The following is a 288,358-nucleotide window of genomic DNA, read 5'->3' as shown; positions in this document are numbered from 1 at the left end:
TTTGCCGGAAATCGAGATATACCATTTTTTACCATTAAAAACTCAACCCACCCACTTCCCGAACTCGTCTCGCCCGTAATTTATTTTTAATTTCATTCTTATCATATTCCCCTCCTTTTCCAATGGGTTTCATCCTACTATGATTTTTTGTACTTTTTAATTTTTTTGAAGGCATCGGCACTGGTCTAAACAACAAAAAAATAATTATAATAATCTCTTCCCCAACACCAAAAAATTTGTTTTTAATTTATATGGAGCCAGCTCTTAAAAACTACAATTAAACTAAAATAAAAGTGCTTTCAACTGCAAGAGCAAGTACGTGATACCCAGTCGTGCATTTTATTTGTAATTAAGTTTGATGCCACGTTATCACTTTGCTTTGAAAAAAAACCTTTCGCTTTGTTGCGGTAAATTTTACCACAACAAGTTTTACCTCCCCATTCCATTCCCTTTTAATCATTTTCTTGAATCCCATTCTTTTGCTGCTCCAAAATGCTCGAAGAGATTATTAGAGACCTGGTCCATCAGCCAGAAGCTTGTTCTTTGAGTATCTTGGAAAAACAAACAAAACAGGTTTACATTACAACATATAGTGTGACGTGTGATTGATGGTTCACACAGACTATAAAGTCAGTATTGGACGGGCGGTCCATACTTTTTGAGAATTATATTATATCTATTTGGACGGGCGGTCCATAAAATTACTTGAAGAAAGATACATGTGATATGTTTGTGAGAGATGACTCACCCAGGATATAAAGGCATGAAGTATTTACCCATGCCCAACGTAAATGTGAATTATAATTCACCAACATAAATTTAGCATGGCCGAGTGCCCAACATAAGTGCCTTGCACAAAAAGTAAAACCACTTTGCGATGTGTTTCCCTTCCCCTAATTGTCTGCGCGAAGGTCTACGGTTTTAGTTTATTTAATTTTCGCGTTTGAATCCTTTCTCGCGGTTTAATTTGAAAAAGTAAATGGTCGTGACTCCGTCTAGAAGAAATATTTTCCTCCAATTTATTAGTTCTGGGCCGGTTTGGGCTGGGGACTTTGCGTGATTTTTAAATAGTTTTTCGTTTAATTCTTTTTAAATGGAATTGGCGGAAGCGGGCTGAATGCGTCCACTGAGCCACTGTTGGTGAGAATATCACCAACGCATGAGATCGCATGCGATGGTTTTTCGACATCGGAGCAGGCCGCTAGCCAATAGGCAGGGTACTGTTGTTAGACCGAGACAGAAAACCTCCTTGCACAAAGATCGGAAGAGGATGACCATATGGTCGTGGCGGCATGTTCGTTTTGGCCCGCCATTATGACTTCACTTCTTGGAAGACTTTTAAGCGAGTTAGTGGTGAAAAGTTTAAGCGAAAAACTATTTTCGATTTTTTTGGCTAATTAATTTAAAGATATAGAGTTTGAGTTTGGGAAAATATAAGTCCAGTTGGGGACAAGTATTTTCGTGAAAAATTTTGGAGGAAAATTTTTATTCGGAGGAGGTCCGAAGATACCATTCGAGGGAGGAAAAATTGTTTGGGACATAGACTTATACCAGGACAAAGGATTCAAGTTTTTTTTTGAAGCTAAGTATTTGGTTTTATTTGTGAAAATATTAGTTGGTTAAATTTCGTCTTTTGAGTGGCCCTAAAGTGGGAATAATTTGTTGACCGATTAGGCCTTCGTTCCGTTTTGTTTTATCCCGATATTTTGCGGGACTCGCGACCGTTGTAACTTACAGTTGTCTTTCGGGATCTTTCCCAAAGTGGTTTTCCTTTGTGTTTTTTTGGCACAAAGAAATTGTAATTTTACTTTTGCTTTTGGTTTTCTTTTATTTGTTTGCATATCTACATTTTGAATTTCATTCGTCGTTTCATTAAGTTATTTTTGTACTTTTATTGGTTTCGAAAAGATACTGGGTTTTTGTCCAGGACTACCAAGGTTTCCCAGTCTTTAAAAATAAAATTTCTTAAATTCCAATTAGGAAATAAATTCATTTCTTTTATTTTCAATTTTTGAAGATTACTTTTCAGTTTAGGTCTGGTTTTGGTAAACTTCCATTTAAAAAGTTTCCTGGCGCCCACCCTAGTAAGTAGAAGTAACACCCTGTGTTTACTTTTATTTCTTTTCTATTTTTTTTATTGTTGTTTGAATTTATTTATTGTTGTTTGATACATTTTATTAATCGGACGGATTAATAAAGTGTATCAAAAAGTCTGAACCCACCCCATCACACTGAGCTACGGGATACAGCATAATTTTGTTGTATGTTCGCATATTCTATTTCATCGAACGCGCTCATTGTTTGACAGTTGCCATTTGCATCATAAAATTAATTTCATAAAGTCGCGCTGCACGCAGGTGCTTTCGTTTGTTTGTTTTGTAAAATAATTAATTAATTAGATTCGCGTTTCGTTTTGTTTTCATTTAAGTTCAATTATAAAATAATATATATTAACGTAATAAATTCGGTGAAATAAAATTGCAACAATTGGCGGCCACAACGTGGGGCCCATTTGAGAAATTGTTGAGAAGAAAAAATATATAATTATCTACCTACCTAACCTAACCTGTGCAGTGCAGTGTGCATATTTTTGGAGTTCTCTAATTGAGATTGAAAGTGTTTGTTTTGGTGTCATTTTATTTTCTTTTAATTCTTCTTATTGTTTAAATTGGAAACTAAAAGTGTTTTATTCCCTAGGTACAATTTGATTCTTTTTTAATTGAGTGATCGCAGCAGGGCGAAGTTGCAGTGTTAAAAACAACAACAACATCAACCCCATTTTGTTTGGATTTGTTCGAGTTTTTTTTGTTGGACAAGTGAAGTGAGGAAGTACATTGTAAGGTTTTTATTTTTTTTCATATATTGTTTCAAATCGCATTTTTTTTTATAATTAGTTAGTATATACCTACATAAATAACATTTCATTTATTTTGTTGTTGTTCAATGGTAAACGAATTTATTTCATTGCACCAACGAACCAACATACATACATACATACATATATACATTACATATTATTTTTTTTTCTATTAAATTCTTAGTGGTAAACAACTTGAATAGTGTTATTAGACCGTGGGGATTTTTTTTGTGGGAAATTTTTTTGTGAAATTTTTTTTTACTGATTTTTTTTAGTGAACATTTTTTTTAGCTTTTCCGGTTAAATTTCATACGGGGTTATTAAAATTTTTTGGATAGTTTTAGTAAAACATTTGTCGATAAAAAAAATACATTTTCAAAGCACAGTCGGTGTTTTTGATAAATAATTTTTGGAAAAATTTAAATTGAAAAAGTTTCAGCTTGGAAACTAATAGTTGGGTGGAAAATATTTTGTTTTAAAATTTTTGAATTTATTTTAGGGTTGCCAACGTGCAATAATTTAGTTTAGTAATTTTTGGAAAAATTTAAATTGAAAAAGTTTCAGCTTGGAAACTAATAGTTGGGTGGAAAATATTTTGTTTTAAAATTTTTTGAGTTTATTTTAGGGTTGCCAACGTGCAATAATTTAGTTTAGAAATTTTTGGAAAAAATTTTAAATTGAAAAGTTTCAGCTTGGGAACTTATAGTTGGGTGAAAAAAACATTTTGCTTGAAAAATTTTGAGTTTATTTTAGGGTTGCCAACGTGCAATTATTTAGTAATTAAAACTTTGTTTGCATATTAAAAAAAAAATAATAAATAATTTTTTTTTCTTTTTAATATTTTTGTATTGTAAGAGTTTAGTTTATTATTTTAGATAAAATTTGGTGGTAAAGGGTTGCCAACGTGCAAATTGAATTCTTTTTAAATAAAAATAAAAATAGTTTAAATTTTTTTAACATCTACAAGAATTTAATTAGTTTCATCGAAGATAAATATTTTGAATTTTTTTTTTAGAGTTGCCAACGTGCAAGTTAATATATATTTTGATTGTTTTATTTTTTTTATAATTTGATTTCAAAATAAATTTATTTCTCCACTACAGGAGTTTATAAATTTTATTTGAGATAAAATTTGTCTGTTTCGTGCAGAGTTGCCAAAGTGCAAATATTTTTTAAATTCATTTTAAAATTTTTCTTTTATATTTTTTATTTTATTTATAATTTAAACGATTCAAATTAAAGTTCTATTTTATTTAACTCGTTTCGGTACTTAAAGTTTTAAGATAAAGTTAAATTTTTTGTTCAATTTATTTATTTTCATTTTTGTTTTCTCTTTCGTTTAAAGTAAATTTATTTTGTTGGTTAATAATGGATGTTAGTCAGATAAATCGATTATCGCAGGAAGAAATTTCCTACGAAATTGAATGTCGAGGGTTAACTTTAGGGAACGTTGAGGAGATGCGCAAATCGTTAAGAGCTGCCATCAAATTGGAACGTAGGAATTCGTATGTGCCTCCCGCTTACCCGTTCACATTTGAACAGGATCAAATGGCGGTCGAGAAGAAATTATTAGAAATAGGAAAATTATTATTAAATCCACCAAAGTCAGAAACTTCGGCGGAATATTTGAAAATTATTACCAAAGTTGAGTGGGGATTACGTAGAATGGATCGATCAGTACCAGAAAATGAAGAACAGGATACAATCAAACAAGAATTGAAGAATAAGTTGGTCATGGCTATGGCAGCTTTAGAAGATGATGGGGATGATAGGGAAAATATTGATAGGGAAAATTTTGATAGGGAAAATAAGGATAATAAGGGAACAAGGGAACAGAATCAAGCAACGAAAGAGGTTGAAAACCAGCGTTCAGCTGAATCCTCGGAAACCGGTTCGATTAGTACTTCTGGCGGTACATCGACAACAGTAGGAGTGCCAGATGTTAGGATAGATACAAATCGAGATAGGAACAGCGGGGTCAACCCAGTTATAGAACGGGTTGTACTCCAATCTGAAAAATTTTTAAATATAGCGAAGTGGGACGTGAAGTTCACTGGAGAGCGTTGTGGTGCTTCCGTGAACGCGTTCCTTGAGAGGGTCGACGAAATTCGAAAAGCTAGGGGAGTTTCAGAAACTCAACTTTTTAGGGCAGCAGTAGAACTTTTTGTAGGGAAAGCTTTAATCTGGTTTAGGGCAATTAGGATCTCGATTAATTCGTGGCAGGAACTCGTGAAAGAGTTGAAACTCGAGTTCTTACCACCGAATTATGACGATCAACTTTTAGAAGAAATTAGGCGTCGTACACAGGGCAACGATGAATCCATCGGGGTCTATGTTGCTACAATGCAAAATTTGTTTGGTAGGTTAACTGAACCCATTTCGGAAAGTAGGAAGTTGTTGATGATCCAACGAAATTTGACACCCTTTTATCAAACACAGCTTGGTTTGGCTAAACCAACTTGTGTATCTGATTTAGTAGCATTAGGTAGGAATTTAGAGGCTGTTAGGGCAAATGTGGAAGCTTATGTTCCACCACCCAATGTTCGGAATAGTAAGAATTTGCTTGAGCCAGATCTGGCATATATTGGATTAGGTGTTGAAAATCCCAGAGTTTCGGTTGTTGCGGAGAACAACGGAAATGTTCGTCAGACCCCATCTTCAAACCAATCAAGGTCGTCGTCGATTAGGTGTTTTAATTGCAATGGATCAGGCCATTTTGCAAATAGGTGTTCCGCTCCTAGGCGTTGTTTCGGATGTGGGGAAATCGGGGTGAATAGACAAAATTGTAGACGCTGTTCGGGAAATGGGCAACGGGCTCTTGCGCCAGCAGGGCGGGAAGCTCGGAGACGTTGAGGGTTTTACCTGCTGGAAACCAGCTGGGGGAGAAAGTTTATTTAAGTTTTACTCTGGAGGCAAACGGTAGGGACAATAGACCACACTTAGGAATTAGTATTTATGGTTCTAAATTTTTAGGTTTATTAGATTCAGGAGCTTCTAGGACCATAATAGGTAGGGATGCTTGGAAAATAATAGAAAATTTAGGGCTTTCATTGAAAAAAGACACTGTTCACTCTGTGAGTTTGGCAGATGGGACAGGTGTCGAAGTTTTGGGAACTCTCTCTCTTCCAATTATAGTAGAGGATAGGGCAATTCTGATTGACTGTTTGGTCATTCCATCTATACCACATACGGTGATTTTGGGCGCAGATTTTTGGGCGCTATCGGGTATTGTTCCGGATTTAAGATCACGCGTATGGAACTTTTCGGAACCGGAAAGCTCGGTTTCGATTTGTTCCATTACAGATAGATCAGATTTGGGTGATAGGGAATTAAAAAATTTAGAAACGTGGATCGAGGATTCTTTTAAGAAAATGCCTGAGGGTTTAGGGTGCACAACTTTGGTTGAACACAAAATTAGGACGTCGGCGGAGCCGATAAAACAAAGATATTATCCGGTTTCTCCGGCGATGCAGGGACATATTGATAGGGAACTTAACGAAATGTTAGAGCTGGGGGTAATTGAAAAATCGACCAGTGCGTGGTCATCTCCAATACTTTTAGTTAAAAAGAAGGATGGTTCCTATAGGTTCTGTGTGGACTATAGGAAGTTAAATAAAAACACTGATAGGGATGCTTATCCACTTCCATACATAAATTCAATTTTAGATAGGCTTCGGGGTGCTAGGTTTTTGTCTTCGCTAGATATAAAGTCAGCATATTGGCAGATTCCTATGGAGGAGAAATCTAAGCCTTTTACTGCCTTTACGGTTCCTGGGAGGGGTTTATTTCAATTTAAAAGAATGCCTTTTGGTCTTCACAATTCGCCAGCGACTTGGCAGAGATTTATCGACACAGTTTTGGGTGCCGATCTTGAGCCGTATGTTTTCGTCTATTTAGACGATATCATTATCATTTCCGAAAGTTTCGAAAAACATCTAGAAATTTTAGAAGAGGTGATGAAAAGGTTGATTGAAGCGGGATTAAAAGTTAGTAGGGAAAAGTGCAACTTTTGCATGCCATCATTAAAATTTTTAGGGTATATAGTGGATCGAAATGGTTTACATGTAGATCCAGAGAAAGTGGAAAGTATGGTTAGGATTCCAGCACCGAGAAATGTTAAAGAAGTTAGAAGTTTTATAGGGACAGTTTCGTGGTACCGACGATTTGTACCAAATTTTGCGGAACTGCTTAGGCCACTATCTGATCTTACTAAAAAGAATAGGAAATTTACTTGGACACAAGAATGTGAGGATAGTTTTAGGAAGGCAAAAGAGTGTTTGGTGACAGCACCAATACTTACGTGCCCAGATTTTACACGACCTTTCGTCGTACAAACAGACGCGTCAGATTATGGTATCGGTGCAGTTCTTTCACAGAATTTTGAGGAAGGGGAAAAGGTTGTCTGTTACCTTAGTAGGTCTTTAAATAGGAACGAGAGAAATTATAGTACTACAGAGAAAGAATGCTTGGCTGTACTTTGGGCTATTGAGAAGTTGCGACCGTATCTCGAAGGTGTTCGATTTACAGTCGTAACGGATCACTATTCCTTGGTATGGTTAAGTAATCTTAAAGATCCACAGGGGAGGTTAGCCCGTTGGGCAATTAGACTTCAACAGTTCGACTTCGAAATCATTCATCGCAAGGGCAAAGAGCATGTAGTACCGGATATGCTTTCTCGAGGAGTGCCGCAGTTGGGTGGTATCTCAGAAGGGGATGTAGATCCTTGGGTGAACAAAATGATTGCTGCGGTCAATTCAAATCCGCTTAGGTATCCAGCTTGGAGGGTTGAACAGGGACAGTTGTTCAAATTAGTAAAGGCTAATCATGTAGTTGTACATGAAAACAATCAAGAATGGAAGAGAGTGATAGGTAGGAACCAAAGGTTAGGGATTTTACAAGAATTTCATGATGGTCCATTAGCAGGACACATGGGTGTTAGGAAAACTTTTGCCAGGGTTGCGGCGAAGTTTTACTGGCCAAAAATGAGGGCTGATATTACCAAGTATGTTAGAAGTTGTAAAGTTTGCCAACAGGTAAAGCCGGTGAATGAAAAACCAGCTGGGTTGATGAGTGAGAGGGTTGGGATAAAGTCACCGTGGGAAATGATTTGTATTGATTTGGTAGGTCCACTTCCAAAGTCGAGTAGGGGTTTCACTTATATTTTGACGGTAGTGGATTACTTCACAAAGTTTCCACTATTGTTCGCGTTGAGGTCGGCGACTGCTAAGGCAATTTGTAGGGAGTTAGAAGATAATGTGTTCCTGTTATTTGGCATACCCAAGGTGATCGTGAGTGACAACGGTCCCCAGTTCCGATCCAAGGAACTGGCAGCGCTTTGCCAGGCGTACGCGTCACAAATCAACTTTACTGCTCATTATCATCCGCAGGCGAATCCTGCGGAACGGATAAATCAAATTTTGAAGACGACGCTGAGGGCGTACGTCGCAGAAAACCACAGAGTGTGGGATCTACAACTTGCTAAAGTGGCGTGTGCTATCCGCACGTCACAGCATGAGGTTTTGGGTGTTTCACCCTATTATGCGAATTTTGGGAGGGATATGGTAACCTCGGGGAGAGAAGTGCCATTTGTTGGAGACAGTTCTGGGAACGCTCAGGATCCGGAGGGGATCAGAGAACGTTTCCGAGAACTCAGAATTGATATTGGGAAAAAATTACAGGCAGCCTCGAAAAGAGCTGCAGAAGCCTATAATCTTCGACGGCGTGATGTTCAATATCACCCCGGCGAAATTGTTTGGCGTCGAAACTTTACTTTGTCGGATGCCGCGAATTATTATGCAGCCAAATTAGCACCGAAGTTTGTCGGTCCGTTTGAAATTAAGAAGCGTGTGTCACCTTGGACATATGTCTTACAAGATAGTAATGGTAAAGAGCGCGGAACTTGGCACGTTAAGGATTTAAAACCGTTTACAGATGCATCCGTTAATAATTAATTTTTTTTTAGTAACGTAGTTTTTGTAGTTTAAGTTTTTTTTTGTTTTTTTTATTATCATTTTCATATATTTTATTTATTTTTATAATTCACATTATCTTTTGATTTTAAGCTTATTTATTTTTGATTTTATATTTTTAATTTTTGATTTTATATTTTTAAATTTTTGATTTTATAGTTTTAAACTTTTGATTTTTGATTTTTTTTTCTGATGGGAAAATCCTTTTTCATCCTGGGTACATCTTTGAAAATGTGTTACAGTTCTTCGAAATGTAATCACATTTTTGAGGAGGTAAGGGTGGGATTTGTTGCGGTAAATTTTACCACAACAAGTTTTACCTCCCCATTCCATTCCCTTTTAATCATTTTCTTGAATCCCATTCTTTTGCTGCTCCAAAATGCTCGAAGAGATTATTAGAGACCTGGTCCATCAGCCAGAAGCTTGTTCTTTGAGTATCTTGGAAAAACAAACAAAACAGGTTTACATTACAACATATAGTGTGACGTGTGATTGATGGTTCACACAGACTATAAAGTCAGTATTGGACGGGCGGTCCATACTTTTTGAGAATTATATTATATCTATTTGGACGGGCGGTCCATAAAATTACTTGAAGAAAGATACATGTGATATGTTTGTGAGAGATGACTCACCCAGGATATAAAGGCATGAAGTATTTACCCATGCCCAACGTAAATGTGAATTATAATTCACCAACATAAATTTAGCATGGCCGAGTGCCCAACATAAGTGCCTTGCACAAAAAGTAAAACCACTTTGCGATGTGTTTCCCTTCCCCTAATTGTCTGCGCGAAGGTCTACGGTTTTAGTTTATTTAATTTTCGCGTTTGAATCCTTTCTCGCGGTTTAATTTGAAAAAGTAAATGGTCGTGACTCCGTCTAGAAGAAATATTTTCCTCCAATTTATTAGTTCTGGGCCGGTTTGGGCTGGGGACTTTGCGTGATTTTTAAATAGTTTTTCGTTTAATTCTTTTTAAATGGAATTGGCGGAAGCGGGCTGAATGCGTCCACTGAGCCACTGTTGGTGAGAATATCACCAACGCATGAGATCGCATGCGATGGTTTTTCGACATCGGAGCAGGCCGCTAGCCAATAGGCAGGGTACTGTTGTTAGACCGAGACAGAAAACCTCCTTGCACAAAGATCGGAAGAGGATGACCATATGGTCGTGGCGGCATGTTCGTTTTGGCCCGCCATTATGACTTCACTTCTTGGAAGACTTTTAAGCGAGTTAGTGGTGAAAAGTTTAAGCGAAAAACTATTTTCGATTTTTTTGGCTAATTAATTTAAAGATATAGAGTTTGAGTTTGGGAAAATATAAGTCCAGTTGGGGACAAGTATTTTCGTGAAAAATTTTGGAGGAAAATTTTTATTCGGAGGAGGTCCGAAGATACCATTCGAGGGAGGAAAAATTGTTTGGGACATAGACTTATACCAGGACAAAGGATTCAAGTTTTTTTTTGAAGCTAAGTATTTGGTTTTATTTGTGAAAATATTAGTTGGTTAAATTTCGTCTTTTGAGTGGCCCTAAAGTGGGAATAATTTGTTGACCGATTAGGCCTTCGTTCCGTTTTGTTTTATCCCGATATTTTGCGGGACTCGCGACCGTTGTAACTTACAGTTGTCTTTCGGGATCTTTCCCAAAGTGGTTTTCCTTTGTGTTTTTTTGGCACAAAGAAATTGTAATTTTACTTTTGCTTTTGGTTTTCTTTTATTTGTTTGCATATCTACATTTTGAATTTCATTCGTCGTTTCATTAAGTTATTTTTGTACTTTTATTGGTTTCGAAAAGATACTGGGTTTTTGTCCAGGACTACCAAGGTTTCCCAGTCTTTAAAAATAAAATTTCTTAAATTCCAATTAGGAAATAAATTCATTTCTTTTATTTTCAATTTTTGAAGATTACTTTTCAGTTTAGGTCTGGTTTTGGTAAACTTCCATTTAAAAAGTTTCCTGGCGCCCACCCTAGTAAGTAGAAGTAACACCCTGTGTTTACTTTTATTTCTTTTCTATTTTTTTTATTGTTGTTTGAATTTATTTATTGTTGTTTGATACATTTTATTAATCGGACGGATTAATAAAGTGTATCAAAAAGTCTGAACCCACCCCATCACACTGAGCTACGGGATACAGCATAATTTTGTTGTATGTTCGCATATTCTATTTCATCGAACGCGCTCATTGTTTGACAGTTGCCATTTGCATCATAAAATTAATTTCATAAAGTCGCGCTGCACGCAGGTGCTTTCGTTTGTTTGTTTTGTAAAATAATTAATTAATTAGATTCGCGTTTCGTTTTGTTTTCATTTAAGTTCAATTATAAAATAATATATATTAACGTAATAAATTCGGTGAAATAAAATTGCAACAGCTTGAAATGAAGGAACTAAATTTTGTTTAGTAAACTTATTTTCCTTATTTCACATTTATATTAACGTTCCTCAGAAATCTGCATAGGTATCTAACCTTGTCAACACACATAGAAGTCTAAAAAGCTTGTCATTTAATTATTTCTCTTACATTTCACAACCTATTAACTTATCACGTGATAATACGATTTACCTATGTTAAAACAAATCAAAGATAAATCAAATTCTGTAGACTGTCTCATCAACAATCTTCATCACATAGCTTCCTTGTTGGCAAAATCACGCTTTGAAATTAAACTCTGCACTTTTCTGCTTCTGCCGACATAATAAACAACAACAAAAAAAAAAATCATTATTCAGCATCTCTCATATAAATCCAGATGGCCCTCCAGAACTTCTATTACCTTTCTGACTCCCACACTCTTGTTATAGCATCCAACTTATAACATTTATACGATGATGTCATGCTTCATGTTTTCTTGGTATATATATAGAATCTCTCAGAATCTCCTCACAACAACTTCACATGATTAGTTATTCCATAATGAAAAATTTGCATTCACGAAAGAAAACCAAGTTGCAGCAAATATCAAAGTTCGAACCCATCCCCTCTTCACACAACCCTTTCGTGTTCTAGAAAAAAAAAATAAGAAGACAAAAGAAAGAAGAAAAAATTAAACGATTCATACATCGGCGCTATTAATTCTCGAACACCGACACACTCGCGGTATGCAACAAATACACCATACAACTAGAACCAAAGCTTGGTTAAGATACATCCACCAACCATGGATGGTGATAGGAATAAATAAAAAATAAAAATAAAAAAAATCTATTCTAAGTCATGCTTAACATTCTAAGTCTCAATTAATTTTATGCATTACACGCTTACATGACGCGGATGATGATGATGTTGATCATGCCCATGATGGCGATGATGATGACGCTGTTCATATTCCAATCCAACCCTCTTCCTATAGTGAGTGAATCCGTTAGTTTTGCGCGACTTGGCAAAAAGCCAAAGTATCTGATTGTGCGGTGTGTTCCTGTGTTTTTTGTTGAACGAGAGTGTGCTTATAGCTATAAGACCTGTGAGATTAATTGATTTAATTAAATGCATTAGAGTGGATGTTCATTTTTATTTGATTCATCACAAGTAAACGCATACACCGACACGACGACCATAGTCATCGTATAGTCATCGACGAAACTGAATGCAGTATGTTTTTAAAAGTGCTCCAGTATATTAACAAGCTAATTGCAACACGTCTTCTGGTGCAAGAACTCCTTTGGGCTGCAAAAGTGTCAGACTAAAAGATAAACAATTTATAATTAACTGAGATATTTTTTTCATTGTATACATACGATCCAGAAGCACGCGCCTTCTAAAGTTGTAATATTAACATGAGATTCAACCCAACATCAAACTATGGCGCTGCTGCTGAAGATGCACTGGCGGCCGCATAGAAATCCAACAGCCCAAAACGATGTTCGACAGTATCGCGAGCAATTTAACATTATTCCCGGACGCATTGTGGATGATTGTTAGTTTTAATCTTGAGATTGGAGCCATAACAGCCTCGTACCGCAAAATGAATTGAGTGGATGATGGAGCCCTGCTAGTGCAGTGAGATGATATAGTTTTTGATGAAGAAAAAAACACCTTAAACATAGTATATACCTGCTATATGCTATAGCCCTGAAGAAAATTTTAGATTTGTTGATGGTGTGAGACTTGTCGCACGAGCCATAGTGTCAAAAGATTAATGATGTTATCAAAAAAAAAAAAAAAAAGTACACAGAGAAAAAATACGGATAATGATACGAATTCCAAACAAAAGAGTTGACGGACGAACTTGATTTTGCTTTTAATTTCGTTTTTTTTTTTGTTTTCTTGTTAAATATTTAAATTTTTTAAATACAGAAGATAATTGTTTGAAGTATAATAACCAGTAGATAATTTTTATAACGTATTATTTTTTTTTAATATATCGTCGGCGTAAAGCAAAATTGTTCTAAATCCACTTTTTACCGAAAATGAGATAATGATGCAGTTTTACTAATTTGAGGGATCTCTTTCCGAATTTGAAAAGCGTTTTTGTCTGAAAAAAAAATGAGCATATAATATAATTTAATTGGATAGGTATAGAACAATAAAAAAAAGGAAAATAGCTTTCTGAAAGTGAGACCCGAATATTCAAAATTGTTCTAAGTCCCATTATATTTTGTTCTAAGTCCACTTTTTATTTAAGGAAAATGCGTAGATACTTGTATAGGAATTGTTTTGTGTCCAATTTTGGGTTTATAGTTTTAAAAAATATTTAAAAATAGTATACACTACTAATGAGGTAAACTTGTATGGTTGATTCAAGAGAAAAGAACAAATTTTATAAAAACATAACTTGAATGGCGAACGAGCAGAAAAATGTAGCTTTTAAACAATTTGAAACTTAAAAATTTCCCCCTGTAAAATTTGCTTTTAATGACTTAGAAAAATTTTGCTGTATGCCGACGATATGTAGATCCTAAAAGCTATTACTTTTAAATAAGCACTTAAAGAAAATAATTTTTACTTTTGAACAACCAATTTATTTATTTTTTTTTTGTTTTTGTTAAAGTAAACTAGAAACGTGAACAAGTAAACACAGTCCTTACATTTTAAGTTAATTTTTATAAACAAACAAAATGTTAGGTTTAGTTCTTTGAAAATTTTAAATATATTTTATAGTCAGATATAACCTAATTTAACATTTTAAAATTACAAGACTTGAATCCAACAAAAATTTGCAATTTCTAAATGAAATTAGTTCAAAAGTTTACTCATTAAAGAAAGACTTGGGAAATTTAATCATAATAATCATAAAAAGCATTATGCTTGTTACTTAAAAGGAAGATTTGAAGAATTGTATATATAGTCTAGATCTCAGGAAGTGAATATTGATAAACAGAATTTATTCCAAAAAGTAATAGATTCAATTTTCAAGTAATCGAATTCAAAAGTAAGAGAATGGAAGAATATAAATCGGATGCAAGTTAGTTCAAATCAGATTCTAAGTTTAGATCCAAAATCCATTAAAGAAATCATGTATTTCAGAGGAAAAAGATTAAGGATCATAGATTTTTTAACCAAGGATAAACAAACAGTAAAGAAGCATTAACCCTCTGTCGACACACGTGTGCGAATTTGGCAGGACAAAAATAAAAAGTGGTCACAAAAAAGTGTCTTTATAATACAATTTTTTTTTTAAATTGTGAATACAATATTCGAATTTCTCGGAAAATTCTACATCAATTTCATATATTTTTTTTCTAGCGACATGAAAAAGTATAAACCAAATTCGCAAAAAAGAGGTGTGACTACAGAGGGTTAAGAATGGCAAGGTGAAACTCCTTTACAGAGTCAAAGTCAGTGAATATGCCAAATTTTATGGTTTTTTGTTCAATTCACATTAACAGTAGATATTTTTTGTTTTTGTGAGACTCGAAGATGAACGTCATAGCACGACAAACAAGGCAGAGGGCCCGAAAAAAAGTCGCTGAAGATTATAACATTTCAATCGGGTTTCCAGACAACAAAGTTGTCGAAAACAGAAACTGAACATTTGGATTTCAGTTCAGTAGCCAATAAAGCTCATTTTAACTAAACTTGATTGAAGAACTACAATTTTTGAAATTATCATTCATCATCATATCAAAATTTTTTTAGATAAAAAATAAAAAAACTAAAAAAAATTGTTTTTATTTAAAAGATAATTACTTAATATTAAATAAAAATTATTATTTTTATTAGGTATTCAATTTTATTAAAAATACTAATTTTTTTTTTATTATTAATTCTGTTAAATAAAAACAGTATTTTTTAATTTTTAAATTGATTTGTTGTTGTTTTTTCATCCAAAATACAATCGGAATCAGATTCAATGCTTAAAGCAGAAATTGCTACGATAGGAAAATGCTTCCATTTATATATGTATGTGCTGAATTGAAAATATTAGAAAAAAATCTATATACCCTGTCTTTCTTCAATTTTTAATAATTTTGATGCTAGAGATGCAGTTTTTGATTAAAACTATGTTCTTAAAGTATCTATTTATTTATTCAGAAATATAGTTGCTATTTGCTCTTTGGCATCTTCCTTGAGACCCGAATCAAAATCTCGCGGCTCATGTAAATTGTTTAAGCTTTTGATGGGACTATTGACACTCAAGAAACGGACAGAAGTCAACAATGTTCTTTTTATTTACCAGCTTATATCCGGATCAATAAACTCACCCACATCAAAAGTCTTAAATTGTTAATTAGAAAAAATTGTTTAAATTTTGTATAATAGCTATTGTTAAAATTTTTTACAACTTAGACATTAAGTCTGTATAAATAAACGAACAAAACATAAATTAAAAAAAAAAGGGAGAAGGTTTGTTTGATTTTTTTTTTTTTTTTTTTTGAACATTTTTGTTTCTGCACTCGAGGCTATTTAATCAAAAAACATAGTAAGTACATCACTAATATATTCGAACTACAGAATTTGATGAAAGATTCACGACTTTAAAGTAACACCCCGTGTTTGGCATAAAATCTTCTTTTAAACAAAAGAGCTGACATTCGAACTCGATTTTAGGGCTTTTCATTGATATGTTTACTCATTATTGTTTTTTTTTTAATATTAACAGTTCTTCTTGTAGGAGAAATTTTTTTTTTCAGTGTATTCGATCACCAAAACCATGTCAATTATTACAGGAATAGGATATACCTCACATGCCAAATACCCATCGAAAAGCAATTTACATTTTATACTCATCTGCACAAAGCATATCGTTGTTTTATAGAAAAAATATATACCTACAACCATCAAAGAAGATACGAAATTCAAAAAGCGAGAATAATTGCAATCTTCACGCTATCTGTTCAGCAGATATAGCTGCATCCACAATATAATATCGGCAATCACATCCGCTAAAGCTACAACAACTAAACACTCTCCTAACTCCCCATCATTATGAAAAGTTCTTCATGGTGGTTGTTTCCTCTCGCGCAGCTGATGGATCTTTTCGACTCGACGACAATGCCACACTGATGATGATTACAAAATTACTAGCATTAGCGAGTGGCAAGACCATCATTATTGTCGCCACAATAATCGCAGCCAAGAAATTCATGGAATGTGTTTTGCTATTTGTTTTTAAGATTTTTTCGGTTTTGAGAGTTGTGCTTTGTGTGTGAAACATGAGTGAGCGCACCGTGACACAGGATCACTCACGTGGGAAAGATTGAGATTCAGAGTCAAGTCAGAATAAAGAGAAGCTAAGTGCAGGTAACTCGTACTCGTACTCGTACTATACCAGAACAGAAGCTAACGTTATACATCTTTGTGTGTCTGGAAGTCCAGGAGAGTATATAATCGCGCCCCAGCAACGTTTTGTTTCTTTTTTTTTTGTCATTAGCATTAATGTCGTGCGCTTTGGTCTTGAATTGGAAATTAACCTCGAGGCAAAATGAAGATGATGCAATTTTTATGCCTCGTCCTCGCTCACCAGCTGGTCGATGAATGTGTCCCATCCCGATGATGATGGAATCGATTGTGTTCACATCAACAGCAAGTCTCCGTGGTGGTTACTTCACGACATTAACATTTGGTCAGTCAGTTTGATGTTCCCATGATTAAATGAATTTTTGCATTTTGCAAAAAAAAAAAAGAGAAAAAAAAATAATTTATGTTGGCTTTCTTGCGACTTTCTTTGCATAAAATTCACATGAATCAGAACATTTTTGGAGTTTTGACGTAGATTCCATTCATGCTTGAATGATTGTTTGGCATTTATCTAAATTTTGCATGAAATGGCGTTTAAGAGTGTCACCGGGAATTCCGGGTGAATACGGAATATCTGTTAAATTGTGAGAAACTTAAATTGAGATTGATTTTTTCTCGTTCTCATTGAATGCTCTTTTTATTTTTAAAATGTGTATCTTTAATGGATTATTTTAGAAGAAATAAACATGGGAAAGTTTTTAATTGCAGTAAATTAAATTAAAGCTTTTTCCATGTCCAATTTCCAATTTTTCAGTTAGAAATAAGCTCGTGGAATGAACATGGTACAGTTTCAATTGTATTGCAAAACAGGGATATTTTTCTTTGTGATTCTATCGTTTGAAACAATTATCACTCTTTTTGCTTCCTGTTGATAAAGAAATATAGAGAGTCTCATTCATCACCAACAAATATGGTACTAAGCCAATTTTGATTTTATAATTTGCAAGACAATAAAAAATAATTTGAATTTTTTCGTGGGAACCTATTCGCCTTTCTGCTAATCCCTGAATTATCATTGCTTGCGATCCATAGTTGAGATTGCAAAAGATATATTTAAGAATAATTGTAATCAAAACCATTACAGTTGTATTTGAGAAACTTGAGCGTTTTAAAAAATATTTCTGGATGCTTGGTAAGCAGATGCTATTATATTGCCTTGTTAAGAAACAAATCTAGTAAAATAAAATTCTAAAGATTATGGTCTTAATCATATCTTTGCATTTACTTATTTGTTAATCTACACTATAAAATACATTAAAAATACCAAATCTGACAAAAATCCACAACTTTGCAACGGATGCGCGTTTACTGGATGAGATCTTCCTTAAAACAAAAGAGCTGACATACGAACTTGATTTTAAAGATTTTTTTTAATGTCGTGAATTTTTTTAACAATTAATTTTTTTTTAATATTTCCACGCTATATCTAAGCTTCGAAAGTTATAAGCACCTCTCCGGTAGTTAAAACTAATAAAATTTAGGCAGATCAAGTCCAACAATTATACCCGTTATAAGTTTGTAAACAAACACAACGTTGTTATTGACTCTCCTTTGTAACAAGGTTTAAATCTCAAGAGATACTCATACAAAGGAAGGTTAAAACTTGATAAATTGATAAAAATTCAATAAAACTCTGTGAATTCGAGATTATAGTTAAAGTTAACACCAAAAAAGTTTGAGGATTTTGAAGAAATTTCTATAACATGATGTTTCGGGTGAAAATTGGCGCCGAATCCAATCTTTTAAGTTTTTGAATATTTAGGCCGTGTGTGAATTGCGTTAAATAGTTAACCCCGTGTAAAATTTTTGACGCTATTGAGGTGAATAAAAAAAATTTCAGTCAAATATTTTGAGAAAGCGTCTCTGAATTTCACCTGATATGACCTATTTTGAAGATTAGAACAAATCCAAATGATTAAAACCGTAACCGTAATGATTTGTGTTCAGAAATTGAAAGCCACTGCAGGATATTCGATGCAAGAAAACGCTAAGTGCCTCCGTTGAACAGGACACATAAATGCTCCATTCGTCCCTACACTCGGTATTTTGTGCAATTCTTGAGTTAATTGTTATATGCTTTGCTGAGTGCAAGCCATCAGACCATGGATCTGTAGAAATAAATCATTTTTGACTGAAGGTTCCACTTTTTATAAAAGTACTGCTACAGGAAACGGCCACTTTCTTGGAACGTTTAAAAAAAAAAGTCATTGATTTCCCTGATACCAGGAAAAAAGTTTCCCGAACACTAAAACAACCATCCTTATATTTCACTGCCTTCAATCGACACCTCTAAAGCTATATGAGGATTTTATTCATGACAAGAAGTCATAAAAAACGGAAAAAGACGCCACCCTGAGGTGTTCCTCATAAAAACAATTTTTATGACATAAACTTGCTTGAACTGTTATTTAATTAAGCATGCAAATAATCATATGATATAGTTCTCTGCTTCAAAGATACCCCTAGACTCCAGAATGGAGTTTCTTAGGACATTTGTAGGACGTTTCTGGTCGCAATTTATTGATTTTTTAAAAATATTTTTACATTTTTGCGGGCGTTTTTCCTGGGTAGTTAGTACTTAATTTGATAGTCATAATACAAAGTTGTACTTAACTGAAAGTCAAACGTAAATTTTTTTCATTAAAATCTTATGCGACCACTTAGAAAGGATTACTTTTGTAATCCAGTTCACTTATGTTAATAACCCATGATATACAACTAACAATCACCTGAGAAAAAAACTTGATATGCCAACAACCTTTATATCCAACAACAATGTATCATAAAAATTTAAATGTCAAGCTAATTTTTTTAACAACCGACATTTCTTTGAAAATGTTTTTTTTTTTTGTTTATTTTTTTTTTCCTGTTTTCAAACACACATATTCTAAGAACCATTTCAAGATCCAAAACTATTATTAAACCTGGTTAACCACACCAATAAACCACAAATCACACTCTTTTGCCAGAGTAACAACAACGTTTAAACCAGCTTAAAAGAATACAAAAAAAAAAAACGGTAGTTGAAGGAGCAATTTTCCACTCTGTATAGCACGTGCTGTGCTGCAGCAACCATAAGACCATAAGAATGGACCATAGGATCCCCAATACCATCAATTCCCATCAACAATCATCCAATATAATAAACCGGATCACAGCCGCACCATTCATGCGCCATGGCATCGGCCGGCATCGCCCTGCGCCATCAATTGCCGAAGACGTTCAGTAGCAATTATTTAATGCCCCATCCGTTCCACACTGTCAGTCATTAATCTGCCAAACAGACCACAATTGCCACAAGATTCACTGTGCAAACAAATCGCTCACTCGCTCGCTCGCTCTCTTCCCAAACATCCATCTCACCCATCTCTCAAAGATGTGTTTCTTTTGTGGAACTCGCTTGTGTACCATAATAATTTCCCTTCAGCTCCTCATCACGATTACGAAATGCCTTGAAAAGCCCCGTGATTGACAGATTACAGTGCAGAACAGCCAGAACTCTATCGACGACGGATCAACTTGCAAGAATGTGCTGCATACTTACATGAGTTTGTTTGTTGGTATTAGTGCTGGTTTGTGTGACGAATGGCTTAGAATTTCTTGTACGACATGCAATTAAAGCTCTCGCAGCTAAACAACCTTCATAGTGGCAAACACACAGCAGCTGTCAGATGCAAAAGAGGGATCCAGCTTTATGAACAGCTCGACAAACTTGACATGGAAAATGGTTGATGGAGATTCGTGAGTGAAGCCCCAGCTATAACATGGAAATGCCCTCATCCAAGTGAGCGAACGGTCAAGGCCAAGCGTGTGGCTGTATGGCGGCATTTGGTTGTCGTCCGTCGTCGTCGTCATCACCTTAACGCTTTGGTCATTCATCAAATTTTAGCAAAATCCGAGTCACATATGCACAAATTACTAACGTTACTGCAGAGCGGCTTTGGCACACACCTGAGGCCACATCACTTCCACTCTTCCAGTTGGCTGGAGCGCGAAGTGATACCAAGCTGCTGGGACCCGTTCTCAAGGCGTACAGTCAGTCGGCTTTAATTAAGTTGCAATTTATTTGGCTGATTGGCTACGTGAATAGAGAATTAGACGAAAACAACATCGACCGAGAAAACCATCGTCGTTGTCGTTAGTTCATCAAGCCAGAGCTTGAGAATGTTTTTTGTTGTTGTTTTGCTTAGGAGAAACCATGGAATTTTTGTTTTTGCTATTTTTCTGTAGATGTGACTGTGGGTGGCTAAATTGCATTTCAAAGTCACCAGGCAGCTGGAATCTGGAAATGAAGTTAGAAGATACCTAACATGGTGATTGGCATTTGAATTTGCATATCTCTATAAACACTCGTATAAGTTGAGGGACATAATTGCTCACGTGTCAGTTGGTATGGTCGTTTTCTATGCCCGTTGGGTGGTTTTAATTGAGTTAAAAGAAGCAGTGTTAACAGAGTACACATGGTAATCATTATTGATAGTTGGAATTTAATGAGTTTTATTGATATCTACTGCATTTAAAATTTAAATTATGGTCTGTTGATATTTATGTAGGAAAATGTAATAAGTTAACTATTTGTTTTAAATAAAACAGATATAAATATTTTATATTGCGATCGATGCAAGGCATTATATCAGTACGATGTATTGAGAAACAATTGCAACGTTCCCAAGAAACTATCGAAGATGGCATTTCTGACTTAGGTACTAGGTTTTACTAAGTTCACATCCCGTTTTTTTTACCGTAAAAAGTCAAAGCCGCGTGTTATAGCATCAATAAAGACATTCTGTCTAGAGAGCAATGATTTGTTTGAGCTTTCTTATCAAGCTCGTCCATCAACGTTCAGAATAACTTTGGAGCAGAGATCAGATATAAATATCAACCTTTTGAAAGGTTCTTTAATAACTCTTATTTGTCGCCATTTTCAATAAAGGTCTAAAATAACCTTTATTTTTAAAAAAGAAAAATTTCGGTCAAAGTCTGAGAGAAACCTTCATTTTGTATTTTTTTATGTTTCGGTCAACCAGTGAGATTTATCGCTGAGAGAAAAAAATAAATCTCATCTGCAAATGTATCAAAAATAATCGGGTTTTGGATTTTTTTTTTTTCAAAATTCCGAGAAAATCGCGTTTGAAAGTTGGGGTAAAATTTTTTTTCGAAAAATCACCGAATCTGTGAACGCTCCTAGAAGCTAAACCGCTTGAGAGCAATTTTTGGGAGTGATGCCAAACGATAGCTTGTGTCATGGGCCTACGCTTTGCACAATGTCAGATTTTTAAAAAATCATCTTCCATGTTAAACCGCCACATCATGCCTATTTTTTCAGAATCGGGCTTAACTTTTTTTTTCCTTTAAGTTCTCCCGGTTTGAGAACACGTGCACCTACAGGGATGTGAGTTGTACCCAAATGTAGGTTAGAGTCCTCGCTATCTTTTGGCATCAAAAAATTGTTTTCATTTTTTTTTTTTTCAAAATTCCGAGATATAGCCGTTTGAACGCTTCGACCTAGATATTAGAACATCGGTCTCCTGAAATATTCGAAATTGCATTGGTTGTGATTGTCGTACCAGCGCCTCAAATCACAGTGGAAAACACATTTTCGTCTTTAGATTTTACTTTAAACGAAAAGAGATATAATCTTGGGTCTAAAGAACTTTGAGACTCTATTTAGTTCATACATTATTTAATACATAAACTTAGAAAAAACATCCTTTTCATATTTATTTTTGCAATATAAAGACATTCTTCACATATTCGACATTTTCCTTTGAATTGACCATTTTTGATTTATTTTCAGCGAAAACGGTTCAAGGTTGACCTTTCCATTTAATTTCTTGTAAAAATCTCAACCATTGAGAGATATTTAAAAAAAAATAAAAAATAAATCTCAACCGATAACCTTTATTTTTGATTTTAAAAAATAAATCTCAAATCTTAACCGAAACTATTTAAAGTAATGTGGTAACTCTCAGAGAGAAACCAATTGAAAATAAAGGTTGACTGTTATTTCTGATCTCTGCTTTGGAGAATGCAAGCTGTTTTGTCAGCCGATGCCTTTCATGTAAAAGAATGTTTAAGATAAGGCCATCGTGCTTGAAAGAATAATACGCTTAAGAACCTTTGACGCAATTTTTCAATATAGCAACTATGATCCATATAATACTGGTTGGCAACAAAAATAGAGCTTGATTATTAACAGGTCAAAAATGTATCTTTTTGGGGCTTTAGCGTCGAATTGTATCACCATTAAATATATTTTGCAAAACTATCTCTGTTATCTCAAAAAGCCATATTTTATCGTCTTAAATATTTGTATTTCTTTTTTAAAATTATTTTTTGTAAAGTATATTACGTATTGAAATATATATTTTTATATCTTAAAATGTTAGTGGTTAATGTAACTTTAATTTTTTGAAGCAGATTTGACTACTGACAACTACTGATAAGCAAAAGCAAAATAAGAAATAAATATAAATTTAGGTACCTACATATGTCAAACATCAGAAATCATTTCATTCAAAATTAGTTTTTGAGACTTTTTAGCGAAAACAAGGTTGAGTATATGGAATAAATATGTAATCAGTTTTGAATTCAGCAGACCCAAGTTAGTTAAAATCATCTTACAGAATTCTTGCTCTCGATTTTTTTTCCCGACCAGTGTAATCCGAAGAACTCAGATCACACTGCTACTTTTCATGAGTCGACTTTTGTCACATGTCGAAACTTTTCGGCAAAAGTCGACATTTAATCAAAAAAATAGTACTGAAAGCCATCTCTTAATCGTAGCTCAACTTAAGAAGACAGTTTATAATTTTAGTGTAAATGCTTTCAAAATCTAATTTTAAGACTACGCTAACATAAAAAAATTTTAATTATATTTACTATGGAATATTTTATTTTTAAGACAAACTTAAAGAGCTTGCTTGAATTCTTCATTAAATTTTCATACAAACTAAAGTTTTAAAGAAGTGATTCCGTTATCATAAGTCGCACAATTATTTTTCATACTTTTACTCAGGCACCTCACTTTTTCAAAACTTTCATTTGGATGAAAATTCAATTAGTTTCCGTCTGTAACTGTAACGTATTTCTCCGACTTAAATTTTATTTCAACCGATGACAAAGTTAGGTATTTAGTTTCTATCTTGTTACATATTTTTTCAACCTCGCAAAACTAAAGGTTAATTTTGAAAACTTGAAAATAGATTTGCCATCGTCTTTTTGAGAAGACTTTGTTCACATTTCTCACAATTTGAAAAAAAAGCAAGACACATAGAAGTTTTGATGTTTCAGATTAATAAAACCCATCCTTTAGAAAATATTTTTTTTTTTGAGAATTTGATATTTTCTACAATACAAATGTGAAAATAGCTGACAAATTTTATTTTTCAGGAAATTCATTTGAATTGTGCAAGATCATCAAACTAGAGAGTCTTATTCGAAAACGACAAATTTCAACAAAAATACAATTTTCTTCTTCAATTTGTTTTCCATTACATCAATCTTTTTAGGTGTAGAATAAGGTCAAAGTCCTCTCAAAAATGATAATTACAATAGAACACAAAACGCAGTCCTAATCCGCAGAAAATTTCTTAGCTTATTATAAGTTTAATTTTTTTCATTTGAGAAATAAAATTTTTTTAATTTTGGAATGTGATATTATTTTTTTTTTTTTTTTGTATTCCTAAAAGTTGTGATTCATTGCAATAATTTTCTTACTTAACCGATGAGAATAAAAAACATTAGGGTTGGGTTAATTAGTTGTTAAATCGTGCAACAAAAATCTATGTTCCACCCTCTCAAACATCCACCCAACTCAACTTCTAAACTCGTATCTCCCAACCCCTGACAATATCACAACAAAAAACAGAAAAAAAAATAAAATGAATGAATATGGATAAACATGCCCATCACGATCATTTTAATGACGCGCCATTAGTCGATCAGTGTGTGAACGTTCACACAGCGCAACAGCGACAGCAACGACAGCGACAGCAACGACAGCGACAGCACTTGCAAATAAATTCCATACTTAGCTATATTACTACTGCAGCTTTAGCTGGCTGCTGTTGATGCTAAGATGCTGACTTCTGTCTTCACAAAGTCACAAACTGAAGCAAATCTTTCTAAGGATTGCTACTGCATGATGTGTCTCAGTTCTCCACAGTTTCTGCTGCAGCTACAGATATCTCTCTCGCGGATATAAACGTACCTACATCTGGACTTTGTAGATGATTAATGGGACTTGGAAACGATTGGATCTGCTTCCATTCAGTTGAATGGCATAAGTGCAGTTCAGTGAAGTAATGTAGTTTCTAGTAGAGTAGAGACCCCCCCACTGCCACTTCAAGCGCCTTTACACTAAAGAGATCGTTTTTTAATTGAACAAGTTGAATCAGAATAAGATCGAATTAGTATTTGATTGCTAATGCAGACAGGGCCGTAGTCAGGATTTATGCTTGTTGAAAGGGGGTGGGGGCTTCAAACGTGACGAATTAGAATTTGTTCACAGTCAGCAAAAAATTTAATTGACACCAGCGCATTTTTAAAGTTTTTCTTCTAGGTTTTATACGAAGGGTACTTTGACCCCCTATCTATAAGAACCATGTGAAACTGACAAAATTTATTTGAAATTTGTTATTCGCTTCCAGAAAAGTCACTTTCCACGGAAGTTAGTTCTGCACCTTCACAGGATACGCTCCTGACAACAAGAATAATATACGAAAAAATAACAAAGTCCAAGTCCCCCGTCATGATAAACGAGGGTGGAAAATTACTTTGATCGTGAACTGTTTACACAGCGATTATGCAAAATTATTTTAATTAATTTAATTTGCAGTTTAATTCGCTTAGGTTTGGTGGGAGCACATTTATACCTAGCAGATAGGTATAGAACTCTCCTCTCCATAAAGTGTCGGCTTTGTTTTGTGTTTGTTTTCAATTGTTCCATGTACCGCAATCACAACTTTTTTCATTACCTACAATGTTGTGTGTATACAATCCTACATGCAATTTATAGATGCTTAATACTCTTGTATACGAATGGCATTATTATTTATAGGTGAGAATTTAATCTGCAGAGATGAATCAATGAATCGTGAATGATTTGGATTCGGATGTAAAGTTGTGAGTGAAGTGCGCTCTGTGTATTATTGTAGTATAGCTAAGAATAGTGCATGACATATGACGGTCATAAAGAATTAGAAGCTATTTCGCTGTAATTGATACTTCCTTTTCAAAATTGAAAGTGAATTTAGAATTCACACAATCGGAGTTATTTATGTTATAAAGTGTGACAATGCAATTAAGTTGTTTGTCAAGATTGGTATTTGTTTATAAGCTGTGAGGTGAGGTATTACTAATTTTGATCATTTTAATTTCGATGATAACCTTTTAGATTAACCAGGCTTGGTCTAAATTGAGAAATGAAGGTAACAATTAAAATTCAGGGATAAATCCTTTCAAGATTTTTTCGAAGGTTATAAAAATGAATGTTTCCAAAAACTAACAAGAGTAATCCACTTATAATATTAATAAAATAAAAATTGGAAATAACTTGTTTTAAAATATCATTAAAATATTATTTAAATATTAAACAAAATTTGTGCTCACACTTTTTAATCTTACTACCAAAAAATGCCATGACACTATTTTCGATACGGGTGATCAGTATCAAATTATCGCAAAAAAAAGTTAAGCAGTAAAAATATATAACAAGTTACGAGCCTCTAATTTGGTTTTTTAGTATATTTCGTGTGAACTATTACTTATGGGACACCCTTTATATTATAGTTAACAATTTTTTGAGAAAAAACAAGTTGCGTGTGGCAAGTTGCATGTGGCAAGTTGCATGTGGTAATTTCCATGTGGCAAGTTGCCAGGGTTGCAAAAAGCTCACATTTCAGCTCAGCTCACAGCTCAGCTCAAATTTGAGCTAGCTCTCGGAATTTTGAAGAAAATGAAAAAAATTTGTTTGATGCCAAAAGGTAACCTACATTTGGGTACAACTCCCATCCCTGTAGGTCCACGCGTTCTCAAAACGGGAGAACTTAAAAGTCATAAAAAAAATAAGGAACGTTTCTGCTCAGCTCACTTTACCTTAGCTCACCCAACAGCTCAGCTCAACCATCAGCTCAGCTAACTTTCAGTTCAGCTCAAATGAGCTGAGCTCTGGTACATAGCTCAAAAGTGAGCTAGCTCAAAATTTGAGCTGAGCTCAGCTCACTTTTGAGCTTTGTAGCAACCCTGCAAGTTGCATATTGCTACTACTAGTGCTGAAGCACACACAATTCTCATTAAGTTACCCTATTGCACATTTTATGCGCAATTCGTTTACTTTCGTTAAGCATATACCGTACGTTCACACACTCTTTTTTTTCTGATAATTTGGATAAACACCTTCTTACGGCGGCGTTCCTCTAGGAGGAGATCGACTTCATCGCAAATTTTTAAATAAAAATTTAATTTAACTTTACAATATAAAAGTAAAGTTATTTAATTGCATAGTTTTTTATAAGGAATGTAAAATAAGTATTTGTTGTTTTTAATATTACGAAAACACTCTTTTAAATTGTTTTAATCATCAAAATAAGCATGTATTTGTATATGCTATTGATTTCTTGCATTACAAAGATTTTTTAGATTATTTTTTTTAAATTGTTGGAGCTATTTAAAAAAAAAATATTTTTTTTTACATACAAATTTTCAAAAATTTATTATGTAGTTTTGAAGATATAATTTTTTTACAAGTTTACATGTTTTCAAGTACATTCATAAGCCCTTTTGATAAAATTGATTTTTCAAAAAAAAAAATATATATATTATATATATATATATAGGTAACTGAAACACACTAGCCCAAAAAATTAAGGGAACAAAAAAAAAATAATGACTTTTTTAGTGATTTTCGATAAGCTGTATCTCAGTAAAAAAATAATCGCATCATGACAAATTACATTCTTCTAGTTTTACGATTTTATGACTAAATATTTTATTTCTAACGGTAAAATAGGTTAATCGTTGAAACTGTTCAAAAACCCACATTTTCAAATTTTTTTGTTTTTACTTTTCTCATAAAAAAGTGGGAAAATTTTTTGTGATGAAATGATGATAATTTTTAAAAAGGCTATTTATTTGTCTTTTTGTTTTAAATTTCTAAATTTTTAAAGTAATGTATTTATTCATCAAACCGTTTTTTTGTTCTGAGGGATTGAACTTTTGAACTTTTTGCAGCTGTAAATGACTTTCTTCTATTCACTTTTCTATGAGCAAAATTTCTTTTGAGTTTACTTTACTAATAAAATTATCGTTTATATTTAAGATAAACCAAGGAAAAATTAAAAGTTAAAAAAAGTGCAATTTTGAAAAAAAAACTCTCATACCATTTTTGGATACTTTTTCCTTATTTTGAAAATTTTTTGATTAAAAGTCTTTATTTTTGTTGGTGCTTGTACAATCTACATGATGTTTTTTTTTTTACTAAAACGGCCTTAATAGGTGTCATTTTAAAATTAATAGTTTCTTCCACAACTGTTAGCAACTGTTCCATTAATATCCGAGGAAATATTTATGTTTTATGCAAATATAAATGACACTTTTTCAGGAACTTATCAGTTCCTTTTAATGCATTAAGAAGAACTTGAAATTCCGTTTCTATACAACTTCTTTAAATCAAAGTGCAAAAAACATTGCTACCGCGTGTGCCATTTATAAAATCACATTAGTTCCTTAATTTATATTTTTTTAGTTTATAAGTTTTTTCACGCACATAATGAGCATAATTTAGCACTTAAATAAATTCAAGTTTAAAACTCTTGTGTTTTAAGTGAAAAATTCAATATCTCAAATGTCAATGACATATTATATTTATGTTTTTGCTACTGTATACACACCTATTAAATTTATCTTTTCTACTAATGTGAACACCTACTTGCTTCTTGTAGGCACACCTATTTAACTTGTTGAAAGCAAAGTCCATCCGGAAATTCGATTGCATTAAATCGATTTCAATTAGAAGACCGCGTTAAATACACTTTCAAATATGACAACTTGCTAATCGGTTGTCAAATTGATGCTGATCAAACGATAAGGGGCAATCATAACTTTGGTTTAAATTTGTATATCTATCTACTTTCGCTCTGTAAAGTTGCACCAAATAGTTTGGTTGAAAGCTTGCTACTTTGTTATGATGGCAAAATGCAGTTATTTTAGCACAGGAATGTAACGCGATTTAGACTTGTAATTAAAAAACTGACATATTACAGCATCTTTCTTTAATTTTATTGTAAAGAGTATAAATTTCACACCAAATGTCTTATCTACAAATTTGAATCATATCAAATTTGCATAAATATCTTATAAGTCCCTGTGAAGCTGGGTTTAACATTAATTTTAATATTGAAACAAAAGAGTTCAAAATAATGCTTGTTTAGGTCAAATACGACGTCAATGAAGATTTGTAGCTTAACTTTTTTTTCCTACTTGGAGTGTCACAAAAAAAACCTTTAACGTCACTATGCTTAGCTACCAGTTCATAGAACTCCAAGTTTATGACGAACTCAGTTTAATTATTAAAACCCATTTATCATTTTATTAAGAGATATTTGGTTAAGAATAGGGATTTGACAAGATCTTTAATCGTTGTTATAAACATTCCAAGAATACAAAAAGAGGCCATAAACCCTTTTGCGTCAGCAAAAGAAAGGAATATGTATAAAAGGTTTGTTTTGTGTAGCTTTTTCTTATTTATGAAGTGAAAAGAAAACATCTTTATTCTATTTTATTAGTTTAGGTTAATTCGATGAATATTTGGATTATATATGGTTTTGAGATCATAAAGTTGCTTTACACCTGCTGTGATGCAGTATCAAATAACAAAATATAATAAATCATAAATATGTTTAATGAAAACTTATAAGGAAAAATATTGTCCATTTATTATTGAAGTTTATTTATCGGATTGGGGAAGAATACAACTCGACTGTATCATCAGATTGAAAGTTAAAAATATGAACATGATCATAAAGTTTATTGGGAAAGGAATTTTAGCTTTTTACTTGCGATATAGGTACTTACATCAAGATATGCATTTGTACGAATAAAAATGTTGAAATAACAATCAAACCGGGCAGGGGCACTGCTGTACAAAGAGATTTTTTTAATTAATTTTTTTAGACCAAAAAATAACGGTAACTACCTGCAATATACAAATTTTGGCAAAGTTTAGGTTTGTCAAAAACGACTTTGATTAACAGATTCAGGTAATCGTAATAGTTTTTAAACAAGGTTTGTCTTCTAATGATAAAAGTTTTTTTGTTTTGAAAAATCGTTATTACACTGACGAAAAAAAAAAACAAATTAACATTAACGAAAACCACTAGTTGATTCAACTATCTTTCTTTTAAATATATTTAATGTTAGTTTTTTCAACATTAAATCAACTTTGATCATATTACATTTTACGTTGGGTTTTTTTTTCCCCCAGTGTAACAGTACTGTTCTTTTTAATGTCTGACTTTCTCCCAAATACCTTGTTCAATTTTGACAATTTTTTTTTTTGCTAAAGCACCTATGTATATTGCCTCAATATAAATCAAAAATAAAATTTGAAAATAATAGTTGGATTTTTACAAAAATTTTGAATTTTTCTTTGTGAAAAATCAAATTTTCGAAAACTTGACATTGATTTTTTTTTTGAAATTTTGGTTTTACTTAACGTGCATAACCTATATATTATTGAACTGCTGGATATGTAGAACAATCTTGCATTTCCGAAAATAAAGACCCCTTGAAAAAACTCCTCAAAAGCGAGCCGTATTTATAGATTTTTATAAGTATTATACTATTGAGAAAATTTCTCCAGGGATACCTTTAAAAATATATATAGAAATACTGTTCCAAATTTCAAAAGGATCTGAAGAGTAGTTTTGAGGGGCACAGGTTTAGAAAAACATTAGTTGTGGGGAGAATTTTTAAACTCTGCAATAAAACGTTCGTAAGCGAAGTATTAAAATACTCAATTGGCTTTTTGGGACCAATTACAGATTTTACTGTTTCTTCGGAAAAAACACCCTTTCACCAAAATTTTTTCTATGGAAACTCTTTATTCTTGCTTTCTATCCCAAAATCAATGTTTTTACCAAATTTCATTAGGGTGACCCATCATTTTTGTTTTCACTGAAAAAAAAAAACACCTTGTAACCATGATATTTTTATAGACACTTAAGATTCTTGTTTCTTATCTTAAGAGTAACATAATTGCTAAATTTCAATAGGGTACCACTAATATTACTCTAGTATTTCACACTTTTTCAAATATACCAATATTTTCTTTACTTCTAAAACAAACACAATTTCATTATGTGCACATAAAAAAAATTTATAGACTTACATTATTCGTAGTTCCCATGGGAAAGAGAACATATTTAATGAATTTCGTAAGGGTGCCATTTATACCATTGATTTTCCCGGACTTATCGTGGATTTTTAACTATTTCCCCAAAAAAAAACACCCTTTAACCTAAATTATTTGTATAGACTTTTTGAGTTCTTGCTTTCTGTTAAAATGAAACATTTTTACCAATTCTCATTAGTGTAACAATTTTTTCCCAGTTTTTATGGTAATAATTCCGAATTGCATCATTCTTGAAAAAAAACACCCTTTCACTCAAAATAATTTTTTACTTTTTATAGATTTTTAATTCTTATACCAACCAAAACTATTTCACAAAATTTTAAAAATTAATAAAATATAAGTTAGCTGTTATGATACCTTTCTCACACACAACTTAACGTATCAAAAAAACACCCTTTGACCCAAAATATTTTTAAAAACTTTATGAATCCTTTGTCCCTGTTTTATCTTAAACCTTCATCCCAAATTTGGTCAGTGTAGCATGTTTTTCACATGTGTTTTGGTTATATTTTACCTGTTGAGGTCAAAAAACAAGCACCCTGGTTTTTAATCGGAAATAACTTTTTTTAGAGCAATCGTATTGACTTTATTTTTATTTCATTAGATTCAACATCAAAAAATACCTTGAAAACATGTGACATATGATGATATTCGACTAACAATTTTTTTCAGTATATTTTTGACCTTCAGCTCCTCCCTCTTGTCCCCGAAAAAACACCCTTCCACCCAACTTTTTTTTATAGACTTTTTTTGTACTTGATTCTTATCCCAAAAGCAAACTTTTTGCCAAGTTTCATGAGTGTAACAATTTTTTTTTTATTTCTTAATTTTATGTACTATTTTACCTGTACTATAATTACTAACTTTAAGAAACATTATAGCACAGGATTGTACGTGCATTTTTTGATTTTTAATATATTTTTTTTTCTCCCGACTAATCGGGAGGTAAGTGGGTAAGCATTTAAGTGGGTTTTACTGTACCAAGGAAATGAAAATTTTTACTTCCGCCCTTGTATACACTGAAAGAAAATGCGACAAGAAAACAAATATAAGCTTAATGTAATGTAAAATTATTTAAAAATAGATGGGGTGTGGTAAAAAAGAGTGGAGAACGGGGGGTATAAGCCAATTAAAATTTTTATACCTCAGACTTTAAGAAAAAATAAAATGTAAGGAAAGTCAAGTCAAGAAATTGTCTGTTTGAGTATTAAACCTCTGTCTGCACACGGGTGCGAATTTGGAAGGACAACAATAAAAAAAAAGGTCACAAAAAAGTGTCTTTATAAGGGTGAAAATACATTTTTTGGAATTGTAAATACAATATTCGAATTCCTCGGAAAATTCTACATCAATTTCATATATGATTCCTTATAAAATATGGAGACCGAAAAAAGTTCTAGCGACATGAAAAAGTATAAACCAAAAATTCGCAAAAAATAGGTGTGCCTACACAGAGGTTTAAATATTCTTTATTCTATAAAAACTACGATCAAATGGTGATTCCTTCATTAATTTCATATCCAAGTTGAGTGATCTGGTAGTGTGGCAAAAACCTACATTTCCAATATAGAGCAACGTCCTCAAATGCAAAAAAATAATCTCTTAGTTTTGACACTAGTCAAAAATCCTCATTAGTTGTTATGTTGATAAGATATCCCAAATCTATTTTTTAAAGTCACGTTCTTTAAAAATTAGTTACATCCTTCCGAAGTAGCTGTCAAACCAAATTCCGTGAGAAAAACTCATAGTAAAATACAGTTTTTATATCCGGAATTAGCAAAGAAATTGATTCATCGACATGTGTCTGGATACTCCCTACAGCATCACAGAGCAGAATACGAGTTGATCCTTCTTGGAACATGCATTTCGTCTATCGATTATGGATTAGCAAATATTAATTCCGCAGTTCACATAATTTCTATCAAAAATCGTAAAAAGATATTAAATTTCAAGGATTCTCTTGTGTGCATGCAAGACCAACACCTGTATTGAATTCCCACGATGAAAAATGCTGATGCTTGGCGCACCCATAAGGTTCAAATTAATATGAGAGGTAGGTGCATGCACTATCTACACTATGCACACACAAAGGCCACATTGATTCGTTCGAACCCCAATCAATCGTTGAGAGAGGGATTTTCTTCTTTTGTTTTTTCGGTCCTCACACGGAAATTTGTGGAAATATCACGTTATATATCCTGTGAGTGTGGAAATTATAAATGGGTGACACTCCCTAACTTTTTTTTGGCGCTGCTGTTAGCTCTGTTGGTTTGTTTTTATTGATAGTTATATCCTGTAACAGGTTTTTGATGAAACGTGGGAAATGCACATACTGTGTGTGATGGTGGAAGGGTTTTTCATTTTTGTGATGCTAAGGTTCAAATCGAATCACATCGATTGGATAGGTGCTTGGAGTTGAATTATGAACCGGTAAATGAGTGCCACCGCCTTTTGTTGCATCCTTGCTTGGTACAAACATGTTTAAGCTGTCATTTTTGTGAGGTTTTTCGATTATTTGTAATCGATTTGATTGAGGGTAAAGATGAAGATGATTTTATTGGTTTTTGTTTGATTTTTCTTTTTTTTTATCCTTTTGATTGTGGTTGAGAGTGCACAGCAAGGTGCCTGGAGGGTATTGAGGATTATTTGGTTTTAATTCGATGCGGTTTCCTTCCGGACTACTCCATAAGGAAGGGTTAACACACTATTTACCGTTTAATAATTTTATTGATTGAATTTTCGTGGGAGAAAAGTTCCCATAAAATTAAATCGAAAAATCGGAAGTCATAGGAAAAAAAGAAATTAACGAAAATAAGGTATAATTTTTGTGGTTACTATTCATGCTAAGTACGTATTTTTTGTGTATATATATTTTTTTTTTTTCAAAAAATTTCTGAATAGCTCAGAATATTTTTTTGATAAATAAGTTAACAAAAAAGTTGGTACTTATCAATTTTGAAGATATTATCATTCAATAATTTAGTACAAAATTTGAAAAAATTCAAAAAAAATTTTTTAAATATCGAAGCTTGCAAAAGAAATTCAAAATTCTGACATCAGAGTTCTGTTTTTCAGCTCTTAAACAAAAATGTTGGTTTTCAAGATTCAGAAAGTAGTTTATTTTTCCAAGCATTTTTGATAATTTTTTGCAAAAATTTGTCAAAAAAAAAATTATGAAAAATCAGAACTTAAAGAAAAAGAATTCTGTTTAAACAGAATTGTATAAAAAAAATTACCAGACTTATAAAAATATTATATTGACACCAGCAGAATTTTGAAAAATCAGGAAAAAAATATGTATTTAAGGGAGGTAGCGTTAATAACGCTTTTAGAAAAAATTTAACCTTGTCTCAAAAAACGCATTTTTTTATCAACATCGTAGGAGTAGTTTTTGAGAAAATTTAATTTTCAATTAATATACTAAATAACCGTTATTTTGTTATTAAAAAAAATTACTCTAAGAATTCCAAACAATATCATCTACAAAAATTTAATCGAAAGTTGTAGGCTGTGAATTGTGATTTTTATCAAAAGTTCAATTTTTTTTTAAATAAATTTAAATTAAACTTCCTTAATCCATGGAAAGTCGAATTAATGTTCCTTAAATAATTATTTTTTGTTTATATTTTAAATGTCTTAAGTGTAATTTAAACCTTTAATTAACTGAAAATAGAATATTAAATTGGAGAATAGGAAAAAAAAAAAACAAAAAATCAGAAAAAAAGTTCGCTGCTCAGCTCTTTTGTTTCAAATAGTTTGGATTTTGTTTTTTTCTCGAACGTGGAGATTAATTAACTTTAATGTTTGTATTGTATTAAATTTAGCATAGTTTCGTTCCTCCACTTATTTGGGGCTTGAATGATGAATATATTTGTCTAGCAACTGCATTTGGGCAAAATAAATCGGTTTATAGTTGTGTAGTTTTTTTAGGACAGGCTACATTGGAGCGGCTTTTACTACGTGACATTTCAAGGTGGATAAAATGAATTTCTGGACTATTTTCTGCCTTCCTTGTTCCAGAACACTTTGGCTTTACTAACTTGAGCTATAAAATTACGAATGTTCAACCAATTAGTGCATTTTGTAATTGATTTTTCTGAGAATTGTTGCTTGAACCCATTCCAAATGTCATCAAAAAAGGAAAAACTCAACAAATTCTAAACGATAATGCACTTGAAAATGGGCATCTCACACATTCAAGTGCACAGCTTCCTATCCAATCAAAATTCCATGGCACATTCATCTGTATCAGTGCAAATTCAGCAAACCTACTCGTCGATGATATAAAGAAGATGATTTCTTACCAATCAACAAAAGTGTATTTCCCGAAAGCGGCACATAAAGAACCAAGGAACATAGTGGTGTGGCATAAAGTCAGGTAGCAAAGCATCACACACAGATGTAACAAAACAACGGTGAACAAAATTATGTAATTATTGAGACCATAATATAGAAAAATTATTAATCATCGCGTGCCAACAATTTTTGCCACACCATCAACAACGTCATCATCATCTTCATCATCATCATCATCAACTGGAAGATCTGAGGCGTTAAACACTTGTTGAAGCACGTCTTCAGTCGGTCGGTCGGTCTTTTAGTATACAGCTAGGCTTTAGTGTTAGCTTCAACATGTGGCAAGGTAAAAAAAAGTACAAATGCACTGACAGACTGATGAGGCTTGTTAAGCAATCCCATGGACACATGTAAACGTCAAAGGAATGAGGAAAGCACCAATCTAGTTTAAAGACTTATTAAAACTTCAGAGTTTATTAAAAGAAACTTTTGCACTGAGAGTTCTCTCAGTGTGACACCATTATCGGTTCAAGTTGAAGGAGCTTGTTTGGAGACTTTGAAATACTGAAGAGATAGTCATCTCAAAGTCAACGCATGCGTGACTCCTACGTCTCCTTGAAGATTTTTTTTCGTCGATAACGATGATTGAATTCTTCATCCGCGCAGAGTCCCGTTTCACAAATGGGGGATTCTCCTCTTTGGCTTTTGAAGAGACACATCAGACACATTCTTCCTGGACCGTGGCAGGTTGTGAGAGTAGTTGCAAGCTGCAAGTATCAGATCCTGTCTCCAATTAACGCTTAATTAACAAGATAACCTTGGGCAATTGGCAGAAGAGGCAAGTCGCAGTCCGACAAAGCTTTAAATAATCTTATGTCTTCTGGCTGATTTACATTGTGCCTTGTTTTGCTGGATTTTATACTCTCGTACTACTCCCAACTTTTCACTGTGTGATGAGCGAGTGCAATCCACTTTAACCGCAGCACACAAAGATGCGCTGGACGTTTTGATGAATGTTTAAATGGCTAACTGCGCAATGTGGAGAGGAGATGGACAGGTTGAGCGATTTACTGCATAATCACAGGCATTAGGGATGGGATGGTATTCTCTCTCTGTTGGCGACTCGCAGATTGTTGACATAAGACATGTGGCATGGCATTATGTCCTCAACTCGTCAAGTTTTTTATATTTTTCTTTTTTTTTGTATTTAATGAACTTGCATCAGGATGTTTGTGCTAACGAAGTGGCATATCATAATTCTTTGAATGGGTGGTCATTTATGATGAAAGGAGAAGGAGCTTTTATAGCCTAATTTTTGTATTTTGAAACAGTTAAAATGCATGAAATAGCTTGTTCTTATTTGTTCATAGATTCACTCCCAAAATTTTAAGTATAGACGAAAAACTGCATGAAATTGTGCACATGATAGTTTTGGAAGACTATTCGCAATTTAAAAAAAAACTATACTGTTACGCACATGCGAAAAAGTGTGTATCTTGAAACTAGGTTAATATTTTAAGTATAGTCCTGGCTAATAGACGTCGTTAACATGGTTCCTAATTATTGGTGGTTTGTTAAGTGAATAATGATACAGTGGAAAGATTGGCTAAAATTAAAATTTAAGTTTAGACATAACTATTTATAACATATAATCAGAAGATTAAACTTATAGTTTAGTTAAGTTCTTGGGTGGCCAACTGGCTCAGAGCTAGTGAACAGAATTTGATTTTTTTTTTTTGTATTATAGTGTGTGCTTTTTTTTTAGAAAAACTATATAAAATAAAAAACTAACGCACCTCTTAAGCCTTATATACACTTTTAAGAACTTTGTTCTGGAAATCTTGGGCATTCCATTTTACATAACTTCCAATTTATCTCGTTGTAGAAGCAATCTTTTCCCTTAAAACTTGCTGAGTCTTGGTTACTTTAATTAATTTTTCGTGAAACTTCTAAAACATCAACTTTATCATGAGCCCTTAAGACCTTACATGTTTCAAAACTGCAAACAAGAATCAATATTTCCTCTCCATTAATTTGGAATGGCTGATCTGCACTTTTTAATATGTACTTATTTTTCAAAAACTACTAGTTAATTACTTCTAATCAGTGGTGGAGCGCTGGGAAATATAAAATTCCTGATTAACTTACTTATTAAGGTCCTCAGACCTATTACATCCGTGGATGACCAAAACATGGAGAAAATAAAATGCACGACTGGGTCGCACGAACTGGCTCTTAGAGTTCAAGTTGCTTAAATTTTTAAGACTTTTTATATAGAAACTTGGGAAATGTAGGTATATAAAAAAAAAATCATTTTTCAAAAAAATAAAACAATATCTGAAATCAAATCGCCCCACAAAACAGGTATGCAGTTTTATGTGATATATTAAGGTGCATTTTTAGAAAAAAAATTTTCAAAATCGTTAGAGCCGTTTTTTAAAAAACTAATTTTTATAAATAATTTTTTGAAAAAAAAATTTAAAAATAAAATTGGTATGCCATTTTTTAGAAATAACTAATCAACATATAAAAACCAAATTTCAAAAAAAATCAATATCCCGTTTTCGAAAATTTGATTTTTCAAAAAAAAATTTTCAAAATTTTTTTAAAAATCCAAAAATTATTTTTTTTTCAAAATTTTATTTTTGGATTATATTTATATTATATAAATGCTTTTGTATAAAAAATTTCGTTGAAATACAATAAGCAGTTTGGCAGAAAATCAGATTTGAAAAAAGCGGTCCTATGGCAGGTACCGTTAATAATGATTTTCCAAAAAAATTTTCTTCATCAAAAGATAGACCTTATTTAAAAACTAACATTTGAATTCTTTTAACAAAATCTTTGCAGCCGTTTTCGAGAAATTAAACTTTTCCGAAATTTTTATATGGCAGGTACCGTTATTTTTGGTCCAAAAAAATTAATTCCAAAAAATCCTCTGGAGAGTCACCAAAAACTGCTACATAGCAAGTTTGAAGGCAATCGGTCCATCCGTTTAGGCTCTAGCTCCTTATACAGACAAACATCAGACAGACGGACAGACGGACTTCTGGGACCCACTTTTTTGGCATTGTCTATCATCGTAATGTCATGGAAAAATGTTATCTCAACTTTTTTTTTGTACGAATGCATAACTTGATATATAGTACCTATATCGCAAGTAAAAAGAGGACCTTAAAATAAGATGATGCACACCTTAACTCCCACCCTCTTAAAACGATATGAATTCCGCTTAAAATAAGTGGAATTCGCTTAAATTTTGTCAAATTTAATGTGAACTTCATTTCATTTTAATAATTTAATTTTAATAACGACTTTAAAAACGACTACAAAAATATAAATTTTAAAATTATCATCAGACTTCAGCTTTAGTTGCAGTTTATCATACAAATTTCCAACTGTCAGATGTCTGATTGCAAAGCACTAGCCTAGTGACCTATACATTTGAAGGGTCGATCCCCAGTGGGTGTCAGTTTTTTTTTTTTTGCTTAAAATGTCTCCACATAAAAATAAGAGGATTTTCCGCTTAAATTAAGTGGATTTCTTTTAAATTGGCACATTCAAAAAATTAAGAATTAAGAATTAAGAGTTTTTTGCTCAACAATGCATTCTTGAATTGAGTTATGAAATCAATTCTTGCTTCAAAAATATTTTGTTAATGTACAACAATTTTAGTGTTGATACTTTTGGTTTTACTGTTGGTTAAACATTTGATTCTTAAAATGAGAATGTAAATATTTGCTTTTAACACTTTGCATTCTAAAATTAAGAATGTGTTCTTGGGAATTTTTTAACCCCCATATACGAGTATTCTTGGGACGAAGTATAAAATTCTTGAAATTTAAAAAGTTTTTCTCTGAGTGTACTTCAACTCTAAGCTTCAATTTCGATATGTGCGATAACTTGCGAAACACCCGAAAAGTGCGACAAACGAGTGGACAAAATCTACTCAAACGTTCACCTGAGACAAATTTAGTCATGAGTGATTCAACCCTAAATAATTTTTAAAAAATATCTTAAACTTTCCCTAAAAACATTTAAACTTTCAAAAAACGATTAAAAGAAAGTAGTACTAAAACAAACAAAAAAAAGAAACTGCACTGCACGCATTTACTTTCCAACAAAGGACCGTTTTAAATACCCATAGAAACTGCGGAAAAATTATTTTTCTAGTCTACTTTTCTCCATTCTATCAATTAATCTAAAAATTTATTACATTTCCCTCTAGTTTCTAAAAAAAAATGCAATTTTCTTTGATGCATCAAACAATTATTTCTGACTCTATGAATTCAAATTACATTTAAATAGTTTTTAACAGCTTATTTAATTTGTGTAGCCAAACAAAGGTCGGTAATAGTTTTGTTTTGTTTTGTTCATGATATTTATCAAAATTTATAAACCAACAAAAATAATGACTTTCTTCGTTGCATTTACATAAATCAGAATTTTATTTTCTTTTGATTTACCTTGGGATACCAGTAAAGTCAAAACATTTATTTTAAAATTCTTAAAAGGTTTTCCTTTGCGAGTTATACAAAGTTGTATGATTGATTGTCACTTTTCCAACAACAACAACAAATTAAATGAAATAAATTAAATTAAATACAAAACAAAAAAAAAAAAACATTCCATAACCCTATGCCATCTTCATATAGGCTCAAAATGCTGCCAAGCCAAGCCTTGGAAAATTTATTAACGAATTAGCCAAAAGAGTTATGGGCAAGTCGCTTAATTATTATTCAGATAGGGGACTAGAAAGACTACTACCAAACAACCTTAACTAAATGTCCAGTCCAGTGGCTGATGGCTGGCCAACCTTCAAAACAAGGAACGCTAGAATGACCTACTTCAACGAAACGCACTTTGCGTATAGCCTCACGAAGAGTATAAGAAAATATCTAAAATTCCATTAGGGCTCCCATCAATCGGGAGTCTTCTATAAGACTCCGAACGACACAAGGCACAATCTTAGCTTCTATTCGAAGACTGATGTCGTCGATAGCAAAGTGTGATCATTAAAAAATTGTTTTTCGATAGAAATGACCGATTAAGATACAATAAATGTCGCACACAGTGGGGTTAGTATAGACGACTTTTTGACTTAAAAACAAATTTACATAAAGAGATTTTTTATAGCAATTTTTTACTACATTCTTTTGTTGTCATTTACAAAACTGCGGCGCTAACAGGTAGAAAAACAATTAAAATGGATCAAGAAACAGAGGGAATTTTATGACTTTTTCTTGAAAAAAAAAAGATTGCTATCAATTAAATTTTAAATTAAAAAGTCTATTGTGATATTAATAAGAGTCACTTTGACCTTATTTGCTTCTAATTCTAAGATTTTTTTTTATTGAAAGAAAAAGTTTGTTGCGTGTGTCTTGAAATGACTTTATTAACAGGCCAGTGTTCCTAATAAAAATTAATTCGGTTAGATGAAGTTGTCGGATTATTAGAATTTTTATGAGATTTTTAAGCCAAATGAAGCCTATTTTTATCGCCAAAAGAGCTACTGGCGGTACAAGCTCTTTGAAGAGTATTAATTTTGAATGAACAAATTTTATAGATTTTTCAGGAGTGAAAAGTTATGAATCGAATATGACGATGCCGTGAGAAAAGTGATAAGAATAATCTTAAGACCTTTTGATAGAGGCCAATTCTGATCTGTATGATCTGTTTCAATAAATTTTTGAAAGAAAAAAAAACATTAAAATTATGATAGGTATACTTAAAGGCTCGTAAAATTTTTTGATATGAAGTGATGAAAAGATTTAATTTATTTGATTAATTTAAACATGAATTTTCGATAAAGATGTTAACAAATGACAACTTTTATTAACTCTTGAATTTCTAATGCATTATTTTATTACACAGGGCTTAGTTTTCAAACACCTTTGATTTTAAATTTTCAAGCAATTTGGATAAAAATTTATTTTATGAACCCTTTTAATCATTTTTTATAACAACACAATAATATGGCTATAAAGAAATATAGGAGATTTTATGAAGTGGAAAAAGTTTCACTTCAAGACTGCTCCCAAATAGCATGAATGTTTATAGAACATGTTCCAGTTTTCAACTGGGAAGAGAATTACTAAAATGTAGACATTAAATTGAGCATTCAATTATAAAGACTCATTTCAACTTAAATTGAACTGATCTTTTTAAAAGAAAAGACTAACTATGAAAAAGTTCATTGTTTGTAAGGTGTTACATTTTAGTTATTGGATTAAACTGAGCAAATCTCGTGTGATGAGGATGAAAGAAAACGTAGCTTAAAATGGTATTAAAGACTTCACATCAACTCAAGAACAAAATTTAAGTCTTATTGAATGACTATAGAAATTATACCTTTGTAATTTGTTTTTCATTAGCATAAAAGAGGTAAACAAAATTAATATTTTTTGAACTTTTATATAAAAAGTACCTATCATAGAACCATTATTTTTATTTCTAACTTTCTTGAAAACAGCTTAACCGATTTCAACGAATATTTTTCTACGAAAGCGTTTTAGTAATTTTATTAACTTTTTAAAAGAAATTTAAGTATTTATTTATTTTTTTTTTTGAAAAATCCATTTTTTCAAAACGGATAAATAAAATTTCATGAAAATTTGTTTAAACATGTGGATTAATTACACCGGCACACAAAATAAAAAAAGTGCCATGTACCAGGAACCAGACCTATCTTTCTATATGTTTTTGGGCACGCTGAATTCGAATTTCAAGTCCGTTTGGCCCTGTCACCCTCCAGTTTTGAGTTAAATGCAAAAAACTAAAAAAAAAGGAAGTTTTTTGCCTTTTTTGGGGTCTTTTTTTTACATTTTTCTCAAAACTGGAAGGTGACCGGGCCAAACGGACTTGAAATTCGGATTCAGCGTGCCTAAAAACATATAGAAAGATAGGTCTGGTTCCTGGTACATGACACTTTTCTTATTTTGTGTGCCGGTGTAATTTTTTTCAAACGGCATGCCAATTTTTTTTTTTTTGAAAACATTAATGAAAACTTTTTTAAACTTCATATAGCAATCTTTTATAAAAATTGCAGCCGTTGCCGTATTTTGTTTTTTTTTTTTTAATTTAATTGAAGATTTTTGTGAACAAAAACAAATTTTTTTCGAAAATTTGTTTAAAAATAAATTAGAATATGCCAAAAAATTGTCAAAGTAATTTAAGAAAAAAAAAAAAAATCGCAGTGAAGGACAATCTTCCATCGTTTAAGTGATAGATGCAATTTTCTCACAAATTGACTTCAAACACAAAAATAGATATTTGAACACAACGGCAGCTCCAACAATAATTAAAAACACATTTTTAAAAAGCTACAAGCTTAGGTATATTTTTTTTTTTAAATAAAAATTGAATTAATTGAATAAAGTGTTTTTGAAAAACTGGTCCTCAGACTCAGAATGTAAAAAAATATGTTGAAAAATATGCAAAAAATCAATTTTTATCTCAACAAAATTGAAATTGAAGAAATTTTTACCAATTTCAAAAAAGAAGGAGGTATTCAGTTCGTCTGTATTTTTTTTTTTTTTTTTTGTGTTTGTTTTCTCATAACTTTGGACTGAGTGAACAAAATTTGTTAATTCTATGTATTTGTATTTGAAAGCTTGTGCCTGCAGTGTGGTCCCATTTAAATTTCGTTCAGTTTTGACCATATAAACTATTAGAAAAACCATATAACCCAGTTTTGATCCATGGAAGTCGGTTTTGTTTTTTTGATAAAAATGATTATTAATTTTTTTTCCAAACTGTAATTTGTATATAACTTTTTCCTCTTTTGTATTCAATCAACATTATTAAGATGAATTCATATATTACACCAAAAAAGTTTGAAAAAAGTCATATACAATTTTTTTTTTTAATTTTGAATTTGAGGACCATTCTTTCAAAAAAATCTTCACTAAATATATTTGATTTAAATTTAGCAGATAGGATTGAACTTCTCGCTTTTTAAAAATGTTTTATATGTGATGATTTAAAAACATGGGGCGCCTTGGGTCCTCGAGCTCATTTATCATTATTTTATGCTGGTTTTGATTTAAAAGTAAGGAAAAATCATTTCCAAAAAATTCACAGCATGAATTTTCCAATGAAAAAGTATAACAACACTTTCTCCTGACCTTTTTAGGCAAAAATTATATTTTTTACAAAAAATCAAATTATCATTTCACTTTCATTTTTAAGTAGGTACAACAACTGACCTATATTAACTGTGACACATAATGACACTTTCCATTTCATTTCGATTGCTATCTTTAAAACTGTCCCTATAAAATAAGTAAATTCCTACAAACACATAATTTTCCTTTCAATAGGAACGTGTCCAAGTCCAATAGTGCTCTAGATATTTATCATTAAAAAAAAAGGACAAAGGATCACGGTATGATGACCTTACCTGACCACTACACTACAACGGTCACTCCATATCTACCTGCATGTTTTCTAATCTATAAATTCATTACTCATCCATTGTCTGTACAACATGATAACAATTATAATAAAAAACATTCAGCACCCAAAGATAAATAAAAATCCCAAATAATAATAATCCTGTGGATTTTATTTGAAACAAAAATAACTAAACACTCATGATGAGGGATAACAAAAAAGAAAAAGAAAAAAAAAAAACAAACAAAAAAGGACTCTCCCTTTTCAAGTGCGGTGTTGAAATCTTATTTTTCAACGAAAAAAAGAAAAAAAAATCACTTATAATCTTCCTTTCATTTTTGTCTTATTTCCTTTATCAAAATTTTGTAGGCATTCTGGATTTTTGCACAAAGGTCAGGTAATCAAGGACAACGCACACAACACATGGAATACCTATAATTTTATTTTTAAGATAAAAGTGCGTGTTGTACCTTTGAGTATTTTTTTTTAGGATCCTTACACTCTCGGATATATACAGGATGTGCGTGCATTAAGAGATATACTCGTATTTTTCTATTCATTGCGTGAAGGATATTGCGAAGGTGGAATTTGATATTCCAGACAGGAACTTCTAATATGTCTTTGTTTGATTTTTTCGCTTATCGTGGGAAACAGGATAAAATATATGTATTTTTTTTTTCTATTTTTGCAATAAAATAAAATTGGATTGAAATAGTATGAATAGAATCCGGAATAGATAATATGTTGAAGTGTGGAATAGGTAGAATGAAAGAATCATATCGGAAGTAGATATTTTGCATGGAATATGTCAGAAAATAAAAATATTTAGACGTAAAAGTAGGGTGGGTCAAAAAAATTGAAATTCGTTTTTTGATTTGGTACCCCGAAAACTCGATTGCTAGACACCTCTTGAATATACTCACCAAATATGAGCTCTTTATCTTAATGGGAAGGTCCTCCGCTTTTCAATTTTCCATTTTTACATCAAGCTTCTACTTAAAAAAAATATTTTTTTTATTAATTGAATTTTTAGTCAATTTTTTTCATATTCTTGTAAAAAATTGAACGCTCTACAAAAAAGGTTAAATACACTTTTTTTATTTATCTAACCGTTAAGTAGATATTTGAGGTCCAAAAATCGAGAAAATCTTTAAAAATTCGTACAAATTCTACAAGAATATGTAAAAAAAATTGGCTAAAAATTCAATTAATAAAAAAAATATTTTTTTTTTTAGAAACTTGATGTAGTAGAAACTTGATGTAAAAATGGAAAATTGAAAAGCGGAGGACCTTCCCATTAAGATAAAGAGCTCATATTTGGTGAGTATATTCTAGAAGTGTCTAGCAATCGAGTTTTTGAAGTACTTAATCAAAAAAACGAATTTCCATTTTTTGACCCACCCTACGTGGGTCTAGACTTATAGAAAGCATTTCTGGTCAACAAAAAATGGCTTACGTATGAAATTGTGATTGTTTCAGTATATATGTTCCCTTATGACTTCTAAACTCTCTATCTTATATATAAAAATGAGTTCGTTTAGTGTGTGTGGCCGATAAACTCGCGTTTGGCTGGTCCGATTTTGGTAATTTTTTTTTTGTTTGAAAGGTATTAATATGTAGATGGTTTGTATCAAAAAAAAATAATACCTTTTCTCACATCTTTACATAGCTGTCAATATGTACGAGTAAAAAACCACTCTCGCTTTTTAAAAATTTTAACTAAGCTTAATTTGTAAAGCTTTCAAAATAATTAAAAAAGTCTGATTTTGAGTGAAACAAATAATTATTCGTCTTGTGATATTAAATCCACATATGGACTTCACAAATAAAATGTATATCTCTGATTTTCATTGAGGACAAATAAGTAAAGCATTGGCACGTCAATCGAGTTATGGTTTGTATCTACATATTATATATATTTCTCCTGTGCGTTTGTTTGTGACCCTACTCCTAAACGACTAGACAGATTTTTCTGAAATTTTGAGGTCGAATAACTGAACAGATTTTTGTGAAATTTTGTTTATTTGATAAGGTCTATCCGTTACAGGTTTTGTTTTATAATTTGATCCAATAGGTGGCGCTGTTTTCAAGTTATAGGCAAATTCCATAGGTGGGGTCGAATGACTGGACAGATTTTTGTGAAATTTTGTGTTATGACAGGGTTCATTCTAGACAAGTTTTGTTTCATGATTGGACCCAGTAGTTGGCACTGTTGTCAAGTTTTAGGAAAATTGCATATTTTGATTTTTGTGAAACTTTTTGTGTCTGATATAATTTATTCGAAACATGTTTTGTTTCATAAATTGGACCCGGTAGGTGGCGCTTTTGCCGAAGTAGTTATAGACAAATTTCATATTTGGAGTCCGAAAGACTTGACAGATTTTTGTGAAAGTTCGTTTGTGTGATAAATTCCATCCATGTTTTGTAAATTATAACTGTATGCGGTAGGTGGCGCTGTTGTCAAATTATATATAGAAAGACTTGACGCTGTTGTCAAGTTATAGTTAAATTCCATATTTGGAGTCCGAACGGCTGTATAGACTTTTATGAATTTTTTTGCGTTTGATAAGGTTCATTCGAGACAGGCTTTGTTTTATAGTTGGACCCAGGGGCGTACGTTGAGTTGTCGGGGCCCCGGGGCAAGACTACATTTTTGTGACTGGCTACCAATTCACTGAAAAATATAATGTGTCTCTCTTGTGTCCGAAGTGATTCATGTCAAGTATCTTATCTTTTTGCTTCGATACTTTTATAACCAGTTGCCTTCTCTACATTGTCTCCTTACGGGACCCTAGCGTGTTGGGGGCCCCGGGGCACCACCCCACTTGCCCCAATGGTGTGTACGCCCCTGTTGGACCTGGTACGTGGCGCTGCTGTCAAGTTATGACCAAATGCAATATTTGGGGTTCAAAGAGCTCATATTCAAGGCTAATAAAAACAAACACGATTTAACTCTTTAAAATGTAATTTCCTCAATTAAAATTGTTTACCACTAAGCTATATCTCACAGTTGAAAATTGGTATGATAAACTGAAACTTAAAATTTGTTTAAGTTGTTTCAACTACCAATTTATTAATACAATTTCCGCATTAATTTAAAATGATTTAATCTTCTTAAGAAAATATTTTAATATTTAGACGTATGTATAGAATTAAGACGGAATCTTTTCATTTTAAGTCGGTTTCTTTACAATATACAAAAAAAGATTGCTACTTTTTGAATTTCCTAAATAGCCAAAAAATATCATGATACAGTCAAATAAGGTGAAAAAAAGGAGTAAACCTCGGAATGAATGCTAAAAGAAATTTTTTTTTGTTCAATACCTTCGGTTTGGCATTATATAACATACCTCAAAAGTATAGAAAAATCTCATGTCCGCAAGTCGCGATTTTCAAGGTCAAAGCGTGAAATGGATAAGCAATAAAAAACAATGGTATTATATTCACATTATGATACAATACTTCGAGGTATTTTTTAGTGCTGATGCCAAAAAATATAGACAAGATCAAGACAATCTGACGTCTCTAAAAAAGGTTATACCTGTTTTTTAATTGTCAACCCATATTATTATAACAGTTGCAAACTTACTACCGAAAAACCCTTAAAAGTTATGGTAGAGGGACAAAATTTTTCATGAAGGTTTTCATATTCATTATCATTAAGAATCAAAACAATGCAATGAAAAAAACATTCATACCTATGAAAAATTGGTATTTTCTGAGAAAAGGGACAATTTTGGGATATGCACTAAAAAACATCCTGGTACAATCTTATAATTAGTGCTGATAGGCTAATTTTTTTGTTTGTATCTTTGTTTGGATATTCTATAACTTATGACAAAAATCAAAAAAAAAATTTTTGTAATCAGCATTAAAAAATGCCTCGAAGTTATGTAATTCTCGAAATTCTAATTTTGAAAATCTCCATTTCGCGATTTGAGCTTGAAAATCGCGACTTTCTAGACTTTTGACGTATGTTATAGAATGCCAAAACGAAGGTATTGAGCAAAAAAAATTCTATTAGCATTCATTCCGAGGTGAAACCCTTATTTGACTGGATTATCAAATTTTAGTAGCGATTTCAAGTGATTGAAAGGAGTTCGAGACACATAAGATTAAGTTTTTAAAAACATTTTTTTACTATTTGACGCAAAAAAACCCGTGCCAATAACAGAAAAAAACAGTGGCATGCATACAACATACATATCGCCTGGGAAAGCAAAATTATTGTAACTCCATATAGGATCTGTTAAGGACATAATACCATTTTGCTTTCCGCTGAAGATTTATGTTGTTATACCTTAATAATTATATTAATGAAACTTCGTACACATTCCAATTAAAATTATAATAGATAGCTGTTTGCTTTTTTTAATACTTTATACAATTTTATGTTTGTGTTCCATATATCAAGTTGTGGCCCGATTTTTTTGTATTGGAAAAGGTTAACACATTACAAAGCCAAAAATTGAAAATAAATACAAGAAAAATGCGGAACGAAGTCCGCCGGGTCAGCTAGTAATTTATAAAAAAAAATGTATGCTTTGAAGTGTCTTGCTTTTCTGCTGGTTATAAGCTATCTTATTTTCTCCTAGTGTGGCTCCCTCTAGAAGCTAAAGATATAAACAAAAGATATTTCTTTTCAATGATCAGCCCTTTACACAATTTATCAAAATATAGCTTCAAAATAACTTTTAATTAAAAAATACAGTGGAAGAACTAAAGCTCGGTTAGTTTATGACTTTTTCCTCCAGAGGCCTCCACGATAGAGAACGTTATATATCCTTAAACCAGCAGACAAAAAAGATGCTTCCAACGATTTCTCGTTTGTCAAATTATGATAAGTACTGTAGAAGTTATGAGGGAACACACGTACTCTCAAACCAATTAAATACTTAACTCCTTTTTTTGCTTCGTTCTTATCAAGTAAAAAGGAATAGATACTGAAAAGTTTCATGATTTATAAATTATTACCTTCTTTGAAAATGGAGATGCTAAAAAGGTGGGAAAGGGTACACTTAAGGGAGAAACTGTCCCCTCTTTTAGCTGATCTTTTAAGAAATCAGCTATAAAAGTATATTGCACAAGCTAGCATCTAGCTTAAAACCTTTGCCTTAGGAGTTTTCCTCTGTTCAACAAGTCGAAAGTTTACAAGGTTCCCTTCAGAATAATTATGCTTCCTACTTTGTTGCTGCAAATATTTTCTATCTCTTTTTTCTGCATGTTTATACACATTTCTAAGTGTCACCTTTCAAAAATTATTCACAATAACACCAAACCGACACTATACATACAGTCAAAGTCTCCACACCTACTTTCTACCTCTTCAAGTCTCTTTAAACATTATACAAAAATCCCTCAACAACAACAACAATTGCATCTGCTTGTCCAACTAATTATGCAAAGACACATCAACTGAAGGCCAATTCTTCACAAAAAGGAAGTTCAAGTGATTTACCCTCGTTCAAAATATTTTGCCACTTCCCACTATATGCATGTTTTTCCAACCCACGCATTCTTCATATAGCTTCTATAAAGTCTTATCTATATCTATAGATTTTGCAACAGTCTCACTGACACTGACACTTTAATTGGCCACCACACCCAAGCTTGGTCGGTCGTCTTGCATTGCACCATCTCAAGACTTATTTCCGTCTATGTAAGGAGAGAAGAGAATATTGCATACTATATGCGGGTGACGCTGACGATCATGATCATGATCTTCATCATCATTATGGTCAATGCAACAAATAACCAAGTTGCACACTTTACGTCATTTGTGTTTGCGATGTTTGCTAAGCCAGAACTCACCTTGAAGTAGCTACTACTTGTGGAATATTATCTGAAAGCCTTACCTTGCCTTGCCTGTATGTCTTGTCTATGTATGTTGATTAGATTTTTCAAGAGACGCACTCAAAACTCACATGGTAAGACATGCTGGGCACGTCATGGTCACTTCGAGGTCTATAGCGGGGAGTCATACCTTTAAGGATCGCCCCCCAAGAAACTTCATCGGACCGTCGCGCAAAATAGTGACTTCTTGCCCTAGTGCTCTAGAGTGTACCACCATAGAGCACTTCAACGGCAACAATAACCGTCATCAGCGCCAGTGTCTCTAGTACAGGGTCGCAGTTAAGACCACCAATGTTTTAAGGCCCTAAATTTTAATGAGTGAAGACTGAAGCCAAGGGAACTGTTAAAGAGGCGACAGGAGGAAAGTTTGGTTACATTTTTGTTTGCTTTGAAGTTTTTTAGCGGCTCAGACCCTAAAAATTTTTTGGCATTAGGACCTTATTCCCTAAATGTTAATGGTTCAAGAAGTAAGCCAATGAGACTATTAAAGAGGAGACAGGAGGAAGGTTTAAGATACCTTTTTTGTTGACTAGAAGTTTTTTAGTGATTAAGACCCTAAAACTTTATTGGCTTCAGGACCTTAGGCGGTAGGCCTATACCTACCCCCTTTTTTTGATCAAATTCGATCCTGCTTTTATCCATACCCATATCCAGTCTTTAAGGTATGTTTTTTTGTCCAACCTTGATGGTGGTTCTATCATGCAACATACTCAAAGCTATGTATGTGTGTGTAAAGTTGCACTATTGAGGAGGGGTACCCGAGCGGATCAGTTGCTTGACTACCCCGACAAGATGGCTTTATGCTGTTTATCTCGACTGTCTTTTTTTTCTTCTGTTGTTATTGTTGTTTCTTCGTTGTAGACGCCTAGACCTGGCTTTAGAGCTAACTTGGATGACTGAATAGTGCCTGGTGGTGGAATCACTGGGCGCGTAGAATGGATAATGCCGCGCTATGGCTGCTACAGCAGCAGCAACAAACATCATCCAGCAACTACTATAAGCAACAATTTTTGCTGTGTTTTCATTTTTGTATGCCTTGTGGGTTTTTCTCGTGTGTCTATATGCACACATTTGGCGTGTTTACCTGTCATTACATGTGAATTAATGCCAAGTCCAAGATTGCCATAGAAGTCTTCTTTTTTTTTTTTTTTCTTTGCACTAAACGAACGAGCAGCCAGGAGGTGAGTGCAATGACTTTTGTTGCGCTTCGTAATAATGCTGGTAGGTAAGGTATAACTACAAGTACACTTTAATATTTTTTTAGCTACAGAGTTTTTTTTTGTATATAGCCTGCATGAGTTCTACTTCCATTAGTACGTTTTGTTTTTTTTTGCACTGTGCAAAAAAATTAAGTGAAATAAGTTGTGATAGCAAAATTCATTTAGGAAATATATAATTTTAATGGATGGATGGGTTCTTCTTCTTTTCGTTTAACATAATTTATCAATTAATTAATGCCAAAAAGACACGGGATTGAATGAAAAATTGGACGTTAACGTCAGAATGAAAAGATCCAGAAGAAGAGTTTTTTTGTGAAATGATAAAATGAGGTTTGAATTCCTGTAGACAAATTGAGACGGTAATGAAATGCTAAACTGGAAGTCTTGAGATATCAGCATTCTTTGATTCTTCAAAAAGCTGATTCTTTATGAAACCGAATTGAAATTACCACTACCTATTTATTTGTAGTTTTTAGAACCAAAGACGTAGTGACATAAATTCTATAACTTTTTACTGAAAAAAAGTTGTTTCCGTTTTCCAGGAATATTCCCAATGAAGAAAACTTAACTTGAATACTTCGATCTGCGAAAAACTGTAAAATTTATTAGTAAGCAATTACGTTTAATTTTTCATACAAACAAGGAATCTTGAAAGTCTATTTGAATTTTTCATGTGAGAATTTATTTTTTGTTGGAAATGGGTGAAGAGAATTGAAAATTAGATTTAATAGCTTAAATTTAATTTAGGAGTGATGAAATATAGTTGTTCATGATTAAAGGTATTTTTAATGCTGAATTATATAAAAATATGTATTTTTTTAAGATTCAGATTTATTTGATTCGGATGAATTCGTATAAACTTGCCTTTATTCAGCGTGCGTTTTCTGGGCAGTATCATATAGGTACTTATCTCCGTAATTAAGCTTGGCACCAAACCTAAATGAAATAGGAAACCAGTTAATTTAAAAAAAAATATTTTTTGTCTCTATAAAACATTTTTGGGAAAAATTACTGTGAACTGAGAAAATAAAATACAAAATTGTATGACCACTTTTATTATTTGCATCAATTAAAAGAAAATAAGCTTACAAGCTATCAGGGGAATCATGTTCCTACAACCTTTCTTAGGATTTGCTGCTTAAATTTTGTGAGAAGTTATTAAATTACACTGTGTTACAAAAACAAGTTTTTGAAATATACGCGGGCAGAGACCTATCACGTTTTGTAGAGCTAGTTGCACTGATTACGAAACGTTATTTAAAAACTCCAAAACACCCCCAAAATCTGGAGTTAAGGGTTTTTTGGACCTTCACCCATTGAAAAAAATCTAGCTCCGTCAAAAAAATTTACGATACAAAAATTAGAACTTTTAGGCATAGAACAAAGTTGTTATTTTGGCACGTAGTAGGATAACTTGGGCCCCAGGATTTGATAACGGGTTTTTGTAGAGGAGTTCAATACAAACATTTTTTTCTATGGGAGGGGCGGTTTTCTAAAAAAAAATTATTAAAATAAAAAAAAATATTAAAAAACAATGGCAACACTTACCATAATACCATTTCCGAAAGCCAAAATTGTACATTTAATTATATTTTTTAAATCAATATATTATAACCAATTGTTTTTGAAATAATGGATTTCAAAGTTAAAAATAGGCGAACAATTTTTTTTTTTTAAACTCATTATAAACAATTTTTGTCCAGGCTGTGAATTTTAATTAAAAATTTACTCACACAGAAAACTGCCTCAATTGATTAATTATCAAACAGTGAAAACTATATGTTTCTATAAGTCTTCTAGTTTTTGAGAAAATTGAAAAATTATCTTATCAGATTTTTCCTTTTTCAAAATATTTTTTGTTTCTATTTGTTTTATTTTTTTACTATAGTAACTGTCCTCTCAAATTTGAAACTTGGGTGAACATTAGAAGGCTATTGCCGAACAAATAGCAACCAGCCTTAAATACACAGAACTCTATGTTCCGTCTGAATCGAGGTCAGTTAAACCCTCAATTATCATGTTATTAAGCCGAATTTAAACCCACTTAATGTGATAAGCGTTAATTTGAGCATTAACCCCAAGAATAATCTTTATCAGCAGCCATCTTCATCAGTTTGCAAAAAGCGATTACACAAAATTTCCACCATACCGGAACCAGTTGCTGACAACCGCACACTTGATCAGATTGCCATAATTAAGAACCGACCCAGCATTGTCGTAGTTCAAGAAAAAATCAGGATCAAACGATCCTTGCATCTTACAAAGAATTGCAGATAGAAGAATACAGAAACTCCAGCAAAACTTAAAAAAATTTCTGATCGTTCCTTTTAATCTGCATATATAATTTCCTCTGCAGAAAAACTCATTTTTTTGTTGGAACTGAATTTGAAATAGTTCTGACACTATTTACATAATAGTAATTTTTTTTTAGTGTTCCAATACAGGCAAAGAGTGTAACATTTCTACAAAGTTACTATCCATAATATACACATTAGTTCCATACCCTCAATCTAAAAGAACTCGTAACTCAAGGTACCTAAGGCTCCTTTAAATACATTTTGTTACTCGGCTCTTATTCAATTGATGCTAAAGTACGAATGTAACCATCAGACGATTAGGTTCGCGTTCTTTGGATTTTTCAACTTCAACTACCAGTTAAAAACTTTTTGATCATCATCATCGTCGTTTTGAATGATTAATTAATTGACAAAAGGATAATATTTGTCATTGCACTCACATAAAACGCACTCTTGCATACATACCAATATTATTCTATTCCTTTTACGGAGATTAATGATGCCTGACTTTCATATGGTAAGTAAACAAAAGAAGCGCTTATTGCTTTAAGCCAGTGGCGTAGATAGGGGGGGGATCAGGGGGATATATCCCCCCCCATTGGGATCGATAATTGTGCAGTATAAACAGTCATGAATAAATAAGTTGAAGAAGCGCACTTTGAAAAAAACGCTATGGATTTCGAGTTCTTGATTAGTTTAAAGGTTATAAATATGGTTTAACAACTTTCGTTGCCATTAAGTCGGTGTTTCAAAGAGTGAATTTAGAATTGGTCCAAGCAAAGGAGCTCGCTAAAGATTTAAGGGATCAACTAAAAATTAAACGGGCAGAAGACGACTCATTTTCGAAATTTTTTTGTATATGGGAAAAATTAGCTGAAATCCTTGATATAGGCGTTAAACATAAGAGAATAGTGAAGCGACAAAAGAATCGTTCGAACCCTTCCGTTCAAAGTACAGTAAAGAATATTTTCGTGTTACTGTTTTCAATCTTTTTCTCGATTTCTATGTAATGGGCCTTGGAGAAAAATGTACAAACCATGAAAACACACTAGAAGGGTTTCCGGTTCTTTCTAAGGATTCTTCGTCTGAAATAGACAAAGCAGCTAAAAAATTTAATGAAACTGTTGAGTTTTACCAAAAACTAGACCACATAAAATAGAACAAAAACAATAAGATTTCCTTATAGTTTTCATCCAAGAAGGAAATTTATTTAAACAATCGGGATTTCCTAATTGTTTTACCGACTTCCAAAAAGGAGGAGTTATTCAATTCGTCTGTACTTTTTTTTTGTGTTTGTCACCTCATAACTTTGGACCGAGTGAACCAATTTTGATAATTCTTTTTGTAGGTATTGCAAAGCTGGTGCCTGTTCAGTACTATTAGAAAAACCATAAAACCCAGTTTTGATCCATGGAAGTCGGTTTTGTTTTTTTAATAAAAAAAATACGATCATGTACGGGATCACCTATTCCAACTTACTATAGAAATATTGGTCACAATTTTTGTTCTAGTGCCAAGTTGGAAAAAATATGAAAATTTTACAAAAAATTTTGAAAGATTTTGTACATGAAAATAATAAGAAATCTCTATGGAAAAACCTTATTAATTGTTGATATTAAAAAGGTTTCTTCATAAAACAGTTCAATAAGGAAATCTGTTGGTATTTAGGTGGTCCTGGTCATATTTTTCTCTGTGTGAAGAAATAAAAACTCAGAAAAGATATTTGATCAGAAGGACAAATAGGTACTTCCTATATGAACTCATTGAAAGCGCTCGAAAGCTGCACCGAAAAAAGTTGTCCTGGTATTTATATTTTATTAAAGATATTAGCTACACTGCTGGTTTCTACGTCAACTACCGAAAGAACTTTCTCCAATTTAAAGAGAATAAAAATAATACAAAGAAGCATTATTAAAACTTAAAAAAAAATTTGCGAACTAGATCTGTCCCCCCCCTTAGCAAAAAGCTATCTACGCCACTGCTTTAAGCCAGAAGAAAAAGAATCAGGAAGCTTAGAGAATGTGATGTGGTGGTCAAAAGGTCTTTAATATAAAAAAATATGCACGCACTTTCTTGAATAGAAAAGCAAGAAAAAAACTCATATAAATATTATTCAAGTGGCATTTTACCGTCTTGAGGAAGTGCTATGGCAATTATTAACAATCTCAAGACTGAATTGAATAAACTTACATTTGCAATAGAATTGATCTGCATTTTTATGGAAGCAGAAAAAGAAGATTCCACACCTTTTTGTTTATTGCATTTTGCATTTGAGTAACCGACCGATTGATGATGATGCCCAGAGACTTATGAATTTTTCTCTTGTTCTACCTAAAGTGCATTAGAGAGCGTCTGATCGATTGTGAACCGTTGACCGTTATTTAATAAGGAAATTCAATAATATTTTGTTTAGAGTTCGTCGAGAGAGGTGTATAGGGTGCGTATGCGCACGATGTCTGACTTATTCTAACGCATTTTTTTTCATCTTTTCAGTTTTATCTTGGCTTTTCCTCATCACAGAACTGAAATTGCAGTTTGACTCGTATAAAAATGCCTAAGCGGCTTCGTTCTTTATTCAAAAAGTGTTTATGTTCTAAAGGTTCATATAGTAGCTACACTACAGATCGATTGAATAGGGTCTTATAAATTTGCGTTTGTTCTTGATGAAAATTTTTAAAAAACTTATCAATTTTTAGCTTTAAGGGTATTTTACCCGAAGTTACTTAGATAAACCCCCCGAACAACTTTATTCCAGGTTATGTTCTAAATTTTAAAATAAGTTTGGACATAATCAATCGATCCACAGTATGTAGGTACCAGGCACTCTGGCATATATGAGTGTGCGTTTAAATGATTTGTGCCATGAAATATGCAACTAATCAATGTCCTGCTGTGCGACTTGCACGATTAGCGGCACAAACAAGTTGTGTTTGCTTTAACCAATAAGTGATCTATCAGGAGTCTCTTAAGGATTCATTCATAAGATTACAAAAAATCAAAAAAAAAAGAAGGAGTTTCCCACAGGTTTTATTTTTGTATTCAATCTTTGTACTTTTTTATTTTTTTGAAAAGAACTTGATGTTGACTGGTAATTAAGAAAACTAACCAAAGGTGCTTGTTAAGATCAATTGAATCCATGCACGTTTCTGCTAAGCCAAACATCAATGCAAATGATGTCACTTTACTTTGACATGCGTGTGAAATTGAACAGCAGCAATGCGGCATTTTGAACAAGGAATATATAAGTTCAGGTTTTAGGATGATCGTGTTGCCTTACTTAGATTAATTAATATCTAGGTATAGCGTGTCGATTTTAGTGTATATGGATATGGAATTATGGATTAACAGTATAGTTGGTTACTTTGTATGAATTGATGCGATATGGGTAAGTATTCAATAGTCAAGCTCAATACTTTACAAGTGCAGTCATTCGGGATGATGAAAAGGAGTTTTTAATATGTACAATTGTATGCATTTTTGCACTTTTATGCATTGAGAGACTATATTACTACTTTTCTAAGTATTAAAAAAAGCTGAAAAAACAATCTAGATTACGTACATACATTTTTCCCAAAAATTTAAAACATTATATATAAAGCAAAGTTTTAATATTTTTGACTTCGGATTCGAGTTCAAAATACCAAAAATCCTCAGAAAAGTTTAGTTTAGTTTAGTTTAGTTTCTGACAAAAAAAAATCCTGTTGACTTGTGTTATAAATAATATAAATGTAATTTTCAGTAGATAACATTTTTTAAAGTTTTTATAGAAATAAAAAGTCTTAGTATAAAAGTTAGAAAAAATTCAAAAAACAAAAAAATAACTAAACTAAATAAAACAAATTAAAGACTGAAGATAAAATGCAATATGGTCAACTTTGATTGGGCACGTTCAAACACCTATCGGATAGGCTATCTGGGATACCCGTATCTGGAATATCTTTTTGAACAAAGAGGTATCCAGATAGCTTGCCCAAACAGCTACTAAAAAAATATGTAAATATTGAGAAGAGGAAACTTTTTCTTTTGAGCAAATTACATTTTTTTTATTGTTGAGAAGTACTTGCACAATCGCTTTGACTTTATTTCTTGCAATTTTTATTTATTTTGAAGCTGAATAATCGCCCGAAAAGTAATAAAAATAAAAAAAAAAGCCAAATGTATATCAGCTGATCACTTTGATACCTGAGGTATACCAGAAATTCTGGGATACCTTCAGATTATTTTTTGACAGAAAATGGTTCGTTTCCTTGCTAATTTTTAACATTGTTTACAACAACAAAAAGCTATCCGATAGCTTTATGTTAGCTCTTTGAACGTGCCCATTCAATGTTGGAAAAACTTACATGAAACATATTTATATTAAAATTGAAACAACTTAAAAAAAATTAAAATTATCTTCAGACTTTAGCTTTAGTTGCAATTTATCCCACTAATTTTTAATAGTTAGATGGTAACGCACTTGCATAGTGACCCAAGAGTAATGGAATCGATCCAAATTGTTCTATTTTACTTTGCTTTTTTCAAAGTTGAAACAACTTCGATTAAAGGTTTCACGATTGAAAACAGCTTTAAACTAATATTGTTCGACTTTGTGGTTTTCGTTTATTTTAAGTAATTTTTTTCATCAATGAAGTTCGTGCGTGCTTTAATTCCATTATAATTCCCTGATAACTTACAAATTCCATTGTTTTTCGAAATTAGAACCGTTTATTTAATATAAAATTAAATATTGAAAAAAAGGAGAAATTTGTAATTACAAAATTTAATAATATAACAAGCTTGAACAATCTTCTGTATTACAGCAAATTGCTGTTTATGTCTAACATATATTAATGTATTTTCTGTCCATCAAATGCACCACATATCACCAAGAGGCAAAATTCCACTTTCGGATAAAATCAAATCCACATCGACCAACCTCAACGTAATAATACGCTTTGAAAAAAAATAAAAAAAAAATACGTCTACCTTTTAACTTAGCTTGCACAGTGCCGTAAGCTTGAATTGCCAGTAAGACAGTAAGATAGTAAGACAATGGGTCATTACTTCCTTTTGTGTGCATCGTTGTTTCTTTGTTGCCTCAGTCGCATGCGTTTATGTTGTCAAGTCACGGCTTGAGGATGCGTCCATACGAGTATTAGGTACCCAGTACCTATACCTACCTACCTACTTAAAAAAAAACACACTGTGCATGTGCGCAAGCATGACTGCAGTCGGCTCGTCGCCTGATTACAATCATCATCATCATCATCATCATCGTCGTCTTCGCATTATTAATGCTATCTCCCTCCAACTATAAAATTCTTTACTTGGAACAATCAGACCAACCTTTTTCGGGTCCAGAAGATCGTTGAAACTTAAATAAAGTACGCGCTTCGTACTCATCGATGCTCTAAGCAGTTTTAGTTAATCTTCGATTTATTGAGTTCATCTCGAATAATCTTAAGGCTCTGAGCTTTTTTTTGAATTAATGCAATTCAGATTGCACACGCTCTGTTATATGTAACGCAATTCACCTGTAAACAACAAAAACTGTTACAGAAGGAACACTTAGATTTCAGCTATAAAACCAACCGTGACGAAAATCTACCCAAAAGTAAAACAAAAGATATAAATTTTAACCTCTCTTAAAATCATCACTTTTTTCCATAAAAATTCTGACACCTGAACCGTTTTATTTATCACCATAGCGGACTTAGGAATGCCATAATTTACATCACCCAAGTATCTCACATATGACTTGACGATATGGCACTCTATCTAAGTTCTGACATTGATATCTAAACTTAGGGCAATCATCAACCCAAATTATTCGTATAAACATTAGGCTTCTGAAGCTCAAAGTCATTTATGCTCACTGGGCTTTCATCGTAGTGGTTTGTTTTCTACTTTAATTCTTTAATCTGAGAGAAGGTTTAGACCAACCTTCTCACAGGTGGGAAGAAGTCTATTTGCATTTTTATTGTCAGAAAGTGCAGATGAGTTAATTAGACTACTTCTGTTTTAGATCAATAACAGAGGTGATATATGGGAATAGGTTTCAGAGGGCTATATGGTCGATTTCTTTCCCCTTTTTTTGAAACTTATTTTGGTATGAAATCATATCGTTATGGTAAGTAGCTCTACAAACTCATTTGTCATTGCATTTAATGAGGTGAAAATAATTTTATTCCAGTGTACCTTATTAATTATTGAAATATTTTGTTTTACTAATTGGGTCTAGTTCTTTTTTAAGTTAATTTTTTATTTGATCTTAATACTTTTAATACAAAAATATTAAGACTGTTTTAGATTCATTTATCATCGATTTTACTGTTTTGGAAAGTTGGGTGCATTTGTATTCATTGAACGACAAGGTGTGTGAATTTGCTTTTCTGAAGAAATGGGCGGGTACTTTGAGATAATTTTGGTTAATCCTGAGGGATGAACTTAAATGCTTAAACTAATTGGGATCCAGCTTATGTTAATTGGCAACATTTATATGCATTTAATTAAATGACTAAAGTGATATTTTTATAAAAGCTTTAAATGGAAATATTCAATGGAATAAGTTAAATTTAATTTTAGTATTAATTTTATAAGTAGGTAATGTAAAAAAAAATATTTAAACTGTTTAAAAAAATACTATTTGAATGCTTTTATTTTAAAGAATTTTTTAAAATGAAAAACAAAAATTGTTGAAAGCGGTAAAATAAAAAGTTGTTTGTATATAAAAAATATCAAACATTAAAAATAAATGTGTATGCCATCTTGATTTGTTTTTAAATCCAAAAATTATGTTTTAAAAGTTTGTCCTAATTTAAAAAAAAATTTAATTTTCGTAAAAATCGGTTTTACAAGAAAAACATATGTTTATTAATAAAACGGTTCTATGGCAGGTACCGTTTATAAAAGTTCAATAGTAGGAACTTTTATTTCAGCTGCACTAGCATTTTTTTAATAAAATATTGTTAGAACCGTTTTTTAGGAAAAAAAACTTTTTCATTTTGGTTATATGGCAAGTAGGTACCTTTAAGTAGTGTTCTAAAAAGAAACTGTTCAATTTTCCTCTAGGGAGTAACACAAAGACTTAGCTACCAATTTGTAGGAATAAGCATGGTTAATTGAGAAAAAGTGTAAAGAGACAATTTTTACACTGAAAAAATAAACAATTTTTGATTTGATTGATCTGAATAAAAATTTGTTTTGTCATAATTTTTTAACTAAGGGTGGGCTTACGAAAAAAAGTGATTTAATTTTTTAGAACTACCATGGTGAGTTGAGAATAGTTAAAAAAAAGTACCTACGCCATTTTATATTTGTTGTTACTTTTGATAAAAGGTTAAGATAGATTATACTAAAGTAAGAATGTAGCTTTTCTAGGTGCTTATATGGCAAACCAAAAAAATATGATTATTACACTTGACAAAATATTTGTATTTTATGGTTTTTAAGGTGAAGTAAAACAAATAAACTTAAGCTTCTTAACAGGACAGTTATATGGATTGCATTCAATCAAGTAAGAATTCTAAGTCAACTAAAAACATTTGAGGCACAGAGTGGATTTACTTTTTTTAAATTATAAATTAAAAAGGGTCACTGTGGTGTATGCGTACTATTTTTTTTTTTTAGGTAAATAAAAATAATGCTTCTATAATTTTTGAAAAATAAAGGTAGGATAGCGAAAACAAAAGTTGGGCTATCCTGGGCTAACGTTGGGCAAACGAACCACAGTGCAAAAGCAACCAGTTGTCGTCTGAATAAAACAAATATTTGTTTTTGTGATTTTTGAGGTGAAAGAAATAATAAATACCGTTTATAATTTTAAAACAAAAAGTACGCTGACGAAAAAAAAATCTTGAACTAACCTTGGGTAATAGAACCCGGAAGGTTTGAAAAAAAAAATTAACATTTTGGGGTGCCAACTTCACATGGCCTTCAATATGAACAAGAACATTTTTAGATACTAAGCATTATTGTTAACATTTCTACCAAATAACACCATTCAACAAAATTTTGTTCAGGTCACGGGGAATTTTTTCCAAATTTTGGAAAAAAAGGTAAAAAACACCCTAAAGCTTGAATATATTGACTTTTAGATCAGAATTATTTCTCCACATGTGATGAAATTAAAAAAAAAAAAAACATTCATTAAAATAACATATTAATACCACCTAACTTACCACACTTCCAAGTTCTATCTTAAATATTATTTGCATAATTATTTTCATACCGTATGACATAAATTAAAAATATTAATACATTTTAAATATTTATGTAATTAAAAAACGCATTTAACAAGAAATATTTTGTTAAGTGTGAAAAATTTTATTCATTGTTAAAATATTCATAGATTCTTTAACCGCAAAATAAATTTACATTTAATATTTTTTTAATAGATTAAAACGTTATAAGTGTCTCTAAATGAAATTGTTGAAATTAATTAGTAGCAATATAGAAACGCTTTGACAGATTGTTTTAAATTCTGATCATTTTTTGCATTCCAAAGTCCTTAAAGCTTAAAACAATGTCCTGACGACAAATAAAATAAATCGAAAACAAATATCTCCTTTTTGAGACTCTTTTTAAAGACTCTAACTCAACTAAAAATATCAAATCAGAAATGAAGAAGTAAGGTTTCTAAAATGTTCAAATGCATTTAGAAGGAAAACATGACATTTTATTTTTGTTTGACAACCTTTTTAATTTGTTTTTTTTTTTTTGTTTCCAATATCCCATTTGTGCAATGTTTGAAGACTAGCACACGAAAGTGTCTCTTCCAAGAGTGTTACCTCTGGTTAAATAAACCATGGCAGAGGGACACAAAATGTTGTTGGAAATTTACCTTTTGTATCTGGCGCTCCCACGGTCAATGGATGCAACTATACAAAAGACAACAACAACGACTCCGATGATGTTTGATGATAATATGGCGATGGTGTTGATAAAGATAACACCTGTGTAGACTTTTAAATACACAAAATACAACAATGGTGTCTGTTTGTTTTCAATTTTCCACATAAAAGCTATGACAAAATTTGGTGCGGTGTTGGAGGCATATACAAGTCTTCCATTCCACAGTTAAACAAACCAAAACACACTGGTGTCGTGTGTAAGAAAACTCTGGCTGGGGTCTGGCAGAAAAGACGTAATCAACTCTATCCTACAAGAGTGTGTATATTCGACAGATACTATACATTGAGTATCTTATCCTCTTTTTGTTTTGAGATTGTGATCTTGTTTCACTTTTATTTTCGGTTCGGAGGAGAGTATATAGGAACCTACCTACCTACATTTTATTCAGGACAAGGTCGTAGACAGAATTTTGACAATTATTATTACTTTAATGTATGTGGGTATGGTGATGTGTTTTTCCTTTGAATTTGGTGACATTAACATGGGTTTGGCATTGGAATTCGGCATCTTGAACTTGAATCTGTATCAATTTTTAAATTTGACGGGAATGTAGTAGTAAGAAATCTGGAAGTGGTTTAAGATTCTCAGGAATATGTCATTTTTAGTAATCCCAGGTGCAATATAGAGGTACAACCATAAATGTCAAATTGACATGAGAATGTGAAAAGATTGAAAGAATGATTTGATTTTGCAAAGGAACTTAATGTCTCCAAAATCTATCTTCACTTTTATAGATATGAAGTTATTTTTGATATTCGTTCAAACACATCTTCAACTCTCTAGTTTGTCTATGTCTTAATCGCCTAAAGCTACCTTAAGTACTTTTCTACAAATAAATTTATTCGAATTTATATATACAACAAGGGAGCGACATCTCAAGCCATCTGGGTGCTAATCGGATGAGGCAGCGCTTAGAGATATATCGTTCTCTGTAGCATTAAATTAATTGAGCGTAAGAGGATTACGGTTCGATGTCTCTCTGGTTGATGAGTATAGAACAGACATAATTATTATATTGGCTGATGGTTGGAGTGTGCAAAATTATACTCGGATCATAAAAGTATATCATTAGAGTTAATAGAGATGTTTTTTTCTTGTGACAAAATTAAGAAAGTATCTGTGACAAATTTGATTTAGATAAATAATTATAATGTCTCTTTTGCTACTTAAGAAGCTTCTCTCTTGTAAAAATATTTGTTCTATTAATAAGAAATTTTGGATTTACAGATTCGTCTTCTACACGTGAAGGGATTATAAAATAAGAATGTTGAAAGTTTTTATCTAAATATTGTTTTTATAAGAAATAAATATGCATATCGTAAATATAACTATAGAAAAAGTTGAATAACTCGTTTTATTATTTTCATAAACATTTGAATCATTTTGTGTATGATTGTAAAAGTGTAACCTATATAAAACACATTCATGAGATTTTTTTAGTTAGTATAAGGTTTTTTGCTCAGCTCTTTCGTTTTTCAATCGAAGTACATTTTCAGTTTAAGTTTGAGAACAAAATTCATATTTTGTGTAATTTGTATGTTGGTTTTAATGAAAACCTTTAATTTTTTTTTGAGGAAACTAATATTTGTCGAATCTATTTTTAATTTTATTTTAGTTCAAAAATTCAGAGAAATCATTTGATTTTTTTTTTATATAACAAAAACTTATAACAAAATTTACTTCCTCTTTGAAAAAAAAACACCCTTTTATCCAAAATTATTACTTTAAAGAGTCCATTTACTTTTGGTTTCTATACAACATGTTACGTTATAATTTTTGTTCCAAAAAAACACTCTTGTAACCATGTTATTCTTAATTCTTATACACTTAAGATTTTTGGTTCCAATTTCAATTTAACATAATTGCTGGATTTCAATAGGGTACCATTATCATTATGTTATTAGTTTTTGCAAGAAAACCACATTTTTTCTACACCAAAAAACACGCTTTCACAAAAAATAAATGTAAAGTCTTATCTTAATTAAGCTCTTAGAAGTACGTTGTATACAATTGATTTTATCGGACGTTTTTTCCAAACCAAGCACCCTTTCACCTAAAATATTTGTAAAGACTTGTTTTCTGTCATCTTTTTTTTCTTGTTTTCTGTCGTTTTTTTTAAGAACTTTGTGAGGTGATTTCAATTAACTTGAGTGTGCTGAATTCAAAACTGTTAACAGATTTATTCCATCACCTCTAGTTTTTGAGCTCTGCTCACCACTATTTTTGGTATAAAGTCCCAAAAACTTATCTTGAATAAATTATTTTTTGACGTTTGATCAAAAATATATATTTTTCTGTAATATTTTGTTTTTTTTTATCCATATCAGAGTCCAAAACTGAAATTTGCTTCAAATCTTCTTCAAAAAACCATAAGATACCTAAACCTGCAATATTTTCAGATATCATAAATTTCTATACCAAATATCTTTTAGAAAAAAAATAGTTTTGAAAAAAAATTAACGTATTTAAGACAGTAAAATATGGCTTTTCGAGATTGTTTAAGTAGTTTTGCAAAAAAAAAAATTTAACGGTGATGAAACTCAAAGCCAAAAGTACCAACAAAATGCGTTTTTGACCTGTTAGTATTCAAATATTTCGAAAACGTGACGTGCCAGTGAAATTTTGACTTCAGATTCGGAATCAGCCCTCAAAAATCCTTTAGAAAAGTATGGTTTGCTTTAAGCTCTATTTTCGTTGCCGACCAGTGTTACTTACAGTACCTTGCCATATTATTAGGCCCAAGCGAAAAAACTTTAAAATTTTCATGTTGCTCAGTTTTTAAAGTTTTTGTCGAAATATCGTAAATTTTTTTTGTCTCATTTACTTATACTTATCATGTAGATACGGATTGACTTAAAAAAGGTTGGAATAACATACTGTGAAGCTCTGCTCGTCTGGTCTTCTACGAAAGAAAAAACTGCCAAAAATCTAGGAACCTTACGTAATAACCAGACGATCAGAGCTTCACTAATTATGCAAGATGAAGCTTTTGTCATAAAGTTAAGAACGTCGCGTTATTCCTCGATACAAAAATTTAAGTATTGGACCCGTCTGGAAATATTCCGGTCATGAATGCCATAGAAAACTTCTTTTGAAGCTTATTCCTTTTTGCACGTTATTTTTAATCAAAATTTTTGAATTCTTCAACTTTTTTTAAGTCAATCCGTATCTACATGATAAGTGTTAGTAAATGAGACAGCAAAAAATTTAAGATATTTCGACAAAAACTTTAAAAATTCAGCAACATGAAGCAAAAAATTGTATTTTTTTCGCGTGGGCCTAATAGTATGGCAAGGTACTGTATTATGTTCAATTTTGGAAAATTCCCGCTTTTTAAAACAGGTAAGAATGGAACTCGGTAGGAAATTGATGATGCTTGAATAATAGCAACGGTCCAGAAAATTTTTATTGGGCCTAAATCCAGATTTTGTGCGAATGCTATATTAAATTAAGACTTACAAAATGTAGGTACTTAGTGTCGAAAAAGTATTTTTTTTTTATTTAAATTTTTTTTTCTTACACAGAAAAGGCAATTTCACTTTGTTTTAAAAATCAACGACTTTAATGATTCTCCTTTTTCAAATCGGAAGCATTTCTAATTAAATCAACATGCAACAATATGTAAAAGCATATACCTAGTTATATTTATAATAAAAGCATCTAGTTCTTTAAAATAAAAGAATTTCTAGATGTTAAAACTAAATTCAATATGACTGAATATTTAACAAAAAAAAAAAAATAAGTTTACGATGGCACTTAAATAGTAATCCTACTAAGAATAGTTTATAGATTATTTAAAGTGTCACACTCTATTGAGTGGCAGTAAAAATTAATTTATTTAATAAATTCATAACTTTTAATAATACTTTTATGTATATTAAAACGAATATTTTTATGCATTTGTTTTTTAAGGAATATTTGAGATAAGATTTTTGTATTAAATTTAAATTTATCGAATCAAGCCATATTAGTGAAGATTATACTTAATAATGAATAAAAATATCATATTGCCAGATTTTTTTAAACATAAAAAAAAAATAATAAAAAAATATTTAAAAAAGTTAAAAACAGTTTTGTTTGTTGTTAAGAAAGCAATAAACGACAGTTTCAAATATGTATGTATCACGAAAGATACTAATTCTCTTGATTTTTGATGAATTTTAAAAATGTCTAAAAATTTTTATAGCTTGTTTAGAAAAAATTAAAAAGCTCAAAAAACATAAAATTCCTCAAAATACGTCGGATCAGTTTTTTGCTTATAGGCTTTTAAAGAGTGGAAGTAGTTTTAAAAGTGGGAAAAAAGTACCATAAAATCTATCACGATAGTGTTTAACTTTGTGAATAATGTTTAAAAAAAAGTTCATACCTTATTATATGTTGGTTCCTCATCGAATATTTTATTTTGAAGATTTATCAAAACATCTCAACAAATCAAATCCTTCAAGCAAGCACTAATCTATTAAGTCCATTGGCCTTTTGACCATTAAAAGATGGCTTAATCAACTGGAATCAATAACAATATCGAAACAATAACAACACCATAGGTGATTGAATTCCAAATCCCTAAAATGTAAACATTGAACCAGCAAGCAAATACAAAACATAAACAAGCTCTTTGGCTAAGAACGCGAAGTGGAATGTTATGCCGCACTATAATTTGCTCCATAAGCCCAGAGTCAGAGCCAGATTCAGTCCCTTGTCGTCTACTACTTTATACCTACAAGCAAATCTGCGACCAATCCATATGTAATTCCGTGTTAAAGTCATTTGTCCGCATAAATCGGACGCAAGAGCTACCTTAGTCATGGCATTGTATTTCTATATACATTTCCGTCCTCAGTCGTCGATTCAGTCGTGGTTGTTTGGTTGTGGACTTACCATAATGAACCGCGACAATTCATTACCAAGAATGACAAAACATATATATTTGGAGTTGGCTGGACCGACACACGACTCTGGGCACGAGTATGGTTTTGAACCAAAACAAGCAGCATAAGGTATTAGCAAGGGCAATAATTTCAACTGTCACTGTCAATTACTGTAATTAGAGTGAAGAATAATATCGACTTTGAGAGTTGAAATCACAATTGTAGAAGAAGACCTCGTGGAACTTGAAATGATCTAGAATACCTATCTACAGTCTGATTGATACTCTTCGACATGTCTACAATTGGAGGTTGTCAATTGACTTCTATGAATTCTATCTAAGAATTGTATCATCAGCCAGCAGCAGCAGCATGGTGATGATGTGTAATTTGCCGAATGCTCGACAATAATAATACATTTGGTGCGATGAATTTTTTTTTTTCTTTTTGCTTTTGCGTAAACCTTATAGTACGAGTATATTTGCCCTTAGAAGGAAAAAGAGTCTTGCGTGTTAAGGTATGATATGATGACTTAACGGACTGATAGACAGATTTCTTGAATTAGACACGTGTCATATGAGTTGAATACCTGTATTCAGTTGACCAAAACAAATTTACCTAAGAAATAATTAATTGAAAAGAGGTGATGCGTACCATTGCTCAGTTTTTTGCTTATTGTATGTATATGAAAGGTGAAAATAAATTGCTGACAAACAAATTGGTGGAAAGGGGGTGGTTGGGCGAAAATTTGCGGGGTGGGTGTCAAAAATCGTGTTTCTTAAGATCCCTGTAAAAAATAGACCTCCTATCGAAAAAAAGTTAAAAAACAAAAGTTTTAGATAGTAAAAAGAACTACAACTTCTACTTGAACTATTTTTTTTATAATTAACATTAAAAATATTAAAGAAAAATGCAAAAATACGATTTCCGGATTTTTATTTTTTATCTTTTACAAAAATAGTTGGATTTTAACTAAACTTGTTTTTAACTTACCTTTTTTTATGTATTTTGCCTATTTTTAATGTGTTTTAGAAAAAAAAAATAATTTTGGACTTTTGACAAATTTAATTTGGAAAATTGTCTATTTTTCAATCAAAAAAGTTACACGAACAAAATTTTGGATTTTTGAAAAATTTGCTTTAGATTAAAACCTTTTATTTAAGACTATGAAGAAAAACAACACTTTTCTTTACGAAAATATAGGGAAAATTGAAAAAAAAGAGGTTGTCTGTAAAGCCGGTTTACGGACGATGATTTTACGTGATAACCTCGTCAGAAAGCAGGTTGTGTGCTTTTGTTTCAAATTAGTTATTTGAAGCATTTACTTATTTCAAACAATCATAATTTACAAGAAAAAGCTAAAAAAAAATACCTTTTTTATTTTGTCATTATATTAATTTTTTTATTTTAAAAGCTTACAAAAAAAATTAAAAAGCCAAGTATTTCTTCTTAAGAATAAAACCAATTTTAAATTTTTACAATGCGCAAAAAGTATAAGAATAATTTATTGAAAACAATCATTTTCATCAAAAAAAAGCATAAAAAACATGAATTTTTATATTCTCACGTCATTAATTCCATTTTTTCCTTAGTATACCATAAAAAATTTTATACCATCTGAAAGCTTATTGTCTTAGCTCAAAATATATATATCGATCAGGTCTATGACACATCTACAATAAGAGCTAGAATTTTTTGAACTCGATCAAATTTCATTAAAAAAAGCAAAAAAAAATCCTTTATTTTTATGTTCTCACGCTATGGAATCAATTTTTTTGTTTGACAACCTATACAAAATTATATTTCACCTTTCATATGACGTATCAATCTCAAAGATGCCTACAAGAGAAATTAGAATTTTTTAAAGTTTTGAGGTTTTTCGCAAGTTTCTTGATTTAACATTGTGTAGCTTGTAGTTAGTTTACCGTTATGTGTGATATACCAAATGAAAGTTAATTGTATCACGAAAAAGTTTAATAAAATTTCTATCTGCTCTTGGTCAAAAGTTATAACCTGTTGAATTCTAAAATTTTATTTTACCGTTATCTCAAAATTGTGTTGACGAAAATGATTGAAACTTCGCACATATATAGTCGTGGTCATTGTCTATCATTACTTATTAAAGAAAAAAAGATAAAAATGAAAAACGATGAAAATCGGTTAAAAACGGTAAAAAAACGTGTTTTTTAAAACTTGTTTCTCACGTTATTAAGTCAAAACTCACTAAACGATTCCAAAGCTAAAAATCAAAAACTACCCAAAAATACCCCTAAAAAACAAGGTGTTTTTCAAAAATTCATATTTCGAAACGCAGAGTGTTGGAAAAAAATCCGTATTATTTTTTTTCCTCATCTTTCACCTGGCACCTTTAGAATTGTCAAAAAAAAATGTTCCCTACCCAAAATCATCATTTTTTCATAGCCCCAACACGTTCAAACAACACGTTATAGCTTAGTTTCAATTTTTTTTAGAATTTTTTCTTAAATGCAGTTATTCTTAAATTAGTATAATCTATCTATAGCAAAAAAATCAACTCTCTACAACTTCGCGTTTAGATTTTAGCTCAAATTTCATCTTTCCGTTTTACCCCTGTTTACCCTATTAAATGACGGAATTTTTTAAAATCCTTCATTTGGATTAAGCTTTAGGTTATTATCTTTCAAATAAGCTTTAGAAGATTATTACGTCAAAAAACAGTATAAAGTGCAAAATTCGTTATCTGAAATAACATTATAGCGAATTCTCATAATAGATTCGAATTTAGGTCAAATAATGGACTATAAAAGTATAATTTGGATTCTATGGCAAAATCTAGCTAGCTTATGCTACTGTCATTTACGGCAAAATCGATCTTAAAAAATCGTTTTTTGTTTTATTTTTTTTTTTTATTTTTTCCAATAATTATTTTTTGAAATAAAAAAGAAGTTTTTCTTCGGTAACTTTTTTGAATGCAAAATAGGCTATTTTTTTTACATTTAATTCTACAAAAATCCAAAGATTATTTTTTTCCTCCCGAGTAAAGCCTGAACTACATCAAAACACAAAGTCAAAAAAGTACAAAAAAGTAAACAAGATGTTTTTTCTTCTTCCCCCTAGTAGCTTTTTTGTATATCTCCCTTTCATTTTAAAAAAGTATTCGATTCAAAAAGCTTGAACAAGACCAAGCTTTCAATTTTCACAAATTTTTAAAAACAAATACACTCAAACAATATTTTATATCCTTTCCGTGAGGTAGCTCTTCGATCACATAGTTCCTGTCATTTTGCGAAAAAAAAGCTCTTTTGACAAACAATTGAAATTTCAAATACAGTCGATTCCCTATAAGTCGTACTTCCTTTAGGTCAAATTTTCCTCTAACTCAAATTTTTTTACCGTTTTTAATGAAACCGACTGCAGCAAAAAGATTAAATAGATTCCTCTTAGTCGAATTTTCCTCTAACTCGAACCAATTTTCGTGTCCTGTGACGATTCGACTTGAATGGAGTTGACTGTAATTTGTTTACTTTTTAAATTGTTTTTATTTGAAATTTAAAACTTCAAAAACAAAAGAGCTTTTTTAATTAATTTTTTTCCAATAGATGTCAGGTAAATATACCTACATGTGATTTTTATATTTTGAGCTTTTTTTTTACTTTTTTGTACTTTTTTGACTTTGTGTTTTGATGTAGTTCAGGCTTAAGCCTGAACTACATCAAAACACAAAGTCAAAAAAGTACAAAAAAGTAAAAAAGCTCAAAATATAAAAATCACATGTATATTTACCTGACATCTATTGGAAAAAAAATAACTAAAAAAGCTCTTTTGTTTTTGAAGTTTTAAATTTCAAATAAAATTTTTTTTTTAAAGTAAACAAGGGAAGTTCGACCTGGATGAAGTTCGACTTTGAGGGAATCGACTACCTATGTATAATTGAAAAAAAAACTACACCCATTAAAATGGTGAGGGAACCAAAAATGAAATGCTTTTTTTTTAATATAGAATTTATTTAAAATTATTTGACATTGTATACAAATGTTCATATTTCAAAATGCACCAATCCCAATTTTGCAGGCGTTGACAGCTTTTGAAAATGCGACGAAAACTATCCTAACAAACACTGAGTCATTTGTTGCAAAATGTTGCAAGTCTGAAGTATTTTCGCTTTTTATCCCAGAGCGGCGGATTTCTCTTTGAATGATGGTTATCAGAAACTCATCCTCAGCTTCTGCAAAATAGATTTTTTTTTACGTGAAGAATTAAAAAAAAAACTTCAATTTAACAGACCATTCGATTCCAAAATCCAAGTCTTTTATGATCCATTCTTTAAACGCACAGAAGCAACAAAATAAATGAGTTTCTTCAATTTAAATTGAACCATTACAAAATCTTTGAATGTCCCATAATGTATTTAGGTATACAAATATTCTAAAACATTTAATAATGTTATTTCTTGCTTACGGCATTGTTTTCCAGACGTTTTTATAAATTTAGCTGATAATTTTTTGATATTATTTTGAAATGACATTTATTTGTCAAAAGAGCTTTTCTTCGCAAAATGACAGGAACTATGTGATCGCAGAGCTACCTTACGGAAAGGATATACAAAATTGTTTGAGTGTATTTGTTTTTGAAACTTTGTGAAAATTGAAAGCTTGGTCTTGTTCAAGCTTTTTGAATCGAATACTTTTTTAAAATGAAAGGGAGATATACAAACAAGCTACTAGGGGGAAGAAGAAAAAACATCTTGTTTACTTTTTTGTACTTTTTTGACTTTGTGTTTTGATGTAGTTCAGGCTTTAAAACTACAAATTTTGTATTAAAGAAGAATTGAAAATATTCAAACGATCTTAACAAAAATGGCAAGAAAATGTAAGGAATTATAACATATTGTCATGAAGGTAAATTCAAACACATTACTATGCATAAAGTGTCATCATAAAAATACAGTTATACTACTAACTTATACAAACTAATAGTTTCACTAGAAAATTTCTTCTAGGATTGTTTAATGGAATTTTCCTTCCAGGAAACATTATCTATCTACTATTTACAATGTTTAATCTTTCTCACAATCTATAGAGAAATACACATCATCAACACAATGTATCCCAATCTTAATGTAACCAGAATGTTGTTTGCTAATTAAACATCCATAATAGTTTCATATAACCAAAATTGGTAAGTTATTCATTTCTCACTTTATACACTTACTTTTGCTGCCTCTTCCCACCATTCATCACAATTCGCATTTAAGTTTATAGCTCGCGCGATGCGATGTAAACATAAACATGAGCTAAGAGCATAAGCATGAAGTATGAACTTATAAATAGTAAATGCAGACCAACTCTCTTGTTGGACAACAGAAAGTTGATTAAACCCTGCTGAGGAGCACAACATTCAAACAAACGCCTTCCTAGATCATCCACCAGTTGCGCAATTTTCGCAATTAAAAGAGAAGAAATTCCATGGATACATTCGTCCATACAATTAAATTACAAAAACACAAGAAGCTATATAATATTGCCATCCCCGCGTCATCCTTTTTCAGATCTTCTTCAACAACAACAACAAGTTTTGTGTAGAACGTTCGCATATTAACATGTCTTCCTCATTTAGGCGGTGGCTGTTGTTAATTTTTCTTAGAATGCAAACACATTAAAATTATTGTCCTCACCACGGTATAGATGCTTTACTTCACTAGGCTTTAGTTGTGTCAAAGAATGACTGGTATATTTTTTAATTGTGATCATAAAATTGTGACAAGTCTTGATCAAAACATTCTCATATTATGACAATATGGCAGAACTAATGAATTTATGCGCGTCGTGAAAATTTAAGGGTACATTCACACTGTTGATTCTGTGTTAAAAAAAATAATAATAATCAGAGTTTTTCCTCTAGAGGGCGCTATATTAGCAACTTTTAAACTAACTATAACCAGCGTACAAACAAGACGCTTCCAACGATGACTTATTTGCCAAATAGTGATTAGTTGTTTAGAAGTTATGAGGGAACATACATACCCAAAAACATAAAAATGGCGAAAAAGGGCACATAAAGAGTAAAAGAGGGGTGGTATAATAGATTTAGTTGAAAATAATGTTTTCTTACACCAACAGGATCTTAGAAACAGCTTTTGGTGACTAAAAAATTTATTACCACCAGCCCTTGTCTCTAAAAGGCGCTATACTGAAAAACCTTACAATCTATAACCAGCGCGCAAGCAAGCACGTTTCCAGCAATACCTCATTTTTCAAAAACTGATAAGTAGTTTAGAAGTTATGAGGGAACATACATAACCAATAAAACAAAAAGTGGAAAAAAAGGGTTAAAAAGGGTTAAAGAGCATGAGCAGAATTAAAAAAAGTTTTATTTTTTCATCAGCAGGATCTTACAACCAGCTTCTGTTGTCTAAAAAAATGTATACCACCAGTTTTTTTTGTACAACTTTTTTCCATAGACTTCTTCTCAGAATTGCATAGCTTGTAGACTTTGTTGCAATCATGTTTGTTACCTTGAAACCGTTTTAATTAGTTTCTCCTACTGAATGGGAAAATAAACGTTGCTTACTCTTATACTTGGTTGTATAGATAATTGCTGGATGGGATGTCCCCCTGGAATAGTTTTTCTAATGGACTAGACACACTACCAGGAACTAACCATCAACCACACAAGCTCTAGCAACATGAACCTATCTCTAGTGATGATGATAGGAGAGGTGTGAACTGACATGGTCATTTTCGCGCACAACATTTCGACGGAAGTTACACAAATGTAAACACTTTGGATGATGTCGAGAGAGGGAAGTCTGGTGGTGATGTGTGACACACAGCAAGTTAAACAATCACGGTATGAAGGCTTTTGTTTGGAGTTTATAGGTTACTCGGATCACGAAGTCGGAATGCAAGTGGTTGTGATTTATTTGAAAACAAAAGAAAGTTTAATCATTACCGTGGCGGATCTCTGGTATAGGGGTAATAGACAATAGTTAATGAATGCTCATGGTCATTGATGTGCAATGGCAATCAGTCAAGATGTTTTTGTGTATTTGAGTATTTGAGGAATTTTAAAGCTTGGCCTTTTTGTTCGAGATGTAATGGCTGTTAATTGATTTGGGTCTTATGGTCTTAAGGAATTCGACTTAAGTTGAGGAACGAAGAAGAAGATTGTATGATTTTTTTTTCTTGACTGCTTTTAATAGGTTCTAACTTTTGAGTTGACATTTTTCACTTTAGCTATTAGAAATATTTAAGGTCAAACGTCAAAGTAGGTTAAAAAGTTTGTTCGTATTGCTTGAAAGAATTTTCAATGCAATTTTCACTGAGATCTTTTCACAAATTCTTCACTACATTAAATTATTTCTATATTTAAAAGAATGCAAGTGAATAAATTCAATCCAAATTCTACCGAAACGTTTTTAAAAACTTAGAACGGTGAAAATTTTAATTCCTAAAAGTAGAATACATTTAACATTTTTTTTTTTAGATTTATCAATTTTAGCCAAAGAAACTGATTTCGATAAAGATTTTCTTTATATACCTTTTTGCAATTAGCGCCATTTTATCTGCATTGCAATAAAATTTTATACAGTCTTACTTACTGTATGGAAGTTCTTAATATAGACAACAAAGATCAACAGGTTCATGAATAGAACTATATGAAAGTACCTATTTTCAATTTTAAAAAGTACGCATACGCCACAGTGACCCTCTATGTTACAAGTAATTAAATCGGAAGACTATTAGGTATACTTTTTCGGTAATTTTTACATGAAAGTAGATCGAGATAAATATTAGCTCTAATACAAGATTCTCTCCAAAAACATAACTCGGCTAAATTTTGGAAATAATTAAATGGGAGAGATAATGTATGGGAGTTAAAATTCAGCTTGATCTTCATATTGTGTTTTGGAATTTAGTTTTTAAATTAAATAACATTTAGGTATTTTCTTCAACACCTCAATCTATGAATGGATTAGTGTTGACGACATTAATAAGGATATTTATAATCTAAATTTGGTTCAAATAAAATAATTTGAATTTGTGTTTTCGTTGCGTAAACAAATGAATTCTAGAGGCTTTATAACTTTATGGATAAAATTTGATTTTCTAGCTGTCATTAAGTCTTTAACTAAACAGAGACAAGGCCCCGCAGTTTTTTTTGGAGGGATGTCAATTGTTAACGATGACTCTTGAAAAATATTTGTGGATATGTGGTACCTATTATCTATTTAAATAACGGAGATAGTCAAACAAAGATCATTCTTTCTGGAAAAATAAAAAGAACTTTGAAGAAAATATGCACCGACGATGAACAAGTGAAATCAACAATTACATGACTGCAGGCATGGAAAAGTCAAAACAATTGTATCGAATTCGATACAGATAAGTTTGCTCGAGTACAAAAATACAATTTGTTTAAATTCGATACAATTTTTTAATCTGTGTCTTAAAAATTTTTTTGCAATCTAATATTAAAAAAAAAAGAGGAAATCGAAAGTATTTATAACGAAAGTAATTTTTGTTTAAGTTTTAATTTAGTTTCAGAAATTTTTAACCAAAATAAATGTTACAATTTGAGTATAGTTACTTGTTTTTTTTTAAATATTTATAAAACTGATTGTAAACATTTTTTTTTTTTTTTGACATTCATCAGCAAAAATTGAAAATGCTTTTCAAATTAGAGACTAATAAAGTCGAAATACAAAACACTGAATTCACTCTATTGTAAATTCCGAAGAAAACAATTTCAAAGTACAGCATTAAGTCCGAAGACCTGGAAACTTTTTTATGAAAAAGGCATGTTAGTGTAGATTAAATTTCATGAAAATCAAAGAAAACACGTTATTCTTTATTTCTTTTCATGGAGTTTCTGTATTTATCGAATATTTAAGTTTGTAAAATTAATTTTAAGTTCAAAACTGAGCCATTATCTGAAAACCAAAATTGCACTTTTGGTCCCCACGATTTTGCATTTTTTTTTAAATTTTTTAATACCTACTTGTAGTCTTTTGTGAATATATACTTTTTTCCATATTTATTCATACCGAAATTAAATAAGAATTACTCTTTTACGCAAAAAATAGTGAAATGTATACCCAAAATTTTGATTAAATTTTATATTAATTTCTCCTGTAAAAAATATATTTCAATACAATTGTATCCATTTCAGTACAATCAAAATTAAATTTTCAGGACTGGGATTTTCTGGACAATATGATGTTTAAAATAACGATTGAGGGCGTAATAAATAGATAATAATTACAATTTATAATTGAAGAATTTAAAAAAAAAAACAAAAGTTTGTCATATATTTGAAAAAATCGTCATTTTGACTTCATCTTGCAAGATAAACTCAGACTTTGACCAACTATAAAATTGAATTGAATCAACTCACGGAATACGTTTATACAATATCATTTTTTAGATAGTTTTATTGTTAATAAATCTGTCTTTGGTAATTTTTTGTTTAAATGTGTCAAAATGGAGCTATTAAATAAAAACGCTTCCAACCACTTTTTTAAGATGGCGGCTTTCAACATTCCATGAAAAAAATTTGTCCCGCAACGTAAATAATTGTTATATTTTGCTTTAGATTTTTTTTTTCATATCTTAATTATTAAATAATTACACTGGCTGATAAAAAAAAGTTTTATTTCAACTGAATCCGAATATGAAGTCAAATATATTTTAAATAAAATGTAAAACAACCTCCAAAATCGCAAGAAAATTGGGGATTTTTGCAATTTACTTAAAATTTGAGGGTGTGAGGGCAAAACTGATTCTTATTTAGCGTGTCAAAACACATGTACAGGCAGAGGCTAAAGTTGTAACTCAATATTAGTACGTTTTATACGTCCACTGTGGCGTATACGTACTATTTTGCAATGCTAAATGGAAATCGAACGATACGATGGTTTATTTTTAAGTATTCCCGGCACTTTCTATAACTATTCTTAATTTCAAACTAAAAAGTGTTCCTTTAGCAAAAACTTCTATTAAATTTAATTCTTTCGGTATTCTTCATTTTGCTTAGAAATTCATACATTTGATATAATTGCTATATATGTTTAATATAGCAACATTTTAAACTAATGTAAGTGTATCAAACAGTTTTCTTTGGAATAAGGGAGTTGTTGGCCTGTTATTTTGGGCATCTATTTACATCGATATGAATTTTTTTTTTATTTCATACTTATTTTTAAAAACAAATGACCAAATCAATTGTGAGTGTATCAAAATATCAATTTTAATTATTTCAGTTGAACGAGAAGTTGATCAATTGATACGTTATTTGTCTTAGAAATTTGAATCTAACGATTTGTTGTGAACACCATCTAGCAAATAAACTACAGAATAATTCTTCGGGTTATTGTATGCACTACCTCTCTATCGCCATCTCCCATAACATACCAAAATATTTGCGACAAGCTTATCAAATACACCAACCTCTTGAATAAAAATGGCGTCTACCAGAGCTATATTCAATTCCTAACACTAGATGTCTCAGGTCTAATTAAAGAGAATTTTGATAGAAAACACCTTGCAGATTGCAGGGATGTTAAAAGTAAACAAACCATACAACCATAAACCAGTTCCACCTTCCACCACATTACACACACATGCAATCAATATATTTAGAAAAAATCTGTTGATTTCCAATACTCCCTCATTATTTTCACTTGCTTTTGTATATGTGGTGAATTGAGGTGAATTTCAAAAACTTCCCCGATGCGCACGCATACATTCAATCCAAAAGAGTTTATCCCGCATAGATTTTGTTTATCCAATTCATTCGAGTAGAGACCATTGTTGCGTTTGGTCCACGTTTGTTCGCGATTCGAAAAGAAAATAACAACAACAACACAAATACAAAAAAAAATACCAAAACAAATAAGAGAGAGAAAACGCTGTGTGTTTAGGTATCTACCTAAGCAAATCGTCGTTCGAAAATATTTTTAATTTTTTTCTTCTTATTCATCATTTTTCTGCCGCTTTCTTTCGTCGACTTTTTTGTGTTGTTTTTTGGGTAATCTTGTCTTGTTGAATTCTTGTGTGATTTGTATGCTTTTCTGTTTACCTTGAAAAAATAAAGAAGAAAAAAAAATTTGCTTGTGTTGAAAAATTACACAAAAGAAGTTAAAAACGGGAACGCAAGTGTCAAAAAGTCTCTTTTTTGGGGGAAAAAACATCGTTTCCGGTTCCGACGACGACGGGTTTTTTCGTCCTCCTCATTTTCTATCATAAAAATGTCTTAAATATAGAAAATGTAAATAATTAAGTGCAATAAAAATGTAAACACACAAATGTATGTGTTTTTTTTAAGTCTGTCTGAAATATGTGTGTATTTATGTGCAATATAGTGAAAAGATGTCAGCTACCAAGAACCAACTAATCTCGGATAAACGCAAACCACTTTTTGGATTACCACACTTTTTGTTAGATAATTTTCTCCAAATTGGAAGTCCACCACCTTTAACTGTAATTTATGAAAAGATTAGTAAAATTGTTTGTAATAATTAAGAAAAGTTGAAAAAGAAGAAGAATAACCTCCTACGCCATCAAAACACGATCTACAAGTTTTTGTCCCCATTTTCTTTTTTTTTATTTTTTATTCATTTTGGCAACCATACCACACTTACCACACCAAGAAGAAGTGAAAAAAAAATCACTGTCAACGGAGACAGGTTTTTTTAACCATATTCACCATACCTGCTTGTCTAGTTTTTTGTGTGGATTAATCATTTTCTGCAACAAATTGTAAAACAACAACAACAACTGATCGTGTCGTGTGTCATTTTTTATATTCACCACACTTGTGTATGAGTGTGTATTGTTTAGTGTGTTTGGTAATACAATTTTACCGTTCTTTTTCGTGGTGATTATTCAAAATGTATGAGTAAAATTTTAACACTCATACCAACAAGAAGAAAAACAGAAATTTATTTCCAATAAATTCCTCAGAAAAATCAAATTAAAATTATTGCTGTCGATTTTTTTGTACGCGTACATTTTTGTCATTTATCATCTCTTTCCCCTGTTTAACTTTTACTGATTTATCTCCCCCGAAAAATACAAAAACCTGACGAATTCATCCTATTTTTTTTTTATTGAATAATGGATAAGATGTCAACAATAAATTTTTGGATACAACGCACACATCGAAAATCGATATTGTCGCTGCTTTATGGATATGTATTATTTATATGCGCACAGGTGAGTTTTATTTTTTTTTTTAGACTTTTTTCTTATTTACATTTTAGAGCATACTTCATTGGTTAGGGTTGCCATGTAGACTGCTTTTTATAAAAAATGAAAATAAATGAGTTTTGATGGTTTATTTTCACTTATTAAGTTGGATTGATGGAAAAATTAACTTTTATAAGTGAAAGTGCAAGTAATTTGAGGTGAATTAATTTTTATGAGAATGTAAAAACAAAGATTGGCTCGTTTGCCCTGCAAATAATAGAACTAGATAAGACAACAATCATGTCTCTGATATTGAATAGGTACTAAACATTTGTAACACTAACCCCAGTTTGACTCAATAAGAAAATATGGGACCAGACGAACTAGAATTCTTGCTAGGTGTATTAACGGTCATTGCGCCACTTGCACAATGACGAAGAAGATAAAAACTTCTTCCAGTCACCAAAGGACCATTTTCCTTTCCAAACACCGGGCGTTTATGCAGATCCTTGTAGCTGTGTTTATTTTTAAGTTGGACAAACACAAATTAGCATTGCCACCCAATTAAACGAAATATAAGTGCGATAAGCAAAAGCTAGCCGGAAAAACCGACAATTTGCGGGCACATATTGCACCATCCAAACAAACATCACTAGATATACTCTGACCACGCAAAAGTGTTAGCTCAAAAAATGTTCCACGTTTGGTATGCGAGGCAATTGGTAAGCCGTACATAGTTTAATCGCGACGACAGTTTTAAACTTTCTCGTTCATGGGATCCCGTTATCAAAACCTCATAGCCTTAAACCTCAGATTAAGCTTAAAACACCCTGCGATATAATGAGTGTTTTTTGCTCTCAACAACCTGCACCTCAAATACCTACAACAGGAGAAAGAACAATCTACGCATCACTACAACCGGCGGCGCACAGTGGGGAACCTTGTATGGGAGAGTGGAAAAAACTCCGTAAAATCTAAACTACTGGACCGTTTTTGATGAAATTTTCAGGAATAATAGGAAATAAGAAGATAAATCAACACCAGTAATTTCCGCCCACTGCCCCGCCCACTAAAGTGAAAAATGGCTATTTAAGTTGAAAAAAGTCGAAAACTAGTACTCTTGTATGAAATTTAACGAAGACAACGTGACTTGCAGTAACCAAAATATACTTTTCTGAAGGTTTTCAATGTTTTGAAATCAAATCCGAAGTCATAAAAAATTAATCAGCTCCTGTTTTTGAAATATTACCGTTAGAAAATGCAAAAAAAGTTTTTTCTTGACTATTTCGGACCTTATTCTTTTATATAAGTAAAATTGTCTCAACATATTTAGTAACGGTTTATATAATAACTGATTTCCTTCTTTCATCTGTTTAAATCTTTTCGATATCTTTTTTACTGCCTGAGATATCTTGAGTTGTTTGGCATATAAATTATACCGTCATTATCTCCTTTATAATATATGAAGCCGAACCCACTTACTACATTTTAAGATATCTCGGAAAATAAAAAAGATATCGAAAAGATTTAAACAGGTCTTGAAAGAAGGAAAATAGTTCTAATAGAAACCGTTATTCACGTTGTATGGGGAACTGGAAAAAACTCAATTAAACCTTAACCACTGAACCGATTTTAATGAAATTTTCAGGCAAGATTATTAAAAGCAAGGGAACCAAAATAAGATTTTCTCTCAAGCTTAATTATTGTTTAAGACTTAGGAAGAAATTTAAGAAACAATTTGTAGGTTTTAATTTTAGTCATATCTTTATTTTAGTTTTTTTGTGCTCTGAGGGCCATTTGCTGAAAAGAAACTTAAATAATTTAAGTTGAACATAAGCTCCTATTCTCTTTTTTCCTCTGCGTAAACTGCTACATAAGAGTTTATTTAGAACATAAATGCTTAAGTTTCGATTCAGCAAACGGCTGTGAATCTAATATTCGTAAACCCCAGAAAAGTTAAAATAAATTGCACAAAACGTTGAAAACCGTCCATTTATGTATTTTTCGATTTTTTTTTTTTAATATGTAGGTATTTTCAAACTAACGTCAGATTTAAGTTCATCGGATCAAAAAACATATTAAAACATATGATTTTTAAATCCATTTTTTATTATAATCTGCTTTTTTAGAAAATACGTTTTTCACATTTGCTTAGCTTCAAATTGCTCTAAAAAGTTTATTAGGACGAACTAGGATGAGATTTTTGGTGCTAAATGTTGCTGAGATTCAACACTATCATGTGATATGAGTCCGCCCACAGAGGCAAACAGAGGAAGTAGTTAAAACAATTTTTGAACTCAAAATTCCGGAAAATTATAAGTATTCTTAAAATGAAAAATCGAAAAATTTTTTTTCTGCTAAACTTGTAACTGATATTGTTAAACTGTTTATTTTTAATATATTTACAAAAAAATTTTTTTTGAAAAGTCAAAATTTAACTGATTTTATACCATTTAAATAAAAAATACTCGTATTTACATCAGTTTTCATAATTTTTCAACTTTGAATACAAATTTCTAAATCTAGAAATTTTTTTTGAAAGAAATGCTTTCACATCCTGATTCTACAACATAATTACTGTAAGAAAAACTTCCAACATATAAAAAAATCCAGCTATCACACCAATGAGTTTTTTCCACTTTTTTCCCACTGTGCGGCGTTGCCGATCTAACATGTAACATTTTACGGCAGTTCAGTTTCCCGGTGACCACGCTCAATGTTATTTGTTCTTCCTCCTATTTACCTTTCTGTCTGTAACAAATAGCCAGAAATTGCAAGAAAAAAAGAAACCACAAAATTAGCCTATCTGCAAGGAAATGACACGGAGGGAGCTGGCAGGAAATTTTACTTTTGAGATTCATTGAAGATCGGCTTCTTTTGGAACACTTAGTGAAGTAGCGTCAATACTCTGAAAAACCTGAATAGTTTCGCAGTCTCTACCTTCCAATAGCTTAAATTTACCTAACCGAAGTGTCTGAAGTCACAGTCGTCGAAGTTAGATAGGTTGTTAGATACTCCAAAAATGAAAAAAGCGAAATATCGTTGGTGTTATTTTTAATATATAGATGAGGGGCATGGTTTGTCTCTAGATGGCTTATGATTTTTGTCTCTTAATTTATAAGAGGTGACCGAATTAGAAGTGTAATAATTTCAGTTTTATTATGCTAATGTCACGAACCAAGAAGATCGTTCAAAGAGTATTGCGTACCTGACAGCGAAAAACAATTATAGGCTTCCTGATGACCAGCTAGTATGTTAACCAAATCATTATAAAAGATATCGTAATTCCTTAGATAAATCCTTTGGTTTTGAAAAAGCACTAGATCCACAATGTCACGATTAAATATAGAAAACTTTAGGCAACGAAGAATTCCATAACTTTATATGCGGAAAATGACATGTTATTGTATCGTTGAGTAATATGAGTTGTGCACATGGATTGACTGAAAATCAGAAAAAATGTTCACCCGACAGCAGGGATTTGTCATGAGGTCTTTGATCTTTATTGCAGTGATTAACAATCTTTAACAATGTACAGAATGCTTTAAATGAGAACAGAAGTAAAAAACCTTGATTGCATTAATAGTACGAAGATCACAAAGAGCCTTTTAAAACGACAACCCATGAAAGAACAAGGCCTAGTGATTAAAAAGAAACGCCTCTCAACCATTTTTGTAGACGTGTAATTAATTTGAAAGAATAGAAGGGACCTGCAGTTTACCACCGAGTCCGAACGCTAAGCAAAGAGCTACTTTTCCATGCCAATGATTTTTGGAGTTTTGTCGTTTCAAAGAAGATTTTTCGTGTTCAACCCAAAAACTTTAAAATTTTCGTGAAAAAAAACTGTAGAATTATTGGTTTAAAAGAAGATGAGAGTGAAGATGAAGAAAATAAGTGCAGCTTGAGTGAAGTAAAAACTTTTCACAACAAAGATGTACCTGACACACAGCCAGTCTTAAAAAAAAAAAAACCTTTGTATACATGTTCCCAAGTTTCACATTCTTTCAAAGCCTTTATCGAAACTCTTTTTACTTTAAAAAAAAAATGGCAAAATACCAGTATTGAATAGTGGTATCTATATAAAAAAAAAAGGATTGTTCTATAAAAATATAATTCATAATTTGTTATTCTAGAAACATGCGTACTTGACTGAATGAACCTCAGATCAAATTTAGATGTAGGTCTTGAATTGAGTAAGAAATATACCAATCTTGTGTATGAAGTACCACAGCACATTTAAAGGGACTAAATAAATAGAAGTTGACCGGGGAACCGCAAGTCTAGAAGTAGTTAGCAGTGAAAAAAAAACTTCTTATACATGTTTCATTTCATGCCTTAAGATAAGATTCTGAATTAAATGATTCTGCTTTAAAAAAGCATTTAAATCTTCAAAACGATTGCTGACATTGAATTTTTACATAAAACCTAACACATTCATTTAACTTGTGGCTTGAAAGCGCATTTTTAAAAATAAAGACTTATAAATAAAATAGTGTCAATATTATACTTAGCATACACAGATTAACCAAAACTAAATATGCCAATGTGCAAATCCTCACCATAATCCTCACCAAATCCAATTAATTGCAATAAAACGATAATCAATTTTATAATCTACCAATTAAAATCAATTACAATGCACAAATCACATCATTATGCGATAATGAGATATAATGACCCTTATTTTGGATTAAATAACTCGAAAGTAATTTTCTTATCGCATTTTCACCGTTCGTTGTGCTGTATATTTGTGCTATGATGGTGTATCAGCAGACAAAAGGTCTGTAAAGTAATTTTTTTTTCTGTGTTGTTATCACAAACAAAAAATAAATATTATTATTATGTATTTGAAGTAGAAGCAACATTGTCAAACATAACATGACACGAATATGTAGGTAGCCAATAAATTGTTATCTCTTCTAGGTTGTAACTATCAATAAGTACCTAAGTTAGCATACAAACTTGTTACAGTCATTGAATCCACTTTAATATATTTGCTGATTAAATGCACGATAGGTATTTTTCGTTTTTGTTTATTTTTTGTTTTCTTATTGATTGATGTTTTATGTAATTTAATATTAAGTGCATTTTGAAATACTTACCTAGTTTGTTTGTTTTTTTTTTTATATTAAGGATTTATAGTCAATTGAACTTTTAATTTATTGATTTTCTTGCTTGAAATTTATTCTGACAAAAAAAAACAAGAAGAGATACGGATGAATAACGATTAGGTTTTAGTTTTTATGTGGTTTACTGTTGAGTTTACTTTCTTAATTTATTGTTTTTTCTTTGAAACTAATAATAATAAATTATTCAAAAAACCATAAGACTTGCTCAAATGAACATTAGAAATTATTTCCTCAACTTAAAATAATTATCGTAAATTTTGAAGTCAAGAAAAAGTAGGTGGACCCACTTGCAGAAATTAAACTTAACCCTCTACTGCATGAATTATGAACGAAGTGATAATAAAATTTTTTTTACAATTTTTTTAGTTTTATTAGGGGTTGCAAAAAGGTATTACATAGAAATTTTTATTTTTTATTGAAATTGAAATATCTTGAAAACGGCTTCAAAGATTTTGTTTAAAAAATTCAAATGTTAGTTTTAAGCTAAGGTCTATTTTCTTATGAAAATTTTTTATTAATGGTACCTGCCATAGAACCGTTTTTTTCAAATCCGATTATCTCCGAAACTGCTTATTCGATTTCAACGAAACTTTTTGTGAAGAAGCATTTATATAATTTGAATATAAACCAAAAATAAAATTTCCAAAAAAATAATTTTTGGATTTTTAAAAAAATTTCGAAAACGGGACATTGAATTTTTTTGAAATTTTGTTGTTAAATGTTGATAAGTGATTTTTACAAAATGGCATACCAATTTTATTTTAAAACTTTTTTTCCAAAAAATTATTTATAAAAAATTAGTTTTTTAAAAAACGGCTCTAACGATTTTGAAATTTTTTTTCTAAAAATGCACCTTAATATATCAATCAAAACTGCATACTTGTTTTGGAGGGCAATTCAATTTCAGATTTTATTTTATTTTTTTAAAAAACGAATTTTATTTTTTTTCCAAATTTCTATATAAAAAGTCTTAAAAATTTAAGCAACTTTAACTCTAAGAGCAAGTTCGTGTGACCCAGTCGTGCATTTTATTTACATATACATACATTTTTAGAAACATAAACCATATATGGTTTAGTACGCATTCAAGGTATGTTTTTATTACAATGGACTTTTCTTATTCATGGAATTTATTCAAACTCTTTGTTTTATCATTGTAGCAGAAGAACACATTCCATTTTCTACACATTGGGTACGGGTTCATTCCATAAATTTTATATATTTTGGCGTTTTTTTTTTGCCATTCAGGGATATAATCGATTTTTCCAGTTCGCACTGAATTCAACGACTTTTGCCCTTGGCTGATGTTGTGAGTGAATTGAAGTTTCGGGATAAGATGGGGATGGACTTCCGTGACTTGTATAACTCCCTCACCTTTGTTCTGTTCAATCTCTGCTTTGATCACCTGCCAAAGTTGAAGGTCGTCCTTTTTTTCGTGACGTTGTAGGCTTAAAAGATTTGCATAAGTACTCGGAGATGGCTTGTTTGATGTTAAAAAGAGCCAGAATCTGAAGCTAGATCGTCATCACTTCGAAAGCCATCACAAGTTATAGCATTTAGACACTTATTTTTTCTATAGAAAGCCTTCGAAGTCATTTTACAAAAATAAATAAAAATCACACAAAAATCAGTAATGTAAGTCACCAACGCATGATAACCCATATATATGGTGTTTTGGAAGAAACGTCAAAAAAAGACAAAAATTATTATAAAAACAAAAAACAAACTTCGTAAACATATCAAAGTATAATAAATACATACGAAACATATTTTTAATGTTAGATGCAACTAACTTCTTTATTACAAAAAAAAAAACACTTGAAAAGTACACACTTTTATTCACTGATTTGCACTTTACACATGCTCTTGAAACAATGAGTTTATTTCAGAATCAGGACTCTCTTACTGATAATAAAAACCGGTTACTTATACAAAAATAGACAAAGTTTTATTATAGTTTTTTCTTTTTGACGGAAATAAATCGATATGAAATCGATAAACCATATATGGTTTAGTATGCGGTAGAGGGTTAAGAATTGAATTTCAAAAAATCAATTTCACTGCAGTAACGAATTGAGCAATTCATAAACCCGTCTTGGAACTTAAAATCAAAAATTTTACCGTAGAAGAATAAGTATTCGAAAAAAAGATCGACACTTTATTTGCGCAGGTGGGGTTATAAGTGTCGATCACTTTTAAAACTAATACCCTACTATTCCAAAAGAGTTTTTCCCACAATTACTCGTGTCAATTCAGTTTGATGTTCTCTCATCTCATTTGACAAATTGTCAGTAGGTAGGTACTTTGTAAAAAAAAGTGGTGACAGTTGTTTTAGAAAAGATTTTGACAGTTCATTAGTTGTATTGACATTTTGTTTGGTGTTTTTAATTGCCACTTGTCGTACATGTCTCATCAGTTTTGATGAAATACGAATGGAGGCCCTTAGTATTTTTTTTTTTTTTAGAAGTGAATGACATAGAATTGACAGGCAAAGTTTTTATCGACTACACGATGCAGCTTCTTGAATAATATTTAAAAAGTTTGTTTTATTAGTTGGAATTATATTCAGGTGTTTATGTTAATCGTCACTTGTAGTTACGATATTATATGAACTGGCTTAAATGTATTTGTTCGTACCATAATAATAAATTTATTGCTTTGGTTTTCCACTTTTAAACAGAATTGAACAAAATTAATCAAGATACAAAAGAAGAATATTCCAATATATTTGTGAAAGACAACACCTTTCTTATTGTCACAAGTGGGACAAAAAACGCAGTAACTTTAAATTTGGTTTCTTACACAAAATGATAATTTTTTTATAAAAATAAACTTAATGTGAACTACATATATCCAGCAAGATTAAGATTTTAATCATTAAAACTGGAACAAAGGTTTTGCCCGTGGCCTGTCTAGTGAATAAAGAAGAAGAAGATTGGTTTATAATACAAATTCTATATACTACTGGAATCAGTAAAGTAGAAGAATAAGCACTATATTTAATTGGACTTGTTAAATTATTGATTTAATATAGCTTTTTATGGCCTTTAGTCCAAACAAAAAATAATTCTCTTTACATACAAATAGTTAAACTAATAATGTCACGGTTCGGAAACTTGTCACGGGATGAACAATTTGCAATTTCAACTTAGACCCCAACTTGGTGGTAGTTTAAAAATAAAATAAATTAAATAGTTTAAAATTATTTGAAAATCGGGTGTTTTAATGTCACACCCGTAACGCAATTTTCATATTCAATTAATTATGCATATTATCATAAAAAACATCATGAGTTATATAAATTATTTAAATTGAATTAAAAAAAGGATTATCAACAATGTCACACCCGTAACGATAAAACCTAAACCACCCGAACTGATGCCTATTTTCTGCATTTTTTTTTTTTGTATTTTAATTAATACTAGTATATTTTAAATGATCGGTCGTAAATTATAATCATACTACTAAAAGTCTTTAAAAATTATATCATTGAATTGATATTATAATTGAATCATTTATTTTCAAAACATGATAAGTCCATGATTTTAAATTTTGCAGGAGAAGAAAAAAACGTTCTATTTTCTTTTGATGTGTGTAGCAAAATTTATAAAAAAATATATTCTGTAGAACTTTTGCCTTAATAGCTTATTAGCTTAATATAGCAATTGCACATAAAAAAGCTGTTGTTTATTTTCAAAAGATGATAAGTCCAGGACTTATCCTGTTTTTGATACACTGAGGGAAAAAACAACTTAAAACCAACGAAAACCACGTTGATTCAACTATTTTTCGTAATGATTTTGCGTTAAAGACGAAAATTTTAAAATCAAAGTAGAACATCGTTAGTTTAAAGTGGTTTTCCGTTATAAAACATCTTTGAATCAAAGTTGTTTCAACTTTGAAAAAAGCATCAATTTGTTAAAAAAAAAAGAAAAAATTGGCAGCCGCTGGGGATCGAACCTACAACTCTTGGGTCTCCAGGCGAATGCTTTACCAACGTGCTATCTCACTGTTGGAGATAAGAGTGATAAAATGCAAAAAAAGCTGAAGTCCGAAAAAAATAAAAAAAATTCTTACATTGTTTCAATTTTATTTTAAAGATGTTTCGTGTTATTTTTTTTCAACATTAAATCAACGTTGAACATATTACATTTTACGTTGCGCTTCCCTCAGTGTACTAAAAAAATATTTCGATTAGCTGTAAATTCGGATATACCTAGATGGAGTAGATACTTCATTATTTTGAAGATAGACGTGGTTATCCCTAGAATAACAATTTAGTCAAAAAAACGAATTTTGAAAAAAAGTGGACTTATCATGTTTTGAAAATAAATGATTCAATTGTGGCTAACAAAAGACTGTATCAAATTTAAGAATGTTGAGTCTTCCTTGATTATACAAATTTTCAGTTTCTTCCGTCTAGAAACCCACAGTTTAAGTGTATTTCTTGGTAAACTTCATTGAAATTTTAGTGAATATTTAATTGCACCTTAGTTCAGAACTTTCATTTTGAGAACTTATTTTTCATTAACAAACGCCTAAGAAAATACAAAGATTCAATTAAATTCAAAATATTTAAAAGTTACAAACAGGTGGAAGTACTTGAAACTTGAGGAAGAAAAAAAAACTTAGTAAAACTTTTTCAAAGTTGGTATAAATTATCATATGAATAAACTTTATTCCATTTTGCTTGATGGCCTTCTCAAAAACAAAAACTTTTTCCATAAAACATAAACTTTTTCCGCGCTCGTAGCAACGAACACATATTTGCTTTTTCCAAACTCTATATGACACTCCATCAAATATGCATACGTGCCACAATTTAATAATTACTTTATCTAAGTATAAACCTTCTCTCGAGTCACGTTTATTTTCACTGCCTTGTCGTCGTTGTCTTCGTCATTTCCCCTTTTTACACATTTTCAGTCCATCAAAGTCATGATTTGTTTATTTTATTTATTCAAAAATAAAAACAAAATAGAAAAAAAAATTCTTATGCATTTTAGCAAACACATGCAAAAACAATAATAAATTTATAAATAAATTAACACTTGAGGCAGTTTAAGAATTTTCAGTCTACCTCTGCTCTGGCCCTCTCTGTATTATAATGCCGCCTAACAAAAGGGGGAGCTATTAACGCACTTTATAGTCTGTACGTACAACCAACAAACCAACAATTTATTATTAGTTTTGGCGCAAATAGCCCCCAGAGAAGTTCTGTAGGATAGGAAAAATGCCAACGCGAATTGAATGCGTTACGCCCGTCTGCTGTAATTTTTTGTCTTTTCTATTTGCCATTTTTTTTGCACGGCCGATGACGACGACCATGGCCGCCTGCGCGCAAAATGTGTGTGAACTTATACCACGTCTATAAATAAATGAACAAATTTGTACTCTTGTCGGTAGGCAAAATTAGGGGTAGAGTAACGCAATCGAAGTAACGCATTTTGCCGGAAAATGTTTTTAAAGGGTTTTAAGGATTTCAGATACGTTTAGAATATCAAAACATTACCAATCTTCCCTAAAATTTGTTATAAATATTTTGGGCTCAAAACTTCATTTTGAAATGATTCGAGAACAACAAAAATAATTTTTATGAAATTTGGTATGATGGAAACAAATTGTTTTTTAGTTAAAATTTTTGAAGTTTGTTTTGCGTCACATCTTCGAACAGCAGCCACCTATTTCGACCCATTAGTGCACTTTATTTCAAAATGTGTGTACCATTCTAGATACAACGAACTGGGTGCACATCTAGCTTCTAGCCCCTGACTGACAGACTGCTCATTAGTTAACAAAAGCAGCACAAATTTATTTAAAATGACATCGTTTCTATTTTTTTTTTTGTTTTCAAAATCATGTGTGCGCGTCCCCGAAAAATATTCTGAATTAAAAAAAAAAATACAAAATGATCAAAAATGATCTCGCAAGTTCCCATGATAATAAAATTAAAAAAAAAAGTTCGGTTATATGAAACAAATGAGATAGACAATTTATTATTTAATCCCAAGAGCAACATGATGTCGTCATTTGGATGATGAATTCTTTGACACATGTGTGTGTTTTAGTTGGTTTGGTTTTATGGGGAAGAAACAAATTGACTTCCGTGACAAGTAGCTAGCTGAAATAAAGTCTTTGAATTTAATTTGTCAAAGAATTTTTGAACTTTTTGATTGTTGAGTTGCCAGAAGAAGAAGAATAACATGATAAGTCGTATAAGATTAATGGAATGTCATCACCCTTTTTAATGTAACGTTTTTTTTTTTTTTAAATTCTTCAAATAAACAGTAGAAAGATCAACGTTTGATAAGAAATTTTTGTACGTTGACGTCTTGTGTTGACACTCAGAGTTTGTTGATGGTGTGGTTAAGATATTTTGTTTGTTTGTTTTTTTAAGGCTTACAATGTCGCATCTTTGTTTAATTTTAAATATTTAAGTGGAATGCTTCATCATCAACGAAACAAATTAATAAAGTGTACTTAATGACTTAAGACATACCATGAATGTGACAGTATAACAGAGAGTATAAGTCATGTTAATGCGTAGGCAAAAGGCTTTCCAAGTTTTTTGAAGCCTTGTGAAGAAAAAACTGCACTGTAAAATTAAAAATGTTCATTATTTGATTCTACATGAAAAAATTTACATCAAACATTTTTTTTAATTTAAATATGTTTGGTATATATTAAAATTGTTATAGCTATTTTACAATGGATATTGTAAGAGCTATTTCATAAATATGTTAAACTGTGCTCTGTTTAAAACTGTGCGGTTACGTAATCAAAAATACGATTGTGTTACAACTGGTGCAATAGCTGCAATACTTTTTCCAAGAGATAAAAATTTGTAATTGTAATATATTTGTCAAAGCTAGGCTTAACCTAAGAAAGCAAAACACGTGTGGTTTCAATAAGTGATTACAAAAGAATGGTTTATTTCATTTAATACAAGATGGATAAAGAAGAGGAAGTAAAATAGAAAGAAGAAGAAGAACGTTTTAGTTATGCCAGATATTCATTATTTTGGCAGTACCCAACACGCCCCCTCTCAAAAAGATTTACAATAATGTGAAATTCAAGTTTTATATATACATATACATAGATACATTTCTTTTAAATAAAAAAAAAATAAAACTACATTATATGAAAAATTCAATTTTATACAATATTCTAACATAATTATTCAGAATAATTTATTTTAGTAAGACGTGGCCTCAACGCTCTGTCAGTGCCACTTTGAAGTGCCTGATCGGACAAAACAGAGACATCTCCGGAACTGCCTTCTGCACTAGTTACAATTTCAGATTGAACGTCTGATGACCTCGCTTGCACATTGATTTCAGTTTGTTGATCTTGATTATTGTTTTGACTGACGTTTTGATTTCTAATTTGATCTAAGTGCCGCTTAATCTCTCTGTTATTATGAGTAATGATGCACGAATATGTCCGAGGTCCAAGTTGTTTTCTTACTGTTGCTTGAGTCCAACTTGGTTTATTGATGTTTCTGTAGTCTCTAATCATAACTTTTTGTCCTTTGGAAAATTCAGCATTGCGATTGCCTTTATAATTCGCAACACTTTTATGTTGACTATCTAATATCTTTTCTCTTGTGATTGGAGGTTTTAAAGAACTAAAACGTGTTTTCAGAACGCGCCCAAAGAAAAGCTTGGCTGGTGATTCACCAGTCGAACAATGTTTAGTATTGCGATAATCAACCATAAATCTATTTAAAATTGTGTCTATACAGACGTTTTTATGATCCTTCAGATTTGCAAGGATAGATTTTTTTAAAATTTTAACAAAATTTTCGGCTTGGCCATTTGTAGCAGGATGTCCAGGTGCCGTAAAAATGTGTTTAACACCATTATTTTTTGTAAATGTAGAAAATTCATTTGACGTAAATTGTCGACCGTTGTCTGTTACGAGAACGTCAACTAGTCCGTAACGACAAAATAATTCCCTGAGTTTACTAATAGTAAATGAAGAAGTAATCTCCTTCGTCTTGAATACTTCAACCCATTTGGAAAATGAGTCAATGACAATAAAAAAATAAAAGTTCCCAATAGGACCTGCAAAATCTGCATGAACTCGACTCCATACCGAGTAAGAAGGGTTCCATGGGATTAACGAACTTTTTTCTGGACTAGGTTGTAATTCTTGACAAGGAATACAATTTTGAATCAAATTTTCAATATCTGCATCCATTCCTGGCCACCAAACGTAAGAACGAGCCAGCATTTTGGTCTTAACAATACCCAAATGTGAGGCATGTAGTTCAGAAAGTATGTGTGTTCGCAGCTTTGTAGGTACAATGGTGCGATAACCCCATAACACACAATCGTATTCTACCGAAAACTCATCTGATTTATTTCGATACGGAGTAAATTCATTACCTTTCAAGTTACGCACTGAACCATTTTGAATGGCTTCACTGAGCTTTGACAACACTGGGTCACGTCTTGTTTCCCGAGCTATGTCCTTGAAACTCAAATTTAAATAATTTTCTGATTCAATATAGTTCACGTAGTTAATCTCATCATAATCATTCACGGAAAAGGTTTGTGGCATTCGTGAAAGGCCATCGGCATCATTTAATGTACCTTTTATATACTCAACAGTATACTCAAAACCTGAAAGTATGAGAGCCCATCTCTGCATGCGCGCAGAGGCCATGAGAGGCAAACCCTTATGCTCCCCAAATATACTTAAAAGCGGTATTTCCCAACAGGTATTGTTTCAGTTTTGAAACACAAAAAATAATAGCGAGGGCTTCTTTCTCGAGAGTACTATAGTTACTCTCACTTTTTGTCAATGCCCTTGATACAAAGGCAATTGGCCTCGAACCTTCGTTCAATTTGTGAGAAAGAACCCCAGCTACAGCATTGCTGCTGGCATCTGTGGTTAGAATAATAGGCATATCAGGGTTGAAATGCACTAAGACCTGATCTGACGTAACTTCCGATTTTATCAATTCATATGATTTTTGGCATTCTTCTGACCAGATAAATTTAATGTTTTTGCGTAAAAGCTCATATAAAGGAAACATTTTACTAGAGAAGTTGTTAATGAACTTTGAATAGTAGTTCACCATACCAATAAAAGCCCTGAGCTCAGAAACATCTTTCGGGATAGGTGCTAATGAGACACTTGAAATCCGATCGTTGTTTTTACTCAACCCATGCTTATCGATAGTAAATCCTAAGTAGCAAATTTTAGATTTGAAAAATTCACATTTCCCAACATTTAACCTAAGTCCAGCTGATTTAAGTTTTGTTAAAACCGACTTCAATGTTGTAATGTGTTGTCCAATATTTGGACCCGTGATTGTAATATCATCTTGATATACCACAACAAATGGAATTCCTCGTAATAACGTTTCCATTGACTTTTGAAAAATTGCGGCTGCGGTTTTAACACCAAACCGTAATCGCTTAACTTTTAATAAACCGATATGTGTACTCCAGGTACAAAGAAGCTGCGATTTTTCATCTAATAAAAGTTGGTTGTAAGCATTCGACAAATCAAGTTTTGTGAATAATTCACCGCCGTTGAATGACGCAAAGATTTCCTCAATACGAGGCAAAGGGTATTTAAAGTCTACCAACCATTTGTTAATAGTGACTTTATAGTCAGCACAAATTCGAAGATCGCCATTTGGTTTCAAAATTGGAACCAAAGGAGTTGCCCATTCAGAGTTGTTAATGTGCTCAAGCACACCACTCTGGACTAAACCTCGCAATTGCTTTTCAACTCTATCTTTCCATGCTAGTGGCAAAGGCCGGGGTTTAAAAAAAACAGGCTTTGAATTATCGCATAAATCTAATGATATTTTACTAATGTTAAAAGTGCCTAGCTCTTCTTTGAAAACTTCCGAAAACTCGTTTTTTATCTGCTCAACAACAATTGAGTATTTATCATTAGTTTCTACCGAGTTAACTTGCATCAATTCAAAATTAAATGCTCTCAAAAATGTACGACCAAGCAAAGGAGGACTGTTATTTTTAGAGACCACAACAACAATATTCTTCTTGATACCTTTATACGATATGCATGCATCGTACTCACCTAAGATTAAAATTCTTTCCCCGCTGTAATCAACATATGGGACGTGGCACGGCCTTAGCTGCATTTTACTATCGATCTGTTCATAAAACGAAACTGGAACCAACGTGCAAGGAGCACCGGTATCACAAGCGACCTCCATGCTTACACCATCAATAACCACTGACAGAGAGTACAGGCCACAATTTGAATTTGGAGATATACTAAAAATAGAAGAATTAAATAAATCATTGAATTCGTAAGTTGAATTATTATCTGAATTTGATACGTAATTTACTGTTTTGTTTTTCTTAACACTACAGACTGATGCTAGATGCCCAATCTTTTCACAACTGTGACACTTGCTCTCTTTAAATTTACAGTACTGAGAACTGTGGTTACGCCAACCACAATGAGAGCAAACTTTCTGCTGCTTGTTGTGTTTGTTTCCAGAGTTACTGCTACCGCCGCCGCCGCCTGCACTGCCACTGCTACCGCCTTTACCCGCTGCTGCTGCTTTACCATTGCTCTTTTTAGATTTAAGATTTTTTATGTAATTAACTGCTTCTTCGTTGACGACTTTTTCGCTGATTTTTGTTTCCATAATCATTGCTTTTTTTAATGCGTCTGGAAGAGTTAACTTTTCATCTTCTTCACATAACCTCTCGAAGATTTTACTTGGCAAGCTCATGATAAATTGGTTCAAAATGAAGGAATCTAGATCTGTACCAAATTTGCAATTTAATGCCAGTTTTTTTACTCGAGCGTACCAATCTGCAACTGTTTCTCCATCGGTTTTGGTAGAAGAATGAAACTTTTTTCGTTCTCGGAATACGATCGTAGGTGGAGTATAATGAGATGTAAGGGTTCAACACAAATGTTTATACGATTTTGTGACAGGTGCTTCTGGACTGCATAGACTGTGTAAAACACTGTACGGGACTGCGCCTATCGATTTCAATAAGACTGCCTTTCTTTGATTGTCCTCAGTGCAGTTTATTTCGCAAAAATGAATGTCCAATTTTTCTTTCCATATTGAAAAACTTTCATTACTGGGTGAAAATTCTGGAACTGCTGTAGTTTGGAATACAGTGACTGGTACTGGTGGCGTCATTGTTCAATGAAGTTATACTTTTTTTTTTTTGTGCGTAAACGAAATTCGTTTGTACTTTTTCTTTTTTATTTTTTTTTCGTTAAAAAATATTTAACCGAACTTCTTGTTTCGTAATACGAAATAAAGATTATTTTAAACAAAATAATTTTTAATAAAGACCACTCGTCGCCAATTATTTGTAATATATTTGTCAAAGCTAGGCTTAACCTAAGAAAGCAAAACACGTGTGGTTTCAATAAGTGATTACAAAAGAATGGTTTATTTCATTTAATACAAGATGGATAAAGAAGAGGAAGTAAAATAGAAAGAAGAAGAAGAACGTTTTAGTTATGCCAGATATTCATTATTTTGGCAGTACCCAACAGTAATGAAGGTATTGTAACAGAAATTGAGAAATATTCTATCAGACCGTAATCATTCCACGTGGGGTAACAAGAAGAGAAAAAATGAACAATTATTTTTCACAACTAAACCAGCTCCTTGAAACCAGAACTGCGACCTCAAAGTTTTTGATTCAAACTTGTCAAATTCGTTTGTAGACCCTTTGTCCATGTTTGTCCACCCAAAATTTTCGTTTGTCCACCCTTCAAAAAAATTTTAGAACAATTTTTTTTTTAGGTCTGAATTTTTTTTTATATAGGTATAGTCTGAAAATGAAAATAAACTAAAACGCTCAAATTTTGAGATAGACGTATAAAACAAATTGCAATCGTTTTTTATTTGTATACATTTCGTTAGGTGGACAAACAATTGCCGTTTGGATTTTTGAAAAAAAAAGTAATTTTTGGGGATTTTGAAATTTTCAGTAGATACACTGTGGTGTATGCGTAACTTTTTTTTGCGATTTTTCAGTACAAATTTTATTTTTTGAACATCTTCTAAACTTAGGGTGGACAAATGACAATTTTGTGTATACCGACGTAAAGAACTTGAGGTGGACAAACGACAGAAATTTGAATTTTTGAAAAAATGTAATTTTTGGATATTTTATGGGACTTTTTTAGTACAAATTTTTTAGTACAAATTTTGTTTTTTAAATACATAGGTATCTAAACGTAGGGTGGACAAACGATGATTTTTTGTTTGTATCCATTTCTCAAGGTGGACAAACGAATGCCGTTTGAAGTTTTGAAAAAAAAAAAATAATTTTTGAAAATTTTTGAAAAAATTACCTATATTTTGTATAAGAGTTGCTATAAAAAAATTGTTTTTTGAATATCTCATAAACGGAGGGTGGATAAACGTTATTTTTTTTATTATATGTATTGAACTCGAGGTGAACAAACGACAGTTTGAATTTTTGAAAAAAAGGTAGACAAACATGGACAAAAGGTGGACAAACGAATTTTACAAGTTTGGTTTTTAGATCGTAGTTTTGGCTTCATAGACTTAAGTTAAATATTGGTTGAAAACGTTTATAGAATAAATTACGTAACACCTAAGAAAAAGAAGATTGCTTCTTCAACGCGATAAACTGGATAGCAAGCGTCAAAATGTTCTCTAAGTAACTTTGGAATAGCCGATGCTTGGGCTTAGTAAAAGTCTATAGCACGATTTTATATTTCTTGGTTTAAAATATTTATTTCTATTATTTTAAGATCACTTTTTTATAAGAGGAAATATAAATGGGATCCAAAAAAATAGTTATCTTTTTATAATTCCACCAAAATCAAAATGCATTCTTTAATTTATATCTCCTCAAATATTTTTTCTTCATTAGAAATCCAAACCTAATTTGTTGAAATGTTTGGGAAAAAACCCACAGACTTTATTAAAAATCACGATTCCACATTCAAGTTAATGTGAAAGTGCAATGAATCATCATCATCAACACCGCCACCATCATCATGCTCTTCGTCAGCAGCACCACTGCCCTCTATATTATGGTGTATAATATACCTACAAAGCCTTCGAACCATGATTATATCAATTGAATTAAATTTCAACATAAAGAGAAAAAGCGAGGGTGCTGCTGCATAGCACACTGCACAGAAAAGAAGCACACCAAAATATATACATAAAACGAAAACCCAACATCGAGCGCCGCCGCCGACGATCACGCTAACGGAATTTTAATTAGAAATCAATTCACAAAAGCATTCCCATCACTAGCAAATAAATGGCCTACATTTCTTTCATTTCTTAGAAACTCAAGTAGTTTCCAACTTTTCAGAAAAAAATATAAAAACAAAAACATCAGCCACGAACGTCAGGCTACTTTTTTTGCCACCAAATGAATCTCGAAATATCGGAGGCGTGCCTCCGATGATGGTCGTCAAACGCTTTTATAACTCAACACGATCAGTGATCCCAATCGATCATCAATTAATCTCTGGATTGGAAAGCTGTTTAAGTTATTTCAACAATCCAGTCCAGTTCAGTCTACTCTACACACACTAGACCGAGTCCCATTAGAGAGAAGCAGAAGTGGACTGGATGTCTTGGACGATCGGTCTCGGTCGTTGTCGTCACTTGAAAGGTGGGATGGTCATTTAAGACGCATTTAAGGGGCTTGAGTTGTTGAACGAGTCATGGAAAATAAAAGCAGAAAATGCAATCATATTTTTGCAGTTTCACTCTCAATGGGGTTTTTTCTTTCAACAAGTTTTTTATTTATTTATTTTTTTCTTGTTGCTGTTGCGATGCATTTCCCCTGTGTTTGGTGGGTTTTTTTTTCACCACACTTATGTGAAACGTAACGTGTTTGCATGTTTTACAGTACTGTGTAAATGTTTGCGAGATTTTTAATCTGTTTTACACAGAGAAAAAGTATCGTAGGAATAATCTAACATCTGGTATATTTAACTTTATTTCTGGTAAATTTAACTTTATGTCTGGTAAATTTAACTAATTTCTGGTATATTTAACTATATTATGTGATTAAATATACCAGGAGCAGTTTAAATACAGTTTAGTCTTTAAAAGCTAATAAGTTGTAAGTAAAACATCTTTGGTATTTTCTTAAGCAACATACAAAAAGTGTATTGATCCTTGACAATCATAGAAACATTACCAAATCATAAAAACTTTTCTTCGGTAACTTCCCTGATTCCAGAATTGTGGGTATTTTTTTCACCTCACTGTACCAACAAAAAAATAAACAAATAAGGGAAACAGAAAACAAAAAACAACTTGTAATGGTAAAAAAACTGAAAACAACATAAATTGGAGAGTGTTCGTGATGGTCGGCAGCAAAACCAGGTCTGCATTAATTTAACACGTTCACTCGTTTTGTTTATTCGTAGACATCGACTATGATGATGGTTAGCTTATAAAGCGTATCTGGTATAAACAGCTAAGGTAGATAGTATAGGTACAAATAAAGATAAGAAAAAACAGTGAGTGAATAATCATTATTGATGTTTTTGTACAACTAACTTATAGAGCTAGCAAACGAACTCCAAACTGTTTATGTTTTTATGCTTTAAGTTTCTTTTTTTATTTCTTTTTTTGGTTTTGTGTTGTTTTGCTACAAAAAAAAATTGTTGCAGAGATATAAAAACAATTTCCGATTTAAGATCGAAATGCAGTAGTTACTATATATGAATGGATTATGGCTCTATTTACGAGTACAATTGTGAAAAACTAGCTTGGTGAATTTAATTGTGGTTAATCGTGAGAAACTAGAAATTTCTAGTTTTTGTTTTTTAAGATCCGTTTAAAGATTTATCAGATCAAATTGTTTTTTGCTCTATGAGATAACAAAGACTAGATTTTTTAAAATGGTGTTCGCAAACTTTTCCCTTGATTCTCCAATACTGTCAAGTTTCCAGTTTTTTCCAGGTGTTTTTGTTTCAATTGCTCATTAAAATTCAAGCCTTTTCTCAATAAATTGTTTAGAAAAATATATCGATACCTTCCCGTAAGAATGTATCACAACAAAAACATTACTGTTAAAAAAGTAGCCAAGTTCTCCTATGTTGAAATTATGCTGGCACAAAAAGTACTGAGATGTAAAAGTGTACCAAGTTCTAAAGTTTGGGTTCAAATTCGTATCAATAAAATTTTGATTGTTCTCTTGACAATTTTTCTTTTAATTACCGATTTTTAAAGTTATTTCAAAAATTGCCAAGTAAACAATCAAAATTTTATTGATACGAATTTGAACCCAAACTTTAGAACTTGGTACACTTTTACATCTCAGTACTTTTTGTGCCAGCATAATTTCAACATAGGAGAACTTGGCTACTTTTTTAACAGTAATGTTTTTGTTGTGATTTCACTACTTTTTGCAAGGTATGGCTGTAGAATTGAAAATCTCTATATTTGATGAAAATTCAGTGAAAATGGGTGGTTGTCACGCCCCCTGGCTGAAATTCTCAAATTTAAAATTTTTTCCTTTGTATAAACTACCATCTCTACCATTCTACCAAATTTCAAGATTCTACGATAATTAGAAGTGCTCTATTATATTTAATGAAAATTCAGCGGAAATGGGCGGTTGCCACGCCCCCTGGCTGAAATTCTCAAATTTAAAATTTTTTCCTTTGTATAAACTACCATCTCTACCATTCTACCAAATTTCAAGATTCTACGATAATTAGAAGTGCTCTATTATATTTGATGAAAATTCAGTGAAAATGGGTGGTTGTCACGCCCCCTGGCTGAAATTCTCAAATTTAAAATTTTTTCCTTTGTATAAACTACCATCTCTACCATTCTACCAAATTTCAAGATTCTACGATAATTAGAAGTGCTCTATTATATTTAATGAAAATTCAGCGGAAATGGGCGGTTGCCACGCCCCCTGGCTGAAATTCTCAAATTTAAAATTTTTTCCTTTGTATAAACTACCATCTCTACCATTCTACCAAATTTCAAGATTCTACGATAATTAGAAGTGCTCTATTATATTTAATGAAAATTCAGCGGAAATGGGCGGTTGCCACGCCCCCTGGCTGAAATTCTCAAATTTAAAATTTTTTCCTTTGTATAAACTACCATCTCTACCATTCTACCAAATTTCAAGATTCTACGATAATTAGAAGTGCTCTATTATATTTGATGAAAATTCAGTGAAAATGGGTGGTTGTCACGCCCCCTGGCTGAAATTCTCAAATTTAAAATTTTTTCCTTTGTATAAACTACCATCTCTACCATTCTACCAAATTTCAAGATTCTACGATAATTAGAAGTGCTCTATTATATTTAATGAAAATTCAGCGGAAATGGGCGGTTGCCACGCCCCCTGGCTGAAATTCTCAAATTTAAAATTTTTTCCTTTGTATAAACTACCATCTCTACCATTCTACCAAATTTCAAGATTCTACGATAATTAGAAGTGCTCTATTATATTTAATGAAAATTCAGCGGAAATGGGCGGTTGCCACGCCCCCTGGCTGAAATTCTCAAATTTTAAATTTTTTCCTTTGTTAAAACTACCAGCTCTACCATTCTACCAAATTTCAAGATTCTACGATAGTCAGAAGTGCTCTATAATATTTGATGATAATTCAGCGGAAATGGGCGGATGCCACGCCCCCTGAATTGAAAATCTCAAATTTTCGATTTTTCCCTTTGTATACACCACAAGCCCTATCACCGTGTAAAATTTCAAGTTTCTACGTTAACGGGAAGTTCTCGATAATTTTGATGATCTGTCAGTGAGTGAGTCAGTCAGTCAGTCAGTTACGGTTTTTGCGATTTTTGAAGCCCTATATCTCAGAAACTACTCATCGTAAAAGGCTGAAATTTTGTGAGGAGTTTTGTTTTGACAAGCTCAATAAATGTAGCGAGTTTGAAATTTCCAGCATCTTTGGTGTGGAAGTTAGAGGGGGGTCGAAAATGGCCTGAGTTGTTTCCTGTAAATAAGGGTGTAGTGCCAAAGTTGCTAGAGAACTTGGCTGGGCACTACCGTGCCCATTGATTAAGCGACATTTTTTTTCGAAAATGACTTTTTGAATATCCAATGCTTCAGTTGAAATGTTGAAAACATCAAATGGCAGTAATTTATATCCAGGTAAAATGTGTTTTTTTTTTACAGATTGCTTTCAATTTTGTATGGAATATTTTGATTGAAATGATTTTTTCAATAAAGTTAATAATAACTTTGAAAATTTTGTAGCAAGCTCAGTAAATATTAGAGACAATCGGGCGAAGAGGTAAGCCTTCCTTGTGAAATTTAAACTAGCCATAGACATAAATTCTATTCATAAAATCACTTAACAATAAATCTTCTTCACAAGATTACCAGATATAAATACCAATTTCTCAATAATTCACTTTCTGTTAATATTTCAAAACATTTATAGATACTGGTCGATACTTAATTAAATTAACAAAGGTCCTGAGCTGCTTAAAAAATCAATATGTTTATTCATCTCAATCGACTAACAATTCAAAGCATAGGTATTTGTATGTAATTTCACAAATGACTAAATAAACTGAATTGAAATGCAGATGCAGCTATAGATAAAGATACAAACACAATTATAATTCGATGGACTGCGCAAAGGTCAAAGTTACAAAATTCTAATGGAATGTTTCGGATGCTATTTGATAAATTCCTACCGGTCAACGCTTGCTGCTGAATATACATAGTTTAGGAAATAGTTTTCTGTCTAAACTGATGCAAATTTGCTTCCACAAAAACAAAACCACAAAACTCCGAAACAGAACAGAATTTTCCAAACTACATTATTATTAACCTCATCCAAAAGCCGACCACCATTCAGAGTAAGGCAACGAAAGAGGACGAAAAGAGCTACTTTTCTGGCAAACTGCATCATGCAAATTTGCTATAAGAACTGAGGTAGTGATCCATTACCGCATGGTCAGCTCTATGCAGCAACAACAACAACAACAGCCACAAAATGTTCACTTGTTCCGAGTGGTAATTTTAGACATCACAAAAGTATAGAGATAGATAGATACAGTATCTATTTCCATAGCTACACAGACTACTTTTTGGTAGGTTTTTCTGCTTTTGTTGATGTGCACACAATACGACTTGGGGATAATTGCGTGCGCACTATACAGACATCCCATTCCCATTCTACTCATCTTCGCGAACCCTAAATCGATTCTAATCGATCGATTGGAGGCAGATTTTTATCGAAAAAAAAAACATTTTGGTTATCAGATAGTCATAAAGCTTTCGATGAAAGTCTCTTGATGTAAATTTATGTTTAAAATAACGATGGCAATAACTTTTTGTCGAGAACAAGCAAAGGAGTGGGCGATGAACGTTGCGTTGAGCGTCTCCACCCAAGCGTGTTAAATTAAGTAATTTAATCGAGAAGTTCTTGTTTCTGTTTTTTTTTATAAATATTTCGTTCCCCTCTATGCATCGCATCCGTCTGTTCTTTAAGTTGCGGATGTGTATATGTATATTTTGCATAAGAAGATTAATTGGTTTGGGGTGTATAGAACGCCACTACCGCCGCCGCGCCACCATTTCTGCCGCATGTTGCGGTGAAATGGCCTCAATACGTGACTGGGTTATTAATCATCAGGTTTACACGTTAAATTTTATTTTTTTTTAGCATTTTTTGTTGTTGTTTTTGTCTGCCACCAGCTTTACGATGGGTGATCAGATCGTTCCTCTTTATCGTTATTAATTGGTGTAATTTGTTTCGTCAAAGTTGAAAATCGTATATGCAAAACCTGAGTTAGTTAATGATACGAAAATCCACATTACACTTACGGATGAGGAAAATTATATCAAAAAAGAAAAAAAAAAAAAAAACTTGTAAAAATGATAACGAAATCAGTTTTCTTGGGAAAGAAGTCATTGTTAACGTATTTTACGGAAAAAATGTTTACCTGCTTGAGAATGTTTTTCACAATTTTCTGATGCTTTGGCAGTTATTTGCCATTTTCAGTAAAAAATCAGTTTCAAAGTTACTACATATTTCAAAGTTTGACTTATTTTATTAGTTTTTTGATAGACTGGCTCCCTCAAAGATCAAAGAGTGGTCAAATTGTGTGATGAATTAGTCAAGAATAGAACGTTATGCATAAAGTTTTTTTCTATGAAAAAAAGTTACACATACGCCACAGTGCCCCTCTTAGTTTAGTTAATCTAACTCCTTATAAAATTTTGAAAACAAACTTGACTTTTTTTTAAAGGTTTAAGGTCAAAGATATCGATTTTTGGTACATAACTTTATAGTGAAGAAAAGTATCAGAGAAAGTAGTTAATATAGAACCCTAAATTGCGATTGTTAATTATGAATTGATAGTTCATAAAAGTTGAAATTAAATTCTTAGAAACTCAATTTTTAAAGGTTTTGATCATTATGAATGATGTTGGCTGTCATTTTGTAATAATATTGAAAAAAATTTCTGTAACTTTGGCCCATACGTAATAAAATGAGATTGAAAGTACAAAATTTCAAGATTTATTAATTATATCAAATTAAAAATTGACAATTGATAGAGTTTATGATATTTAATTATCTGAAAAAAAAAAATTGAGATATGTATGAACATGTAACTATCAAAAATATAATTTTATTAAATTTGGTCCAAAGTAAAAAATTGCGTTTTTCGGAATTAACTCTTAAAAATGAAAATTATTTTTTATTAAAATTGTAGGTTTTAATGTAATTTGTACTTTGTTATTCAGTTTTTTTTTTTAAAGTGCGTGTAATCAAGTGAACCTGACTGTATTTGGTGACATATTTTCTATGGAATCAGATTAGGTGCCATGTATATGTGATTCAGAATCAGAAAAGAGGGTAATTTCAAGGAACATTTGAATTTCAGTTTTTAAGTTATGGAAGTGTTCCGCATTTTCGGGTATATAAAAAAATATAAATCGATAAATGAGAACAAATCTTTAATTTAAGTTGTTTTGATTTCAAATAAATACCTAATACTCAAATTTTCCGCCTCCATGGTTTTAACCCATGCAGAATTAACTCAACAGTACGATATTAAGCCAAATTTTTAAAATCCGCTACAAAAATTTATGTTTCGCATTTGATTAATCCAAAATGCATTTTTTTAATGGAAACTTCGGCTGATGAAGGTAATCATATTCATTTTATTTACCTATTTGTTGTTTCAAAATCGATTTTGAAGTCATGGGTAAAATATTTTTGTAAAATATTTAACTCATGTGAAATATTAATTTTTCTGCTTCCCAATAAATTCCAATACCAAAAATATTTTTTATTTCAATTGCTATATTTATTTGTGCCTCCCGAATGTGTTGCTGACGAAACATGTACCTAGAGGTATTTGCAATAAAAAGAAAAATATTGTGCTAATTTGTTTATTATTTTTATTATTTCTGTTCAAATATTAAATTACTTATGCAAAATTAACAAAACTCGCTTCTTATTCGTAAAAATAAAAAAAATCAAACAAAGGTATCATGTGACTTGAGAATTTATCGCTCACACGTTTTGTTTTTTTTGACATCTTTTAACGATTGAAACCATCTGTTAAGATTGTTTGCACAAATTGATTGAAAATAACTGACAGAATTTGTATTATAGGTAGGTAATATTTAAATTTTACCATAAATAGAAAGCAAATAAAAGAAAAAAAATTAATATTTTCACTCAGTCATAGACATTAAAAAAGATTTCTTGATAATTTTTGAGGTTTTGGGTTTATGATTAAAAATTTAAAATAAAATAAAGTCGTATAAAATAATCATTCTTTTACTTTTGTTTTAAAAACAATGTTGGATTGTGTAGATTTCCCGAAACCCTTTGATGTCTGAATTTTTTGTGTTTTTCTAAAATAAATGATGATTTCGAAAAATAAAATCTGAAGAAATGACTTAGTCACAAATAAGAACATATTTGTCTGTACGTGAAAACTGTTTTGTCTTGGATCGTTGAATGCACATTTTTTTCAAAGACAGAATAGCTGATTTTGATAAATATGAAAATGAAAAGCGTTTACTTTAAAAGGTTACACTATTTAAACGTGTTTTATTTTTCATACAAATTCATGCTCTGCTATCTCTACTTTCAGTTTTCCCAAAAACTTCAACTTTTTTCAACAAAATTCGAGTTGAATAATTAAGTTTTCAAAAAATATTTATAAAAATAGTCAACTTTTGTCGTTATCTTGTTTGTTTCGCAAAATTATTTTCAAAATCTTTTTACGATACCTAACAAAAAAGTTAAAAAAAATGGTGTCTTCCTGCCAAAACATGTCGGCAATCGTTGAAAAGAACATTGATATCAGACGGTTATTTTCCGCACTAAACTGCACTGCAGAAACCCACACTTTCCAATACTGTGCATTCTGTTAGCAAAAATCGATCTCTATACATTTCCTCCTTTTTGTCGTCATTAAAACAAGACGACTGTAACTAATCGATTATGAAAATAATGTCTATACACCGTACAAACTCCCTCGCCTTCGGGTTTTAATATCAATGCGAAAAGTATAATTAAACTGCGATGTTATTCGAAGAGTTTATATACAGAAGAACAAGAAAAACAGAGAGAGTTTTCCTTTTTAATTTACCCATTCGAAGCAAACTCCTTAGACAGGATTATCTATATTTCAAGTGTGTATAGTATCATTTCACGACTCTATACAATAATACCCAGATGAAGATTATAAATCATCTATATCTCATCGCCAGAAAACTCAACTCCATGGGGTGTTGTCTGTCCGCCATTGAGAATTTACCCATTTTTACTATTATACCCCTCAGGAATTTCCATTCCATTTCAAACAGGAGGACGGTGGCGGGGCGGGAGAGAAAAAAAAGGATAAAACTTTTAGTCTCTGTCTGTCTGCGAGATTATCCGCCATTGAGACTCGAAAAGGGGGATGAAAAACTATACACAAAAATGTACAAAATACCGTTGCTATATAAACCTTCATTTATATTTATGTGTTCTGTACCGTTCACCATGGCAACCAAACCAGAAAATGTGTACACTCGCCCGTCAAAAAATCACACAAAAAAAAACTTAAAATCAAGCTGTGTACAGTTCTACTCGACTTGTATATCGCATTCAATACGTGTCCTTTTAGTATAAGTTGGCATTTAAAATGTTCCATCAGCAATTTTCTGTCAAAATGTAATTAACGTTGAAAAGTTTACCGACACATTCAGCTGTGTTCCGGGCTAAAAAGGGAGGGCAATTATAGTTATTTCCCAACAACGCAACATCAAGAACTTACCACACACGTTTTTTGGAAACCCTCTAAACCCTTTTTGCTAAAAACTAATTTTCAAAAACCATTTCCTGGTCATTAAAACCCCTCAAGCCTGTAGATACTCAAAGTTATTCGTGTTTGAGGTGTCAATTAGTTTAAAGCTGCCGTGGGTTGATTAAAATATGTACACGTGATCTGGGATGATTCCCCGATGATATTCAATTGTTGCCTTGTTGGCATGATGATTGTGGCAGACCCATTCTACACAGAGACTCTGGATTTAGAGAGGTACCAGTAAAAGTCTGCATGGAAATCCGACAAAGATGTAACTAAAAGCCATGACCCAGTCCTATAAAGTCCCCAGATGTATAGTACATATATGAAATCATTTTGTGGTTAAATGGGGGATGATGGGATGAGAACAAAGTACATATTCATCCCCTATTTGCATAAAATTAAGACTCTTCAGACTTCAACACTCAACCAAACCTTAAAACCATTTAACGTTTAGCTTATTGACACCGCCACTACGCTTTTGATGTGAGTAAGTAAATGAGTGTAAATGTGTGTGTGTTCGTATCTGTGACCATCAGACTGATTAGATAAATTTTTATACTTAATTGGATTGGATAGGGTGAAAATCATATACATCCATCGCAGAGATGCGGGTCTTATAATAAAAAGGCTCTGAATAAATTAATTGACATGGTTTTTGACACACATTAGCCATGTTAACATATTATTTTTGGTCTTTGAAAATTCATGTTATTTTTTTTATTTACTATGAACACACACAAATGGTTACGGATAGCCATGAAAATCGGTGGGAAGAATTTATAATCTTTTCTCATGATTCAAAGTTTCAATATGACAAATATTTTGAAGATGCGTCGGTCGTCGAGGAAATTTTTGTTCATTTTGGGTGGGGACAAGATAAATGATCTAATAAAAAAAAAGTTTTGAACTTGTAGATTATAGACCTTGAACGCATGACATGGCATGAAATGAGTAAAGACCTTGAACGTGAAGATTTAATAGAAGTATTTTTCTTACATGGAAAAACCGAGGGGGGGTTTGATATATTGGAGCTCTTTGGTCAGTTTGAAAATAATTATAAAAAAAGATAAATTTTATGGTATTCGCTTGCATTGGTTTTAATGAGGCTTTATATAGAAAATTATTTGACCTTTTGTTGAAGTTATTTGGAAATAAAAGTATTAGCATGCTTTAATGAGTTTAACGACTTGGTTGGGGAAAGGTAGGTATATATAACAAAGTTGGTTCTTTTATTAAAATTGAATATTAGCCCAGTCGAAATGTACAAACAAAAACTGAAATGAGAAAAATTATAATGTAAAATTTTTTCACTACGAGCTTAAAACCAGTTTTTCGGAAAAATCGAGCTTGAGCCAAGGCCGCCGCCATTTTGGATTTAAGGAAAAACAAGTTTTAGTTGATAGCTCGACCATTTTCGGTTTTTGATAAAAATAATTAATGCAAAACTTCAAGAACATTTTATTTTCTACAACTTTTATCTTTATAAATTCTCACTCTCAAAAACATATAAAAACATACCCATATTGCATTTGCCTTCAAATCTATACTCAACGACTTTTATTTATATATAACGACTTTTAAGCTAAGTAAGGGAATTATATTTTCAAATAAACTCAAAAAATAAGGGCCATAAAGAAAAATTTATTAAAATAAAGGTTTTAGAAATAAAATTTTCTACAAAATTTGCCTCAAATATTTCATTAAAAACTATTAAAAATAGCCGAGATATTTACTAAAACTTGTTTTTCCTTAAACGAAAAACTGGTTTTAAGCTCTCAGTACTCAGTGATTCCCTGTAATGTTATATTGAAAAAATTTCACGATTTAAATTTTTCCATTTGAAATGTTTATTTCGACTTATGGACCATTTTTTAGATATATCCTTAAATCAAATATGTTTGATGAGGTTCTTGTCTATTATTAAATACGGTTTTCAAAAAGTCATAAATCATTTTTCCAGAAACATGTTTAGTCAGGACATGTCCAATTTCGGTCCATGTTTTTCAAACCAAAATTTTAGTTTTCCACCCTTCAAAAACTTTTTAGACCATATTCGTAAACTGGCTGGTAAACTCGATTTCTCCTATTTTTATTTTTTCAGACTTTCTTACAAAAAAAGAATTTGCTATATTTTTTTTTTAAAGCGGGGACAACTGAAAATTTTGGTAAACAAATTTAGACCAGTTTTGTTAAAAAAAATTTTAGTTTTTACCTCTGGCTGCACGGAGCTGACTTCAAATTGAGGACTGATAGATATCATTCAATAAACAATCTTTAGCTCAATCATCGATTAATAGATGGATTATATAAATAGAAGATCCCTTCTTTAGAGATCCTATCCTCATCGTTATACTTGTTAATAGCTATAAATCTTCTCATTTTACCTAAAGCCAAATCAACAAAATATGATGTTCATTTTTATGAGCAAATACTGGAGTCACATTTGTAAACTTTTTTTGAATCACTCTTAGCTCAATTCGTATTCTGCCCCAAGTGTTGCTAAAAAAAACTTTTCAAAAACAACTTAAAAAAATATATTATTTTTTTCCATAGGATAAATTATTAAAATTAATTTCTTAACTTTCCGAATCCTGTTTTTAAATTAAGTATCATTTGTTTAACCAAATCCCTATGACCCAATCATAAATTTTATTTTTAGAGTAATTTCAAACGAAAATGAAGAAAAAACAAAAATCCCTAAAAATCGAGCAAGTTTTCCAAAACAAAAAACAATGTCCTTTGGAAACTTTTTACATTAATTTTTGATTTGTAAAGACACCATCGTCGTTATCCTCCATTCCCCCCTCAAACCGCTAAATCTTAAAAAAGTAATTTGTAATCAAGACTTGGATGAAAAAAAAAATGAAGCTAAAAAGTTTTATAATTAACACCTTAAGTCATTCAACCGTAGATATGTATTTGAAAAACTTTTTTTTTTTTTGGTAGGTCTCCTTTTTTATTCAAATCCCTAAAGAATTTGTATATATAGATCCAAATATGTTGGTATGTGTATACAACAACCCAAAACAAAACCGAAAATAACTTTATAGAGAAAAAAAAAGCAAGTTTCAAATTTATAGTTTCCTTCTGTTTTGTGATTTTTCTTCTATTTTATTTGTTTTTGTTAATGAAAACAAAAAAAAAAAAGCAGAAAAAACAAATAAAGAAACAAAACTTCATGAATCCATCAAAACTTGTCTGGAATTCCAACACTGTATGTTTGTGGACTCGCTTTGGCAAGAAAGAAAAATCTCTCACTCCGTAAAGCAGAACAGAAATTCCAACAAAAGCAACAACCTTTTCCATTTAGAAAATGTCCATTGTTCTTTCGAAATTTAACTTCGAAAAAAAAAATGAAAGAAAAACAAGGAAAAACTTTCTAAAGTTCCTTACCGAACCGAACGAACCGAAACGAAGTGAACCGATGCGATGCCATGCCAATGCCATCAGGTGCCAAGATTCTGATAAAGCATAATAGCACATGATGCATTCTCTACTCATTACTTTTGTTCCTGCTTTGCACTTGAAAAAAAGAGCAAGAAACTCTAGGTTCTTTAACTACTGTAAAGGGGCATTTCTGCCACCAAGTAGTGTACTTTTGTGAAGAAAGGAAGAGACAATCTGGTTGAATTTTTGTTCTGGAATGTTCGGGCAGAATTGAACAATTTCCATATTGCTATCCTCTCTAACGGTGAACACTTGTCAGGGGATGGAAATGTCTAATTGCTTTAATGGAAAAAAAGGTTCCTGATGCAGAGAGGCAGCAGCTTCCAGGGTTGTTAGCTGTCGGTTGTCGGGCGGGAGCACATCACAGCACATTAACCCAACCATGCCAGTACTTTTTTTCCTTTTTTTTTTTGTTCTTCCTGTTTGGTTACACCTTCCCTTGTCCTGAGCTTTTTTTTTTATTATTTTTGTATACAGGCTGGTGGAATTTCCTTTTTTGTTTGGAACTTTTTCTTGTCTGGCAGACACACCGGAAGCTTGATTCTGTATGTATCTGTATAGGTAAGGTACCTATGAGGCTCAGTTTTTTTTCTATCTGTATATTGCTCACTTTCAGTTAAGTATATTTTTTTTCATCTTTGTTGTTGTTTATGAATAAAGGGTACCTATCCTTGTAATTTTTTTTTTCTGTTCAAGCTTTGTCTGGACTTGGACTATAGATTACTGTTGTTGGAAAATTATTCAACTAGTGTTGTTAAACAAAGGCGTGCCTTTTAGCCTGTAAATGGCTATAAGAGACGAATATATAGGTACGAAGAAGATACAGTGGCTTTTTTAGCCGCATAGTAGGTAAGAAAAGAAGACATTATCCGTTTCTTCTTTTTCAAACACAATGGAGACACAAATTGCGGTATGTTATATAGAAAAAAGTTAGTGAGCGCATGGCGGACGCTTTTTTTATTGTATAAATTGAATCGTGGTGAGAGAGCGACTGTGGTTTTTGTGGAATGTATTTGCTGAGAAGAAAGAAAATTTTCAAAAACAAAAAAAAAACATACTCAAGGACAAAGATGTTAACTTGAATTTAGAAACAAGAAAAAGGAAGAAAATTTTTTCTTCTTCTTACATCATTGAAATTCAAGAGAGACTTCCGGAAAATAAAAAGTCAGGGGGTATAGGTTGGTTGGTACTTTTGATTAAACGAAAAAGGTTATAGAAAGCCTGTCAGTTTGCCTTAAATTAAAAAAAAAAGGTTTTTATGAATTGTTTTTAGCCTTTTTTGTCAAATTTAAAATTTTAAGCATGTCGCTCTTAAAAAGTGTATCGATTTTTACTTGGTTTAAAAAGTGAACATACAATTCTTAACTTGAGATGGTAGGTATTTACAGAACTTAACGTTGCTGCAAAACATATACATATCTACATATCGTCTGCGTAAAGCAAAATTGTTCTAAGTACATATGATTTCTTAAAGACTTAGAACAATTTTGCTTTGCGCTGACGATATTTAAACTTTTCAATTTGTTTTCTATTTTTTTTTTCCTAAGATGCTTCGGTGGTCGGAGAGTTAGTTGAATACACTGGCCAACAATTTTCAACTTTTTAAAATTTTCCAGAAGGATTTATTTCAAATTTTATAGATTTGGGTTCAGTAAGCTCAAAAATATTAATTTTTTCAGTAAACTACCCAGTGACCGACACCCTTTCCAGTTACCGACACCTGGCACAGTTTTTCCGTTTTCTTAAGGTTTTGTTAGGGTGTAGCGTACGAAAACTATTTTTAACGCGTTCAGGCATGTATATTCCATCAGAAAACACTTTACTTCATAGTTGGTAGTGATTGGTTTTGTTGTAATTAAAGGGGCAAGTTTCGAACCTCTGTGAAGTGCATGAAACTTGAGAAATTCTTAAGAAAGACGTAAGTACAAATCATTGTTTAAACAATATATCTGTATATGGTACAAAAATTAAATTTGAATATTTTGTTAGAGAATTGCTTTGTAGATCTATTTCAATTTCAGTTATTACAAAAATAATAACATAATTTAATTTTACGTGGGGTGTTCATAGCTAGAATATAATGTTCAACGAAATTCAGTGACCGACACTGGTGTCCATAACTGGCGCAATTAGACACGTTTGATGATATTAGTTATGGACACCGTTCTTTTTCTGTAGAATAGCAGTATAAAAGATCTCGCCGAATAGGCTCAATTATTTTCAAACCCCTTTTTGTCTGCTCCTAAGGCCTAGTTTACAGTTCACCGTGTAAAAAAAAACAAAAGATTCAAAGCATCGCGTAGCGCTTTTAAATAAGTTTATAAAGTGGGTTTCCTTTCGACTATGTAAAATTACTTTAAAAAAGTGTGAAAGGAATCTGAAAACGATTCATTCGATTTATGCAAGGTGTGTGTATTGTTTGACAATCATTTTCATGCACACGTTAAAAACTTAGCCCGTGTTTGCCTATTTTTATTTCCCTTAAGTTCACACATACCTACTAGCTTTTAATTTACAAAGAAAACTTCTACCTTCAAGTTTGAGGTCAAATCTTCTTTGTGTTCCTAAATCTTTCTTTTTAATTTTAAGGCATGTTACGTTTTGTCTGGGTCCTTATTCTGGTTCTGTGAATAAATGAAATGATAAAATTTTCACCATCGGAGTTTTCATTCGACTTTTCATTTTATCATTCCATTTTTAAGCTACCTGTCCCTACATTTTTCTACTGATTAAATAGATACGGCAATAGTCAAAACGTTAACGTATGATCGTAAAATTATAATTTTTGACGTATTCTATGGCAACTTTTAATTTTCTTGTTAAAAAAAGGATATTTTTCCTTTTTCCATCAAAATTTGTGTCTTGATATACCTATGTAGGTAGGTACATAGTTCAACGGTTGTTTGTATTGCTCGACTGCTTATCTATCTTTTTATGTGGGCTCGAGCTCCTTTTTTTTTTGTTCTCATGGCAGGTACGTATTGTTCTTTTCACAGAAAATTTTTCGATGAGAAAATTATTTTCATGTGATAGAATTTTGACTTTAATTTCCATGTTTCCACTGAATCAGAATCGATGAAAACTATTTTCATCAAACTTTTTACAGAACCAGAATAGCCGACCTAAAGTAGAACAGGAATAGAATCACGGCACACGGTTGTTAACGTATGAACGCTATCTGTACCACGTTTTTCTTTTACCGTGATTCGACCCCAGGTATTGAAAATTAAGTTTTGTTATAAGTTGAACTGTAACCTAGGTTTAAACAGTATTTTCAAGTACTTGAGTGTTCGTCGGCGTCGACATTTCAGGCTATTATTTAAAAAGGCCAAAACAGAAGCAAAACAAAGACGAAGATCTGCAAAGTGCATTCAATGTAATTGAATGCTTAGCTGCATTTACACTCTCAGTTTTATCGCCGGTGTACGATGTTCCTTCTTGAACTAACACCGTAAAACGAGTAAAACCTTCTTGTTGTTCGGTTCTAATTCAAAAACGGACATCTTACACACCGGCGATAAAACCAAGAGTGTAAATGCAGCTTAGATATGGGTGTCCATTACTAAAAAATCGGGTGTCCACTACTGAAAAAATGGTGTCGGTAACTAAAAAACCGGTAAGGTATTACATTTTTAATTTTGATATTTTTAAGGAATTACTAAATTGTTTATGCTTTCATTATACTTAAAAACCATTTCTTATAGTTAAATTAACCATTTAAATAATTAAAATTGAAGCAGTGTAGGGAAAGTTATGAATTTTCAAACACAAATTATCCCTTAAGGGTGTCGGTCACTGGGTACGTTACCCTACTAAGTTTTAATTTTTCCTTATTTTCAGCTTTTATTAAAATTTTCCAAAAAAATTATATTAAACTTAATGTTGGGGTCAGTAAACCTATCATATTCATTTATTTCTAGGAGCTCTATTTTTTAAATATTTTATTTTCCACATTTGGGGGTAATTTCTTACTAATTTTAAAGTTATGCTTATTTTAACTGTTTGTTAACATTTTCCAGAAAATTTTCTATCGAGCCTAATGCATTTGGGTTCACTAAGCCTAAAAATCACATTCGTTGCTTCAATTTTTTTTTTATAATTTTTTCACATTTTCGGGGTAATTTCATACTATTTTTTTTTTAAGATTTCATTATTACAAGCGTTTTTAAAGTTTTCAGTAAGTAAAAAAAAAATTTAAAAAAAAAAAAAATGTTAAATAAAAACAAATTATATGAATTCTTATGCTTTTTCATGAATTTAAAAACTAGAGCTGCTAGAAAAAATCTAATGTTGTTTTCGGAATCAGCACCCTAAATTTTGTAAGAAATGATAAACAACAAATTTTGTGTGTTTGGCAGTGTTTTCATCACCCTGATTTTTTACAATCGTGAAATTCGCCTTTTTGCTGCCATCTTGGATTTAAGTTTTTATTAAATAATTCGGGTTCTATAAACGTAAAAAATTAAATTTCCTGTCTCTTATGTTAAAAACACTTTCTATGTTCTGAATACATATTAAAAAAGTTTCAAGTTAAAAAAAAATTATTTTAAAATATTTTTAAATCTGCTATACCTACAACTTTGTTTATCGCTATAAATACAGCAGTACCTAACTTATTAATACTTTTTTCTTAAATAATACAATGCACGTCCAAAAGGGATGAATTTTCTCTTGTAATAGGTACAAGGCTACGAAATTCAAGATTTTGCCAAAAAGTACTCAAAATCAATTTTTTTTTGTAGATATTACGTTTTTTGACTTGTAACTTCTTTAATGTTCAAAATATCGACAAAAAAAATTTCTTACCATAAAAGACAGAAAATATAATTTTTTACGTTTATTGTAATACCAAATTTTACCTAGGATGAATAGAAATCGAGATATTTAGTACAAACTAAAATTCAAGATGACCACAAAAAGATGAATTTCCAGAGTGCTTAAATCAGTAAGTTCAGTATTTCGCTCCATTATTTCTACCATTTTTCCAAATTGCTTCCAGTTGTTTTCTATTCTGTATTTTTGTCCGCTTAATTTAAAACGGAAATCCATCTTGCCAAAAAGTCATGCAGAAATCCTCTTAATTTAATACAGAATCAGCTTGTTTTTATGTGGTCTTTTTTCTTCTTGTGCAAATGTGTTTTAATATACAGAAATTTTAAGCACATTTGCCTTTTTTGTCTGTCAAAAACTTAACAATAGCACTAAATCAAGAAATATTGTACATTCTATATTAAAAAAATATAACACAAATGTCTTACAAAGCAATAAATTAAAAATTTTATAAAATGTAAATAGGGACCTAAATCGCTATAACTGCTATATTTTATGATTATTGATTTTTGTATCAAATTGTTGGAAGCTTTAACACATTTTGTTTAGCAAATCAAAAAAATTCCACATCGTGAATTTAATTTGCGATGCAATGTTAATTATATGGAAGTATGTATATAAAAAACCAGTAGGTCTGGTATTAAAATCGATTAAGATCAATAAAAGTGTTGTATTTTTTTATATTTTTAGATTTCAAGTTTAAACTACGTTTTATAAAACTTGAAATTTCATTTGAAATTGATACTGCAAAAGATAAAATTTAAGATGAATTGGTGATTTGTTTGTATTTTTTTTGTAATTAAAGAAAACTAATTAAACTAATGATTAGTTTTGATTTATTACTTAGATTTATGACTTCATAATATGACTTGAAATCAATCATTTTCCATAAAATTGAAATATGATATATCAAAACACACTTACATGCATATCTAATGGTACTTTTTTTACCCCGGAAAAACCAATAACCGAAAGCTTAGAAAAATAGAAATAAGTGTTTGCTTGAAATACATACCTGATTAATAAATTGAGTTAAGCAAAAAAATTTGTGAAATTCTCAGTAAAAAATGTTGAGGTGGAAAATTTAAAAATGAATTTGTGGATAATTTTGTGTATAAAACAAAAATTAAGTCATTTTTTATGATAATAACAATTTTTACAACTTTTTGAACGGTGATGTAGTTGGTAGTTCTTAAAAAAAAATTATGTTCCCACAGTTCCTTTTTTATGACAACCTTTACTGATTTTTTTTTTATTACTTAGCTAAAAATTCACTTGACCAAAACATTTTTGTCTTTTTGAACAGCAATCAACTTCAACCCTGCAACAAGAAATTTCATCTCCTCTTGACACTACCAACTTGTCCCTTTTAGGGTAGATAAAGATACTTTTAATGTTTTTATTTGACACAGCACAAAAGTGCTATCAGCAATGTCCCGTGACGAAGAAGTAATTTTTTTTTCTTCTTCCTCGCTCAATAAACTACAATGTGAATTAGATCATGTGTTACACAAGATGCGACCCTAAGGATGTTACATTGCATCATTAAACTACAGTACAAATACATATAAAAGAGGAAGTATAGATGATACTCTTATATACTACCTATACCTGATGTAATTTTAGTTATTGCCTTTGAAGTGCAACAGAGAGGAAAATTTGTCAAACGACTAAAGTAATAACAACAACAAAATAAGGATACGATAACCAAAAAAAAAAAAAAAATAAAGAAATTGCATCAAGGACCCTTCGGCAAAAATATATTTATTTCTACCCAAAAAAAAAAGAATATAGATTCGATTTGAATCTTCTTTCAAATACGAATTCGCTTGACAGTATCTATCTCGTTTGTTGTGGTCTCTGCAGAAGTAAATGGGGAACGTATTTTTATTTTTTCTGAAGGATATCTACCGAAGCAGTGCTTTTGATTAGATTATAAGGGTGGTAACACCCAAAATGTGGGAGTGCTAGTCCATACAAAAAGTCCTTGGGGGAATATGGTGGGTGAAAACTTAATCAACAATTTTAGGAGGGGTTTGTTGTTATATTTTTTGTTTGATATTTTTTTGTTTTGGTTATGTTTGAAAGGGCATTGTACTGGGGAAAATAGAATGCAGGTTCTTCATACATTTTTGTTGTTAAAAATTTTACTGAAAATAAAGATACGAATTATTAAATAGAGGGTGCAGGTAAATTCATGTTGTTTGGCTACAATTTTACGTGAGTAGAAGTCATTTAAACATTTTTGGGGGACCGTTTTTTTTTTGTTTTTTGCTGCCAAAAAACTGAACATTTATTTTGAAATTCACAAAACGAAACATTGACTCTCCTAAAAGATACAAATAATCGACTGTAGAGATTCCGAAATAAATTTGAAGTTCAAAGCAAATTGTTGAGTGTTTTTATGTTTATTTTTATTTGTACGAAGACAAAACTTTCTGCTTAGTTATTAAAAAAAATGTTTAACAAACTTTTCAATTTCAATTTTCCATTCCGCTAAAAAAATCCAAGTTCTATGAATCATAAACCTCAATAGAAGGTCATTTATTTGTTTCTTTGTTTCTCTTTTCTAGACCCTTTTTCGTACTGCCAACTTGTTGACCTATTCCCATAAAACACTTAAATCAAATTTATGTTTATTCAAAAAAAAAAATAATAAAAAAAACCTGTATGAATTTATACCAATGACATCAGCAAGTTTTCGTTTTTTTGTTTGTTAACACGCGTGTGTCCTATAAAAACCAAAGACGATACTTGTCACCACCAACGACCACCGGTAACAAAAAAAAAAATACTAAACACTAAATAAAAAAAAAGATAAAAAAGCTACATATCAATTAATTTATCTTCAAAGCAAAACAGACAGATCTGTAGGATGGTCCCTCTATACTCTATACCTGCTTCATATGTACATTTATTATAAATTCGGTAAAAATAAAAGCAAATAAATTATTATACACACTCTAACATTGCGTTAATAATTTTTAAATTAATTTCACACAAATAATAACACAAAAAAAAAAAAAAAAAAACAGAACTATAATAATACCTTTTGGAATGTTTCCAAACAAAAAAAAACAAGGTGTCTGGTTTTTATAATAATGAAAAAAAAAATGTTCAGTATTTCAATAGATGAAAGTTAAAAAAAATTCAAATAAAAAAAAAACTAACAAACAACCACATAACTGTGGCTTTCACTATTTTTTTTTTTTTTTTTTTTTTTTGTTCATTGGCAAACAAGAGCTGTATAGTTTAAATATTGTTGAATTTATTTTAAAGTTGAAATTCGCATCAATTTTTTTTTTATCTAATTGCAGTTAAATGTTGTTTTTTTAAGTATTTTAGAACTTTTGAGTTTGAATTTGTTTGTAGCATAGGTAGGTAAATGATAATAATTGGATATCCGATTTGTTTTTTTTTTTTTTTTAATATTAATTTGTTTATCTATTAAACAAGTTTGTTATAACAATTACCGGATAAATGAAACTAAATGTTCAAGTTTTCGTTAAAAAATAATGAAATAGTAGTATATTGAAGAAATTATTTTCAGAACTTGCACCTACAGTTGGTCTAGGTTGTCATTTTTGTATTTATACCAATCGAGAACAAAAAAAATGACACAAATTCTTTTATTACTGTGTACGGTTTTGAATAATTTTGTTTAAAGGAATAAATTTCGGTTATGTTCAACGAATTTATATACCAAAATATTGAATAACAGAAGGATTTAATTTTTAGCGCAAATAGACAGTTTTAGATTTATACCAATCAGAGAATGATGAATAAGAAAAAAAATTCCCTTACATAAATTTACAAATTGCTTATGATTTAATTTTTTTTTTATTGTTCCTAATTTATACCATTCAATTAGAGGATAAGTTAAAGCATACATTTCTTAAGGTTAACTCTCTCATTAAATTAGTAGAAGTATACATTTTTGAAGTCTTGCAAAAAGTTTTAGATTTATACCAATTACAAATTTACGATATTTATTGTTGTTTTAACATTTGAAAAATTATTTCACTGAATATTGTAATACAAGTTTATACCATTCACTGAAAAAAAATGAAAAAATTGAAATTTCTAAGTAAAAATTGAAAAAAAAGTATTTCAAAAAATATATTTAGGTACTTTTTAAGTCATTGAAAAATAATTATGTTTTATTGCTTGTTGCTTTATACCAATCAAGATAATGCAAACCTAGATATGTACATACCTAGATAAATTATTAATTTATTTTGTAATTACGGGTAGCAAAAGTATTAATTTAAAAAAAGCACACTTCCTCAGTAACCTCAAACCAAAATAATCTTAAATGAAATTCAAGAGCAAAACCAAAATAAAAAAAACGCACCAACAATAAAATTAACCCACTGAATGAAGGTTTTTGCAAATACTGTATATCTGTTTAACGGGAAATTGCCGCTTGACAAAATCAACGACAACCTAACAAGAGTAAACTTAAAACAAAATTAAAAGAAAAAAAAAGAAACATCCCGTTTGGTGTATCTGGTATAAATGTAGATATACTGCTGAGAGTCGAATTAACCGATTGCCAACAGCTATAAGTGCGTATATTGCATTGCGCGTCTCAAACACACCGACCGACAACAACAACAACAACAACAACGACGAAACCAACACGACCGACCGACATGCTGAATTTCCTGATTTACTAGTTCCCCGCGGGGGCCCTATATCCCCACATTTGCGGAATGAACATCGTTGCGCAATGCTACGAGTTTTTTCTTTTTTTTTTTACTCGAAGAAGAAAAAAAAAAGTACATGAAACAACTTTTCTACACTTCTTCGTCAACTTCTTTGGTGCAATTGCAGCATACAAAAAAAAAAAAAAACAGAAAATACATAAAAATGCATCTAGATAGTCCAATCCGAAATAGATACTACCTAAAGATACACGAGTACTCCCCATCTCCATCTCATATTAGGTATCTCTTTTTGCAGCAAACACCAAAGCAGAGGTGCCCAAGTTGTTTTTCTGTAGATCTGTACTTCCTTCGCCTCCTCTCTTCTTTAGCTTGTGGCCACGGTTGCCGGAGTGGGTAGGATCCTACCAAACTGGGTAGGTTTTTTTACCTTGGGTAGGTTGGTAGGTTTGAAGTCAATTTGGTAGGTTTTTCCAAGTTCTTTCTCTAAAATAATTTTATTTTTAATAATTGACAAAAAAAGTAATTATGTCAAATCTACCCAAAATATTTGTGCCAAACAAATGTGCCCATCTAAACCGAGAGTAATAATATTAAGTAGTGTATGTAAACGCAGTATCCTCATTGTTGGTGCCTGAACTCATCCATTTTCATGTTTTGTGTTGACACTAACTTCACATTCTTGATTAGTGATTTCTACAAAATGGCATTACAATTTTATTTTAAAAGTTTTTTTTCCAAAAAATTATTTATAAAAAATTGTTTTTTTAAAAAACGGCTCTAACGATTTTGAAATTTTTTTTCTAAAAATGCACGTTTATATATCAATCAAAACTGCATACTTGTTTTGGAGGGCAATTTAATTTCAGATTTTATTTTATTTTTTTAAACGAATTTTATTTTTTTTTTTTTTCAAATTTCTATATAGAAAGTCTTAAAAATTTAAGCAACTTTAACTCCAAGAGCAAGTTCGTGCGACCCAGTCGTGCATTTTATTTTTTTAAACAAGAATTTATTCTCTTAAAATCGAAAATTTTCGTTGGGTAGGTTTTTCTTTGAATTGGTAGGTTTTTTTCGAAACTTTGGTAGGAAATTTTTTATGCGAGTGGCAACCGTGCTTGTGGCAGGGATAGCGGCAGCATTCGGTGGTGATGGAGCACAGTCAGTGCGATGTGATACTCCAAGTTTCCCTTTTTTTTCAAATCTCCAAGTACCTATCTTACCCTACCCGTTACCCCCAACCCGACAGAGCTCTTTATCTGAGTTAATCTGTCTGTATTTTGCGTTCGTGTTACCCCAGGCTAATTAATCTAAATAAAGTAAATCGGTACTCTTGACTGGATGCATATTACACACATAGTTATGGTTGCCACTATGGAGTATTCGTTTATCCGGTTTTTTTTTTCACTTCAATTCTTTCATAACTTTTGAACCATACAAAATAGAATATTAATAACTATTTTTGCTTTCGTAATTCGAATTAGACCAGTTTATACCAGTTAGAATTTAAGCAAATACGATTATGTACATTGTCTTGTTTTATAAATAAGCTTAATACAAAATCATTTGACATAATAACTAGCAAAAGTTATGTATTTTTGACCATCTGGAGGAATTATAAGTTATTATACCATTCACAAACTTACATGGATTTTTTTTATCAAGAGACGTCGAATGGAAAAAGTGAGGTACTAGGGGTTCTAGAATGAAATGGAGAATGTTTCCAATAAAATTCGTCTTAATTATTTAAATTATTGGTATAATCCCGTCGAAATATATTTTTTAGACCATTTTATACCAATTAGCATTTAAGTTACTACGAGTACTGGCAGTTTCCTCTTCTATTGATGCGTTTTCGACCATTTGGTAGAATTGTAAGTTATTATACCATTCAGAGTCTTACATGTTTTTTTTTTTTTTAATAAAGAGAAGTCGAATTAAAAAAAGTGAAGCATAGTGTTTCTAGAATGAATGAAGGAAGTCTCCATTAAAATTCGTCTAAATTATTGGTAATTTTATTTTGAAAAATATAGTTTTTCTAAAGTGGCAATCATTATACTAAGTATAGAAAGTTTCAGAAAAGAAGAAGTTGTGGATGATGTCTCTTGAGGATATTATGTTTGTAGTATATATTTTGTACACACATAAACGGGAAGCTATTTAATTTGATTTTCTTTATTTTTTTTTTTTTTTTTCGGTTGTTATTTCGCCTTAGATACACTCAATCCATATAAACAAGCACCAAGATACTTTCCGTTTTGAATAAATATACGGACATTAACATTTATATTATGTAGGTACCTAACACACAAAAAAGAAGAAGAGAATTTAGGGAAATTAATTGTATGTCAGATGGAGTAAAGCTTGTTGATTTATTTTATAGTTTGACTTTTAGAACAATTTACTACCGTCACGCTGATGATAATACTGGCGGTACAATATGGTGCTTAGATTTTATTATTTAATTTATTCAAAGAATTTCAAACTTTCATTTTCGAAATCATTGAAGTATTAAGAATTTATCTAATTTGGATTCATTTCAAGTTTTATATGACTTTTTGTTTGTTTTATTTTTTGTTTAAGTTATTGAAAAAAAAAATACAAATTTTTGTTGCAAAAAACTGATTTAAATCAAAAACATGAAATACAAGTTAATTCACTTTAAAAGTCTTGTTTTGTTTTAAGATTAAAATTGTATAAACCTTAATTTACTATATTGCGTTGTTAGTTCATTTAAATAAATAATTTTTTTTTTTTTTTTTTGATGCAAGGTGAAGGTTTTAACATTCAAATCTAAATTTTGTATAAGCTATAGAAAATTAAATGAACACAGCAAACCAAGAACAAAAAACACTTTTATACAAAATTTGTTTGAAAAAACAATTTTTCTACTAGGGAATCACCCAAATGTCTTAACTACCAAGTTTGATGCAAATCGCTTCAGATTTGGACAGCAGCTCGAGCCTCGAGATCGATAAAAAACAGAAATGCAAGACCCACTTTCAATCTTAAAATAACCCTATAACTATAGTAGGTTAATAATTGCAAGTTAAACAAAATTAAGTGGGTTGCTTTGCAATGGTAGATTATAAATGCACTGAACTATGTCATGGGAAATATATTTTCACAAAGATTAATTTTTGTACCGTGTTTTAATTAAAACTCATTATGAGAAAAAATTAAAAGCAGTTAATTGATTAGCTTACTGTACCACTTTAACTTAATGCAAGTATTTAAGCCAACTGAAAATATTTTGTACTACTTCGGTTGCACTTGTAGGTAAACAATAATTACTTTAAAATGTCATTCATTGAGTATAAAAACTTTTTCTCTGTTATATTTAACGAATCTTCATTTTACCATTTTTTTTTTCTTCAAGAGAATAAAATACATAGGTAAATTTAACTTATTTATATTTTTAAAACTTTTTCTTTAAAAATTAATGAAATGTTAATTAAAAAAAAAATTCATGTGTGCAATTAACACGTGGTAGAAATTGAAACCTTAAAAAATCATTATTCTTGCAAAAAAAAAAAAAAATAAAATAGAAAAAATCTACCTATTTTTATTCTATCACCTTCAAATCCATGTTTTTTATACGACAACCTATATAAATTTTATATCATCTGAAAGCTTGTTGTCTTAGCTCAAAATATACATATATATCGATCAGGTCTATGAGACATCTACAAAAAGAGCTAGAATTTTTTGAACTCGATGAAATTTCATCCAAAAAGCAAAAACAAACATTTATTTTTATGTTCTCATGCTACTAAATCAATTGTTTTGTTTGACAACCTATAAAAAATTTAAACCATCTGAAAGCTTATAGTTTCACCTTGTATAATGATGTATAAATCTTAGTACAAAGATGTCTACAAGAGAAGTTAGAATTTTTTTAAATCAATCATGTCGAATTTCCAGACTGAGATTACGGTACTTCCTACACTGGTAGCTGGTCATAGCCAACAGATCTCCACAGGTGTTTTGAGGTATTTTTCATTTCAATTTAAGATTGTGTAACTTGTAGACCACGTACCGTTATGTGTGATATATCAAATAAAAGGTTATGTTATCAGCATGCGTATTAAAGTTAAATCAAATTTGTATGTGCACTAGATCAAAAGATATAACGTGTGTTGGAAAAGAACATCTTTTTACCGTTATCTCCGAATTTTGAATATGAAATTATGTAATTGAAATTTTGTACAATTATAATTTATTTAATTACCTATTTCATTCATCTATCTATTAAAACAAAAAAGTTATAACAAGTTGAAGTCGTGTCGCGTTTTCGTTTCATCTCGTTTCAAATCACTACGATACTAAAGAAGTTTTTAGCCCAGTCATTTTAGTCATTTTAAAGCCCAATCTGCGGAAAAATTCCTACTGGGCTGAATTTTGGTATACACCTTAATGACGGCTTTGTTATGAAGATGTGAAAAATCGACATTGATATTGTATCCGCGTTAAGAGTTATAGGGGTCAAAAGCTCACGAAAAGTTTTTCGCAAATATCTCGAGATCTATTGATCGGAGGTCATCAAAGGTTATATAAAAATTGATTATCTACAACATATGCCCAGCAAATTTTTCTGTAAGATGAACCGTTTCGCGAGTAGAGCGCAGAGAGGGTGACTAGATTGCACTCACATACGAAAAAATACATATTTTTGGTATATTTTGCTTGAATTTTGAGGTTTTTATCGAAGTAGCTTAAATTTTTTTAGTTTTATTAACTTATCTCATTACGTAAATACGAATTAACTAAAAAAAAATAAAAATGTACACCTTGGGATAAAAAATATTATGCAAAAGGGGGAACCACGTTTTTTGGAAATGTTGTATGTTTCCCTTTTTTGTACAATAAGTGCCTTCATTATTAAGAATACACTTTTAAAACATGGGTCAATTTTAGTTTTGAGCTTGGTATAAACCTTAAATTACCATCAAGCTTTTTCAGCAGCTAATTTTGTACTGTTATAACGTTATAAGGTATTCTGCAACTTTTCTCTTGAGAAGCTCCAAACGACATTTTCTATGGAATTCATGTTTGCAAAATTGATAACAAGCTCAAAACTAAAATTGAACCGTGTTAAAAAAGTGTGTTCTTAATAATGAAGGCACTTATTGTACAAAAAAGGGAAACATACAACATTTCCAAAAAACGTGGTTCCCCCTTTTGCATAATATTTTTTATCCCAAGGTGTACATTTTTACTTTTTTTAGTTAATTCGTATTTACGTAATGAGATAAGTTAATAAAACTAAAAAAATTTAAGTTACTTCGATAAAAACCTCAAAAATCAAGCAAAATAAACCAAAAATATGTATTTGTTCGTATGTGAGTGCAATCTAGTCACCTTCTCTGCGTTCTACTCGCGAAACGGTTCATCTTACAGAAAAATATGCTGGGCATATGTTGTAGATAATTTCACGACCATCAATTTTTATATAACCTTTGATGACCTCCGATCAATAGATCTCGAGATATTTGCGAAAAACTTTTCGTGAGCTTTTGACCCCTATAACTCTTAACGCGGATACAATATCAATGTCGATTTTTCACATCTTCATAACAAAGCCGTCATTAAGCTGTATACCAAAATTCAGCATAGTAGGAATTTTTCCGCAGATAAAACCTAAAATTACTGGACTATTTCACTTCAAAAATTTAAACACAAAATTCGTTTAAAGGAAAAAAAGCAACTTTGTAAAAAGTATAAACTCTTTAAAAAAAAGTACCCCATTTGTTAACTTCTATTCACATGCGTTTATAAATTCACATAATTAGCTTCGTATCTAGTTAGGCCATCAAAATTACATAAATATAGTGAATTCAATTTTTTTCAATTCATTAAATCAAATGAGCATTTGACTAGAAAATTTGCCTTTCAGCTATAAATCGCAGCTCAGTTACAAGAACTCTTGTTCTAATTTACTGGTTGCCCCAGGGAGCATCCAGGCGGTGGCTGTATCGCCTTAGGTTTAGTTGAAAACATCAAAGACAAATCACGTGAAGCAAATTGAAATTAATCCATGTACATTCTAAAGACGCGTTATATTTCCCTTCCCTTTTACAATATTAAGGTTTAAATCCATGTAATTGCTCTTAGCAACCCCAAATAGATGACACCCATCCATGTCCCAACGAGACAAAAAAAAAGTAATAAAATCCTTAATTTAAAATTCTAAAAAAAAAAAAAAAACCAAACACATTTCAAAACTCAATTATTTATCTTTAAATTGCTGCTAGCTGTTTATAAAATTGGTTTCACTTTTCACCCCCCTCTTTGCAAAAAAAAATCACCCTCTAAAAAAAACGAGAAAAAAAATTGGATAAAAATCAATTTGTCCCGGGAAAAGATTCAAATGCAAAAAGGGTGAAGATTTATTCTTCCGGGATGCTGAATGTGGGTTGGTCTGCCCTGTTTATTGAAAAAAAAATCCCAAAGAAGTGTAAGACTTCCGGATCTATTCATGCAATCGAAATCGAAATTGAACTCACCACTATTTGCAATACTAAAAAAAAACGAAAAAAAAAGTGGAAAAGGGATTTGACCTTGATCCTGAGAAGGGATATATCGAAATTAGCTGACTAGAAATGCAAGCACACATAAGTTAGTTTTTTTTCCTCGTCTCCTGTGTTGCCTTGGACCATGTGGTACTACAGGAGGACGACTGCAACCACATAAATAGCTAGACGTATCCCTGGAGAACGATAACCGAATACCAAACCCAAACTGAGAATGTGAAATTGAAATTGCACAGACTGCAAAAAAGTAGAAAACCATTCCCATCCCCTCGTATATTCTTCTAAGAGTGTGTATGTGCGTTGGATTATATGTCTCTAGAAATCGATGTCAGTTTGTTTTAAGGATTTGCCATTCGTCTAATGGAATTTTCTTCCAACCAGGATAATGGAATTGATCTTAATCCATTCTCTAAGGATGAATGTGAGTTTTTGTTTTTTTCTATTGCATTGGTATTTGTGTGCTATGGTCAATGTATATATGGGTATTTTTTTAATACTTTCACTTTGAAAAAAGGGGGGAATGATGGATAAGAATAGACACCAACGGAGTAGATGATTAAAGTACCTACGTTTATTTTTTTTTTTTTCAAAAGCCAGATGGGGATACGTTGGGTACAATCAACCCTTGGTATTTCTCAGTTTGTTCAAGACCCCATTTGAACTTAACTTTTTTATTTTTATTGCACTTGGGGTTGGAAATGAAAAAGTAGGATTTTTTTAACAACACAGTGAAAGATAGGACTTTCGTGACGAGCTGGACATGGACACGTGACGCAAGAAGGATTTTCTATTTTTTATTATTTTTATTATTTTCTTTATTTTTTTTTTTTTTTTCATTTCGTAATAGGCTTTTTGCTTAAAGACAGACCTTTGCTTGTTACATTCGTTTGGTGATGATGAATGGAATTGTTTTTGTTTTTTTTAACAGCCTTTTTCACAAAACACTGGCCGGTCGGGCGTCATCGTCAAAGGCTAGACCGTGTCAGCACACGCCCTTTTGTTCAAAGTGTAAATTGCTTTCCCAGGGGTGCAAATGACAAATAAAACTATATTTGCTGTGGGGGTTAATTTTTTTTTTTGTTGTTGTTCGTAGTCAGGAAAAAAAACAGACGAACAAGGAATATAGAGTTTTTTTTTGTCGGTAGATAGTTTGTTAACCTATTTTGTCATGTCAATTTATTTTATAGAGAATGAATTTGTTGCAATTTAAAATGAATTACAAGTCACTTTTTTTGTGGAAAAAGATTTGTCATTTTATAATTGGAGTCATAATGATTCACCAATTCTTATACAATTTTAGAATTTAAGGTTTAAAGTAATGTATTTAAGAAATTCTGTCAAAGTTTTTTTTTACAGCTCATTTTTTAATTTGATTCACAAAACAAAATAAATACTCTTACAGTTTGTTTTTGTTTTAAGTTATTAACAAAATAAATTAACAAAAAAAAAGTATTGTAGAAAAAACACGGTTTCTTTTTCTCAGTGACCATTAGTTTGACTTTCTTTGCCAAGAGTGACTTGATGAAATGAATCTCTTCTTGAATCGATTTGTGATTATGTACAATTTTGAGCGTTCAATTGCAATTTTTTTCGGCCGATACCAAGACTGGATAGAACTTGTTTAAAAAAAAAAAATCATGTGTGCAATTCACACGTGGTTGAAGTGAAACCTTAAAAATCATTTTTCTTGCTAAAAAAAAAATCGAAAAAATATAACTTTTTTTCATTCCATCACTTTTCTTATATGACAACCTACAATAAATTTTATACCATCTGAAAGCTTATTGTTTCAGCTCAAAATATTTATATCGACCATGTCTATACAACATCTACAAAAAGAGCTAGAATTTTTTTAACCCAATTAGTTTTCATAAAAAAAGCAAAACAATCAATCTCTTTTCTCTTCTACAAAAAAAGTAAGAATTTTTTAAAGCCAACTATGTCGAAATTTGAAACTGAGATTACGGTACTTTCTACACTGGTGGCTGTTCATCGGCAACAGATCTCCACAGGTGTTTTGAGGTATTTTTCAATTTTTTCAATTTAATATTGTGTAACTTGTAGAGCACGTAGCGTTATGTGTGATATATCAAATAAAAGGTTATGTTATCAGCATGCGTATTAAAGGGGAGCGGGTCATAATTCTGCTTGTCAAAATTCTGTACGACAAAATTCTGTGGGGTCAAAATACTGTAATACCATAATTCTGTACGTCATTATACTGTAAATACAAAATTCTGTACGTCAAAATACTGTATGAACAAAATACTGACATGCAAAATTCTGTTTTGTAAAATTCTGTACGGCAAAATACTGTATATCAAAATTCTATATTTTTTTACAGCATTTTTACAGAATTTTGATTTACAGAATTTTGATGTACAGAATTTTGAAATACAGTATTTTGACCAACCAGAATTTTGCTATACAGAATTTTGACTTTCAGAATTTTGTTCCTACAGCATTCTGCACATACAGAATTTTGACATACAGTATTTTGGCATACAGTATTTTGAATACAGAATTTTGCAACATACAGAATTTCGACCCCAACCCGTATTAAAGTTAAGTCAAATTTGTATGTGCACTAGATCAAAAGATATAACGTGTGTAGAAAAAGAACATCTTTGTAATGTTATCTCAAAATTTTGAATATGAAATTAATTGAAATTGTACAATTATAATTTATTTAATTACCTATCTACAGTACAAATTTCATTTATCTATCCATTAAAACAAAAAAGTTATAACAAGTTGAAGTCGTGTCTCGTTTTCGTTTCATCTTTTTTCCAATCACTACGATATTGAAGAAGTTTTCACTTCAAAAAATTATTTCCATTTTTAATTTCCCATGAAAAAAAATATCAAATGAACTTAAACCACTTTCAAAATAAAGGATTAATATCGTTCACGATTGAAAAATTCGCAGTAATACGAGATCACTGGTCGCCAACGAAAATAGAGCTTAAACCAAACCCTAAAAAATTTCAATGGCACTACGCTACATTTTTGAAACACTTTAATATTAACGGGTCTAAAACGTTTTTTTTTTTTTTGCTCATTTGGCGTCGAATTACATCACCGTTAAGTTTTGAATTCAGCACACTAAAGTCAATTAAAATCACCTGTAACAAAGTTCTTGCCCCCGACTTTTTTTGGTTTGGTTTTTTGCCGGCCAGTGAATTGGCGGTCAAAAATAACTCTATTCTTTTTCTGACGATAAAACTGAACACAAGCTGTTGAACTGACTTTTTCATACATAGTTGATGCCGTTTATTATTTAACATTGTTGACAAAATTTTTTGCTTATTTTTTCAACCAATTTAAGGGTCTTAAAATCTTCAAAACATAATATTACAAAAAAAGAGCCTCTGCTCTTTACACACGCTGATATGGAATATAGTGAATTGCAGTTTGATTTTATAGGATTTTCTGAAAGCTTACCTCGGATCAGGAATTTAACCCACCGATTTTGGCGGATTAGCTACGGGTCAACTTCGGATCATGCATGGATGTGGCTATTTTTACGTATTTTTACATAAATGTAGTTCAAGGTACAAGGTTGAACCAGTGCTAAACCGCAATAAAAATCGATTTTTTAAAATAATATTTTATTTTTTTTATTTGTTCGCCGTTTCTTTGTTTTGTGTAATATGTATTTTATATTGTGAAAAAGGCACTAAAACCACCTTTCATTTGACATCAAAAACATCAATATACCTCTTGTAGTTCTCATGATATTTGCATATAAAAGTGACAAATAAGGGTTATCAGAACGAACTTTGGAGCCTTGTATCTCAAGAACCTGACTTACGATTTGAAAAAAAAATTCATAGATTGAATATAATAACCTCCAGCTTCATTTTGAGACTAGTCTCATTAATGTACGCTCATGGCCCAAAAACGCCCCATCTCCTTTGTATGTCTTTCATTAGCCAGGTGAATCGGACTTTTTTCTAATCATGAACTTGAAACAAACTGTGTGAAAACTTACTCTACTCTTAAAAATTATATTTATATAAATATATATATAAAAATTTCGAGTACGTAAGTAGAAAACTGCAAACTAGAAAAGTTTTTCAAAATAAAGATCAGCTTTTGTATGTTTTTCTTGCCAAACCATATAATCATTGAAAAATTTACTGCAATAAGGAAAACTATATTTAGGTAATTATTCCTTAAAAATGAATTCCCAACTCAACCTCGTAAATGTGTTTCATTTTTTACACGAAAAAAAAAAACACACTACATACAATTTTTTATACATCACTGAATATTTCGATAGAAGCTTCGAAAATCGAACTTATTTTCGCAACACTCAACCTAATGGCCTACCTAATATGAATTATTGCGCTCCCATCAGCTATCATTTACACACTCTGAAATGTATCTCAAGCGTGAAACAAAAAAATCACTCATCCTACTTGTATCTATAATAACCATTATTTTTTGCCATACCAACCAACAACTACAGTCGATTGCACTTCAAATTAAAATACTTGCACCTACAGAATACTATACAGTCAAATATTAAACAGACATAGATAATCGGATGCAGTTGCAGAAATTCAAATTTCAATTAGCTGCGCATTTGTTTGTAAAACAAAACCAAAAAGTAAAAAAACTAAAGCTTAAACGGAAAAATACAAAACTCAAATGGCATAGAAGTGAATTCCGGATATAATTCCTCAACAAATTAACAACAAAACCCTGGCTCACCAAAGACGACTGTAAGAGAGGAAAAACAAGAGGAAATATCATTTTCCACTCGACAAACTGAAGCTATTTTACTATATACACAATAATTGTTTTTGTTGTTGTTCTTTTTGTATTTAAAAAAAATATACAAATGTAAGTTGGTGCTTCTGAGCTCTACAACACAACAACAGTTTTTGATGGGAGCAGCGTGTTAACTTTAAAGTTTTAATTCTTTCATGGCAACTTAACTATTGTGACTGTGCGACTGCTAAAATGCATAATTTGCACTTTTCTCTTGAATTAACTTTCATAGTTTTTTTTTGTTATTCGTCGTTTTTCCCTTTTCTCATTTTCTGGAGTATCAAATTGCATTTTCAGTTTTCACTAAAAATAGAAAATGGAGAGAAAAGAGGAGACAGAGAAAATAATAATTACACTCGGTTACACCAGAGTTCTCTGTTTGCAATTATTATTATGCGGGGGATGGTGTAGTGTTTTTTTTTTTTTTTTTTTTATTTGGAATTTCGAAGTAATTGTTTCAGAACAATTCATTTTAATGGTTTTTAAATTATGGTTTTACCAAAATTAATAGAAGGTGGTTTTGTAGTGCATTATGTGTTTCTAGTTGTGGTGGAATAACATAATGCTTAGTTGGTTGAAAGTTAGATTAGGAGGTGTTTATTATTTTTTTTTTGTTGTATAAATAAAAAAATTTAAACACGATTATAATTTTAAAAGCTTAGGTAGTATTCCAAATCACTGGTCAACAGTGGTTTTGTTATGCCTAAAATTTGGTTCGATTTGATTGAATTTGACACTCAACGCTTTTAAAAAATGTTTGAATGCGTGTCTCAACTTTTTTTTGTTAATCGGTTAATTTTTTTTTTTCAGATTTTCTATTAATTTGTTAGAACAAATTCTAAAATAATTTTCTAAGTTATACGAACAAAAATATTTGGTGGACAAACTCATATGAATTCCCAGTTCTGCCATTGCAAGGAAATCTCTTTTATTAAAAAAGGCAAATGACACGCAACAAATTAAGTTCCGATTTCAATCAAATCAGTGGCAAATTCTGTATAAATTTTAAAAATTTATCTTAAGCGGTCACTATGGTGTATGTGTAATTTTTTTTCTACAAAATTAATTGTTTAAGGAATTTTATTCTTTTGCTAAAGAAATAATCAAACCATTAAATCATGTTGAATCCTTCCTTCTCAATGAACACTATCTAGTGGTCAAAAAATCTTTAAAACGGAGTGAATTTTTCAGAATTAAGTTAACATTGATTTCTCTACCAGACCGCTGATAAATGGCTATGGTGTAGTGGCTAAATCTGCTTATATGGAATATCAAAAACCTTTTGAGGTTATGAAAGTTATAATTTTTTGTGTATGGCAAACTCTTCATCACTGAATTCCTTGTCTTTATTTGTCTTATTTTTTAACTGATTTTGGTGCAATTTTAAAAATATAATAGCTATCAATAACTTTTCAAAAAATCCAAAATTGTCTTTTTTTTAATAAAACTTTATTAAAATGAATGGAATCCTTCCAAAAAACGGACTCATTTTAAATAAAATTGAAAATCTGCTAAAAACAGTATTATTTTTTTAATTTTTGCAGATGAATTGTTTAGTTGAGTTGAACATCTCGCGGTTTTCAGAATGTTTTTGAAAATGTGTCAATTTTTTTTGTTGAATGCTATTATTTTATATTCAAACTTTAAGCTTAGAAAGATTTAAAAAAAAAAACTTATTTATCTTAAAGTAAAAAGCCTCATTTTTTAAAAACTTTATAAAAGATTTCCAGGTTAATTAGATTTACAGACTTTTAATATTTAAGTCTTTGAAATTTTATTTTCATAAAATGCCATTTTAAAACAAAAGTGATTTAAGTAAATCAGTGAATCCTTTTAAAATAATGTGAACTTCTTTTTATTTTTACCAGATATACGTTTTGATTTTAACAGAGTTTAAATAGAAATCATTTCTCTTTTACAAAAAAGTAATTTGACAGTTTTTTATGATAATTTTATCAAAAGTTGCAATAATATACATATCCGACTTTTTATGAGGTAATTTTTCCATATTATTCAAGTTTTGTACCCTTTCAGAACCTTTCAGAATACAAAAACTTAAATAATATGGAAAAATTACTTAAAAAAAAGTCGGATTTCTTAAGAAAAAAAAATTTATATCGGTTATTTATGGAATTTTCCCAACAATGTTATACCACTTTGAAAAGAGAATTGAACACACCAACTTTTAAGGCAACTTGTTGAAACATCGTAGTGCATTTTTTTTTACACTACGGCTCATTGAATTAGAGTCATGTAAAATTTTTTAGTACTAAGTTGGGTAAAAAAGTAATATTTTTTTAAAACTGATACAGCTGAGTTAAAATTTATTATTCAAGGTTCCGTAACAAAAGAAAAAAATGAGAAAAATTAAGATTTGTAGTCACGGCACATGAAAAACCGTCACAGGGTAACCATTTTTTCGACTTTTTTTTCAAATGCCCATAACTCCCAAAATACATGGCTGCCATTTTTTTTATTATTTTTCTAATAACTGTCACCAGCACCACCTACCCTATCTACCGTTTTCGTTTCGACGTTAACTTTTGGGGCACCCTGTATAATACTGTTGTCGCTATTTCATGTTGCAGATTTATGAAAGAATCATTTTTTATTAAATTAAGACAATAATCCGGACACGTATATTCGCTTTATCAAAAGAATTAAAAGCAAGTTAATATCCAAGCTTTAATGATTACAGTGCCTAATCTTCTTTTGTAAATAAAAAAAAATCAAACTAAAACAGATTTAGCTAGAAAAAAAAAGAACTTCCCTTAATCCTCAAATGTCTTTCAAAATAGCCGACACCTTCTATGTTTTTACAGGAAAAGTTAATCATTAAAATCTGAACACGAAAGCGGATTTCCTGACAGAACAAAAAGAAACAAAAAAAAAATCGGAAACTCAACCTTTAGTTTCATCATAACCATGTGTCTCTGCCAAAACCCAAAAGAAATGGCTAAATGTTTGCATCGTTGCTTGCTTTTAAATGATCTATGACAAAATCCACGGGTCTGTCTCTATAAGCCTTATCCCCTCTTTGCTGATGGTCGTATATCCTTGGTAGTATCCATTGGAGGCACATGAATGTGTCTCCATGTGTGTTGTATTTATATCCATCCATGTGGCGTGCCTTCCACACCAGAAGACATAGATATACTCGTTCTATGAAATTTGAAATGGTGAAATTGATTTAGGGACGATTGGCTGACTCGACTCAACTCAGCTCAGCTCACTTCGACTTGCTGGCTGACCAATATTCTTTCTAACGTAGACTACCGACTACTTCTACTATTTTTGGTATGGATGCCTGGATACCATCACGTTGTCGTCGTCATTGCTCTGCTGGGTGGACGAAAACTTTGACTGGAGAGTATCCAAAGGATATTGTTGTATCTAAAGTTTTTGCTGTGTGACGGTACAAAAAGGCGGGGGAGATGGCTGGTATATTTTCTGCCCGCAGGCAATTATCTCTCCGGATCAGAATTTTTGTGCTGTGTTGCTATAGTCTCATAGAATATTCATGAAGGATGTTGAATTTTTTTTTTTTTTTTCTTTTTATTGTTGTTGTTCCTTCCTTCTTTATGCCTTTGCATCTGATCTTTTCTGTTGCTATAGGATACTACAATTGAGACTATAAAACATGGTTTGGTTATACTTGGGTATATATTTTATTTTTTATTCTTTAACTAAAAAATTTTTGTTTTCTTTTCAAGTTTTTCGGATAGAAAACTAATGAGGGGTAGAATAGTACAGAAAACAAAACGTATGCGAAAGGTTCTCTCTGTGAAATACTGTACTAAAAGCTTTTCTTCCTCATTTATTTTCCACTTGACCTTTCCTCGATTAAACAGACGATGACAGTCTTGTTTTGAGGGGGGGTTTTGAGAGAAGAAATTTTCTGCCGGATGTGATGGAGGTCACGCCTTTGAATCGGGATCGAGCAAGAGTTTGTTAATTAATGGATGAACGATTTTTCTCACTTCTTTATTTGTTGAACTGGTGTTTAAAGTGTTGAAAGTTATTCTGGGATAAATGGAGCCAAAAGGGAGAATAATTAATTCAACATTTTAGAGGAAGAAGAAAAAAAAAATCAATAAACTGGCAATGTGGGTAATTTAATGGTTGGTTCTGTAACATTGAGTTTTACACTTTTGTAACTGTACACAAGTTTAAAAAAAATTAAATTTTCAGTTTTTTAAGTATGTTAATACCTAAGTATATTTTGAGATATGTATTTGTTATATTGAGATAGGGATAGGGAGAGACTTTAAAGGAGTAAACTACATTATATAAGATGTGAAAAATGGAAAGAGTTGTACTGAAATGGTTGATAATAATTATTTGGGTAAGGACCTATATTTTTTCAGCTTTATATTAGTTAAAAACCATAAAAATCAGATGAAAAATTAAACCAAAGTTAACTACCGATAGCTGCCAGAATTAACGATATTGCCTGTTCTTGTAACCATTTGCACTTCGCTTGAGACTAGAAACAATAACTTTAAAACTAAAAAAAAAAAATGGAAGAATATAAAAATCAAAACCCCTTACCTATTTAAAATATTCTGACTTAAATTAAAAAATAATTTAAAATTTTGATTAACTAACTAATTTATCTTTTTTTTTTCGTTTCAGGTATGTCTATTAATCATGTTTTGATTCACATTAGGTATGCTATTTGAATAATGTAAGAATTTATTAAAGCTAATTTCTGGGACAGAAGTTTTCAGGTCTGAATCCAAGTCAGCCTCTAGATTTAGTACAAAATGGGTATTTTTTAACAAAAAAAGTATTAATAACTTTTGCATTTATAGCGATACAGAAAAAAGTTGTATATCAGAGTTGTAGAGAAGGTTAACAATCAAGGGTTGTAAAAGAACCAAATCTTTTGTGAATGCAGTCTTTAAAATTCGGGAGCGGGTCAAAATTCTGGCTTCAAAACTCTGATTTTCAAAGTTCTGCTTTTTTCAAGAAAATTCTGTTATTCAAAATGATGCTTTTTTATATTCTGTCTTTCAAAATTCTGCTTTATAAAATTCTGCTTTTCAAAATTCTGCCATAATTTTTTTGAAGAAAAAAAATTTTGCTGATTCTGCTTTTATTTTCATAGCTTATGAGTTTACTTATGAGTCTACAAGACTGACTTTCTTATAACCCACATCTCTTTAATGTTGAAAACATATTAGAAACGATGTTGGGTGATGAAAAATGTTTCTTTTTCAATTTTTGGAATATTAATTTCTATTTGATTAATTAAAAAATTTTCAATTACATATTATTTTTCGAAGATATTTATCACCTTTTCTCCATTATATTTTTTTTAAATTTATTGATTTATCAAAAAAAAATTGATACTACAAAAAATCGACATAGTAAAAAGCGTGCGATTTTTAACATTTTCCAAACCCTTTTTTAATTTTTTGCAGAATTTTGTAAAACAGAATTTTTTTGGGGATGGTACAAATTGATGGGTCACCCATTTTTATTAACATCATAAATGCACTGTTCTATTTATATTCATCAAAAAATTAATGAATAAATACTGATACTGATAAACAGTGGGAGTTTGAAAAATCTTCCAATATACTGAAATGATGCTTAAAACTTGCTCCAATAAAAATTTACAACAAGCTAATTTTTTTAAATTCAGAGTTTAAAAGCTGATTAATAACACAGCCACACAAAAAAGTTTTGACCTGGGTGTGCGACTATGTTAATAATATGTTTTTTGGGTCGCTGAAACCAAATCCGAAGTCCATTTTGCCCTATCACGTCAAATTTTCGAGATAACCTCAAAAATGATGTTCTAAGCGGTTTGTCTATGAATTCTTTTGATGTTTATCTAGAAAACCTGACATGATCGAGTAAAACGGACTTCGGATTCGGATTCAGTGACCCAAAAAACATATTTATTAGTACAGTTGCTGCCCCAGGTCAGAACTTTTTTTTTATGTGGCAGAAAAGAGACTATAGAACCTTAATTATTTTTACAATGAAAACAAAATATAAAAAGATTCTCAATACTGGACATGTCAATGAGTATAAGTCTGCTATTATAAGGTAGGAGATCGAGAGGATTTTCCCACCCAAGTCCTCTAAATGCAAATCTAAGAAGCCTCTTTTGTATCTGTACAATTCTATTCTTTTGTGATTCATAGTAAGGTTAGCAAACTTGACAGTCATATTCAACAAAAGAAAAGGTCTAACAAAAGATATAATAAGCTGCTTTTTAACGAAATTATCGCAAAATTGTTTCAAGTGAACTTCTTTTTTTTTCTCTTCTTTTTTCGATAAAGGACTAATTTGAGATCCTTCAGTTAGAGCCTGCATATTCTTCTTCTCATAAAGTTTTAACTAAATTTTACCACAAATATATTTTCTTTAGAAACCAATACAACTTCGGTAAAACTGAAAATCGATCAATTCCATTCATGTGTAAAAAGTTCAAAAATTATTATCGATTGTTATAAATTCCCAACAGTTTTGAGAGTGAAATTTCTCAAAAATACTACGCGTCAAAAATTTCTTCATCATCCATCATCCACAATCAAGTTCACTTGAATTCCCTTGTCTCATCAGTGTCGTCACTCCCAGGCGACGGTCTTTGCTTTGGTGTCGTTGGGACTCGTCCTTCAGCATCGTGTGCATATTAATGCTTTGACTTTGCGTCTCCACAATCAAGATAGAATCTCATCTCCAAATCACTGGGAATTTGTCTCCTACTAGTCGTCGTCGGTCGTAGTCAATGCAAATGGCAGCATGATGGTGCTGCATTCGACACTGATGTTTTCACTGGTAAGCCTCTTCTTCTAACATCTATAAAGTGTGGTTCATAATCCCTTTGCATCCTCATCATCCATCATCTAGAAATTTTCAAAATCACCTCTCGCTAAATACCTCTTCAATTCCATTCGGCATCGCACCATCCAAGACCATCATCACAGGACTCACAAGAACACACACATACGCTCCACAGAGTCCTTACAATACTCATTATATTGTGCAAAGTTGACATTGTTATTGTTGTTTTGCTGATGCTGCCTCTGCAGCAGTTGAAGGACTCACAGAGACATTGGAGGTTTTAGTTTAGCGTCCCAGCTACATACCCAGCTTCACAGAAGCTCAGCCAACTCTCTGGAGTGCAATGTAAATGCGTCTCATTTTAGTTGTGGCTGCTGGCAGCAGCCAGCAGTGTGGTGGAAACAGCCATAGCAAAATGGGGAGCTGCTGAAGCAGTGGAACGTTAAATGCATGCACCAGCAGAAGTAGCATCAGCAGCCCCCATTTAGATGTTGCAAAAATAATAACACTCGAGGAGCGCCAGAGAGAATAAAGTAAAACAAAAAAAATAGAAAAAGAATTAGAAACAGACGACACGACACGACAATAGCAGCAGGTCCTTGCACTCCTTCACTTCATGCATTATGCATAAACATGAGTCCTGTATGCTTATGAGCTGGATGGATATGGTTAAGATGGCAAGACTGGTCGGTTGGTTACACATAGCAGCCACCTGTGTGCGCTTTAAAAAAAAGCAAAACCCAACTTAAAAAGGATATACGAAACGAATGCAGGCCGGAAAGGAAATCTCATTTGAAGGATGTTGCTTGTAAAGAAGCGAAATAGAGTTAAATCGCGTTTGTTTCTTTCTCTTTTATAATGTTTTTTTTTTTTTAGAAGAATCCTTATAGTTTTCAAGTGATGTCCTTCAAAAAAGTTTTCTTTTGCTTTGTTTTCTTTTCAAAAAGGAAACATATGTGTGCATTTCCACACCGACACATAATTGCCAAATATTTTCATCTTTCAAAAATGCTCGTTTTAGGTAAACAAAAACAAACACAAGTCGCTATTTTTTTTTGTCCTGCATAAATATGCGCAATTCAACCCTCGAAATGTCAACTTCTCTTCAATAAATTTTCATGTTAATTAAGCGAATTGAAAATGTGACTGAATGAACTTCAGTTTTTTTTTTCAATTTGAATTGCAATGAGAATATCTACACAAAAAAAGGACCAGCCAGGACTCTAAAATCACCCTCTATGTGATGGCTTGCAAGCCATCATCATCATCGTCATCATCGCTGGTCCTCAAAAATAAACATCAAAAACAAAGGCACAAACGCACCAGTGCCAGTGATGGGAGACAGGTGGCCTATTCGATTGTGAAGCAGGAAACCAAACAAAACAAAAGTCCTCTTGAACAAAAGCACCAACCACCCACAGGTAACAAACACACAAAATGGAAAAGACTTCACAAAAATGAATTGAAAAAAAAAAAAAAATACCGAGAAGAGTGTTTTGATTAGAAGAGGAACAAGAGTGAAGAAATTTCGTTTTTTTTTTCTTTAGTTTAAGGCGAAATCAAGTTGAAAGAACCTGCTGATGTGAAGGTTTTCTTTGTCCTTAGAGTATTTGAAGCTCTGCCATTCTGAATTCGTCACTTTTTCTCTAAGTTGAAAAAAAAAAAATCAAAAACAGTTCTAAGATGTCTTAGCATTGCTCGTAATTGTTTTAGATTTTGAATTTGTACCAGAATTTCGTAAAGTCAAACTCAGCCTTTTTGTAGAGACATTGAACAATAAAGTGTGCATAATTTTTTTGAAATTTGAGTATTTTAAAATTTTAGAGTGGATGGGATTTTCAAAAAAATCTTTTGTGATGCATCCAGAAGATAATAAATTGATATTGATATTTTATTTTAATAAATTAAGAAATAGTGAAGAGAAAATGCTGAGAGCGGTGTGATAAATAAATACTCAAATATTTTATGAAATTTTAAATTTAATTCCTTACCAAACAAGTCAAAAATCAATTTACAATAATATCAATCTCAATCAGATTTCAAAAATAATAAAAACTGAGGGAAAATAGGCTAGGGAAAAAGTGTGACTCAATTAGGCCTGGTGCACATTTTTTACTCCAGTAACTTTTGAGTTGAGTTAAATAAGCGAGTTGAAACATACATAATTTGAAATTTTGTTTTATTCGCGAATTTTCTTATCAATTCCTTATTTGCAAATTAAAAGTTGGTAAAATTGCTGTAAATTACCTAAACGCCTGGATGGATTTTCTTCAAATTTGGTACAGATGATTTTTATGGAATTCTGAAAGTTCGATTCGAGATAACAATTTTACATGACATTACGATGATGGAGAATGCCAAAAAAGTGGGTCCGGCAATTCTGTCTGTCTGTCTGTCTGTCTGTCTGTCTGTCTGTCTGTCTGTCTGTCTGTCTGTCTGTCTGTCTGTCTGTCTGTCTGTCTGTCTGTCTGTCTGTCTGTCTGTCTGTCTGTCTGTCTGTCTGTCTGTCTGTCTGTCTGTCTGTCTGTCTGTCTGTCTGTCTGTCTGTCTGTCTGTCTGTCTGTCTGTCTGTCTGTCTGTCTGTCTGTCTGTCTGTCTGTCTGTCTGTCTGTCTGTCTGTCTGTCTGTCTGTCTGTCTGTCTGTCTGTCTGTCTGTCTGTCTGTCTGTCTGTCTGTCTGTCTGTCTGTCTGTCTGTCTGTCTGTCTGTCTGTCTGTCTGTCTGTCTGTCTGTCTGTCTGTCTGTCTGTCTGTCTGTCTGTCTGTCTGTCTGTCTGTCTGTCTGTCTGTCTGTCTGTCTGTCTGTCTGTCTGTCTGTCTGTCTGTCTGTCTGTCTGTCTGTCTGTCTGTCTGTCTGTCTGTCTGTCTGTCTGTCTGTCTGTCTGTCTGTCTGTCTGTCTGTCTGTCTGTCTGTCTGTCTGTCTGTCTGTCTGTCTGTCTGTCTGTCTGTCTGTCTGTCTGTCTGTCTGTCTGTCTGTCTGTCTGTCTGTCTGTCTGTCTGTCTGTCTGTCTGTCTGTCTGTCTGTCTGTCTGTCTGTCTGTCTGTCTGTCTGTCTGTCTGTCTGTCTGTCTGTCTGTCTGTCTGTCTGTCTGTCTGTCTGTCTGTCTGTCTGTCTGTCTGTCTGTCTGTCTGTCTGTCTGTCTGTCTGTCTCTATCTGGAGCTGCAGCCTAAACGAGTGAAGTGATTTTCTCAAACTTGGTAGTTAGCAGTTTTTGGTGATTCCCTAGAGGTGAAATTGAAATTTTTTTTTTATGACCAAAACTAACGGTACCTGCCATATAACGGAAATAGAAAAGTAAATTTTTTTCAAAAACGGCTTTAACGATTTTGATTAAAATTTTTGTGTGTAGTACGTCACATAGGGGCCAACTTTTAAAATAAAACAAATATTTTTTGTACCGTTTTTAACGGTACCTGTCATAGAACCGTTTTTTTCGTTTCTGAATATCTCGTACAACATTAACCCGATTTAAATGAAAATTTTTATACAAAAGTGTGTAAGTAAAGATAATATTAAAATTTTAGAAAATTTTTAAAAAACGCATTTTTGTTTTTTTTTTGAAAAATCAATTTTTTGAAAACGGATCAATGAAAAATTTTGAAATTTAATTTTTATGTGTAAATTAATTATTTCTTCACAATGGCATACCAACTTTTTTTTTGAAAAATGTTAAAAAATTTTTATACATAAAAAATTGTTTTTTTAAAAAAACGGCTCCTACAATTTTCGAAAATTTTTTTCTAAAAATACCTTTTTATACGAGAAATAAAATGGCATATTTGTTTTTTATTTTAAGATAATTTAAAACGGAGTTTAATTAATTATAAAAACAGATTTAATTTTTTTATACTACTTATGAAATTTCTTCAAAATATCAAATTTTAAATTTCTTGAATAAAAAGCTTTAACATTATAGTTACTTTAAGCATAAGAGCAAGTACGTGCGACCCCAGTCGTGCAATTTATTTTTTGTGTTTTTATTATATCGATTAAAAAGTGTACCTATCAGACAGTTTTTTTAATTTAAACCAAATATCTCGAAAACGGCTGCAACGATTTTGATTAAACTTTGCAGACGTAATATTTAAAGCAATTGCAATAAAACTGCATTTTTAGTTTTCCTCAAAAAAGTCAAAAAGTGTACCTCCCATAAAAAATTTTCAAATTATACAAAATAACTGAAAAACGGCTCTTACGATTTGGATTAAACTTTGCAGACGTATTATTCAAAGCTATTGCAATAAAACTGCATTTTTATTTTTTCCAAAAAAAGTCAAATAAAAAAAAAAAATTTTCTCATAAAAAAAATGTTGCCCAAAAATGTTGGCTCTTCCCCAACCTCAACAAAATTTCTCGTAAAATCTACAAGTACGTAACATAAAAGTGCTTTAAACTGCAAAACAAGTACATGCGACACCCCAGTCGTGCATTTTATTTTTAACGCAAATCTAAAACGAATAAGCTTTTGATACAATAATAAAAATTATAAAGTGGCATTTTAAAGTAGAATCTCAAGTTTACTCCGCAAACTTTTGATATTATCGGTAGTTGAGAAAATCTATTAAACTCTAGATTTGAAAATTGAAAGTTGAAAACGGCAAATATCTGTGAATAAAAATAAATTCTGAAGTTTAAACTGAAAATCCCCAAGTTGAATTCAACTTCTAGTGAATAAAATCGCCATAAAGCGATTTGCTTCAAACTTAGAAGTTAAGTGTTTTTTATGATTCCCTAGAAATGACCAAATTTAATGGTACTTGCCTTATTGACAAAATGGAAAATGTTGTATTTCTCAAAAACGGTCGTTCTTTTAAATGAAACAATTATTTTTGATCATTATCAACGGTACTTGCCACAGAAAATGGTTTAGTTAAATGCATTTATTACACTGGTTAACAATTATACACCGAAAACCTTCAGCAAAGTATATTTTTGTTTCGGCAACAAAACCCTTTTAAACCAGTGTTATTAATATAAAGAAAAAGAATAAAAAAAAAAATAATTTTTGGGTTTAAAAGAAAAGTTAATTTTTTTTTTTTTTTTGATAAAATCAATTTTTTTTTGTAAATGGAATTTTATTGAAACTTTGTTTTTATGTGTCTCTAGTATTTACTCTGATTTTCAATTTTTTGTATAAAAATTTTTTGTTATACAAAAAAATTAAATGGTGTACTTCGTTACAAGTTCAAAACCATTTTGTTTGAAATTATAAAACATCCTTTTTGTAACTTTAAACCAAATTTTTTATAATTGTTATTTTTAGATATCTTAACGTAATTCTTTTATTAATTTTTAAACAACTTTAATATTCCAGGCAACTTTAAGCAAAAAGTATTACTTGCATTTTTTTTTTAAGGACTTATTTTAATCTTTTCTAGAATTTTAAATTCACTTTGATTTTATAATGGTTGCCATAAGAAGTTTTAAACTTTTTTTGAATCTGATTTCTCATTATTAAAAAGCACGAGATTTCTGGAGATAAACTTCAGCTCCCTCCAGTTCTTCCCAAATTTTTCTGACTGTTACCCGACTGTTTTAAATTACCCTTCTTGAAAATTGAATTCACTATTATGTTGAATAAATTCAATCCTTTGCAAACCAAATTCACCCTATTAATATCAGATACCACATTTTTATTAACTTTTAAAGAGGTTGTGGTTTGAAGGCTTTTCTGCTTTTTTTTAACTATAAACTCTCAAAAAATTTGATATGGTTTGTTTAAAAGCTTGTATCTAGAGTTCTAATCGTTGGATTGCCAAGATTTTGGTCTTCAAGTTGAATTCGATTTGCAAAAGAATAAACTTAATGTTACAAAAATCTGTACTTAAGCCAAAAAAGCGTGATTAAATATCAATTATATCCTCTTCTAACTATTTTTTCTGCAAGTCCAAAACATCATCTTTAGAATTCTATAGAAAAAAAAATATTACCCAAACTTGAATGGATAACTGCTTTCGCTTTCTAGAAAAACAGCAACAGCAGCAGCAAAGAGCATATTTTTTTTTATTTTCAAACTGTTATATACGTATATTGTAACGTTCAAAGGTCCTTGTTGGAAATTAATGTAAATTGGTATCCACCCATGTTGCTCTTCATAGTCTACAAATTATTTTGGGTAAGGATAGGTTTATGTACGATAAACGAACATTCAACAGACATGTATACGACTACCTAGGGAAAAATAGCAAAAAAAAAATTATGAAAACAAAAATAAAAACGTATGAAAAAGGAAATTGAAACTCGCATAGACACACACACACAGAACATACCAACATGTAGACAGAAAATGAAAATCGATATAGATCCCTTTCTTTCACTTCTTTCTCCTTCACATAATCACTTTGACGGGTGCAATGGTTTCGTCGACGACTTTCGACTAAACGAATAATAAGAAAAAAGCACAAATAAAGCAAAAAAAAACTTTCAAAGTACCATTTCCTTCTTCAGGTGCACAGTAAATATTTACGAAAAGGGGAGCAAAATGAAAAAAAAATATACCCGAACAAATGTATATGGTTAAGGTACGAAAAGGTTCGACTAGAATTTATTAACTACACCGTAACGAAGTTCGTTTTTTTTGGGTTTGTATTTGTGGGTGTAGTTTTCTGTGTGTGTAATATTTCAACTTTCAATCCCTAAAAACCATCTGTAAAGTGTTAACCATGGAGATATCCTTTCTTCAAATGCTCAATGAAAGGAAAAACGTGACAAATTTTACTCAATCATATTCAGACAGATTGGGAAAATGCGGAAAGAACAAAATAAGGAGAAATGAAAACCAATTTGAAATCTGTAATAAAATGGTTGAATTGGTTTTCTTGTTTAAGCAACAGAAGCGTCATGTTGCTTTCTTCCTACACACAGTAAAACTGTTGCAGACATTTTCGACATCTATAGGAAATACTTAATTTCCATTCGGATTTCAATGTCTGCAAGAAAACTATTGTGTATTGATTTTATATGGAAGCGAAAATCAGCTTATTTCAATAAAATGGAAGAAATTTTATTGTCGAACATATTGCAATAATGTTTTTGTGAAAATGAATAATCTGGATAAGCTTTTAAGGTTTGCTTATAGCAAAAACTAGATATGGAGGTTCTTAATCAGCTTATTGTGTTTTAATCTTCGGATTGGTTATGAAACCAACTTTAAAATTGCTTTTGTGCAATATTTGTGATAATTGATGCTATTAAGGTCTCCAAGAAAATATCAATATTTTACTTTAGTGTCGTTGAGACCGATCGAGTCATTCAATATTTCAATTGATTTAAATTTCAGCAAAAACTCTAACTTTTTTACATTAAGGGTCACTGTGACGTATGTGTATTGTGTAACATTGTTTTTTTTTTTTTTTTAAATACTTTTTTTGCCTCAACAATTTATTTAAACCAATTGTCTTTCGTGGACCCCTTTATGAGTTAAAATATAATGCAGTTAGAACAACATTGATAGGTTTACCAATTCATTGGGAAAAGGCCTTAGAAGAGGTGGCTTTTTAAACTAATGACAATCACTTTATGAAAAAAAAAAAAAAATCATAACTGAATATGAGAGATTGGATGCGATCACAGCAGATTGCCGAAAGTATAATGGGGATGAAAGAAGCGCTCTTTGGCTTAAAAAGCCAATACATAACTTGATAAGATATACATTTTTTCTGATCAATTTTTTTACACAACCTCAAAAACATTAAGAAAAATTAAAATTAGTTTTTAAGAAAATAGTTAATTAATAACCCTTTAATTACTTACTTTAAATAAGTCTTAGTTTTGTTTGAAGCAAAATATTACTTTTTGTATTTTTTACTACCTATTTTTCTTAAATTAATGATCTTAGTTTTAATCAGAATAAAATAATACAATCAAAATAAATAAATAAATTTTTTTAACTTGTTCTATGAAATAATATAGAACATCTGTGTTTCTTATTTGCGATATACATATGTAGGTAGAAAATTAAAAAAAATTGTTTTTAGAACCAAGGTTAACGGTAACTCCTTGTTATAGAACCAAAATGGGAAAGGTTGTTGTTTCTCAAAAAAAAACTTTTGCGTACTGCTTAAATAAAAAATTTTTTTGGACCGTTATTAATGGTACTTGTTATAGAACCGTTTTCTTGGTTTTTAGTAACTACAATGTTAAGAAAAAATTTTAAAAAATTTTTTTATTTTTAAGACAAAAGTTCAAATTTTTGGTTTGAAAAATCAATTTTCTGAAAACCGACAAATGATTTTTTTTTAAACTTTGATTGTAACGATTTTCAAAAATTCTTTGCTATAATGAAATATGAAATTGAATGGCATACTTTGTTTGAAGGTCAAAATCATTTTAAAGGTTATTTTTGTTATTCAAAATTTGTACGAACAAAATTCTGAAAGTCAAAATTCTGTATAATAAAATTCTGGTTGTTCAAAATACTGTATTTCAAAATTCTGTACATCAAAATTCTGTATATAGAAAGCGCGCGCACTTTTTTACATTATCAAAACGATATTTTTTACAGCAGCATTTTTACAAACTTTGAAATACAGATTTATTTAAAAAAGATTTTACTATGAACTTCTTCAATGCAAGTCAGTATTTTGTTCATACAGTATTTTGACATACTAAATTTTGTATTTACAGTATAATGACAGACAGAATTAATGTCTTACAGTATTTTGATCCCACAAAATTTTGTCGTACAGAACTTTGACAAGCCGAATTATTACCCGCTCCCATTTTAAAATTATTATTTTTAAATTTCTTAGTAAAATCATTTAAACATTTTTAAAAAACTTTAGTATTCCAAACAACTTTTAAAAAGAAGGTACGTGTGTTTTGCATTTCATTATGTTAGAATGCCTACATTCTGAAAAATAATATAATTAAAAAAAACTTTTTAAAAATCCATTTTTCATAAATGCCTTTTGGATTTAATGACTTAAATAATTGTTTTACTAGCAAGTTTTTTGTGGGGTGTAAATTAGCTCAAAAATATGATAGTGTGCAACATTGGGGTCAAAATGCGAAGATCTTTGAAATAATTCCATTTTTATATTATATGAGCGATAGAAAATTTTACTTGCACTAATAAATCAAGTGTGAAAGTCATTTTGAAGATTATGGTACCAACACTGAGGGAAAAAACTACTTAAAATCAACGAAAACCACTTTGATTCGACTATTTTTCGGAATCATTTTGCTTTGAAGACGAAAGTTTTAAAATCAAAGTAGAATATCGTTAGTTCTAAGTGGTTTGCCGTTATAAAACATCTTCAAAGTTGTTTCAACTTTGAAGAAATCATCAATTTATTAAAAAAAAAAAAGAAAAAATTTCAACAACTGGGGATCGAACCTACAACTCTTGGGTCACCAGGCGAATGCTTTACCAAAGTGCTATCTCACTGTCGGTAACTAAGGTGATAAAATACAAGAAATGCTGAAGTCCGATAAAAATAGAAAAATTTCTTACTTTGTTTCAATTTTAATTTAAAGAAAAAAACGTTGAACATATTACATTGTACGTTGCGTTTTTTCCCTTAGTGTAGTAAACTGTATTTTTTAACACTCATCTCCATAGATTAAGTTTTTAAGTAAAAATGGAAATTTCATTTCATATATTAAAAAGAAGCGGTCCGAGGTGACTATATTGAAGTTCACCTAAAAAAAAACAATACCAATTTGTTTTCTGTCATTAAGATAGTTACATAACCACTTCAAAACTATGCACCGATAGATTCTAATTTGGTTAAAGTTAAAGGCATAAATCCATGCTGTTCATAAATCATAGCAAATATAGCTATTCTTATTTGTTAATATACAGGGTGTCCCAAAAGTAATGGATTGTTTGTATTTTTGCTCTGAAAAACCCTGTTTTGTTGAACTCTAATTGTAATATTTTGCGATCTAACTGCAACTTTGGAAACATTTATACTTTTTTTTGAAAACAATAACAGGGCGACTTTTTAAAATAAACCATTCTCACACCGTACAAATTATTTTACGGTGTTGCTCTCAAATAAAAGTTAGAAATAGATTTTTCATAAAACTGGAAACTGTTAGTTAATTTGCAGTGAAATGGAGTATGGAATAAAAAATATTTTGATTAATTAATTGTTCCTGATTATTTAACAATGTTTTTGTAAAAGAATTAAAAAAAAACAAAAATCAATAAAAGCTGCAGGAAGCAAAATACTGTTGAAAAGTAGGGATTTTTCGAAATTTCACAAGAATTGCATTAATTCGAAAACCGGTAGGATTTGGGATGAACAAGTTACCATATTCTGAGAGCCCTTAAGATCCCCTATCAGCAAACTTTGTTTGATCCATTACTTTTGGGACACCCTGTATATAAACTATTTCTTACAATAAGTTTAAACAATTTTGGAATTGCAGGATTTTAAAATATGGCCATAGGGAACTTTAAAAAATTTGCATTCTCTTTTTCTTTTTGGAACGTTTTCGTGAAAACTTTTTTAACTTTTTTATAAGCACATTCCAAAGATAATCCAGAAAGAACATCAACCATTTGAGTGTAATTATTTAGTGTAAAATTTACAAAAAATTTAAATTAGTAAAAGTTATTCCTAAGTTATAGTTCTTTCATTTGATACCAATTTTATTGTTTTAAATGCTCATTTTGACAAGTTTTCTCAATTAAGTTTCCTCCAAATATAGATCCACTTAATAGCTTCATAACCTTTCAAATTAGGTAAAAATAAGTCCCCAAAGACATATATACCACCAAAATAACCTAATTTTAATTTAATAGCTCCTTAATTTTCTCCAAAAAAAAATCTTCCCTTAAAGAAAACACATTTGAAACCTCTCTCACCAACCGAATTAAAGAAACAACCCAATGTGAGTAATAAATGTCAAGACTTTTTATTTCCAATAACTTCTCAAAATACTTCTGCCGAAACAAAAATACCATTTCCATGCTTGTTCCGCAACAACGTCATATATGTCCAACTGTCAACGAACCCTTGATATAAGCTACTTTGACTATAAATCATTTTCCAGAAAACATAAGTATACCACTCTCCATCACAGTCTTCAGTCAGAAGAAAACATCTTCCAGAGTGTAGGAAATACACATATATTATAGCCTCTGGTGGGCATCAAATTCCATAAACATCTTCTCTTCAATCTTGAAATATTTTTAGTCATTTATCTAAAAAAGTCACGCGGATACAAAACGAGTGTGCACAAGCATAAACATACTCGTCTTGTACCACCCTCGAAAAAGATTCTCTCGTATATTTCCAAAAATAGGATAAACATCTGAGAGCATTGTGCATTTTGTCCTAATGAGCTGGTATTTTTGTTGTTGTTGTTGTTTTTGGAAAAAATTGAAATATCTTCGAACCGAAACGGAACATCCTCTCAGGATGTTTTTTTTTTTTGTCTTTCTTTTTGTTTTTCTTTCTCGTCGTCATTCCTAAAAAGGAAGGCCGTAATTATTTATTTTTAGTCCTGAGAGAAGCATCCTGAAATAATCATTGCCGCGGCGGATGCTATAAGCATCAGTGCGGTGGTAGCTTGCAGGCAATGTTCTTTGTTATCAAGATCATCAAGGCAGCAAATGATTGATGGCATGAAGTGGTTTTTGTTGTTGATTTCTATGCAAAAGTCCTTCAAAGCTAAATTTCATTAGCTTCGAAATAAATGAACGCAACGCAACGCGTGGTTGAAGGAAACCTCAATTCAGTTGTAACTCAATTACTACATTGAGGCAGACCAATGTTAAACGAAGAGGTGTCAACCCTTCGCCCAGCGAGATGACCACATTAAAGGCAATCACTTCGATAGCCAACATCAACAACCAACGTGACAGACCCTTTTATTCTGAATTTATATTAATTTGCTATCTCCTTCTCTCTCTTTTTTGTTTCTGGTTAGTTATGCATAGAAATTGATTCAGAGTGGGTGTTTGAAGAGAAAGAGGGTGAATATTATATGTCACAAGTATTTGCCAAATGAACGCGTCAAACACACTTTCTCACTCGATTTATGCGAACAGGCCGGCAAAATGTCACGTACGTAAAAAGTACATTGTGTCACTAGCGACACGAGAATGCATTCGCACAGTGCGGTTTTATATTCTTGTGCAAATATTCAAACCAAATGCAAAAAAAAAAACAAAAACTCTCTCCAAAGTGCATTCACACAGCGAAATGACGTGCTGCGCCACCGTGCACCAGTGCAGTGTGCCTGTGCACCCACAATATTCAGGAAATCTACATTCAGTTTGTTTTGCATTTATTTTAATAAGGTTTTCATTGCTTTTTTCCCTTATAGCAATAAATAAATCGTACAATCATCCCTTTTTTTTTTTTTTTTTGTTAATGCTTTTGTCTCTAAAGTGAAATGAAAAAAAAAAAGAAGTGCGCTTTATAGTTAAACAAAGGACACTCATAACAGATGCTCGTAATTTAAAGGAATCACAAGAGTAAATATTGTTCGAAGGAATAATCAATTTTTTGGGGGTAAAAAAGAAGAGAGGGGAAAAACGCTTAAAGACGAATTATATTCAAGAAAAAAAAAGATAACAAATAGCGGCCTAAGGAGGGTTACTGGTGGAACATCGCATCGCATTTAATCTTTGGTACTTATGTAAACAAAGGGTGAGTTAACTACGAAAGATTGTTGATTAGGTTTTGGTAAGTGTTGATTTATGTTATCCCATAAAACTGTTGTCGATTTTGTTAAAAGGGTTGGAAGACAAACTAAGTAAAGAGTGTCTTTTGCACACACACAAATTCCGCAGTATTCAAGGAAAAGTGAAAAATATTGTTCATTATTCGATTGATTGTAGTCTTTTGTAACATCTTAAATTTATAAGAACTCGTTTTGTTAATTTGAATGATAAACTTTTAAGATTACGGCTAAAGAAGATTGAAATTAATACCTTAGTAGTTGTTTAACGGTTTGGCACTAAATGAGTATTTTATTTCTAGTTAATTTTTCGGATTGCTATTTTTTTACCTTTGAAATAATTTGGTGATAAAGTATTTTCATCGTCGCTTTATACTAAAAATAAATGGTACGACTGGGTCGCATGTACTTGTTTTTAATTTAAAAGTACATGAGTATTAGCTAACCCATAAAAATTTTTTAGGTATCAGAAACAAATGCAAAACCAAAAGTATGTAAAAAAATTTGTAAAAAAAAAAATTTATTTTTTTTCAATTTTTTTTTTTTGTTTGAAAATTTTAATGCACGAAATTATCGTAATGTTAGTTTTGATAAAAACCTCGAATTTTTTTTGACACGAAACCAATACTTGCTCTATGGGACAAGTAAAATAGTTCATGGCTTTTACTCATAGAGGGCGCATTGTTAAATGTAGTGAGACATCATATATTCTATAATTACCGAGTAAACAATATGCTTTCAACGATACCTCTTTTGTCAAATTATAACATGTACTTTAGATGTTATGATGGAACAAATGAACAAAACCCTACTTTTTCCTGCCGTAATCGGGTACAAAACCAAGTCTCATGAAAAAATCGTCTGAAATGTTTTATATTTAAGAAAACAAATATCCCAAACTCAAAATCGAAATAACTTCCTTTATAACTAATCGTCCATTGTGCTATTCAAAAACTTTCCAAAAGTCTTAAATGGTTATCTTTAAAAAAGAAACAAATAACAAAGATTAACAATTATTCATATAAGTAACAATCGGTCTTGGTCGTCTCTTTTGAAAAAAAAATCCAAGAATAGATCTTTCTCAATTTAATGACAGTGAATAGATTTCCCATTAGTTCCATTTTCTCTTCCAACAAAACGACTAGGTATAATAAAGACATCCTTTTTATACGGTTTACAATTTTCAAAAGTCAAAGTTTCCCTCTTCACAAAAATAATTCATTCCCAAAAGTTTTGATAAGGCCCCAGTAAAAAAAAAAAAGTAGAAAAAAAAACATCAACTTTCATCCTGTCATTTCTCATTTTCCTAATTTGAATTTGAAACGATTACTTATACTTTTTCGTTCAGTTTCAATACCCCTAATGTCCTTTTTATGTTTTTTGCTAAAGAAAGATAATAATAGATCTAGAAAAAGTCTATACCATAGAGATGTGTGTGAATTGAAATTACTTCCTCATTATTTATTCGAATAGAAAAGACAATAAAACCATTTTAACTAATACGTAGATAGGAAAATAGAGAATAAGTTAGTAGTTGTTACGAACGAAAGGAAATTATCCAATTGCAATATACAATAGAAGGCATCCTTTCGAGAGAAGTATTTTCACATTTATACTGACTTCATTTATAGTTGGCCTACTTTTGGGTCACTTGAATGCACAAATACTCTATTATTATTTCAGTAACCTGCCTTTTGCATTTTATACGAGCTACTGCATTTCTCTTTTTTTGTTAGCTTCCCTGATGATGGCTTTGGCTGGAGTATAACTACGAGCATATAGATGCTCTTCTCTCTGGATTCCTTCGCGCTGCCTGAGATAGATGTTCATTATGGTCTGGTGACTTTTCAACATTCTATCCTGTCGCATCCAGGACAACCGTATACAAACACTCGGGATAATGTTCAGTCTAATGTCTGATAAGAAAGAAAAAAAAAATATAACATTACAAGTTCCCGCTTCGTGTGACTGAAATTTAGGTGAATTTCACAAATTCAGGATCAATTACTGAATTTCCCTAATTAAATTTACTGAGAAATGTAATGCTAAGCTAATGTACGATTCTATGTATCTAGAGACTGTTAGATACAAGTGAAGATATTTTTTTAAGAACCAATTCACAAATCTAAAAAAAAAAAATATATTTGCGTTAAAAGTATTACATACAAAAAAGTTACGCATACGCCACAGTGACCTTGTTTAGTTCCTATAATTTAATCACTGGCTAATAGTAAAACGATTTAATTTTTTTACCTTTCAATACCTGTGAAAATTATACGACTGAAGAGTCAAAATTTTGACAGTGTGGTTTAACAGGGCTGCACAATTTGTTTTCTTTTTCACATCGAAAAAAACCATCAAAATCATAAAAATTAAAAAAAATTAAAAATTGCCTTTAATGATGTGATCTCGATTTTCTGTCTAGGTATGCAATCTAGAGTTCTTGGCCTTTTCTATTATAACATACGCCTTAAATTTAAGTGGTAAAATTTTGAAACAAAATTATTTTTTTTGGGGAATTTTGAGGACTTTTGAATTTTTCAGTGCAAATTTTGTTTTTTTGAATAAATTATAGAAGTAGGATGGACAAACAACAATTTTTAGACTATGTAAAGAACTCGAGGTGGACAAACGGTTGTTGCTTGAATTTTGAAAGAAAAAAAAAATTTTGGGGATTTTAGAAAAAATTATATTTTCTTATAAAAAATTGTTTTTTTTTTTAATACATTTTTCCTAAAATTATGTTTCTAAAAACGATGATTTTTGGTAGGTACGTATCAAGAACTCGAGGTATTTGTAATCTGAAATTTAAAAAAATAGTTGTTGCGGATTTTAGGGGACTTTGAAATTTTCAGCGCAAATTTTGTTTTTGAATAAAAAATGTTTGAAGGGTGGACAAACGAAAATTTTGGATAAAACATGGACAAAAACTGGACAAATGATGGTGTTTAAACAAAAGACAATTATTTTGTTTGATACGGACCTTATAGTTGCCAAAGCAATTCGTCATCAGAATCCTTCATCACAGCACTTACTTCTTTTCGAAAATCTGATGAAATTCACCATTTTTTAAATGAAACTCCATAAGAACACGGCTGAGAGAGTGGAAACTTTTATATGCCAACAAACGTCATCCAGTTAATGGTGCTGCAAAACAAAACAAAAAAATAAAAAAAAAAATATAAAACAAACAAAAAACAAAAAAAATATAGCAACAGCATCGCAGCAACTTCCCAACATCATTAAATGGAGTTCTGATCCGGAAGCAGATCCGGCATTGCGAATCCTGCTGGAAGAATGGATAAATATGCGAAGCCTTGTGTTGTTGTGACAATAACAAAAAAACGGTAGGAGGGAAAACATCGAAAACTACATCCAACTGGAGAATGGCCAGAAATGAACAGCGCATACCGTTGTGGTAGAGCGAGTAATAAAAAAACTTCAACAAAACAAAAAAAAAACCCTGAAACATCCACAAAGCCAGAAAACTAGATGACAACAGAAGGAGCCAGCAAACAAGCGTGGATGACCTAAAAAAACAGGGTTACAATTCACCTTAATCCATGTATCCTCTGTGCACTATACCGACCCTCACCTCATCTCGTCTTATCTCTCATGCCACAGTTTACTGACTATAATGTACACACCATCTCCTTCTTCAACCCCAACCAAAGTTCTGTTTGTTTGCTTCTTCATATCTTTTTTTCTATTTTTTTTTTTTCAAGAACTCAACTCATCTCATTTCGAGCTCATAGAAGGAATGAGTAACGGATTGAGGCGAAATAAATATACTTATACACAAGTACACTGTTGCTACCTGGTGTCCTAGTTTCCTTTCGTTGGTTTTTATGGCCCGGTACCCTAAATGGTCGTCCACACTAAACATTTATTTGTTCGCCCGTTCAGATGAAAAAATTCACTTGAATAGAAAGCAAAAATATGCGATGAAGGCACAACACGGTTGAAAGATGATGGTGAGAAGGGAGGCGGGCGGGAAGATAACTGTCGAAAAGAAACTATTTTGCCAACGGGACTTTTTCCTTTCCCATCATCATGTTTCCACAGAAATGTGTACCCCGTTTCTGTCAAATAGGCTTTAAGAAAATATAATATGTCACAGTTTTGTATCCATAGCAAAGCTTAACTCGAAGCTTGTGAAATATAAAAAATAAAATATAACTGAAAATGAAAGGTAGGTTTAGAAATAGAAAACTGAAAAAAATAAAATCCTTTGTTCGGTTTTGATGAGGAATGTTAGCTCGTTTTTTTGTGAAAAACTCTAAAAAGAAATTTTACAGAGTCTAGGTTGTGTTGCATTTCAAAGTATCTATGCATTTTGAGTTTTATTTTGTCTTGAAGGCAAATATTAAACAAACAAAACATAAACAAAATTGTGGGCTTTCTTACTGAGTAAATAATGAATTTGAGTTATGTGGCAAAACCTTAGAAATTTCATGCGACAATTTGAAGTCATGAATAAATGAGTTCTGCTAGGTCAGTTCAATAAGAATATACCTTTCGATAAATACAACCTTTGTTGGTTATCCTAAATTTTTTTTTTTTTTTTTTTTAATTCAGTGCTGAATACCTGGTAGGCAGTTGCAGTAAAATGAACAAAATTTTTCACGAAAATTGCCCCAAATTGTAATTATGACCAAAAACCATCAAAAGTCATGATAAGAGCCAAAATTAAGGAATGTAAGCTTTCATTTGACTTTTCGAAAAACGATATATTATGTACATATTTCACCCTGTTTAGCTACTAGTACCCTCAAAAACGTACATATTTAGGGTCCAAAAATTCAAAAAAATTTTATTATATGCGTCAAAATTTATTCAGCTAAGCTACCATTATGACTTACTGTTAAGCGAGCTGTTAAAAACCATTTTTTCTTCCCGGGAGTCCAAAATCGTAAATGTGGCCAGACAAAATAAAAAAAGTCATGGTGGGTTTCAAAATGTAAAAATTAATGAAAGCCCCTAAAACGAAGTTAAGGGGGCCAAAAATCCAAAAAAGTCAAAATTTAGGTATCAAGCGAAGCTATATTATGACTAATCGATAAGCGAGTCATTTTGAATCATTTTCCAGAAGTCCAAAATCTTTATTGGGGTCCAAAATTAAAAAAAAATAATTTGGCGTTTAGAAGCTCCAAAAACGCAATTAGGGACCAAAAATCCAAAATAGTTAAAATTTCCCTTCACAAGAAGCATAAAATCGTAGTTAGGGTCTAAAATAAACAAAATCATGATGGGTTTCAAAATGTTGGAAATAATGTAAGCTGTAATGTGACTTTTCGAAAAATTCAATATTTAGAACCATTTGGCGCCTAAAAGCCTAAAAAACGTATTTAGGGTCCAAAAATCCAAAACATTTAAAATTTAGGTAACCAGCTAAGCTATCATATGACTGATCGATAAGTAAGTTATTTAAAACCATTTGCCCTTCCCAGAAGTCCAAAATTTAAGTTGGGGTCCAAAAATAAAAAAAAATTCAATTGACGTTTAAAAGCCCCATAAAACGCAATTAGGGACCAAAAATCCAAAATAATCAAAAATTTCCTTTCCCAGAAGCCAAAAATCGTAATTGGGGTCCAAAAATAAAGAAAGTCATGATGGGTTTCAAAATGTTGGAAATATTGTAAGCTCTCTTGTGATTTTTCGATAAACAATAATATTTCACCCCATTTAGCGTCTAGAAGACTCAAAAAAGTAATAAGGGTAAAAAATCTAACCAAGTCAAAATTTTGTTATCAAGCTAAGCTTTTATGTGACTTATCGACAGTTGGGGTCCAAAAATAAAAAAAAAATCATAATGAGTTACAAATATTAATTTTATCAATGTCACATGTGACTACTCGAAAAAATTAATTAAGGTCCAAAAGACAAAAAAATTCATGATGGGTGTAAAATGTAAGGTACTAAGAATAGCTGTCATATGGCAAAAATGGTCCTTATATATTTTCACGATGAATATCAACAATATTTTGTACCCAATTCATTTATTTAATAAGCTTCCTAAAAATTCCCCATGTTGTCATATTATGACAAAAGGTACCACAGCTTATCTATTTCCTTATCTATAGGTTTCTTTTGAGCATCAGATAGCATAAATAATCCATGAAAACCCACTCAATGTGACTCAAATTAAACTAAGAATAAAAACATTAACCTGCTATTTTAAAGGTCTCTATTTTCCTTGCTGATAACCCACATAACCTAGATTTACCCGTAAAAGCTTAAAAAATACTAATTCTTATTTTATATAAAAAAAAATAGAAGCAGGAAAAAAGTTATGATTCTTTTCAAAGCCTAACTCAAACAACTTACCAAGGACACAGAAAATCCTGTCAAACCCCCCAATCAACATAAAGCCTGACACAATTTCTTTATCGTTCTCGCTTGCTCAAGGTAACTCAGCGATATCCACAAAGTTTGTCTACAAAATTAGAACACGCAAAGTTGAATTTTTGTATCTTTATCTTAATTTTTTATATTTAGCTCAAAAGATTTAATCTTAAATTTAATGGGAACACATTTACAAATATATATAAATCTACAAATGAACACACACAAAGTTATATAAATAACAGTGAATGTGAGGAGGATAAAATCTGGTCATGTATCCTTGAGTTAGATTTTTGTTTGATTCTCTTTTTTATACTTATTTTTGTATCCCCATCACGAAACATTAGACGACACCTTCAAGGCGATAAATTTCCAATTAAACTAGTCCGTACCGTATTCTATAGCCAAACATTGGCTTTCGTATATAAGCTGATTTATTTGTTGTTCTTTTTTTCTTCATCTCTCCTTGCCAAAAGGATCCTTATTCGACTATAAGGATGGAATTTATGTCTTCCCATGCCAACCGCTATATAACCACTGATTCATTATATCCTCAATGGAAAATACGTGCAAAACAATAAATAATTGTGCGTTGTGTGTATCGATTTTTCGCACACAGTATTTTGAAACAGTTGATGATGAATTTTCAAAAATTCTATCTCACTCTCAATGTCCTTGACTTTTGTTCAAAGTTTTAATTTGAATTTATCTTAGAATCATGATAAATGAGACAAATCAAAATGGCGCCCAACTTTACAGGGAAATTTTATTTGTTTTGCATTCAAGGACGAAAATCAGGATGCTGCTTTCGTCCTTGTTGCCAAATTTTGTATTCAATGAGAAAAAGTCCTTGAAAGCTCCCCTCTTTTTTAAGCACACGAAAATTTCTCTACAACAAGAAAGAGAAAAACTTCAATTATGGACAGACCAGTGCTGCTAGAAAATGATACTTCCGAGTTCGTTGGAGTCGAAAAAAAAGAAAAGAGAGATTTTTTTTGTGTGGGTTGTTGACCTTATAGTCATAGCCATTTTGTGGTTAAGCCTCATTCCGTCGCTTTTTATGAAAATATAATATAAAATCCCCGAAACAAGTCATTCCAACACAAAAGATGGAATGCAAATTCCATAAACTACTGTTGCGAAAGAATTTCCATTGAAATGAAAATCCCTTCACACTCAGACTTCGACTAGACCAGACATATACAAAATACATATACAATGTTATAAATGAGATATGCCATCACACACATGTTGTGTAGATATGCCTGGATATGTGGCGTTTAACACTTTTAAGATGAATGCATATGAAAAGGATTTGCCTCCTTAGGACACACATTGAATGGATAGTATGTTTTTTTTTTCATCCTTAATACCTATATTTTTTTGTTGTTTTTTTTAGAAGAAAAAAAAAAGATAGTTGAGAAAATTTTCCAATTTTACGCGATGCATTCATGCTGAGAAGTGCTGCACTCAGAAAATCGTCCTCTTCTTTATTCGTCCTGGCTGGCTTCTGGAGAACTGTTGCTTGTTTGATGCTTGAATTCTGAGCTGATGCTTCTTTGCTGGGTTAGGTACACACATACACATTCTTTATGTAGGATATTGTATATTTTCTTATTTTTTTTTATTTGTGTTTATGTTTGCTTTTCATGAGAGGATAGAGAAGAAAAGTTGTTAACCTTAACTATACACAAAACGTAATAGTAGAAGTGTATGCTAGTTTGATAGGAGAAATGAAAAGGATGTCATATCTAAACAAAACATAACAACAGCAGCCAACAGCACGTAAATGGGATTTTTGAAGGGATAGATAATAATAATAACGAAAAATTTGTTTCCTTGAAATAAATATACATAAGAGGAGAGACATTTTATGGTTTGCCCTTTATATTGTCGTTATCATCTTGGGGGAAAATATACTTGGAAGCTGAATTTTAATAATAGTTAAATGTTTACAATCGATTTTGTTTTAGTTATTAAAATTCATAAAAACTCATAAAAATGTCACATGTTTTGGTAATATTTTTGCGCTAGGGACAGTTCATTTGTTTCGAAGATTTTAACAAACAATGACTGAATTCATATAGAAATTTCTTTAGTTTATAGTTTATTTCGTTAAATACTAACGGGACATAAGTATATTTTCTTAAAATCAAAGATCTATTTAAAGATACTGAAGTTTTAAAAATTAAAAATAAAGTTCTTATAAATTATCAAAAGTTAGGCTACGCGCACACATGCGATTTTGATCGCGCGATTATTCAGTCGCAAATTAGATGACAAGAATTTCAATGACTGTAGACACAATTTTCAAATTTTTAATCGCGGGAAGCATGTGTGTTCACAGGCATTGAAATCCATGTGATCCATTCTTGCGACTGAATAATCGCGCGACTAAAATCGCATGTGTGCGCCTAGCCTTAAGATGAACGAGGAAATGTTGCATATAAGAATATTCTTGGAGAAGGGTGTAAACACATCAAAACTTCGATTGCAAGTTAAATGTAATTTTAATGTAATTTAGTTCTCTGGTTCTCTGTAAAATCTTTTTCTCTGCTGTACGCCAGTTGAAGATGAATATTCCAATCATTAAAAACTGAAAAAGTTCATTTAAATCTAGCTCCTAAATGTTTTTCTTAGCCGATATTTTTCTTATCCAGTCTACAAGAAATAAGGAGCCAACCCATAAAATCCGTCGCGTGCGTTACATCGCAGTTTTCAACTGACAGACCGATAAAATACAGACGTTCTTATGAGAACCGACCTTTAAACGACGGATCAGACCGAGTACAACAAACGCGACGGAAAAAGTACCCGAATTTTCAACTTTTCTATCCACCATATTCGTTGACACAGTTGTCAAAAATAGATCAGTTCGGTTTTCATTTGAATTGCGCTGTCGAAAAGTAATCCGTCATGCAACGTTTTCTATGGGTCACCCCTTTTGGTCAACTTCAACGGATTGATTGACGCAACGCACCCACCGAATTCTATGGACTGGGCCCTTAATGGTTAGTAAAAGTTGACCGAGTCATCTTCAGCATATTCTGTTGTGTGTAAGTCCACCCATTAGCAACTTCAGTTTTAGTTCTCCTCGTAACAGATTAGCAGCTTCCTATTTAAACATGATCTGCAATTAAAAAGGATATGTATTAAAAACACAACAACACAAAAAAAAACAAAAGTTCTGACCTGGAGTTGCGACTAAGCTAAAACCGAATCCGAAGTCCGTTTTGCTCCATCACGTCAGGTTTTTGAGATAACCTCAAAAAATGTCACGAAAAAATTTGTTTTCTCTCATCTGGATGTGTGAATATGTTAATCATATAGTTTTTGGATCGCTGAATCCAGATTCGAAGTCAATTTCGCCCTATCACGTCAGGTTTCTGAGATATCCTCAAAAAAATGTCAAAACCAATAAAAAAGAAAAGTTCTTATATGGGGTTGCGACTAAGTTTTTCATATAATTTTTGGGTCGCTAAAACCGAATCCGAAGTCTATTTTGCCGTATCACGCCAGGTTTTTGAGATATCCTCAAAAAAATTCAGATAAGAACTTTTTTTTGAGCTTTGACATTTTTTGAGGATATTTCAAAAACCAGGCGTGATACGGCAAAATAGACTTCGGATTCGGTTTCAGCGATTCAGTCGCTGATGGATTTTTTGTCTTAAATCATTTGTATCCATCTATTAAATCTAAATTTTTAATCTGAATAAAAAAAAAAATACTGATCTCTAAAATCTCTAACAGAGTTAGTTTAAGCCGACATTTTTTTTATGAGTCAAAATGAATCAGTCAATTTATTTTTCGCTCTTATTTGTATTGAAATTTTTAACTATAAAAATTGAATAACATTTATTTTTGTTTCTCTTTTCAGGTATGTACAAAAACGCCATTGTTCAATTCCGGTATGTTATTTAAACATTTTAATCTATTTGTTTTACCCGATTTATATGAAGCGAAAACTTTAAATTATAAAATTCTTTTTCTCTATAAAAATAACAAGAAATCTCCTTAAAAAAACCTTATTAATCGTTGATTTTAATAAGATTTCCTTATGAAATGTATGGACGGTAAAACAATATGGCAATCTGTTAGTTTTTAGCGGGTCATATTTTCCTCTGTGTAGCTTCAAGCCTGAATTGTATTTTAAAAGGCGAAATATTCTTTTAAAAAGCATACGAAGAAATTAAAGTATTTTTTAAGTTGTCTTAATATATTATTCAATATAATTATAAACCTATCAAAAATAGCTTCAAAAGTTATAAGAAACATACTATCTATTTAGATTTAACGTTCTTTTTTTGATAACTTTATCCGAACCCTTATATTGCTTCCTCCGCCTGTAAGTAATGCAAGTTTTATATTCTTCATATGTTTGCCTCGTCAACTTTTTCCAAAAAAGAAAGAAACTTTAAAATCTTTTTTAAAATTGAATTCGTTTTTCATATAACACAAACTTTTGCCAAAAGTTTATTTTATTTGTATTCCGAAAGAAAGTTAAATCCTTTTTAAGTTACCCTTTTTTCGTTTTTCGTACATGTAAAAATAGTGAAAAACTTTTTTAAGCAAACCATATAAGAACCGTTTTCTGAGAGACATTTTTATCCTATAAGATTTTTCTGTCCGAAAAAAGGCAAAATTGAAAAATGTAAAATTTCCAACTAAAAATGCCACACACAGCAACATTTTTGTGCGTAGCGGTCTTTTCAACTCTAGTGTTTCTCTTATGTGCTGCTGCTGCTACCACAAAATGTTACGCGCCATTATTAATTCGAACTCAACAGACATAAAGGAGACTCTGATGATATACCATATACGATATACCATATCAAATGAGAGGACCAAACCAAGTCGATGATAACGATGACGGCAATGTCGATGGCAACGATATCCTGGAAATTCCTTTCTACTTGGATACATTCATCGTTCCTTCTTGTGGCTCAAGCTCCTTCTGTTTCAAAAAAGTGAAAAAAAAAGTCTTTCTAGAATCTCATAAAAGTTTCCTTGTTTTGTGGCAGGAGGTATTCATACTGGTATAAAAAAAAACTCCATTGTGTGGGGGGGTTTCCATAGATATTGTCTTGTAAAGCGCATATGTATCTTATGTACAGTGCTGTGCCAAAAACATACCATCTTTGGGAATTTATCTTGTCACTCTTACACAAGGAAGTAAAGAAAAACTTAAATTCAAAGGTTGCTATAGGAAATAGAGTTAAAAAATGGGGTCCCACAAGGTTGCACTCTATCACCTAGACTGTTTAGGTAATTGATAAAAATCGATATTTGGCTATTTTCCTTAAGGATTTTAATAGGAAAAGAGTTGACTAGGAATCGGAAGAAGCTTAGAAACTACACTACATAAAAACAAATTTAGGAAATTCACATTTAGAACGGTTTTGTTCAAGTTTGATCAAAAGTTCAGAAAAAACCCAGAAGTGAAATTTTTAAGAAAAATGAGTTTTTCAAAAATTTGTCACAATGTACTGTGCAGCTTTTGAATAATACACATACACACAATATCCTACACTTGGGGGCGCCCTTAGCCTCTGTATTTGGAGACCTAAAATTCAACTCCTACACATAACAGAACAATATAGAGGTATACCGGCAAACACAAAGTTTTGGTTTTGATCCACATTTGATTCACTTAAATGAACACAATGTAATGTGTACAAGGATATGCGCCAGCATACATATATAATTCACCACGATTGTTGAAGGCATTTCTGTATGTGTATTGTTTGTATGTTTTTTTTTATCCTTTATGTGTTGGTATTGGTGTATACTGTACTGACTTCTTTGCTTTCGCAATATACGAAACAATTGAATACCATTATTTGTTTACCACACCAACCGACCTTACCGACCGACACAACAATGTGTAGTGTATGTGTATTTTATGGAAAGCTTTTGGGAGTTCAAAAACCGCCTCAGGAACCAGTGTATCCAGCATCACAGGGCATAACAGAGGATTCATGTTAATGTCGTCCTTTGTGTTGTAGTGGTACATGGTTGGTATGGAATTTATTACATGCGTTAGTAATGAGGTAAACTGTGGTGGCCGTTGGGGGTCTTGAGTCGAGGAGAATCAGATATTATAGAAATTTCAAACCATAGAGAATGTCCTTTGGAAATAGGATGCAGCGTCGTCGTCGTTGGTTGGTCGTCACCCATTTATGTTCCTTTCAATCCAATAATAATAATTCTCTCCTGATGAATATCCTTTTACGTGTTATTTTTTTTTTTTTTCTTATGTTACATTACATTTTCTTTTTGTATAAATGAAGGAGCGACCGAGACCTTCTTCAGAAGGTACTTTTAGAAAATGGTCTTGTAATTTTTCTTTCATGCAATTTTTTTTCTATGTACACACAATAACTTTTTCCTTTATTATCCTTTGTCATATAGACAAGGGAGAATGAGATATATGAAAAAGAGGAAAGATGGCTTTGGTGGTCAGGAAGTGTTATGCCAAAGTAAAACAGGACGACGACACTCGAAGACAAATTTATTCCGAGAAAGCAAAGCCAGGAGAAAGTTTTTCCTTCGAACGCAGCAGAAAACTAAACAAATGGCAATGACTTTTCTACGTGACATTCGCATTCTAAGGATATAAAATAGTTTAAGGATTGTTTTTTTTTTGTTTTTTGTTTATTTTCATATTGTCTGGGTGAGGTTTTGGTGTTGGATATGGAACGGGTAAGGATATTTAGAAAGAGTATTGATTGTTTTTTTTTTTTTCTTGTTTTCTTTTTAGTCTGTTGGGAACATGAAAATAAAGGAAATGATTTTGAATACCAATGCGAGATAGAAAGGATGTTGTTTATTGTTTGTCTTTATTATTGGAAAGACATCCATTCTTGGCATATCGATGTTTTTATCTAAGTTATTTCAACAAAATTAGGTTAACGGACCGGACAAGTGTAGGTGCTTTGGTGTGACAAATGATTCGCAATGAGAGAGGATGTAAAAGATAGGGTTTATTGTATTGTTTCTGGTGTGTGTATTTTTGTTTTTAGAACATAAATAAGGGATCAGATGTTTACAAAAAAAAATGTTATTTCCTTTGGGAGTGATGTTCGATATTATTTCAATGGAAATTGATTTATATGTTTTGTTATTTTTTTTTTTTCTTTTTTTTTCAGTAATGTGAATTGAACGTGAAGTGATTAGCATTCCAAGAATATAGCAATATCAGGAATATCAGAGAAGTGAAAGGATATTTGACACTTTAAAGATTCAAAAAAAAAAAAGTAAAAAATACACAATGTTAAATGAAAGATTATTTCATTACCTTTAAGAAAAGTTAAACCGTGATTATTTAGTTCAAAAATAACTAACTAAACAACGAACACACACGATCTTATATAAAAAAAAAATGAAAAGTTATTCAAATTTTTTTTTTTGGTTCGAATAATAATTAATAGTTTAAAAAATCTGGAACATGTTTTGTTATTTAAAAAGAAAAATATTTTGTTTTGATATGATATCACTTGCGATTCTCACAAAAAAAAAATATTTATATAAACTAACACTCGATTTTTTTCAAAATCTTTCCATAGATTTCTAAAAACCTAAGTAGTTTGAATGTTAAGTAACTTAAACTGGCGTAAATATGAATGCTGTTCAGCATGAGTTTCCTGTGATTTCGCTTCATTAATCTTTTTAATCTTCATTAATTTTCTTTTAAAAAAATGTTACTCATACGCCACAAAATATACTATTGGGGAGAAAATTCAAAGAATTGACCGTTATCGACCTTTTGATGAACATGCAGTATGCTTTTATCTCATTCAAAATACACAAATTTTTTTAATTCAATTTTTGTATTTCGGTTTATTGGACTTTCTATTTACGATTAACTTAAAATTGATACAAAATTTTGTGGGCACAAGCGATGCCTTACCTTATACCTACAATGACTTGTTATAAAATGTAAATATAAACTAATATATTAATTACCTGAGGCGTTGTACGAAAACTGTTTGGTACAATTTTTTGTACAATTTTTGTTCACTTTGTGATTTTTTTGTTTTTTTTGTTTTTTTTTTTTGTTTTTTTTTTGTCTCTATTCTACACCACAGACATTTCAATAAAATAAGATTTTATGATTCGCTTTTCTATAAGACCAAGATTAAGTGCCCCATGAAACATTGCTTTCAAAACGTAAACTTATCGTATAGTTTCACTAAAGTATTTAAATCAAATTTCATATTGGATTGGCCTCAATCAGCTTCTTATATACCTTAAATATACCAGAAAAAAGTTTAAAAAAAACTAGAAATAAAGTTAAAAGTTATCTCTGCGTAATTTTCTTTATGTGCACATTAAAATTGATTAAAAAAGTAAAAACTTTATAATCTAATCAATTCTTTAACATTTTTTTATCAAAGTTGTGTAAATACGCCAAATACGCAAAAACAAGTGCTCCAGAGAACGCCATTTCAACAATACTTACACTGTTCTTACTTTACTAAATACGAACTGCATAAGTCCATCACACCATAAAAAAGTTCATACGGCGATGCTTTTTTTCTTTGCATTTCAATTTGCTGTAAACATAAATTTGATGTTTAATCTTCATATCTCTCAAAGAAAATAAATATTTTAATAAAATTTCAAGTTTCCGTTGTAGAAGACATGTATTCATGTATGTGGGTTTTGAAAACGCATGGCAAGAGTTAATATTATGAAACAAGTTCCGAAACATATAAGCAACTTTGTTTTATAACATTATAAGGACTGTCTTTCACTAGAAACTATAAAAGCAACAATTCCAAAAGAAAGCTTCACAATGAGACTCTCTAAATTGCGTCTTCTTTTTTCTTATTTATATACAAAAAAGAAAAACTTATTTATACAGATATACCTACAAGGCGACTCAAGCATCACTTGTAAAAATAAAAAGTCCTTTGAGTCTGGAGTGTCTTAACATTCTTGAAAAGTTTGTTCTAAATTATTTACAATATCAACATAGATACAGGATGGTTGCAAGGAAAAAAAAAAGGGACGACAGAATAAGGACTCGTCACTCACTTGAATGAACGCATTGCTAAATAACGAAAGGTACATATCCTTGTACTGTATAAAGATATTATACTTGGCATCTTTGGTCCTTTAGTTTGTTGTTTCGTTGTAATGTATTTAATGAAATAAAATCATATAAAATTCTTTCAATATAACCTGGCTACTAGCTCTAAGTGCATATTGGCTGAACTCCAAAGTCCTTGTTAGCCAGTATCGTATCGATGCATGTCTATATTTAATTCCATCGGAAAGAAGTTCTTTTACTTCTGACAACGAACTACGCCATTTAAAGGAAATTTATATCCAAGACAACAAACTTTCTGCCAAGAAATGTACCTACTTACTTACTTATAAATTGATTGTCTTTGTGTTCTTTTATTAAATCAATTTAATTTTCTTCCGTCCTTGATATGGACCCTTCAGCGAAAAAAATATTACTTTATCAACTAATATACAGAAATCATCCATTTTTTTCTTCAAGTGGAAGATATTAAACCAATCAACATTTTTTTTTTCTTCTGGTCCTTTGAGAAAAATTTTTATATGGTTTGCTTGCGGATATAGAGATAAAAAAAAAAAATATGATGATGATAAGATTTTTTTTGGCAGCCATTTGTCGGCATCCTTTTTTTTAGATTACTCTAAAAAGTGTACACTTCATGAAGCAAATTTTTGAAATTGAAAAAATAAGAAATAAAGGAAGTAGCTTTCAACATAAAGCGGAAAAAGACTCTTTTTCCTAATGTTTAAATGTGTACAAGATTTTTATATGTGCATTTAGTTGCATAAATATATTTTATAAAAAAGAAAAAAAGTCCTTTTAAAAAAGCAAAAGGAAGTGTTTATTTTTGTCCTAAATATTTTCATCACTTTTGGCTATCTTTATTATTTTTAAAGGGCTGATGCCTGAGCTTTACTCTTTCAAAGACAGTGAGAAGACCTAATTCTAATACCTACAATAATATTATAAAAAGTCATAAGAAAATGTCTATAATTTTTAAATCATTTAATTAACGTGCTCATTTTGCAACATATTTTGTATGTTATTACTTATAAGTTTTTATTTATCGAAAGCTTACATTTTATTGGGTTATATGGGTTTCAAAGAATGTTATCTTCTCAAGTTAATTTATTTATATTAAAACCTTTTTAATTAAAATTGTTGAGAGAACGCTTTGAATTTTATTGTCTGAGAAATTTTGTTAAATTTTTTAAAATAATAAAAAAATTGACTTGCTTTTAAATTTATAAACACATCTTTTATTTTGTACCTAAAACGAGTTAGTTTTTTTGAAAAGACACTTATGAATGGAACAAATTCGTTCTAGAGTTTTTATTGCCTAATATGACTTCCTGCTGTAAAAGAATGCCTTATAGACTGTTTTCAGTAGAGCCCAAAAGAGATAATTTAGCAAATTTATAGGTTAATTCGAATGTCAAATTTAATTTTTTTCATATGTGATTTGACATTCGAAATGAGATAATTTGGGAAATTACCTCATTTGGGCTCTAATGAAAACTGGCTATTATGTAAATACAAAATGCTCCAAAGCTGCGTTCCTGATAAAACCGACCGGTTTTCTGATGAACTTGAAAACAAACCGTCTTCTTAAAATGGTTAAAGGACACTTATTATAAAAAAAAAAATAATTTTCACAAAAAACAGTGAAAAAAGTTCAAAAACAGAAAATTTTTTTAATAAATCCATTGGTTTCTGAACCATTTCTTCAAAATTGACAGAATTGAATCTGTTAAAAACTACCTTTTTTTAAATTATTTTTGACCTTTTTGGATCAAAGCAACATTTTAAAATGTGGTATAAAGGTTGTAAAAGGTAAGCTTATCACCTTGAAGTATTTATTGAATATAAGGTCACAAAGTCAAAAATCATAAAAAAATCATTTTTTGTTCATTTTTGAACAAATAAAAATAAAGTTATGATAATAATATTAAAGGACCTAATTTATTTTATTTGTATTTGAACTTGCCGGGTTCAAAAACTAAAAACCAAGTGATTTAGTAAAAAAAATTCCACGGTTTAGAACTCATATTCATTGTTCACTGATTTAAGGTTGGAATATCAGCCAAAATAATATAAAAAAAACTTTTTAAACGAGCTTTTTTTCTACGAATAACAAAAATCGAGATATTGGACAAAAGTATAATTCCAAGATGGCGGCCAAAAGGTGATCTCGAGGTTGCGAATTTTCGAGCAATATTCTATTGTATGAGATGAGGTGCTACAAATATGCTGTTTAAATTCTCAAAAGTTCAGAAAAAGGACGTTTGACTTATTTTCTTAACGAAAAATTCAAATCAGATCCAAAAAAATGTTCTTCAGGTTAACAAACCAAAATTTGACAATTTCACACAAAATTATTTGATTTCTAAACTTAATACATTTTCGAATAAATTTTGTTGCTCTCATTTCAAAAACAAATATTTTTGTTTTGTTCAAAGTCCAAAGAAATTCAGGAAAATATTTGCATCATTATCTCTTAAATTTTGCATAACTTAAAAAAAAAACAAAAGAAGAGGAGATAAAAACAAAGAATGTAAGTCAAAAAAGTCTAACAATAGAATGCAATTCCGAACAGACACACAAACTTGACGAGACGACACGTTCCTGCAACTATAAAGTTTGGTTGCAGTAGGCGATATGAATTTTGTAACGAAATTAAGTTTTGGGAACATTGGACCATACACCTTTTCCCTCTTGATGATGATGTCATAAACGAGTGTATGAACTTTACACTTTCTATATGAAACCTGTCAACCCTGCATGCAAGGTGTTGACGCGGTGCTTTAAAGTCATCACATATCCTCAACCTGGTTCGTGAGCATGAGCACCCAACAGAAACCATATGAAAGTGACAGAAAAATTCTCAAAAGGGTGTAAATGAAAGCTACCTTGTCCCCCTAAGTCCAAAGTTTCTCAACAAAATTTATTGTGCCAACGCCAATGTGTTTTGTGGTAAAAACAATGCCCTCAGTAATTTTATAGGGTTGAGTTGCCAAAAAAGAAAGAAAGAAAATACCAAAACTGTCTAGATTTTTTGACAGCCGCTCATCTTTATTTCAGTACACAGGTGTGTGTGGGAAAGTGACGGTACTCCAACTTGGATTTAGGCGTTAGATTGTGGATTAAGTTTGCTTTTTGCACATTGCATATATGGGGCTTAGATTTTGAGGCATAAAGGAAGCCTTTGTGCGCTTCGTGAGGATAGATACTTTGGATTTGTCATGTGTTGAATATTTAATACGGTGTGGGTTGGGGGGGTTGATTGTGGTGGTGGTTTGTTTTTTGGTTAAGTGTACAATAGGGAATGAGTGGTGTAGATTTGTTACTCCGTTGGGGGGAAAGATTTTGTATACCTACCTGCAATACGATGATGGTGGGAATGAGAAAATGGGGGTTGAAGTGCAATTCATTATTTAAAAGGGTAAAGTTTTGAGTGTGGTTTTAGGGAAATTACTTCTAAATAGAAACGTGTAACATTTGTTACGTTTGTGGGAATTTATTGTAGGTTTTTGGTTTTTAAGAAGAAGCTTGTTTAATTAGAGAACTATGCACGTTGAAAGATGAAATAAATTAGGAATGTAATATCGTTATGGAACTTTATTATTCATGGAAAAATATATGCAAGAGGGTGCATTTATCGTTGTTTTTTTACTGGAGTGGTTAGGTGTAGTCTAGGCAAAATTATGTTGTTTTGAGAGCTTTTAATATTTTTGTCCTAGGTGTCTATAAAAAAGTTTTCATTGAAGGAATCAACTCAGGTCTGTTGCTTAAGTAGGTTTTTAAGCACGGCAAGTAAATTTCGTAAGAGGGAATTACTATTTGAAAACAAGTACCACTACCCACACGATGTGAATTTGAAAATGATAATTTCGGGAGTAAATATTTAAGTCTTAAAAAAGAATATTGAAGGAAGAAATTCTGATACATTTTTTTTTTAATAGCAAAAAACAGTAAAAAAAAAAGTACCAGGTATATAAACAACAATCAACAAAAATCAACCATTAAACAAATCTGGAAGTTTTATTTGGTTATATGGTTTTTTAAAGTTTTTGAAAGTCGATTTTTCACACACTAAGATTGGAAAGTACACTCCTTTTCATCAGAATAGGTACACAACGTTTCAAATGTTCAGTATTCGTTTTTTCCTTACAGTGTACAAAAAATAAGATGTTAGCAGAATCAGCACTTACTTATTTTTTTTTTTTTTTGATAGTTCCGTTTTTAGTCATAAAAAAACAACAAAACTGTCCAGGAATTGCATTGTTAAATCTCTTTATGCAATCTATCTGAATCTCTTCCCTTAATTGTTAAATGGTGGGTAAGGAAATATTTTTGTCTTAAAATCGGCTATCACAAATTTTATCACTACGGGCTAGCCATTTCCAAACATTTTCAACAAGGTTCAGGGTTGTTTTCTATGGAAGATACTGAAGTACTTCCTAAATTTGTACTTCCTCCCAATATTTTACAGAGCATTTTTTGTGGTAGAATGCTCGGTCCTGTTGAAAAATTCAGTATACTGGTTCACAAATACTAGAGAATTAAGGAAAAGTTTCTTGAATATTCATTCACAAATAATTGTGACCATTCTTAAGAAAAACGTGAATTCACGTTTGAAATTCATTATTTGTATTATCGTAGTAGATTACTTTCTTCCATGCCTTAAAACTTCTTTTTTAACAATGAAGTTGGTCTCAAAATAGTTTCTCCTTTCGCAGAAGGTTGAACTGATAGTTTAACTCACCAAGGACATCAAAATTAAATGTTCTATAATCCAAAAATAAGAAGAAATACCACTCAATTTTTCATGTGGTAAGGAATTTCAAAAACCTGAAACGCATACAATTCTGTTCTTGGTTTAGTGTTGTTGTCTTTTCAAAATTCAACCATTTTAGAAGATTGGGACGAATGACCATTGACCATTCTATTTACTGTCGTAAAATTACAAATAACTCTGTTTTTCACTTTTATTTTTGTCGTTAATCCACCAAAACTGGTAGCACATGTAAACATTTACTCGTCTAAGTGCTTTTTTTTTGCATTTTTCTTACCACCATTCATATTTTTTACTCCCGGAATGTTTCTATTTGAAGTCTAGATAGAGCATATTCACAATTCGTAATTTTTTTTAACCATACCAGTACTTGTTATATTTCTTAGGGTGTTTTCGTCAAAATTTAGCGATTTTACAAAAACATTTTCGAATTAACGTCCATTTCAAGAGTGCTTTTTTCCAGATGTTTTAAATCCCGTATTCCTTGCTGCTAATTTATTATTATATTTCGAATGCCTTAAGGATTTGTATATTTTAATACGCAGTTATGTATGCTTTTAGGCATTCAAAATATAATAAAAAAATTAGCAGCAAGGAATACGGGATTTAAAACATCTCGAAAAATAGCACTCTTGAAATGGACTTTAATTCATAAAAATACCCATGCTGAAAAAGAGGTTTCTTATGTCTTTCGTGTTTACTTTCTTGTTCGAATTATTGTTTTTGCTTAAATTTGTATTACAAATTTATTTTAATTGTTAATTATAGACAATTTGCATTTTCAATTAAAAAATATAAAACTGCATTTCAAATGCTTTCAGGGGTTTTCGAGTAAAAAAGTTTTTTAAAACTAACAAAACAACTCTACATTTTTATATTGTTTTTTTTTTCTTAATTATTTATAGTTTTGAATAAATACATAATTATTTTTGGTTTATATAAACTTTATTTTTTTTTATTATTAATAATGATAAGTGTATCTTATCTACGAATTTAATGTACTATAAAAGACTACGTCTTATTTGTACTCACCTTAATAATCTCTAACAAATTGAATTGAAAATTGTTTTGGAAAAACAAATATTACTCATACGCCACCGTGACCGTACAATGAATAATGAAATAATTGATCATTGCCGAACTATTCCTGACTTTGCAATTCATAAAAGTAATTCATAGTATAAAAACAAGTACATGCGACAAAGTTGCGCAATTTATTTCGTGTTATTTTTTTTTTTTTCTTCAATTATTTTTGAAAATCAATTTTATCATTTATTGAAATTCTTGCATTGTCAATTGTGCATAAATTCAAATTAAATCCTGATACCATTTTGATTTTATCTGCCTCGTCGTCAGGATGATCAAATATAATAATAACAGCGATTCGGCTTCAATTATGTCATCATGTACAGTCCCACACCACCAATCTCATTCCACGCTGTCTGGGTTCTTCTGGAACTGAGCATAGAATCCTCATTTCTAACAAACATTTCCCTTTCTTACTTAAATTGTTGATTCCTATTGAACGCCCAGCCATAATGGAGCAATCAACCGCTAGTGGCTATGACGATGATGGTAGCAGGAACGTGGCACAGTGTGACTCTCGCTCTTCATGAGCTTTTATTGTGACGAGACGACACATCAGTGGATTTATTTTGTCGCACTGATGTTTGCTGAATTTTCCGCAGGGAATTATTCCCTATTTCCTCCAACCACATCCGCCCACAACTATTCTTCTTCTATGTCTTATTGTTGTCACTATTCTCTGTAGGGGGTTCGGTTCAGGCAAATATTGTACTCGTATAGTTCCACCAGCTATAGTGGCAGGCAGCAACCACAACCACACAGCGAGTATATAATCACAAGCAAAGAACCTTTTATGCTGTGTGGAATCCAATTCCAAGACTTGAGCCAACAAAACGTATGCAGTCAATAGACTCTACTATCTCTCTGCCTACCGGTAATTTATCTGCCTGCCGTCAAGAGTGACGCACTAGCAGCAATGAAATGAAGTTTCCATTCATGAAGAGCCAACTACATTCTATAGTGTACATGTATATGACAGAGGCAAAGTGCAGACAGAGCGCGCTAAGCTAGCTATTCAAGTCTGCGGCGGTGGTGGCGGGCGATATGTTGCATGCTACAGTTTATGCACTATACAAGCACCCTTGCATGATGCGGTGTTGTGTTGAAGTGTCACCTCGTATTTAATAGGAAACATTTGAGGATACACCAGTGACAGAATATTAATGAGGAAGAGGATTGAAAAGATGGAGGCCATAAAAAAGCAGATGCAAAAAGCGGAGGCGTTGGCGGTGTCAAGTGGCCGGAGACTTGTTGGACTAGTTGTTTTGCATGCAGATTTTGTTTTTATTAATAGTTTCGATTTGTCTTTGCATATTTTATTGAGTGTAACTAGCAGAACAGTACTTGCGTTGCTTCTTTAATTTTAATTTTTTTAGTAGGTGTTGTAGGTGGCATAGTGGCATTGAGTGGCACTATGCCACCTCTGCTTCCTGCTATAAAAACAAGCACGACAAATATACAATTGGTGGTGCTTACTGACCTATTACACTTTTACTTTGGAGTTCCTCAAGGGTCGATACTTAGGCCTATATTATTTCTACTTATTTTTGAATTTATGTATAAGAAATTCTTAGATAACGAAAGACTTGCTTTTGTTAGCCCTTATGTTCAGGACAAGAAATGATAAGAAAATCTTCGCTTAACGCTTAAATTAGTGATAAGTTGTTGAAAATTGATAGAGAAAAGGTATGTTTCACTGTTTTTCACTGTTTCGAATAAATTTGTTTAAAGCTTAAAAAATAAAAAAAAAAATCTATTTCAAATCCCATTAATGAATTTGTGTTTTTTTCTCTTATTTCAGGTATGTTTCAACTCTCGATATTTCACTAAACTTATTCCCGGCAAAAACCAAAGAAAATAAAACCATCAACCAGGTGTTTATAAAACAAATTGCACAAAACAAAGTTTAACTTCAACAAATATTTACATTTATTTTCTATCAACAATTTTTATTTTATTTTAGGTTACAATCTAAATCATCTAAAATCAACACATACATTCGTCAAACCTTTCATCAAATAACTGTCTAAAATTAAAATAACTCCACATAGACAAGAAATCCTATATTTTTTCATCGTGTTATCGCTTGTGTCATGAATGGAATTTATTTATTCAACAATCCTCTGTAAATTGTAAATGCATGTAACTAAGTTAAATTTGATGGAGAGAGAGTGGCTGGCGGTGCTAAAACGTTTCAAATGTTTCATATTGAATGTTATATTCACACCTTTCAGCAAAAATAGCTCCACCTATGACAGCTCGTTAACGCTGTTATGCCATTCTTCTTCCTGATCCGTGTGTGTTTGTTTGTATTTTTTTTTTATTTTATATTTACTCAAATCCTTTTATCCTTTCGTGTCCGACCTGTCGGATTTAGAATGATATTTTGATATGTATGTATGTAGTTGCATAGACATATGTATGGTTGGTTACATTTTTGTTTTGTAAACTAGATCCTTCTTATTTGGTTTTTATTTTATTTGAAAAAAGTATTATTTAAATTAAAGTATGCTAAAATTAGAAGTTGAAAAGGTAGGTGACCCAGCAATTGCTATCACCGAATTTTAATTTGTATGCGATAGATAAAAGATTAGTTGAAATTCAAAATCCTGATTTTGTGAAAAAACTACTCTTGGTCGCCATCTTGGGGTTTAGTTTTGTCATAGGTAATAAACCTATCTCAGTTTCAAAAGGCGGTAGAAAATAAAGTGTAAAACAAAAATTTTAATCAATTAAGAGTAAATTGATGGAACGAAAATACATATTATGTTATGAAAAAAACACCTATTTCTGCCTTTCGCTTAAATCTATTCGTCGCGTTTTTATCAATATAATATTCACTGTTAGTCGTCTTTTAAAAGAGCTTGAGTTAATAGCACCATATCAAACACTAAAATTTCACATATAATTTCACACATAAAAACGAAATTTCGAGTTGGTCCCTAACATATAAATTTAATGTCATTCGTGAAAGTCTTATAGATTTTAAAATTTCCAGCCAGAAAAGTTTTTGCAAATTGTCTGATATTAACAGAACTTATCAAAACGGTAGTTAAAAAACCTTCAAACTCTTCTTTGAAAAAGCTACTCGGCTGCAAAATATTCTAGTGAAATTTTGAACATCGAAATCTCGAAAAGCATTGGTTCTTATTTTCCTAATTTCAACTAAAAATGTGCAAAAACTACCCAATACGTATTTATTTATTTTCGCACCTGAAATATTGTCACAAACATTTCATAAGGCTTTGGGATGACAAAAAAAAATGCATTTAAAAATTGTTAATCTTGCATTAAAAAGTTTTGATCAAATTACCTACTTTTTCAAATTTCAGTTTAAGGACTTGAAAACATTTTAAAGTTAACATTCTGCCTTGGAAAAATTATGCGTGAAAGGTCTATCTGCGTCAAACTTTTTTAAAAATTTATTGGTATTCAAAATTCCGGCTGATAAAAATTCAGTTTTCAAAACTCTGCGTTTCAATATTCTAATGACATTTTTTTTCCTTGAAGATTTTTACTTTTAATTTGTTCAAATTTTGTTTGACAAAGCTGCAGAAAAAAAAAAAAACCAAATGTTGAAAAGAAAATTTTATTGGGTAAATTTTGTACGTCAATTATTTAAGTGATTTCCAAAACCCATTTAAAAATTTTTTTTAGAGGATATATTTAAAAGTAATACCTCCCATATAAACTTTTAAAAAAGTCGCAATTATATCGAAAACGACTCCAACAATTTCGATACAAATTGGGTTATTTCAACGAAATTCCGTTTTCAGTTAAATGATTTTAAAAAAATCGGCTAGCAAGAGAAAAATTATAAGGAAGCTCGATTAAGACATTCTTGGAATTTTAAATCTTATTTACCTTATAAAAACAAATCGGAAAGATTGAAATTCACAAAAGAACATGTTGGTATGCATCTTTTCTACGATACTTTTTGAAACGAAATAAATATATTTTAGAATTTAAATAGGGCTTTCTGAGATTGTATAGTTTTGGAAAATTTGCTTCATTTTTCTCCCAATCATATAGCAAAAACCCACCAGAACCTAACAACACCTATTTTAGCTATTTAAATGATTGTCCGCAAAAATCGCTAGTGCCTGTCAAAATAACTAGAGATTTAGTTATTAATAAAATAAAATTAACAGTTATGTGAAGATGTTATTCGACATATTAGTTTAAAACACGATAGTTCTTTGAATATTTTAGCGCTATGTCAGTTGCAAACAAAAGAACCCCGGTGGTGTAGGAGGAAAAAACTGGTTTTATTCGGTTGGATTGATGTGATTTTGAATTTTTGAAAATCTCTTTTAAGAAGCCTTTTTGACTTTTAAGACTACTAGTTTAATTTTTAAAGCCTCTGAAACTGAGAGCTTCCTCACATTAGTGAGGATTAATTAGGGTAGAGTTGGCTATTTGCGGCCGTCTCCAGTATCCGGCCACCTTTCGGAAAATCGTTATAACTAGTGATTTCGTAGGCTTTATTCCAAAATTGCGTTCATATGCTGTTCTTACATATAAATGAACAGTATAAGAGCAAAATTTTGGAATAAAGTCTACGGAATCACTAGTTATAACGATTTTCCGAAAGGTGGCCGGATACTGGAGACGACCGCAAATAGCCAACTCTACCCTAAATATTGTTTAATTTTTTTAAAGCAATTTTCAAGAACATTTAAAACATCAAAAAAAAAAACAATAGTCTTTTTTTAATTTTTAATCTGTCTGATATAGAAAACACCTCCTAAGTACGCCACTGTTCATTAGTAAGTTAAATATTTTTGTCACTGTGGTTTGCAAAGCCATAAAAAAATTTATTTTTCATATTAAATTGATGTGAAATTACTTTGGCTATGACTAAATTTTATAACACGATTTCTGTTAGTTAATTTGTTTTGCATTCTATAGAAAACAACACACGTGTTCTGTGCATCAATATTCAATTACAAGTTGCAAAACAAAATATAAAAAAAAAAACACACTCTGTTGCAATAATAACAATTTGTATCATTAAATAACTAATTAACGTATTATCTCTCAGTAATTAGAAAGAGGAAACACCAAAGTTTTGTGTTTGCTTTTTTTTAAATAAAACTTAATCAGATTTTCATTACAAAAATAGTTACACGGTATAATTTTTCATTTTAATTTGTTTTCATCCGAAAGTGCCAAAGGCGATAGTTATGGTTAATTTAATTTTCTGTGAACTCACCAGTTTCTTTCGATTAATTTCCTTGATAGTTACGCAATAAAAAAAAGTAAAGTTTTGCACGTTCCATGTAGAAATGTTCGTTCCACTCGATTGAAAATCGATATTGTATTTTATTGCTCTCGTAACACGTACAATTTCTTATTTTTCACAAAATTTTCTTTGTAGTTTTCTGTTTAACTTTCATTGTGTAATGGACTTCTACTTAAGTAACCAAAGGGTATTTCGCTTATCTTATTGTCTTGAGGTTTTGTTAGTTCTATTTCTTACCTACAGGTACTTATCCTATATGAAAAATAATGGTACCTTCAGCTTTACAAACATAATAGAACTCAAAGCTTTAAAGCCTCAAGATTTAGGTTAGTCTATTCTTTTTCGAACACAACACAAAATGTTTCTTCTTTTTTATCTCAATCAAATGTCACAATACAAATCGTATTTCCAAATAAAAATTGAAATTGTAATTCTCACCCGCACTTCATCGACAATGTTCACTTCTTATTCCACACACTGTGAACGAATTCCCTATGGAATATAACAAAAAGGATTCAAACTACAATGCAACCGTATTGCACTCACAGGAGCTATATGTGTGCAAAATGCAAACAGAACTATACCCAGTTTTCCTTTGATACATTTCCTTCACAATAAACCTCATTTTGTCAAAGCAAATGCTCACATCCTTTTTCTGAGGGTATAACGTCAATTGCATCAGCACAATGAACTGCTGACAGCTCAGGTAACAAGTATATCCCCCTCCAGCATTCACACAACACCATCATCTAGTCTAGGTAGTGTTTTATGCGGAACATTCGAAGGATTTTCATTTTGTTTCCTGTGAATGTGTGATGTGCATATTGTTGCAATGAGAAAAGTGTCACTTGCATGTTGGTTGTTTGGTTGGTGCATCATCATCACCTGTGGCTGCAACTTTAATACTTTATCAAACTCTACAGGCATTTTTGGGGAGAAAAAAACTTTACAAACTTTTGTAAACCGACACACAAGGTGACAGTGATGTTATTTAGAAATTCTTTTTGTAGAAAGTCTACTGACATTTTGTGGCGCTGTCAACACACACGCCCTCTATACGGGTGGAAATTCGATTCAACTTTTTTGTTGGTCCATCACCGATGGTGTTTTTATTATATTTTATTTTTATATTTTTTTACAAACGATTTTGCCGCGGTTGTCTGAAGGCATGCAGCTCTGAGTTTGTTGTTTGTGTATTCCATTGGCATCATGAATTTAAAATTCAATATACATAGCATACATGCATTGATGTATGTGAGTAAGTATGCTACTTTATGAATTTGAAATCAAAACAAAACAAAAGAAATAAAAGGAAACCCGAAAGAAATTCCATTCAAAGCGAACATGATTTTAAAAATAAAAATGTTGGTGCAATTTTTTTGTTTTTAAAAAGAAGAACACTTTTTTCCTAAAAAAAAGTTTTTTCTTAATAAAGAAAAAAAAAATTCTGTTTATTTAGGATTCAAACATTCAAAAAAATGCATTTGAAGTTTAAAAACAAAATATGTATTAGAGAAGAGATAAAAAAAATTGTATTAACAAAAATATTTGCCGCAACTATAAAAAAATTGCATTAAAAAAATATTATTATCGCAACTGAAAACTATTTGCATAAAAAAATATTTTGCATTAAAAAAGTGTTATTGCAACATTTGTAATTGCAAAACATTTGCACACCGAAAAAAAAAACCAATATCAATTTAACATTTTTTAAATGTCAAATTAACATTTCTTAAATATCAGCCAAAAATGCTCTATAAAATGTGTTTAATTATATTTAAAATGTTAAAACAACATTTTTATTATCAGTATGATATTTAAATGTCACATTTTGGAAATTTTTTTTGATATTTTATTATCATTTTTTCATATCAATTTCTCATTCCAAATTATTGAAAAATATTAAATACAAAATTCTTAATATGTACTAATTTAAAGGCGCGTTGTGTTTTTTCGAAGTAAAATGTATGATTTACTGATAAAATTTGATCGGCACTAAGATTTTACTTCACATAGTTTGGGAGATAATAACAAAACAATTATATCACCTATAATAGAAAAAATAATATGATCATTATTTTGTAAAAAATATTCTCTTTCAGTAATGTTTTGAAAAAAGAAAGAAAATTCTTTTAATAATAAAAATAATAAAAAAGAAAAGGAAAGAAATAGGTTTCATTATAATAAACTAAAACGTAAAATCTAGTCAACATTGATATTTTCATTGTCAAAGTGAAATTTTCACTATCCACTTAAACTTAAAAAAATGTCAAAATGATATTTTAATTGTCAAAGTGAAATTTTCACTATCCCATCTGAAATTAAAAAATGTGAAAATGATATGATAAAATATCAAAATTGATATTTTAATTGTTGGACGACTTTTGTCACTGAAAAATGTTAATTTGATAGCTGTTATTATCATTTTTTTTTTTCGGTGCATCGAAAATAATTTTTTTTTATTGATTACTCAAATTCGTTAGAAACATTTTATAAATAATTTTTGTGTAAGGTCTTTAAACCACCAAATTTGAAAAAAGAGTTGTAGCTCAAGGTCCAAACCAACAAGCAGACAGGCAGGCAATGTGCATAAAATCCTTTTCTTTTTAATATTCGTCAAATTCACCATACATAAGATACATACATAGATAACAAAGCGGAAAATTTTTTATTTGCAATAATTTTTTTTAATGCAAAATATTTTTAAAAATTCTATTTTCAATGCAAATATTTTTCAGTTGCAATAAAATTTTTTTTAATGAAAATTTTTTTTATTTACAATAAGTATTTTTTTTTATTAATTAATTTTAATGGAAAGCAAATGCATTAAAAAAAATATTTTGTACAACCATACCGTCAAATAAATGAAGACACCTTAAACGACTGCGGAAGAACTTTTCACAAAGTCTCCAAATTGATCACATCCTGGCATACTTTTTGTTTAATTTGATTATCTTCGTTTTTTTGTCACTGACGAACAGTACTACGATAAACATTTCATTGAATTAACTTTACAAACAAAAAAAGTTACGAGTACTTATAGTTAAAGTCTAAAAATCTAATAAAATAATCATCCCATCAACAATGAGAGTCACTGTATGTGTTTGTGTTGCGTAGGTATTGTTTAAGAACAATAAAGATTTTTTAATATTCTTAAAAAATAATTGTTTAATTAAAAACAACATTTTCCAATTAAACCGAAATTTAACACTTTATTAATCAATTGGAATTTTTATTATTGTTGAGTATATCAACACCCGCTACCTCTCACAAAAAAAAGTAAAAATAAAATTATTAACTGATGGCATTTTATACGCTTGACATCCGTTTTTACTTCACTGAATTTAAATTTTAACAAAATATTGAACAATGAATCGACATAAAATATAAAACAAAAATCAATTATAAAAAATAATTTACATGAATAAACCCTACACGTGATAATGAATGTAGAATACCAAAACAAAAACTGGGAATTAAAATTCAAACTCATAAACAAAAAACATATCAAACCTAAATGCAAACAAAACAGTCTGCCATTATTGCAACTTGATTTCATTAATAGTTCAGGAAGTTAAATTGTAAATAATTACAGAGAGTTTAATAAAAAAAAAACTGTAGCGCTTAAAATTTCAAATGTTCATCATATATCTGAATCTGTAATTATAATATACATATTCAAAAACCTTAAAAAGGTTTTAAAAGTTTAAAATAAAATACCTTTTATACAAAATTTTAAAACTTCAGAACATTTTAAGGAGGAAAGCTGAATAAGTCTACGACGAAAACACTTTAAAACACTGCTCTTAACTTTTCTGTTTTTGGGGGTTTTTAGTATTATTAATCAAAATATTTTTAAAATACAACAACCTTTCTGAGACTATAATTTTAATTGTCAAGTCACCCTTTTTGGTGGAGTCTGTATTCCGGAATTAATTTTTCCCCATTATCATAGCCAACCCCGCGTCTGAATTTCACAGAATTTCCCTTTTTATCAGCACATGGCACACACAAGTCAATCAAGGGTTCGACCGTTGCTGTTGCCAATGCCAACACCGAGCCAGGTGATGGTTTCCGTTCTGATTAAAATTTTTATTGGACAGTCATAAATCCTTATCATGCAACACAGTTACCGGTGACCGGCGTCAGTTCTGACATCTAAAGAGCATAAGAGTGTTTTTGTGGTTTATGTATTTTTTCTTAATTCTACTTTAATGATGTCCAATTGAAGAAAATGATGATTATTTAAGCTTTTTTGATCAATTATATCTGATATAAGGATTTTTTATGAGAGAGGGAAAAAAATAAGATATTAAAGTGGAAACAGAAAATTCGACTTTTCAAGTGAATTTCTTTCCTTTGTTGCGTTTCTTGTACTCATAATTTCTAAAGCAATTATCAGACGACTAATTTTCCTGATTACCAGAAAAAAGTTCCACCACAAAAAATATGATAAAATTCATAATTGACACACGCAATTGCCCATTCAAAGTTCTGAACAAATATTTCCTTATTCGCTAATCTCTTCGCCATAATTGCTCGTACAAATTTTCTGCTTCATTACATTCTATCCATTTCATTTTTCCACAAAAAAAAAAATACTTTACTAAGAACTCAATTTACTTTGCGTGCTTTATCCTTAATCGTCTCACTATGAAAATTCTAGTTTAAATATAATAAAACGAAAAAAAAAAACTAAAAAAAAAATCACGCATACGCCACCCTCTTTTTTTTCTTGCTAATCTATCATTATGCTTTTTTGTTGAACAGTCACTGGACTTCAAATTAAGTTTTAACAATTTTTTCTCTGTCAAAACATCAGATTCAATTAACCTTTAAAGAGAATTGAAATGAAAAGGACGATGAGAAAAGAGGAAAAAGGATTCAGAATTTTTGTTTCTTTGTTTTGGTAACATTTCCTGAACATGTCGAAAAACTGATGGAAAACAATTTCCAACACGAAATATCGCCTGACTTTTTTTTTGTTATTGTTTGAGTTAAGTGGTTTCACATAAAATATATATGTAAAGTGACAAATAAGACGTTTTAGACTGACCGCTTTCTAAGTTGGAATGAATTTAAGCGAATTTAATGAAAGACCTTTTTGTGGTTATTTTTCTTTCTTTTTATTTTTTGTTCTTTTTACACTTTTCCATCTGTGTGACACTTATTTTTAATTAACTGATAAACATTTTAAACACGAAACTATACATTCAGTTTCTGAGGAAAAAAAAGAAAAAAAGTTATAAGCTAAAAAAAAAAGTACACGTCGCACTTATAAATTAAAGGATTTCCCTAATGAGAAACAGAGGAGTATCCTTTATTCTTTTTCTCTGTGCCTTCGACTCTGCACCATCACCAACTACAACAACTGTCTCTGTTTCTACTTAAAATTAATATTTTTCACGCCTCGTCCTTGTTTCATTTCCCAAGAGATGGCGTGGTAGTGGTGGTAGAGCCGAAATGAAATTAAACATTTTTCTGGTTTTCTCTCGTCTTTTGCGTTCTTGACTTTTTTTTTTTTTGTTAAATTTTATTTTGTTTGTATATCTACCGGGATTCTTCGCTAACACCCTTTATGGGTAATTATGGACAGGACAATAATAAAAAGTACTTTTGGGGAAATGGTCATTTGCAAGTGATTTCATTATAAAATAGTTTTTGTGGACACTTTATTTTGGATGTTGTTTTTTTTTTTTATTTTCATGTCCCCCATTCTTAATGAATATTTTTATGTTTAAAAGTCTCAAGAAGACATTTTTATTGTTTGAGTACAAATACATACAAAACAGAAATAAAGGTAAAGATAAAAATATTAAAATTGAAGGTGTTTTTTAAAAACAGCTTTTGTGGCTACGGTACAAGTGGGGTCGTGGACTTTAGAGGACTGTCAATGATGAAAATAATGAATGTATATTAAAATGAAAATTATTTAAGAGGCGGTACTCTGTGCGCTCACTTATCGTGGCATCGACTTTATGTCATTGTTTGGGTGGTTAAAAAATGATGATGATTGCAATTTTTGCTTAGTTTTTGCATTTTTATTAGGAAGATTTTTCAGTTTGAAGGGTCCCTTTCATAGAATGCAATAAAATGAAGTATTTTGTTTTAATAAAATTAAGTTCTATGAACTTTTACTTTTTTTAGAAATCAGTTTTGCTCATAAAAGTTCGTTGCTCCTCAGTTTTCGGTGCTAAAGATTTAAAAATTTTCAATTCTGATAATGTCAACCCGTTTGGGGTATAATAACATCTCACCAACTTAAATCCTATGCCCTTTTATTCGCCAGATTGAACCTCATATTTACAAGTTTTTAGTAATATTACTGTTGGTGGCCTCTTTTTTCATTATTAGGAATTTTAAATACCTCTATCAATGGCGCTTACGCAACTTTTAAGAAATGATCCAGTTCGGAAGTTGTTAGTCCTAAAACAACCAGTTCACTCGCAATATAACTCCTTTTTTACTTGCGATATTTACTATATATCAAGTTGTGCATTCGTTAAAAAAAAGTTGAGGTAACACGTATTTACGTATTAGGTTTTAGACTAGGTCTATCTCTGTTATCTTTTTTTAAATCGTTATCAACGATACCTCCCATAGATCGGATATTTTTAAATCTGATTTTCTCCCAAACGATTTGCTTAATTCAAACGAAGTTTTTAACATAAAAGCACTATAATATAAATCAAAAATAAATTTTGAAAAAAATAGTTTTTGGATAATTATAAATAGCTTGATTTTTTTTAGCCGAATTTTCGAAGATGAAACATCGAAGTTTTTTGAAATTTTGGTTTTATGTGTTGAAAATAATTGCTACAAAATGGCATACCAACTTTATTTTAAAACTTTTTTTCAAAAAATTATTTATAAAAAAAGTTTTTTGAAAAGCTAGTTTTTTTCTATAAATGCATTTTTATAAAAGAAATTAAACTGTATACTTTTTGTGGAGTTCAATTTCATTTACGAAGTTGTTTTTTTTTTTCATTTTTTTTTATATGCTGCATTTACCAAATTGGTATTTAAAATGTCTTAAGCTCTAAGCTAGCATAGAATAGTGTTTAAAATTGCAACTTCTTTAGTTTTTGCAATTCGTCGAAAACTGATAAATTCTCACCGATTCCTTCAAAAAGGTTTTAAAAAAGTGCAAAGTTAATATTTTTCATTCAATAAAAGTGAAGAATTCTATTGTATACGCTATACGCTTATCAAAACTTAAATATCGGAATTTGGCTCTTTTAATTTTGAACTTGGCGACTTAAGGCTTCTTTGAAAAAACCCATTAGAGATCTGAACAGAGATAACCAATTTACAAACATTTTTTACTAGGTACTACTTATTTAATTTTACGCCCGTCAATGAGCATAATAACCAGAATATACAACATATCAACAAAATGAAAAAAAAAATAATTGTACTTGAGGTCTGATATGCAAAAGTTTTCTGAAAATTAAAAAAAAATCTCATACCAAAAAAATTGTATGCGTTTTTCTTGGGCCATATTTTAAAGCGACTATTTTTGGTTTCGCTAAGCTTTAATGTGTTGTAATGTCTCTTGTTGCACATTGGTTCTTATAACAAACTTCCATATATAATATACTCTCACGAGTAAAAAACACTTTCATCAAAACCAAAGCCACCTCCAGTTAAGGTCACTAAGTTCGTTGATTTACATATTTTGAACCCACAGATCCATCATTTTTTTTTCGACCGCAATATAAATCTCATAAATAGCAAAATTTAACTTTTATCATTCACCCAACAAATTGTATGACAAATAAAAAAAGAGATAATGTAAAACAATAAAATAAAAATTTATACCATCCATGTCATTTTCATGCACATAATTATACTTTAATCAGTATAAATCTCAATTGCACTTAAATAGTTACCTACTATTTAATGGTGAAAAATAAATCCTCTTTTAATCCATAAATTTCATATTTTATGTACTAAAAAAACATTAATTTCATATAAGCACTATAGCAACGTTAAATTTCCTAAAAAGTTATTAAGCACATTGTGCAATTTTATAATAAATTTACTGTTTCACCCAAAAAACTCCTTCGTTTCATGGTGGTGAGCAGAGCATAGTGCTGCTGTTTCTAAAAACAAAACTTTCCCTAACAAAACTTCAATTCATTTTGCTGCATTAAGGAGTTCCGCTATAATCCAATCCTTTCCTACGGTTATATGGATGTGTATATGGTTATAGCGTTTTGCCATGCCCTTCAACATTTCAACACTTCAACAACTACTATAAAACCTATTTTCCCTCCTTCTCTGTGGGCTATAATTCTATTAGAAGCAGTGCAGCAGAATAGTTTCCGAGTTTCTCTTGGCCAGAAATTATGGGCCTCTTTGTTCTTTCATTGTGTGTCGCTGTAAATTACATTACCATGTTTTAAAAATTTAAATTATAGACATAGTCAGCTTTAATAGAAAAAAAATTAACAAAAAAAAAAAATACCGTTGTGCACCCAGATAAAAGGATAATAAAAGAGGATACAGTAAAGCTTTTCGTTCTATCTGACAGTTGAATGGGAAATTTTCAATTTTAATAAAAAAAAAAATCCAACGAAAATAATATAAATCCATATCTCGCGCCACAGTGGGACAGTGGGTATGGTAAATTTCGAACCGCACCAAAGCTATTTTTCATTTCCTCCCCTGCTCACACCACTCTCACCCTCATCACCCCATCTCTAGATCCTGTTATTTCGTTCAATTAATCTGTTATGGTGCAACAAAAGTTTATGCACTTCTCTCTCGTGGTGGTGGCACATCAGAAAGAGGACATTGTACCACATTTTTGGGGGAGCGGGGGGGTTGGCCAGACTATTATTATTTTGTGGGCACCCCTCCTCCCTCGGGGCTTGATGGAAAAGTGCATGAATATGAGTGCTTTAGTGCATTGTGCCTGCAGTCGAACAATATAATTGGATCATCCATCATGGTTCACATTTTGTCAGGATTCGCGGCAAGCTTTTGATAGATATGCAATGATGAACATGGGAGAGCTATAAACAGGAAATGGCATATCGGGTTCCCTTTTCTGTTTGTGTGTGTGTTGTGAAGGAGTTGAAAGAGACAGTTATTGAACTGCTTGAAATTAGGTTTCCGTTGTTGCTTGGCTGTGATGGTGGATGCGGTCTAGGATGTGTTGTGGTTTCATTTTCAAAAAATAAATTTATCGTTGAATTGTGTAACTGACAATATTAAAGTTGAGTTTTTTTATTTCTCAAAGTCAAAAGATGTAAAACCAACTGTTTTTTGTCTTCTATTGTTGAGTTGATATTTCAATACTACTTTTTTTAAATTTTACAAAATGTAAAGGAAGTGCTGCGATTCCGACCAATTTTGTTTTTCAGAAATAATAACACCTCCCTGGGCATCAAAATTTTTTTAATATCTCCTATACGTAGGGTGGACAAACGAAGATTTTTGGAATACGTATAGAACTCGAGGTGGACAAACTACAGAAATTTTTGAAAAAGAGTAATTTTTGGGGATTTAATGAGACTTTGAATTTTTCAGTACAAATTTGTTTTTTAAATATCTTCTAAACGTAGGGTGGACAAACTATAATTTTTTATTTGTATCAATTTCTCGAGGTAGACGAACGAATTCCGTTTGAATTTTTGAAAAAAAAGTGATTTTTGGAGATTTTAGGGACTCTGAAATTTTCAGTAGGTGCACTGTGGTGTATGCGTATTTTTTTTGGAAAATTTGTTTTTTTTTTGAATACATATCTCCTAAACGTAGGGTGGACAAACGATGATTTTTGTTTTTATTTCACGAGGTGGACAAACGATGGCCGTTTGAATTTTTGAAAAAAAAAAATAATTTTTGGGTATTTTAGAAAAAACGAAATTTTGTATAAGAGTTGCTATAAAAAAATTCTTTTTGCAATTTGTTTTTTGAATTGCTCCTAAACGGGGGAGTGGGATTGGAGAAACGATAATCGGCCGTATTCTGCTATTCGATTCACGTGAAAGTCTAAAATAAAAAGCGTTTAAATGGGGGTTAAAAATAAATTTAAACAATTTTTTTTTTTTCTTTAAAATTTAAAAAACAAACGGGAACAACGTTTTGCTCTCAAAATTTAGCGTTTTTTCAAAGCCATGTTGACGTGGTAAAGGAAGGAAATCTTTCGATTCTTTCGTGAATCAAACAGCAGAACACGGGTGAATATTTATTGGACAAATATGGACAAACGAATTAGACAAATTTGGTTCAAAAATTTTGAGGTCGCAGTACTGGCTTCACGGAGCTTCTACAGTATAAGTTTCATTCATCTATCTATTAAAACAAAGAAGATATAATCAATTAAATCAACTATACTAAAGAAGTTTGCACTTCAAAAATCGTACTTTTTTGTTTCCATTTAAACATGCCTTGATTTATTGAAATAAAGACATGGTTCCGTGATAGATAAAGCCATAACAGCTTTATGTGAATAATTAAAAAATACTTTTGCTATTTTTTTTTTTTTTAATTTTAGATTTCAGTAAAAAGTATAATTAAAGAGCAATCAATTTTAAATAGAAACTTCAAAAAAATAAACGATTGCATTCCACATGTGAACCGTTCACACCTTAAATAAACATTACACGATATTTTCCCAAACATGTGTTCAGTAAAATTATTTATTTATTTACATTTCACCTGTGCTTAATACACACAATATCAAAACAAAACAGTTTTTTTTTTTGTTAGAAAAACAAAATAAGGTTAATGCACTACAAAACGCATAAACAAATGAAACTAACTGTGTAAAAATCGACTCCCAACTGTGGGCGCACCCACATAAAAATGCCAAACAATCCCCCTATAGTCTACCAAACTTATAGCCTAAAGACATGAATGTTTAATTTAATTTTCGTTTACAATTCAGAACAAAAATTGGGGAAAAAACAACAACAACAAAAAAAAAACAGACAAACCCTCGCCACTCTTCACATCATTTTGCAGAGAGCACATTTTAAAATTCAATATTCATTCTTCCACATGACAGCCAGGCCCAATCGACTTGAAATTTCAAAAATCAACGAGTATTCTCGAAAGCACTCTCCACTCTGATGATTCGATGTCGTACGTACGTTATAGAGTGCTTGTGGTGCAACCACAAGTGCTCAATGTGTACGCTGCATCAGTTCTAGGTATGTTTGTGTATCGCACTTTTAAGTGAAAGTTAATGTTTGACATATTGTGTTTTTCTGCCTCACTCTACTACATTCTGTTTCCACCATTAGAGAGACCCATCGTGTCGGTTCGGTCGTAGTCGTCGCATCATTTCACAAAACCAGTGTGAGCAGCTCTTTTCAATTTGGTTAATCAGCCATGAGTGAGTTTCCGTAAGAGGAGACGAGACATAATGGCGACGACATTCAGAGGCAATCACAATAACAACAACAAAAAATCATAAGCTAGATCACAAACAGAAGTGTTTCAGTAGAAAAAGCAAGCAAAATGATTAGAAACTTGCCATGTTGCTGGCTTCACTGAAATGATGCCGCGCTGTCAATTCAAATTAATTTACTTAATTATTTGCTGTCTTTTATGTCAAGTCAATGTCTCAGTTTCAGTGTTTTTGTTGTTGGAAGTTTTACTTTCAATTTCTCTGACACATTGACTGTCAACAAGTTTAAAATAAAATTTAAAAAAAAAACTGAAATGACACTTGAGCGACTCTTAAAATGAAACTTTATGGCGTTTTCGATTGGCAGTCCGGAAGCGTCCGGAATCATTCTGAAAAAATTTTATTCACACAAAACTGTCAGTTTTGTACGAATAAAACGTACGAATAAAATCGAAAACGCCATTACTTAACTTCTGTCTCAAAATGCAATCATTTTAAATGATACTCAACAAATCTTATTGTTTGTTTGTTTTTTTATTTTATTTCTTTTGAAGTCTTTGCAAACAAACCGAACTTTTATTTTTATAAGTTCCGTTTTGGTGACAGGTAAAAGAGTGATACTTATTAAAGTTTTAACTGACAAAGAGAATGATTGAGAATGTGGTTTTAAATCTTCGGAATCTTTTTTTAATGACTCATCAATGGCTTGAACAGAAACTATAAACTGAATAAAGTTGGTATGAGTCATGTTAAAAATAAAGAAAAACAAATGTTAACAACACACATATCCAAACAATATGGCACTTAAACTACGAGGGACTTGTAGTAGCACATAAATTCATTATGAAATCATCTCAAATTACTTTATTTTCAATTAAAGTAGACAATAAAAGTAAAACACTTTCATTAAACACACCCTCTCTTTGTTATTATTACATGTTATTTTATTTGAGTTCAATGCTGAATGGGAGTATTTAACAAGAAATTGAAAGTAAACAATTGAACAATTAAATAAAAAAAAAATACAAAATTACACAATTTATTAAAAGAGTTTATGAAAGACATAAAGGTTATATAGAATGCTTTTAAATTTTGACTTTTGAATATTTAGATAGTGTCAAAAGTTTGACGTTTGTGTCTGTCAAAATTTTGGCCAGATTGATGATTTGGTTATTAGGGTAAGTTAATAGCCATACGAACTTTAGTTATAATTTCAAAAGAATTACATAAATACAAAAAAATTGTTACGAGTATAGCCTTTAACTTTTTCAAAAATCTCAGTCGAACAGGGTTGCCGCAACCGATTTTTATCATTATTTTTTTTTTGTTTATAGAATTAAAATACAATTTAATTTAATTTTTTTGAAGTAGGTACACTGGAGTATAAGTTTAACTTTATGCTTCGAGACAGTTATGTCGGGTTAAAGTTTTTGTGTTTCGGGAGATTCCCTAGAGTGTGGAAATTAAGTTAACGGTTACGGTACCTAACAATATGGTCAAATGGAAAGCTTGATTTTCTCAAAAACGGCTCTTACGAGTTTGATTTAAAAAAAAAACTGTATGAAGAAGAAGAAAACGTAAACAAGAATTTGTTTTTGTTTTATGGACATCAAATTGAAAAAACTGTATGATTAAGGCCCAATTCTTTAAATAGGTATAAAAAAAATATTTTATGGACAATTTATTACGGTTTCTGGAATAGAACCGTTTTCACGATTTTTAACTTTATCGAAAATGACTTAACCGATTTAAACGAATATTTTGTATAAAAAAGCGACTGAGTTTCAAAAAGCAGTTTTTAAAAGCAGTGAAATCTTTAAAAACATACAAAATTTTTACCGTTCTCCCGGTTCAGTGCTCAGTGGAAGAGCAGAGTGATTGAGAGCAGTTATCGCAATAGCAACCTCAGCTCTGGTTAGAATAGGCTAGAGATGATAAAATTGAAATCGGTTTATTTGAAAATTAAGGATATGTTAATTTCTCACAAAAAAAAAAGAAACCAACGAAGTCCGCTTAGAAAGCGTGTAAATTGAATTGATTGTGAGTTCGGATCGTAAAAAGAACTTCCGATTTAGGAAAATGACGTATTTTTAGAATAATAACATTTTTTGCTATATAGTCCTGAATAAGGGTGTAATCATGCCATAAACGTCGACACAATATTAAACAACAACAAAACAGACTTAGGCCCAATTTATTCACATTTCATTAAATTTAAAGTCGCCATTTAGAAAGGGAAATTTCAAAATATGTATGCGGTTTGACAGATTTTTCTCTTTCAATGGTGACTTTAAATATAATAGAGAGTGAATAAATTGGGCCTTAGAACACGCTTAAAGCTTAAAGGATCATAATTTTTTTTATAGAACTAAGTAAAAAAAGTTTGGTCTACAATGTTTCAGGAAGGTATCATTAAGCTCCTGCCAGTCAAACTTTTCTGTTTTCAAAATCTACAACAAACTTTTGAGAAACTGTGTTAGATATTAATTCAATTTTAAAGTGAAAAGTAAACTGGTTTGAAAAGGAATTTAAATATCAATGTCACTTTCCATCAATAAATTTTCAAAGAAATAGTGTTTTTTTGTACATTGTATCTAAAACTTAAAAACAAGCCAACTCCTACGATAACACTTAACATATTTAATCACCTTTCACAACGCATTTCCTGCAAAAAAAAGTCCGCATCATCATCAATTACTCTATACTTTCCATTCAAATATAACGGAAATATCTTATACCTACCAGTACGGACTTCAGGAAATTATATATATCCGCCTCCTCCGTTTATATATTCATCCTTGACTATAATAATTTTAATATGCTTATCATATACTGCATCCAATCAACTTCTCTAGGCAGGTCTTCTATATCTATAGGATACCTACGACTACGTCCAACACCCACTTTGTCGCCTAATAAATCCACCACAACCAACTCCACCTATCTCTGTTGTGTATAAGCCTACACCTTGTCCCCAAACTAGAGACTCTCTATGAAGTATACGCACTCATTTAGCATTCATACAACTTGTCCAGGAAAACAAATCAACTGTCATGCTAATTGCATTCATTAGTAGAAACGACTTTTGCATTCGATTTGTCTACATAGGCAGAGCCAGCCAGCAGTAGAGATTGTATTAAATCCGCTTACCAATTCGAATCACTCGCCATCATCATCATCATCGTAGTGTGTCCCACCTGCCTTCACCATCAACTCAGATAAGGCAAAGTCAATACCAACACTTTGAAAAGAAGTTCAATTCTGTTGGAGTAAATAAAACGATAAAAGCTTTATTGATGATTTTTATTCTGTCTTTTTTTCGCAACCATTTGCCTTCATCATCTCTGCAAAAGTGCAATTAATTTGATAGCAGTCTCTTTTTTAAATGAAAATGTCATCTGCTAAGTCACGGAATAACGCGTTCATGTTGCTCTGTGTACACTTCGGGAAATGGGAGAGTGAGAATTCCCGCATTGCCTGTGGGAGTTTATAGTATTACAAGTTCGTTGTAAACGTTTGTGTCTTCCTTAACAAGGGCAGGTATTCTCATCCCTCTACTACCTGCAGTTGTTACATTTTACCTAGCTCTTGGGTTTGTTTATTTTAATTAGCTGTCCTTGTGGAATTCGATGGGGGTTAAGTTTGTTAAACTTTGTTACAAAACTAAAATTACACTTTAAGCTACATGGGTAATTGAAAACCCATTTAGTCCTCTAAGTCTTCTTCTTTAGTCAGCCAGATAGCAGGCTGCTGCCGCATACTCATCTTTCATACAAACTTAAGCACATCATTTTAAGAAAATCCACTCCATTACTAGAGTCTGCTTCGTGCCTCGCATTGGGCGCCATCTATATAAGGGTACCTCTAGAGATGTCGCACTTGGAAAAAGTAAAGTATAGACTATAAAGTGTATGTGCATTAAACCTATAAAACTACTCTTCTTTTTTCACCCCCTCTCTCTCCCTCTCTTTCGGTTTAAAAAACCCTCTCCTTGGCTTTTATCCTTGTCTCTTAATGTAAAATGAATATTTCATGATATTCAAATCGACATATATCCTCTATCTATCGAGGCGTTCGTTGTGCATCTGTATGAAATAAACGTTCGGAAATGGAAGTGAAGCTTGAAGGGGAGAAGAGAGAAAGAGAGAAGTAAGTGTCATCGTTGTCTGTAAAGTTTTTATAGAGACAAACGACATCGTCGTTGACGTAGCATTGAATTCCTGCCAATAGATGGAACTGTTCGTTCGAATAATACAGAGAGAGAAACAGGAAAAAAAATAATATAATATCCTTGAATCGATATCTCGTTGATGGTTTTTTCCTGTTGGTTTTTTTGTTTTTTAGTTCTGTTTGTTTCCTTTTTCCATTTTTAACTTCCTGATTTGTCCAGAACTTCATATGATTGGATTTTCTCTTTTTTTGTTCACAATTTGTTTTTTTTTTTTTCTCTTATTTTTTTCAGACTGCACGAGCTGCTGATTTAGTGATTGAGATTCCAGGCAATTTGGGACAGGAAGACTCATTCTACCGTTTGGATTATAGTCCTCCCTTTGGCTATCCCGAAGCAAATACGACAATCGCATCAAGGGATGTCGGCGATGAGATACAATTCTCTCATGGGCTTCCCGGTACAACATATAACTTTTGGTTATACTATACAAATTCAACGCATCACGATTGGTTAACGTGGACAGTGACCATCACAACGGGTAAGTTTTGTTTTTTTAAAGTTATTTTTTAATTTATAAAATAAAAAAGAGAGAGCGATTTAAAGCCTTAATTATTCTTGTTAAATAAAATAAAATGCACGACTGGGGCCGCACGTACTTGCTCTTGCAGTTCAAAGCACTTTTATGTTAGCTTACTTGTAGGTTATTAGAGCTGCCTCTATATAAATTTTTAAGAAATTTGGTTGATGTAGAAGAAGAGCCGGCATGGAGGCCAAATGTTAGTTAAATAAATTTTTTTTTTATTTGACTTGACTTTTTTGAGAAAAACTAAAAACGCAGTTTTACTGCAATTACTTTGAATATTACGTATGCAAAATTTTATCAAAATCCTTAGAGCCATTTTTGAGAAAATTGCAATAACTCCATAATAATGTACGGGAAGAGCCGACATCCGCGATTTAAAAAATTTAAAGACCATATTTCCACTATCCCTATTTTTTGAGAAAAACTAAAAACGCAGTTATGTTAGAACTATATACAGCATTACGTGTGCTAAATTTAATCGAAATCGTTAGAGCCGTTTTCGAGAAAATTGCAATTACTCGAAAATTTTGTATGGGAGGTATGCGTTCTAAGCGAGATATTAAAAAACAAAAAAAAACCAACCTTGGAAAGTACGAAAAAAACATCCATACCAAATTTCAAGAAAATCCGTCCACTCGTTTAGGCTGTAGCTACTTGTACAGATGGACGCACGGACGCACCGACGCACCGACGCACAGACCGACGGACGTCATGACGAAACCCACTTTTTTGGGCTTCTCCATCATCGTAATGTTAGTTTTGATTAAAACCTCGAATTTTTTTTTTTACACGAAACCAATACTTGCCCTATTGAGCAAGTAAAAAACAACTCTTAAATTGGATGGATTGAGAAGAGAGCATGGCAAATATTGACATTAAAAAAGATCAAAAGTTGTACATAAATGAATATGTTTTTTTTTTGTTTTTGTTGGTGTTATGTCGACTACTACTCACTCATGTAGGGATTAATTGGGAAATCGAGCGTGTCGGAATTTTTTGATACTTTAATTAAATGAAACCTGTGAAATATAGGGCGGGCTTGATTTTTTTTTTCTTTTTTTCGGAAGAGATTTTTAATTATGTTATGAAATGCTGCCGTTATTTATATCATAAAATTATAATTAGTTATTTGTTTACAATCATGATGCCGGGCGTTGATATTTTAAATTTGTTGTTTAAAAGAACATTAAAGACATCAATGATTGTTTAATTTCTCCGCTAAAGCTTTTGGGAAAACAGAAACAAAATTGCGATACACTTTTAAAAGTTATTTTTGGCTATGTGAAGTTGGCACCCCCAAATGCAAATTTTTTTAAACCTGTCTGGTTTGATTGCCAAAGGTAGGCCCAGGAAAAACCAACATTTGTTTTTCACCTCAAAAATCACAAAAAAGAATATTTTTTAATCAAATTACATCAGTTTTTTTCGATTGCCAACCCTTTGTTACAAAATTATTTCAAATAAACATTTTTCAAATTACCAACCTCTTAAAAATCAAAATTTTAACAAAAAAAAAAACGGTTATTCTTATCAAAAAATTTTCAAAAAAAATTGTAGACCAGATTATTATATATAAAAACTGTTTTAACACTTTTTTTCCAAAGACCCACTGTTTCTTAGGTATAACGATTCATAAATTTAAAGTTGAGTAGTAATCGTCATAATCAGGCCTATTCCGAAAAAAAAACGCCCAACTGAAAAGTTCCTGAAATTTCATAATTTTTTTAGCTTGAATTTCGTTCTTCAATGGTTAAGAATATGGAGAAAGCACCATTTTACCATTTTCACCATTTTTTTTTAGTAGAGGTACTATGTAGTATATAAAACCAAATTTGAAGCTAAGTTAGACCTGTGATTACCTACTTGAAAAAGGTCAAATTTTCCGAGTATTTGTTTTTTTTTTTATTTTAAGCAACTGACTGATTTTAAGTAACTGACGTCCTTTACTTTGACGGACACTTTTGGCGGAATCAAAAAAAATGTATCTCATTAATTGTAGCTAATTAAATGCTAATTTGTTGCGCAAACCAAAAATTTGTAGCTCGCATAGTTTTTGAATTATTGAATTTCCCGGAATTTTGAATATCAAAAAAAGTGTTCAAGCTACAAAAATCAAATTAATGTAATTGAAAAGCATTTAAAAAGCTACAAATTTGGAGGTCAACTCATTAATTTCAATAATTTCAGATTTTGTCCGCTAAATTCAGACTTATTTTAGCGGCAAATTCAATAATTCAAAAACTATGCGAGCTACAAATTTTTGGTTTGCGCAACAAATTAGCATTTAATTAGCTACAGTTAATGAGATACATTTTTTTTTATTCTGCCACAAAGTGTCCGCCAAAGAAAGGGACGTCATACATCGAAGATATGGACTCTTTTGGTCCTTAATTCATCTTTTTTGCAAATTAAAAGTTTTTGCCATTTTCTTGGAAGTATTTTTATTTATTAACATTTAGTTTGGCCCAGTTATTCGCTTTTAATAAAATTCTAGATTGTAAAATTCAGAAACCAAGATGTGCTGGTTTTTTCATGCACATCAACAAGTTACTTCCTCATACAAAAAAATAATAACAATTTCAAATGAAAGTAGCTCTAATAGTGCGTCAAGCTCTCTTTTGTCCCTATAAACGTTACAATCCTCTTAGGTTCTTCCCGAGCGAGAACGAAACAAAAAAAACCTCTATAGCATCCTCAACGTTTATCCGCACTAAACGATGTTAATTGCTGTCAACAACAGCAACAACAACAAAAACCTCAATAGTTTTGACCTCGTTCAACAGGAAATAACTCCTTTTTGCTTATATTTCATATTTACCCACATGCGAGGACGAAAGAGCCCTTCATTCCAGAGAGTTTACATTTAAAACACTCTCTAATTGAATAATCCTCCCCTGGGAGTTCCCCAGCAGCCAGCCATCAGGCTGCAAAGTAGTAGTATTATAATTTCTTATATTGCAAAAGAGTGTGTATAGTTTTTAGCTTGTTCAAAAAAAATTAACATACAAACTTAACATGCATAATAGCATTTATGTGCGGTGCGTTGTCGTTTATGTCGTCCTATAGTGCCTCCAAGTATTGAGGACACTTTTGTAAATTTTATTTTACCCCTAAAACATATTAAACAAAGAAAACAGAGAAAAAATAAACTATTTATAAGAGGAGCTAAGACGGAAGGAGATCCTTATAAGAAGCTTCCTAATGAAATTTTCATAAATAGTTGTCGTGTTATAACAATGAACATTCTTTAACCTTTCATTAGAGCCGAACAAGGGGAAGGAATTCACTCTACAGAAGTCGGTTTACCATTCTATACGATATTTCCATATTCGTTTTATTGCGGATTAGGATTGATGTTAAGCTATAAACTTTATCCTTCCCGAGTCCCGACCTACAACGAAGAAAAAAAGTCCTTCAATAGAAAAAAAAATAATAATAATGATGACGATGATTGTAATTATTTTGAAATCTTGACAAGAATCCACTTGAGTGAGAATTTTCTTTTCTTAGATTGAAGCCATAGTGCACACGGGTAAAGGTATAAAACTCCTTATCCGATAATAATTCAAATCCACCCAATGACCTACTTCGTTTTATAGAGTGGAATAATAGGGATAGCTTGGTTGGGATTGATACCTGGAGGAAAATAATTGAATTGATAGAGTTTCCCCGGTTGGTTTGTATAGAATAAAAAGTTATAAAATGGAACAAGGAAGACAGCTAGGGAGGACTCCTAGAAATGTTTTATTCAATCTTGAGAGTGAATTAATTAGAATATATATAACATTGACGTTGAAAACAAATGTTGTCTACTTCGGTATTAATATTTTAAGACGATAAAAAAGTATAAAGAATCAGAAAACCTTGTCTTCTTGTAGATAAAGATGTTATGTCACTAAAAAAGCCTTTTAAAATGTCCTAACCTGTTAAATACAATCAGAATCAGCCATAACAAATTTCGCAGACAGAAAAACTTCGACAAGAATGTACGGTCTAAAACTAAAACATTTGAAGGGTCCGGCGAAAAACGGCACATGTCCACTTCTAGTCAAAAATATACTGAGCACTATCTGATAACATTTATTTACTTTAAGAAAACAAATTTACGCCTTGGCTAAAAAAATAAATTCATGATAAATTGTATGGAGAACAAAATTTGAAATTGCGTTTTTTCGCGGAATAAGTTGGAATGTACATTTCCCCAGCCCGGAGCTATTGCAAAAGTAATAAAAAAAATATGTCAAAGTTTTGTACGTTTCCGAAGTACGGAAATTTTTTTAAATTGTATCAAAATTTAAAAAAAAGATTCTACAATCAAAACCGAGTTTTGTAAGACCTTATATAAAAAGTTATGGCTAATTTTAATTTACGCCGCGCCGGGTACATTTAGAGTGCCAAGTGCCAAAAATTAAAAAAAAAAAAATATTAGCAGCATGAGAGTCAGGCATGGAAAAGTCGATACAATTGTATAGAATTCGATACAAATGGGTTTGCTCGAGTACAAAAATACAATTTGTCTAAATTCGATACAATTTTTTAATCTGTGTTTTCAAAATTCTTTTTCAATATAAGATTTCAAAAAAAGAGGAAATCAAAAGTACTAAAACACGACAGATCCATTTGTTCAATAGTGGAGTAACTAAAGCTCAAAAATTGGCAATATTAGGGAAACCGGCCGAACAGCTTAGATGCTGATGATCTTTTTTTTCAAACGTCGGTAATTAAAAATACTTTAAAGTCTATAGATTAAAAATTGCCGGTGTTGCCTTTTTGTTTTTTTAAATTTAATTGAAGATTTTTGTTTAAAAAAAAATTTTTTTTCAAAAATTTTTCTTAAATTTCATAAATTAATTGATGCCAAAAGATTGTCTAGGAAATTCATTTGCATGCATTTATTTTCAAATTTGTTTGGCCACATTTATTATGATTTGAAATTATAAAAGGAAATGTCAATATGTATTACGGTTAATGACAAAAATTAAAAAGTTTTGCATTGTCGAAGAACTTTTTTTAATAGAAGTTTTGAAAAAAAATTTTACTTATTGTCTTTTTAAAGTTCAACATCTAAATATAAAATTATTTTTTATTCATTTAATAACCCTTAATGTTGAAAGTTAAATAGCAAAAATTTAAAGTTCTTATTTACCAAAGTCTTTGAGAAAATTAATTATTTCAATGCAAAAATTCAGTTTTTATCAAAAAAAAACCCATTGAAATTGAAGTAATTTTGAATTATTTTTTCAAAAGTGTTATATATATTACCTTTTCTGCTTCGGAATTCCACTGATATTATTTATGGTCAAAAATTTTTTTAAAATAAATTTAAATTTTATTGGAAAAAATTTGGAAAAAAGTCATTTTAAATTTTTGTAATAACATTTTTTTTTTAAATTCTGAGTTTGAGGACCGTTTTTTTTTTCAAAAACTCTTAATTAAATTTAGTGCATTTAAATTTAAGAGATAAGAATGAGGTTCTGGCTTTGTATATTGTAAGTTGCCGGTTTTTTCAAAATATTTTTTTTGTGTTTGAAGTCAGATTGTGAGAAAATTGCATTTATCGCTTGAACGATGGTAGATTGTCCCTTACTCCCTTTTATTTTTTTCCCTTAAATTACCTAGAGAATCTTTTGCTATCATTTGTTTTATGAAATTTAAGCAAAAAAAATGGTTTTGTTAAAAAAAATCTAATTTTAATTTTAAAAAAACAATACGGCAACATCGGCAATTTTTATTCTATAGACTTTAAAGTATTTTTAATTACCTACGTTTGAAAAAAAAATTCGTCAAAATCAGAGCTGTTCGGCCGGGTTCCCTAATAATTTGCTTTACTAAAGTACAATAGTAGTAAATAATAGTACTAAAAATATGCATTGGGCAATGCTATATAAAATACATTCCACAATTGAGCAACTTCTTTAAACTTAATAAATTGATGATTGATTTGTACAAATCGGCTGTACGATAGGTCTTATGACTAAAATAAAACATTATAACGATTTATACTTTTAAACAAAGTGGTTGTGTTTTTATTTTCAAAGTCTTTTTATCAACTTTTTTTATACAAAATTTTAAGAAAACTATTAAGAGTGATTAAACACTACTAAAAGTTTTAATTTTGTTTCAGATTTTTTGGACCAAAATAAATGTTACTATTTAAGAGTGACTTGTTTTTTGAAAATATTTATAAAATTGATCAATTTGTCCTATTTTTTTTTTTTTTTTGACATTCATCAGCAAATATTGTAAATGCTGTTCGAATTAGAGATTTATAAAGTCGAAATGCAAAACCCTGAATTCACTCTCTTATAAATTCAGTTAATCAATAAAAAAAAATGAAAACAATTTTCAAAGGGAAAGGCATGCTAGTGTAGATTAAATTTCATGAAATTCTAAGAAATCTCGTCTTTATGTTGAAAAAGTGTTAACACTATATCTTTTCATAGAGTTTTGGTAATTACCGAATATTTAATTTTATAAAACTAATTTTAAGTTCAAAACTGAGCTATTACCTGAAATCCAAAATTGCACTTTTATTTTTGAGTCCCCACGATTTAGAATTATTTTTCAATTTTTTCAATACTTGTAGTCTTCTGTGAATATGTACTTTTTTCATATTTATTTATGCAGAAATTAAATAAAAATTACTCTTTTACGCAGAAAATTATGAAATGTATATGCAAAATTTAAGAGTTCTGCAAATAAAACATTTTGATTAAATTTTATATTAATTTCTCATGTGAAAAATATATTTCAATACTATTGTATCCATTTTAGTACAATACAAATTAAATTTTCAGTACAATTAAAAAATGTCATTTTCCATCCCTGATGAGAGTAGTGGGGAAATTTAGGATAAATAGGTAGTAGGTATGTTTGGGCACTGCCTAAAACAGAAATATTTCTACTTTTTTCCACATTTTTTATGCCAATTCCTGTTCTGTTTTAGGCAGTACCCAAACAGACCTAGTATGTACATGTACATTGTACACACATGAAAGGGGGAAAATAAATTGCCCACAAAAAAATTTGTAAAATTGGGCGAAAAAGTGGAATGGGGTGTCAAAAATCGTGGTTTTTAAGATTTCTGTGGAAAATAGACTTCCTATCGAAAAAAGTTTATTACAAAAGTTGTAGATAACAATATGATCTACAACTTCTTCTCAAGTCAATTTTTTATACAACCTCAAAAATAGTGAGAAAAATGCAAAAATAGCACTTTTTGTTTTTTTTTTTTATTTTTATCTTTTACAAAAATAGTTGGATTTTAACAAAATTTGGCTTAAACCTACATGTTTATGTTTTTTTTTTCTATTTTTAATGTTTCTTAGCAAATTATTAATTTTTGTATTTTTTACGAATTTAATTTGAAAGAAAATGCAAAATACAATTTTTATTATTTTAGTAATTTCTAATAGTTTATTTACTTTTATTGTATCTTTATCTCTTAACACATTTATCCTAATCTCTTACTACTACAGACTTTTAATATTTTTAGTTCCTGTTTTCTGTTGTGAAAAAAGTTTTGAAGTATTTCTAATTCATTATAATCGAAAAAAGCTTTTATTTTTTTAACTAAACGCTCAGAAAATTGTTGCTGTTCACCGAAAGAGTTAATCAAAATATTCTATATTGTTGGAATTTTCCAAAAAAAAAAAAAAGCCTTTAAACAAACATATTCAAGTGGTTATCCTTCTTCCATGACCTTAGTATAAGCAAAAGACAGGCACCACACACGATCAATATAAATTTTCATTATCATACTTTCTATTTATTTAATCTTGTCCTTTATTGCCCTTTTGAACACGATTTTCTTTCAATTTCCTGGCCAAGGACATGGTTTTTATTTTTTCTAAAATTAATTAGCCAAAACGCATACATACATTACATACAAAAACTTAATATCCTTTTTCTTGTATATATTCAAGTACACTGTTACAATACGCCTCTTAACAGTTTGGCTACACTCTGCACACAATATCCCAGTTTTATAATAAAGTAAACAGTAAGGACACTTGAGCTCCCTGAATAAAAATAAAACTCTTGTAAAACAAAAAAAAAACTAAAAAATAAAAAGAGCTAAACTAAAAATCCTTAAAAATACAAAGTAGAAATTATATAGCTATACCCAACGTACTCGTATTTATACGAAAAAGCTATGGGCTTGGGCAATGTGCTATGGAAAAAGTATATATTCAAGGATTTATTTACCATTGCACCATCACCATAGTCTAACTTTTTCTTATGCTGGCTGCTGTTGGTTTATTAAGTCCTTTACTTTAGTTGCTGTTGTGAAATATATATCTTTCTCTGGTGCTTGGGCTTTAAGGAAATGGATTTTTATTAAAATACAAGTGGAGCGTTGCAGAAGGATAAGGAAACACGAAATAAATGTATACGACGAAAAAAAAAAACACACTGTCCGTATGCAAGGACGATTCTAATGCCTCGAGAAACACTATCCTCTTGAAAACGTCCTCTTTTACTTTATTATATTTATTTATTTTGTGGGTCTAATTGAAGACGGAAAAATGAAAAAAAAAAATACATCATCATCATTCCAAGGTTTAGAAAGAAGCATGCAGACTTCCTGATAAATTTTCTGAGATGTATCTTTAATTTTTTGGGCTAATTACGAGGTATCCTCTGTGGGTGAAATATTTCAAGGTTTTCCTGTTTTAAGCTATTAAGGAACCTCAGGGGAGTTCATTAAACATGCCGACATGCATTTCTCATTCTCTCCAGCTTCAGGAACACTATTAGCCACTTGAACCAACGTCATTAACAAAATATCCTTGAAAGCGAAAACTTTGGTCAGAGTGGTGTATAGAGTTTGAAGGGAGAGTGATTAGTGGAAAAACACTTTTTCATCCTGCTTTGCTTCTTAGGCTAAAGGCGGAAATAATTAATTAATCCTTGCCCTTCGGAAATCAATATATATCCTCCCTGGCAGAGATTTTTCCTGCAAATCATTTGCAAGAGACTGGCGACCGTTTCCTATTTCCCTCCTTTTTCTTGTACTTTATATAACTTGCCATTTTAATTTACTCAATTTTGTTTTTCTCTCTTTCATTTCAGCTCCTGATCCACCCTCGAACCTTTCGGTAGCAGTACGAAGTGGAAAGACTGCAACAATCACATGGAGTCCACCGCTCCAGGGAAACTATTCGTCCTTTAAAATTAAGGTCTTAGGACTTTCGGATGCGTACGATACAAATCGTACAATTTTAGTTGATGACAATGCATTCCAATATCATATAAGAGACTTAACGCCAGGAGCAACATATCAAGTGCAAGCTTATACGATATATGACAATAAGGAATCTGTGGCATATACAAGTCGTAATTTTACAACAAGTAAGGAAATACATTAAGATTATATTTTTGATTGATTTGATGGTTGGGTGTAATACTTTTGTTTTTTTTTTTTATTGGTGAAGGTGACTAACTTGTGTTTTATTTTTTTTTTTTAATGTCGCTTCCCATTATTTTTCAAACAACCCTTCCGTCAATATATACATTTTTTTGTTAATAATATCGTCTCAATTTCATGCAACTAACAAAATCAAAATGATTTTTTGCTTAACTTTGAAAAAAAAAAATTATCCAAACAAAAAAGGTAGAAGGACACGTCACAAGGAGTTATTGGATATTAAAATTCTTAGAGGTAAACATTATTAAGGTGTTTTTATGTTTTTTGTGTTTGAAATTTCGAGTGCTTATGAGTTTTGCATGACAATATTGCTTGGCATTCCTATAAATCCATATGTAATGGATGTTAACTACCTAGACTTATCGCTTGTAAATTAAAGTTTTTTTTTTATTGTGTGTCCAACTAGGAAATTTTATATAGACTATTGACCATTTTTCTTATGAGATAGTGTGTTGACGAGATATTTGTCAAACTCTTTTATTAAGTAGGTAGATATTTGAGTATAAAATTTAAAAAAATTACATAATAGTTTTAAAAAGAAGAGGACTGAAATAACAACCCTGAGGAACTGCATTAAAAAGATCTGAAATATGACTAAAATAACAATTTTTCGATTTTCTCTTGAAGTAGGTACTTACATCATGAATTTTTCGTCACGCCCGTACCAATTTCAAGTGTATGGGAAATGTCGGTGAAATAACGACCAGAAATAATTTTTTAATAACAGTAGTTTACAAAAAAAAAGAAAAATTTTGGTCATCAAGTGCCGTTATACTTTTCGTATAGATTTGAGCCCAGAAAACTCGAAAATCTTATCTAAAAAAATATGTATGGATAGGTTTTCGAGATATGATTTTTCAAAGTTTATTGTCATTTTTTGTCCAGCATACTTAGTATTCGGGCTATATCTTGAGTAATAAACAACTTATCTGAACAGAAAAACCGGTTCCTGAAAGCTGATCAAATAAGCAACAAACACTACAATAACTTTTTTGGGTCACTCCAAAAGTTTAAGTGCATTGTATCAAAACACTAAAAAAAATTGACTTTTTAAAGGAAATTTTTCCAAAAAAAAAGTTTCTTACTGACATAAAAAATCTAATTCTTGTGAATCTTCATAGTTTTATATTTTGTATGTGTAGTACACTTTCTGACAAGATATTTTTTTTCAAAATCTATGGATAAGTTATAAAGATATGATAATTCGTCGCCCGAGAGTTGTTTTGTCGTAAACGCCAAAATGCACTTTTTTAAACTGGATATGTAGTAATAGGTTTTAGAACGTTCTCTTTTCATTTCTGTTATCAGATTTGTCCTATCGTTTACCGTTACTGAGATAATTAGTGTTCATTTTGTCGTATATCCACAAAATAAGCATCGGATTAGCGTTGGTTTGTCGTAAGCGCCAACTTTTGGCGTTTACGACAAAAATTCTATGTATTTTTCAGCTTTTTTTTCTTCAGTATTGGTTTGTCGTACGTCGTACAAAACAGATACGGTAGAAAATTTCGAACTTGTTTTGTCTTACATGTATGTAGGTATATGACCCAAATAGAATATAAACAAATATAATAAATATAATATTTATTGAAAATAAGGACTTCATGTGCTATAAGGACAACGAATTAAAAAACTAAGGGCTGCATTAAGCTTTGCGCTACTTAAGGTTTTGCACTATTCCTAGAGGTGCAAGGAAGAAAAAAGTGCATCTGAGCGACATCTCAAATGTTGTATATTTTGTCATGGTTCTTGTCGTTTGTTCTTGCCGCTAGATACTTGACCTCATCCTCGGTCGCAAGTTCCGCTTATAAATATGTACTCTTGTTGATCTTCTATCGTCAAGAAGTCGACCGTCGGTCGAGGGCGCCGTTTCGTTCAAGCGCGTTGTCTTGAGCGAAGTGAAAAAAGGTTGCAGTTTTATTGTTTTATTGTTGTACACTTATTGATCTTGTCACTTCGTTCGCGCGCGCTGTCTTCAACGAAGTAAAGTGAAAAAAGGTTGCTGTTTTATTGCTGTATATTTATTGATCTTGTATCGAACACACAAGATCAACAAGTCGACTGTAGTCGTGGGCGCCGAGCCCGTGGCTTCTCTTCGTTCACGCGCGTTGTCGTGAACGAAGCGAAAAAGGGTTGCTGTGAGTTTTGTTATTGCACCCGCTCGCAAAAAACACCTGCTGGTCGAAAATTATTTTTTTAAGGCGCCATTGTTCTTCGCTAAATTTGCGTTATTGTTTTGCAAATTGATGATACTGATGATACTTTTACACTATTTTATAAAGCGAGCGGTAGAAAAGTGGAATATAAAAGCTCATCAATATTTAAAACATATAAAAAGTCTACCATAGCAACTCCTGTAAATTTGTTCAGCCAATGTCTTCAAATTACTAAAAAATCTAACTCGATAACTAAGGATAAGATTATTGGTTTAAAAGCCTTTTCATATTTATGCCTAAATCAGACCAAGAATATTATGAAGCGTTATTCAAATCAAAAAATTAGAATAAATTCTTTAGTTTGATAGTTATTTAATTTACTTTTATTTATGACCATATATTAATTTATTAATTTAACCAAACTTGGTTTATTTTTATTTTATTTCTTTCATATTTCATATAGGATGACTTTTATTATTTGTTGACATTTTTTCATTTTTTTTTTATGTTTATGGTCATATTTTTTGGTTTTTCTTTATTTATCTATTTATTTTAATAATTGAGCCTCTAAGTCAAACCAATACTACTTCTATGTAATAAAAAACTATTTTTTTAAATGTTTAATTAATAAATAAAAACGAACTGTGAAAATGTTTTTATTTATTTTTTAATATTGGAATGTCGTACGTGCGTCTACTTTGTCGTACGTGTATGGGATGGAAAAAAAAGTTGATTTTGGTGGCGTTTACGACAAACTGATTTTGGATAAAAACCTTGATAATTTGAAAACTAAAATAGATGTGACAATTTTGACAACATAAATATGAAGAAAATATCGCACAAAATATTCTATTAAAAATTGAAAAATATCTATCGGCCAGTTTTTTTTTTATAAAAGCTCAAACCTTAAAATGCGATTTCCCAAAATTCCAAAATTGGCGTATACGACAAAACAATTCTCAGGCGACGAATTTTTGTAACGATCAATATTTTGTTATTTTTTTGTGTTTTCGTCTATAACTTGAAAAGGAAGCCAAATATGAAAATTTTAATAAGTAATTTTTTGTAGATAATTAAATTTCCTATCGATATGTATCCTTTAAAAAAAATTTAAAACTAAAATATTGTAAAAAAACTAATTAAAAACTATTCGAAAAAGAGAAAAACATAACATTTTTGGTGTTTTTACTAAACAGTCTATTTTTATCCTTCAAGCATTTATAGATATTGAACATGCAAAAAATTGAAAATACTTTATCTTTCAACATATTGGTCACAAAAATTGAATACGGCTAAAATTAGATAAAATATGGGCTTTCAAAAACTACTGTTTTTGGTCTCTTTGAGCCATTTTTCTTAAAATCAACATTTTAGCCCTAATATCATTGTTTTACTGGAGTTGCGATATGTTCAATATTAGGAAAATATTTCTCATTGCATTTAAAATTCTATAAGATAACATCGAGTGTTTTTGTACCAAAAATTAAGGAAAGAATACAACATACAACACTGACAGTGACCAATTTTCAAACCCATTTGCAAAAATTTAGACTCTTTTAAATTATGATGTCATCTGGCGTCACCCTATATCTAAATCGAAGGAAAAGAAATATTTGAAAAATTTAACATTATTCGATTTGAAATGTTAAGTTCCAGACTTTAAAATATTTTGTATAGTTTATTTTTGTATTCTTTAAAAACTAAGTTAGTTTAAACTTCTTCAAAAAAAATATTGTTCTGCCATTTCTGCGTATATAAAGAATCGTATACAAATTCCGTCCCCAAAACTCAATGAATCGCCAATAAAGCGCATTGGACACAGAAAAGTTTTGTAGAAGCTATTATTAAATTATACGTTCACTATGGCGTATGTGGAACATTTTTCTTGCATTGAAAAAAAATATTTTTAATTATAGAAATGCTTCTTTCGCTTATCAACCAGTTAATGTTTTAACTTATATTTAATATTATCTGGTTGTTTATTTAAAATAACTGTAAATTATTATGGTAAGTTTTTCATTATATTTGATTGCCTAAGTAATTTAGATTTAATGATAAAATCTTGTTTGTAGGTAAATAAATATATTTCTATGTATGTTAAACATTTAAAACATGTTAATCAAAAACACGCATTTTTTTTGATAAAATTAAAATTAGTACATTTCTGCACGCTTAGCACACTTTTGCATACTTTCAAAACCAAAAATTACCCAAAACTAATATGTCCTTATATTTTTTCCTCAGAACCAAACACACCTGGTAAATTCATTGTGTGGTTTCGTAATGAAACTACTCTTCTGGTACTATGGCAGCCGCCATATCCTGCTGGAATCTATACCCATTATAAAGTTTCAATTGAACCACCCGATGCATTGGAAAGTGTTCTCTATGTGGAGAAGGAAGGTGAACCACCTGGACCAGCTCAAGCTGCTTTCAAAGGCTTGGTACCAGGCCGTGCTTACAACATATCAGTTCAAACAATGTCCGAAGATGAAATCTCCTTACCAACAACAGCTCAGTATCGGACTGTTCCTTTGCGACCGTTAAATGTAACATTCGATAAAGATTCCATAACATCGAATGCATTTAAGGTTCTTTGGGAGTCTCCGAAAGGTGTTAGTGAGTTTGACAAATATCAAGTATCATTGTCCACGTCGAGACGACAATCGACTGTGACGAGAAGTAATGATCCAGTTGCATCGTTAGAATTCAGAGATAATTTAGAACCTGGTAAAACGTACAACGTGATAGTTAAGACGGTTTCGGGTAAAGTAACATCATGGCCAGCAACTGGAGATGTTACTTTGAAGCCACTTCCAGTGAGAAATTTAGAGTCTTATAATGACGAAAAGACAAATGACATGATAATCACTTGGGAACCCGATCCGGGAAGTACCCAAGAAGAGTACAGAATAAGTTATCATGAAGTGGAGACTTTTAATGGCGACGCCAGTACAATGTTCACAGAGAAGACTCGATATAATTTGGAGAGTTTATTGCCAGGAAGAAATTATTCCCTCACTGTTCAAGCTGTGTCAAAGAAAATGGAATCAAATGAGACTACAATTTATGTTGTGACAAGACCCTCCTCACCAATCATTGAAGACCTGAAGAGTATCAAAGAAGGTTTAAATATCAGTTGGAAGAGTGATGTCAATTCTCGGCAAGAAAAATACGAAGTTCTCTACTCGAGAAATGGTACTTCAGAAGTTCGTACAGTCTTGACAACGGAATCTAGATTGGTCATAAAGAATCTTCATCCTGGAGCTGGTTATGAAGTTAAAGTTTTTGCTGTCAGTCATGGTTTGAGAAGCGAACCGCATGCTTACTTCCAAGCTGTTTGTAAGTTACAATTACCCTAGTTTTTGGAGACTTTTTTTAATTTCATATTTCTTTCAGTTCCCAATCCCCCAAGAAACCTTACAATTGACAAGGTTACCAGCAACTCGGTGCTCATCCGTTGGACACCACCAGAACGGAGTGAATTTACAGAGTATTCAGTTCGTTACAAGACTGACAACGACAAACAATGGTCTCGATTACCCAGCGTTAAAGGTACCGAAGCAGATGTTACTGAGATGACACCGGGAGAACGATACACAATACAAGTCAATACCGTAAGCTACGGTGTGGAGAGTTCCACGCCTCTTCAAATCAATCAGACGGTCCGGCCAAACCCTGTCTCAGATATCATCCCTCTGGTTGATTCGACAAACATTACTTTGGAATGGCCACGCCCTGAGGGAAGAGTTGAGGAATACGTTCTCAAGTGGTGGCCTTCAGAGAGTCCAAGTAAAATCTACACAAAGAATGTTTCCGAAGACAGTCGAGGTAAGATATAAAGCATTTAGTATTGAGCTTGTAAAATAAATGTATCTTCTTTAGATGATCCTGAAACGGTTCGAGTTCTAATTGGAGACCTTATGCCTGGCGCCCAATATAAGTTCGACATATACACCATCTCATACGGTCTAACCAGTGATACAAATCATCTATCAACACGAACAATGCCTCTCATACAGTCTGAAGTCGTTGTTGTGAATAATAACATTTTACAAGAACGTGACACAATCACCTTAGCCTACACCCCAACTCCCCAATCTTCTTCCAAATTTGACATTTACCGATTTTCATTGGGTGACATTTCTATTCAAGACAAAGAAAAACTCTCCAACGATACCGATCGAAAAGTAACCTTCACTGGTCTGATTCCTGGACGACTCTACAACATCACTGTCTGGACTGTAAGTGGTGGAGTTGCAAGCTTACCAATTCAGCGCCAAGATCGTCTCTATCCCGAACCCATCACCCAAATCAATGCCACTCACATCACCGATACAGAAATTTCATTGAAATGGGATCACCCAAAGGGCGAATATAACGCCTTCGAAGTTCAATACCTGAACGCTGATTCTAACTATGTGTCAAACCTTACAACTCAAGATACAATCACTATTGTTGATTTAAGACCACATCGGAACTACACATTTACTGTGGTAGTTCGAAGTGGAACAGAATCTTCGGTACTTCGAAGTAGTTCACCTGTTTCGGCGAGCTTTACAACAAACGAAGCAGTTCCTGGACGTGTTGAGAAGTTTGAACCAATCGATGTCCAACCAAGTGAAGTTGTATTCGATTGGTCACTTCCGACTAGTGAAGCTAATGGTGTCATTACACAATTCTCGGTGATGTATGGACTCGAAGGTTCGACTCAAACTCAAACCAAAGATTTCGAAGCCGATGAGACAAGAGGAACAATCAAGAATCTTCTTCCTGGAAAGACGTACGTTTTCAAAATTCAAGCTAAGACCTCAATCGGTTTCGGTCCCGAAAAAGAATGGAAACAACGAATGCCGATACTAGCTCCACCTAGACCAGCTACACAAGTTGTTCCAACGGAAGTTTATCGAAGCTCATCAACGATACAAATTCGTTTTAGGAAAAATTATTTCTCCGACCAAAATGGAGCCGTAAGTTAAATGAACCAAAAAATTCTTTTTTGAGGTCCTAAAATATAAATTTTCTTAGGTTATCATGTACACAATCATTGTTGCGGAAGATGATACAAAGAATGCTTCTGGACTTGAAATGCCCAGTTGGCGAGATGTGCAATCTTACAGTGTTTGGCTTCCGTATCAAGCCATCGAACCCTATTATCCGTTTAAGAATAGCTCAATTGAAGACTTTACAATAGGAGCTGAGAACTGTGACAATCGCCAAACTGGTTACTGCAATGGTCCTTTGAAATCCGGAACGACTTATCGAGTTAAAGTTCGAGCTTTTACGGCACCTGATAAATTCACGGACACAGCTTATAGTTTTCCAATTCAAACCGGTAAGCTTATTTTCTTCTTCTTTCCTTATTATCTGCTACTCAAGGGATAAAAGGTAAGTCCTTGAGCTTTTGATGTTGCCCAAGAATGCCCCCTTTATACAAAATAGTATTTCAAGTCTGCATTGTGGCTTTAATTGTTCTTTCATTTCCCCCTCAAAAACTATGTCTTGCTTTTTTTATACAAAAAATTTTAAGGCCTATTGACATCGGGTAAGAATTGGTACCTTTTTTTAAAAAAAATATTTATTTCCTCTTTTTTTTTGGAGAGTTTTCTTTTTCTAATTGAATTTTCTTCTATAGATCAAGACAACACATCACTTATCGTCGCCATCACCGTGCCAATGACAATCATTCTTATCCTCTTGGTAACCCTAGTATTTTTCAAAAAACGACGTAGCAGTGGTCGCAAAACAACGAAAGAATCACGTGCCCATGACAATATGTCACTGCAAGACAGTGTTATCGAAACTAATCGACCGATTTTGATTAAAAACTTTGCCGAACATTATCGATTGATGTCTGCCGATTCGGATTTCAGATTCAGTGAAGAATTTGAAGAATTAAAACATGTTGGCAGAGATCAACCATGTACTTTTGCCGATTTGCCATGTAATCGGCCTAAAAATCGCTTCACCAACATTTTGCCTTATGATCATTCACGATTTAAGCTTCAACCTGTTGATGATGATGAGGGATCAGATTATATCAATGCCAATTATGTGCCAGGTCATAATTCACCAAGAGAATTCATAGTTACACAGGGTCCGTTGCATTCTACACGGGACGATTTCTGGCGCATGTGCTGGGAGAGCAATTCGAGAGCGATAGTCATGCTAACGAGATGTTTTGAAAAGGGTCGTGAGAAATGTGATCAATATTGGCCACACGATACGGTTCCAGTGTTTTATGGAGACATTAAGGTTCAAATTTTGAATGATAGCCATTACGCTGATTGGGTGATGACTGAGTTTATGCTTTGTCGGGTGAGTTTTATTTTCGAAGAAGTGTCTTCGAGCTTCTTTTTTATATTGCTTATTGTTGTTTAGGGCGCTGAACAACGAATTCTACGTCACTTCCACTTTACTACGTGGCCCGATTTTGGAGTTCCCAATCCGCCACAAACTTTGGTTCGATTTGTACGAGCGTTTCGTGATCGTATTGGCAGTGAACAACGACCGATTGTTGTTCATTGTAGTGCTGGTGTTGGTCGATCGGGAACTTTCATTACTTTAGATAGGATTCTTCAACAGATCAATACGTCGGATCATGTAGATATCTTTGGAATAGTTTTTGCCATGAGAAAAGGTTTGTTTGATAACAACGCTTGAAAATAAAAGTACTCTTATTCAAAATATTTGCTTTCTAGAACGTGTTTGGATGGTACAAACGGAGCAACAATACATTTGTATTCATCAATGTCTATTGGCTGTGTTGGAGGGTAAGGAGAATATCATTGGACCAGCACGTGAAATTCACGATAATGAAGGTTATGAGGGTGAGTTTTGCAGTTGCTAACGCTTTTGTGTTCAACTTTTTTTACTCTAATCTTTATTAATTTTTTTCTAATCCTGGGATTTTATTAAGTTTGGTGTTGGGTGTTTCAGGAATCTATACGCCTTGGAAAACGTTTGTTTGCATACTTGTTTCGGTTACCAGTTCCACCAGTGACAAATTTCGTTAGCAATTTTCCGGTTTTGGCTGTGAAAACAACTTTCGGGTGTGACTTACACGTTTCGGCAAATATTTACGAGAATTCACTGTCATTTAGAAGTTTTGACATATGATCTTTCATTTTGGTTTTCGTCTTGTTATTTTTACAGACAATTACCAGTATTGGAATATCGTCTTCCCGTTTCGGGTGTGACCTGCTTGTTTCGGCAAAGATTTAACAGTTTTGTTTGTGATTTATAAGATTTGGAAGGTTATCTATCAGATTCGGCTGTATTCTTTCCAATTTGCTGAGACTTTCCGGCATTGGCTTATCAATTTCACGTTTCGGGTGTGACTTGCCTGTTTCAGTGGATGTTTAACAGTTTTGACTGTGACTTAGTAGATCAGTGTCAGCTGTGGTTTACCAGTTTTCGTTGACAATTGCTAGTATTGACTTATGTTCTACTCGTTTCGGGTGCGACTTGTCTATTTCAACAGAGATTAACTGTTTTGACTGTGATTTAGCAGTATTTGGAACGTGATTTAGCAGTTTCGGCTAAGCTTTTGTAATTTGTTTGCTGCCAATTGCTAGCATTGGCTTATAAACTACCCTATTCGGGTGCGACTTGCTTATTTTGGCAGATATTTAACAGTTTTAATTTTGATTTAGCAGTATTATCAGTTTGCACCATAATATAAAAGTTTTTGCTGAAATTCGTCAGTATTTGATTATGATATACTTGTTTCGGGTGAGGTTTAACCGTTTTGATTGCGAATTTTAACTTTTCGCTTCGATTTTAAGCTGAGATCTAAGAGTTTTGGTGCTGATTTACAAAATTTCTTCTGAGATTTATTAGTTTCGGGTGTGACTTACCAGTTTAGCCATTTTAACTGTGATTTAATTGTTTTGACTGGTGATCTATTAGTTTATGCTGTAATTTTGTCATTATTTGTTGAAAAATGCTAGCATTGGTTTATATTCTAGCCGTTTCGGGTGTGACTTGTCTGATGGAGATTTAACAGATTTGACTGTGATTTAGTAGTTTTATCAGCTGATCTATCAAGATGCAAACAAACGTTTTCAAGCTATCAAACTAGAGAATATAACATTTCAAATAATTCCTACTTAAAAGCCTTTTAGCTTCATTTGTGCCTTACAGAACAATAATTCCTTATCTATCCTATCCACTTTCACACTATCATTTGCTTAAAACTCAATTGTCCCCAAAAAAAAAGACTTATACTTAACAAAGGTGTTGGGCCTACATTGTAACTAACCCCATGTCATCATATTTTCTTTTCTCCTTCTCCTGCGGCCTTTGGAATTGCGCACAACACTACCTTTTTCAAAATAAATAAAAACAACACACAATCACACCCCAATGGCACCCTTAACACAAAAAAAAAACCATCAGAACAACAAAACATGGATGATGAAGATGAAGGCACCGGTGATGAAATTATTGTCACAGCCGAAGGCCATATTGACCATGAACGCGATGAAGATGACATTGACAATGCAAACGATGCAATTATCTATCATGACGAACATCAGCCACTCACTGCCAGCGATCAAGAGATCAGTCATACAGCTCCATCCCCACCAAGCCAGTGGAAGGCGGCAACCCTGGATAGATGACATAAGCTCAACCAGAACGACAACAACAATAGTGTCGTTATCGTTCTGGTTGATGATAAGCCTAGTTCGATGATTTGCAGCAAAGAAAAGCTGCACCATCAACAGCCGGAGCGTCGAAAGTCTCAAATGATCACGTTCAGCTCGTCGGCATGTGATATCAAGAATAGTCTAAGTCACGAAATAGTCCTAATGAATAGTACCTTTGGCAAAGGTACTAACATCACAACAAATGGTACTCGCAAAAGTTACACCGAAGAAGAAGTAGAGAATAATAGTACGAATGAAGATGATATTCTTCGACGAAGATCATCATCGCACAACGAAGAAGATGAGGATTTCTTCGAAACGAATTTGGAAGAAGTTAATAATGCCAACGATGATAGCGGTGGTGGTAGCTATGAAGATTCAAATTTAATACAATCGAGTTCGGGTGGATCGAATAGGAATAGTTTGGAAAAGGACGATGATGATGATGATGAGGAGGACATTGATGTTATTAGCACGGATGTTAGTTGCTATGATCAATTGCTGGGGACAAGAAATGACGATGATTGTACAATTATTGGGGATGAAGGTGTCATTAGGATAAAAAATGGCAGTAGCTCTGGTGAAGGGATCATATACGCTAATCCTTTTTTGGGTTTGTAGCTAATATAAAATATGTTTTAGTTTTCTTAAAAAAAAAAAAAACTACTTCTGTTTTTGTTTTATTGTTTTCTTTTTCTGTTTTTTTTTTTTTTTGTTTCTTTTCAATTTTCTTTTGTAGTGATTTGCACACTTTTTCATAAATATTTTTTTTTAAAGTTTTTAACCTATATTCGTATGACTGTATGTTTTCTATATTTAAGTTTATTGCAAACATTTTTTTTAAACTTAAGATATCTCTTTTGATATACATATTATTGATTAAATTTTTCTCAAGCCTTTATCTAGACATAAAGTAAAAAAAAATCATGTGTGCAATTCACACGTGGTTGAAGTGAAACCTTAAAATTCATTTAAAAAAAAATCGAAAAAGTATAACTTTTTTTTATTCCATCATTTTTTTTATATGACAACCTACGATAAATTTTATACCATCTGAAAGCTTATTGTTTCAGCTCAAAATATTTATATTGACCATGTCTATACAACATCTACAAAAAGAGCTAGAATTTTTTTAACCCAATTAGTTTTCATAAAAAAAGCAAAACAATCAATCTCTTTTCTCTTCCAACGCCATTAAATCCATTTTTTAAAAGACAACCTATAATAAATTTTATATCATTATTATTTCACCTTTTATATGACGCTTCAATTATATTTCTACCATGCCTACAAAAAAAGTAAGAATTTTTTAAAGCCAACCATGTCGAAATTTCAAACTGAGATTACGGTACATCCTCTACTGCTGGCTGGTCATCGGCAACAAATCTTCACAGGTGTTTTGAGGTATTTTTCAAGTTTTTCAATTAAAGATTATATAACTTGTAGAGCACGTACCGTTATGTGTGATATATTAAATGAGAGGTAATATTATCAGCATGCGTATTAAAGTTAAATAAATTTGTTATGTGCTCTAGATCAAAAGATATAACGTGTTTAGAAAAAGAACATCTTACCACCTTTATCTCAGAATTTTGAATATGAAATTAATTGAAATTTTGCACAATCACAATAATTTATTTAAATATCTATCTACTGTATAAATTTCATTCATCTATCTATTTAAACAAAAAAGTTATGATCAATTAATTTTTCGTGTCGCTTTTTCGTTTCATCTTGTTTCAAATCACTACGATACTAAAGAAGTTTTCACTTCAAAAAGTGGTTCTCTTCGAGATTTTGTTCAATACTTGTAAAATAGTTACCTCAGTTTTGTTCACAGATGTGTTATAAAACGAAGTTTTGTTTATAGGTTGTATGGTTTTTATTGAATAACTTTAAATTCAATAGCTCTCAAGCGGTTTTTAGAAATGCAATTCGTAATAAATTCAAAACTATTCTACAGAAACTGCTTCCATGTTTCAAAAATACTTCTCAACACATAAGCAATAAAACGTATAATTGAAGATGAAGAAGTCCGAAAAAGTGGTTTTCGTCATGACGTCCGTCGGTCTGTGCGTCGTCGGTGCGTCGTCACAAAAAGCTGTACATGAAGCTGCAGCCTAGGTAAGCTGCAGGTTGAGGGATTTTCTTGAAATTCGGTACAGATGATTTTTTTGTAATTTCCAAGGTTGTTTTTTTTTTGTTTTTTAATATCTCGCTTTAAACGTATACCTCCCATACAAAGTTTTGGAGTTATTGCAACTTTCTCGAAAACGGCTCTAACGATTTTGATTAAATTTAACATACGTAATGCTGTTTGCAGTTCTAACATAACTGCGTTTTTAGTTTTTCTCAAAAAATGCGGATAGTGAAAATATGACATTAACTCTTTTTTAAATCACGGATGTCGGCTCTTCCCGTACATCTTAATGGAATTATTTATTGCAATTTTCTCGTAAATGACTCTAACGATTTCGATTAAATTTAATACAAGTAATGTTATACGTAAATCTAACGTAACTGCATTTTTAGTTTTTCTCAAAAAATACGGATAATGGAAATATGACTTTACATTTTTTTTTAATCTTTGATGTCGGCTCTTCCCGTACACCGTTAATGAGTTATTACAATTTTCTAGACTAAATTTGACACACATAATGCTTTAAGTGATTTTAATATATGTAGCTAATTGCGTTTTTTGTTTTTGTCAAAAAACACGAGTAACAAAAATATGGCGTAAGAAAAACTAAAAAAAAATAATTTCGTATTTTTGCATTTCTTATGAAATTCCTTAAAAAAATCAAATTTTAACTAATTCAATATATTTTTTTTTTAAATCTTTGACATAAAAGCTACTTTTATCATAAGAGCAAGTACGTGCGGCCCCAGTCGTGCATTTTATTTCGTTAAGAAATCGAACTTGAGAATTTCTTCTCAAAATTAAAGTGGTTATTTGTATGAGTCTTAACGGAACTTTATTTGAAGCATTTATTATAAAAAAAATAGTAAGTGAACTTAACAATATTAAAACCGAAATAAATGCAACTTTTTCTTCAACAAAAAAAAGTTACGTATACGCCATACATCTTTTTTTATATTTATTATAAAGCTTCCTACAATAATATCGTATGCACTGAATTAATATTCAACTATCTAGAACTATTAAAGGTTATCTAACAAGGCTGTTTTGATTTGGTTTTCTGAGAAAACAAACAAAATTAAAGAAAAAAACTTTGTTGATAAGAACACCGTTTTTGTTTCTGTTTTTACTACTTTTTTTTTTAAATAAACTAAGCCCTATCGAATAATTTGTTCAAAATCAGAGAACGATCTTTTTTTGTATTTAATTTGAATAAAGGACAGATATTGCGATAAATTGGAATAAAATATAATATAAGTTATCTCCCAAGAAAATGATTGTATCCTTTTGTTTATTATGTTCTGTAACATTCAACATCCACGCAATCAAGGTTGCGTCACTTTTTCTCTACCGTTTCCCAATTCCTTGTGAATGATTACCTTAATCGATTGTCAAGGACTGTAAAAAATACAATTTTGTCACAAAAGTGGGTCAAAATGAGTCAGTAGGGAATTTCATCTTTCTCAATTTTAATATTAACTGTGCAATCGTCTTTAAGAAATTACAGGTTTACTTTTGATTTTACTTGCCACACTGCTTCGCTAAATTAAGTTCATGAACTTAGTTTCTTATTTTCATTATTTTTTTTTTTTTGATTAATCAACCATGATAAAAAAAATCAAAATAACATTGGACACCAGTGTAAAAAATGTTTGCAATAGCTTATTTTTCATTTCTATTTAAATATATTATCAATTTTACTTAACTTTATTCGAATTCTATTATTACAGATGATGAAGGTATTGCGGAATCGGGGATGTAATTTAAAAAAACTAAACTAAAAAAAACACAATTTTTACAATAAAAATAGCTGAAAAACAAATTACAAACAAAAAAAAGCAAAAATAAATTCCTTGAAACATTTAACAAAAAAAAATCTGTATGTAATAAATTTACATAATAGTTTACGTACAAAAAAAAAACAATTAAAACAAAAGCAGTTTATATACATAAATATATATAATAATATCTTTATACAAAAAAATCTACTTAACAAAAATTATAGTTAATATAATTTATTCAAATTATACACACATCCTTAATCTTCAGATTACAAAACAGACGCGCAATAGACAGAATGTATCCGTGATTTGACAATATATCTCTCTTGACCAAAAAACATTCCACTGATTTTTAAATACGAAAAATATTAACAAACAAACAAAAAAATTAAGAAAAAAAAACAACAAAAAAAACACACAATCGAAATTTTCTAATATAAACCGAAATCAAAAGAAAAAAAATTGTTTAAATTATTTTATTATAATTAAATATTGATATATATTTTATACACACACTTTTTAAATTTTTGTCGATATTAATTTTCTATATAAATATTGTATCTCTGTTTGTTTTAATTTAAATGTTTTATTTTTTTTTTTTACAATTTTTTTTGTAGCCATGAATACCTATAATATAGATAAATTTTAAGTAAAAAAAAATTATGACTGTATGTTAAATAAATATATATATATTAAATGAAACAAAACACGAAAGAAAAAATGATAATTGTATATGTAATAATTTATAAAATAAAATATTAATTACCTGTGTATTTTACTAATTTTAATTATAAACTATCTGTATAAATAGCAAAAGAAACAAAATAAAATTTTAAAATAATAAATTTACATAAATACGAAATAATTTTAATTAAAAAAAAAAAAACATACAATTACTCGTAAATGTGTAAAAAAATAAATAAAAATCTGTAAATTTTAGAAACCTTATAAGCGAAAATAATTATTTTATAAAAAGATATTTAAAAAAAAAATGCCAAGAACAAAATAAAATAATTAAATTTAATTGCTCATTATTGTGAAAACTGCAAGGAAGATTGTTGGTTCAAAATTATATCTGGGAAATAAATATGTTGCATTTTCTGTATTGAAGAAATATGTTTTCATCAGAATTTAAACTCAATCACTAGGTTATGCAAACAATCGACAGGAATGATGCATTATGTTTGGATACCACAAGAAGGCAAACATGTTTTTGAAATGTAAATATCCTAAGATGGGTGTAACCAATAGGTATTCTAAAATACAAAAGTCTTAAACCTTAAGGTTTGTTCAGAACAAAAAAAAATCACTACCTTTTGTTTAAAAAATGTGTCGATTAGATAAAGAAACTGTAGGAATACATATATGTAAGGGGAGCATTTCAGAAATGTTTTATAAGGGTCCAGCAAAAAAAATTTCGCAGAACATTTCAGAAAATCGTATCTGTTTCATAAATATTTCTTAAGGATCAACTATAGTAGACTTTACCGAGCTTAAACGAATGTTTAAGACTTAACTCTGAAGAAGAAAAGTAATCAAAATGGCTACTTTAAATTCGGGCTGATTTTAACGGTTTAAAAGTTTGTACCTAATAAAATATAAAGGAAAACAAAAATACACTATTTGTGTCCTGTGTTCTGGATTTAAGAGGTCATTATTTGATTCCTAAATAAAGAGGTTTTTGTTCATATCATATTCATGGGAAGTTGGTTCTTCTTAAGCAGGCGTCACCAATGGCAATTCTAGGAGCGTTAGGAAATTATATAACACCTGCATTAGGGCGTCCTTTATTTTGAACACGGCCAAATTTTAAAATGCATACGGACTCAAAAGTCTATAAATAAATTTTTAAAAAACATTCCCAAAGTTCATCATGTATATTTACCCGTGCAGAATCAATTTTCAATATTTCCCTACAAAACATCGATAAACTGCTGGTAGTTTTGAAGGTTTTACTTAAAAAATCGAAAAAATTATTTTTAGAAAAATGTTTAGCCATAAAAAAATAACCGTCAATATCATGAAAACAACGAAACTATCAGTTATTTTTAACTGGGTAAACATTGTTTACAAAAATTTAATATAATTTTTTCGTGTACTTTTTTTAGTGCTTAAGATAACTATGTTTGTATTTACAAAAAATTGGCCCTTATTGCGGATTGCGATAAAAATTGATCGAATCGATAACATCTGTCCCTGCACGTAACTTGATAAAATCGAGTGTGTTCGATACAATCGAGTATCGTCAGCTCTAATTTGGTTCAATCGAGGGAATTCAATGGAAAATGCTCGATTCATACAAAATAGATGCTGCCACTGCTCGATTGTATCCAGTTAACTCGATTGTTCAAAGTTATGTGCTGGCACCCCTGTTTTGGTATTGTGTATTTTTTTCGACAAAGAAATTTGCTATTGTGAACTATAAATTTGATTTGAGTCGATAGCAAAATTGTAAACGAAAAAAATTGAAAAGTGAAACAAAAAAAAAAAACAAATTCCGATGGTAACAAAATTTCCTCGAAGATTCACGATAGGGTAAACCATCAGCGGTAGGCTCCCTTCAAAAGAAATTTTGGGTCCATTAGTCTTTTAAGCCTAGTACAAAATGATTCTGAGACTTAAAGTCGAGAATTCTAACGAAAGTACGACTAAAAAACATAAAGAATTCTTGCAAAATCCAAATACAAAATTTACAAATTGAATTAAAGCGAAAAAAGGATCCGAAGACCTTGTAGAAAGAAGCATTAAAATTGTACGTGGGAAAAATGTATGAATACTCTCCAAAGAATCTGATACAAACGCAAATTTGTGTCAGAGCTGAGTACAGTTACTACTAGAAAACGAAAAATATTCTTTAAAACGATTTGATTCTTTTAAGACTTACCTTATTTTTTTGTATTCCAACTAAAGATTCATTCAGTCTTCCATATTTTCAACTTTATTTGTTTTTGTAGGTACCTACACATAGAGTTCTTAGAAAATGCAATAATTCCAAATTTATAACAACGCTATATTGTTAAAACAAAATTACTCCTATAAATACTTACAATACTTGCGGTGAATCACAACACAAAACCAAACTTATACACTCCTCTTATAACCATACCTACCTAAAAATATCTTTTTTATACAAACATTTTGTACCACTTATACCAATTTTTAAACAAAATTTATAAATTACAAAATTAACAAAAAAAAATTGCACAATTTTGTAAATGTTTAATACATACTTTAAATAAAATGTAATAGATGAAATTCTTATGTTTGGGTCTACAGTCAAACATCTCCCATCATGTGAGTATAAACATAAAATAAACCAACAGCCTACCGGTTCTTTTCACTTTTACTTGACATCTTTAGCTCAACTATTTTGTTTTTAAATTAAATTTAGTCCGTAACATTTAAATAATAATAATGCCAAATTGTATAGAAAATAAAAAACAAAAAAACAAAAATCCAAAAACATTTACAAAATATACACATATAACAACTATAAATCTTTTAACAAAAAACCATTAACTTTTCGTAATAAAAAATAATAATTTCTGAAACAAAAGAAACAAATAAATAATAAACAAAAAAAAATAGTTTTCTTGTTCCTTCCATATGTGCTAAGATGTATAAAATTTAAGGAAACAGTCGAGAAAAGAAACACACAGCTATATAATATAGATATCTAACAATTAAGTATAAACGAAAAAAATATCATAGAATTAAATAAATTAAATATCGAAATTTTTGAGAAACGGATACAAAAAAAAACAAACGTTTTATCTCATAAAATATAAAAACAAAAATATTCTAAAAAAATGCAGACAAGAAAAATACAATTTATAAAAATAATTTATAATAATGTTTAAATTTATAAATAAGTTTACTTAATAAATGTTATATTTTTTTTTATATTTTAAACACTTGTATATTTTGTGCACAGTTTTTTTAATTTTAAATTTTATTTTTTACTTTAATTGTTGATAGTTTTTTTTTTATTAAATTATAAATATGGGAAGTGGGAGCTGCAACATTATATTTTAAATGTAGCTACAAATTGAAGTTATGTAATATCCGATAAAATAATATTTTATATATGCCTAATGTATTTTTAAAATTTTTTGTTTTGGTTCGATGTAAATCGTGTTAATGTGTAGAATAAAAAAAAACAAACAACGGAGAAACGTGAAAGGTCAATAAATAAAACCGAAAACTCATTGTATATTAGAAGACATATTGTTTTATTAATTCTTGAACTATTTTTTTTAGGAACTTAAATGGAGTCACTAAGTGGTTTTTTAGGTTTTCAGCAACTCAAAACAACTTAAAGTGGGGCGGGTTAGCATTAAAAAAGAGCTCAATTGTGCGCTTACGCTTAGTGATAAAATCATGAAATTTACATCGTTGGTAGTACCTACTCAATATAAGAGTTATTTTGAGATTTTGGGCCACATTGTGTTCCATCCGGAAGGGTAGGCACAAGAGTTTTTCTATGTTGCACTCAATTAGTTGCATATTATAATATACCTACCAAAGTAGGAAGGTAATGAAACATTTTTATTATTATGATACATGATTTCGAGGTATTTTCTAACATCCGATCGAATAAAATTAATACCAAAATGTCTCGACCATCATTTAAAAAGTTTTTTGACTTTTCATGAATATAGTCTTTTACTTAAAGAGTAAGAGACGGAATATTACCAATTACCCTTTGAAAATAAGTGGTAGGGTGGTAAAATTTCGTATGCATATATAATATATAAAATGCACAAGTGGGTTACACGTACATACTTGTTCTTGGAATTCAAATTGCTAAATTTTTTTAGATTTCTTATAATAAAATTTGGTAGGTACATATATGAAAATTAAAAAAAATAAATTGCACGACTGGGGTCGCACGTACTTGCTCTTATGCTTAAAGTAACTATAATGTTAAAGCTTTTTATTCAAGAAATTTAAAATTTGATATTTTGAAGAAATTTCATAAGTAGAATAAAAAATTAAATCTGTTTTTATAATTAATTAAACTCCGTTTTAAATTATCTTAAAAAAAAAAAACAAATATGCCATTTTATTTCTTGTATAAAAAAGTATTTTTAGAAAAAAATTTTCGAAAATTGTAGGAGCCGTTTTTTAAAAAAATAATTTTTTATGTATAAAAATTTTTTAACATTTTTCAAAAAAAAAGTTGGTATGCTATTTTGAAGAAATAATTAATTTACACATAAAAACTAAATTTCAAAATTTTTCATTAATTCGTTTTCAAAAAATTGATTTTTCAAAAAAAAATTTTGAAATATTTTTTAAAAATCCAAAAATGCGTTTTTTGAAAATTTTCTAAATTTTTAATATTATCTTTACTTATACACACGTTTGTATAAAAATTTTCATTTAAATCGGGTTAATGTTGTACGAGATATTCAGAAACGAAAAAACCGTTCTGTGACAGGTACCGTTAATAACGGTACAAAAAATATTTTTTTTATTTAAAAAGTTGGCTCTTATGTGTAGTACTACACACAAAAATTTTAATCAAAATCGTTAGAGCCGTTTTTGAAAAAAATTAACTTTTCTATTTCCGTTATATGGCAGGTACCGTTAGTTTTGGTCATAAAAAAAAAATTTCAATTTCCCCTCTAGGGAATCACCAAAAACTGCTAACTACCAAGTTTGAAGAAAATCACTTCACTCGTTTAGGCTGCAGCTCCAGATAGAGACAGACACACAGACAGACAGACAGAATTGCCGGACCCACTTTTTTGGCATTCTCCATCATCGTAATGTCATGTAAAATTGTTATCTCGAGTTCGATTTTTTTTACGAATCCTAAACTTGCCCTATAGTACCTATATCGCAAGAATAGATTCGTTCTTCAAACGAATAAAAAACTCTTTAAATGCAATTGAGCTCCAAAAACAGTGTGCAGTTAAATTTCCTCTATAAATTTGCATTTTTAGGGAAAAAATTTCTAAATCGTTAAAGCGGTTTTTTAAAACTATTTTTTATAAATATTAAAAAAAAATTGAATAAAGTTGGTATGCCATTTTGAAGAACCGTTTTCGAAAATTTGATTTAGAAAATAAAAATTTGAATTTTTTTTTTTTTTTCAAATGTTTTTTTCAAATTTTTTTTTTTGGCTTATATTAAAATTATGTACCCAAATACTTTTGTACAACATTTTTTGTTAAAATCGAGTTAAAAGTTTGGGAGAATATAACAAAAAACGGCAGTAATGATTTTGGAAAAAAAATTAAAGATAAAAACAAGCGTTTGAATTTTTTTAACAAAATCGTTGGAGCCGTTTTTGAGAAAATTAAACTTATAAAATCGTTATAATGACAGTTATCGTTATTTTTGGTCTAAAAGAATTAATTAATTTTAGTGAGAAAAAACACTTTTGAAATTGTATGCATTTTTTTGAGCTGTATAATAAATTTTATACATCCTATGAGAGTCAAAAATATTTACCATGGAATATTGAATTTTCATAACAAACTTAAAGAGCTTGCTTTTATTTTTTATTGAATTTTCATATACAAATTAAAGTTTTGAAGGAGTGAGGTGTCGAAATAAAAGAATAAAAATAATTATGCAATTTATGATAATGCACTGGACTAAAATCGTTTTCCGCAACTTGAAAAGTACAATCTTTTGCCATTGTTTATAGCCTCGTATAGCCTAGATCACGATTCTAAAAACCGCCTATCTAACGAGGTTATAGATAAGAGATAACCTAAGAGTAGATGAAAACGCCGTGTCGGGGCGCCCAATAGAACACACGTGAGACATGATGTGTGAAAAAATTATATGCAATTAAAATTATATGCCTGAGGGGGAGAAGATATGCAGAGATCTTCATAAAGGCTGATTATAGGAAGATTATGGAGAATACGAACATGCTCGTGTGTGTTTTTTATTACGACCGGGATAAACTGGACAAGAAAAACTCAGTCGGGGCTAACAAATTTACACATGTCAAAAATGCAACAACTGGGCTAAACTTTCTGAACAGTTTTAAATCTGTGCAACCAAACTAATTTTGTTTAGAATTGGTTTACGACCGAGAAAACGGACGTTTGGAATGACAAAATGTATTTAATTATTTTTGCTAGCATACATTTTTGTATCTCTTTGTAAAACATACAAGAAAAACCTAAGAGCGAAAAATATAAAGGCTCTAAATTGATTATGTGTGAAGATTTCGGAACTAGGGCTGTAAAAGTAACGACAAAATGAGTACCCGCATGTATACGTTACTTTTGATACTAGTACCCGCATCAATAATATCGTTACTCGTTACTTTCGTATGTTTCGCATTTATGCATATTTCGTATGTTTCGTGTGTTTCGCATGTTTCGCATGTTTCGTTACTGTCGTTACTTTCGCATGCTTCGTGTGTTTCGTACATTTCGTATATTTCATGTATTTGATACGTTTCGTATGTTTGGTATTTTAAGTATGTTTCGTACATTGGTATAAGGGTGTACAAATTTTTTTTTTTGAAAAAAACGAAAAACAATTTCTATAATCTAAGCTACACTTTAAGGTCATAAACATTAAAATTAGTTGCGGCATTCTCATATAATAAGAGTTTAAAGGTAGCTATATTGAATTTTTTTCGTTTTTTTTAATCAAACTTGGAAACTTTTTCGATTTTTTTCCAAATTTTTCGACAAAACTTTGGTAAATTTTTGTTTATATTCGTTCAGTAATCTTACGACAATTCTTTAGAGACCTTTATTTCAAAAGTACAACGCGCAGATCTCGAAATATTAACACTTCAATACAACCATGTCGAACAATTTTTCATTTATTTTTTCTATCGAGAGTGATTTTCAAACCTCGTTTTCTCTGCTTTTTTTGTGTTGAAAATTTTGCACCGAAAATAAACTAATTTTTTGAAAAACCAAAAAACTTTTGTACATTCTTAAGCTAAATATCAATACCATTAACACCAAGGCCATAAACAGATTGGTTGCGTCGTGGATAATCATATTTCGGCCAAATAGAGAAAATACAAAAACGTCTCTTTTGATATTTCTGTATAAATTATCGACAACACAATGATTATTGAACCTTGGCACTACTGTTTTAATCGAGACAAAAGTAAACTATACATAATTATCTGCTGTTAGCATTCTGACTATGGTTACGATACCGACACGAGATGCGAAATGCGACAAATTGAGTGTATCACTTCATTTCGTATCTCTTACATCGGATTTAGTATTGAAACTGGAATCGCGTCGTTACTCGTATGTTTCGTATCTCGTACGTTACACGTATGTTTCGTTACTGGGTACTGAAGTAACGAAACATACGTGTAACGATACTGTTTAGAAAGTAACGTTTCGTTACTCGTTACTGAAGTGAATACCCGCATTTTAGTAACGAATACATACGATTTGCTACAGCTCTATTCGGAACATTCTATATGCAGTGCTGCCAAGATTTCCGGTTAAGCCTCGATGTTTTTTTTTTGTCCAGTTATGCCCGGTGGTAATGAAAAACACACCTATTATTAAATTTGTCGTTAATCAACAATCTTGTCTAGTGGTTCTTTCTTAATGTAAATCCAGTAAAAAGAAGTTTCCTTGAACTAAAACTGATAACTGAATCAAAAAATAATATCCATTATACAAGTGTGATTATGCCTTTAATTTTTTTTTAATTTTTGGCTTCATCTCTTAAATTTAGTAGACACCTGGAACGCCATCCATTCAAAACGTCATCAAAAATGACATTTGTGGATTGTTTTGAGAATGAAACACTTTTTGATGCTTGTTTCTTGTTGGTGTTTTTCTTTTTAATTAGCGCATATTATCATATATCAAAGAAATTTCAATCAAATTAAAACAATTTTATTTCCTAAATACTTATTAAAATGAACTTTGAATTTGCTAATCCAAGTAAGGAATCTTCACGTGCTGCATGCAAAAAATGTGGTTACGCCGGCCATCTCACCTACCAATGTCGCAATTTCCTAAAAGTGAGTACAATTTTCCTTCCATTTTTTTTTTTTTTTTTTGTTTTTCTTTTGTAACAATTTTGTTTTGTGATCGATGAATGCCACTACCCCTTTGTCTTTTAACCTAGCAACCTATCAAATTTTATAACAAAAAAGAATCATCGTCCTTTTATTTGATTAGGTCGATCCTGACAAAGAGATTCTCTTGGATGTTGAAAGTACTAGCAGCGATTCGGAAACCGACTATTTAACACCTCTGACAGAATTACGCATGCAAGAGCTTAAAGAACAACAACAAAAAGAAGTTGTTAAAAAGCGTAAAAAAGACGAAGAAAAATCCATCGTCAAGAAATCATCGTCATCAAACAAAAAAAAAGTCAACAACAAAGAAAAACGCGACAAGAAAAAACGTAAAAAACAATCTAGCTCGAGCAGTAGTTCCTCATCATCATCGTCGTCATCCTCATCGCCATCCGATTCGTCTTCATCTGATTCCAGTGAGGATGAATATTCGACATCGTCGTCCTCGACTACCGCCGATGATAAGAAAAAGAAGAAAACTGGGTCCAAAGATAAGAAAGTGAAAACAAAGAAAATCCACAAGAAGACCAAGAAATTGCCTCGAAAGAAAAAGAGACATTCATCGACTTCTTCATCGAGCTCATCCTCCGATGATGATTTATCTAGTTCACCATGAAGAGCTAAATTATATTCCACCTAAAAAGACTTGAGATTTGATATTTTATAAACAAAGTATTTTTAATCCTTTACAATAAAAAAATAATGACAAAGTAAACATCAGTTATTGATGTTGCTTTTACTAAAGATAAGAGTTTCCTATTCCATTGTTAATATTGGAACATTTACATTTTATAGCATTTTCTTTTTTTTTTTAATATTTTAAAAGTATTGAGCTTTTTTAAATTCTTTTCAATTTCAGCTTGGGAAGAAATTTTCCTTAATTAACTCCAGTCTATACCCAAACTTGGTGGTAACATACAAGCTATTGCTGTTTCGTTCATATATTCAATACAAAAAGTCGCTGGAAGTAATGAAATATTCTTCACAGAGAGTCCCTTCTACCTTTTTATTCGGCGACAAGTTAACGATTCTTTAATAAACGATAGAGACCTATTTGGCTGACGGCAAAAGCCAATGCTATATTTTGTGTTTAAGTATGCATGATTCAACTCAATATTTTGTTTTCAATAAAATCACACTACTACTACTACTTGAGACCTATTCTGCTATTCGAATTCGATTCAAGTGAATTGAAAGATGTCCTTCCTTTACCACGTCAAACTGGGTTTGAATAACCTCTAACTTTCGAAAGTAAAGCCATTTTGTTCGTCTATTTTAGAATAATTTCTAGGCTGTAGTGAAAACAGCCTTATACATCCCAAACAAAATATACATTTGATGCAGACAAATTAAGCTTGAAGATTTTAAAATGGAATTATCTTTATAAGTGAATCTTGCCCGCTTCATAAATTATTCAAAGTCGAAAGTTTCAATCAATCGCATATATAACTTTCAAATGATGAAAAATCTAGAAAAGTATTGTATGCAAGACATTAAGATCATACAGCGGTGGGATCGGCTTTTGTTATTTGTGATCGGTGAAAGTCACAAGAACCAAGTTTGGTTTGCGTTCACCCGTTTTCTACAAAGGACGCTTTTGACACTTCTTCCTCCGAATATCCGTTTAAAAAACTAGCGTCAAATATTCAAAAATTGTCGAAAATATCAGTTTTTATGCATAATGCAAAAAGTTTTATAAATATCTTTATTTGGACACAACCAACATAACATATCTGATATCTAAAAGGTCTAGAAAAATTCAATGTCGGCATGTCGCGATTTGGAAGGGCCGACTGAAAAGTGCAGGTTCCAATATTTAAAGAAAAAACCTGCATTCGGGATTTTTATGAACATATTCACTTTTATTTGTAATGACCAATAAAATATTCAACTATCCCATTATAATGGTTTTCGCTGATAATTTAACTGATAGATTTAATTGACACACCAATTTTTTTTGAACCAGTATTTGCCTTAAAAGTTGCGACTTGCCGACATTGGATTTCTCTAGACTTTTGAGGTGAGTTATATCATTGAATAATTTCACTTATCATAACATTTTTCCCTTTTTTTGAAAAAAAAGAACCTTTATAAAATACAACAAAAACGTTATTTCGGCTGTTTTAATGTATGGTAATTTATTTCAAAAACTTCGTCCTAAACCTCCTTTAGAATGAAGAATGAACTAATAATGCTAAATGCAATATGTTCAATAATTTCAAAAATACTGTTTTTTTTTCATTTTTTGTAGCTACTTTGACATGATAAACTTGCACTAGAATTAACAAGTTTAATCAACGTTAGCAAATAAAAACCAATCTAATCTAAATCACTAGAATTATTATTAAAACACTATTTTTTACTTAACTCGTTTGAAAATTGATGCAAAAAAAAGCTTAAAAAAACTAAAACCTTTAAATTCAGTTGAAAATTTATGACGCTAGAATTTTTACAATGGCTGTAATGAAATTTAAACAATGCAATGCATAATCTCCGCCCAAGTATTTTGTGTAATAGGTCCAAAAATGTTTATTATTCTATTCAATTGAGCAAGTAAAGCAATTCACAAAAACAAAGTTAGAAAAATCCATTCAATTTTTTTAGAGAAACTTAAATGTGCCGATTCAACAAATTACCTACGCGACGGATTGCTTTTCTGTATGCAATTTGTTTTTGTTGATGTTGAAATGAGAGTGGTGGCTATGGTCCCTAAGAGCTTGGATTTTCCAAGTGAATCCATTGTCTACATAAAAAAGGTAGAACAATAACTAGTCGAGGTGTGTCTCCGTGCATTTTCATTTTGTGGATTTTCCATTCAAAGAATTTTATGAAAATTGCCAATATGCAATTTCAATTGAAATGCCAGTTCTTAGGGATTTCAAAGTGCGTTGAGGATTATGTATTGCTATTTGCTAATCCTAAAAGAAAAGAATACCTACCCACTTTCCGTATCACTCGCTTAAGTGACGAAAAGAAAATTCTTACAAATTCCAAAAAATGTTTCCTAGACCAAAACCAAGCCAATTTTCACCAAAATGGCCGACTTCAACTCATGAAGAAAAGGAAAGAAAGAAATAAAAAAATAATACTCAAAAAATTTTGTGTTTCTTGGTTCTGATGCCAATGAACTTTTTTTTTTATTATATTTTCAACCGAATGAGAGAAAATTCCTTTTGGACAAGAAAATAACTATTCAAACGGGAATATCATCAATCTACAGGGGGTGTTTTTCCGCTGTATTGTTATAATTTGTGTGTCTACGAAATTTAAGCTTCGTGTCTTACACCAGGTTTGTCAGCCAAGAAATCAGCAAATTCTTGGTATGGATTGACGCCGAGTGGCATATCCTTCCACAAATCTGGAGTCAAGTAAGCGTAGGTCTTGGCAATGGCAGCATAAGTGGCCTTGGCGAAATTACCCAAAGTACCAGTGGAACCACGGGCCGAGGTGTAACAATCCTCAATACCAGCCATGGTCAAGAGCTTCTTGGGAACTGGAGCTGAAACGATGCCAGTACCACGTGGAGCTGGAATCAAACGCACAGATACGGAACCGCATTTGCCAGTTACCTAGAAAAAGTAGTAAATAATTGATTAGTTATCTGTGAAAAAGGGGTTTTAGAAAGATGATTTAGGAAGTAAAAAATCAGACTATCTTGACCGTCACTAGCCCCGAGAGGCTTCCGGTGGAAACCGCAAAAGGAAAGACCAAGAATTTCATCATTTTAAAACAAAAAAAAGCTACTTTTTATAAAGAAAAAAAGATGAAAGAACTTACTTTGCATGGAACGGTGTGAGGTTTACCGATCTTGTTACCCCAGTAACCACGACGGACTGGAACAACAGACAGTTTAGCCAAAATGATAGCTCCACGAATGGCAGTAGCAACTTCCTTGCTGCACTTAACTCCCAAACCAATATGACCATTGTTGTCACCGATAGCAACGAAAGCCTTGAAACGAGTACGTTGACCAGCACGAGTTTGTTTCTGGACAGGCATAATCTTTAAAACTTCATCCTTGAGGGCGGAACCCAAGAAGAAATCAATGATCTCAAACTCTTTGATGGGCAGAGAGTAGAGGTAGATTTCTTCGAGGCTGTGAATTTTGTCATCACGAACCAAACGTCCCAATTTGGTGACTGGAACCCACTCTTTGGAGTCTTCTTTGCCTCCACGTCCACGACCTCTGCCGCGACCACGGCCGCGACCACGTCCACGACCACCACCACCACGAGAACCAAATCCTCCACGGAATCCACCACGGGCTGGAGCTGCGTCCGCCATATTCTACAAAATTGAGGAAGTTGTTTGATCAATATTTGCTTGGGATAAGACTTATTTCAAGTTTTTTAAAGAATAAATCAGACTCCTTTGACCAACATTAGGAGATTCAATTAAGAATTTCCTTCTGGTGGAAACCGCAAAAGGGAAGAAAATTGATCATCATTTGAGAAAAATTTATCAAAAATTAAAGAAATTGTGAAAATTAACCAAGCCATAAGATGACGGCCATCTTGAAATTAAAGAGATTATAGCCACGTGGTTACACTTCTACATTATTTAGTTTTACAACTTATGAAATTGACAATAAATATTTTAAACTTGAAAATTATATTGATCTATTTATTTTTTCACAATTTTATTTTACTAATTTTATTTAAACTAATTTTAATAAAAATTTTAGTGCTTACCTGCAGTTATGAAGTTATATCGGTGAAAGGTAAAAACCGAATGAACGAGTAGATGAACAGAAATTCATGAACTTCCTTCGGTCGGCCATTTTTTTTCGAAGAATGTGGAGACTTCGAGTTCGAAAATGGAGTATTTTTTTGTAAATGCTGCCAGAATGCATTTTCTAACGTAATGTAATTAAACAGCTTAAGGTAACTTCACATCAACTTTAATCATAAGGTTGCGGTTACATGTTTAGTTTTTAATTATCTTGGGACGGTTTTAGCAATTTTAATGCTTTGAAATTCACGTTATAGGTCATGTTTAGCTCTATTTAAAGGTTCAAATATGCTGAAGTACCCAAGTAAATACTTGAACCACAGTTGACCTTGATGCAAAGTGTACAAACGTGGTACGGTCTTGGTTTAGCATTCGATTTTGCATAATTAGTAACCCTATTCCTTTGGCAGGAGGTGGCAAAGTACTACTTGTAGTTTAATAGCAATTTTCAATGGAACGCACTTGAAACGAGTTCATTACAAATCGTATCTACTCGGAAAGAAGAGCATGATTAACCAAAAATCTACTATTAAGCCTAGTACGCTGCTGATGCGAAACGAAATTTGCCATACAAAATTTCGTTAACGAAATCTTGAACGAAAAATTTCGTTTTGCTTTTCGTTTTTCAGTAGCAGCTCTAGCGAAAAATTGGGAGAGTTTTCACTCATTTATCACTTAAGCCTGGTACGCTGCTCGCGCTAAATTTTAGCCAAGATAAAATTTCCATACAAGTTATCGATTATTTGTATGGGACTCATTTTAGCTCGGCTAAATCTTTTTCACAAAAAAATTGCGCTAGCCAGAAAAAAAATATTTTCACTTTTGTACTTTTTCAAAAAGTCATGGTGTATGTAGTTAAGCCTTAATTCATTTATTTCTTGCTTTAAATATTTTTTTCTGTTGATTTTTCTTTATTTTAAATTAAAGGCTTAACTACATACACCACTTTTTGAAAAAGTACAAAAGTGAAAATATTTTTTTTCTGGCTAGCGCAATTTTTTTGTGAAAAAGAGTATATAAATTGTTTTTAAGACCAAAAAATAAGATTTCTGCATCATTTGTTTTAATTTTCCAGCCCGAAAAACTATTAAAAAATGCGTTTGAAAATTTTCACTTTTGTACTTTTTCACTTTTTGAGCCAATGTAGTTATGCCTTAATTTTGAATTTTTTTATTTTGACTTTGACAGAATACTTGATGATATTTTTTAGTTAGCATTTGTCCACTTTGGAGACTTGAAAAATTTTCGTTTCGCATCAGCAGCGTACTAGGCTTTAATAGAAAACCTTACACGTACACAAAACGTCAAGATTCATGCCAAGGACTTGAACAACGCTCATATGTCATGTCATGTTCAAAAAACAAAATTCTTTGACAAGAAATCTATGGGCATGGATTTTTCTGCCTCCATTAGATTTTTTCAAGACATGTTCATGAACCAGGCATCGTTCATGCACAGTGGAGGCGGCCTAATATCAAGGCCGAAAAAGACGTTCGAATATCCAAATGGAAAATGATATAAATCTCAGAATTGAATTTTCTCTTTATTTAAATTTCGCATTTCTGGCAATACCTTGACTGTCAAATTGACACTTGACAGTTCTACTTTGTTTTGTTTTTTTGTTTTATCAGTGGGAGAATCCTCCCATAATAAAAAATATATATTTTTAAAATATTTATAAAAAAAGCTATGAAACCTCAATAAAAAATAATACTCGCAACAAAAACATGTCACCGTGCATTTCAAAAGCCAACTCTCATCTTGGTGCTGTAACATTTTTTGCCAAAACCCATCCTGGAGATGTGTGTGGCAGCAATGGTCTGCCATTGACCCCAAATTCCATTGCAATTCTTGGCCGAGCGCAAAGATTAAAAGAAATTAAACATCAAAATCTGTGTCAGTATTTGGACATAATACGAGGAAAACATGGTAAGCTTTAAATAGTGAATAGAATGTGTCTAGAACAAGGCATTGATGATTCTGTAATTTCAGAACGCACAATTGTCGTTTCTGAATACTCGGGTGATACTTTGGAACACAAATCTCGCGTTTCTTTTAATTCCACACAAATATTGAGAGTATTTTATCAAATTGCTTGTGGAATAGCTGAAGTACATCGCAATAAGTTTGCCATACACAATTTGGAGCCGAAGAATGTGCTGTTGGATGAATTGGACAATGTAAAGCTATTCAACTATGGATTGTTTTATATGACAAATGGAGGGGAGTATGTCCCATTTCCAATTGGGTAGGTTTTCAACATAGAATACAAATAGTGTAGCATAATACCTACGTTTAAAATTAACCTGCAGCCTGTTCATGTTTTTTTGAATAACTTGTTAATTTATTCGGTAATCCAATAGTTAAACTTTTTAAGCCTTATCTTTTTTTTTCATTTTCTAAATTTATGAGAAAGTAGGTATTTGGTTGCTTTCGAATCTATTGCTCATAGTAAGAAAAGCATGCATTTCTTTCGTTTGATACCCCATTTATAAAAACTAACATTTTACTCCATAATGTGACTTAGTCATGTCCTTAGAAAATATTTATACCTAAGAAAGTTTTACTATATTTGGCAAATAGTATTGATTTCTGTAAAGCTATCATGGTTTTATCCTACGATCTGAACTCGGTATAGCAACAAAATTTAATTTAACTCCGTCTGTTAGTCTTTGTCTTAAGCTATAGCCTCAACCCCTCCTGGAAAATTGTAGTAAATAGTTCTCAAAGATATTCCAGAAATAAAATATTTCCTTATTTCTTGACCTTTCTTTATCAAATAAATGTTATTTTCTTCGTTGACGTCTTATTTTGATTTCAATTTTTATTATATTTAAATTTTATACTTATTTTAAGGTTTTTATCCTAATGGCTTTCTTATAACTCTGGCTTTATTTCTTGGTATAGGTTTTCGCTTTTGATCAAATATTTTAAAATTCAATAACAAAATGTATTGATAAAGACGTTTTTAATCATTGAAACGTCGACAAAAAAGAAAAATTAAAATCAAAATAAGACCTTTAACCAACGAAGAAGATAACATTTTTATAAAATATTTCTTATTGAGGGGAAGACCTTAGAAAATATAACAACTATAGGTACTCCTCGTTTTGAAGAAGAAAAAAAAATAAGAACTGAGTTGAGTATGATCATTGAGTTTTAATATTAATAAAGCTCCGATATTTAAAAAGCAAATCCAAGCGTTAAAATTAACTCATACATTTTTTCTCCCTTAAATAAAATAAATAAATAAGATTTTCAAAAAGATTAATACTGAAAGAACATACCGAACAGTTCATTGAAAAAATGGAATTTATTATTTTTCTAGGGGTACGAATTTTGTCATTGTCCTGCTGACGAATCGCTTGATCTCCAAAAAAAAAACGATCCAACTGCGCTGTAGCGGTATTGTAATGTTTGACCTTTTTCTAATAAAACTATAGTGACACCAATTGCTAAAAAAAAAATGCAATTTTAAACATTCACGGAATTACTTCTGATTCTGATACACAGTAATATGGGCGTTAATAACGTTAAATTTTGAAAAAAAAAAATTGAGTTAAAAACAAATTTAAAAAAAAAACGCATAGCACGGAGTGGTCAAGAAATTAATAGCTTGTTTGGACTAAAAAAATGAAATATTTTTGATCAAATTAGCTTCTAAATTAAAGAATTTCCTATACTTAAATTATCAAGTTAAATGTTTTCTTAAAGCTCAAGTCCACTTTTTAGGTACATTTCTCTAAGTAATGGTTTTCAAGAAAATCAACTCAGTAACCACAAATATATAAAATATTTTTTAGTATGTTTGTATCTCGTGGAAGAAAAGTTCAATGAGAAGATTTCTATTTTTTGTTTGCTACACCTATTAAACATTTTGTACTTGCTTATGATCGTCGTACACATAGCGTTCAACGCATTCAACGCAAATTTAAAACCTTAAATTCTAATTGATGGTGCTTTCAATTATATTCAAACAAAGAGTTTTAGACAGTTGGGGATCGCTACTAAACGAATTAATTAAAAAGTATACGTATAGTGGCGTCGTTTCTTTATAAATAATTTGTTAAATTCGCGTTAAGTACGTTGAACGCTAAGTGTACGACGGGCATTACTTTCCTATAAATAACACTTCAGATTTTCGTGTCAGATCAAAATGAATAAGGTGCATTACCTTAGAATATGTAAGTGTTAAAAAATACCTTTAAATCATGGGACGTATGTTAATATAAATACATATACGCATAAATTTAAAGTTTTGTTTTTGAATTTTTTTAAATCAGCTTTGACCTCCTAGTTTGACTTCTAAAATTAGGACTTGCGACTTTGATATACATAAGTTATAAAATATCCAAACAAAGATAAAAACAACAAAATTAGCCTTTTAGCACTCATTCCAAAGCTGTACAGGGAAGGTAACTGTACCATAACTTTAGAGGGCTTCCGGTATTAAGTTTGCTTCTGTAAAGATAAATAGATGAAAAAGAGGTTTTACTTTTTTCAGAGACATCAAACTGCCCTTATTTTTCTGCATTAAAAAATAACTTGAATTCATGTATTATATCGTCAGCACTACGCCAAAACCGAGAATCAGCATTTTTGAACAGTTACACTTTAATGCGTCATTTTACTTGTTTTCAGTCCCTCTATTCACTACCCAATTTTCCATTTGTTGCCTAGAAGCCTAAGCAATCAATATCCGTTGCACGAGTTTCCATATGATTGCATGAATTTCCAAAACTTTGAATCCGTTTTTCTCAAAACTACAATATTGCAGTTTCGTGGTTTTGGCTTTCTGCCCACGATATGTGTATATCATATCATCTGTCTATTTTTTCTAACTTAGAAAATCTCCAATCGCGGTTCAACTCTGAAAATCGCGACTTGAGGACATGAGATTTTTGTAGACTTTTGAGGCAAATTATAGAATGCCAAGAGATGATATTGAGTAAATTCTATTAACATTCATGCCTAGGTTGAACCCTTATTTGACAATATTCAATACATTTTTTTTTGCGAAATGAGCAAGACATGCGACCCAATCATTCATTTAATTTAAAATCTTTTCCCGCCGCTCTAAACTATTGACCAACATTAAACCAGTTTCAGGAGCTTAACAACAAAGCAATGACACTGATAAAGACAGTCGAAGTTAATTCCACATGGGAGGCGCGCTTCCTGGTATAAATTTCTAAAATGACAAATAAAAAATTTCTCGTCGGCTTCTCACGCAGAATAATGCCATTTGAAACAAAATTATAAGTGCCCATTTGTGAAAGTAGGAAAAAAAATACATATTTTTTTCATATAATGCAATGGATTTTTATGATAATAATAAAAAAACGGGTTGGGGTCAAAATTCTGCCGGGGTCAAAATTCTTTTGTCAAAATTCTGCTTTCAAAATTCTGCTTTACAAAATTCTGCTTTCAAAATTCTGCTTTTCAAAATTCTGTTTTTCAAAATTCTGTTTTTCAAAATTCTGCTTTTCATTATTCTGCTTTTCAAAATTCTGCAAAAAATTAAAAAAGGGTTTGGAAAATGTTAAAAAGCGCGCGCTTTTTAACATTTTCCAAACCCTTTTTTAATTTTTTGCAGAATTCTGTAAAATCATCTTTTTGAAAAATTATCTGCTTATTTGATTACTTACCTACATAATTTGTCATTTTTTAAATGCGAATTAATTTTTGTTTTATAAATGAATAAATTTGAAAATATTAAGAAAAGGTTTTTAATATTAAACATTTCCGAAAATAACTAAAAATTTATTAATTTATCAAATAAAGATGAATATTCAAAAATTTGAATAAGAAAAGGAATATACAACATCGGTTCCAATTAGTATACATATTTTATTTGAAAGAAAGTCAGTATATGCATTTCAAAAAATATTTGCGACACTTAACACTTAAAGTACCAACGTTGAATTACATTAATGAGGTGTATTTTTCTTTAGCCATATAAAAAAAAAAACAGAATTAGCAGAATTTTTTTGTTCAAATATAATGCTGGCAGAATTTTGAAAAGCAGAATTTTAAAAAGCAGAATTTTGAAAAACAGAATAGAAAAAAAGCAGAATTTTGAAAAACAGAATTTTCGCTGAAAAAGCAGAATTTTGAAAAGCAGAATTTTGAAGCCAGAATTTTGACCCGATCCACAGTGTGTCGTCCCCTTATGATAAATCACTTTTTTTTTTGTTAAAAATTAATATTTTTGCTATTAAAATATAATTTAGAAGTGTCAACTCATATGAAAACATATTTATCTTACAAAATAACCCAGGTTATGTATTCAAAATAAGCTCCGAAACATGAGTACCTCGGAAATTGAAAATATTTTGAGGAATTTATGGGAATCTTTGAGAGTATATATTTCACGTTTGGTAATTGTTTGAAAAATTTTGTTAATATTATTTTGTTTATTTGAGTGTTGTTGTAAAACGTATAACAAAAAAAAATTAAATTTATAAAATTATATATGAGTTATTAAAATTTCTTTGATAAATGGCCAAAAAAAAAAAAATTTAATTTTTAAACTTAATTTAAAAAAATACTTATTAAATCATATCGATAATTTTTTTATATTATTTTGCCATAGGCTTATACTTAATATTGGCAAAGTTTGGTCTGCTTCTGTTTGCGATTACCAGAGATATTCACATTTATGTGCTACGAGTCAAGTACTCAAAATAATTCATTTTTTGAGAAACATCTTCAAGGGGATCACAAAAATGAAAAAATCGATGTTTTTAATAATTTTTAGCCATACACAAGTAACAAAAAGCTGTTTATGTAATTAAAAATATTTTAAATATTGTTTTCAACAAGAAAAAAATTATATTTTTCTGCATACTAGATTTTTAATATAATTACTTGACCCGGCCACGCTCTACTGTGTATTATAGCGTATTTACCAACCTCGCCGATATAAGTATTTACGAAAATGCTAATAAAACGTTATTTCAAAATTTGAAAGCGATTGACAAAAAACTATTCGAGATTTGCTATGAAACGCAAATAAACATACGATTTTTTTGTATAAAGAAGATAAACAAAACAAGTTGACTTCAACTTAAGATTTCTCAAAGTAGAAAAAAGATATTGAAAAGATTTAAACGGGCTTTAAAAGAAAACATTTAGTTCTTTTAGAAACTGTCACAAATTTATTTAAAATAAATCACCACGTTCAAGAACATAACCCCAAAAACTGTTAAAAAACGACATTTCAGATTTTCTAACGGGAATATTTCAAAAACGTGATATGATAGAATTTTTTTTCTGAGTTCGGATTCGAGATCAGCACACCAAAAACCTTACGAAAAGTATATTTTTGTTTATATATAAAAAAAAAATTAATTTTGCTCACAAGTGGCTTCTTCAATAAATGATAATTTCATAAATTATACTAAAAAAAAAAGTAATAGGTTGTTTAATTTGTTAACTTGTAATTTTTTTTCTATTCCTGCCATAAAAACACAAAAAAAGATATTAAAACTCCAAAAACTTAGCTGCAAGTATTTATGATAAACTTTTGTATGGGCTCGACACACTGTGCGATCCCTAAAAAAACAAAAAATATTCTAGGGCAAAGATCTATTTAGCATGTCAGGCTTGTCACACTGATTACGAAATTGCATGTCGAAATTTCATAACACCCCCAAAAACTGTATTTAGGGGCAAAAGACGTTTTTTTCGCCCTTTAGCCATTGCAAGTTTTTGACAAATTTACAAACATATGAAAAACTAATTTTTTTTTCCAGAAATATTCGATACATGGCCCCAGAACGCATTGTTGGTGGCAAGCACAACATCAAGAGCGACATTTGGAGTTTAGGTATCATTATTGCTGAACTTTTACTAGACTGCCAACTTTGGTCGAATCTGAAGATTTCAAATATCAGCCGAAAAATATTATCATTTTGTAAGACAAATAGTGTTTTTGAAAAAATCGCCCGAGAGCACAATCGTTACGATATGTACTTAGCCCTTGACAAAGATCTGAGATTATTGGTTGAGAAATGCCTTTCGGTGGCAGTTAAAAATCGTCCTCTCCCCGATGAACTTGTACAAGATAATATTTTCAAATCGAATCTCGAGCTTTGTTCAGTTAAAAGTTTGGAAAAACCTAAACTTCTTTTGCTAAGGTGTCCTTTAGATCAGATATATTATCTCTGGCAGCTGGCTGGAGGAGATGTACAATCGGAATTAAAAAGTGAAGGACTTATTCGTAGTGAAGCGCCAATTCTAGCCATTCCTCGAGTAGTTTGTCTAAGTGGTGCAATTGTTGGACCAAAAAGAAGTCAAAGTTATCTCATGGACGATAGAGTTGTCATTTTAAAGCTAAATAACCTAATTGAGAGGTTAAAAGGCATTCCTGCTATGGCCTACTACCCATTAATACACTCGCCGAAATTTGTTTTCAACTATGGCTCAGGAATGGAACAACTGCCATTAATTATTCGTGAACGGGACACCGAGTACCAATTCTATCGAGTTATGCTATTCTCAAGACTTTTAAAGGGATATCCATTTACAGGAGATTTAATTGAGAAAGAAGCAGCAATTGATATTCCTCCATTGCTGCGGGGACAAATCTGGGCTTGCCTCCTTGGAGTAATTCCCAATGGAAGCTATGATAAGATCGATAAAGTTACACCAACTTCCACCGATAGACAGGTAAGCCGAATTTTGATAATATCCTCACAGCTTTGAATAGTTGTTTTTTTTCATTTTAGATCGAAGTTGATATTCCTCGCTGTCACCAGTATGACGAACTTTTGTCATCTCCTGAGGGTCATAGGAAACTTAAGCGACTTCTCAAAGCGTGGGTAACTTCTCATCCACAGTACGTCTACTGGCAAGGTCTTGATTCTCTTACAGCTCCATTTTTGTATCTCAATTTTAATCAGGAAGGTTTGTTCCATGGGTTTCTAGAATATTTAAGATCTAAAGATAAACTTTTTTCAGAGCTCGCATTTCTTAGTCTCTATAAATTTATTCCAAAATACCTTCAATGGTTTTTCCTGAAGGATAACTCTGCCATCATAAAAGAGTATCTCAGTAAATTCTCCCAATTGACGGCATTTCATGAACCACTGCTGGCCAAACATCTAATGGCAATCAATTTCATACCCGAACTGTTCGCAATTCCTTGGTTTCTAACGATGTTTTCACGTAATTCGTTTTTTTTTTTTCATTCCGTCTTGATTAAATTCTAAACAGTTTACATTTTTAGATGTATTTCCGTTACATAAAATCCTGCATCTTTGGGATAAATTGATGCTTGGTGACAATTCATACCCACTTTTTATTGGCATCTCGATCTTGAAGCAACTCAAGACCACGCTTCTAAGTTCAGGTTTTAATGAATGTATTCTTTTATTTTCTGATCTACCTGACATTGTGATGGAGAATTGTGTTGTAGAGTCACAGATAATGTATGAAACAACGCCAAAAAGCGTAACCCACCGACAACATGTGCTTAGAGATGAAAAACCACAGGAGTTTGTAAGTTGTCATTTCTTATTTTTTTTTTTTTTTCAAAAGCCTTTTTTATTAAATTTAATTTTAAAGGACATCTCTGGAGTCACCTTAGCTGAATTACAATCGGAAATGTGTCCACGAATCAGCGCAAATGATTATTCCCACCTACTCCAGAATAAACCAGATGAAGTAGCAACAATTGATTTGCGAGGTGTATTAGAATATTCAAGAGTTCGCATTGAAAATAGTATAAATGTACCATTTACTTCGGTGCAATTGGGTGAAACACGTTTAGAAGCATTGAATATTGTCAATTTGGAAGCAATGTTGGATGGTAAAATTGTTGTTGTGGTTAGCACAATTCATGAGAATGCTGTTTTGGTAAGAGGTTTGAAATAATATTTAATAAAATATCCAATTTTAAGATTTTTTTTTACAGTTTTCTAAATTTTTCGTCGAATGTGGAGTTGAGAAAGTATGCATTCTTCATAATGGTTTTAGCATATTACATGCAATTGAACCTAATATTCTTTTATCAACGTAAAACGTATTTTAATAAAGAGAAATAAAATGTAATTGAATATAGCATTATGTATATTATTTAAGTAACGGTTAATTTTTTGTTATAATATAAAAATATAAATCATAAAATCTAAGAGATGGTGTTTTGTCTTTTTGATAAAGTGTTTTCTGTCTAGGTCTTTCTAAATCTTAATGACATAATGCAAATTTAATGTGATATTTTTATCTAGTTAAGAAATAATAATTTTGCACATAGAAAGCACAGAAATGATGAAATATTCATACTTTGTTGCATCACTCGTCGTCGAATGTGTAATTTGCGTTAAAACCGTTCTTATACACTTTCTGTACCATTAGAATATAAAATCTAAATTTTAAAATAAAGCGACAATAAACAAAACACACAGATTAAATATATCAGTAACAATCCATTGAAACTGTTAAATCACATGAAAGAGATCAGTCCAATGGAGAATGTTTATTAATGTTTCTAAATCTAAATAGATTAGAGAAATAAAAAAAACTGCGCCAAACAATTAAAAATAATAATATATGCAGGACAAGGTCACTTTTACTTTCTAATAAGGTTTAAATTGCTTAGATTGTCAAAAACTTAAACATAAAAAATATGCAAATTTATGTTAGAAAATGTGTGTTAAAAAAAAAAACAATTAAAAACAGATAAAAGTCATTTTAGTGAAGTTGAATTGGTTCTTACCTTGGAATGGTTGCTAAGAAGTTTAAAGTTTTTTTTTTTTAATTTTTCAATGTTTGTTCATTCTTTGATTAATAACTTACCTCATATATCTCATGATATCCAAAATCCGTAAATCGCTATTTTGATGTCAAGTCGGAAGGAGGGGAGGGCATGATCAATGAAATATATTAGTTCTTATACCTTTTTTTACTATTTTTACTTTTATTTTTATCCACCTCATAGAGGTAAGAAGCAGAGGCTACTCTCAGTTGGGAAATCTATGATAAGGTCTAGTTATTCCCTGAGTGTCTTAAAAAAGTATATATGTATTTGCGTTTAGATTGTATTTTATAAAAGCGTGGGCATTTCTAATATAGAACCTATTACGTTCCATATCATAAATGTCCACGCTTTTCAATGAATAATTTACGCTTGATTACTTTTGTCAATGCATAAAGGTCCTTGATGTTATGGACATTAAGTTCTATTCGCCAGCTCTATTCAATTTTCGAAAAATGAATTATTTTAATTGAAAAACTGACAAAAAATGCTTTAGTTTATGCCTAACTCAACTTTTCAACCTCCAAGATTTTGGCCAGTATAACAACCATTGTAATATACTTTTACATTCCTACACGTTTTTTACGAGTAGTTTAAATTGTGTTAAAAAGATAAAAACATTAGCACAAAATTTTAAACGATTTATTAAAATTCTAAAGCCATTTTAGTAAGTTACTAAGTCAAAAAGCAGACTGATTACTTAGCTTGTAAAATGGCTGTAGCATTTTACTTAATCGTTTAAAATTTTGCTCCTTTGTTGTTTTTTTTTTTATAAAGAAGCTTTAAATAAATAAAATACATACATATGAATTCAAAAAGGAAAAAAGTTTAAGATGTACACTATGGCGTATACGTACTATTTTGTGTTTTTATTTTAATGCAATTTGCACAAATATCGTCGCCAAAGTCATTTAAGTTTCAACGCCAAAGTGCCTAGGGAACCTTGGGCTAGGACCGAACATATAAAAACTCATCTTGAAATATGTTTGAAACAGAGTGCAATACATATAAGCAGCGAAGATACAAGAAGATACAATAATATTTGGTTACTTTCAGATTTTTAAGATTGGTTCCATTTATTAATTGGCGTGAAGCAACAGTGTGGGGTAGTTGTTTTGCAAGGTGAGTGTGAATGAATGATAATGGCAATGAATTATAAAACCCACTTATTTTTTATGCATTTACAGCCTTAATTCAAAAATTCTGTTATTATGGAGTTGTCATATAGTATAATACCAATATAAACTTATACGTATGAGTTAAACATTTTAATTTGTTTGACAAAAATGTTTCTCCCCTGCCGTTTTCCCCTGGCAACATAATTGATAATTCCAAAATGAGGTACTCACCGGCTGATAAGTATAATATAATACTAACTATCACAAATCTGGTTATCACAAGTCAATTATCTTACTACTTAATTAGTATTGATAAAAGAATACTATATTATTTGATTAAGTTTCAATGTCATGATAAATAACTTGTACGAGTATTGTTCTCACTAAAATTGAAGAACCTCCTGTTTTAGATTTCGATTCCATTATAGTTCAATATGTTAGATAAGGTCCCAAAAAGATAAATCTATTACGATTAGATGTCAAAATGCATGTATACCTAAACTCTAAAAGCGTTTAGCTTAAAATACAATTATTTAATAATTCTTTTATAAATAACACATACTTGTTTTAAGGTTATTATAACTTTATACAGTCTCTATAATGCATTTATAAATAAAGGCTAGATGGACAATGGACATTAGGGTGGGTCAAAAAAATCGAAATTCTTTTTTTTGAATTGGTACTCCGAAAAATCGGTTGCTAGACCCCTCTAGAATATACACACCAAATATGAGCTCTTTATATTAATGGGAAGGTCCTCCGCTTTGCAGTTTTCCATTTTTACATCAAGCTTCTACTAAAAAAAAATAATTTTTTTACTAATTGACTTTTTAGCAAATTTCTTTTCATATTCTTGTAGGAAATTGAACGCTCTACAAAAAAGGCCTTATACACTTTTTTCGTTTATCTAACCGTTGAATAGATATTTGAGGTCCAAAAATCGAGAAAATCTTTAAAAATTCGTTTTTTGTTCTTAATTTTGTAACAAATTGAAAAATTATAATGATCAAACGCGCAAGACATATTCTTGTTAGAAATTAATTGCTCCACAAAAAAGGTCTTATTAACTTTTTTCATTAATCTAACCATTCTAAAGATATTCGAGATCAAAGTTAAAAAAAAATATAAAAACATTTTATATTTTTAAAAAATTTCTAATTCACTGAAACTTCATTATTTTCAAATTAGCCAGATATATTCTTGTAGAGGCTTAAACGTTCTACAAAAAATTCTTTGGAATGAAATTGATTGCTTTAACCGTTTAGAAGATATTCGTATCCAAACCAATGCTCACTGATTTCAATAGTTTTCTTATGACAAGTATGCATTGCGATTTGGATACGAATATCTTCTAAACGGTTAAAGCAATCAATTTCATTCCAAGGAATTTTTTGTAGAACGTTTAATCCCCTACAAGAATATATCTTGCTAATTTAAAAATAATGAAGTTTGAGTGAATTAGAATTTTTTTAAAAATATAAAATGTTTTTATATTTTTTTTTAACTTTGACCTCGAATATCTTTAGAATGGTTAGATTAATGAAAAAAGTTAATAAGACCTTTTTTGTGGAGCAATCAATTTCCAACAAGAATATGTCTTGCGCGTTTGATCATTATAATTTTTCAATTTGTTACAAAATAATGAACAAAAAACGAATTTTTAAAGATTTTCTCGATTTTTGGCCCTCAAATATCTATTCAACGGTTAGATAAACGAAAAAAGTGTATAAGGCCTTTTTTGTAGAGCATTCAATTTCCTACAAGAATATGAAAAGAAATTTGCTAAAAAGTCAATTAATAAAAAAATTCTTTTTTTTTAGTAGAAGCTTAATGTAAAAATGGAAAATTGCAAAGCGGAGGACCTTCCCATTAATATAAAGAGCTCATATTTGGTGTGTATATTCTAGAGGGGTCTAGCAATCGATTTTTCGGAGTACCAAATCAAAAAAAAAATTTCGATTTTTTTGACCCACCCTAATGGACATGTACTATGTATGTACATGTGAGTAGATGAGCGTTTTTTAAACTAGATATTATAGATTCCGGAAATTGTTTTTGCTAGGTATCAAATGAATGATACCAAAATCCTGATAATATTTTATATTATAAGTTAAGATAACAAAAGGTTAGACTTTAACAATTGCTCTCTGCACGTTTATATTTCAAAAAACAATAATGACATAATATTTTTATTCATATTACTAATCTCGATTGACAACATTTAGTACGATTTATGATAATACTTCACTCAGAGAACAAATCGTTTGCCGCAAACGGAAAAATTGCCCAATCGACTTTTTCGTTTGCTGTAGATATTTTCGACTTCGTTTGCATCAAATTCTTATAATCTTTGGGTTAACAACCATTTCACGTTTGTTGCAATCGTATCTTTGCGATTGTGGCAAAGAAAAATAACATTCAAATGCAGTTCGTTTGATGCAAACAACCATTTCACGTTTGTTGCAATCGTATCTTTGCGATTGTGGCAAAGAAAAAGAGCATTAAAAAGCAGTTCGTTTGATGCAAACAACCATTTCACGTTTGTTGCAATCGTATCTTTGCGATTGTGGCAAAGAAAAATAACATTTAAATGCAGTTCGTTTGATGCAAACAACCATTTCACGTTTGTTGCAATCGTATCTTTGCGATTGTGGCAAAGAAAAAGAGCATTAAAATTCAGTTCGTTTGATGCAATCGACCATTTCACGTTTGTTGCAATCGTATCTTTGCGATTGTGGCAAAGAAAAAGAGCATTAAAATGCAGTTCGTTTGATGCAAACAACCATTTCACGTTTGTTGCAATCGTATCTTTGCGATTGTGGCAAAGAAAAAGAGCATTAAAATTCAGTTCGTTTGATGCAAACGACCATTTCACGTTTGTTGCAATCGTATCTTTGCGATTGTGGCAAAGAAAAAGAGCATTAAAATGCAGTTCGTTTGATGCAAACAACCATTTCACGTTTGTTGCAATCGTATCTTTGCGATTGTGGCAAAGAAAAAGAGCATTAAAATGCAGTTCGTTTGATGCAAACAACCATTTCACGTTTGTTGCAATCGTATCTTTGCGATTGTAGCAAAGAACAATAGCATTTGGAGGGAACTACAATTCGTTTTCCTTATACTTACGTTTGTTGCAATCGTATCTTGCGATTGTGGCACAGGACAGGAGCAATTGAAGGGACCATATATTTCGTTTGATTCAAACAAATAACTCATTTGAATCAAATGATTTTGTTCGTTTGTGGGGTATACGTTTGTGGCACACTACCTTCGCGTTTGGGAACATCGATTCTGCTTTTTGGGGTAGACAAAATACACGTTTATAGAAAACGTATTGCGTAAAAAAATCCAAAACTAAAACAAATCAAAAACCAATTTTCTGAAATACAAATGTATTGATCGTTTGTTAAAGCAATAAATTAACTGTGGCAAATAAACTTATTGCTTTAACAAACGATTAATACATTTGTATTTCAGAAAATTGGTGTTTGATTTGTTTAGTTTTGGATTTTTTTACGCAATACGTTTTCTGTGAACGTGTATTTTGTCTACCCCAAAAAGCAGATTCGATGTTCCCAAACGCGATAATAGTGTGACACAAACGTACAACAGTTTCAAAATAACTCCAAAATTCTAATTCTCAGATTTACGCATTTTCCATTCAAAAATATAGATAAAATTTCATTTGTATCTCTTTTTTTATTTAAACAATAAATATATATGTATTAATTTACAAGCTTAACAAAATTTACTTAAAGTTAACAGTTCAAAACATAGACAAGCGAAATAATTAATTTATTGAATTTTAATATAGAATTTAAGTAGTGGGATTGGAATGTATTTTAATAAAAAAGAATATTTTTAAAGTATTTATGTCCAGGGGCCCAACTATGTAATTCGATTCTACAATAAGTGTTCAAATTTTTATTTTTATAATGTATTCGCAAGATTCAGATACATTATGTAGTTTGGATAAAAATTTAAATCGAAAGTAGCTTCTAAACAGATCCGAAAGTAGAACAGAGTTACATAGAAGGGCCCCTATATATTTTGTAAAATGAAAAATTCAGTTAGTTATTTCAATGTTTTTACCTGAGCATTGATTTTAGTTATAACGTATTCTTGCACGTCACTTATTCTTGAAGTATTATTTCTGAAGGATGTTTCTTCTTGAGGAGTTGTATTGTTACTGGAGGATGTTATATTTTTAGGAATTATTTGTATATTCTCGATGCCGGGTTCCTTAAGAGTCTTTAATTTTCTGCACTCGTATCACTGTCACGTATTAATAGGGAACTTCCTTGGGAACCTGACCATTTGAAAAAAAAAAAAAAGAAATTGATTTTAATTAATAATAAAAACAGAACAGATCAGATCAACAAAACTTATTGTCTGTTAATTACATGAATATAATAAAAGTTACAAATAAACAAATTGAAAACTTTTTATCTTACGAGTAATTGTTAGTTTTGAGTTCGCATTCTTATTATAATAAACTTGCCATATAGTACCTACTCATATTCGAAGAACTTTTTTTTTTTATTTATGAGCGACTTTATAAGAGTTTACTTTACTTTACTTTTTTTCACAAAATAAAAAAATAGAACATGAACTTGAAATGGTATTTTTTTTTATATAAAAAGCTTAAATTTTGTTTTGAAATATTGTTTTTCTTAAATTTCAAGTACCCCATGATTTTAATAAACTGTAATGCCAAGAGCGGCACTTTTAAATCCATAAAACTTGAATTATTTTGAAAAACCAATATTAAAAAAAAAATTATCGAAATTAGAGTTGCTCGGATAAATTCTGAATAATTTTCTTTAGTTACTACACAAAAAAAATATAAAATACATTAGTTCATACGACTATTATCAGATATGTAAACCGCTACTTAAATTATAATGAATCAATTTAATCAACTTCAAAGGCTTTAAAAATTTTTAGATCGAAATGTTATCCTGGATATAAGGTTTTTTTTTTACTGAGACTGCACTTCTGCATTTGTCGTTTCCTTTCTGCTCCCTAATTAATTTGATTGGGCTTAGTTGTGCTTGAGATAATTATGTATAATTAATTTGACTTCTAAAATTTTAAAATTCTTGCAACAGCTCAATACACCATTTCAACAAGTTAGTAACAAACTATCATTTAATTTTAATATTTACACATTAAATATTTATTATATGTATGTTAAATGCACCTAAGTCAAAGTGATATTAGGTACTGTTTTAGTCACAAAAATAAGAGAGCGCAAAAAGGTAAAGATAAATGCAAAAGAATATATCGTTGGTTGACAACCAAAACTCGTTAACTGCATACAAATTACATTGCAGATAATGAGTTTTGGTTGTCAACCGACGATATGTAAAGTATAATTAAATTTATATTTTGACTTGTATTTGGGATGTATTTTAATAAAAAATTAGACAGACTGAATTAAATTTATTACTGAACAGAATTTTAACTCTTTAAAAAACGTATGGCGGGATGTATTTTAATAAAAAGTATAATTTTAAAGAATTTAAGTAGTGGGACTGGAATGTATTTTAATAAAAAAGAATATTTTTAAAGTATTTATGTCCGGGGGCCCAACTATGTAATTCGATTCTACAATAAGTGTTCAAATTTGTAAAATGGTATCTCCGTGATTCCGTAGAAAACGAAAATTGAATAAATTTAGTGATGTAAAATTTTTTAATATTATCTATTCGCAAGATTCAGATACTTTATGTAGTCAGACAAAAAGTTAAATCGAAAGTAGATTCTTAGCAGATCCGAAAGTAGAACAGAGTTACATAGAAGGGCCCCTATATATTTTGTAAAATGAAAAATTCAGTTAGTTATTTCAATGTTTTTACCTGAGCATTGATTTTAGTTATAACGTATTCTTGCACGTCACTTATTCTTGAAGTATTATTTCTGAAGGATGTTTCGGTGGTGGCGATGGTGTTACACTAATGTAACTTATAGAAGATGAATTTGCTACAGTAGTATCACTGTCACGTATTGATAGGGAACTTCCTTGGGAACCTGATCATTTGAAAAAAAGAAATTGATTTTAATTCATAATAAAAACTGATTTAAATGGGTTGTTAAGATTTAAGTAGCCCATACACATCACACAAAAGCGCTCACCGGAGGTAGGTAATAAAATCAATCTTTTTTTTTCATGAGACCGGTGCGGGCACAAATGTGATGTGTATGAGCGACTTTAAAAAATACTAATTTCACATGAACTGGCTAAATGTTTACCTGGAATTTCAAGAACGCCATCGTCTAGCACTCCTAAGGTCCAGCTTGGAGAAGATTTAAACTGGATTGCATACTCAACTACGTCCTCATCACAAATAAAAACGTTAGCTTTTGCATCGTAAAATTTAATATTTCCGATGATTTTAAATTGATCTTTGACTATAATCATACGAAATTTATGTTTTTAGACAATAATTATGCTTATATTGATCATAAAAACATAACTATGCAAACTTTGAATAAACAAATAGGTACTCACCAGCTTTGGCCAACTCTAAGTATGTTAATAAACTAGATTGTCCTTGGACTTTTATTATTGATGATAACCCTTTATATACAGCAGTAATGAAAAGAATCATTTTCTCAACAATCAAAATGTATCCAATACAAAGTTATTTGCTTTTGCTTCCTTAATTTATCCCAGAGCCAGCCTTTGGAATTAATATATATTTAATTTAATGTGGACTTCGATTTAAAATTGATCTTTGGCTGTAATCATAAGAAAATTATGTTTTTAGACAGTAATTATGCTTATATTGATCATAAAAACACAAATAATAACTATGCAAACTTTAAATAATAAAATAGGTACTCACCACCTTTATATCAAAATGTATCCAACACGAACTAACTTGCTTTTGCTTCCTTACTTTATCCAAGAACCAGCCAGACTGAAAACTCAACGCAACAATTTTACCGTTTTCGTTCGACACACACACTTACTGCGCATGTGCGATAGAATTGATGCGATGACCGATGAGTTTGAAAAAAAGTGTTGCCGTGTAGAAATTTTTAAAATGTAATGAAACTTTTCTTAAAATATACCTTTGGAATTAATATATGTATATTTATTTTAATGAAACTTATTAAAACTTAAAAAATGTGTTGAAAACCTTTCATTTTAAGTTTTAAAGCAATTTATGCACTTTTTGCACGCGAAAAAACGGTGGGTGGAGCTAGTAAGAGAAAAATATTTTTACTTTTGCACTTTTTGCAAAAAGTGGCCAATGAAGTTATATCTATAATTTAAAGTGGACTTCGAACAAACATTATACTTACGAACATGTTTTATCGAAATGAATTGTTTTTTTTTTTTTTAAATACCGTTTACTTAGCAACATTTTGTCACTTAAACAATTACTTGGATTCAATAATTCATTATTTCCACGAATGTTAAGTTTCTGTTTGATTTTAACACTTTTTTCTTAACAGAGGTAACACTGATATAGCGAACATAAATGCAACGCAAAGCAACGCTTTCAATGTGATCAAATAAAACGCGGTTTTTTTGCATTACACCCCGTCTACACATGAAACAATTTTTCTCAGGATATTTATTATTACCCGCTGTCTTTTGGAGGTAGATTTTCTGTTTGAGTAGATATTCTGCTTTTACTGTGGGCTGAAATTTGTTGTTTGTTTAGTACTTAAACAGACCTAACATTATATATTCTCTTTTACACTAAATACTTAACGCGAGACTTTTTTCGATATTGTGAGTCGCACTGATTTTACCCGCGACTGACAAGGCCAATTTGTTTTTTCATCTTTTCGATATTTCTTATTCTTTTACCATTATGTAAATCGAAAAACGTCTCGCATGAAACGTCTAGGTATAAAAATGAGTCGCGGGTTAAATCTGTGAACCTCACAATATCGAAAAAATCTCGCGTTAAAATTCTTAAGTGTCTAGCCCTAAAGGCTTACCCACACCGACCTCAAAGCGACAAGACAAGAAAGCGTCATAAGAAAAACGCTTTCTTGTCGTGTTGAAAAACACCGTTGATTAAAAGGAAAATAACAATGGAGAGTGCAAAAATTCAATGTGAAAATTTTTGTAAAGAATGTTTGCGTTTTAATTAAATTTTTTATAACGAAAACGTACAAAAACTGAGACAATTCAAAGAAATGATAATTAGGGTAGGATGTAAGTCAGCGTTTACATTCAACGATGTTTCCAGTGACGATTTTTGTTTATTTTTGTTATTTTGAGAAAAGAAGAAGGAAAGAGTTTTGCAGTGGAACGAAATCAAAAGTGATTACAACAAAAAAAAATCGCCACTGGAAAAATCGTTGAATGTAAACGCTGACTTAGCGATTTTTCTCTGTAACTACCCTGCAAACCAAACCTCAGTAGTTTAGGGGAAATTACAACCACCAACAAAGTCTTTACTTTGTAGATGTATGTGTTTCCTTATTTACCAAAACCTCTCCCCTCAAAATATTGTAGTTTTGTTTCTCCTGAAAAAAATAAATTCTTTGGTAATTGGGAGGAAAAGAGTGCGATGTATGCAATGCTCAAGGTTTTCTCTCTTTTGTAATGGCGGCTCGCCATTTTCCTGCATTTCTAGTGAAACCTTGATAGCCACAGCAACATTAGCTAAGCAAAAAAAAACATTTCTGTGCTCCAAAATAAAACAATTTAATTTGAAAAAATAAATATCGTCTTAATCAGTGTTATTTGTGAGAATTATTTTCAATACACAATGTGTAGTAGCACAAATTCTTCGGCACGCCACAAAAATTCCACCACCATTTCTTTTCATCATCAAAATGCACAACCTCAGCCTTGTGCATTCAGAAAAATTAAAATAAAAAAAAAATGATACAAAAACCACCACCCATGGATTTGGAAAATATAGGTATGTTTATTTTAAAATAAATAAATTATATAATTGTTGATTTTTCTGTCTTCTAGTGGAGATCAATTCCAGACATCAATGACTGAGTTTACAGTTCGAAATTTTCCTCCACGCCATCCAGAACGAGTGAAACGAATCTTATGTTTAGTAGAGACTACAATACCTGAGTGTGATCCACAGACTTGTAGTGTAAGTTAAAGAGATTCCCTTCTGCTCTTTGTGAAGCTGATGGTACTATTTTTTTTCTCAGGTCTGCACCCTCCGACCACTTGTTGATGTGTTCGCTCTAATCCAAACAACATTCAACAATTCTATGTCGAGTATAAAAATGACGTCAGAGACTCCTTGCCCGCCACACTATTGGATGAAGTCCGTTCGAGTGGCAATCAAGATGTGCAAGTTCGTATTACAAATAAATTGCGAGGAAAGCATTTTGTTCCCCTCAACAGTTGTGTGCATGAAGCGACTCTCCTTCGTTTAGTGACAAAGAATTTCCAAAATTCCTGACGTAGATGTAAGATTTAAGAGAAATTCAACGCCAACATTCCTCATAGAAGTCTGAAGTAAAGTGTCACACAAGACGTTCATGTTTTGATATACAATTCGACTGAATAAATCTAAATCTCTAACCAAAGTTTTAACTTCAGAGTTTATTTGTAATTTCATTTGTAGTTTCAAAAGGTTTAGATTTACTAGGAACAAACTACTTCTCTTACGTACAAATTTCCCCACTTAATTACGTACTTCTAGATATGGAGTTTCAGTGGTTTTTCTGTAGCTAAAAAAGTACTGGAAGATGTACATCAGAAGCACTTCCAGATGTGCTTCGCTGATGTAGTTTTGAAGTACATTTGTCTGTACTTTTAATGGAGGGGAAATTCATTTCATCTTGCATGCAAGAAAGAGATAGATGCTTCATGTATTCTTATATACAGAAAGTATATAACTGAGTTTTTTCCCGAGCTCCTATCTTTTTTCAGTGGAAAAGAAGTACTTCTTTTACGTACATATTTCGCCGGTTTTTTCTGTAGTTCTACGTTTGCTGGGTATATCTCGGGTGCAACGGGTAAAGGCTGTCCCACAACAAAAAACGCACGCGATATAATCGCACTTTGCCTATGCCGTTGAGGAAAAAAGTCTTCAACTTGTTGTTAGTTTTTTCCTGAGCGTCATTCGAAAAACGTGATTTTATCTTGTCGCGTTTTTTGTAAAAAATTTTATTTTGACAGCAAGAAGACATTTTAGTTCAAATCTAGCTACAAAGTGATATAAGACGTTTGTTAACTCTGTAAGAAGTTTTTATTACTCTGAGAGAATTTTCTTCATTTTTACTTATTTGATAGATTTTATTTTTTTTATCAAACATCTCCACTCTGCCAGGCAGCATTTTTGTTTCTCCTTTAAAAAAATAATTCCCCTTTGAGATTATGTGAGAGAAAGAGTCAGCATGCTGGGCACAAAGTGTTTTCCATTTTTGCGTATTTTTTGTGTTCTTTCATACATATAGGTAAGTTATAAAATTTTCACCAATGTTAAGAAAATTACTAATAGGAGGTATGGATCGAAATAGAAAAAAAAGAAATAAGACCCCACCACCGTAGTTCTACGTTTGGTAGAGATACTTTTATTTATTTATTTATAGTGTCCCTTTAATACAAAAAAAAAAAAGATATTGCAGATTCTTTGAATTGTTTCCTTTTATAAAAGAACATAATTCTAGTCAGTTATTTAGATAAAGAAACAAAAACAAATCATATTCAAATGGATTCTTAAAGAATTCACACAATATTGTCTTCCATTTATGAAAATATGAAAGCTAGCTAGTGCGAACTTACCTTTTTTGTTTAAGAAAATGTGAAATTCAACGCGATGCATCGCATCGCGCATGCGCAAGATAATACTGTCTGCAGCGCATCGCACATGCGCAAGATAATACTGTCTGGCGCTTAAATTTGTTCAGTGTTGCCCCCTGAACAAACAAATTAATTTATTTTTGCTATGTAAAATGGTAAAGTATTTACTAAAAATTATTTATCTTACAATCCCGAACTCATTTTCTACTCTTAAAGGTTGTTTAAAACAATTATACTAGGTATATGAATACTCAGTGCCTACGTTCTGCAACTCTCGCATCGTGACAAATTGTGGAAAAACAAATGTCATTTCTTAGCTATATGAATTTCATTCCGAATTAAAATGTTTCTCGACAAATTATTTCGACGCGAGAGTTGCAGAATATATGCAATGTGTCTTCATAAAGCGATAATATATTCTTTCCAATAATTTTTTACCTAAACAAAAAGTATTTCTGTTACTAGGATCGATAAATGAGTTTTTGTACACTTTCAAGGAAAACAAAAAGTAAACCACTTTACGTGTTATGGATAATATTTAAACTTGAAAATATTTTGGAATTAAATAAATAATACCAACAAGTGTGTTTTTCTATATAACCCAGTAAAGACAATATAACTGGCATAGTGATGAAGTTTCAAGTCTCTACATTCTTAACCAATTGGGGGCAACACTGAATTGATTCCCATGAATGCATCTCAACGCACTGACCATTCCTGTTTGTTCGTGTTAAATTGGTAGTGTTACCTTACCATACTTTTTAACTGATCTGATTTTTGTGTAAGTCAAAAGAAACCAAAATTATTATGAATTTATAGAAATTTCTTCCTCTTTATTTACATACTAAAGCCCGTTTTTCCTTCAACTCAGTATATACTATTTTTTTAAAATTTTTATTGTAAAAACAAATACGTGTGAAGTTTGTAACTAATGTGCTGTAGAAAAGACACGGCTTATATTATACAAATGTACATGAGAATTTTCTATGATTCTAAGACTACCTACCTTACAGTTCATATGTATGCACTTTACATCACAATCGTAGGACTATTTTTTGAATCTACATATAAACTTAAATATCAACTAGCATATTATTCTTTAAAACAAACGCAATTTATTACACTTTCTTGGAACAAAAATATTCGGGTCTAATTTTATAAAATCATAATACCTATACATAATACATTCCTCTTAAGGTGGGTAACCCTAATATTGAATTGGATAAAATGCTTCAATTCGAAAAGCAGGTTTTCCCTCCAAAAACAATTTCTTCAGTCAGCGCATCGCATCGCATATGCAATTTTTTTTTTGCTTTCGTTGTTTTCTCTGGTGGAGGTTTAACCGTAAATTTGATTGATTTTTATTTAAAGCTGCATAAGAAATATTATACGTTTGAGCAAAAATGTATCATATACAGGGTGTCCCACAGTCACCGCCCCAAACGAAAACCATGGATTCCTGAGGTCATTTTAAGTCGAAAAACTTAAGAGGTAATTTTCTCGTTTTCGTCCCGTTTTCGAGTTACCACGGTTTTTATGATTTTTGTTCTCTTTTCCCTTATCTGGCTTTATCTTTGCCAAACTACGTTTGATTTGAAAAATTTTTTTTACAACCAAACAAGAATTTATTACAGTTTTAGTTTGTCTCAAAACTTTTTTTTCTGCGGACAACCGTTTCTCCACAATTTTGCATCAAACACAATTTTCCTCGTTTTTTAAGTTGTTTTTTACACTTTCATATCATTTAAGTCAAAAAAACACGTTAATGAGTATTAACTTTTTGTGCTTTTTATTAAAGCCCAGTTTATTTTCATAAAAAAAAATAAGTTTTATTTCATAAAAAAGGCTACTGAAATTAATTAAAAAAAAATAAACAATCTGAGTGAATTAAAAAAAAATAATTTTTAAATAAAAAATTAATTTAAATGAATTAAAAACTTTTTCTGAGGTATTGTGGTTAAGAAAAGAACAAATAAATAAAGCTCAGAAAAAGTTTTAATTCATTTAAATAAATTTTGTATTTAAAAATTATTTTTTTTTTAATTCACTCAGTTTGTTTATTTTTTTTAATTAATTTCAGTAGCCTTTTTTATGAAATAAAACTTATTTTTTTTTATGAAAATAAACTGGGCTTTAATAAAAAGCACAAAAAGTTAATACTCATTAACGTGTTTTTTTGACTTAAATGATATGAAAGTGTAAAAAACAACTTAAAAAACGAGGAAAATTGTGTTTGATGCAAAATTGTGGAGAAACGGTTGTCTGCAGAAAAAAAAGTTTTGAGACAAACTAAAACTGTAATAAATTCTTGATTGGTTGTAAAAAAAATTTTTCAAATCAAACGTAGTTTGGCAAAGATAAAGCTAGATAAGGGAAAAGAGAACAAAAATCATAAAAACCGTGGTAACTCGAAAATGGGACGAAAACGAGAAAATTACCTCTTAAGTTTTTCGACTTAAAATGACCTCAGGAATCCATGGTTTTCGTTTGGGGCGGTGACTGTGGGACACCCTGTATACTTGATAGAGATAGATGTTATAGGCATTAAATTTTTTGTTGATCATTTTTTCTAGCTGGAAATTGTTGGGTGTCAACTTTATACCTAGGTCGACAAATTAGTTTTCACTTTAATTTGATGAGCAAATTAGCCTTAATGAAATATGAAACATTTTGACTGAAAAATGCTGTTTTTTCATAACAATGGGGTTCATAATATACCTATGGCTACGTCCTTTTCTTTTTAGTATTTTCATTTGTTTATTACAAACTAAAATGAAATGAGGATGTGATGTGGCAAGTTTTTTTTTATAGGGGACCACTTACAAGCCCACATTTCGAATTATTTGAAAATTGATACGAACTACGAGTAGAGATAGGATCAATTTGTATTTTTGTCTTTCGTCAGTATAAATTTATTAAATATAGATAACAGGTACCTAAAGAAGCTTCAAAAGAATTATCTAAAGAAGAATCTTAAAAAACAATAAAAATATATGAAGGATCCAAAGGAAAAACAGCACAAGTCCACTTTTTGTCAAAATGAAACTAATGATGAAGTCTTGTAGTATTTTCTGAACACTACTACTTAGTACTACTAAGTTGTATGGAGAACCAAATTTTAAATAGTTTTTTTTCTCGAAATGAGTTTGAATGGACTAGTGCTGTTTTTCCCCCGATCAAGATTTTTTCCCCCGATCAAGATTTTTGTATTCGTTTGTAGTAAATGAATTGAATATTTACTCCAAATGTAAAGTTCTTTGAAACAAACAACATTCTGGAAATGTTGTTCGAAAAGTATTCATTCGTTTGCTACAAACTGATGATTCGCTTGCGGAAAAATAATTTTCTTATTTCTTGAAAAAAACGTTCAAGATTTTTGTATTCGTTTGTAGTAAATGAATTGAATATTTACCCCAAATGTAAAGTTCTTTGAAAGAAACAACATTCTGAAAATGTTGTTCGAAAAGTATTCATTCGTTTGCTACAAACTGATGATTCGCTTGCGGAAAAATAATTTTCTTATTTCTTGAAAAAAACGATCAAGATTTTTGTATTCGTTTGTAGTAAATGAATTGAATATTTACTCCAAATGTAAAGTTCTTTGAAACAAACAACATTCTGGAAATGTTGTTCGAAAAGTATTCATTCGTTTGCTACAAACTGATGATTCGCTTGCGGAAAAATAATTTTCTTATTTCTTGAAAAAAACGTTCAAGATTTTTGTATTCGTTTGTAGTAAATGAATTGAATATTTACTCCAAATGTAAAGTTCTTTGAAACAAACAACATTCTGGAAATGTTGTTCGAAAAGTATTCATTCGTTTGCTACAAACTGATGATTCGCTTGCGGAAAAATAATTTTCTTATTTCTTGAAAAAAACGTTCAAGATTTTTGTATTCGTTTGTAGTAAATGAATTGAATATTTACCCCAAATGTAAAGTTCTTTGAAACAAACAACATTCTGAAAATGTTGTTCGAAAAGTATTCATTCGTTTGCTACAAACTGATGATTCGCTTGCGGGAAAATAATTTTCTTATTTCTTGAAAAAAACGTTCAAGATTTTTGTATTCGTTTGTAGTAAATGAATTGAATATTTACCCCAAATGTAAAGTTCTTTGAAAGAAACAACATTCTGAAAATGTTGTTCGAAAAGTATTCATTCGTTTGCTACAAACTGATGATTCGCTTGCGGAAAAATAATTTTCTTATTTCTTGAAAAAAACGTTCAAGATTTTTGTATTCGTTTGTAGTAAATGAATTGAATATTTACCCCAAATGTAAAGTTCTTTGAAAGAAACAACATTCTGAAAATGTTGTTCGAAAAGTATTCATTCGTTTGCTACAAACTGATGATTCGCTTGCGGGAAAATAATTTTCTTATTTCTTGAAAAAAACGTTCAAGATTTTTGTATTCGTTTGTAGTAAATGAATTGAATATTTACTCCAAATGTAAAGTTCTTTGAAACAAACAACATTCTGGAAATGTTGTTCGAAAAGTATTCATTCGTTTGCTACAAACTGATGATTCGCTTGCGGAAAAATAATTTTCTTATTTCTTGAAAAAAACGTTCAAGATTTTTGTATTCGTTTGTAGTAAATGAATTGAATATTTACTCCAAATGTAAAGTTCTTTGAAACAAACAACATTCTGGAAATGTTGTTCGAAAAGTATTCATTCGTTTGCTACAAACTGATGATTCGCTTGCGGAAAAATAATTTTCTTATTTCTTGAAAAAAACGTTCAAGATTTTTGTATTCGTTTGTAGTAAATGAATTGAATATTTACCCCAAATGTAAAGTTCTTTGAAAGAAACAACATTCTGAAAATGTTGTTCGAAAAGTATTCATTCGTTTGCTACAAACTGATGATTCGCTTGCGGGAAAATAATTTTCTTATTTCTTGAAAAAAACGTTCAAGATTTTTGTATTCGTTTGTAGTAAATGAATTGAATATTTACTCCAAATGTAAAGTTCTTTGAAACAAACAACATTCTGGAAATGTTGTTCGAAAAGTATTCATTCGTTTGCTACAAACTGATGATTCGCTTGCGGAAAAATAATTTTCTTATTTCTTGAAAAAAACGTTCAAGATTTTTGTATTCGTTTGTAGTAAATGAATTGAATATTTACTCCAAATGTAAAGTTCTTTGAAACAAACAACATTCTGGAAATGTTGTTCGAAAAGTATTCATTCGTTTGCTACAAACTGATGATTCGCTTGCGGAAAAATAATTTTCTTATTTCTTGAAAAAAACGTTCAAGATTTTTGTATTCGTTTGTAGTAAATGAATTGAATATTTACCCCAAATGTAAAGTTCTTTGAAAGAAACAACATTCTGAAAATGTTGTTCGAAAAGTATTCATTCGTTTGCTACAAACTGATGATTCGCTTGCGGGAAAATAATTTTCTTATTCCATAAAAAAAACGTTCAAGATTTTTATATTCGTTTGTAGTAAATGAATTGAATATTTACCCCAAATGTAAAGTTCTTTGAAACAAACAACATTCTGGAAATGTTGTTCGAAAAGTATTCATTCGTTTGCTACAAACTGATGATTCGCTTGCGGGAAAATAATTTTCTTATTCCATGAAACAAACGATCAAGATTTTTGTATTCGTTTGTAGTAAATGAATTGAATATTTACTCCAAATGTAAAGTTCTTTGAAACAAACAACATTCTGAAAATGTTCTTCGAAAAGTATTCATTCGTTTGCTACAAACTGATAATTCGCTTGCGGAAAAATAATTTTCTTATTCCATGAAACAAATGATCAAGATTTTTGTATTCGTTTGTAGTAAATGAATTGAATATTTACCCCAAATGGAAAGTTCTTTGAAACAAACAACATTCTGAAAATATTCTTCGAAAAGTATTCATTCGTTTGCTACAAACTGATAATTCGCTTGCGGAAAAATAATTTTCTTATTCCATGAAACAAACGATCAAGATTTTTTTATTCATTTGTAGTAAATGAATTCTATATTTGCACCAAAAGTAAAGTTCTTTGAAACAAACAACATTCTAGAAAGGTGCTTCGCAAAGACTTCATTCGTTTGTTGCAAACATTAATATTTACTAGTAAACAACAAAGAGTTTAGATGTAGGACGTATTTTCTTTCCCGCAATGAACACACGAAAATTGACCTCCAAACGAATGGGTTGTTTTGCATAACGTTTGCTGCTATGGAATTATTATTTGGGTCGAATGTAATACAATTGCTGTGAACTCTTAACTATTGCGGCTAATGTATTAACATTGCAGCAAACGATTTTCTTTTGATGCAAAAGATATTCTTTAGCCGCAAACGAAAAAAAAAAATTTAATTCTCTGAGTGTTCAAATCTTAATACTAAACCACTCATACAAAAACTTTCACTTAAGGCCTGAACAGATATAGATGATAGCGTTTTTTTACGCCGCGTTGTGATTATTTTAATTTTCGATAAGATTATTTTGAAGCAACGACCTAAGCACCGTGTTTTAACCTCTATTATATCTAAGGTTCACTTATAGACTTTGTTCAAAGTTATAGTACAGGTACAGTTGTCACATAAAAATAATATTACCAAAAATTAAGAAAATCTCCACGCAGGGTGGAGCGCGTGCCGTTAAAACCGCTCTTTGTGTGACTAGCCCTTTAGATCACAATTAAGGGGCCATTGACAGATATTTGATAAATTTTATAGATATGAAAGTTCTTGTGAATTTTTAGAGCTTTAAGATAGGGTACTAACGAAAAAAAAAAAATCATTATATGAAGATATAAATAGAAATCGAATTAAAATAACACGTTAACAACATGGGTTATTAACAGCCGATAAGGTTTTTATTTCTCATAATAGCAGATAACATGTTTTGGGGTAATATAGTTTTTATTTGTTGTGTCTGGTATAAATATGAGTGCCAAAATTATAATTTTCTGAATTATTGAAGTCTTTCAATCATTTCAACAATAAGTTGCCGGATAAAGCAAAAATGGTGATAGAAAAATTGTTAAGTGATGAATGTAAGTGTAATTTTTGTATTAGGTACATTTTTTTTGAAAAGGTCGATATCATCGGAAAATACTTAATTTGTTTCAATAATCGTTTCTTAAGTCCCTATAATTATGTTTTGAATCAGTGTTAATCGGGCAATCTAAATTTTGAACTCTATTCTTATATTTTGGTGAAGTGAAACACGAGCTAAGAAGTGTAATAAAAAGAATAAAGATAAAGAGTGTGCCATTTGAAAAAAAAAAAAAAAAAAATAAAATAAGTAAAGGATTATTGAGTGATAAAAGTGGATTGTGTTTAAGGGGGGAAAACCCTCTGGATTTTTTTTATTTTTGCATTATTATTTTTTTCCCTAAAAGTTTCCTTTATCAACCGAAGAAACAATTTTTTTGGTCTTAGCCTTGAATGAAGCCTCTAAAGACCCCAGATAGTCCCGAAACCCATGCGTTCCGAGCCTACCACAGTACAAAAACGAAAAATATAAACGCATTTTTCTCGAAACACATTTTTTTCCGCGCCGTGCAACGTAACTCAAAAACTAATGAAGCTATCGACTTGAAATTTGAAGCAAATTACTCCTTAAATCATTGGCCATTGCATGAACCTAAAAGTTGATTTTAATTTGTACATAAATATTTTTTTTAACCACTTCTTTGTAAGAAAAACACCTTTCCTTTTCGTTTTTTTGATTTCTAATTTTTATTTTTCATTTTAAAAAAATAGTTTTAGGTTCATGCAATGCGTATTAATATCATCTAACGGAAAAAATTTCCCTTTTGATATAAGATGGTTTCCTGGACCTGTGCGTTGCACGGCGCAAACTAGAGGCGCCAACTTTGAAGGGCTCTAGAGCCGCCATTTTGTTTTTTTGGATTTGAAAAAATTTGTATCAATACTTAATAATGACAGTAATATCTTGTTCTTTTAAAAAGTTTAATAAGTGCTTTCAGTTTTTCATAAAAAATTATTGAAAAAGCTGTCGTCCAGAGGGTTTTCCCCCCTTAAGAAGATTGCATGGATAGAGATAGTCATGGTGCAATTTCGTTAACAAATGTTGTAAAAATGATATTAAACTCTCACCGCCTTTGAATCCTAAACGACTTTACCATAATTGGCATTGGTACTAAAGCAATAACTCTATCACTGTTGCGCCTTAGAGTTAAGAGAGTTTTCTTGTTTAATTGTTAATAAAATTTAGGGACAAAGTTGAATTCCATCTGTTCTCAATATTTATCTAATAAATCAATAAATTTTGTTGTTCCTATTTTGTTTTTTTGTACTTATGAAAATTTGGTGTAATAGTCGATAGAAGACGTGCAACAATATCCTAACTCCAACCTACTTAATAATGCCTAGGCTAGACCTTATAAAAAAAAAAACCGTACCAAAAGCATTCAAAAGCTTGAGAACAAAATCCCTCTGGGATATAAATATTGTTAAGTTCAAATGATTCAAAACTAGGTCTTCCAAATACCCTTAGTACATCATTTGGCGAAAAGTGCAGGATTTTTAAGCTTACAGATAAAAATATGTAATAATGAATCTCATAGAAAGGATTCTTACGTTTTTAAAGTACACATAGACTAGATAACAAAATAGTAATTTAATTACCTTTGAAATAATTTAGAAGAAGTGCGTGCGTCACTTTCTTATCAAAAATCATGCATCATCTAAATTTACCTAAGCTTACGCTGTTTCTTGAATGAATTTTATTACTTCCATGTTAAAGCCATTTATTATGATAAGGATTTGTATTTATAGTTTGTTAATATTTGATCCAACATTTCATGGTGAGTTCTTTACCCTAAAATTCAAATAACATAGATTTTATTACTGTTCTAATTATAACTGATGATTTTTTTTAAAATAGAACATTAGATAAACAAATATTCATAATATTTTTGTTCCACGAAATTGCTGCATCATTTAAAAGACATCATGGAAACTTTGTGAAATAAATATTACTGTGTTTGTGATGCACATATGATATCTTAGCTTAAATTAGATTAAAATACTAAATTCAAGTTTGATTTAAGAGAATTTTTAAATCTTAATATCAACTGCATGTGTGTATTTATTTGTTCAACAATAAAAATCAACGAGAAATACAAAAGGTTTTGTTTTCAAATTATTTTTTTTATAAGCTTATTATAACTACGAGTAAATCACTTATATGATAAGAGTTAGAAATCAACGTGCCAGTTTTATATTGAATGAAAACTCTTCCCATTCAAAAATAAAAAAAAAACAGTTTAACAAAATAGTTGTTAAGGAAGGTCTAATATATCACAATTATATATTATATTTATATTTATTGACAATCAGCACTTGAATTATTCGTTTAGCTGCATAGTAGCCGCTTCCAAGCGCACTTGGTAATATTTTGGTTGTAATTTAACTGGGTAGGAATTACCGATATTGAATTAAATGTTATGTTACCATGTTATAATATACAAAAGTAAATGTTTTTTAATAAAGATATACATGAGTACAAATTAGTTCTAGTTGAAAACTATGACATTGCATCTTTTCAACCTGGATACCAAAACGATTGACAAAAACAATCTAGTTCAAATTTAGCACAGATTGATTAACATTTGTCATCGAGAATTGTTAAGAGCAACCTATGTATTCAAAATGCTCCGAGTTCCTTATTGAAGTTTAAAAATGTTGAAAATATTTAACAGTCAACACTCCAATTTTTTTTGTTGGACACTTGTTATGTAAGGTGAAAGGTCGTCAGTAGTTCCTTGATACATCTTTTGTATGTATTTTCTCAAATATTCGTTTGAATTTAATTCAATTTCTACTTTTCTAAAAATTTAGTGTAAATCACAACAAAAATGTACATTAGCCATTTTTCATTCCAAATTTGAAATCTCTTGGACAAAGGCTTAAAAACATACATTTTTGTTCTTTTTCTTACAGTTTATGGTTTGTTGAAATTAAAAATTGGCCAAGTTGTTATCTTATTTTTTAATTTTTATTCATATTTTATCAATTAAATTGCTTTAAAATTTTATTAAATCATATACATACCTATACAAATGCATATAGAAAATTTTATATTTATGCGTTGTACAAATGTGTCACATGATATGTCACAAAATAAACAAGAAAGTATCATTTGTGTATACAACGCTTTATGAAGCAACCCAGCTTTGCCCTTTTTTGCTGTTATTGATCAGAATGAGAACGAGCATTTTAAATTAATATAAAATTCTTATATGAACAGACCATTGAAATATAGACACCATCTTCAATTAAATTCCAGAAATCGTTATGCTTTGAGGCTTAAGTGGTTTTACTTTATAATTTTCCTTTCATGAATAGAATTTGCACCTCCTATAATAATAAACTTATCTCAAATTTGTATAGGATATATTTTTCTTTTGGCCTGATAATGGATATACAACTTAATCTTGTTTCGTACCGTTCGATTTATTGAATTGAAAGTGAATACTATTTAGTTTAACTTATGATATTTGAGAGAAATCCGTATTGTAAGGATTACAAACATGATTTGACAGAATAATAACTAGGAACAAAAAAAATAATTTTGAACTAATTTTCTCAAAAAAAAAAAAAAAAAATTAAATAGTATTCATTGAACAAAAAAGTTTTGCGAGGATAGTCCTGCTCATAAATTAGAATGAGTTTTTTTATTACCCTTGAACAAAATTTAACATCCGATATCTTGGCACAGCTCTCAGGATTGTTTTCAATACTAATTTATCAATAAACCTAGTTTTAAGAGCAAGAACTTTGTCATGAAATCGGACGTAACATTCTCTTAGTGGATAAGTAACATGAAAATGTTATTAACATTCTCAAGCAATTTAGAATCAAATCGCCCAAAAAAATTATTAAGTAATGTTTAAGATGTCCAATTGGTGGTTGGTAAATGGTCCTGGCAATACTGTTTGTTAAAGCGGAAGTTTGGCTATTAATGCGTCTCGATTTCATATTTCGTAATCAACCCAATACACTTTGTTTATATTGACTCATGACCTCAGATTAAAAACAAGTATTGAGCAGATGAACCAATTTGGATTGATTTTGCAATTTCGTAGAACAAAAGATTTGTGTATCAAAGTGCAACATTGCTTGGTAAAATGTTGACGTATTTTTGTCTGGTGAAGATAAATCTATGCTCAGTGCGACAATTCGTTTTAAATGGATTGAAATAATGCATTTATAAATAAATATACAAAACAAAAACAAAAAGGCCCTTAACCCTTAATGCTAAAAAAACATTTAAAAAATTTAATGATAAATTAGTAGATTAATCAGCTCAGGGTTGTGGAATATTCCATCAGACAAATCTCAGTTAAGAGTCATGACCAAATTATTAATCCCATTGCATTACTTCTCGAAGCAGCACATTAAGAAAAAACAATCGATTTTGGACTTTAACATCAGCTACGCATACTTACGAAGCTGGACATTAAAGTCCTTCAAAGAAAACTGTTTAGAGCTAGATAAAATCGGCGTTTTGATCGGGTAACTGAGAATATTTTAAAAACAGAAATACCAAAGCACAAAAAAGTTTGACTTCACAAAACAAAAAATCACTTAGAAAAACAATGGAATTGCGTTTTCAAGGTTACTTTTTTGATTGTTAAACTTAGCAATTTTGCTGTAAATAATAAATGCAAATGCATCACTTGTGACAAAGTTGCTTGGAAAATCTAAATTTTTTTTATATTTTCGTTTGGATACAGGGTTAAACCAATCACTGCAAAGAGTGTGGTTGATTGTTTAACGAATGTTGTGAGTTTTGAAATGTCTTTCTGTTTTGGTAAAGAAGGTTGAGCATGGTAATGGTCAGGAACCAACTTCCTGTAAATAAGAGTGTAGTAGGCCAATTGCTAGAGAACTTGGCTGGACACCATATTTTGATAATATCCATCTACCTTTTGATAACCCTTCATAAAACAAAGACATTTTTGATGCAAAGAGCCAAGGCCTTATGGCCTCTCAACCATTCATGTGTCCGTGTTACTGATGCTCAAGAATTAAAGGGACCTACAATTTTCTGCAAACTCTAAAATATGAAGAAAAAAGCCATATACAAAGAAGTAGTAACCATGAAAAAAATTTCTAGATGGTGAAGCAAATATCAATGATTCTTAAAAGCTAAATGAATTTTCTTACGGATAAAATACTTGGCTTATTAAAATGAACAAAAGTTTTTAAATCCTTTCGAACGTATACCAATAATTGCTTTGGTTTACAGTATAGTATTATCTGTGTCATCAGATCACAGACTAGTTAAACACAAAGAAGTAGTAACCATGAAAAAAATTTCTAGATGGTGAAGCAAATATCAATGATTCTTAAAAGCTAAATGAATTTTCTTACGGATAAAATACTTGGCTTATTAAAATGAACAAAAGTTTTTAAATCCTTTCGAACGTATACCAATAATTGCTTTGGTTTACAGTATAGTATTATCTGTGTCATCAGATCACAGACTAGTTAAACACTTTCAGAACTATCTGGAAGAATTGAATGCAAAAAATCACAAAACTGAAGTGGCTTTTTTATTAATAGCGTGAGTAAATGGATAGAACAATCAAATGACCATAACATAATAATAAAAAAAAAGAATGAAATGAAAAAGGTATAATTCGCGGGTCTTCAAACAGAATTATGGACATCTAAGACTTACTCACCAGTTGAGAAACCTTGAGATACAGGGGCGCATTAACATTCTTTAAAAAAATATTGAAATTATGCTATGCACTGATTTCTTTGAAATTTCCGAAGCAACAAGAAGAGAGTGACCATTCTTAAACTCAGTTTGATATCTTTCAAAGCTAAAAAAAAAACATATTAAACACAACAAGACTACATCTAGATTCCTCAAATAGGACTTGTTTGCTTAAAATCCAAACCTATCTCCAATCTCTCACAGTATTTGCATACAATTAAGACAACAATAAAATAAACAAATCGTTTTAAATACTGAGCAATCCTATATTGCAACCCCCAGAGCAATATACAAATTTCAATTAAATACAATTCAGAGTAAAGCCCAGATGTCTCCTCAAATGACAAGACGCTCCTAGTAACAAAGAAGAAAGTCACCACAAAATCGCCAGCAACCAGGCAAGATAATTAAACAGTCTCATAGAATTTTTTGTTTTTGTTTTTTTTTTTTTTTTTGCACTTATACCAAAGAGTATAGGTACATTATTATTTAAATGATATCAATCCAATACACTGAAATAACAATCTACCCCGCTAACTGCTGAATTATCATATGAAAAATATTTCATAACCTACAGTTGGTTTTGGGTTCTATGGTTCTTAGTGGTGTGGTGTTCGTTAGCATCTTGCACATAGGAAGTTGGGGCTTGGGGGTGTAAAGTAAAGTAAAATAAAGTAAATTTCTTGTCTTGACTTTTTTTTTCTGTTTTGAGTTTATTGCATAAACGCGGGGATTAAGTCAAATTTGAATTCGCTTTTGCTTGTTGGATAAGTATAGAGATGGTTTTCGCTTAGTAAATATTGACACCACTCCCACTTTTTTTGTTTTTGTTATATTTTGATATAAAATGATTGTTTGAACACGTATTAGAATGAACTGAATTTCTGTTTACTCTGACAGTTAGAATGTTTTCTTTTTATGGCTATGCACATAGGTATCTTTTCTATCTTTGTTCGACGAAGGGGTTGATTGTTATAGTTCATTTGCATTGGATTGTATCTAGTTTTAGTTAATAATTTTGAACCGATTTCCGACGACGACGCACGACACGAGGTCATGGGCTTGAGCTAGAGAGGGGGTACCTAAACTTCCAATAATACTAACAATTAGTTTTCACCTAATATGCAAGGAATATCTATGATTCTCGTTTGAGGAACAGATCTCCTCAGCCACCAGCAAGCCACCTGTTGTCTTTTCATCCCCTATTATATTGATAAATATGATGGTGTGAGCTTGTGTTGATACTTCCACTTATTGGAGTATAAAAACATTGACACTGTGACAAATTGTGATCAGTTTCAAGGCAGATTCCGGAGCTGGTAGTTTTACTTATTTGAAAGATAAAAAGGCTGCCTCAATTTTTTTGGTTTTGAAATGTAAATTTGTTTAATATTTTTTTTTATTTCATTTAATCACTTGGTTTGATTTGTTTCAATAAAAAAAAAAACTTTAATTGGTGTTAATTATAAAACAAATTTAAAAAAAAAAAAAAAAAAAAATGTGTGAATATCGCGAGAAAACTGGTGAAAAAGAAGGTGTGTTTAAAATTAAGGACTTCAAATGTTCTTAAATACAAATTTAATGAAGAAAAGAGAGTTTTTCAAAGCCGACTAAAAAAATGAAAAATGAAATCAGTTTAATAAAAAATATTTTCAAAAGAAAATTTAAAAAAAAATATGTAAAAAAGATACTTTGGTATTTTTTTGTAAAAGAAGATATCCTTGAATGCTAAAAAACAATGTTTTTGAGTATTATCAAACTCATTTAAAGTGCAAAATAAAACAAAACGAATATTATTGTAAAGTGAAAATTTTTTGAGTTTCCTCTTTTTTTGAAAAATTTATAGTGTCGAGCCTGTACCATCCGTATGTTTTGTAATTTAAAATGTTTTCTTTCAAAACTCAATTTTTGCATTGGTTGAGTTTTTTAATTAAAATTTTTGAAAAAAAAATGCAAGGCCCTATTAATTTTTCGAGTATCCCCAAACTTCAAAACTTTTGTATCGTTTGTTTTATTTTTTGGGTGCAAAAGAAAGGGTTTCTGACCTAAGAAATTTCAAAATGTTGTGAATTGTGATATATAAGTGTTTATGTTTTGTCTAATCCTTTAAATGTTTCAAGTTGCAATTTGCCACCTACATATTTAAAGAAAAAGCAACCACCCTGCAAGCTGCAACATTTTCGTTTTAAACCTAAAATTCATGTTTTAATAAAATTTCAATTAATTTTGTAATTTGTAAGAATTTGATTGATAAATAAAGAACAGCGTGTACATAAATTCGGAATATATGTATGTAATACTATTTCGGATTTTTTTTAAAAGGTTCTCAAAATTACCTTTTCCTTGCATTTGCATGTGTATATAATACTTGGAAATCAATTGAAATGAAAACAATTTATTGAGTTTTCTGCCCGATTTTAAGCAGCGGAGTAGTATCTTACTCTCGCCAGAATTGATTTATTTGGGTATATAAATTGGTGGACACTTTTTATTAATACATTATTTCTTTAGCAATGTGATTTAACTTTGCTATAATCTAATTTGCAATGTTTAAATAAACATTTAAATATTTTCACAATAAATGCTAATTTTTCGAGTTTTCATATATATTGCTTCAAAGAATTATGTATTATTACCAATACCAATTCTTAAAAGAAAATCAAATACGCAATAAATGGCTCCTTTGAATTCCATAGATGAATAACACGGTCTACTATAAATAAATTGTTTCAGAACTAACTAAAGTATCACCTACAATATTTTCCTATTTGAAATGTTGTAACTGATAAATGTGATAATTAATTATTTTATAATTAGCGCATTTCGTCTCAACACGTGCTTAATATTTTTGTCAACAAAATCTAAATGAATATGAGTCGGTTTGTTTGCATCTGATGTAACTTTTTGTATTAGAACCATTCATTTCTGTTGTATTTATCATTCGTTACAATTTCTGTTGATATAAATCATAAACTCTCAAAGATGAAAAATATAACGAATCTTCTAAGAAAAAACTCAAAAGTTCTTGAAAATGTGTCCAAAAACCTAAAAGACGTGGATCAAGGTAAAAATAACAAAATCAGACACAGAGAAAAATATGAAATTTTAAGATTTGTCGATTAATTTTAAGCCAGGGGTCTTCTTGGCTAAAAAACCTTGCACAGATCCACTTGGTTTAGTACAGATTCCATTTGTTTTCATTATCTATTTTTTTAATTTTGATTTCTTATCGAGATAATCTCGTTTAAATTACAATACTCCATGCTGAATACATAGGTTCCTTTTTTGAAAAAAAAAAAAAAAACAAAGCCCATCTCTTAATTAATCTCAAGTTCCAAAGTTTGTATTAACTAACGAGCTAAAAATTTCAGCATCTTTTTTAACTTGGTTTAAGTTTTATCATCTTAAAACTTGATTGAAGTCCGAATATCAGATTGGTTCCAGCGAAATAGCTATAATCATAGCCTAACAACCATAAGACTTAATGGAAGCACCTTTAAGTTGTCCTTGGTGTTAGTTAGAAATTATTTGCTTTACATATCATTAAACATTTAAAATCGTTTAAGAACCAACTGGCTGGAAGATAACTCCTTTTAGTAGAAGCACATAAATAAGTGAAAAATATTAATTATTAACTACGTTCATTGCAAATTTTAAAAAAATTTTCACGAAATTGAAAAACTGTTCCTTCCTTTACTAAAATTTAATTTGTTCTAAATTTTGATGTTATTACATCAAAAGCCAAAGCATCAAATGATCACTTAAAAAAAAAAGGATTTGCCTCCTTGACTTTTTACCGACTTCCTAAGAGGAGGAGGTATTCAATTCGTCTGTATTTTTTTTTTTTTTTTTTTGTAATATGTTTAAAATAAGGTTACTATAAGTTTAATAAGCTGTTATAAATAAAAAAAAATGAAAAACAAAAACAAAAACAAAAACCATTTAAATTATCATTTATGTTTTTTGAACTTTGGTTAAATTTTCTCAAGAAACGGCAACGCTATTTTTCGAATACCGTAAAACGGGGATATTTTGGCCCTGCAGGTGCAAATTTCCTCAACAGACTGAAAGAGATTATTCATGTCAAAAGCACAAAAACGGACAAAAGGAATTGTAGAAATTAACGATAGCGAAATGAAATTAGTCATATTTGTATTTTGTAAGAATCTGCGTTAGTGTATATTATTTAAAAATTTTCGTTTTTATGGTAGATAGGTAATTGTTCCAAACAAAATATTTAAATACAAAAAAAAAAAAAAACTTTAATTAAAATCATCTGATCATTTAATATTGGTTTTGGTTGAATTAACATAATTCCATACCAGCCAATTATTTTCATAGTTTGTCATTACATTTTTTTAAAACTGACGGCAAAAACCACTTTCAAATTGATCCCGTCAGTAATTTGAATTATATGAAGTATTAAACTGGAAAAAATCATGATTTCCCGTAAATATACTATGAACTATGGTAATTGAGCTCCTTAAAGTATGTTTCGCTAGATTGTTTTTGGCTCAGTTGTTTATTATAGGGTACATGCAGTCTGTTATTGCCAAAACATTATTAAAAAAAAAATATTAATATTTCATTAAAGTTAGTCGCCAGTGCTCATTAAATTAGCAAGAGTATATAAAACATATACATTTAACAAAAATAAAAAAGTGCGTATACACCCTAGTGTACATTTTTTTATCTATCAAGAGAAAGGCATTAGCTTAATTCAATGAATGAATTTGTTGTTTGTACACTTATCTAAAATTATTTAAGAACACACATAACATAACTTAACTTCAGATGGTTTATATCAGCCGTTGGCAATGACCTACCTAATTAGAAATCAATAAATTTCCAGTGAATATTTTTTTGCAAAAACCTATTAGATTTGACCCTGTAAAATCAGTCCATAAATTCTCTTGCTCATTATGGCGTACATAAACACATTTATATGTATAGTCCAAAGTAATTTATTCAATTTCTTGGCATGTGCCTATATCTCCAATTTAAATTAGATGATCGAACAGAGACCATCCCCCTCTAAGAATCACATTATCAAGATCTATAGCAAATTTCGCACTCAATTAATTGATATAATTCATTGATGTGTTGGTAGGTTGATTCTTGACTTGACCATGAGAGATCTCTTCTTCCAGTGTGCACTGGAATAAAGGTTGTTTTTTTTTCAATAAAACATGGGTCAATCGATTTGTCACGTCATAGCTTTATGATAAATTTCTTGTTTACATACAAATGAATTTTTTGTTTTATACAGGGTGTCCCAAAAGTAATGGATCAAACGAAATATGCTGATTGGGGAACTTAAGGGCTCTCAGAATTTGGTAACTTGTTCATCCCAAATCCTTACGGTTTTCGATTTAATGCAATTCTTGTGAAATTTCGAAAAATCCCTACTTGGCAACAGTACTTTGCTTCCTGCGCCCATTATTGATTTTTGTTTTTTAAAATTCTTTTACGAAAACATTGCCATATAATTAGAAACAATTAATTAATCAAAATATTTTGTATTCCATACGCCATTTCGCTGCAAATTAACTAACAGTTTCAAGTTTTATAAAAAATCTATTTCTAACTTTTATTTGAGAGCAACACCACAAAAAAAATTTGTACGGTGTGAGAATGGTTTATTATTTTAAAAAGTTGCCCTGTTATTGTGGTTTTCAAAAAAGTATAAAAGTTTCCAAAGTTGCAGTTAGATCGCAAAATATTACAATTTTAATTCAACAAAACAGGGTTTTTCAGAGCAGAAATACGAACAAAAATAGAGACTTTTGTTCAAAGAAAAATAAACAAATAACAGTTCGAGAAAATGTATTTATTTTTGGTTGTTTTTTGTTCTGAAAAACCCTGTTTTGTTGAATTAAAATTGTAATATTTTGCGATCTAACTGCAACTTTGGAAACTTTTATACTTTTTTGAAAACCACAATAACAGGGCAACTTTTTAAAATAATAAACCATTCTCACACGGTACAAATTTTTTTTGCGGTGTTGCTCTCAAATAAAAGTTAGAAATAGATTTTTTATAAAACTTGAAACTGTTAGTTTATTTGCAGCGAAATGGCGTATGGAATAAAAAATATTTTGATTAATTAATTGTTCCTTATTATTTGGCAATGTTTTCGTAAAAGAATTTAAAAAAACAAAAATCAATAATGGGCGCAGGAAGCAAAATACTGTTGCCAAGTAGTGATTTTTCGAAATTTCACAAGAATTGCATTAAATCGAAAACCGTAAGGATTTGGGATGAACAAGTTACCAAATTCTGAGAGCCCTTAAGTTCCCCAATCAGCATATTTCGTTTGATCCATTACTTTTGGGACACCCTGTATTTTATATTGGTCTTAATTATTTGTTTATTGATCTTTTATACTGGAACAAAAATCTTTGAAACAATACAATTCTCATCCCCTCCACATTCTTACTTTCTTTTTAGACAAAAATGCCACAGTTGCTACAGTTGAGACTGGAATTGCAAGTAGCACAATAACATTGGGAACTGATGTCATCGCTGGGCAACCCCAACCGGCAAAGGGTTCGGAATACTTCGAGAATGCTCTGCAAGCAACAAGTAAGTCAAACGATGTTAAATTTAATAGCGTCGCTATTTCAATTAAGTTTATTAATAGATTGCTTGGCGTCTGTCTCGACTTTGTTAGGCAGAGGCAGGTCCCAACATCTAACGATCAAATTTAAAATTAATACCATTTCATTGAAGTAATAAGACATTAAATTGAATAGTTGTGACATCATTTATTAAATTTTTTTTTCAAGTGTTGATTTGAGGAAGACTTTAAGTCGATGGATGTTGTTAGAGACTTGTTGGATAGATTGTTTGATATTATTAAAAAAAAATGTTGATCGTGACTTCGTGGCTTTTTCGTTAGCCACAAAAATTGATTAGGAATTCTTTTTTCTAACGATTAGGAAAAGTTGAAATCAAACTTAAATGTTTTATTTTATTCGTGATAAGAATTGTTTTGGGTAATTTGAATGAAAAATTTAAAATGACGTTAGCATCTGGCTGACCCACATGAATTCAATATAAGAAACAGGAAAAAGTATTATATGTATTGAAGATTTGGAAATTCTAAAGCTTATATTTAAAATAAGGTTATCTATTATATAGCTACTTTGAATTTGAACTAAAAAAGCAAGTATGTACTTGAGACCCAGTATCTACCTATAACTTTTACGTCTTTTAATACACAAAAGTACATTTTTTCAAAAAAAAATATTAAAAAAGGTTGAAAGCAATTTCTAAATATACCTATTGTGCAGCAGGAAGACCGTTTAGTACTAAAAAAAAAAAACAGGAATATCTATTTTTTTCTATTTTCGTTTGATAGTCCAACTGATGATTGACAAATCAGGTTAGTAACGGTTCAAAATTGACCTGGTCATAACTAACAAGTTTGAAGAAAATCGGTTCGGCTCCGCGAAATTAGGCCCCAGGAAATAAGGCCCCAAATTGGGGTATTTTTTCATAATGAAAATATGCCCCAATGAAACAAGGTCCCATCGAAATGAAAAAATCCCCCAAAAATAAATGAAATAAAGCCCCAACTTGTTTTGAACTTTTTTAGAAAAATGAAATAAGACCCCAATTTTTCTTTTTCATAATTAATTTATTTTTGGTAATGAAATTACCAAAACCAACCGAACCATCTTTATTGACGGAACTTTAAAAATTGTTCCTCAAGGATGTTTCAAACTGTTGTTGTGTTTTTTTTTTTCGTTTATTCTGTTACTTACTAATGCTTTTTTCAATGATCCCTGATGGTTTTTTACATTGAAATGCATTAGTTTGCAGTGCAGCACGATGTTTACATTTACATCCAATGTAAACATCGTACTGCAAACCATCAGGGAGTAACAGAATAGCTGAAAAAATCGCGCGATTTTTTCAGCTATTCTGTTATTTAATATTGCTTTTCATTGTAAAGATCGTGCTGCAAACGAATGCCTTTCAATGTAAAAAACCAACAGGGAGAGTCCACAATATGCGGTACTTTGCCAATTCTGGGTTCTTGATAAGCCGAATTTAACAACAGTTTTTTTAAAGATAATTTAGTATAGCATTTTAATGTAAATTATGAAATATGAAATAAAGCCCCAAATTGTTTTTAAAATAAAATGAAAGTAAGCCCCAAAATAAGTGTTTGGGTCTAATTTCATGGGGGCCTTATTTTGTAATGAAATTATGCCCAAAAAACAAAATGAAACAAGGCCCCAAAAAATGAAATAACACCCCAAAATTTGAGAAATTTCGTTGTTGTTGTTTTGTGTGTATTTTTTTGGGGCCTTATTTCATTTTTATTGGGGCCTTATTTCCTGGGGCCTTATTTTGCGGAGCCAATCGGTTCAACCAGAGGCGGCGCTAGACCAAAATGAGGCGTGTGCTAGAGTAAATTTTCGGGGCCCCTGAGAAAATGAATTTGGACTATTATTTTGAAAAAAAGTATCAAGTATCAAGTTCAAAATTCTAATAACAAACTTAAGACAAAACGTTTCATTTCAATGTAAGACCTGTTCCTTTGGGAGGTGGCAAAGTACTACTAGTAGTTTACTAGCGATTTCCAAGACAGTATATGATAGTACTAGATTAACCAAAACATCTACTATTAGAAGACTACCACTTCCAATGGAACAGGGCTGTAGATGAAAAACAAAAGGCACGACCCGATCTCACGAACTTTTTCTTAAGTTTCAGATTGCTTTAATTTTTAAAACTTTTTATATAAATAAGATTTTTTGTTAAATATTCTAAAACGTACATATCAAAAAAAAAATAATTCGTTCTTCAAATCAAACAAAAAAACAGCATCTAGAATGAATTTCAGCAATTTGATGGTTCTAAGAATGCGGTTAGGCTAGTCTCACGTTAGTCTTAAAATTTGAAAATTTACACTTTACAAACAACCTGTATCTAATATAGCTGAGTGCCATTGCTATATTAAAATAAAAAAATTAAAATTTATCAGTAGGAAGAAGGAAATAAGGCCGGGATTTGTTTCTTTCTTTAAACTATTGTTTTTTTTTAAATCACTTTTATTATGTATATGATTTCTATGGAGTTTGGTAATAACAACATAAGTCCAAAATCGTCGTTTTGAGATAAATGCATTTTAAATTTTGAGAAATGCCCCCAAATACAATTTTATTTAATGCAAGTATATTGGGATGCAATTATTTTTTAAATTATCAAGGGGCACGGCAGTGCCCAGCCAAGTTCTCTAGCAACTTTGGCACTACACCCTTATTTAAAGGAAACAACTCAGGCCATTTTAGACCCCTCTGTAATTTCCACACCAAAGATGCTAGAAATTTCAAACTACATTTGTTGAGCTGGTCAAAACCAAACACCTCGCAAAATTTCAGCCTCCAACGATGAGTAGTTTCTGAGATATAGGGCTTTAAAAATCGCAAAAACCGTAACTGACTCACTGACTCACTGATTCACTGACTCACTGACAGATCATCAAAATTATGGAGAACTTCCCGATATCGTAGAAACTTGAAATTTTACACGGTGATAGGACTTGTGCGGTATACAAAGGAAAAAATCGAAAACTTGAGATTTTCAATTCAGGGGGCGTGGCATCCGCCCATTTCCGCTGAATTTTCATAAAATATTATAGAGCACTTCTGATTATCGTAGAACCTTTAAATTTGGTAGAATGTCGATAGATAAATGTCGATAGATAAATGTGGATAGATAAATGTGGATAAATAAATGTGGATAGATAAATGTGGATAGATAAATGTCGATTGATAAATGTCGACAGATAAATGTGGATAGATAAATGTGGATTGATAAATGTCGATAGATAAATGTCGACAGATAAATGTCGATAGATAAATGTGGATAGATATACGTGGATAGATAAATGTGGATAGATAAATGTGGATAGATAAATGTCGATAGATAAATGTCGATAGATAAATGTCGATAGATAAATGTCGACAGATTAATGTCGATAGATAAATGTGGATAGATAAATGTCGATTGATAAATGTCGATAGATAAATGTCGATAGATAAATGTGGATAGATAAATGTGGATAGATAAATGTGGATAGATAAATGTCGATTAGGGTGGGTCAAAAAAATCGAAAATTTTTTTTTTGATTTTGTACTCCGAAAAATCGGTTGCTAGACCCCTCTAGAATATACACACCAAATATGAGCTCTTTATATTAATGGGAAGGTCCTCCGCTTTGCAATTTTCCATTTTTACATCAAGCTTCTACTAAAAAAAAAAAAATTTTTTTATTAATTTACTTTTTAGCAAATTTCTTTTCATATTCTTGTAGAAAATTGAACGCTCTACAAAAAAGGCCTTATACACTTTTTTCGTTTATCTAACCGTTGAATAGATATTTGAGGTCCAAAAATCGAGAAAATCTTTAAAAATTCGTTTTTTGTTCTTAATTTTGTAACAAATTGAAAAATTATAATGATCAAACGCGCAAGACATATTCTTGTTGGAAATTGATTGCTCCACAAAAAAGGTCTTATTAACTTTTTTCATTTATCTAACCATTCTAAAGATATTCGAGGTCAAAGTTAAAAAAAATATAAAAACATTTTATATTTTTAAAAAATTTCTAATTCACTGAAACTTCATTATTTTTAAATTAGCAAGATATATTCTTGTAGGGGCTTAAACGTTCTACAAAAAATTCCTTGGAATGAAATTGATTGCTTTAACCGTTTAGAAGATATTCGTATCCAAACCAATGCTCACTGATTTCAATAGTTTTCTTATGACCCGTATGCATTGCGACTTGGATACGAATATCTTCTAAACGGTTAAAGCAATCAATTTCATTCCAAGGAATTTTTTGTAGAACGTTTAAGCCCCTACAAGAATATATCTTGCTAATTTGAAAATAATGAAGTTTCAGTGAATTAGAAATTTTTTAAAAATATAAAATGTTTTTATATTTTTTTTTTAACTTTGACCTCGAATATCTTTAGAATGGTTAGATTAATGAAAAAAGTTAATAAGACCTTTTTTGTGGAGCAATTCATTTCCAACAAGAATATGTCTTGCGCGTTTGATCATTATAATTTTTCAATTTGTTACAAAATTAAGAACAAAAAACGAATTTTTAAAGATTTTCTTCATTTTTGGACCTCAAATATCTATTCAACGGTTAGATAAACGAAAAAAGTGTGCAAGGCCTTTTTTGTAGAGCGTTCAATTTCCTACAAGAATATGAAAAGAAATTTGCTAAAAAGTCAATTAATAAAAAAATTATTTTTTTTTAGTAGAAGCTTGATGTAGAAATGGAAAATTGCAAAGCGGAGGACCTTCCCATTAATATAAAGAGCTCATATTTGGTGTGTATATTCTAGAGGGGTCTAGCAATCGATTTTTCGGAGTACCAATTCAAAAAAAAGACTTTCGATTTTTTTGACCCACCCTAATGTCGATAGATAAATGTGGATAGATAAATGTCGGTAGATAAATGTGGATTGATAAATGTCGATAGATAAATGTCGACAGATAAATGTCGATAGATAAATGTGGATAGATAAATGTGGATAGATATATGTGGATAGATAAATGTGTATAGATAAATGTCGATAGATAAATGTCGATAGATAAATGTGGATAGATAAATGTGGATAGATAAATGTCGACAGATAAATGTCGATAGATAAATGTGGATAGATAAATGTGGATAGATAAATTTGGATTGATAAATGTCGATAGATAAATGTCGACAGATAAATGTCGATAGATAAATGTGGATAGATAAATGTGGATAAATAAATGTGGATAGATAAATGTGGATAGATAAATGTCGATTGATAAATGTCGACAGATAAATGTGGATAGATAAATGTGGATTGATAAATGTCGATAGATAAATGTCGACGGATAAATGTCGATAGATAAATGTGGATAGATATACGTGGATAGATAAATGTGGATAGATAAATGTGGATAGATAAATGTCGATAGATAAATGTCGATAGATAAATGTCGATAGATAAATGTCGACAGATTAATGTCGATAGATAAATGTGGATAGATAAATGTCGATTGATAAATGTCGATAGATAAATGTCGATAGATAAATGTGGATAGATAAATGTGGATAGATAAATGTGGATAGATAAATGTCGATAGATAAATGTGGATAGATAAATGTCGGTAGATAAATGTGGATTGATAAATGTCGATAGATAAATGTGGATAGATAAATGTCGACAGATAAATGTGGATAGATAAATGTGGATAGATAAATGTGGATAGATAAACGTGGATAGATATATGTGGATAGATAAATGTCGATTGATAAATGTCGACAGATAAATGTCGATAGATAAATGTGGATAGATAAATGTGGATAGATAAATGTGGATAGATAAATTTGGATAGATAAATGTCGATAGATAAATGTCGATAGATAAATGTCGATAGATAAATGTGGATAGATAAATGTGGATAGATAAATGTGGATAGATAAATGTCGATTGATAAATGTCGATAGATAAATGTCGATAGATAAATGTGGATAGATAAATGTCGACAGATAACTGTCGATTGATAAATAATGTCGATACATAAATGTGGATAGATAAATGTGGATTGATAAATGTGGATATATAAATGTGGACAGATAAATGTCGATAGATAAATGTGGATAGATAAATGTGGATAGATAAATGTGGATAGATAAATGTCGACAGATAAATGTCGATAGATAAATGTCGATAGATAAATGTGGATAGATAAATGTGGATAGATAAATGTCGATAGATAAATGTCGATAGATAAATGTGGATAGATAAATGTGGATAGATAAATGTGGATAGATAAATGTCGATTGATAAATGTCGATAGATAAATGTCGATAGATAAATGTGGATAGATAAATGTCGACAGATAACTGTCGATTGATAAATAATGTCGATACATAAATGTGGGTAGATAAATGTGGATTGATAAATGTGGATGTATAAATGTGGACAGATAAATGTCGATAGATAAATGTGGATAGATAAATGTGGATCGATAAATGTCGATGGATAAATGTGGATAGATAAATGTGGATAGATAAATGTGGATAGATAAATGTCGATAGATAAATGTGGATTGATAAATGTGGATAGATAAATGTCGATTGATAAATGTCGATAGATAAATGTCGATAGATAAATGTCGATAGATAAATGTGGATAGATAAATGTCGATTGATAAATGTCGATAGATAAATGTCGATAGATAAATGTGGATAGATAAATGTGGATAGATAAATGTGGATAGATAAATGTCGATAGATAAATGTGGATAGATAAATGTCGGTAGATAAATGTGGATTGATAAATGTCGATAGATAAATGTCGACAGATAAATGTCGATAGATAAATGTGGATAGATAAATGTCGACAGATAAATGTCGATAGATAAATGTGGATAGATAAATGTGGATTGATAAATGTCGATAGATAAATGTCGACAGATAAATGTCGATAGATAAATGTGGATAGATAAATGTGGATAAATAAATGTGGATAGATAAATGTGGATAGATAAATGTCGATTGATAAATGTCGACAGATAAATGTGGATAGATAAATGTGGATTGATAAATGTCGATAGATAAATGTCGACAGATAAATGTCGATAGATAAATGTGGATAGATATACGTGGATAGATAAATGTGGATAGATAAATGTGGATAGATAAATGTGGATAGATAAATGTGGATAGATAAATGTCGACAGATAAATGTCGATAGATAAATGTGGATAGATAAATGTGGATAGATAAATGTGGATTGATAAATGTCGATGGATAAATGTGGATAGATAAATGTGGATAGATAAATGTAGATAGATAAATGTCGATAGATAAATGTCGATAGATAAATGTGGATAGATATACGTGGATAGATAAATGTGGATAGATAAATGTAGATAGATAAATGTCGATAGATAAATGTCGATAGATAAATGTGGATAGATATACGTGGATAGATAAATGCGGATAGATAAATGTGGATAGATAAATGTCGACAGATAAATGTCGATAGATAAATGTGGATAGATAAATGTGGATAGATAAATGTGGATTGATAAATGTCGATAGATAAATGTGGATAGATAAATGTGGATAGATAAATGTCGATTGATAAATGTCGATAGATAAATGTCGATAGATAAATGTGGATAGATATACGTGGATAGATAAATGTGGATAGATAAATGTGGATAGAGAAATTTGGATAGATAAATGTCGATAGATAAATGTCGATAGATAAATGTCGATAGATAAATGTCGATAGATAAATGTCGATAGATAAATGTGGATAGATAAATTTGGATAGATATATGTGGATAGATAAATGTCGATAGATAAATGTCGATAGATAAATGTTCATAGATCAATTTTCATAAAATATTATAGAGCACTTCTGATTATCGTAGAACCTTGAAATTTGGTAGAATGTTAGAGCTCGTTGTTTATTCAAATTAAAAAAGTTAAAATTTGAGAATTTCAGCCAGGGGGCGTGGCAACTGCCTATTTCCGGTGAATTTTCATCAAATATTATAGAGCATTTCTAACTTTCGTTTTTTAGTAAGATATGTTGTTTTGACCAAACTATTTTTCGTTCAAGAATAAGATTATTTCGAGTTGTGTCCTATATTTTTTTTAAAGAATTTTAATTTTTCGAACGAAGGAACTTAGTTGTGCTGTTTTGACCAAACACTTATTTAAAAGTATAAACATTTTTGATTGGTCAAAACAGCACAAGTTGGAGTTATGCCATTATGATCAAATATAATTTTAGAAAAAAGGATTCAAGTGTGGTTAGGGCCATTGAATATCTTTGGAACTAGTTTACTTAGAGTTATGCAGTTAAGACCAAACGAAAATAGATTTTCGAAAAAAATGAACTTATGCTGTTAATACCAAACTCCATAGATTTCTATTAGAAAATCGTTTTTTTTTTATTTCTTTTGTATAGAGACAAGATTTACATCAAAATGTAATTTTAGGAATATTGAGGACTTATTGCTTCTTTTAATTGGTGATTCAATTTTGCTTTTGAGTTGAAGAAGAAGAGACCGGAAAAAACCAAGGAGCTCCCAATGCTAAATACAGGAAGATATATAAAAAATTGGAATTGTTTTTGTTGATGTTTGATTTTCTCTCCTAGATACTTATCAATCATTTAATTTTTTTTTTTACGAAATAACTGATAAATTATTCGCATGTTTGTTTGAGCAAAATTTTTGATTTAAAACGGGTTTTTAAAGTTTGGTGGATTGTAAATCCGTCCGTATTTTGAAACATCAATGAATCCGCAAAATGTGTTCGAATATGGAATTTCGAACAGCGAAAAATCGAAAATTCCACTGAAGAAAATGGTCCTTTTTAATCATTAAATTGGCGGCGGAAAACAGAAATGTTCTTAAGTCCTAAGTAACAAAGTGTTCAAATTTCTAGAAAGTGTAAAAAATCAGTTTATATAAATTGGGAGCGTAAGCGAGCAAAGAATTTTTTTAAGGGAAGTAAAGTTTACCCATTCTTAACCTTTACAAAAACTTATTTCATACAATTTTAAATACCTATACAAAATTGAAAAATAGAAAAAAGAAAAAAAAAAAAACAGTTTTTATCACTGAGATTTTGTATTTTAAATTTAATTGGGAATTTTAAAAGCAAAATTTTATATAATCCAAGTTGCTGGGCAAACTAATTATCTGCTTCAGTTGAGAAAAAAAAAAAACAAACAATAATCTTAAATTGTTTAATTTATTTTTTCTTTCCTACTTTTGCAAAAAGTGGCCAATGTATGCTTCGACTCATCTCGATGGAATTATGGAAATCGAGTGGAAACAAGCCAATTTCAATTATTTGATTGTTTTGAATAAAGAGAAGAGACATGGTTTTTCGGATTTTATTATTTCTGAGACATTTTCATTTAGCGACCGCGGGGCCCCTCTAAGAGCGGGGCCGTGTGCGGGGGCACACTCCGCACACCCCTTCCGCCGCCTCTGGGTTCAACAGCATTTGACTGTAACTCGTGTCCTTTTTTGAATTCTCTTTCATCTTACAGTTCATGCCAAATTCGTATAGAAAGTTTAAATTATGGAAATAGAAGATTTATGTTTCTATTCCAACCTTATAAAATAATTTCTTAATTAACTAACCACCTAGATACAAAATGAAATATGTATTTCACCCTTTCAAGTAATCAAGGGGCACGGTAGTGCCCAGCCAAGTTCTCTAGCAACTTTGGCACTACACCCTTATTTACAGGAAACAACTCAGGCCATTTTCGACCCCCCTCTAACTTCCACACCAAAGATGCTAGAAATTTCAAACTTGCTATATTTGTTGAGGTGGTCAAAACCAAACACCTCACAAAATTTCAGCCTCCTACGATGAGTAGTTTCTGAGATATAGGGCTTCAAAAATCGCAAAAACTGTAACTGACTCACTGACAGATCATGAAAATTATGGAGAACTTTCCGATATCGTAAAAACTTGAAATTTTACACGGTGATAGGACTTGTGGTGTATACAAAGGAAAAAATCGAAAATTTGAGATTTTCAATTCAGGGGGCGTGGCATCCGCCCATTTCCGCTGAATTTCACCAAATATTATAGAGCACTTCTGATTATCGTAGAATCTTCAAATTTGGTAGAATGGTACAGCTGGTAGTTTATACAAAGGAAAAAATTTAAAATTTGAGAATTTTAGCCAGGGGGTGTGGCAACCGCCCATTTTCACTGAATTTTCATCAAATATAGAGATTTTTAATTCTACAGCCATACCTTGCAAAAAGTAGTGAAATCACAATAAAAACATTACTGTTAAAAAAAGAGCCAAGTTCTCCTATGTTGAAATTATGCTAGCACAAAAAGTATTGAGATGTAAAAGTGTACCAAGTTCTAAAGTTTGGGTTCAAATTCGTATCAATAAAATTTTGATTGCTTACTTGGCAATTTTTTAAATAACTTTAAAAATCGGTAATTATGTAGAAGAAAAATTGTCAAGAGAACAATCAAAATTTTATTGATACGAATTTCAACCCAAACTTTAGAACTTGGTACACTTTTACATCTCAATACTTTTTGTGCCAGCATAATTTCAACATAGGAGAACTTGGCTCTTTTTTTAACAGTAATGTTTTTGTTGTGATACTTCTTTCTATATGAAATTCATAAACCAAACCTTAAATAAATACCCAAACAAGAATGAAATTAGTTCCCTAAGAGCCAATATTTCAATAGCCAGATAAACCCCAGTTAAGGATTATTCCTAGGAATAAATTTTTTTTATTTTGACATTTATTCTTCTGATAGTCTAACTGATGATTGAAAAATCAGGGCTAAGTGGGAAAAGATAAGTCCCCAAATTGTAAGTTCAAAGCATTGAAACTACGAGCCTGGCTTGATTGGAGCAACGAAGTGGCTTATGTGACTGACACAAAACAAAAACTATTTAATACTTTTTGAAACCACAAGCTATGGAAAAGCGGGACTGACCCCAAATTGAAGCTATAATCCTGGGTACCCGTGATGTGGACCTTCTAAAGTATCAAAAATTTAAAGAACTGTCAACAGAGAGGTCCTTCCTAAAATGCCTGTCAATGAAAACAGCTCTGCTATGCATATGCTAAATAAAACCACAAAACAAATTTTTTTGAGGTGGAGATTTAGAATTTTCGATTTTCCATCCAAATTACATGGGCATAATTGAGTTGTTGTTTTTTCTTCTTCTTTTGTTTTCGCCAATAAAATTTCATATAGAAAATACTTAAACATTTTCCAATAGAAAATGTACGCTCTTCAAAAAGATTTCAAATAATTTTTCGCCAAACTCATAAGTTCAAAAGCTATTAGGTCGAAGTTCATCTATATCAGATCAGATCTGAATACATACCTACAAAAAAGTGGAAAAGCATTGAAAAAAATTGTTTTTACTATAGCCATATCCAAAACTAAGATTACTTTGTCAAGTTTTGAAAATATATAAGTCCAAAAATTTTATTTTCTACACACAAATTTTTAACTTTAATCTTTTAAAATGAACGTCCTCAATAATGTGAATAAATAAAATATAAAATAATGCAAAAATGACATTCTTTTCTTTTGTATTCCAACACAAAAATAAACTTAAGAAATTTCAATTTTGTAGCAATGTGAATACAAAACGTTTGACTTCAAATAAAATGTTTGTAACCATTCTCATTAAACTTTTATTCTTCATAGAAGATAAGACAAATGTTTATTTTTTAATATAAAGAACAAGAACTCGTGACACATAATTTACTGCTTTTGGGCACCTTACAAGCTTATCGTTCATACTAGACAAGGCCTTGACAAAAAAAATATACCTGCTAGACGTATTGTAAACTTTGGTTAAGCCCTTTTTTTATTCTAATGATAAATACCTAACTAGAATTTTATCTTGTAAAGGGTTTCCTACATTGTGTAATAATGAACTATAAATAAAGATAACTTTAGTGTAAGATAAAGATACATTTACATATATTAAAGATTTTCGTTTTCTTTTTGATTACTAATTTTCTTTAACTTTTTTAAGAATTCGGCAAATTCAACTATTTCGTTATCCTGATATCCGGCTTAATTCTTTCGAATGTTTTACTTGAAACACTGGGGATAAGTTTCGTATTACCTGTTTCACAATGTGATCTTCACCTAACCATCAAAGAACGTGGAGTCTTGAGTGCCATTGGATTCGTGGGGATAATCACAACTTCACATTTGTGGGGATTTCTAGCCGATACAACAGGTCGAAGACAAATTATACGACCAACTTTGCTTATAGGATTTGGATTTACAGTGCTATCAAGTTTTACAAATAATTTTTGGGCACTAGTTATTTTGAGATATCTAAATGGATTTTGGTAAATTTAATAAAAAAAACCTAGAAAAATAAAATTATTAAATTGAACTATTTCGTCCTTTTTAGTATATCTGGTGGTTCTGCTACAGTCTATGCTTATCTTGGAGAATTTCATACGGAAAAGACACGATCTAGAGCCATTATGGGTGCGGCATTCATCTTTGGAGTGGGTGCAATGATAATGCCAGCATTAGCATGGCTTGTTATCAATCAAGAATGGCGGCTGGATATTCCATTTCTTGCTATAACCTATAAACCATGGAGACTCTTTATGGTGGTTTGTGGGATTCCAGGTTTTATATGTGGACTTTGCCTCTTCAAAATACCAGAGAGTCCGAAATTTTTGCTATCTCAGGGAAAGGATGAGACAGCTTTGGATATTCTCAAGTCAATGTATAAGTGGAATACTGGAAGACCAAAGGATGAGTTTCCTGTAAGAAATTTTCTTTTTCTTTTTAAAACACAATAAATAATAAAAAAAAATCCTTATTTTTGTACAGTATTCCCGAGTTTTGGAAGATATAGATTCATCAATGAAACCCAAAATTGTTCTACCCGGAACTAGTCCCTGCGTAGCATTGTTCAAATCAATGTGGGCACAAACTCAACCACTATTCAATCGGGAATACATGCGAACAACTGTTTTAATTTGTTCAATTCAATTTTGGATTTTTGTAACATCGAATGGAATGTATATGTGGTTTCCACATATTCTAAACAGTGTTGGAGAGTTCATCAAGGAGAACCCTAACAATACGACTTACATCTGTGATGTTGTTTATAATAAACAGGCAATACTATTCGAACAGGAAAATCATCAGGTTGAAGAAGTTTGTAATGAAAAATTAGAAATCTCAACGTATCAACATTCGTTAACGTTGGAATTGTTTTATGCTCTGGGATTTGCTGTTATTGGAGCTATTATAAAGAATGTGGGGAAGGTTTGGATTTTGTGTGAGTATAATATTCATAAAACACGTAAAAACAAACACATTGTTGAGCTTTTCCGTCGGGTATTACGCTCAGAAAAAACGTCTTGTTTTTGTTTGAAATTAAGGATCTCTACATTTCTTTCGCTCGCACAAACACAATTTTAAACAAAATAATTGTATGGCATCCATAAATATACTTGATTTCTATTGTAACAGCACTTACGTTCCCCTCACTCAAAAAAAAAAAAAACAACACCTATTCACCCAAAGGTTCGTTTCATTCGCTTCGATGATGTATTCAACGTTTAAACTCAAGTGTAGAACCTGTAGGCAGGGGCGTACACACCATTGGGGCAAGTGGGGCGGTGTACCGGGGCCCCCAACACGCCAGGGCCCCGTAAGGAGACAATGTAGAGAAGGCAACTGCAACTGGTTGTAAAAGTATAGAAGCAAAAAGATAAGATACTTGACATGAATCACTTCGGACACAAGAGAGACAAATTATATTTCTCAGTGTGGTAGCCAGCCACATAATATTTCATCTAAAAAAAAAGTATTACCTTAGGGGTTCCAAAAAAATAAATTGCTTTTTTGAAAGAAAAATTACATAAAAAAAATTATATCAAAGGGGCCCCAAAAAAGTAGGCTTGCCCTGGGGCCCCGACAACTCAACGTACGCCCCTGCCTGTAGGTACACGAACCATTGGCTTTTTGGGACTAATTACAGAATTTTTTCCCTCTCCTATGAAGTACATTTCTGTCAGAAATGTAAAGTTATTCTTATATTACTGAGTTTCATTAGGGTGGCTCATCTATTTTTTTCCAGTCAAAAAACTATGATATTCTTATAGACACTTTAGTTTCTTGCTTCGTACCTCCAAAGTGAGTAGTTTCATTATTATTACTTATTTTTTTTTCAATACCCTCACATTTTCTCTACACTTAAAAAAAAAAAACCTTTTACATGAAAAAAATGCAAGGACTTATTTCATCCGTAATTCCTATAGCAAATACAAGATTTTTTAATAAAGTTCAAAACGGTATCATCTATACCATTGATTTAAACGGACTTATTGCGTATTTTTCTTATTTCTAAAAAAAACACCCTTTCATCAAAAATGTTTGTAGAGACTGCTTTTTACCAATTTTCAATGGGGTACCATTTTTTGTCATAGTTTTTGTTTGTGCTATTTCTCAATTCATATCTTCTTTAAAAAACACGCTTTCACTCGAGATATTATTTTTTTAGATTGTGTTATTTTATTGGTGAAAACACCGATTTTTAAAATCAACAAAATTTATGTCAGCTGTTATGAAACCTTTAACTCAACCCCTAAAAGAACACCATTTGACCAAAAATGTTTTTGATGCCTTTGTCAGCTTCTTTTAAAAAACTTATTCCGAATTCTATCGCTATATCATGTTTTTCACATGTGTTCTGATTATGTTTTGTCGGTTGTATTAAAAAAAAGCACCTTACGCTTAAATCGGCAAAAAATTTTCTTAGCGTCATTATATTGATCTTCATCAAAAATTTAATTAAAAATATTTGTCACTGTTTGTTGTCTTCACCACCGCCCTTTTTTCGCGAAAAAAACACCCTTTAACCCAAAATTGTTGTATAGCCTTTTTTTTTATTCTTTATCCTTATAGTCTTTTTTTTATTGATTGATTTTAATACTATATTTACCTATATTTGAAATATTAGTTTTATAACACTAATTTTATTGAACAGTTGTAACACTTGGAGTTTGTGGTATTTGTGGAATCCTCACCATTTATGTCAACCTACCAATGGTTGCCATTTACCTGTACCTTATCTTGCTCCTGTGTGGCTTAGGAATTAATGTCCTCAGTGCTGCAACCGTAGATTTGTATCCAACAAGGCTGAGGTAAAAAAAATTTTTTCATTTCAATATAACTTTTCAATATTTATTAATTTTAAATTTATTTCCATAGAGCAATGGCAGTCTGCATATCCCTGATGATGGGTCGTTTGGGCAGTGTGGTGGGTGCTAACATTGTGGGCTTACTCATCAGTCACCATTGTGAAAGTGCATTTTTAGCAACCGGAATCTCGTTAATCTTAGCTGGATTTTTAGGATTTTTCATTCCAAAACCAGTTAAAGGAGGTTCAGAATCACCTCGACGTGTTAGTCTCATATCAATGACGGGGAACTGATAAATTTAATGTTCTTATGAAAAAAAAGAAAATGTATTTTAAAGTCTGATATATCTTACCTGAGAATTTAAAAATAATTATTAGGTTATGATTTTTCTTTTCGTTTGCAGTTCAAAAAAAAAAAACAAAAATGTTTTCATTTTGTTACAAAAAAAACATACTCTTAAGCTGTAATCGGTAAAAAAAAATAATAGAATAAGTTAGTATTTTTTCACAATAAAAAATTTGTTTGCAATAAGAATGTTTGTATTATTTATTGTAGGTAGAATCACAACAAAAACATTACTGTTAAAAAAAGAGCCAAGTTCTCCTATGTTGAAATTATGCTGGCACAAAAAGTACTGAGATGTAAAAGTGTACCAAGTTCTAAAGTTTGGGTTCAAATTCGTATCAATAAAATTTTGATTGTTC

At 31.0% G+C, this 288,358-nt stretch overlaps 6 protein-coding genes and 2 long non-coding RNA genes across 11 annotated transcripts; 6 read left to right on the top strand and 2 right to left on the bottom strand.

The window, feature by feature from the left end:
- Positions 1 to 70,437: 70,437 nt before the first annotated feature.
- Positions 70,438 to 71,237, top strand: LOC129911331 (uncharacterized). The gene is made up of 2 exons (XR_008771625.1): positions 70,438 to 70,677; positions 70,790 to 71,237. It is a non-coding gene; the product is annotated as an uncharacterized LOC129911331 (long non-coding RNA).
- A 6,271-nt stretch (positions 71,238 to 77,508) lies between these two features.
- LOC129910570 (tyrosine-protein phosphatase 10D-like) lies at positions 77,509 to 219,324 on the top strand. 3 transcript variants are annotated; one of them, XM_055987994.1, is made up of 14 exons: positions 77,509 to 78,933; positions 192,347 to 192,593; positions 201,714 to 201,992; positions 202,255 to 202,302; positions 206,469 to 207,566; positions 207,624 to 208,055; positions 208,110 to 209,194; positions 209,253 to 209,559; positions 209,755 to 209,769; positions 209,860 to 210,542; positions 210,606 to 210,864; positions 210,926 to 211,054; positions 212,625 to 213,488; positions 216,746 to 219,324. In XM_055987994.1, the coding sequence occupies exons 1-13, from the start codon at positions 78,835 to 78,837 to the stop codon at positions 212,846 to 212,848; spliced, it is 4,905 nt and encodes a 1,634-aa protein (XP_055843969.1). In that variant the 5' UTR covers positions 77,509 to 78,834; the 3' UTR covers positions 212,849 to 213,488; positions 216,746 to 219,324. The 3 variants fall into 3 exon arrangements, with proteins under 3 accessions (XP_055843969.1, XP_055843971.1, XP_055843970.1); XM_055987996.1 differs by lacking the exon at positions 202,255 to 202,302; XM_055987995.1 differs by lacking the exons at positions 202,255 to 202,302; positions 209,755 to 209,769; positions 212,625 to 213,488.
- A 6,267-nt stretch (positions 219,325 to 225,591) lies between these two features.
- On the top strand, positions 225,592 to 226,573 carry LOC129910565 (protein SREK1IP1). Its single transcript, XM_055987990.1, has 2 exons — positions 225,592 to 225,779; positions 225,940 to 226,573. Exons 1-2 carry the CDS (start codon positions 225,675 to 225,677, stop codon positions 226,453 to 226,455), a joined length of 621 nt encoding a protein of 206 aa, XP_055843965.1. The 5' UTR covers positions 225,592 to 225,674; the 3' UTR covers positions 226,456 to 226,573.
- Positions 226,574 to 228,936: 2,363 nt separating this feature from the next.
- LOC129910564 (40S ribosomal protein S2) lies at positions 228,937 to 230,655 on the bottom strand. The gene is made up of 3 exons (XM_055987989.1): positions 230,531 to 230,655; positions 229,617 to 230,126; positions 228,937 to 229,408 (listed from the first exon to the last, which is right to left on the bottom strand). The coding sequence occupies exons 2-3, from the start codon at positions 230,121 to 230,123 to the stop codon at positions 229,106 to 229,108; spliced, it is 810 nt and encodes a 269-aa protein (XP_055843964.1). The 5' UTR covers positions 230,124 to 230,126; positions 230,531 to 230,655; the 3' UTR covers positions 228,937 to 229,105.
- A 1,529-nt stretch (positions 230,656 to 232,184) lies between these two features.
- On the top strand, positions 232,185 to 240,633 carry LOC129910560 (TBC domain-containing protein kinase-like protein). The gene is made up of 8 exons (XM_055987986.1): positions 232,185 to 232,499; positions 232,563 to 232,818; positions 238,328 to 239,243; positions 239,303 to 239,480; positions 239,535 to 239,741; positions 239,803 to 240,074; positions 240,141 to 240,431; positions 240,490 to 240,633. The coding sequence occupies exons 1-8, from the start codon at positions 232,298 to 232,300 to the stop codon at positions 240,592 to 240,594; spliced, it is 2,427 nt and encodes an 808-aa protein (XP_055843961.1). The 5' UTR covers positions 232,185 to 232,297; the 3' UTR covers positions 240,595 to 240,633.
- Positions 240,634 to 246,338: 5,705 nt separating this feature from the next.
- On the bottom strand, positions 246,339 to 250,248 carry LOC129910566 (uncharacterized). 2 transcript variants are annotated; one of them, XR_008771522.1, is made up of 4 exons: positions 249,299 to 250,248; positions 248,962 to 249,191; positions 248,309 to 248,861; positions 246,339 to 246,756 (listed from the first exon to the last, which is right to left on the bottom strand). XR_008771522.1 is itself a non-coding variant. In XM_055987991.1 (4 exons), the coding sequence occupies exons 1-3, from the start codon at positions 249,059 to 249,061 to the stop codon at positions 248,350 to 248,352; spliced, it is 390 nt and encodes a 129-aa protein (XP_055843966.1). In that variant the 5' UTR covers positions 249,062 to 250,248; the 3' UTR covers positions 246,339 to 246,756; positions 248,309 to 248,349. The 2 variants fall into 2 exon arrangements, 1 of the variants encoding a protein (XP_055843966.1); XM_055987991.1 differs by having other exon boundaries at positions 248,309 to 248,480; positions 248,703 to 248,861; positions 248,962 to 250,248.
- A 748-nt stretch (positions 250,249 to 250,996) lies between these two features.
- LOC129910568 (uncharacterized) lies at positions 250,997 to 251,978 on the top strand. Its single transcript, XR_008771523.1, has 3 exons — positions 250,997 to 251,344; positions 251,401 to 251,533; positions 251,595 to 251,978. It is a non-coding gene; the product is annotated as an uncharacterized LOC129910568 (long non-coding RNA).
- A 15,021-nt stretch (positions 251,979 to 266,999) lies between these two features.
- On the top strand, positions 267,000 to 287,979 carry LOC129910567 (synaptic vesicle glycoprotein 2A-like). The gene is made up of 7 exons (XM_055987993.1): positions 267,000 to 267,448; positions 272,364 to 272,498; positions 284,510 to 284,834; positions 284,900 to 285,266; positions 285,334 to 285,787; positions 287,501 to 287,657; positions 287,725 to 287,979. The coding sequence occupies exons 1-7, from the start codon at positions 267,412 to 267,414 to the stop codon at positions 287,945 to 287,947; spliced, it is 1,698 nt and encodes a 565-aa protein (XP_055843968.1). The 5' UTR covers positions 267,000 to 267,411; the 3' UTR covers positions 287,948 to 287,979.
- The last annotated feature ends 379 nt before the right edge of the window (positions 287,980 to 288,358 follow it).

Source organism: Episyrphus balteatus, chromosome 2, assembly GCF_945859705.1.
Source record: "Episyrphus balteatus chromosome 2, idEpiBalt1.1, whole genome shotgun sequence".
In the NCBI taxonomy this organism is placed as follows: domain Eukaryota; kingdom Metazoa; phylum Arthropoda; class Insecta; order Diptera; family Syrphidae; genus Episyrphus; species Episyrphus balteatus.
Note: the sequence above shows the minus strand (reverse complement) of the source record. Positions and strands in the feature narration are given on the sequence as shown.

Bases quoted from the DNA above. Each gene is read 5' to 3' on its own strand.
- LOC129910567 (XM_055987993.1), top strand. From the start codon at position 267,412: ATGTGTGAATATCGCGAGAAAACTGGTGAAAAAGAAG. The intron at 285,267-285,333 runs GTAAGAAATTTT...ATTTTTGTACAG, and splicing joins GACCAAAGGATGAGTTTCCT to TATTCCCGAGTTTTGGAAGA. The intron at 285,788-287,500 runs GTGAGTATAATA...TTTATTGAACAG, and splicing joins GGGGAAGGTTTGGATTTTGT to TTGTAACACTTGGAGTTTGT.
- LOC129910565 (XM_055987990.1), top strand. From the start codon at position 225,675: ATGAACTTTGAATTTGCTAATCCAAGTAAGGAATCTTCACGTGCTGCA. The intron at 225,780-225,939 runs GTGAGTACAATT...TTATTTGATTAG, and splicing joins AATGTCGCAATTTCCTAAAA to GTCGATCCTGACAAAGAGAT.
- LOC129910564 (XM_055987989.1), bottom strand. From the start codon at position 230,123: ATGGCGGACGCAGCTCCAGCCCGTGGTGGATTCCGTGGAGGATTTGGT. The intron at 229,409-229,616 runs GTAAGTTCTTTC...TACTTTTTCTAG, and splicing joins CTCACACCGTTCCATGCAAA to GTAACTGGCAAATGCGGTTC.
- LOC129910570 (XM_055987994.1), top strand. From the start codon at position 78,835: ATGGATAAGATGTCAACAATAAATTTTTGGATACAACGCACACATCGA. The intron at 78,934-192,346 runs GTGAGTTTTATT...TATTTTTTTCAG, and splicing joins TATTATTTATATGCGCACAG to ACTGCACGAGCTGCTGATTT. The intron at 209,195-209,252 runs GTAAGTTAAATG...AAATTTTCTTAG, and splicing joins TCTCCGACCAAAATGGAGCC to GTTATCATGTACACAATCAT.
- LOC129910560 (XM_055987986.1), top strand. From the start codon at position 232,298: ATGTCACCGTGCATTTCAAAAGCCAACTCTCATCTTGGTGCTGTAACA. The intron at 239,244-239,302 runs GTAAGCCGAATT...TTTTCATTTTAG, and splicing joins CAACTTCCACCGATAGACAG to ATCGAAGTTGATATTCCTCG. The intron at 240,075-240,140 runs GTAAGTTGTCAT...TTAATTTTAAAG, and splicing joins ATGAAAAACCACAGGAGTTT to GACATCTCTGGAGTCACCTT.
- LOC129910566 (XM_055987991.1), bottom strand. From the start codon at position 249,061: ATGATTCTTTTCATTACTGCTGTATATAAAGGGTTATCATCAATAATA. The intron at 248,862-248,961 runs GTGAGTACCTAT...GTATGATTATAG, and splicing joins CTTAGAGTTGGCCAAAGCTG to TCAAAGATCAATTTAAAATC. The intron at 248,481-248,702 runs GTAAACATTTAG...TCAAATGATCAG, and splicing joins TGGCGTTCTTGAAATTCCAG to GTTCCCAAGGAAGTTCCCTA.